This window comes from Chiloscyllium plagiosum, unplaced genomic scaffold (assembly GCF_037043375.1).
Source record: "Chiloscyllium plagiosum isolate Xiang-an unplaced genomic scaffold, Cpla_swu_hap1 HiC_scaffold_28, whole genome shotgun sequence".
Classification (NCBI taxonomy): Eukaryota; Metazoa; Chordata; class Chondrichthyes; order Orectolobiformes; family Hemiscylliidae; genus Chiloscyllium; species Chiloscyllium plagiosum.
In genome coordinates, this window is record NW_028270166.1 from 56516613 (window position 1) to 56804970 (window position 288358).

A 288358-nucleotide genomic window follows, 5' to 3' on the forward strand; every position below is an offset into this window, starting at 1 on the left:
CAATTGCCCCTAAAGATAGGTACAATGCCCATTAAAACTTATTCAATTATCATTACACCAGTTCGAGAATGGATCCTGGGAATGGACATTCTGGCCGGTTTAACACTTCACCTCCAACAAGGGAAGTTTGAATTTGGAATCACGAAAATGGCTTTGCGCTGTAGGACGGTGTTAGTGGGAAAGGTTAAAATGGACCCCTTCCCCATCCCGATCGCCGATCGCGTAATAAGTCTTAGACAGTATAGGATTCCCGGCGGACATAAAGAAATATCCGCCACAATTAAGGATTATTTGGAAGCGGGAGTGCTTAGGACATGCACCACGGCGTGGAATAACCCCTTATGGCCCGTACATAAAGCCGATGGGTCATGGCGGATGACGGCAGATTATCGGCAACTAAACCGTCACACTCCGGCCTTGACGGCAGCGGTCCCGGATGCCGTCACTATTATAGGACGAATCCAACATCATCCAGGGGTGTGGTACGGAGTAATTGATTTGGCTAATGCCTTCTTCACAATTCCTATTCCCGAAGATAGGCAGGAACAGTTCGCATTCACTTGGGAGGGTAGACAATTCACGTTCACGCGATTGCCCCAAGGATATCTGCATAGCCCTACTATCTGCCACCGGATAGTTGCAGAACACTTGGCTGCCTTTAAAGTGCCTGACGAAGTGATGATCTCGCACTATATTGACGATATGATGATACAGGGGACAAGTCAGAAGCAGGTTCAGGAATTGCTGGACCAACTGGTTCAACATATGCGAGGATATGGGTGGGAGATCAACCCAGCCAAAATCCAGGGTCCCTCACAAACGGTAAAATTCTTAGGAATCGTGTGGAACAAGGGGGAAAGGGAAATCACTGCGAAAGCTAAAAATAAGATTCAGGTCTTTGCCGTCCCTCACACCCAGAAGGACGTGCAGCAATTTATTGGGTTATTCGGATTCTGGAGACAGCATATTCCCCATTTAGGACAAATTTAAAAACCTTTGTATCGAGTTACGAGGAAAAAGGCAGCGTTCGGATGGACGGAGGTCCATCAAACTGCATTTGAAATGGCCAAGCAAGCGATACAGCAAGCTGTATCCTTGGGAAAGATACAGTCAGGACCTGTAGAACTGCAAGTCTCAGCACAGGGGGATTATGCCAATTGGAGCTTATGGCAAAAACAGGGAAGAACCCGTAAGCCATTGGGATTTTGGTCCCGAAAATTACCCCCGGCAGGGGAACGGTATACCCCCTTTGAGAAACAGTTATTAGCATGCTACTGGGGCTTGGTGGAAACCGAAGCCCTGACCATTGGACATGAAGTGATCATGAGAACAGCTATCCCTATTCTTCCGTGGGTACTTAGTGACCCCACTACCCACCGAATAGGAACTGCCCAAGAGAGCAGCATCATTAAATGGAAATGGTATGTGTCGGAGAGAGTGCGGACTGGACAGAAAGGAGTGTCAGTCCTACATGAGCAAGTGGCGGAGGCCCCTGAGGAAGGGGAAAAACGGTTTGAGGTGATTGAATACAAGGAATCACCCGTTAAGATGGGAAAACGGTATGATGAACTGACCCCGGATGAACAAGCCACGGCTTGGTTCGTAGATGGGTCAGCCCAATGGAAAGCGGGACAGCGTAGATGGAAAGCTGCCGCCTTTAACCCAAAACAAGGCACTACCCTAGAAGAATTAGGGGAGGGAAAAAGTAGTCAGTGGGCAGAATTAAAAGCAGTGCATATGGTAGTCATGTCGGCTGGACTGGACTTACGAGCGTTAACTACACAGACTTTGGTCCAACAAAAACCTACGGTGATTAAGACCGGATTAGGATTGATTTGTCCCCCTGGGACCTATGGGCATATCCTCCCGCGATCGGGATTGTCACTAAAGGGGATTGATGTAATGGCAGGAGTAATTGACGCGGACTACCAAGGGGAATTGGGAGTAGTCCTGGTCAACATTACATCTGGACCTTATGTGATACAGAAGGGAGACAGAATAGCACAATTAGTTATTAAACCATGTAACCTCACAACGGTGGAAGAGACGGGAGCTCCCGTTAAGGTTACTGAGCGTGGGACGGGGGGATTTGGGTCCACTGACACTAAGGGTGCCAAGGTATGGGTACGCCAGACAACTGGTCCCCCCAAACCGGCAGAGATCATAGCCCAAGGAAAAGACAGTCTGGTCACCATTATGTATCCTGGGGAATCAGTCTGGAGGAGTGTGCCAGCTCAGTCGTTGGTACCCTTATCGAAACAAAATGTAGGTTGGAAAATTAGTAGTGAGGAACGACAGCAAGATGATTTTAAGTGCGCGGCAAATCAATGGTGTGCAATTTTAGATCTCACGAGTGATTGTCAAATGTATACTTGTGTACGATGTTATAAGGGGAGAAATGTAACTTTGATAACCCCTAACTGTACATTGATGTTGAATGCAACGGTGAATATGTGTCATTGGAATATAACCGCTCGTGAATGTGAAAGCTCAAACGGGACACGATGGAACATCACGACTGGAGATGAGGACATCTGGATCAGCAATGGAACAGTTATTCAAAACCGGACTCGAATGTTATGGCTGATCTTGGTGCGCCCTAACGTCTCTGACGCGCACCGCACACAGTTGGCTCCCATTATGTCAACTTGTCAGCAGATGGCCCAGGCAGTACTGCACACTGATGTTCACTGGCAGGTGCGGCTGCCGGCTATCCCAGAATGCCAACATAAGAGGAGGCGGCGTGCATGGTATAACACAATACTGGGAGGTGCAGGAACTGTCATGGGTATCTCAAATGCTATTGACTCTGAGGTAACCCGTACTAAATTATCTAACACGGGACAGGCCACCTCACAAGGACTACATACTATTGGAAGGTGGATGCCATCCGTAATGATGACTCAAGGAGAGACAGCTGAAATAATGATACGATCTCTGCAATGGGAACTGGATGTCTGGGGTGCCACTCAGGAACTGTTTGAGAACATTACGGCTCAGTTAAATTGGACTGCCTGTCATATTCAAATGTTGCATGCTCAAATACAGAAAGAACGCTTTTTGCGTGTGGTAACATCCCCCAATGTACAAGCGTGGAGGGGAATATGGAATGTATCTGAGAAATTGTGGATGATAACCCATCCATGGTGTAACGCAACTATGTGTAACGGATACTTTGTTACTATGAATGTAACCCACACTGTTACGGTCTGTCGATATTATGTATTACCAGTGATTACATCTTCTGGATATTATTTTCTGAAGACAAGGGGACAGTGGTTTAGCCCAGATACCAATATTACCTATGATCTGTCCGCTTGTGAACAGACTGATCAGGGGAAAACTTGCCTACTGATGGACAGGTATCGGGACCCTTGCTTGACTAAGGGAACGGCCCTGTGCGAATGGACTGTTGAAACTCCAAGGGACATGATGTGGCAGATTGGGCCACACACGCTCTGTGTGGCTACCGATAATCCACATCCTATCGGGATGCCTCTCAAATGTCTATCAGTGGCACTGGCAGAATCAGACCTATCTGTTGAAAGCATCAAACCAATGTCACCAAGGTTACGGTGTCTACCTTTATACATGGACAGGAGGTAGTACATGCTGCCCGTGTAGTGGACGTGGAGTCAGCTCATCATTGGTGGGACATATTGAGTGGTACGTCCTCCACTGCGGGGACATTCCTGTTCCCACCCTTGTCGATCCTGGTAGCGGTCCTGGTGATTTTAACATGCTGTAATGTCCTGACTTGCTTGTATATTTGGCGTGTACGTAGGCGCTTGTTAGAAAGAATACATATGGGCATAATGTAACACATGTATTGGGCCAAGCAGTGGAATGTGGTGTGTCCCAATACATGTGTGCTCATAATGTAACACATGTATTGGGCCAAGCAGTGGAATGTGGTGAAAGGGTTAAAATTGTGTCCCAATACATGTGTGAATCTAACCGGAATGGAGGTGTTGCTTAGTCCCGTGTGAATCTTATTACACACCTCCCCGTGTGAATCTTCTTATCTGTATGTAACCAGAATGGAATGTGTTTTTTAGCCTTGCTCTGCTGTTCACATGAATGTTTATATCTGGAAAAGAGTATATCAGCTGGAAAAGTCTCCAGTTCGGTGAGTCTGCTCCGGGGTTGCGTTTAACCGCCGAGCGTGGGTTGTTGGCAACCGCTCTACGAGAACTGACGGCTCCCAGTTCCGGTAACACGTAGAGTGAGTATAAACCAGACCCGTTGTAAGTACGAGACCTGGTTGTGGCGACGCTGCGGGGAATAAAACACTTATATTCTAGCAGACTCGCCTCTTGGCTGTTTGTTCTGTGTCAGACTACTTTCCTGCGAGCCTGGTCCTTGACCTTGAGAATTTTTTTAAAACACTCCTCAATAAGACATGGGGTGTGAAAGGCTCATGCAGCTTGATGGGCAAGATGTCTCCATTCTGACCAATGGGCAGCAAGCTCCTCCCAGTAATGAAACAGAGTATCCCTGAAAGATAGCAACTTAGTGGGTGGCACGGTGGCACAGTGGTTAGCACTGCTGCCTCACAGCGCCAGAGACCCGGGTTCAATTCCCGACTCAGGCGACTGACTGTGTGGAGTTTGCACATTCTCCCCGTGTCTGCGTGGGTTTCCTCCGGGTGCTCCGGTTTCCTCCCACAGTCCAAAGATGTGCGGGTCAGGTGAATTGGCCATGCTAAATTGCCCGTAGTGTTAGGTTAAAGGGGTAAATGTAGGGGTATGGGTGGGTTGCGCTTCGGCGGGTCGGTGTGGACTTGTTGGGCCGAAGGGCCTGTTTCCACACTGTAAGTAATCTAATCTAATCTAATCTAAACTGCGCATGCTTCCCACTGCCCAGTGCTCACAGTACATGTTTCAAATAATGAGGGGGGAAATCTCCGAGAAAAGGCATAACAGGAAAGTTCCAAAAGGATTATAAACAGTTTACAGAGAGATATTCACAGGAAACGTGGGCAACAAGTTGGCAAATAGAGTATAATTTGGGATAAACTGTAGAAAGCTGCACCACAAAGGGACTGGGGGAAAATGAACAGGAAACACTGAAAGCTAGCACATAGTTACAACATGGAATCAGGAAGGGGAATGGAATGCTGTCCCTTATTTCAAAGAGTTTGCAATATAAGAGTTTGGAATATATACCTTAGAGCAACTAAACAAATGGCGAGTGAGACCACATCTGGAGTAACGTGAACAGATTTGGTCGCTTTAGTTAACGAAATAGAGCAGTTTATTGGAGGCATTTCAGAGAAGATCCATTGGGATGATCCCTGTTTTGAAGGGATTATCCTGTAAGCAAAGGCTGAATAAGTTGGGAATCTACTCACTGGACTTTGGAAGAATGAGAGGTGATCTCTTTGAAACATACAGGATTCTCTCGAGGTTTGACAGGGTAAATATGGAGAGGATGTGTCCCATTACGGGTGAGTCTTGAACCAGATTCTGGGTCAGTCGCGGAATCAAGGGTTCTGTTTCAGAATTGTCAAGTTAAAGGCAACACCAACACAGGTTAGGGTTTCAGTAGCAATGGAGCTGGGGTGAGAAGGAGACAAGCAACGTTTTAGAGATTGGAATTCCTGGTGTTTGTGATTGTGTAGATGCCTGATCAGAAGGTCACCTTGGGGTCAGATATGAAAGCAATATTGTGAAGAATGTAGTTCTGCCTCAGACACTTCCCAGTGAGAGGGAGGGACACAGCAGTAAGGGAAATGAATTTGGAATAGCAACTGAAGGCAATGGGTTTAACAATTACAGTGTTTCATTGGAGTGAATTGCAGCTAATCGATGCGTGGTAAGCAGTTTGATAACTGAGTAATAGTGGAGTAATGGAGACGGATGATGAGAAGGGAGAGCTGGACATGGTCAGTGTACATGTGAAACCTAACACAGTGCTTTTGGGCGATGTTACCTCCTGGCTGTATGTAGGTGAGAAACAGGACGGACCAAGGATAGATCCTGGAAGGAGACCAAATACAAGGAATTCAGAAAGGAAAGGGAGAGTGGAGATGGAGCAGGATTTTCCAGTGATGGTGAGGTCAAATATTAGGTTTTACCAGAATGGGAGAGAAGGACATAACCAGAAAAGACAGACAGACAGATCATGGAACAATATCTGTGAATTGGCAAGGTGGGGTGGGGGGTGGGGGGGCAGTGACAAACAGGAGGATGAGACAGAGATTTGGAATGTCCATGATTTAGCTACACTAGGTAAATGGTCAAGATGACCTCTAATAAGGCTTGACAAGAGACTCTAAGAAATGCAAGTTTAGGACGATAATGAGGATTATCCTTGTGAGGCAGTTTAGCTCGGTGGGCTAGTGGAGAGGGAGGAAAGAAGCAGAGGCAGCTGATTGGATTGTCTCAATGTTATTGACAGAGAAACTCCATGTGCTCCTCACTCTTGTTGTTGGAAGGGAGGATGGAGGAGACAGGATAATGGACATTTTTTTAATTTCCGAAACAATAAACAAAACCTGTGATAGTGATTCTAAAATTAAGTGAACAAACCTGTCGTATTTATCATTTATCAAGAATATTAAAATATACAACTGAAGTTCAGGTTTGAATCCCAAATCGGTAGAGGGTGGCTCTGAAGTCAAGAAAAAAATAACTGGAATGAAGAATCTACTGTTTGCCATGGAACCATTGGGGATGTTTTTCTGCCATTGACAATGTCCTTGAGGGAAAGAAACCCAACAGTGGCCCATCAAATCACTCATTGTATTAATCACTGCACAGTCTCAACAAAGGAATGAAACTGGATGGACCACATTATATCTACCAATGCACTAGCAAAACCAACCACACAATCAGCCCTCTTGACCCTGCAACTTCCGCCTCACTGTGGGCCAACAACAGCAGCAGAACTGTACTCCAGCCCAATCTGAAATCTCATGGCCTGATATCCCCCACTTAACCATTAACATCAAGCCAGGGGAATCAACCCTGGTTCAATGGTGAATGTAGGAGGGCATGCCAGGAGCAGTACCAGGCATACCTAAAAATGAGGTGCCAACCTGGTGCAGCTACCAAACCTGCATGGCCAAACAGCACAAGCAACACCAAATAGAACTAAGTGATCCCATAACCAATGGATTAGATCTGAGTTCTGCAGTTCTGCCACACCTCGTCAAGAATAGTGATGGACAATTAAACAACTCACTGGAGGAAGCATCACGGATATCCCCACCCTTACCGATGGAGGGGTCTCACACATTCATGCAACAGATAAGAGGATAGCATTAGCAGTAATTTTCAGCCAGCAGTGCCAAGTGGATGAGCCTTCTCCATTGGTCCCTGACATCACAGATATGAATCGACTTGGTTGAAAACTCATTTCAAATCAGATCAAGAAATGGATAAGCAGTGTAAAGGTATGGGCCCTGCCAATATTCTGGCAATAATACTGTTGGCTGTGCTCCAGAACCTGCTGCCCACCAAGGCAAGTACTGCTCCAGCACTGGCACCTACTGACTTTGTGGAACATTGCTCAGGGATGTTCCAACACAAAAACACAGGGCAGATCCAACTCAGCCAATTCCTCTCCATCAGTCCACACTCGCTCAGCAGTGACGTGATGGAAGGTGTCATCAACAGTGCTGTCAAGCACCTGCTCAGCAATAACCTGCTCAGCGATGCCCAGTTTGGGTTCTGCCAGGGCCACTCAGTTCCTGAGCTTGTTACAGACTTGATTCACAAACTGACAAACAGCTGAATGAGGTGAGGATGACAGGCCAGACCCCCTCCAAGACCACTATTTTGACTTCAGTGATATCACCTGACCTCACCACAGTCTCAGCTCATTTGCTGAAAGTCTCATTCATTCCTTTTGTTAACTCTAGATTTCATTATCTAAACCCACTCCTGGCCAGCATCCCACATTCACCCTCCCGATAATCTCAAGAATATTGAAAACTCTACTGCCGAAGTGCTCACTTGTACCAAAACTTGCTGGACACGTGCGCAGCCACCTTGCTCGAAATGTCTTCATAGAATTCCAAACGATTTGTCAAGCATGACCTGCCTTTCATGAATCCATGCTCTGTCTGCCCAATGGGACAATTTCTATCGAGATTCCCTGCTTTTTCTTCCTTGATAAGAGACCCAAGCATCTTTCCAACTACAGAGAATAAACTAACTGGTGTAGAATTCCCTCTCTTTTGTCCACCGCCTTTTCTTACAGTCCTTCCTTTTCACTGGAATATGCCTTTGCTGAGCACTTCCTAAAATGTCTTTGAAAATCTTTCACTGCTCATCAACTGTCCCACCATAAAATCTTTGTTTCCAGTCTACTTTGTCCAGGTTCTCCCTCATTCTATTTTAGTTCCCCGTGTTCAAGCACAGGACCAAGGTATTAGATTTTATCTTCACACTCTCCATATGTATTCTAACTTCAACCATACAGTGATCACTTCTTTCAAGAGGATCCCTAACTCTGAGGTCAGTAATTATTCCTGTCTCATTGCACAGGGGCCAGATCTTGGATAGCTTGCTCCTTCTCGGTTACATTTCATACTGTTCAAAAAAACTATCATGGATACACTTAATGAACTCCTCAAGGCTTCCCTGACTGAGCTGGTTCGACCAATCTACATGTAGATTACAATCACCCATGGTAACAGACATGCCATTTTTACAGGCATTAGTTATTTCTTTGTTTATTGCCCATCCCAATGTGATGTTATTATTTGGCCTATACACTGCGCCTATCAGTGACTTTCTTGTTAGAATTTTGAAAGTATCATTCCTGTTTCTCCTAATGTACAGCAATAACAACAACTACTTGCTTTGTATGGAATCTTTCACAATGGCAAATCTCCTAACATGCTTCATGGATGATCAAAACATTGATTAAGGAGAATGATTTTAAAATACATCTTAAAAGAGGATAGAGAAGGTTAGGGAGGGTTTTCCACAGACTTCTGCCCTTGACAGCTCCAATTGTGGAGTGATGCAGGTGAGGTGGGTTGAAAAGGGAACGTGCAAAGGGGAAATGGAGGTGCGTAAGGCAGTGCAATAAGATCTTAAGGTTCCAGAGGAGGTTCCAGACTGAGTCTGTCTGTCATAGACAGGATGGCTGCCTCATGGAATTTGAAGCACTGCAATGGGCCCATGCATATCACGTTAGTCAAGGATAGTATAACGGTGGCTGAGAGAACATTTGATGAGGACTTGTCTACTGTAGTAGTGTGGGCTGAGGTTAGAAACAGGAGAGGGGAGATCACACTGCTTGGATTTTTTATAGGCAACCACAGAGTTCCAGGGAGGGGGAAGAGAGGATTAGCAAAATTACTCTGGGTAGGAGTAAAAGTAACATGGTGGTCATTATGGGGGACTTTAACTTCCCCAACATTGACTGGAAATGCTATAACTCTAGTACGTCGGATGGATCAGTTTTTGTCCAATGTGTACAGGAGGGTTTCCTGACATAGTATGTTGAAGGGCCGACAAGAGGGGAGGCCACATTGGATCTGGTGCTTGGTCATGAACCGGACTTGGTGTTTGATTTAGTTGTAGGTGAGCACTTTGGAGAGACTGATCATTATTCAGTTATGTTTAGTTTAGCGATGAAAAGGGATAGGTACATGCCACAGGTGAAGACTTATCGATGGGACAGTGGCAATTATAATGCAATTCAGCAAGAATTCGGATGCATAGGTTGGGGTAGCAAAATGCAGTGGATGCAGACAATGGAAATATGGAGCTGGTTGAAGGAACAGATATTGCGTGTCCTTGATAGGTATGTCCCTGTCAGGCAGGGGAGAAGTGATAAGGTAAGGGAACTGTACTTCACCACAGAAATTGCATCTCTTGTTAAGAAGAAGTAGGAGGCTTATGTGTTGATGAGACAAATGGTACAGATGAGGCGATGGAGACTTTCAGATCAGCTAGGAAGGATTTAAAGAGAGTTAAGAAGAGCAAAGAGAGGACACGAGTGGTCTTTAGCAAATAGAGTAAAGGAGAACTCTAAAGCTTTCTATAGGTATGTGAGGAATAAAGGATAGGGTAGGAATAGGGCCAATCTAAGACAGACGTGGGAAGTTGAGTGTGGACACTGTTGAAATCGGACATTTCTCATTGATTTTCACTCAGGAAAATTAGAATATTGTAGATAATAATGAGGTAGAAGATGTTAGACTAGAAAGGACCGAAGTTAGTTACGAACAGGTGTTATCAATTCTAGAAGGATTGAAAGTAGACAAGTCCCCTGGGCTAGATGGGATTTATCCGTAGATTGTCTGGGAAGCTATGGAGAAGATAGCAAAGACTTCAGCTTTGATATTGAATTGTCATTGCCTACAAGTTCAGTACCAGAGGACTGGAAGATTGCAAATGTTATCCCCTTGATCAAGAAGGGCAGTAGAGATGACCCAGGTAATTATCTACCAGTGAGCCTTAATTCTGTTGTAGGAAAGGTTTTGGAAAGGATTATAAGAGACACTATTTGTAATCATCTGGCAAACAACAATATGATTTCAGATCATCAATATGGTTTCATCCAGGGCAGGTCGTGTCTCACAAACCTCATTGAGTTTTTTGAGATGATGACCAAGCATATAGATGAGGGTAGGGCAGTTGACGTGGTATACATGGACTTCAGTAAAGCATTGGTAAGGTTCCACATGGTAGGCTGTTAGAGAAAATGCAGTGACATGGAATTGAGTGTGATTTAGCAGTTTGGATTAGAAACTGGCTTTCTGAAAGAAGGCAGTGAGTGGTGGATGATGGAAAATAATCAGCCTCCAGTGCGGTTATTAGTGGTGTGCCACAAGGATCTGTTTTGGGATCACTGCTGTTTGTCATTTGTATAAAAGTCTTAGATGCAGGCATAGGTGGATGGATTAGTAAATTTGCAGACGGTCTTTGCAGAAAGTCGGTGGAGTAGTGGACAGTGTGGAAGAATGTTACAGGTTGCAGGGGGACTTGGATAAACTGCAGAATTGGGCTGAATGGTGGCAAATGGAGGTCAATGCAGCTAAATGTAAGGTTGTGAAGAATAACAGGAAGGCAGAGTACTGGGTCAATGGAAAGATTCTTGGTAGTGTAGATGTGCAGAAGGATGTTGGAGGCCATATACGTAGATGCCTGAAAGTTGCCACCCAGGTGTACAGTACTGTTAAGGCGGCATACAATGTGTTAGGTTTCATTCGTAGATGGATTGAGTTCTGGAGCCGCAATATCATGCTGCAACTATACAAAACACTGGTGTGGCCATATTTGGAATATTGTGTGCAGTTCTGGTACCCATATTTCTGGAAGGATGTGGAAGCATGGGAAAAGGCGCAGAGGATATTTACCAGGATGTTGTGTGGTCTGGAGGGAAGGTCTTAGGAGGAAAGGTTGAAAGACTTGAACGTGTTCTCATTGGCAAGAAGAAGGCTAAGAGAGGATTTGATAGAGACATACAAGATGATCAGAGGCTTAGATAGGGTAGACAGTGGAAGTCTTTTTCCTAGGATGATGACATTAGTGTGTATGAGCGGGCATATCTACAAATTGAGGGGTGATAGATTTAAGACAGATGTCAGAGGCAGGTTCTTTCCTCAGAGTGGTTAGGGCATGGAATCCACTACCTACTAATGTAGTTAACTCAGCCACATTAGTGAGATTTAAACAATCCTTTAGATAAGCACATGGGTGATTTCAGGATAGTGTAGGGGGATGAGCCGAGAATAGTTCACAGGTTGGCGCAACATCAAGGATCGAAGGGCCTGTTCTGCGCTGTATTGTTCTCTGACTATTGTGCTACAAGAGATTTTTACTGTCTTAAACAGAGTGATGGATCTTGTATTGTGGGCTTACGAAGTGTCACTGATCTCTACCAAACATGTACGAGGTAGAGAATGCTGCCTGACCTGCTGCGCTTTTCCAGCAACACATTTTTCAGCTCTGATCTCCAGCATCTGCAGTCCTCACTTTCTCCATGTACGAGGTAGTCAGGGCAATAATAAGAGGCTGCAACAGGAGGGGGACAGGTAGTTCTCATAAGTCAATGTGAGATTTTAAAAAATACTGCAGTTGAAATGTAAATCTGATAACGTACATATTTCCAATCGATTTACACTCCTCGAGTAAGAAACTTCTTTTCAAACTCCCAGAACGATTGGTAATTTACATACCTGGCTGGTATGTTTGATTTGGACCGGACAATTTGCGTGTTAGACATCTCTATGATTATAACTCAACAAAGCAATTGTTAATGACTAATATTTTACCCATCAGTCTGTGCAGATATGAATATTCTCTATAAACTCACTGATAACCTCAGACGCATGCGCAGTTTGGTTTCTATGCAGAGCATGCGCAGTGTCACATTGGTCAGGAAAGAGAGAGCGAGAGGGAGAGACATGGAGCTGCTTTCTCCAACAGCGGCTTCAGGGAGCGGCGCTCAGAGCCGGTGTGTGGGAGCCTCGCTGGGAGAAAGGAGCGGAGAGAATTCACAAGTCCCGGATAAAGGTTAAAAAAACTCGGAAAAAACCCTCCAGGCCCGGGTAAAGAGGTGGCGGTCTCTGATCAGGGAAACGGCCGCCATTTGTTTGAGGGAAGAGGGAGCGCAGGCCTGAGGGCCGCCATCTTGAGAAGGTCAAGGTGCAGGAGGGCGGGCTATCGGGGTCTGTAGAACAATCAGAGGAAAGGGAAGACCCATTGTTATTGATTAATTCCACGAACACAACTTCGCTGGGCGATCCCGCAGGAATATCCTCTCTCAGTCCTGCTGTGATGTTTCACCCAATCAGAACCAGCAGCTCTCCTCCTCTCTCAGCTCCCTTTCTGTCCTTCCTGCAGCATCTGTCCCCTGGAACATTGAGCTGCCTGTCCTGTCCCTCCCTCAGCTGTTGTTTCTGTAATACCTGTGATATCCCAGTCCCATCTTAGATTACTTCACTAAAGACAGGAATGCACCCGATGGATTTTTCTTAACATCAGCAATTGTTTAATATTCACTTACAGGTTTTTCATTACATCTTTTTTGAAGCATTTAATTCACATTCAATCATTTGCAATGGTGGGATTTGAACGTGTGTCCAGAGAACATTTGCTGAGTTTCTGGATAAATTGTCACACAATGACGCCCCCAGGCCATCACTTCGCCTGCTCACAGGTTCCACATCCCAGTGCAACATGAATCAAAACCCTTTCTTCCTGCACAATTGTTTAATCCTGCACTGTGGTGATATCACTCAGTACCTCTCCATGTGGTATCCCTCACTGTGTGGGTCTAATTCCTGTCTCTGTCAGCGTTTCTCACTCTTGCAGCTACTCCAGATTCTGAGCCAACAGAACTCTCCACTCTAGAGAGATGAGGCAGCACAGGCCAGGATTGGAGACTGGGATTTTCCAGATCTCTGTGGGGCTCAGTGCCATTCTACATGTATAATCTTCACAGCATCAGTCTCATTTCCCATTCTGCCTATTTCTGTGTTTTCTACAGGTACTCAGGGAGTTCCTGACTCAATAGACTTGCCAACTGCTGGTTGGGAAGATGGTTGGTCAGCCAGAGAGACAAAGGTCAGAAGCCTTCAATAAATCCTGCTGCCAGGTAAGATCATTCACAGTGCACAGAGCAGAGAGCAATGAGAGGGCTCCAAACATCAGCTAACAAGACATGACATAGACATAGTGCTGGAGGGGGAGCATAGTTCAGACACACCCCAAGCTCAGGCACCACCTTTACTTTAAGGTTTGTTTTGTACTGAGACAGCATTGGGAATTTCCAGTTTCAATCCAGGCGTGTGCTGATTTGGTGAGCAACAGGACAACAGAGGGGAAAGCAGGTCTCCCATGAGAGGGTGGTAATGCTTCCTGGGATCTTTCTGTTTTCTATTCCCTCTCCAATATTGTATCTGTGGCTTGTCTTGTGGACCGGTGTCTTCAATCATTCTAACTTCTATAACAGTTGCTATATCTGTCATCTCCTCCCCTCTCACCAATCACTTCACATATTTGAAAACCTCCAGTCCAGGCGACCATCCATATCGCTGTAACTTGCTTCAGTCTCTACAACATGCCTTTTCTCGATAGTCTCCTTCTCCAACAACTGGAGACATAGGGTCTGTTTCTGTGCTGCATGATCTTCGGCCGAGGTTTCCTAAATGGAATGAGTCGGAATTGCCTGTGTTTGGCTCATATCCCTTCAAATCTTCTCCTCTCCATGTACCTGCCTGAGTGTCTTTTCCATGTTGTAATTGTACTTGTATTTATCATTTCCTTTGGCAGTCCATTCCATCTATGCACCATCCCCTGTGGAAAATGTTGCCCCTCAGCTCCCTCTTTAAATCCTTGCGCTCTCACCTCACGTTTATACCCTTGAGCTTTGGCTATTCACCTTATGTCGGCCCTTCAAACCTTTCCTATTCCTATTCTAATCCAAATGTCTTTTAAACATTGTAATTGTCCCCGTGTTCACCCCTTCCTTGGGAAGTTCATTCCACACACAATACACCGTCTGTGTAACAATGTGTCCCTCATGCCCGAAACGTCGATTCTCCTGCTCCTTGGATGCTGCCTGACCTGCTGCACTTTTCCAGCAACACATTTTCAGCTCTGATCTCCAGCATCTGCAGTCCTTATTTTCTCCTTCAATGAAAAAATACCAACCTATCCAGCCTTTCTTTATAACTGAAGCCTTCCATACCCAGCCACATCCCAGTAAATCTCATCTGAACCCTCTCCAGCTTAATAATATCCTTCCGATAACTGGGCGACCAGAACTGGACACAATATTCCAGAAGAGGACTCATCAATGGCCTGTATAATCTCAATGCGACTTCCCAACTCCTATATCCAAAAGACTGAGTAATGAAAGCAAGTGTGGCAAGCCCCTTTTTTTTTTTAACCATCCTGTTGCAAACTTCAAAGAATTATGTACCTAAGCCCTGACGTCCCTCTGTTCGACAACACTACCGAAGGTCCTACCTTGTATAAGCTCTGCCCGTGTTTGTTGTACCAACTGCATTACCTCGCATTTATTCAGATTGAACTCCATCTACAGTTTTTCAGCTGTTCACGCATTTCATCAGGATCCCCTTGTAATCTCAGAAAACCTTCTTCACTGTCCACAATGCCACACCCTCCAGTACCACACAAAGCTCTCTATTGTAGAAATATATCTGCGAGGGGCCCTACAATTTCTTCACCAGCTTCCCACAATGTCCTGAGATACATATCATCAGGTCCTGGGGATTTATCTACCTTTGTGTTTTAAAACCTCCAGCACCTCCTTTCTATAATGTGGACTCATTTCAAGACATTGAGTCATAGAGATGTACAGCACGGAAACAGGCCCTTCGGACTAACTCCTGCATGACGTATCTAGTCACATCTGCTAGAATTTTGCCAATATCCCTCTGAACCCCCCCTCCCCCTATTCATATACCCATCCACATGCCTTTTAAATGTGTTTCTATCAGCCTTCACTATTTGCTCTGGCAGCCTATTCCATACACTCTGCGGGAGCCAGTTGTCCTTTAGGTCCCTTTTAAAAGTTTCTCTCGCACTTTAAATCTATGCCCTGTCGGTTTGGAATCCCCCACCCTTGGGAAAAGATCTTGTCTATTGGCCCTATCGATGACCATCATGATTTTAGACTCCTTCAGCAGGTAACTCCTCAGCTTCCCATGTTCAAGTGAAAACAGCCTCAGCTTTTCCCTGTAGCAGAAACCCTCCAAGCCTGGCAACATTCTTGGTCATTTCTTCTGAACTCTTTCATGTTCCACAACATCCTTCCGATGGCATTGAGACCAGATTGCACAGTGTTCCAATAATAGTCAGGACAAACACTGTTTAGTTCCCTGAGTGCCCCAGGCCTTATCCACAGTAAGTTACAAAGTGAAATATTTGTTTTGGATCTTGAAGTTTCACACATCGTTGGCTTCATTGATCATTAAGGATACCGGTGTTTTGTCCCTTGCTCTTCTTTTTCCCTTAACACACTTGTAGAATCTCTTTGGATTCTCCTTAACTTTCATTGCCAAAGCGATCTCGTGTCCCCTTTTTGCATTCTTGATTTCCTTCCTAAGTGTTTTTCTACAGCCCCGATGCTCCTGAAGGGATTCACTTGAGTCAGCCAGTTATATCTGACATGTGCCCCCTTTTCTTTCTTGACCAGAGCCTCGAGACTTAACCAGTGTTTCCTAATTCAGTCAGCATTAAGCTGCACACTAACAGGAACATGCTGGCACTGAACGCTTCTTTTATCTCGGTTTTAAAATATTCCTACTTGCCAGACTTCCCTTTACCTGCAAATAGCCTCCCTATATCTACTTTAAAAATTCCTGTATAATACTATCTTGCTCCCTTGAATAACTTGAACTTGTGGACCAAGCCTGTCCTTTTCTCTCGCTATTTTCAATCTAATACAATTGTGGTGTCTTTCCAAAGTGTTCCCCCACTAACACCTCAGTTCCGTTCCTGACCTTGTTTCCCAAGGGGAGGTCAGGTTTAGCCCCATTCTCCAGTTGGGCCATTTACATAATGACTGGGAGTTTTCGGAACACACTTAACAAATTCCTTCCATCCAAGTGCTTAACACAGTAGCAATCTCAGTCAAGGTTTGGAAAGGTTAAGATCCCCTACCGTTACAACCCTATTATTCTCACAAGTATCTGAGATCTCCTGACATATTTGCTGCTTCATCTCCCATTGCCTATCGCTGTAGTACGACTGTAGAAAACTGACGACCAGTTTTTATTTCTCAGTTCCACTAATATCGCGTAACTGGGCGATCCTGCATGAATACTCCCTCTAGGTACTACTGGGATGTTTCCCCAAATCAAAACCACCAGCTCTCCTCCTGTTTTGCCTCCTGTTCTATCCTTCCTGTTGCATCTGTCCCCTGGAACATTGAGCTGCTGGTGCTGTTGCTCCCTCAGCTGTGTCTCTGTAATACCTACAACATCCAGTCCCATGTTCCCATCCATGCTCTGGGTTCATCTGCCTTATCTGTCTGGCCCTTTGCATTGAAATAAATGCAATTTAATCCACCAGTTTTCCCTCATTGTCTGCTATGTTCTTGCCTGCCTTGTCTATTTATATTGCTCTCTTGAACATTTGTAGCAGCCTCAACTTTCTTTCTGGCCTTATGATTGTTTGGGGTCCCACACCCCTGCCAGATGAGTTTAAATCGTCTCAAGCAGATCCAGCAACTCTCACCACCAGGATATGGGTCCCCCTCCTGTTCCCAATTCAGGTGCCTTTCCCACCCTGTCTACCTGTGCTGACACCTTCAGACATCCAGGGACTTGTCCACCAAGGTCCCTGTGTTCCTCAGTACTCCAGGAGGACCTACTATTCATGATGTATATTGTTCATTTATTAAACTTCCCACAGTGCATTATCTCACAGTGATCAGAAGTAAACTCCATCTGCCATTACTCTGCTCAGTTTATCATCTGATCGATATCAGACTACAGCCTGAGACCATCCCCCTCACTGTGGGCAACGCCCTCACCTTTCATGTCATCTGTAAACCTACTAATGATTCCTTCTGCTTTCATATCCAAGTTATTAATGTACATAATAACCAGCAATGGTTCCAGCACAGATCCCTGTGGTACATCCGCTGGACAAAGGCTTTCAATCACACAAGCAACCCTCCACCAATTGTGAATCCAATTTACAAACTTGCCTTGGATCCCATGGGCTCTTCCCTTTTGGACCAGACTTCCATATGGGACCTTGTCAAAGAAGGGCCTGTGCCCGAAACGTCGAATCTCCTGTTCCCTGGATGCTGCCTGACCTGCTGTGCTGTTCCAGCAATAAAGTTTCGACCTTGTCAAAGACCTTAATGAACTCCATGTAAACCACATCATCTGCTCTGCCCTCATGAATATCAGAGGACAGTCCTCTATGAAATCCATACAGACAATCCATAATGTATTCCTGTCCTTTCGAATGTTGATTCATTGTGTTCCTCAGAATTGTTTCCAATAATTTCCCTCCCAATGCTGTCAGACGATCTGCTCTGTAATTTCCTGGCCTATCCCTGCTGTCCTTCTTGAACAAAGGAACCATATCAGGGATCCTCCAGTCATTTGGCACTTCACCTGTGGCCAGCAAAGTATCAACTATATCCACCAGGGCCCCAGCAATCTGCTTCCTCACCTCCCATAGCAGCCTGGGACATATTTTATCGTTACTGGGAATTTCTCCACCTTTTTGCCTGTGAAAACATTTAATGCCTCCTCCTCATTAATCTTAATGTGTTTCAGAACCTCACCATCCCCGGCTACAATGTATTTCTCCTGTGTGAATACAGATGGGATGTACTCATTGAAGACCTCGCCACCTTCCTTTGGCTCCATGCACAGATTGTCCCATTGGTTTCCAACAGGCCCCACTGCTGAGTTAGGAATCCTCTTACTCTAACTATACTTACTAAATGCTTTGTGACTTTTCCTTAACATTATCTGCTAAGGATATTTTGTGACTATTGTTTGCCTGTTCATTTTTAAGCAACCCTTCCCCCCCCCCCCCCCGGCACTCTCTTTACTTTAGAAGCTCCTCGGCTGTTTCTTTATTGCACTGTATTTTCTTTATTAAACTCACAATATCGCTTGATCAGTATTCGCTAGATGTGCTGTCTGAGGCATTCACTCCTCGCAAAACACATTGGCTCTGAATTCTCACTGCATCACATTAAACATCTCCCGTGTTCCAAATAGAGACTCCAACAAGTGTAGTTCCTTGCAGTCGAGGCTTGCCAGTCTAATGATAATGATAACATCGAGTGACAGTGATAGTATAATGATAAATAGCCTCCCAAAGTTTAGATACTTAGCTTCTGCATTATCCTTATCTCTTTCCATAATGTCTGTGAAGCTAACAGTTATGGTCTCTGCTCAAAAAAGCCCCATAAATCCTTGTCACTATCATCCTATCCAGAACCCTACAGCCCCACCCTGCTTTAACATTCTTCAGTCCTTACCAACCTCCCCATCTGTGCACCTTCCTCCAGCCTCTACAGCACATGATATCACTGTAACCTTCTCCAGTCCCCACAGCACTCGTGCATTCACCTATTTACAATGGTGGGTTTTGAACATGGGCTGAGTTCCTGGATAAATAATGCAGCGATAATACCACCAGGCCATCACTTTGCCTTCTTACAGGTTTCCCATCCCTATACTCAGCTGATATCACTCAGTATCTCTCCACATGGTATCCCTCACTGTGTGGGTCTAATTGCTGCCTCTGTCAGTGTCTCTCGCTCTTGCAGCTACACCAGATCCTGAGGTAACAGAATTGTCCACTCCAGAGAGAAGAGGCCGCATAGGCCAGGGATGGAGACTGGGATTTTCCAGGTCAATATGACAATTATTACCATTCTCCATCTGTTTCCATCACCCAAATTTCAGAGTCTGTCTATTTCTCTCTCTCCTGTAGGTATTTAGGAAGTTCCTGACTCAGTAGACTTCCCAACTGCTGGGTGTCTCACCCATCACCTCATTGAAGATGGTTGGTCAGCCAGAGAGGCAAAAGGAAGGGAGATCAGGAGCCTTCAATAAATCCTGCAGTGAGGTGAGATCACTCACAGTGCAGAGAGCAATGAGAGGGCTCCAAAGATTGGCTAAGAAGACATGACAGAGATACAGTGCTGGAGGGGGAGTACAGTACAGACACACCTTAGGCTTAATCACCACCCCACTGTAAGTTTTGTTGTACTGACTCAGTGTCGGGAATGTTACAGTTATCAATCCAGACCTGTGCAGTCTTTGTGAGCACCCGGGCAACAGAGGGGAAAGCAGGCCTCCCAAGAGAGGGTGGGAATGCTGCCTGGGATTTCTCTGTTGTGTATTTCCCCCCAACACTATATCTATGGCATTTCTTGTGGACCAGTGTCTTCAATAAGTTTTAACTCCTATAACAGCTCTTAGCTTTGTCGTCTCCTCCCCTGTCTACAGTCCCTTCCCATAATTGAAACGTACTGCATTCCAGACTACCATCCCTATCTCTGTAACTTGCTTCAGTCTCAACAACATGCCTTGTCTAGATTGTCTCCTCCTCCAATAACTGGAGACATAGAGTCAGGCAGCATGGAATCAGACCCTTCAGCCCAACCTGTCTATGCTAACCAGGTTTCCGAAACTGAACGAGTCAGGTTTGACTACGTTTGGCCCATGTCTCTTCAAACCGTCTACTCTCTATGTACCTGCCCAAGTGTCTTTTCCATGTTGTAACTGTACTTGTTTCTACCATTCCGTCTGGCAGTCTGTTCTGTCTCTGCACCTTCCTCTGTGGATCATGTTGTCCCTCCACTCCCTCTTTAAATCTTTGCTCTGCCACCTCCTGCTTATACCCTCCAGTTTTGGGCTCACATACCCTTGGCTATTCACATTCCTTGTGGTCTGCATGGTTTTACAAACCTTTTATAAGGTCACCTGTTGCCTCCTATGTCCAAGACAAATATTGAGGGCAATATTACAAATAGCTCCAATTCATTTACTCGGTCCTTTGTCCAATGTATGGAACAAAGCGCTGGCCAATGACAGCAAGTGTGCCAAAAAAGAGTGCTTTCCCCTCCCTGTCCACCTGTGATGTCACTTCCCAGGAAAAATGTAACTGCAGCCCTTGGTCTCTCTCTGTCCGACAACACTGCCCAGGGCCCTACCCTGGTTTGCCGAAACAAAATCCAACAACTGAATTCAACTCCATCTTTCATTCCTTAGCCCATTGGCCCTGTTGATCACAATCCCCTTTGATAACTGTATTTACTGCACAGGAGACCACAAATTTTGGTATCCACAAACATAACAACAGTGACTCCTATATTTTCACCCAAATTGTCTATGTAGTTGATGCACAACAGTGGCCCCAGCACCAATCTTTACAGCACACTGCTGGTCAGAGGCCTCCAGTCTGAACAACAACCCTCTGCCTCCTCCTATCAAACCCATTGTGTATCCAGTTGGCTAGCTCTTGCTGATCCCATGTGATCTAACCTTACTAACCAGTGTACCCTGCTCAACCCTGTCAAAGGCCTTGCTGAAGTCAGAAACAATGTCTATTGCTCTGCCTTCATCTATCTATTTTGGTCACATATTCAACAAAATCAGTCAAGTTTGTGAGACATGTTTTCCCACGCACAAAGCCACTCTAACTGTCTGTAATCGATCCTTGTCTTTCCAAATGCATGTAAATCCTACATCTCAGAATGATCTCCAACACCTTATCAATCCTTGATTTCTGTCTGCTCAGTCTGCAGTTCCTTGGCTTCCCCTTGCAGTCTTTCTTAAATAAGGCCACAGCATTATTTTCATCATCATGTAGTCATATAGCACGGAATTTAGCTGTTCGGTTGATGCCGACCATAATCTTAAACTAACCTTGTCCCTCCTGCCTGTTCCTGGATCACATCCCTTCAAACCTTTCCTATTCCTGTACTAATATTTTAAGCATTGTAATTGTACACAATTCCTTGGAAATTTCATTCCACACACAAAACACACTCTGTAACAGTTTGCTCCTCATGTTTTCTGATTTTAAATCTCTCCCTTCTAACCTTAAGAAATGTAGCCCCTAGTCCTAAAATGACCTGCTATTTGGACAAGACAGGTCACATTAACTCAATCTATACCCCTTCTTATTTTGTAGACTTCTATACGGTCACCTCTCAGCCTCCAGGCTCAAGTGAAAAATGTCCCAGACTATTCAACCTTCCTTTATAATAAAACTGTGGCCTGTGGATGGTCAATACTGGGTGTTAATACACTGTGGCCTGTGCATGTTCAGTACTGTTTGTACTGAATGGTCAAGGCAATGTGTTTATTAATCCTGTGGCCGTATGTTCATCAATACTGTGTGGGAATAATCCTGTGGGCTGAGAATGTTGAATATTGTGTGTGAATACTCCTGTGGCCTCTGCACTGTCAACACAGTGTGTAAATAATCCTGTGGCCTGAGGCTGGTCAATAATGTGCGTGAATAATTTTGCTACCCGAGGTTTGTCAATACTGTGTGTGAATAATCCTGTGGACTGTGAATGGTCAATACTGTGTGTGAGTAATCCTGTAGACGTAGAATTGTCAATACTGTGTGTGAATAATCCTGTGGCCTGAGAATGGTCAATACAGTATGAGAATAATCCTGGTGCCTGTGGATGGTCAATACTGTGTAGGAAAAATCCTGTGGCTGAAGGATTGCCAATACTGTGTGTGAATGATCCATGGCCTGAGCATGGTGATACTTTGTGTAAATTTTCCTCTTCCATGAGGATGGTCAATACCGTGTGGGAATAATCCTGTGACCTGTAAATGATCAAGACACTGTGTTCATTAATCCTGTGGCCGTGTGCTAGTCAATACTGTGTGTGAATAATCCTGTGCCCTGTGAATGGTCAATACTGTGTGTGAACATTGCAGTGGCCTGAGAATCGTTAATACTGCGTGGAAATAATCATGTGATGTGTAAATGATTAGGACAGTGCGTTCATTCATACTGTGGCCGTACGTTGGTTAATACTGTGTGCGAATAATCATGTGGACTGAGAATGGTCAATACTGTGTGGGAATAACCGTTGGGCCGAAGGATAGTCAATACTGTGTGTGTAAAATATTCTGCTGCCCGAAGATATTCAATACAGTGAGGGAATAATCCTGTGGCCTGAGAATGCTCCATACATTGTGTGAAAAATTACGTTGCCTGAGGACAGCCATACTGTGTGTGAATAATCCTGTGGCTTTAGAATAGTCAATAATGTATGTGAATAATCCTGTGGCCTGTGACTCGTCAGTACTGTGTGTGAGTAATCCTTTGGCCTGAGGATGGTCAATACTGTGTGGGAATAATCCTTTGGACAGTGAATGATCAATACCATGTATGCATAATGCTCTGGCCTGTGAATCGCCAATACTGTGTGTGAACAATCCTGTAATTTGAGAATTGTCACTACTGTGAGTGAATATTCCTGTAGCCTGATGATGGTCAATACAGTGTGAAAATAATCATGTGCCCTGAGGTGAGTCAATAGCGTGTGTGATTACTCCTGTGGCCTGAGAATGGGCAGTACTGTGTGTGAACAATCCTGTGGCCTGAGGATGGTCAATACTGTGTGAGAATAATTCTGTGGTCTGAGGAGAGTCAATACTGAGTGTGAACAATCCTGTGGCTTGAGGATGGTCAATACTGAGTGCGAATATTTCTGTGACCTGTAAATGGTCAAGACAGTGTGTTCATTAATCCTGTGGCCGTATGCTGGTCAATACTATGTGTGAATAATCCTGTGGCCTGAGGATGTTCAATACAGTGTGTGAATAGAAAATGATGTCTGCAGATGCTGGAGATCAGAGATGGAAATGTGTTGCTGGAGAAGCGCAGCAGGTTAGGCAGCATCTAGGGAACAGGAGAATCGAAGTTTCGGGCATTAGCCCTTCTTCAGGAATATTTCTGTGACCTGTAAATGGTCAAGACAGTGTGTGAATAATCCTGTGGCCTGAGAATGGTCAATACTGTGTGGGAATAATCCTGTGGCCTGAGGATGTTCGATACCTTGTGTGAATAATACTGTGGCCTGAGTGTGGTCATATTCTGTGTGGGGAAAATTGTGTTGACTGAGGACGGTCAATACTGTGTGTGATTACTCCTGTGGCCTGAGAATGGGCAATACTGTGTGTGAATACTCCTGTGGTCTCAGGATGTTCAATACTGTGTGTGAACAATCCTGTGGCTTGAAGATAGTTAATATTGTGTGGAAGTAATTCTGTGACCATGTAAATGGTTAAGACAGTGTGTTCATTAATCCTGTGGCCGTGTTCCAAATAATACTGTGTGTGAATAATGCTGTGGGCTGGGAACATTGAATATTGTGTGTGAATACTAGTGTGTCCAGAGGATGGTCAGTACTGTGTGTGAACAATCCTGTGGCATGAGATGGTCAATACTGTGTGAGAATAATTCTGTGGTCTGAGGACGGTCAATACTGAGTGTGAACAATCCTGTGGCTTGAGGATGGTCAATACTGTGGGTGCGAATATTTCTGTGACCTGTAAATGGTCAAGACAGTGTGTTCATTAATCCTGTGGCCGTATGCTGGTCAATACTATGTGTGAATAATCCTGTGGCCTGAGGATGTTCAATACAGTGTGTAAATAATCCTGTGGCCTGAGAATGGTCAATACTGTGTGGGAATAATCCTGTGGCCTGAGAATGGTCATTCATGGGTGGGAGTAATCCTGTGGCCTGAGAATGATCAATGCTGTGTGGGAATAATCCTGTGGCCTGAGGATGTTCAATACCTTGTGTGAATAATACTGTGGCCTGAGTGTGGTAATATTCTGTGTGGGGAAAATCCTGTTGACTGAGAACGGTCAATACTGTGTGTGAATAATCCTGTGGCCTGTGAATGGTCAAGACTCTGTGGGAATCGTCCTGTGGCCTGAGGTTGGTCAATACGGTGTGTGAAAACTTATGTTGCCTGAGGATGGTCAATACTGTGTGTGAATAGTCCTCTGGCCTGAAAAATGTCAATACTGTGTGTGAAAAATGCTATGGACTGTGAATGGTCAATACTGTATGTGAGTAATCCTGTGGACGGAGAATGGTCAATACCATGTGTGAATTAACCTGTGGCCTGAGAATTGTGAATTCAGTGTGTGAATAATCCTGCGGCCTGAGAATGGTCAATACAGTTTGTGAATACTCCTGTGGTCTCAGGATGTTCAATACTGTGTGTGAACAATCCTGTGGCTTGAACATAGTTAATATTGTGTGGAAGTAATTCTGTGACCATGTAAATGGTTTAGACAGTGTGTTCATTAATCCTGTGGCCGAGTTCCAATCAATACTGTGTGTGAATAATGCTGTGGGCTGGGAATATTGAATATTGTATGTGAATAGTCGTGTGTCCTGAGAATGTTCAATACTGTGTGCGAATAATCCTGTGGCCTGAGGATTGTCAATATTGTGTGTGAAAAATCCATGGCCTGAGGATGGTCAATACTGTGTGTGTGAATAATCCCGTGGTTTGAGGATGGTCAATACTGTGTGGGATAATCCTGTGACCTGTAAATGGTCAAGACAGTGTGTTCATTAATCCTGTGGCCTGAGAATGGTCAAAACTATGTGCGATTAATCCTGTTGACTAGGGTTATTCAATGCTCTGTGTGAATAATCCTGTGGTCTGTTAACAGTCTATGCTGTGTGTGAATAATGCTGTGGACTGTGAATGGTGAATACTGTGTGCGAATAATCCTGCGGCACGAGGCTGGTCAATATTATTTGTGAACAATCCTGTGGCCTGAGGATGGCCAGCACTCTGCGGGAATTATCCCATGGCCTAAGGATGGTCACTTCTGTATGGGAATAATCCTTTGGTCTGAGGAAGGTCAAAACTGTGTGTGAATAATCCTGTGCGCAGTGAATGCTGAATACTGTGTGTGTGAATAACCCTTGGATGGTCATTACTGTGTGTGAACAATCCTGTGACCTGAGGGTAGTGAGTACTATCTGTAAATAATCCTGCAGCCTGAGGGTGATCAATACACTGTGTGAACAATCCTGTGGCCTGAGAATGGTCAAAACTGTGTATGAATGAAACTGAGACCTGTAAATGGTCAAGACAGTGTGTTCATTAATCCTGTGGCCTAATGGTGGTCAATACTGTGTTTGAGTATTCCTGTGACCTGAAAATGTTTAATTATTTTTTAGTATTCCTGTGTACTGAGGATGGTCAATAACGTGTGTAAATAATCCTTGGAACTATGAATGCTCAATACTGTGTGTGAATAATCTTGTGGCCTGAGAATGGTCAATGCTGTGTGTGAATAATCCTGTGGCCTGATGATGGTTAATCCCTTGTGAAAATAATCCTGTGGCCTGAGGATCGTCAATACTGTGTGTGAAAAAGCCTGTGGCTTGAGATAAGTCAATACTGTATATGAATAATCCTGTGTCCTGATAATGGTCAATACAGTGTGTGAATAATCCTGGGACCTGAGGATGGTCAATACTGTGTATGAATAATCCATGGCCTGAGGATGGTCAATCCTGTGTGGGAATAATTCTGTGACCTGTAAATGATCAAGACAAAGTGTTCATTAATCCTGTGCCGTGTGCTAGTCAATACTGTGTGTGAATAATCCTGTGCCCTGTGAATGATCAATACTGTATGTGAATATTGCTGTGGCCTGAGAATCGTCAATACTGCGTGGAAATAATCCTGTGATGTGTAAATGATCAAGACAGTGTGTTCATTAATGATGTGGCTGAATGGTGGTCAATACTGTGTGTGAATAATCCTGTGGACTGAGAAAGGTCAACACTGTGTGGGAATAACCGTTGGGCCGAAGGATAGTCAATACTGTGTGTGTTAAATATCCTGCTGCCCGAGGATGTTCAATAAAGTGAGTGAATAATCCTGTGGCCTGAGAATGGTCCATACTCTGTGGGAATAATCCTGTAGCCTGAGGACGGTCAATACAGTGTGTGAATAATCCTGTGTCCTGATAATGGTCATTCATTTATGGGAATAATCCTGTGGCCTAAGTGATCAATGCTGTGTGGGAATAATCCTGTGGCCTGAGGATGTTCAATACCTTGTGTGAATAATCCTGTGGCCTGAGTGTGGTCATATTCTGTGTGGGGAAAACCCTGTTGACTGAGGACGGTCAATACTGTGTGAGAATAATCCTGTGGCCTGTGAATGGTCAAGACTCTGTGGGATTCTTCCTGTGGACTGAGGATGGTCAATACTGTGTGTGAATAGACCTCTGGCCTGAGAATGGTCAATACTATGTGTGAAAAATGCTTTGGACTGTGAATGGTCAATACTGTGTGAGAGTAATCCTGTGGACGGAGAATAGTCAATACCGTGTGTGAATTAACCTGTGGCCTGAGAATTGTTAATACAGTGTGTGAATAATCCTGTGCACTGTGAATGCTCAATAAAGTGTGTGAATAATCGTGTGGCCCGTGAATCGTAAATACTGTGTGTGAATAACCCTTGGCCTAAGGATGGTCAATACTGTGTGTGAATAATTCTTTGGACTGTGAGTGGTCAATACACTGTGTGAATAATGCTGTGGCCGATGAATCATCAATATTGTGTGTGAATAATCCATGGCCTGAGGATGGTCAATACTATGTGTAAATAATCCTGTTCCTTGAGGATGGTCAATACTGTGTGGGAATCATCCTGTGACCTGTAAATGGTCAAGACAGTGTGTTCATTAATTCTGTGGCCGTAGGCTGGTCAATACTGAGTGTGAATAATCCTGTGGCCTGAGGATTGTCAATACTATGTGGGAACAATCCTGTGACCTGCAAATGTTGAAGACAGAGTGTTCATTAATCCTGTGGCTGTGTGCTAGTCAATGCTGTGTGTGAATAAACCTGTGCCCTGTGAATGGTCAATACTGTGTGAGAATAATCCTGGTGCCTGTGGATGGTCAGTACTGTGTAGGAAAAATCCTGTGGCTTAAGGATTGTCAATACTGTGTGTGAATGATCCATGGCCTGAGCATGGTGATCCTTTGTGTAAATTTTCCTCTTCCATGAGGATGGTCAGTACTGTGTGGGAATATTCCTGTGACCTGTAAATGATCAAGACAGTGTGTTCATTAATCCTGTGGCCTTAGGCTGGTCAATACTGTGTGTGAATAATCATGTAGCCTGAGGATTGTGAATTCTATGTTGGAACAATACTGTGACCTGCAAAAGTTGAAGACTGAGTGTTCATTAATCCTGTGGCCGTGTCCTAGTCAGTAATGTGTGTGAATAATCCTGTGCCCTGTGAATGGTCAATACTGTGTGTGAACATTGCTGTGGCCTGAGACGCGTCAATCCTGCGTGGAAATAATCCTGTGACGTGTATATGATGAAGACAGTGTGTTCATTAATGCTGTGGCCGTATGGTGGTCAATACTGTGTGTGAATAATCCTGTGGACTGAGCATGGTCAATACTGTGTGGGAATAACCGTTGGGCCGAAGGATAGTCAATACTGTGTGTGTTAAATGTCCTGCTGCCCGAGGATGTTCAATTCAGTGAGTGAATAATCCTGTGGCCTGAGGATGGTCAATACAGTGTGTGAGTAATCCTTTGGCCTGTGGATTGTCAGGACTGTGTGGGAATATTCCTGTGACCTGTTAATTGGTAAAGAGAATGTGTTCATTAAACCTGTGGCCTCCGGTTGGTCAATACAGTGTGTGAATGATCTTATGTCCTTAAGATGGTCAATACTGTGTATGAATAACCCTTGACCTGAGGATGATCAATACTGTGTGTGAATAATAATATGGCCTGAGGGCAGTCAATACTATGTGTGAATAATGCTATGGGCTGTGAATCGTCAGTACTGTGTGTGTATAATCCTGTGGGCTGAGAAGGTTGAATATTGTGTGTGAATACTCCTGTGGCCTCTGTCCTGTCAACACAGTGTGTAAATAATCCTGTGGCCTGAGGCTGGTCAATAATGTGTGTGAATAATTTTGTTACCCGAGGATTGTCAATACTGTGTGTGAATAATCCTGTGGACTGTGAATGGTCAATACTGTGTGTGAGTAATCCTGTAGACGTAGAATTGTCAATACTGTGTGTGAATAATCCTGTGGCCTGAGAATGGTCAATACAGTGTGAGAATAATCCTGGTGCCTGTGGATGGTCAGTACGGTGCAGGAAAAATCCTGTGGCTTAAGGATTGTCAATACTGTGTGTGAATGATCCATGGCCTGAGCATGGTGATACTTTGTGTAAATTTTCCTCTTCCATGAGGATGGTCAATACTGTGTGGGAACAATCCTGTGACCTGTAAATGATCAAGACAGTGTGTTCATTAATCCTGTGGCCGTAGGCTGGTCAATACTGTGTGTGAATAATCGTGTAGCCTGAGGATTGTGAATTCTATGTTGGAACAATCCTGTGACCTGCAAAAGTTGAAGACTGAGTGTTCATTAATACTGTGGCCGTATGGTGGTCAATACCATGTGTGAATAATCATGTGGACTGAGAATGGTCAATACTGTGTGGGAATAACCGTTGGGCCGAAGGATAGTCAATACTGTGTGTGTTAAATATTCTGCTGCCCAAGGATATTCAATACAGTGAGGGAATAATCCTGTGGCCTGAGAATGCTCCATACATTTTTTAAAAAAATACGTTGCCTGAGGACAGCCATACTGTGTGTGAATAATCCTGTGGCTTTAGAATAGTCAATAACGTATGGGAATAATCCTGTGGCCTGTGACTCGTCAATACTGTGTAGGAATAATCCTTTGGACAGTGAATGATCAATACCATGTATGCACAATGCTCTGGCCTGTGAATTGCCAATACTGTGTGTGAACAATCCTGTAATTTGAGAATTGTCACTACTGTGAGTGAATATTCCTGTAGCCGGATGATGGTCAATACAGTGTGAAAATAATCATGTGCCCTGAGGATAGTCAATAGCGTGTGTGATTACTCCTGTGGCCTGAGAATGGGCAATACTGAGTGTGAACAATCTTGTGGCTTGAGGATGGTCAATACTGGGTGCGAATATTTCTGTAACCTGTAAATGGTCAAGACAGTGTGTTCATTAGTCCTGTGGCCATATGCTGGTCAATACTATGTGTGAATAATCCTGTGGCCTGAGGATGGTCAATACAGTGTGTGAATACTCCTGTGGTCTCAGGATGTTCAATACTGTGTGTGAACAATCCTGTGGCTTGAAGATAGTTAATATTGTGTGGAAGTAATTCTGTGACCATGTAAATGGTGAAGACAGTGTGTTCATTAATCCTGTGGCCGTTTTCCAATCAATACTGTGTGTGAATAATGCTGTGGGCTGGGAATATTGAATATTGTGTGTGAATACTAGTGTGTCCAGAGGATGGTCAGTACTGTGTCTGAATAATCCAGTGGCCTGAGGAAGTTCAATGCAGTGTGCGAATAATCCCGAGGTCTGAGGATTGTGAATACAGTGTGTGAGTAATCCTGTCGCCTGAGAATGTTCAATACTGTGTGCAAATTATCCTGTGGCCTGAGGATTGTCAATATTGTGTGTGAAAAATCCATGGCCTGAGGATGGTCAATACTGTGTGTGTGAACAATCCCATGGCTTGAGGATGGTCAATACTGTGTGGGAGTAATCCTGTGACCTGTAAATGGTCAAGACAGTGTGTTCATTAATCCTGTGGCCGGAGTCTGGTCAATACTATGTGTGAATAAAGATGTGGTCTGAGAATTGTCAATACTATGTGGGAATAATCCTGTGACTTGCAAATGTTGAAGACAGAGTGTTCATTAATCCTGTGGCCTAATGGTGGTCAATAATGTGTGTAAATAATCCTGGGAACTATGAATGCTCAATACTGTGTGGGAATAATCTTGCGGCCTGTGAATGGTCAATGCTGTGTGTGAATAATCCTGTGGCCTGATGATGGTCAATACCTTGTGAAAATAATCCTGTGGCCTGAGGATCGTCAATACTGTGTGTGAAAAATCCTGTGGCTTGAGGTAAGTCAATACTGTATATGAATAATCCTGTGTCCTGATAATGGTCAATACAGTGTGTGAATAATCCTGGGACCTGAGGATGGTCAATACTGTATATGAATAATCCATGGCCTGAGGATGGTCAATCCTGTGTGGGAACAATCCTGTGACCTGTAAATGATCAATACTGTGTGTGAATATTGCTGTGGCCTGAGAATCGTCAATACTGCGTGGAAATAATCCTGTGACGTGTAAATGATCAAGACAGTGTGTTCATTAATGATGTGGCCGAATGGTGGTCAATACTGTGTGTGAATAATCCTGTGGACTGAGAATGGTCAATACTGTTTGGGAATAACCGTTGGGCCGAAGGATAGTCAATACTGTGTGTGTTAAATATCCTGCTGCCCGAGGATGTTCAATAAAGTGAGTGAATAATCCTGTGGCCTGAGAATGGTCCATACTCTGTGGGAATAATCCTGTAGCCTGAGGACGGTCAATACAGTGTGTGAATAATCCTGTGGCCTGAGAATGGTCATTCATGTATGGGAATAATCCTGTGGCCTGAGGATGTTCAATACCTTGCGTGAATAATCCTGTGGCCTGAGTGTGGTCATATTCTGTGTGGGAAAAATCCTGTTGACTGAGGACGGTCAATACTGTGTGTGAATAATCCTGTGCCTTTGAATGGTCAAGACTCTGTGGGAATCATCCTGTGGTCTGAGGTTGGTCAATACGGTGTGTTAAAACTTGTGTTGCCTGAGGATGGTCAATACTGTGTGTGAATAGTCCTCTGGCCTGAGAATGGTCAATACTATGTGTGAAAAATGCTTTGGATTGTGAATGGTCAATACTGTGTGTGAGTAATCCTGTGGACGGAGAATGATCAATACTGTGTGTGAATTAACCTGTGGCCTGAGAATTGTGAATACTGTGTGTGAATAATCCTGTGCACTGTGAATGCTCAATAAAGTGTGTGAATAATCCTATGGCCCGTGAATCGTAAATACTGTGTGTGAATCACCCTTGGCCAATACTGTGTGTGAATAATTCTTTGGACTGTGAGTGGTCAATACACTGTGTGAATAATGCTGTGGCCTATGAATCATCAATATTGTGTGTGAATAATCCATGGCCTGAGGATGGTCAATACTATGTGTAAATAATCCTGTTCCTTGAGGATGGTCAATACTGTGTGGGAATAATCCTGTGACCTGTAAATGGTAATGACAGTGTGTTCATTAATTCTGTGGCCGTAGGCTGGGCAATACTGAGTGTGAATAATCCTGTGGCCTGAGGATTGTCAACACTATGTGGGAACAATCCTGTGACCTGCAAATGTTGAAGACAGAGTGTTCATTATTCCTGTGGCCGTGTGCTAGTCAATGCTGTGCGTGAATAATCCTGTGCTCTTTGAATGGTCAATGCTGTATGTGAATATTGCTGTGGTCTGAGGCGCGTCAATCCTGCGTGGAAATAATCCTGTGACGTGTAAATGATCAAGACTGTGTTCATTAATGCTGTGGCCGTATGGTGGTCAATACTGTGTGTGAATAATCCTGAGGACTGAGCATGGTCAATACTGTGTGGGAATAACCGTTGGGCCGAAGGATAGTCAATACTGTGTGTGTTAAATGTCTTGCTGCCCGAGGATGTTCAGTTCAGTGAGTGAATAATCCTGTGGCCTGAGGATGGTCAATGCAGTGTGTGAAAACTTATGTTGCCTGAGGACGCTCCATACTGTGTGCTGAAAATCCTGTGGAATGTGACTGGTCAATACTGTGTATCAATAATCTGTGGCCTGTGCATGTTCAATACTATTTGTCAATAAAACTGTGGCCTGTGCATGTTCAGTACTGTTTGTACTGAATAGTCAAGGCAATGTGTTTATTAATCCTGTGGCCGTATGTTCGTCAATACTGTGTGTGAATAATCCTGTGGGCTGAGAATGTTGAATATTGTGTGTGAGTACTCCAGTGGCCTCTGTACTGTTAACACAGTGTGTAATTAATCCTGTGGCCTGAGGCTGGTCAATAATGTGTGTGAATAATTCTGCTACCCGAGGATTGTCAATACTGTGTGAAAATAATCCTGCGGCCTGAGGATGGTCAATATTGTGTGTGAAAATAATCCTGTGGCCTGAAGTTTGTCAATACTGTGTGTGAAAAATGCTGGGGACTGTGAATGGTCAATACTGTGTGTGAGTAATCCTGTGGCCTGAGGATGGTCAATACTGTGTGTGAATAATCCTGTGCACTGTGATTGCTCAATACAGTGTGTAAATAATCCTATGGACTGAGGGCAGTCAATACTGTGTGTGAATAATCCTATGGCCCGTGAATCGTAAATACTGTGTGTGAATAACCCTTGGCCTAAGGATGGTCAATACTGTGTGCGAATAGCCCTTTGCCCAAGGATGGGCAATACTGTGTGTGAATGATGATGTGGCCTGTGGATGGTCAATGCTGTGTGATAATAATCATATGGGCTGTGGATGGTCAATACTATGTGTTAAAAATCTGTGGCCTGTGCATGGTCAATATTGTTTGCAAATAATACTGTGTCCTGAGGATGGTCAATACTGTGCGTGAATAACCCTTGGCCTGAGGATGGTCAATACAGTGTGTGAACAATCGTGTTGCCTGAGGTTGTTCAATAGCATTTATTAATAATCCTGTGGCCTGAGGATGGTCAATATAGTGTGAGAATAATCCTGTTGCCTAAGGATGATCAATACTGTGTAGGAAAAATCCCGTGGCTTGAGGATTGTCAATACGTTGTGTGGATAATTCATGGCCTGAGGATGGTCAATACTGTGTGTAAATAATCCTGTGACTTCAGGAAGGTCAATACTATGTGGGAATAATCCTGTGACCTGTAAATGTTGAAGACAGAGTATTCATTAATCCTGTGGCCATGTGCTAGTTAATGCTGTGTGTGAATAAACCTGTGCCCTGTGAATGGTCAATACTGTGTGTGAATATTGCTGTGGCCCGAGAATCGTCAATATTGTGTGGGAATAATCCTGTGACGTGTAAATGAACAAGACAGTGTGTGCATTAATCCTGTGGCCGTATGCTGGTCAATACTGTATCTGAATAATCCTGTTGGCTGAGAATATTGAACATTGTGTGTGAATAATCCTGTGCCCTGTGGATTGTCAGTCCTGTGTGGGAATATTCCTGTGACCTGTTAATTGGTAAAGAGAATGTGTTCATTAAACCTGTGGCCTCCGGTTGGTCAATACAGTGTGTGAATGATCTTATGTCCTTAAGATGGTCAATACTGTGTATGAATAACCCTTGACCTGAGGATCATCAATACTGTGTGTGAATAATGCTATGGGCTGTGAATCGTCAGTACTGGGTGTGTATAATCCTGTGGGCTGAGAATGTTGAATATTGTGTGTGAATACTCCTGTGGCCTCTGTACTGTCAACACAGTGTGTAAATAATCCTGTGGCCTGAGGCTGGTCAATAATGTGTGTGAATAATTTTGCTACCCGAGGATTGTCAATACTGTGTGTGAATAATCCTGTGGACTGTGAATGGTCAATACTGTGTGTGAGTAATTCTGCAGACGTAGAATTGTCAATACTGTGTGTGAATAATCCTGTGGCCTGAGAATGGTCAATACTGTGTAGGAAAAATCCTGTGGCTGTGTGTCAATACTGTGTGTGAATGATCCATGGCCTGAGCATGGTGATACTTTGTGTAAATTTTCCTCTTCCATGAGGATGGTCAGTACTGTGTGGGAATATTCCTGTGACCTGTAAATGATCAAGACAGTGTGTTCATTAATCTTGTGGCCGTAGGCTGGTCAATACTGTGTGTGAATAATCATGTAGCCTGAGGATTGTGAATTCTAAGTTGGAACAATCCTGTGACCTGCAAAAGTTGAAGACTGAGTGTTCATTAATCCTGTGGCCGTGTGCTAGTCAGTAATGTGTGTGAATAATCCTGTGCCCTGTGAATGGTCAATACTGTGTGTGAACATTGCTTTGGCCTGAGAATCGTTAACACTGCGTGGAAATAATCATGTGATGTGTAAATGATTAAGACAGTGCGTTCATTAATACTGTGGCCGTATGGTGGTCAATACTGTGTGTGAATAATCATGTGGACTGAGAATGTTCAATACTGTGTGGGAATAACCATTGGGCCGAAGGATAGTCAATACTGTGTGTGTTAAATATCCTGCTGCCCGAGGATGTTCAATACAGTGAGTGAATAATCCTGTGGCCTGAGAATGGTCATACAATGTGTGAAAAATTACGTTGCCTGAGGACAGCCATACTGTGTGTGAATAATCCTGTGGCCTTCAAATAGTTAATAATGTATGGGAATAATTCTGTGGCCTGTGAATCGTCAATACTGTGTGTGAATAATCCTTTGGACAGTGAATGATCAATACCATGTATGCATAATGCTCTGGCCTGTGAATCGCCAATGTGTGTGAACAATCCTGTAATTTGGGAATTGTCACTACTGTGAGTGAATATTCCTGAAGCCTGATGATGGTCAATACAGTGTGAAAATAATCATGTGCCCTGAGGATAGTCAATAGCATGTGTGACTAATCCTGTGTCCTGAGAATGGGCAATACTGCGTGTGAACAATCCTGTGGCCTGAGGATGGACAAAACTGAGTATGAACAATCCTGTGGCTTGAGGATGGTCAATACTGGGTGTGATTATTTCTGTGACCTGTAAATGGTCAAGACAGTGTGTTCATTAATCCTGTGGCCGTATGCTCGTCAATACTATGTGTGAATAATCCTGTGGCCTGAGGATGTTCAATACTGTGTGTGAATAATCCTGTTACCTGAGAATGGTCAATACTGTGTGGGAATAATCCTGTGGCCTGAGAATGGTCACTACAGTGTGTGAATACACCTGTGGTCTCAGGATGTTCAATACTGTGTGTGAACAATCCTGTGGCTTGAAGATAGTCAATTTTGTGTGGAAGTAATTCTGTGACCATGTAAATGGTTAAGACACTGTGTTCATTAATCCTGTGGCAGTGTTCCAATCAATACTGTGTGTGAATAATGCTGTGGGCTGGGAATATTGAATATTGTATGTGAATACTCGTGTGTCCTGAGGATGGTCAGTACTGTGTGTGAATAATCCAGTGGCCTGAGGATGGTCAATGCTGTGTGCGAATAATCCTGTGGCCTGAGGATTGTGAATACAGTGTGTGAGTAATCCTGCGGTCTGTATACTGTCAATACTATGTGTAAATAATGCAGTGGCCAGAGGATGTTCAATACAGTGTGTGAATAATCCTGTGGCCTGAGGATTGTCAATATTGTGTGTGAAAAATCCATGGCCTGAGGATGGTCAATACTGTGTGTGTGTGTGAATAATCCCGTGGTTTGAGGATGGTCAAAACTGTGTGGGAATAATCCTGTGCCCTGTGAATGGTCAATACTGTGCGGGAATAATCCTGTGACGTGTAAATGCCCAAGACAGTGTGTTCATTAATACTGTGGCCGTATGGTGGTCAATAATGTGTGCGAATAATCCTGTGAACTGAGAATGTTCAATACGGTGTGTGAATAATCTAGAGGCTTGAGGATTGTCAATACTTTGTGTGAATAATCCTGTTGCCTGAGGACGGTCCATACTGTGTGTGAATAATCCTGTGGCTTTAGAATGGTTAATAATGTATGGGAATAATCCTGTTGGCCTGAAAATGGTCAATGCTGTGAGTTAATAATCATGTGGCCTGAGAGTAGTCAATAAAGTGTGGGAATAATCCAGTGGCCTAAGAATAGTCAATACTGTGTGTGAATAAGGCTGTGGCCTGTGGATGGTCAATATTGTGTGTGAATAAACCTGTGGCCTGTGACGGTCAATGCTGTGTGTGAATTATCCTTGGACAGTGAATGGTCAATACCACGTGTGAATAACCCTTGGCCTGAGGATGGTCAATACTGTGTGTGAATAACCCTTGGCCTGAGGATGTTCAATACTGTGTAGGAATAATCCTGTGTCTTGAGGATTGTCAATACTGTGTGTGACTAATCCATGGCCTGAGGATGGTCAATACTGTGTGTGAATTAACCTGTGGCCTGAGAATTGTGAATACAGTGTGGGAATAATCCTGTGCACTTTGAATGCTCTATACTGTGTGTGAATAATCCTGTGTACTGAGGGCAGTCAGTATTGTGTCGGAATAATCCAATGGCCCGTGAATCGTAAATACTGTATGTGAATAACCCTTAGCCTAAGGATGGTCAATTCTGTGTGGGAATAATCCTTTGGACTGTGAATGGTCAATACACTGTGTGCATAATCCCGCAGCCTGAGGATGGTCAATAATGTGTTTGAATAATCCTGTGGCCTGTGAATTGTCAATACTGTGTGTCAATAGCCTCTTGCCTAAGGATAGGCGATACTGTGTGAATAATAATGTGGCCTGTGCATGGTCAATGCTGTGTGATGATAATCCTGTGGGCTGTGGATGGTCAATACTATGTGTTAATAATCTGTGACCTGTGCAATGTCAATATTGTTTGCAAATAATACTGTGGCCTGTGAATGGTCAAGACTGTGTGTGAACAATCTTGTAATTTGAGAATGGTCAATACTGTGTGTGAATAATCCTGTTGCCTGAGGATGATCAGTACTGTGTAGGAATAATCCTGTGCCTTGAGGGTTATCAATACTGTGTATGAATAATCCATGGCCTGAGGATGGTCAAACCTGTGTGGGAATAATCCTGTGACCTGTAAATGGTCAAGACAGTGTGTTCATTAATTCTGTGGCTGTAGGCTGGTCAATATTGAGTGTGAATAATCATGCGGCCTGAGGATTGTCAATACTGTATGGGAACAATCCTGTGACCTGTAAATGATCAAGACAAAGTGTTCATTAATCCTGTGCCGTGTGCTAGTCAATACTGTGTGTGAATAATCCTGTGCCCTGTGAATGATCAATACTGTGTGTGAATATTGCTGTGGACTGAGAATGGTGAATACTGTGTGGGAATAACCGTTGGGCCAAAGGATAGTCAATACTGTGTGTGTTAAATATCCTGCTGCCCGAGGATGTTCAATACAGTGAGTGAATAGTCCGGTGGCCTGAGTATGGTCCATACTCTGTGGGAATAATCCTGTAGCCTGAGGATGGTCAATACAGTGTGTGAATAATCCTGTGGCCTGAGAATGGTCATTCATGTATGGGAATAATCCTGTGGCCTGAGAATGGTCAATGCTGTGTGGGAATAATCCTGTGGCCTGAGAATGGTCAATGCTGTTTGGGAATAATCATGTGGCCTGAGGATGTTCAATACCTTGTGTGAATAATCCTGTGGCCTGAGTGTGGTCATATTCTGTGTGGGGAAAATCCTGTTAACTGAGGACAGTCAATACTGTGTGTGAATAATCCTATGGCCCGTGAATCGTAAATACTGTGTGTGAATAGCCCTTTGCCTAAGGATGGGCAATACTGTGTGTGAATAATGATGTGGCCTGTGGATGGTCAATGCTGTGTGATAATAATCATCTGGGCTGTGGATGGTCAATACTATGTGTTAAAAATCTGTGGCCTGTGCATGGTCAATATTGTTTGCAAATAATACTGCGTCCCGAGGATGGTCAATACTGTGCGTGAATAACCCTTGGCCTGAGGATGGTCAATACAGTGTGTGAATAATCGTGTTGCCTGAGGTTGTTCAATAGCATTTATTAATAATCCTGTGGCCTGAGAATGGTCAATATAGTGTGAGAATAATCCTGTTGCCTAAGGATGATCAATACTGTGTAGGAAAAATCCCTTGGCTTGAGGATTGTCAATACGTTGTGTGGATAATTCATGGCCTGAGGATGGTCATGTGTTGCTGGAAAAGCGCAGCAGGTCAGGCAGCATCTAGGGAACAGGAGAATCAACGTTTCGGGCATTAGCCCTTCTTCAGGATTCCTGAAGAAGGGCTAATGCCCGAAACGTCGATTCTCCTGTTCCCTTGATGCTGCCTGATCTGCTGCGCTTTTCCAGCAACACATTTCCATCTCTGATCTCCAGCATCTGCAGACCTCACTTTCTCCTGAGGATGGTCAATACTGTGTGTAAATAATCCTGTGACTTCAGGAGGGTCAATACTATGTGGGAATAATCCTGTGACCTGTAAATGTTGAAGACAGAGTATTCATTAACCCTGTGGCCATGTGCTAGTCAATGCTGTGTGTGAATAAACCTGTGCCCTGTGAATCATCAATACTGTGTTTGACTAATCCTTGGACTGCATATGTATAATACTATGTGTGAACAATCCTGTGGACTGTGAATGGTCAATAGTGTGTCAGAGTAATCCTGAACTTGAGGATGTTCAATACTATGTGTGAATAATCTTGTGCCGTGTGGATTGTCAGTACTGTGTGGAAATATTCCTGCGACCTGTTAATTGGTAAAGAGAATGTGAGCTGTGGCCTCCGGTTGGTCAATACAGTGTGTGAATGATCTTATGGTCTTCGGATGGTCAATACTGTGTATGAATAACCCTTGACCTGAGGATGGTCAATACTGTGTGAGAATAATCCTGTGGATGGAGGATGGTGAATAATAATGGGGCCTGAGGGCAGTTAATTCGGTGTGTGAATAATGCTATGGGCTGTGAATTGTCAGTACTGTGTGTGTATAACCCTTTGCCAAAGGATGGTCAATACTGTGAGTGAATAATAATGTGGGCTGTGGATGGTTAATGCTGTGTGATCGTAATCATGTGGCCTGAGGCTGGTCAATAATGTGTGTGAATAATTTTGCTACCCAAGGATTGTCAATACTGTGTATGAATAATCCTGTGGACTGTGAATGGTCAGTACTGTGTGTGAGTAATCCTGTAGACCTAGAATTGTCAATACTGTGTGTGAATAATTCTGTGGCCTGAGAATGGTCAACACAGTGTGAGAATAATCCTGGTGCCTGTGGATGGTCAATACTGTGTGTTAATAATCTGTGAGCTGTGCAATGTCAATATTTGCAAATAATACTGTGGCCTGTGAATGGTCAAGACTGTGTGTGAACAATCTTGTGATTTGAGAATGGTCAATACTGCGTGTGAACAATCCTGCGGCCTGTGAATCATCAATACTGTGTGTGAATAATCCTGTGGCCTGAGGGCAGTCAATACTGTGTGTAAATAATACTATGGCCTGTGAATCGTAAATACTGTGTGTGAATAACCATTGGCCTAAGGATGGTCAATACTGTTGTGAATAATCCTTTGGACTGTAAATGGTCAATGCACTGTGTGAATAATCCTGCGGCCTGTGGATGGTCAATGCAGTGTGATAATAATCCTGTAGCCTGTGAATGTTCAATGGTGTGTGTGCATATTGCTGTCGACTGTGAATGGTCAATACTCTGTGTGAATAATCCTATGGTTTTAGGATGGTAAATACTGTGTATGAACAATCCTGTGGCCGGAGGATGGTCAAAACTGTGCGTGAACAATCCCGTGGCTTGAGGATAGTCAATACTGTGTGAGAATAATCATGTACCCTGTGAATGGTCAAGACAGTGTGTTCGTTAATCCTGTGTCTGTATGTTGAATATTGTGTGCGAGTACTCGTGTGGCCTGAGGATGGTCATTACAGTGTGTGAATAACCCTGTGGCCTGAGGATGTTCAATACTGTGTAGGAATAATCCTGTGGCTTGAGGATTGTCAATATACTGTGTGCATAATCCCGCAGCCTGAGGATGGTCAATAATGTGTTTGAATAATCCTGTGGCTTGTGAATTGTCAATACTGTGTGTCAATAGCCCCTTGCCGAAGGATAGGCGATACTGCGTGAATAATAATGTGGCCTTTGGATGGTCAGTGCTGTGTGATAATAATCCTGTGGGCTGTGGATGGTCAATACTATGTGTTAATAATCTGTGACCTGTGCAATGTCAATATTGTTTGCAAATAATACTGTGGCCTGTGAATGGTCAAGACTGTGTGTGAACAATCTTGTGATTTGAGAATGGTCAATACTGTGTGTGAATAAACCTGTGCCCTGTGAACGGTCAATACAGTGTGTGAATAAACCTGTGGCCTGAAGTTAGTCAATACTGTGTGTGAATAATCCTCTGGCCTGTGAATCATCAATACTGTGTTTGATTAATCCTTGGACTGAGTATGAACAATACTATGTGTGAACAATCCTGTGGACTGTGAATGGTCAATGGTGTGTCAGAGTAATCCTGAACTTGAGCATGTTCAATACTGTGTGTGAATAATCCTGTGCCCTGTGGATTGTCAGTACTGTGTGGGAATATTCCTGAGACCTGTTAATTGGTAAAGAGAATGTGTTCATTAAACCTGTGGCCTCCGGTTGGTCAATACAGTGTGTGAATGATCTTATGTCCTGAAGATGGTCAATACTGTGTATGAATAACCCTTGACCTGAGGATGATCAGTACTGTGTGTGAAAAATGCTATGGGCTGTGAATCGTCAGTACTGTGTGTGTATAATCCTGTGGACTGAGAATGTTGAATATTGTGTGTGAATACTCCTGTGGCCTCTGTACTGTCAACACAGTGTGTAAATAATCCTGTGGCCTGAGGTTGTTCAATACTGTGTGTTAATAATGCTGAGACCTATGAATGGGCAATACTGTGTGTGAATAATCCTGTGGACTGTGAATGGTCAATACTGTGTGTGAGTAATCCTGCAGACGTAGAATTGTCAATACTGTGTGTGAATAATCCTGTGGCCTGAGAATGGTCAATACTGTGTAGGAAAAATCCTGTGGCTTGAGGATTGTCAATACTGTGTGTGAATGATCCATGGCCTGAGCATGGTGATACTTTGTGTAAATTTTCCTCTTCCATGAGGATGGTCAGTACTGTGTGGGAATAATCCTGTGACCTGTAAATGATCAAGACAGTGTGTTCATTAATCCTGTGGCCGTAGGCTGGTCAATACTGTGTGTGAATAATCATGTAGCCTGAGGATTGTGAATTCTATGTTGGAACAATCCTGTGACCTGCAAAAGTTGAAGACTGAGTGTTCATTAATCCTGTGGCCGTGTGCTAGTCAGTAATGTGTGTGAATAATCCTGTGCCCTGTGAATGGTCAATACTGGGTGTGAACACTGCTGTGGCCTGAGAATCGTTAATACTGTGTGGAAATAATCATGTGATGTGTAAATGATTAAGACAGTGCATTCATTAATACTGTGGCCGTATGGTGGTCAATACTGTGTGTGAATAATCATGTGGACTGAGAATGGTCAATACTGTGTGGGAATAACCGTTGGGCCGAAGGATAGTCAACACTGTGTGTGTGAAATATCCTGCTGCCCGAGGATGTTCAATACAGTGTGTGAATACTCCTGTGGCCTGAGAATGGTCAATACAGTGTGTGAATACTCCTGTGTATTGAACTCCACGCAGTTGTCCGAGGCTGGAATCAAACCTGGGTCCCTGGTGCTGTGAGGCAGCAGTGCTAACCACTGTATCACCATGCTGCTAAATGCCACCATGCTGCTATATAGCTATTGTGCCACTATATTCGCTGTAAGCTGTATAATTCTTTATCGCAGAAGGCTGCTGAAACTGGCTCTTTAAATATATACAGATGTTCAATACTGTGTGTGAACAATCCTGTGGCTTGAAGATAGTCAATATTGTGTGGAAGTAATTCTGTGACCATGTAAATGGTTAAGACAGTGTGTTCATTAATCCTGTGGCAGTGTTCCGATCAATACTGTGTGTGAATAATGCTGTGGCTGGGAATATTGAATATTGTATGTGAATAGTCGTGTGTCCTGAGGGTGGTCAGTACTGTGTGTGAATAATCCAGCGGCCTGAGGATGTTCAATGCAGTGTGCGAATAATCCTGAGGTCTGAGGATTGTGAATACAGTGTGTGAGTAATCCTGTGGCCTGAGAATGTTCAATACTGTGTGCGAATTATCCTGTGGCCTGAGGATTGTGAATACAGTGTCTGAGGAATCCTGTGGCCTGTGAATTGTGAATACTGTGTGTGAGTAATCCTGCGGTCTGTATACTGTCAATACTATGTGTAAATAATGCAGTGGCCAGAGGATGTTCAATACAGAGTGTGAATAATCCTGTGGCCTGAGGATTGTCAATATTGTGTGTGAAAAATCCATGGCCTGAGGATGGTCAATAGTGTGTGTGTGTGTGTGTGTGAATAATCCCGTGGTTTGAGGATGGTCAAAACTGTGTGGGAATGATCATGTGACCTGTAAATGGTCAAGACAGTGTGTTCATTAATCCTGTGGCCGTAGGCTGGTCAATACAATGTGTGAATAATGATGTGGTCTGAGAATTGTCAATACTGTGTGGGAATAATCCTGTGACTTTCAAATGTTGAAGACACAGTGTTCATTAATCCTGTGGCCATGTGCTAGTCAATACTGTGTGTGAATAATCCTGTGCCCTGTGAATGGTCAATACTGTATGGGAATAATCCTGTGACGTGTAAATGGCCAAGACAGTGTGTTCATTAATACTGTGGCCGTATGGTGGTCAATAATGTGTGCGAATATTCCTGTGAACTGAGAATGTTCAATACAGTGTGTGAATAATTTAGAGGCTTGAGGATTGTCAATACTTTGTGTGAATAATCCTGTTGCCTGAGGACGGTCCATACTGTGTGTGAATAATCCTGTGGCTTTAGAATGGTTAATAATGTATGGGAATAATCCTGTTGGCCTGAAAATGGTCAATGCTGTGAGTTAATAATCATGTGGCCTGAGAGTAGTCAATAAAGTGTGGGAATAATCCAGTGGCCTAAGAATAGTCAATACTGTGTGTGAATAAGGCTGTGGCCTGTGGATGGTCAATATTGTGTGTGAATAAACCTGTGGCCTGTGACGGTCAATGTTGTGTGTGAATTATCCTTGGACAGTGAATGGTCAACACCACGTGTGAATAACCCTTGGCCTGAGGATGGTCAATACTGTGTGTGAGCAATCCCTGTGGCCTGAGAATGGTCAAAACTATGTGCCATTAATCCTGTTGACTAGGGTATTCAATGCGCTGTGTGAATAATCCTGTGGTCTGTTAACAGTCTATGCTGAATAATGCTGTGGACTGTGAATGGCGGATACTGTGTGCGAATAATCCTGCGGCACGAGGCTGGTCAATAGTATTTGTGAACAATCCTGTGGCCTGAGGATGGCCAACAATCTGTGGGAATTATCCCGTGGACTGAGGACGGTCAGTTCTGTTTGGGAATAATCCTTTGGTCTGAGGAAGGTCAAAACTGTGTGAGAATAATCCTGTGCACGATTGTGAGAAACAAAAGCTCTCTCACTTTAATAATTTCAGTCCGAGACTTATTTCTGATCAGCCATTTATTTGTACACCTATAGATGGGTGCTTTGTCTAATTACCAGGTAAGGTAATGACAAAATGCACACTATATCCAAAAAACCCTCGCAATTTATACCATATGTTTTCCTTATTCCATTGTCTGTTCCCTGCTTCGCTTACGTCACTCATTTCCTTAAGACTTATCCCACAACTTCTGTTTATCCTGTCTTGTCCGTGACAAACTCTTATCTCTGACTCCCATAAGGGTGTTTGACGTCAGTCTATTGTAGATTATTGATTAGGCATATCTTTTCTTCTATCATTTCCATCCAGAGGCCACTTTGACCTCTTTAGTTAGGGTTTGTTCCTGTGTCTCTGTACAAGCGAGGAGAATAGATGTTTTCCTGTTTGCCCATATATCCACCATTGTTCTGTATTCATGTCTCATGCTAACATATCCTTTCTTTTTGCTGAATATGTATTTTCTCATTCCTGTTCTGTATCAGAATTTATACTTGCAGAAATAACATTAAATCATTTATATCCCACAATTTCCCCTTTTTCTTTTCATTACTATCTGTTATCTTCTGCATTTTTGTCTCCTTTTTTTTTACCATTGTTCCCAAAATTCGCAAGCATCATTTCAGAGATTTCATCCATCTTAGTCTCACTCATTTCCTTATTATTTAGTTGATAAAGTTCCTCTGTCTGATTCCCCTCAGGGGCATTCGTTTCACCAAGGCTGTTTCAATCAGCCTCTGGGTGAGTCCTCGTATACAGGGTATGACACAACAGCCAATGGCCACCAATACCCCGACGACTACTATCAGGGAAGTAAGGATAGAAACCACCACCCCTTTTCTCTGCTAAAATCATATCAAGGGCTATTCTGTTTTTCCATGCCATCCAACTTGTCGCATCAAGCTGTTCTGATATTCCTTTAACCGCCTCTCTTGTATAATTTATAAATCGCTGTTGATTATAAAAAATGTAATTTATCCAGTCTACATTTTTATTAATTGTTACCCACCAAAAGAGAGCTGACTCAAAGCCTGCTGCAATCTGGTTACGAGCTTTGAATTCAGGTACTCCCCTGGGGACTCCTACCGAATCAAGACAAATCCTGTCATCAAAAGAAGTATCTAACAGTAATCTCTTACCCCTTCCCTTTTTCCCTACTATCTTTTCCTTCTCAAATGCCAAGGTAAATGGAATTGCCAATTGTACAATTGCGCATATCCCTTTCCAATCCGGAGGTAGGGTGGGTCTCAATATTTTTCCTCCACAGTACCACCACAGATCCGCTCGGGGAACCTTTAATGCTGAGTAGTTCCCTCCCTTCTCCGTTTCGGTAACATTCTTAATCTCTGTACATAATTTCAGCTCCCCCAAATGTCTCGACCGACACGTACCTCGCCTGTGCACACATGACGTGTGATTTCCAACTGCGGCGGAAAATGTGGGGGGATCTTTTGCATCTTTCTCCTCCAAGGGAGGGAACATCAGAGATAGGGAGATACAATTCCTATCATTCCATGCAGTCTCATCCTGGTACAGGGCTATCATACATTTCATGCCCTTCCTGTCTCGCTTCCACCTGGGCCACTGGCCTACCGGAGGCACATGCATAGTAATTGCTTTTGTTCAGACTTTTTACAGTATACTTTACCCATTCAACCCAGGCATTTGCATCCCCGTACCCAGTTTCTATCTTGATGGTCTGTTTCAAATCCTTTACCTCTATAATTTTGACTACTGTAGAATCATTGGGAGGGGTGAAAGGTTGTATCTCATTACCCAGTAATTCTACCCATTTTTCCCTGTCCTATGCTAATTCGAAAACAACAGCCCAAAAACTCCTTCCTATTAGCTTTCATTTCAATCCCAAATGTTTCATTTAATTGTACCTCATAAGTGCCACCTCCCAAAACTGCTTTGTGCCATGTGGTTTTTCTTATCGTTAAATATATGGGGTTACACTTTTTATCGGGACAATCGGTGCTGGTCGAAAGGGGGCCCGGTGTATTGTGACAAGACCATTATACCAGGTACCATCCCCGAGGCCATCCCCATAGGACTTAAGATGTATCTCTGAGTTGCGGTATTGTCTCTGATTAGCTACATTCCCACAATTTACTAAGCTACATCTATCAGTGTCTATTACTTGTGGATTATCAGACTCGGGAACCATTAATAATACATATGAAAATGATATGTCACAAAATCCTAATACCAAGAGGGCACGGTGGCACAGTGGTTAGCACTGCTGCTTCACAGCGCCAGAGACCCGGGTTCAGTTCCCGCCTCAGGCGACTGACTGTGTGGAGTTTGCACGTTCTCCCCGTGTCTGCGTGGGTTTCCTCCGGGTGCTCCGGTTTCCTCCCACAGTCCAAAGATGTGCAGGGTCAGGTGAATTGGCCATACTAAAAAATTGCCCGTAGTGTTAGGTAAGGGGTAAATGTAGGGGTATGGGGTGGGTTTCGCTTCGGCGGGTCGGTGTGGACTTGTTGGGCCGAAGGGCCTGTTTCCACACTGTAATCTAATCTAATCTAAACTCTAAGCATTCCCAGTATTCTGATCATTATGCTAAAACACAAAAAGGCTTAATATACAATCTTACAGAAATAATCCCGCGCTCGCGTCGCCACTGTATAGTCAATTACTCAAAGTCTCTTTAGTCTGAGTTTCAGCGGGTCTTGCGTTGATTCGGCTGTCCAGACTTCTTCCTCAACTGGAGGGTCCACTGGCCCTTTGATCCGAGTATAATGAGTCCAGCCTTTCTCCGCTGTCCTTATTGCCGTTTCGGTAGTCAAAAGAGCCTGATACGGCCCTTCCCAGTCTGGCTGCAGCTTAGTCTCTGTCCATGATTTTAAGACTCAATCTCCTGGCCGGATGGGATGAACAGCAAATTCAAGGGGCGGAGTCTGTGCCAATAGACCCTGTTTTCTGAGGAAAGATAAAGAGGAGGACAAGCCCAGTATATACTTCTTTAAAAACAAATCTTTAGTTTCAGGAATTGGCAATTCTCCCTGCGTTCCCAAATAAGGTAATTCAAATAAAATTTCATAGGGGGATAGTCCCAAATCTTTCCTCCGCCAAGGGACAAGCCCAAAAGGCATCCTTTAAATCTATCACACTAAACCATCTGTAATCATGAGGGATCTTACTTAATAACGTGTAGGGGTTTGGCACCACTGGGTGTCTGACCTGTACTATTCGATTTAATGTTCTCAAATCCTGCACCAATCGATAAGTTCCATCAGATTTCCGCACTGGTAGAATTGGGGTATTATAAGGAGACATACATGGCTCCAACAAACCATCTCTAATCAGTCCCTCAATTACTGGCTGCAGTCCCCGTTTACCTTCTATGGAAATAGGATATTGTCGTTCACAGACAACGTCCCCTTTCCGTTTTAAATTTATTAAAAGGGGAGGGATCTGTAGTTTTCCACGATTCCCTTCTCTCGCCCATACTATAGGGTCTATCTCTCTCTCTGCATCCTCTGTCAATATTGCCAGTTGTACAACTAATTCTTTTTCCTGAATTTCAATCTCCAGTCCTAAAAGGATAATTAGGTCTCTCCCCAGTAAGTTACTTCCTATATCAGGGATATACAGCAGTTCCCCTGTAACCCTACCTTTAGGACCTTCTATCATCATAGGTTCAAATACTGGAACAGTAAATCCTTCCCCTTTCACCCCCGAAACAGTAATTGACCGTGTTAACATTTCTACTTTCTTTGGTTTAAAATTCAGCGATGACCGTGCTGCCCCGTATCTACTAGGGAGATTATCTCCTCCCTACACGGTCCCACCTTCAAGTTTATCAAGGGTTCCTGGTGGGCCCCTGAGGGCAGGAACCCCTGACACCCCTATTCTTCATCATAATTCATAAGCGGAATTGCCTTTTCTTCCCTTTATAGATCAGGATACTCCCGCTTAAAATGCCCTATCTTTCCACAATAATAGCATCCTGCCTGTAGCGACTTCCATCTCTGCCCCTGTCGCTCAAACCCTCTATCAAATGTTCCCCCTTGTCCTCTCCCTCTTTACAAACACTTTCTGTGCCTCTCTCAACAATTCATCTAATGGTTTTTCACTCCATCCTTCTATCTTCTGTATCTTTCTCTGTATGTCTGGCCATGCTCTTGTCACAAAATGTACTTTCAAAAGACCCTGTGCCACTGGGTCCTCAGGGTTCATTCCAGAGTAGTTCCGCATTGAGTCCCTCAATCTTTGCAAGAAAGCTGAGGGAGTCTCATCTTTCTCCTGTCTAATTTCAAAGGCTTTAATCAAATTCTGTGACTTCGGACTGCCTCTCTTATTCCTTTTAGAATCAGGTCTTTCAATTCCCTCATTTCTTCTCTATGCTCCGGGTTTTGGTTTTCCCACTGGGGGTCTCTGAGGGGAAACTTCACCTCTCCCTGTCCAGCATCCCCATCTTCAATCGGGTGTTCCCTGTCCCATATTTTAATGGCAGTTCCTCGTACAAGTGCCCTTTCCTCCCCAGTAAATAATACATTCAAAATAGACATTAATTCAGCCCAGGTATACAGACTGGGCCCCAAAAATTGATCAATTTGTTCAGACAACCCCACCGGATCCTCAACCAGGACCTCCATTTCCTTTTTAAATGTTCTGACCTCCCCACTGGTGAGGGGGGCACTTACAAACCCAATCTCTTTGTCCCCTATGGGTACCTCCCAAAGGGGATAAGTCGTTACGTTTTTCCCCTTTTTCTTTTTTTTTTAAAGAAATATTGCAATATTTCTAGCTCCCCATAACTTCAAACGCCAATTCATCAATTCATGCTTGACTAACCTTCAAAGCCTGTTCCTAACTTATAAATATATTTATATATATTTACGTTCATTTCTTCAGTATTTAATAGTTAAAATGCAAAATGCATACAGTTCCCAATTTTGCAATTCACTGTAATTACCCAGTTTTAGTCCTTTAATTTAGATCCAGAATTAGTTTCCTTAAATAGTCCTGACCAATCATTGCTCAATTACAATACTATAGGTCGTAAAATAATCAGAGCTTGCCTTAAAAGAATTTGTCTACTCAAGTTTTTTTTTAAAAAAAACTTCTAATGCATGAACAATGGCTGAATCCAAGGTCACAGATATTAACCATAGAATTTTGCTTTTACTACAATCCAATGTTGAACTGAAACTTCAACTGTCCTCCATAAATCGCTGTTATGTAAAGATAAAAGAGATTAGTTAGAAACTGATAGTAAGGCAGTCATGATCTGTAAAAAGAACAGGAGTTATCATTCCTTTTTTTTTCTTCATAATCACAATAGAATCCTTAACCTTAAAAGAAATCATGTTAAGTTTCCATAACAAAATCAGATTCAAAACAGTCCTGGAACACAAGCTCCAGGGAATAAAACACAACCATTCAATCACCAACAAACAAATGTTCACTCAAACCAAATCACAAAGGGTTAAACTTCCTACCAGCTGTACAGCTCTTTACATTCTCTCTCTGTCTCTCGCACATTGATGTATAAATTCAGATATTCACAAACCCAGTCTTCGTCCGATCTGTACTTTGGCCAGAAGACAGCGGGACGAAGAATGGAGTCCTTAGTCCATACAAAGCAACAATATTTAATCATCTTTCTCCCTTGTACAAGTATTATTTTGCCAATTTCCACAACATCCTGCCCAAAGGACTTTCCGGAGGAATGTTGTAAGGGACCCCGCCTCCATTTCCATTGCCGTGTCCTTACTTTGTTTCCCCGGAGGCTTTTTTCTTACCCAAAGCGCAAGCCATATTGAGTTCCTTCGTTAGTCCCTTATTAACTACTAAAACTCAATCCCGGCCACCAAGGCAATACTTAAAAGTCAATTTTCTTACCTTGGTCTGTGCACAGAGTTGCCTGGCCCCTTTTGTCACCGTATTTTCTATCGAGCTCCTATCACTGTCTGATTCAGATGTCTCTCTTATAGGATTCACATCAGTCACCCAAGGGAGCAGACCAAACCGGGACACGAGACCGCTCCTCAATGGGGAACGGGACGCGTCTTCCCAGTGTCCAAGGCCAGCCACTCCCCCCGGTGATGGAAGAAAATCCCGGACACGAGCCCCCAATTGTGAGAAACAAAAGCTCACTCACTTTAATAATTTCAGTCCGCGACTTATTTCTGATCAGCCATTTATTTGTACACCTATAGATGGGTGCTTTGTCTAATTACCTAGTAAGGTAATGACAAAATGCACACTATATCCAAAAAACCCTCGCAATTTATACCATATGTTTTCCTTATTCCATTGTCTGTTCCCTGCTTCGCTTACGTCACTCATTTCCTTAAGACTTATCCCACAACTTCTGTTTATCCTGTCTTGTCCGTGACAAACTCTTATCTCTGACTCCCATAAGGGTGTTTGACGTCAGTCTATTGTAGATTATTGATTAGGCATATCTTTTCTTCTATCAGCATCTATTTCCATCCAGAGGCCACTTTGACCTCTTTAATTAGGGTTTGTTCCTGTGTCTCTGTACAAGCGAGGAGAATAGATGTTTTCCTGTTTGCCCATATATCCACCATTGTTCTGTATTCATGTCTCATGCTAACATATCCTTTCTTTTTGCTGAATATGTATTTTCACATTCCTGTTCTGTATCAGAATTTATACTTGCAGAAATAACATTAATTCATTTATATCCCACAACGATGAATGCTGAATACTGTGTGTGAATAACCCTTGGACGGTCATTACTGTGTGTGAACAATCCTGTGACCTGAGGGTAGTGAGTACTGTCTGTGAATAATCCTGCAGCCTGAGGGTGATCAATACACTGTGTGAACAATCCTGTGGCCTGAGAATGGTCAAAACTGTGTATGAATGAAACTGAGACCTGTAAATGGTCAAGACAGTGTGTTCATTAATCCTGTGGCCTAATGGTGGTCAATACTGTGAGTATTCCTGTGACCTGAGAATGTTTAATTTTTTTTTGAGTATCCCTGTGTACTGAGGATGGTCAATAATGTGTGTAAATAATCCTGGGAACTATGAATGCTCAATACTGTGTGGGAATAATCTTGTGGCCTGAGAATGGTCAATGCTGTGTGTGAATAATCCTGTGGCCTGATGATGGTCAATACGTTATGTGAATAATTATGTTGCGTGAGGATGGTCAGTACAGTGTGTGAGTAATCCTGTGGCCTGATGATGGTCAATACTTTATAAAAATAATCCTGTGCCTTGAGGATCGTCAATACTGTGTGTGAAAAATCCTGTGGTTTGAGTTAAGTCAATATTGTATACGAATAATCCTGTGTCCTGATAATGGTCAATACCCTGTGTGAATAATCCTGGTACCTGAGGATGGTCAATAATGTGTGTCACTAATCCTGTGGCCTGTGAATCGTCAATACTGTGTGTGAATAATCCTCCGGCCTGTGAAGTGTCAATATGGTGTGTGAATAATCCTGTGGCATGAGGATGGTCATAACAGTGTGTTCATTACTCCTGGGTCTGTAGGCTGGTCAATACTGTGTGAATTACCCTTGGCCTGAGGATGGTCAATACTTTGTGTAAATAATCCTGTGACCTGTAAACTGACAAGGCAGTAGGTTCAAAAATCCTGTGGAAGTAGGTTGGTCAATACAGTGTGTGAATAATCCTGTGGACTGTGGATTGTCAATACTGTGTTTAAATAATCGTGGGAACTCTGACTGCTCAATATTGTTTATGAATACTCCTGTGGCCTGAGGTTTATGAATACTCCTGTGGCCTGAGGTTGGTCAATACTTTGAGTGAATAATCTTGTGGCTGGAGGCTGGTCAATAATGTGTGAAAATAATCCTGTGGCCTGCGGAATGTCAATACTGTGTGTGAATAATCCTGTGGTAGTAGGGTGTTCTATACTATATGTGAATAATTCTTTGCGTGGGGATGGTCAATATTGCGTGTGAATAATCCTGGTCCCTGAGGATGTTCAGTAATGTGTGCTACTAATCCGGTGGTTTGAGGATGTTCAATACAGTGTGTGAATAATCCTTTTGACAGTGAATGGTTAGTTCCATGTGTGATTAATCCTGTTGCCTGAGGTTGTTCAATACTGTGTGTGTGAATAATGCTGTGGCCTGAGTATGGTCAATACTGCGTGTGAATAATCCTGTGGCCTGAGGATGGTCAATACTGCATGTGAATAATCCTGTTGCCTGAGTTGATGAATACTCTGTGAACTACTCCTGTTGCCTGTGGATGGTCAATACTGTGTGAGAATAATCCTTTGGACAGTGATTGGTCAATACCATGTGTGATTAATCCTGTAGCCCGATGATTGTCAATTCCATGTGAAAATAATCTTGTGGCTTGAGGATGGTTCAATACCGTGTGTGAATAATTGTGTTGCATCAGGATGGTCAGTACTGTGTGAGAATAATCCTGTTGCCTGAGGATGGTCAATAATGTGTGTCACTAAACCTGTAGAATACTGAGTGCGAATAATGCTGCGGTCTGAGGATGGAGAATACTTGTGTGAATAATTCTGTGGACTGTGGATTATCAATACCGTGTTTAAATAATCCTGGGAACTATGAATGCTCAATACTGTTTACGAATACTCCTGTGGCCTGAGGTTGGTCAATACTGTGAGTGAATAATCTTGTGGCTGGAGGCTGGTCAATAATGTGTGAAAATGATCCCGTGGCCTGCGGACTGTCAACACTGTGTGTGAATAATCCTGTGGCATTAGGGTGGTCTATACTGTGTGTGAATAATTCTTTGCGTGAGGATGGTCAATATTGCGTGTGAATAATCCTGTTGCCTGAGGATGTTCAATAATGTGTGCCACTAATCCGGTGACTTGAGATGGTCAATACAGAGTGTGAATCATCCTGTGCCTTTAAAGTGACAAGGCAGTGGATTCAAAAATCCTGTGGCCGTAGACTGGTCAATACAGTGTGTGAATAATTCTGAGGCCTGAGGATGTACAATACCATGTGTGAATAATCCTCTGGCCTGTGAATCATCAATACTGTGTGTGAATAACTCTTGGCCTGAGGATGGTCAATACTGTGTGTGAAAAATCCTGTGGACTGAGGATGGTCATTTCTGTTTGTTAATAATACTATGACCTGAGGATGGTCAATACTGTGTGTGAATAATCCTGTGCACTGTGACTGCTCAATACTCTGTAAATAAACCTGTGGCCTGAGAGTAGTCAATAAAGTGTGGGAATAATCCAGTGGCCTAAGGATAGTCAATACTGTGTGTGAATGGTCAATACTGTGTGTTAATAATCTGTGGCCTGTGGATGGTCAATACTGTTGTGAATAATCTTGTGGCCGGAGGCTGGTTAATACAGTGTGTGAATAATCTTGTGATCTGATGATGGTCAATACTGAATAATCCTGTGCCCTGAGGATAATCAGTATTGTGTGTGAATAAACCTGTGGCCTGTGACAGTCAATGCTGTGTGTGAATAACCCTTGGCCTGAGGGTGGTCAAAACTGTGTGCGAATAATCCTGTGGCCTGTGGATGGACGAAACAAAGTGTTGAATAATCCTGTGCACTGTGAATGCTCAATACTGTATGTGAATAGTCCTGTGGCCTGAACTTGGTCAATACTGTGTGTGAATAATCCTGTGGCCTGTAAATCGTCAACACTGTGTGTGAATAAACCTTTGCCTCAGGATGGTCAATACTGAGTGTGAATAATTCTGTGTACTGTGACCGCTCAATACTCTGCGTGAATAAACATGTGGCCTGAGTGTAGTCAATACTGTGTGGGAATAATCCCGTGGCCTGAGGATAGTCAATTCTGTGCGGGAATAAGGCTGTGGCCATTGAATGGTCACCACTGTGTGTTAATAATCTGTGGCCTGTGCATAGTCAATACTGTTTGTTAATAAAACTGCATCCTGTGAATGGTTAATACTGTGTGTGAATAATCCTGTGTCCTGAGGGTAGTCAATACTGTGTGTGGGTAATCCTGTGACCTGTAAATGTTCAAGACAGTGTGTTCAAAAATCCTGTGGCCGTAGGCTGGTCAATACAGTGTGTGAGAAATCCTGTGACCCGAGGATGGTCAATATTGTGTGTGGATAATCCTGTTGCTTGAGGATGTTCAATAATGTGTGTGACTAATCCGGTGGCCTGATGATGGTCAATGCTGTGTGCTAATAAGACTGTGCCCTGAAAATAGTCAATACTGTGTGGGAATAATCCTGTGCCTTGAGGATATTCAATACTGTGTGTGGATACTCCTGTGGCCTGAGGATGGTCAATGCAGTGTGTGAATAATCCTGTTGCCTGAGGTTGTTCAATACTGTGTGTTAATAATCCTGAGACCTATGAATGGGCAATACTGTGTGTGAGTAATAATGTGGCCTGTGGATGGTCAATGCTGTGTGTTAATAATCTGTGGTCTCTGCATGGTCATTTCTGTTTGTTAATTATACTGTGGCCTGTGCATGGTCAATACAGAGTATGAATAATCCTGTGCGCTGTGCATGCTCAAAACTGTGTGAATAATCCTGTGACCTGAGGGTTGTCAATCCTATCTGTGAATAATCCTATGTCCTGAGGACGGTCAGTACAGTGTGTGAATTATCCTCTGGCCTGTAATTCGTAAATGCTCCTGTGGGCTGAGGATGGCCAGTACTGTGTGTGAATAATCCTATGGCCTGAGGATGGTCAATAGTGTGTATGAAAAATCCTGTGGCCACTGATGTGGTGGTTTTGGATGAGCAGCTGGTTGATCCCCTCCCTCCAATTTCCCTCCCTGTCTCTGTAAACCCCTCCAACAGCAGCAATCCGTACTGGCTTTGTAACACCGTTCAGGTCCTGGCCACTCTCTGTAACACTCTCACCACCCCCAGCACCTTCATCTCTCTCTGTTCCTGTCACGTCATTAAACCCTGACAATGATTCACATTCTACCTGCCCTCCTCCTGCGAGCAGACCCTTTGCGATTCCTTTAAAACTTACTCTTAAAGCACGCTCTCACATCTGGGTTTTAAGCACGTTTTGCTGATCTTGTTTGCCTCATAATCTAATATGATCCATTTTGTCCTGAGTGAGGGACAGGAGTGAGTTTCTTGTTGAGGTTTTGTCTGTTTCGATGGAATGTACTTTTTTTGAGTGACTCACATTGTTCCTTCTAATGTTTCCACTGTTCATTTACAGATACATGTTCCAGTCTGTTTAGCCTGTTTACCTTGGTCACTTCTCCTGTCAAATTTACGCAATTGGCTATTTTTGTTTTTCATTGTAATTTGTCCTTTCTGTGATTCACTCTAAAACTTTATATTTCTTTAAACTGCACTTTATCACAATTTCCCAGAGGATCTCTCCAGGTGACATTACTCATTCACGAAGTTTCATCACACAACCATCGATCTGACATTGTGCAACTGGCTAGGGACATAACTATGTGTTATTCAAAGAAACACTGAAAAAAAATTATCTGTACTCCCCTTCCACTATCACTGTTGTCAGTGTGATTGTCCCAGATTATGCGAATATTGAAGTTTCCCAAAATTATCACAATATCTTTGTTAAAAAATTCCAATTAATTCCTGTTTAATGCAGTGATGTGCAATGAAATGCTGTTCGGTGGCTAAAAATGTTCTACTTATTCTGTCCTTGGCAAGTAGTAGCCAGAATTTACATTCCGACTCTACTTCATGATCTGCGGCCAAATGCTTTCTCTGTAATGCCATTGTTATCCATTATAGTTCTCGTTGCGCATTTTGCTTGAGTTTCCGCAAGGTTGTGAGCTATTTAATACTATGTTCACCTTTTGTTCGCCCTGTAACCATGTCTCCCTGGTGTCTAAATTTCTTTTATCTCTGTGTCACAAATCCAACTACCTTATTGCAGAGACCTTGTCCATGCGAAAAAAAGACATAATTTACTCTTTCCCACAATGTCCTGTCACATACCTATTCGCTGATGAACAGGCTAAGTTAAACTCTGTCCCTTTCGGTTCCTTTCTGCTTGTCTTCAGAAAAATTCCCATGCTGTTCCGATGCTTCACATTTTCTCTTTGGATTTGGAAAGCTCCTTTCACCTGAACCCTGTCCCTGCATCCTCTCTGTCAGTTTAAAGCCCTGTCCATAAACCTACCGACAGGTATGGGATGTGGGTGTCTCTGGCTGACCAGCCTTTCTTGCCCAGCCCTAGCTGCCCTTGAGCTGAGTAACTTGCTTGGCCATTTCAGAGGGTCATTGAGAGGCAAACACTTTGTTGTGGTTATGTAGTGCAGACCACGTCAGATGTGTAGATGTCCATCTCTGAAGTACAAGTGTTTGGGTTTTTTGTACATCAGCAATGGTCTCATACTTACATGTGGATTGTTAATTACTATTTTTAAATTATTGATTTCAAATTCTACCATTTCTGATGATGGGATTCAAACCTTTCTCCCCTGTACATTAGCTGAGGTTTTGGATTCATGCTCGAGCAGTTATACCACTCGGCCATCACTTCACCTGCTCGATGGTTGCCCATCCCTGAACACTGACACCAGTGCATCATGAAGCTAAACCCGTTCTTCCAACACAATTGTTTGATCTTGATCACTTGCTGCACTCTGGTGATATCACTCAGTCTCTTTCCATGTGGTGTATCCCTCACTATGTGGGTCTAATTGCTGCCTTTGTCAGTGTCTCTCGCTCAGGATCTCCAGATACTGAGCCAACAGAATTCTCCACTTCAGAGTGACGCAGCAGCACAGGCCAGGGATGGAAACTGAGATTTTCCAGATCTCTGTGTGATACAGTGCCATTTTCCATGTGTAACCCTCACAGCATTAGTCTAATTTCCCATTCTGTCTATCTGTCTGTCTCCTACACGTACTCAGGAAGGTCCTGACTCAATAGACTTCCCAACTGCTGGGTGTCTCGTCAATCATCACATTGAAGATGGTTGGTCAGCCAGAGAGACAAAGAGCAGGGGGATCTGGAGCCTTCAATAAATCCTGGAGTGAGGTAAGATTACTCACAGTGCATAGGGCAGAGAGCAATGAGGGGGCTCCAAACATCAGCTAACAGGACATGACATGGATACAGTGCTGGAGGGGGAGCACAATACAGACATACCCCAGGCTCAATCACTGCCCATAATGTAAGGTCTGTTGTACTAAGACTAGCTACACTGCAACACTGAATCTATGTCATATCTTGGTGACCAATGTCTTCAATAATTTTTTAAATCCTATAACAGTTGCTCTCTTTGTAACCTCCTCCCTTCCTTACAGTCACTTCACTACTTTGAAACGTACTGCATTCCAGCCTACCATCCTTATCGCTGTAGCTTGCTTCAGTGTCTACAACATGCCTTATCTCAGTAGTCTCCTGAGAACCTTCACTCCAACTCATCAATGCTGACCATGATTCTTATACTAAACGTGTCGCATATGCCTGTGTTTGGCCCTTATCTCTTCAAACCTTCTCCTCTCCATGTATCTCCCCAAATGTCTTTTCCATGTTGTAATTGTACACGTTTCTCCCATTTTCTCTGGCGGCCCGTTCCGTCTATGCACCATCCTCTGTGGCTAATGTTGCTGCTCAGCTCCCTCTTTAAATCCTTGCTCTCTCACCCCCTGTTTATACCCTCTAGCTTTGGACTCACCTACCCTTGGCTTTTCACCTTACTGAGGCCCCGCATGGTTTTATAAACCTTTAGAAGGTCAATCCGTAGCCTCCTCTGCCTAAGGCAAATATTTAGGACAATGTTACAAATGTCTCCAATTCATATCAACGCTCTGGACAATGAAGGAAAGTGCGTCAAATACTGCTTTCACCACCCTGTCCAACTGCAATGTCACTTCCAAGGAACAATGTAACTGCACCCCTTGGTCTCTCTCTGTTCGACAACACTGTCCAGGGCCAAACCATTAACTGTGTTAGTCCTCCCTGGTTTGTCTCAACAAAACCCAACACCATACGTCAACTGCATCTTTCATTCCTTGGTCCACTGGCCCCGTTGTTCAAGAGCCTCTTTGATAACCATATTCATGCTATTAATTTGATCATCTGCAAACTTCCTAACAATGACTCCTATATTCTCAATCAAATCGTTTATGTAGATGACACATATCAGTGGATCCAGCCCCGATCCTTATAGCACACCGCTGGTCACAGGCCTCCAGTCTGAGCAACAATCCCCTTCCACCACCCTCTGTCTCCAACTGTCAAGCCAATTTTGTATCCAGTTGGCTAGCTCTCCCTGATCCCATGTGGTCTAACCTTCTGAACCAGTATATCATGCTAAACCCTGTCAAAGGTCTTGCTGACTTTAGTGTAGACAATGTATGGTCACCACTTCAACAAAAGCAATCAAGTTAGTGAGACCTGACTTTGTACTGACTAGCTTTCATCAATCCTTGCCTTTGCAAATGCATGTAACTCCTGCCTGGCAAAATCACTTCCACAACCTACCCATCACTGACAGCTGGCTAATTGGTCTTTAGTTCCCTAGCATTCCATCAACGCGTTTCTCAAAAAATGGACCAAAACTATATTCTTGTCATAGTTGTACAGCATGGAAACAGACCCTACAGTTGGTAGAAAACATAATCTCAAACTAAACCCATCCCAGCTGCCTGTTGCTGGCCCATATCCCTCCAAATGTGTCCTATTCACGTACTTATCAAAATGTCTGAAAAACGTTGTTATTGTACCCACATCCACCCCTTCCTCAAGAAGTTCATTCCACACTCAATCCGCCCTCTGTGTAACAATTTGACCCTCATGTCATTCTTTTGAAGATCTCTCTCCCCTAACCATAAAAATGTGGCCCCTTCTCTTGAGACTCCCCCATCCTGGGGAAAATGCAGCGACCGTTCACTCTATCTATATCTCTCATTATCTTATAAACTTCTATAAGGTCACCTCTCAATCTCCAGGCTCCTGTGAAAAACGAGTCGGCATATCCTGCCATTTTTCACATCGCAAACCTTCCATACCCAGCAACATCTTGGTATATCTCTTCTGAACCCCTTGCAGCAGAATAATATCCTCCCTATAACTGGGTGACCAGAACTGGACAAGAGTGTTGCAGAAGAGGCCTCACCAATATCGGTATAATCTCAACATGACGTCCCAAATCCTACACTCAATGGACTGAGCAATAGTCAATCATGCCAAGCACTGCCTTATCCATCCTGTGTTGCAAACTTCAAGAATTATGTACCCAGAGGTTGCTCTGCTCTGAAACACTAACCGAGGCCCTAACATTAATTATATAAGCTCTACCCTTGTTTGTTTTACCAAATTTATTAGGTTGCATTTATTCAAATTGAATTCCTTCTACAGTTTTTCAGCCCATTCACTCATCAAGATCCCTTTGTAATCTTAGAAAACCTCCTTCACTGTCAACTATTCCACCCTCCAAACTTCCAGCCCATCTCACGTGGCTGTCAATGGTACAAATACCTTTGCTCGGGGCTCCACAATTTCTTCCTTAGCATCGCCTGTCTTACAGTTAATCAGGTCCTGGGACTTTCCATACCTTTGTGTTATAAAGCTTCCATCACCACCTCTTCTATAACATGCACTCTTTTCAAGTCATAGAGATGTACAGCATGGAAACAGACCCTTCGGTCCCACTCGTCCATGCTGACCAGAAGATCTAAACAAATCCATCTCATTTACCAGCATTTGGCCCATGTACCACTAAACCATTACAATTCATAGTCCCATCCAGATATCTTTTAAATGTTGTCATAGTATCAGTATCTGTTACATTCTCTCTCAGTTCATTTTATACATGCATCACCTTATGCATGAAAAAACTGTTCCTTCGGTCCCTTTTAAATCTTTCCCCTCTAAACTTAAACTTATGCCCTCTAGGTTTGGACTACCCAATCCCTGGGAAAAGACCTTGAATGTTTACCCTATCCATACCCCTCAGGTTTATATAAACGTCTGTCAGGTCACCCCTCAATCTCCGATGCTCCAGGGAAAATAACCCCAGCTTTTTCAGCAACAATCCTGGCAACATCTTGTCAATCTTTTCTGAGCACTTTGCAGTTCCCCTCATCTAAGTCATTAATAAAAATTACAAACAGGAGAGGCCCAAGGACAGATCTCTGTGGAACACTACTCACCACAGACTTCCAGGCAGAATATTTTCCGTCTACTACCACTCGCTGTCTTCTGTTGGCCAGCCAATTCTGTATCCAGACAGCTAAGTTCCCCTGTATCCCATTTCTCCTGACCTTCTGAATGAGCCTACCATGGGGAACCTTATCAAATGCCTTGCTGAAGTCCACATACACCACATCCACAGCTCGACCCTCATCAACTTTTCTTGTCACATCCTCAAAAAACTCGATAAGGTTTGTGAGGCATGACCTACCCCTTACAAAGCCGTGTTGACTGCATTTAATCAAGCCATGCTCTTCCAGATGGTCATAAATCCTATCCCTCAGAATCCTTTCTAACACCTTGCAGACGACAGATGTGAGACTTACTGGTCTGTAATTGTTGTGGATTTCCCTATTTCCTTTCTTAAGAGAGGAATTACATTTGCCTCTCTCCAGTCCTCAGGTACGACTCCAGTGGAGAGCGAGGATGCAAAGATCTTCGCAAGTGGCGAAGCAATTGCATTTCTCGTTTCCCAAAGCAGTCGAGGACAAATCTGGTTCAGGCCAGGCGACTTGTCAATCTTAATGTTTGACAAAATTTTCAGCACATCAGCTTCCTCTATCTCTATCCATTCCAGCATGCACACCTGCTCTTCAAAGGTTTCATTCATTGCAAAGTTTGTTTCTTTCGTAAAGACAGAAGCAAAAAACTCATTTAGGGCTTCCCCAACCTCCTCAGACTCCACACACAAATTCCCTATGCTATCCCTGATCGGCCCTACTCTTTCTTTGACCATTCTCTTATTCCTCACATAAGTGTAAAATCCCTTTGTGTTCTCTCTAATCCGTTCTGCCAAGCCTTTCTCGTGCCCCCTCCTGGCTCTCGTCAGACCATTTTTGAGCTCCTCAGTTTCTCATATTTGTTCCTCAGTCTCCCACTGATTATTAGGCGTCAGCAGTACGGTCGTGTCAAAGTGATGACCCATTCTTATTTCTCAGTTCCACTAACATAGCTTCACTGGGTAATCCCACAGGAATATCCTCTCTAAGTACTGCTGTGATGATTCATGCAATCAAAACCCACCACCACACATCCTCTCTTGCCCCAGCACTCTCTGGGTAATTAGCATGGGGTCAAAGAATGCTGGTCTTGGCAGTGACACCCACATCCCATGAAAGAATAAATAAAAATACATATGTCCCTCCTTACCTCTGACGCACCTCACAGCTGCAGCAATCCTTACTGGCTTTGTAACACCATTCAGGTCCTGACCACTCTCTGTAACACTCTCACCACCTCCAGCACCTTCACCTCTCCCTGTTCCTATCGTGTCATTAAACCCTGACAATGATTCCCCTTCCCATTGCCCTCCCCCTGCTAGCAGACTCTTTACAATCCCTTCAAAACTTACTCCTAAAACACTCTCTCATTTCAGGATTTTAAGTACTTTGTGGTGATCTTTCAGCCTGATAATCTAATATGATCCATTTTGTCCTGAGTGAGGGACCGGTGGGGATTTCTTGCTGAGGTTTGGTCTGTTTCAGTGAAATGACCTTTTGAATGTTTTCCACTGTTCATTTACAGACACATGTTTCGGTCTGTTCAGCCTGTTTACCTTGGTCAGTTCTCCTCTCAAACTCATGTAATTGTCTATTTTTGTTTCTAGTTGTAGTTTGTCCTTTCTGTGATTCACTTTAAAACTTTATATTTCTTTAAACTGCACTTTATCACAATTTCCCAGAGGATCTCTCCAAGTGACATTACTCATTCACGAAGTGTCATCACACAACTGTCGCTCTGCGATAGTTATGTCCCTAGTCAGTTGCACAATGTGTTAATCAAAGAAACACTGGAAAAGAAATTCTCCGAACTCCCCTTCCAATATCACTCTTGTCAGTGTGATTGTCCCAGATTATGCGAATATTGACATTTCACTAAATTTTCACAGTGCCTTTATTAAAAATTCCATTGAATTCCTGCTTATTGCAGTGATGGGCAATGAAATACTGTTCAGTGGTCTAAAACTGTTCTGCTGCTTGTGTCCCTGGTAAGTAATAGCCAGAATTTACATTCCGACTTACTCTACTTCATGATCTGAGACCAAATACTTTCTCTGTTATCCATTATTGTTAGCGTGGCCCATTTTGCCTGAGTTTCTGCAAGGTTGTGAACCATTGAATATTTATGTTCCACCTTTTGTTCACCCTGTAACCCCATCTCCCTGGTGATAAATCTCTTTTATCTCTGTCACAAATCCATCTACCTTGATGCAGAGACTTTGTGGAAAAGAGTAAATTATGTTTTATTTTAATAGACAATTTCCTGTCACAAATCGATTTGCTGATGTACAGTTTTAGTTAAACTTTGTCCCATCTGTTCCTTTCTGTTGTGTTCAGCTACATTCCCATGCTGCTCTGATGCGTCACCTTTTCTCTTTGGATTTGGAGAGCTCCTTTCACCTGAACCCTGTCCCTGCGTCCTCTCTGTCAGTTTAAAGCCCTGTCCATAAACCTACTGACGTGATTGGCCAGCACACTGGTCCCAGCACGGTTTCAGTGGAACAATCTGAATGGATTTTTTTAAAAATCAGGTATGGGATGTGGATGTCTCTGGCTGACTAGCCTTTATTGCCCATCCCTTGCTGCCCTTGAGCTAAGCAGCTGGCTCGCCCATTTCAGAGGGCAATTGAGAGGCAAGCACTTTGCTGTGGGTATGTCCTGCAGACCACGTGAGAGTGAACTGTTGTCTTTCTCTGAAGGTTAAGTGTTTGGATTTTTATCAATACTTATTTATGGATGGTTAATTCCAATTTTTAAAAAGTATATTCATTTAAAATGCCACCATTTCAAATGGTGGTATTCAAACCTGCCTCCCCTGAACATTAGCTGAAGTTTGGGATACATGCTCTAGCAATAATACCACTAGGCCATCACTTCGCCTGCTCACTGGTTGCTCATTCCTGACCAATTATACCAGTGCATCATGAAGCAAAACCCGTTCTTCCGACACAATTGTGCGATGCTGCCATCTTCCTGCACTCTAGTGCTATCACTCAGTCTCTCTCCATGTGGTATCCTTCACTGAGGGTCTAATTACTCTGTCAGCGCCTCTCACTTTTGCATCTACTGTGTGTGAATACTCATGTGACCTCTGTATTGTTCACACAGTGTGTAATTAATCCTGTGGCCTGAGGCTGGTCAATAATGTGTGTGAATAATTTTGCTACCCGAGGATTGTCAATACTGTGTATGAATAATCCTGTGGACTGTGAATGGTCAGTACTGTGTGTGAGTAATCCTGTAGACGTAGAATTGTCAATACTGTGTGTGAATAATCCTGTGGCCTGAGAATGGTCAATACAGTGTGAGAATAATCCTGGTGCCTCTGGATGGTCAATACTATGTGTTAATAATCTGTGAGCTGTGCAATGTCAATATTGTTTGCAAATAATACTGTGGCCTGTGAATGGTCAAGACTGTGTGTGAACAATCTTGTGATTTGAGAATGGTCAATACTGTGTGTGAACAATCCTGCGGCCTGTGAATCATCAATACTGTGTGTGAATAATTTTGCTACCGAGGATTGTCAATACTGTGTGAAAATAATCCTGTGGACTGAGAATGGTCAATACTGTGTGTGAATAATCCTGTGGCCTGAAGTTGGTCAATACTGTGTGTGAAAAATGCTGTGGACTGTGAATGGTCAATACTGTGTGTGAGTAATCCTGTAGACGTAGAATTGTCAATACTGTGTGTGAATAATCCTGTGGCCTGAGAATGGTCAATACAGTGTGAGAATAATCCGGGTGCCTGTGGATGGTCAATACTGTGTCACAAAAATCCTGTGGCTTGAGGATTGTCAATACTGTGTGTGAATGATCCATGGCCGGAGCATGGTGATACTTTGTATAAATTTTCCTCTTCCACGAGGATGGTCAAAACTGTGTGGGAATAATCCTGTGACCTGTAAATGATCAAGACAGTGTGTTCATTAATCCTGTGGCCGTAGGCTGGTCAATACTGTGTGTGAATAATCATGTAGCCTGAGGATTGTGAATTCTATGTTGGAACAATCCCGTGACCTGCAAAAGTTAAAGACTGAATGTTCATTAATACTGTGGCCGTATGGTGGTCAATACCGTGTGTGAATAATCATGTGGACTGAGAATGGTCAATACTGTGTGGGAATAACCGTTGGGCGAAGGAGAGACAATTCTGTGTGTGTTAAATATTCTGCTGCCCAAGGATATTCAATACAGTGAGGGAATAATCCTGTGGCCTGAGAATGCTCCACACATTGTGTGAAAAATTACGTTGCCTGTGACTCGTCAATACTGTGTGTGAATAATCCTGTGGCTTTAGAATAGTCAATAATGTATGGGAATAATCCTTTGGACAGTGAATGATCAATACCATGTATGCATAATGCTCTGGCCTGTGAATCGCCAATACTGTGTGTGAACAATCCTGTAATTTGAGAATTGTCACTACGGTGAGTGAATGTTCCTGTAGCCTGATGATGGTCAATACAGTGTGAAAATAATCATGTGCCCTGAGGATAGTCAATAGCGTGTGTGATTACTCCTGTGGCCTGAGAATGGGCAATCCTGTGGCCTGAGGATGGTCAATACTGTGTGAGAATAATTCTGTGGTCTGAGGACGGTCAATACTGAGTGTGAACAATCCTGTGGCTTGTGGATGGTCAATACTGGGTGCGAATATTTCTGTGACCTGTAAATGGTCAGGACAGTGTGTTCATTAATCCTGTGCCCGTATGCTGGTCAATACTATGTGTGAATAATCCTGTGGCCTGAGGATGTTCAATACTGTGTGGGAATAATCCTGTGGCCTGAGAATGGTCAATACAGTGTGTGAATACTCCTGTGGTCTCAGGATGTTCAATACTGTGTGTGAACAATCCTGTGGCTTGAAGACAGTTAATATTGTGTGGAAGTAATTCTGTGACCATGTAAATGGTTAAGACAGTGTGTTCATTAATCTTGTGGCCGTGTTCCAATCAATACTGTGTGTGAATAATGCTGTGGACTGGGAATATTGAATATTGTGTGTGAATACTAGTGTGTCCTGAGGATGGTCAGTACTGTGTGTGAATAATCCAGTGCCCTGAGGATGTTCAATGCAGTGTGCGAATAATCCTGAGGTCTGAGGATTGTGAATACAGTGTGTGAGTAATCCTGCGGTCTGTATACTGTCAATACTATGTGTAAATAATCCAGTGGCCTGAGGATGTTAAATACAGAGTGTGAATAATCCTGTGGCCTGAGGATTGTCAATATTGTGTGTGAAAAATCCATGGCCTGAGGATGGTCAATACTGTGTGTGTGAACAATCCCGTGGCTTGTGGATGGTCAATACTGTGTAGGAATAATCCTGTGACCTGTAAATGGTCGAGACAATGTGTTCATTAATCCTGTGGCCGGAGGCTGGTCAATATTATGTGTGAATAAAGATGTGGTCTCAGAATTGTCAATACTATGTGGGAATAATCCTGTGACTTGCAAATGTTGAAGACAGAGTGTTCATTAATCCTGTGACCATGTGCTAGTCAATGCTGTGTGTAAATAATCCTGTGCCCTGTGAATGGTCAATACTGTGTGGGAATAATCTGTGGCTTGTGCATGGTCAATACTGTTGTGAATAATCTTGTGGCCGGAGGCTGGTGAATACAGTGTGTGAATAATCTTGTGGTCTGATGATGGTCAATACTGAATAATTCTGTGCCATGAGGATGTTCAATATTGTGTGTGAATAAACCTGTGGCCTGTGACGGTCAATGCTGTGTGTGAATTATCCTTGGACAGTGATTGGTCAATACCACGTGTGAATAATCCTCTGACCCGTGAATGGTCAATACTGTGTGTGAATAACCCTTGGCCTGAGGATGGTCAGTACTGTGTGTGAGCAATCCTGTGGCCTGAGAATGGTCAAAACTATGTGCGATTAATCCTGTTGACTGGGGTTATTCAATGCTCTGTGCGAATAATCCTGTGGTCTGTTAACAGTCTATGCTGTGTGTGAATAATGCTGTGGACTGTGAATGGTGGATACTGTGTGCGAACAATCCTGCGGCACGAGGCTGGTCAATATTATTTGTGAACAATCCTGTGGCCTGAGGATGGCCAGCACTCTGTGGGAATTATCCCATGGCCTAAGGATGGTCACCTCTGTATGGGAATAATCCTTTGGTCTGACGAAGGTCAAAACTGTGTGTGAATAATCCTGTGCGCAGTGAATGCTGAATACTGTGTGTGAATAACCCTTGGATGGTCATTACTGTGTGTGAACAATCCTGTGACCTGAGGGTAGTGAGTACTGTCTGTGAATAATCCTGCAGCCTGCGGGTGATCAATACACTGTGTGAACAATCCTGTGACCTGAGGGTAGTGAGTACTGTCTGTGAATAATCCTGCAGCCTGTGGGTGATCAATACACTGTGTGAACAATCCTGTGGCCTGAGAATGGTCAAAACTGTGTATGAATGAAACTGAGACCAGTAAATGGTCAAGACAGTATGTTCATTAATCCTGTGGCCTAATGGTTGTCAATACGGTGTTTGAGTATCCCGGTGACCTGAGAATGTTTAATTTTTTTTTGAGTATCCCTGTGTACTGAGGATGATCAATAATGTGTGTAAATAATCCTGGGAACTGTGAATGCTCAATACTGTGTGGGAATAGTCTTGTGGCCTGAGAATGGTCAATGCTGTGTGTGAATTATCCTGTGACCTGATGATGGTCAATACCTTGTGAAAATAATCCTGTGGCCTCAGGATCGTCAATACTGTGTTTGAAAAATCCTGTGGCTTGAGGTAAGTCAATACTGTATATGAAGAATCCTGTGTCCTGATAATGGTCAATACAGTGTGTGAATAATCCTGGTACCTGAGGATGGTCAATAATGTGTGTCACTAATCCTGTGGCCTGTGAATCGTCAATACTGTGTGTGAATAATCCTCCGGCCTTTGAAGTGTGAATATGGTGTGTGAATAATCCTGTGGCATGAGGATGGTCAGAACAGTGTGTTCATTACTCCTGGGTCTGTCGGTTGGTCAATACTGTGTGAATTTCCCTTGGCCTGAGGATGGTCAATACTGTGTGTAATTAATCCTGTTGCCTGAGATTATTCAGTACTATGTGTGAATAATCCTGTGCACTGTGAATATTCAACACAGTGTGAATAATCCTGTGGCGTGAGGGCAGTCAATACTGTGTGTAAATAATACTATGGCCTGTGAATCGTAAATACTGTGTGTGAATAACCATTGGCCTAAGGATAGTCAATACTGGGTGTGAATAATCCTGTGGCCTGAGAATGATCAATGCTGTGTGGGAATAATCCTGTGGCCTGAGGATGTTCAATACCTTGTGTGAATAATCCTGTGGCCTGAGTGTGGTCATATTCTGTGTGGGAAAAAGCCTGTTGACTGAGGACGGTCAATACTGTGTGTGAATCATCCTGTGGCCTGTGAATGGTCAAGACTCTGTGGGAATCATCCTGTGGTCTGAGGTTGGTCAATACGGTGTGTGAATAGTCCTCTGGCCTGAGAATGGTCAATACTATGTGTGAAAAATGCTTTGGACTGTGAATGGTCAATACTGTGTGTGAGTAATCCTGTGGACGGAGAATGGTCAATACCGTGTGTGAATTAACCTGTGGCCTGAGAATTGTGAATACAGTGTGTGAATAATCCTGTGCACTCTGAATGCTCAATAATGTGTGTGAATAATCCTATGGCCCGTGAATCGTAAATACTATGTGTGAATAACCCTTGGCCGAAGGATGGTCAATACTGTGTGTGAATAATTCTTTGGACTGTGAGTGGTCAATACACTGTGTGAATAATGCTGTGGCCGATGAATCATCAATATTGTGTGTGCATAATCCTGTGGCCTGAGGATGGTCAATACTGTGTAGGAATAATCCTGTGGCTTGAGGATTGTCAATACTGTGTGTGAATAATCCATGGTCTGAGGATGGTCAATACTATGTGTAAATAATCCTGTGACCTGTAAATGGTCAAGACAGTGTGTGAATGATCTTATGGTCTTAGGATACTGTGTATGAATAACCCTTGACCTGAGGATGATCAATACTGTGTGAGAGTGATCCTGTGGACGGAGGATGGTGAATAATAATGGGGCCTGAGGGCAGTTAATACTGTGTGTGAATAATGCTATGGGCTGTGAAATGTCAGTACTGTGTGTGTATAACCCTTTGCCTCAGGATGGTCAATACTGTGAGTGAATAATAATGTGGCCTGTGGATGGTCAATGTTGTGTGATAACAAACTGTGACCTGTGGATGGTCAATACTGGGTGTTAATAAACTGTGGCCTGTGCATGTTCAGTACTGTTTGAACTGAATGGTCAAGGCAATGTGTTCATTAATTCTGTGGCCGTAGGCTGGTCAATACTGAGTGTGAATAATCCTGTGGCCTGAGGATTGTCAATACTATGTGGGAATAATCCTGTGGCCTGAGAATGATCAATGCTGTGCGTGAATAATCCTGTGCTCTTTGAATGGTCAATACTGTATGTGATTATTGCTGTGGCCTGAGACGCGTCAATTCTGCATGGAAATAATCCTGTGACGTGTAAATGATCAAGACAGTGTGTTCATTAATGCTGTGGCCGTATGGTGGTCAATACTGTGTGTGAATAATCCTGTGGACTGAGAAAGGTCAATACTGTGTGGGAATAACCGTTGGGCTGAAGGATAGTCAATACTGTGTGTGTTCAATGTCCTGCTGCCCGAGGATGTTCAATTCAGTGAGTGAATAATCCTGTGGCCTGAGGATGGTCAATACAGTGTGTGAATGATCTTATGGTCTTAGGATACTGTGTATGAATAACCCTTGAACTGAGGATGATCAATACTGTGTGAGAGTGATCCTGTGGACGGAGGATGGTGAATAATAATGGGGCCTGAGGGCAGTTAATACTGTGTGTGAATAATGCTATGGGCTGTGAAATGTCAGTACTGTGTGTGTATAACCCTTTGCCTCAGGATGGTCAATACTGTGAGTGAATAATAATGTGGCCTGTGGATGGTCAATGTTGTGTGATAACAAACTGTGACCTGTGGATGGTCAATACTGGGTGTTAATAAACTGTGGCCTGTGCATGTTCAGTACTGTTTGAACTGAATGGTCAAGGCAATGTGTTTATTAATCCTGTGGCCGTATGTTCATCAATACTGTGTGGGAATAATCCTGTGGGCTGGGAATGTTGAATATTGTGTGTGAATACTCCTGTGGCCTCTGTACTGTCAACGCAGTGTGTAAATAATCCTGTGGCCTGAGGCTGGTCAATAATGTGTGTGAATAATTTTGCTACCCGAGGATTATCAATACTGTGTATGAATAATCCTGTGGACTGTGAACGGTCAGTACTGTGTGTGAGTAATCCTGTAGACGTAGAATTGTCAATACTGTGTGTGAATAATCCTGTGGCCTGAGAATGGTCAATACAGTGTGTGAATACTCCTGTGGCCTGAGAATGGTCAATACAGTGTGTGAACACTCCTCGCAGTTGCCCGAGGCTGGAATCAAACCTGGGTCCCTGGTGCTGTGAGGCAGCAGTGCTAACCACTGTATCACCATGCTGCTAAATGCCACCATGCTGCTATATAGCTATTGTGCCACTATATATGCTGTAAGCTGTATAATTCTTTATCGCAGAAGGCTGCTGAAACTGGCTCTTTAAATATATACAGATGTTCAATACTGTGTGTGAACAATCCTGTGGCTTGAAGATCGTCAATATTGTGTGGAAGTAATTCTGTGACCATGTAAATGGTTAAGACAGTGTGTTCATTAATCCTGTGGCCGTGTTCTAATCAATACTGTGTGTGAATAATGCTGTGGGCTGGGAATATTGAATATTGTATGTGAATAGTCGTGTGTCCTGAGGATGGTCAGTACTGTGTGTGAATAATCCAGCGGCCTGAGGGTGTTCAATGCAGTGTGCGAATAATCCTGAGGTCTGAGGATTGTGAATACAGTGTGTGAGTAATCCTGTGGCCTGAGAATGTTCAATACTGTGTGCGAATTATCCTGTGGCCTGAGGATTGTGAATACTGTGTGAGAGTAATCCTGCGATCTGTATACTGTCAATACTATGTGTAAATGATGCAGTGGCCAGAGGATGTTCAATACAGAGTGTGAATAATCCTGTGGCCTGAGGATTGTCAATATTGTGTGTGAAAAATCCATGGCCTGAGGATGGTCAATAGTGTGTGTGTGTGTGTGTGTGTGTGAATAATCCCGTGGTTTGAGGATGGTCAAAACTGTGTGGGAATGATCCTGTGACGTGTAAATGGTCAAGACAGTATGTTCATTCATCCTGTGGCCGTAGGCTGGTCAATACAATGTGTGAATAATGATGTGGTCTGAGAATTGTCAATACTACGTGGGAATAATCCTGTGACTTTCAAATGTTGAAGACAGAGTGTTCATTAATCCTGTGGCCATGTGCTAGTCAATACTGTGTGTGAATAATCCTGTGCCCTGTGAATGGTCAATATTGTATGGGAATAATCCTGTGACGTGTAAATGACCAAGACAGTGTGTTCATTAATACTGTGGCCGAATGGTGGTCAATAATGTGTGTGAATAATCCTGTGAACTGAGAATGTTCAATACAGTGTGTGAATAACTAGAGGCTTTAGGATTGTCAATACTTTGTGTGAATAATCCTGTTGCCTGAGGACGGTCCATACTGTGTGTGAATAATCCTGTGGCTTTAGAATGGTTAATAATGTATGGGAATAATCCTGTTGGCCTGAAAATGGTCAATGCTGTGAGTTAATAATCATGTGGCCTGAGAGTAGTCAATAAAGTGTGGGAATAATCCAGTGGCCTAAGAATAGTCAATACTGTGTGTGAATAAGGCTGTGGCCTGTGGATGGTCAATATTGTGTGTGAATAAACCTGTGGCCTGTGACGGTCAATGTTGTGTGTGAATTATCCTTGGACAGTGAATGGTCAACACCACGTGTGAATAACCCTTGGCCTGAGGATGGTCAATACTGTGTGTGAGCAATCCCTGTGGCCTGAGAATGGTCAAAACTATGTGCCATTAATCCTGTTGACTAGGGTATTCAATGCGCTGTGTGAATAATCCTGTGGTCTGTTAACAGTCTATGCTGAATAATGCTGTGGACTGTGAATGGCGGATACTGTGTGCGAATAATCCTGCGGCACGAGGCTGGTCAATATTATTTGTGAACAATCCTGTGGCCTGAGGATGGCCAACAATCTGTGGGAATTATCCCGTGGACTGAGGACGGTCAGTTCTGTTTGGGAATAAACATTAATACTGTGGCCGAATGGTGGTCAATAATGTGTGTGAATAATCCTGTGAACTGAGAATGTTCAATACAGTGTGTGAATAACTAGAGGCTTTAGGATTGTCAATACTTTGTGTGAATAATCCTGTTGCCTGAGGACGGTCCATACTGTGTGTGAATAATCCTGTGGCTTTAGAATGGTTAATAATGTATGGGAATAATCCTGTTGGCCTGAAAATGGTCAATGCTGTGAGTTAATAATCATGTGGCCTGAGAGTAGTCAATAAAGTGTGGGAATAATCCAGTGGCCTAAGAATAGTCAATACTGTGTGTGAATAAGGCTGTGGCCTGTGGATGGTCAATATTGTGTGTGAATAAACCTGTGGCCTGTGACGGTCAATGCTGTGTGTGAATTATCCTTGGACAGTGAATGGTCAATACTGTGTGTGAATAACCCTTGGCCTGAGAATGGACAATACTGTGTGTGAGCAATCCTGTGGCCAGAGGATGGTCAAAACTATGTGGGAATTATCCCATGGCCTAAGGATGGTCACCTCTGTATGGGAATAATCCTTTGGTCTGAGGAAGGTCAAAACTGTGTGAGAATAATCCTGTGCACGATGAATGCTGAATACTGTGTGTGAATAACCGTTGGATGGTCATTACTGTGTGTGAACAATCCTGTGACCTGAGGGTAGTGAGTACTGTCTGTGAATAATCCTGCAGCCTGAGGGTGATCAATACACTGTGTGAACAATCCTGTGGCCTGAGAATGGTCAAAACTGTGTATGAATGAAACTGAGACCTGTAAATGGTCAAGACAGTGTGTTCATTAATCCTGTGGCCTAATGGTGGTCAATACTGTGTTTGAGTATTCCTGTGACCTGAGAATGTTTAATTTTTTTTTGAGTATCCCTGTGTACTGAGGATGGTCAATAATGTGTGTAAATAATCCTGGGAACTATGAATGCTCAATACTGTGTGGGAATAATCTTGTGGCCTGAGAATGGTCAATGCTGTGTGTGAATAATCCTGTGGACTGTGGATTGTCAATACTGTGTTTAAATAATCCTGGGAACTCTGCTCAATATTGTTTATGAATACTCCTGTGGCCTGAGGTTTATGAATACTCCTGTGGCCTGAGGTTGGTCAATACTTTGAGTGAATAATCTTGTGGCTGGAGGCTGGTCAATAATGTGTGAAAATAATCCTGTGGCCTGCGGAATGTCAATACTGTGTGTGAATAATCCTGTGGCAGTAGGGTGTTCTATACTATATGTGAATAATTCTTTGCGTGGGGATGGTCAATATTGCGTGTGAATAATCCTGGTCCCTGAGGATGTTCAGTAATGTGTGCCACTAATCCGGTGGTTTGAGGATGTTCAATACAGTGTGTGAATAATCCTTTGGTCAGTTACATGTGTGATTAATCCTGTTGCCTGAGGTTGTTCAATACTGTGTGTGTGAATAATGCTGTGGCCTGAGTATGGTGAATACTGCGTGTGAATAATCCTGTGGCCTGAGGATGGTCAATACTGCATGTGAATAATCCTGTTGCCTGAGTTGATGAATACTCTGTGAACTACTCCTGTTGCCTGTGGATGGTCAATACTGTGAGAGAATAATCCTTTGGACAGTGATTGGTCAATACCATGTGTGATTAATCCTGCAGCCCGATGATTGTCAATACCATGTGAAAATAATCTTGTGGCTTGAGGATGGTCAATACCGTGTGTGAATAATTGTGTTGCGTCAGGATGGTCAGTACTGTGTGAGAATAATCCTGTTGCCTGAGGATGGTCAATAATGTGTGTCACTAAACCTGTAGAATACTGAGTGCGAATAATGCTGCGGTCTGAGGATGGAGAATACTTGTGTGAATAATTCTGTGGACTGTGGATTGTCAATACCGTGCTTAAATAATCCTGGGAACTATGAATGCTCAATACTGTTTATGAATACTCCTGTGGCCTGAGGTTGGTCAATACTGTGAGTGAATAATCTTGTGGCTGGAGGCTGGTCAATAATGTGTGAAAATAATCCCGTGGCCTGCGGACTGTCAACACTGTGTGTGAATAATCCTGTGGCATTCGGGTGGTCTATACTGTGTGTGAATAATTCTTTGCGTGAGGATGGTCAATATTGCGTGTGAATAATCCTGTTGCCTGAGGATGTTCAATAATGTGTGCCACTAATCCGGTGATTTGAGATGGTCAATACTGTGAGAGAATAATCCTTTGGACAGTGAATGGTCAGTTCCACGTGTGAATAATCCTGTGGCTTGAGGATGATCAACTCTATGTGTGATTAATCCTGTTGCCTGAGGTTGTTCAATCCTGTGTGAGAATAATCTTGTTACCTGTGAATGGTCAATACTGTGAGTGAATAATCCTGTGGTTTATGGATGGTCAATACTGTGTGAGAGTAATCCTGTGGACTGAGGATGGTCAACATGATGTGTAATTATTCCTTTGTACTGTGAATGGTGAATACAGTGTGAGAATAATTCTGAGACCTGAGGATGTAGAATACTGTGTGCGAATAATCCTGCAGCCTGAGGATGGAGGATACTTGTGTGAATAATCCTGTGGACTGTGGATTGTCAATACTGTGTGTAAAAAATCCTGGGAACTATGAATGCTCGATACTGTTCATGAACACACCTGTGGCCGAAGGTTTGCCAATAATGTGTGTGAATAATCTTGTGGGCTGATGGTGGTCAATAACATGTGAAAGTAATCCTCTGGCTTGAGAATGGTCAATACCGTGTGTGAATAACCCTTGGCCTGTGGATTGTCAATAATGTGTGTGAATAATACTGTGGCCTGAGGATGGTCAATAATGTGTGTGAATAATCCTGTGGCCTGAGGATGGTCAATCCAGTGTGTGAATAATCCTGTGCCTTGAAAGTGAAAAGGCAGTGGATTGAAAAATCCTGTGGCCGTAGACTGGTCAATACAGTGTGTGAATAATTCTGAGGCCTGAGGATGTACAATACTGTGTGCGAATAATCCTGTGGCCTGTGAACGTCAATACTGTGTGTGAATTATCCTTGGACAGTGAATGGTCAATACCATGTGTAAATAATCCTCCGGCCTGTGAATCATCAATACTGTGTGTGAATAACTCTTGGCCTGAGGATGGTCAATACTGTGTGTGAAAAATCCTGTGGACTGAGGATGGTCATTTCTGTTTGTTAATAATACTATGGCCTAAGGATGTTCAATTCTGTGTGTGAATAATCCTGTGCACTGTGACTGCTCAATACTCTGTGTAAATAAACCTGTGGCCTGAGAGTAGTCAATAAAGTGTGGGAATAATCCAGTGGCCTAAGGATAGTCAATACTGTGTGTGAATAAGGCTGTGGTCTGTGAATGGTCAATACTGTGTGTTAATAATCTGTGGCCTGTGGATGGTCAATACTGTTGTGAATAATCTTGTGATCTGATGATGGTCAATACTGAATAATCCTGTGCCCTGAGGATATTCAATATTGTGTGTGAATAAACCTGTGGCCTGTGACAGTCAATGCTGTGTGTGAATTATCCTTAGACAATGAATGGTCAATACCATGTGTGAATAATCCTCTGGCCTGTGAATCGTCAATACCGTGTGTGAATAACCCTTGGCCTGAGGGTGGTCAAAACTGTGTGCGAATAATCTTGTGGCCTGTGGATGGACTATACAAAGCGTTGAATAATCCTGTGCACTGTGAATGCTCAATACCGTGTGTGAATAGTCCTGTGGCCTGAACATGGTCAATATTGTGTGTGAAATATCCTGTGGCCTAAGGATAGTGAGTACTGTTTGTGAATAATCCTGTGACCTGTAAGTGGTCAAAACAGTGTGTTCATTAATCCTGTGGCCGGAGTGATCAATACTATGTGTGATTAATCCTGTGTCCTAAGAATGTTGAATATTGTTTGTGAACATTCCTGTGGCCGGAGTTTGGACAATACTGTGTGTGACTAATCCTCTGGCATGTGAATCATTAGTACTGTGTGTGAATAACCCTTGCCCTGAGGATGATCAAAACTGTGTGTGGGTAATCCTGTAGTTTATGGATGATCAATACGATGTGTGATTAATCCTGTTGCCTGAGGTTGTTCAATCCTGCGTGAGAATAATCCTGTTGTCTGTGAATGGTCAATGCTTGTGTGAATAATCCTGTGGGCTGTGAATGGTCAATACTGTGAGTGAATAATCCTGTGGTCTTTGGATGGTCAGTACTGTATGTGAGTAATCCTGTGGACTGAGGATGGTCAACGTGATGTGTAATTAATCCTTTGGACTGTCAGTGGTCAATACTGTGTGTGAATAATTCTGTGGTCTGAGGATAGTCAATACTGTGTGTAAATAATCCTGGGAACTATGAATGCTTGATACTGTTTATGAATACACCTGTGGCCTAAGGTTTGTCAACAATGTGTGTGAAGAATCTTGGGGGCTGATGGTGCTCAATAACATGTGAAAGTAATCCTCTGGCTTGAGGATGGTCAATACAGTGTGTGAATAATCCTGTGCCTTTAAAGTGACAAGGCAGTGGATTCAAAAATCCTGTGGCCGTAGACTGGTCAATACAGAGTGTGAATAATTCTGAGGCCTGAGAATGTACAATACTGTGTGCGAAAAATCCTGTGGCCTGTGAACGTCAATCCTGCGTGGAAATAATCCTGTGACGTGTAAATGATCAAGTCAGTGTGTTCATTATTGCTGTGGCCGTATGGTGGTCAATACTGGGTGCGAACAGTCCTTTGGCCTGAGGATGGTCAATACTGTGTGGGAATAATCTTTGGACAGTGAATGATCAATACCATGTACGCATAATGCTCTGGCCTGTGAATCGCCAATACTGTGTGTGAACGATCCTGTAATTTGAGAATCGTCACTACTGTGAGTGAATATTCCTGTAGTCTGATGATGGTCAATACAGTGTGAAAATAATCATGTGCCCTGAAGATAGTCAATAGCGTGTGTGATTCCTCCTGTGGCCTGAGAATGGGCAATACTGTGTGTGAATAATCCTGCGGCCTGAGAATGGTCAATACAGTGTGTGAATACTCCTGTGGTCTCAGGATGTTCAATACTGTGTGTGAACAATCCTGTGGCTTGAAGATAGTCAATATTATGTGGAAGTAATTCTGTGACCATGTAAATGGTTAAGACAGTGTGTTCATTAATCCTGTGGCCGTTTTCCAATCAATACTGTGTGTGAATAATGCTGTGGGCTGGGAATATTGCATATTGTGTGTGAATACTAGTGTGTCCTGAGGATGGTCAGTACTGTGTGTGAATAATCCAGTGGCCTGAGGAAGTTCAATGCAGTGTGCGAATAATCCTGAGGTCTGAGGATTGTGAATACAGTGTGAGAGTAATCCTGTGGCCTGAGAATGTTCAATACTGTGTGCAAATTATCCTGTGGCCTGAGGATTGTCAATATTGTGTGTGAAAAATCCATGGCCTGAGGATGGTCAATACTGTGTGTGTGAACAATCCCATTGCTTGAGGATGGTCAATACTGTGTGGGAGTAATCCTGTGACCTGTAAATGGTCAAGACAGTGTGTTCATTAATCCTGTGGCCGGAGCCTGGTCAATACTATGTGTGAATAAAGATGTGGTCTGAGAATTGTCAATACTATGTGGGAATAATCCTGTGACTTGCAAATGTTGAAGACAGAGTGTTCATTAATCCTGTGGCCTAATGGTGGTCAATACTGTGTGTGAATATTCCTGTGACCTGAGAATGTTTAATTTTTTTTGAGTATCCCTGTGTACTGAGGATGGTCAATCATGTGTGTAAATAATCCTGGGAACTATGAATGCTCAATACTGTGTGAGAATAATCTTGTGGCCTGAGAATGGTCAATGCTGTGTGTGAAAAATCCTGTGGCTTGAGGTAAGTCAATACTGTATATGAATAATCCTGTGTCCTGATAATGGTCAATACAGTGTGTGAATAATCCTGGGACCTGAGGATGGTCAATACTTTTTTTTTTAGATTAGATTACTTTACAGTGTGGAAACAGGCCCTTCGGCCCAACAAGTCCACACCGACCCGCCGAAGCGTAACCCACCCATACCCCGACATTTACCCCTTACCTAACACTACGGGCAATTTAGCATGGCCAATTCACCTGACCTGCACATCTTTGGACTGTGGGAGGAAACCGGAGCACCCGGAGGAAACCCACGCAGACACGGGGAGAACGTGCAAACTCCACACAGTCAGTCGCCTGAGGTGGGAATTGAACCCGGGTCTCTGGCGCTGCGAGGCAGCAGTGCTAACCACTGTGCCACCGTGCCACCCACAAAGCCACAGTATGGATTATTCATACTGTGTGTGAATAATCCATGGCTTGAGGATGGTCAATCCTATGTGGGAACAATCCTGTGACCTGTAAATGATCAAGACAAAGTGTTCATTAATCCTGTGCCGTGTGCTAGTCAATACTGTGTGTGAATAATCCTGTGCCCTGTGAATGATCAATACTGTGTGCGAATGTTGCTGTGGTTGAGAATCGTCAATACTGCGTGGAAATAATCCTGTGACGTGTAAATGATCAAGACAGTGTGTTCATTAATGATGTGGCCGAATGGTGGTCAATACTGTGTGTGAATAATCCTGTGGACTGAGAATGGTCAATACTGTGTGGGAATAACCGTTGGGCCGAAGGATAGTCAATACTGTGTGTGTTAAATATCCTGCTGCCCGAGGGTGTTCAATAAAGTGAGTGAATAATCCTGTGGCCTGAGAATGGTCCATACTCTGTGGGAATAATCCTGTAGCCTGAGGACGGTCAATACAGTGTGTGAATAATCCTGTGGCCTGAGGATGTTCAATACCTTGTGTGAATAATCCTGTGGCCTGAGTGTGGTGATATTCTGTGTGGGAAAAATCCTGTTGACTGAGGACGGTCAATACTGTGTGTGAATAATCCTGTGCCTTTGAATGGTCAAGACTCTGTGGGAATCATCCTGTGGTCTGAGGTTGGTCAATACGGTGTGTGAAAACTTGTGTTGCCTGAGGATGGTCAATACTGTGTGTGAATAGTCCTCTGGCCTGAGAATGGTCAATACTATGTGTGAAAAATGCTTTGGACTGTGAATGGTCAATACTGTGTGTGAGTAATCCTGTGGACGGAGAATGGTCAATACCGTGTGTGAATTAACCTGTGGCCTGATAATTGTGAATACAGTGTGTGAATAATCCTGTGCACTCTGAATGCTCAATAAAGTGTGTGAATAATCCTGTGGCCCGTGAATCGTAAATACTGTGTGTGAATAACCCTTGGCCAATACTGTGTGTGAATCATTCTTTGGACTGTGAGTGGTCAATACACTGTGTGAATAATGCTGTGGCCTATGAATCATCAATATTGTGTGTGAATAATCCATGGCCTGAGGATGGTCAATACTATGTGTAAATAATCCTGTTCCTTGAGGATGGTCAATACTGTGTGTGAATAATCCTGTGACCTGTAAATGGTCAAGACAGTGTGTTCATTAAATCTGTGGCCGTTAGGCTGGTCAATACTGAGTGTGAATAATCCTGTGGCCTGAGGATTGTCAATACTGTGTGGGAACAATCCTGTGACCTGCAAATGTTGAAGACAGAGTGTTCATTATTCCTGTGGCCATGTGCTAGTCAATGCTGTGCGTGAATAATCCTGTGCTCTTTGAATGGCCAATGCTGTATGTGAATATTGCTGTGGTCTGAGACGCGTCAATCCTGCGTGGAAATAATCCTGTGACTTGTAAATAATCAAGACAGTGTGTTCATTAATGCTGTGGCCGTATGGTGGTCAATACTCTGTGTTAATAATCCTGTGGACTCAGCATGGTCAATACTGTGTGGGAATAGCCGTTGGGCCGAAGGATAGTCAATACTGTGTGTGTTAAATGTCTTGCTGCCCGAGGATGTTCAATTCAGTGAGTGAATAATCCTGTGGCCTGAGGATTGTCAATACAGTGTGTGAAAACTTATGTTGCCTGAGGACGCTCCATACTGTGTGCTGAAAATCCTGTGGAATGTGACTGGTCAATACTGTGTTTCAATAATCTGTGGCCTGTGCATGTTCAATACTATTTGTCAATAAAACAGTGGCCTGTGCATGTTCAGTACTGTTTGTACTGAATGGTCAAGGCAATGTGTTTATTAATCCTGTGGCCGTATGTTCGTCAATACTGTGTGGGAATAATCCTGTGGGCTGGGAATGTTGAATATTGTGTGTGAGTACTCCAGTGGCCTCTGTACTGTCAACACAGTGTGTAAATAATCCTGTGGCCTGAGGCTGGTCAATAATGTGTGTGAATAATTTTGCTACCCGAGGATTGTCAATACTGTGTATGAATAATCCTGTGGACTGAGAATGGTCAGTACTGTGTGTGAGTAATCCTGTAGACGTAGAATTGTCAATACTGTGTGTGAATAATCCTGTGGCCTGAGAATGGTCAATACAGTGTGAGAATAATCCTGGTGAGAACAATCTTGTGATTTGAGAATGGTCAATACTGTTTGTGAACAATCCTGCGGCCTGTGAATCATCAATACTGTATGTGAATAATCCTGTGGCCTGAGGGCAGTCAATACTGTGTGTAAATAATACTATGGCCTGTAAATCGTAAATACTGTGTGTGAATAACCATTGGCCTGAGGATGGTCAATACTGTGTGTGAATAATTCTGTGGCCTGAGAATGGTCAATACAGTGTGAGAATAATCCTGGTGCCTGTGGATGGTCAATAATGTGTGTTAATAAACTGTGAGCTGTGCAATGTCAATATTGTTTGCAAATAATACTGTGGCCTGTGAATGGTCAATACTGTGTGTGAACAATCCTGCGGCCTGTGAATCATCAATACTGTGTGTGAATAATCCTGTGGCCTGAGGGCAGTCAATACTGTGTGTAAATAATACTATGGCCTGTGAATCGTAAATACTGTGTGTGAATAACCATTGGCCTAAGGATGGTCAATAGTGTTGTGAATAATCCTTTGGACTGTAAATGGTCAATGCACAGTGTGAATAATCCTGCGGCCTGTGGATGGTCAATGCAGTGTGATAATAATCCTGTAGCCTGTGAATGGTCAATGGTGTGTGTGCATATTGCTGTCGACTGTGAATGGTCAATACTCTGTGTGAATAATCTTATGGTTTTAGGATGGTAAATACTGTGTATGAACAATCCTGTATTATTGTGGTCAAAACTGTGTGAATAATCCCGTAGCTTGAGGATAGTCAATACTGTGTGGGAATAATCATGTACCCTGTGAATGGTCAAGACAGTGTGTTCGTTAATCCTGTGTCCGTATGCTGGTCAATACTGTGTGTGAATAATCCTGTGGCTTGAGGATGTTCAATACGGTGTGGGAATAATCCTCTGACCTGTTAATTGGTAAAGAGAATGTGTTCATTAATCCTGTGGCCTCGGGTTGGTCAATGCAGTGTGTGAATGATCTTATGGCTTTAGGATGATCAATACTGTGTGCGAATAATCCTCTGGCCTGTGAATGGTCAATACTGTGTGTGAATAACCCTTGACCCGAGGATAATCAATACTGTGTGTGAGTAATCCTGTGGACGGAGGATGGTCAATACTGTGTGGGAATAATCCTGTGACCTGAGGATGGATAAAACTGTGTGGTAATAATCCTGTGACCTGTAAATGATCAAGACAGTGTGTGTATTAATCCTGTGGCCGTAGGCTGGTCTATACTTTGTGAATAATCCTGCTGGCTGAGACTATTGAATATTGTGTGTGAATACTCGTGTGTCCTGAGGTTGGTCAATACTGTGTGTGAATAATACTCTGGCATGTGAATGGTCATTACTGTGTGTGACTATACCTTGGCCTGAGTATGAACAATACTATGTGTGAATGATTCTGTGGCCTGAGCATGGTCAATAGAGTGTCAGAATAATCCTGTGTCTTGAGGATGTTTAATACAGTGTGTGCATAATCTTCTGGGCTGAGAAAGGTCAATAATGTGTGTGAATAATCCTGTGGCCGTATGCTGGTCAATACTGTGTGTGAGTAATCCCGTGGACTGAGAATGGTCAGTAGAGTGTGTGAATAATTCTGTGCACTGTGAATGCTCAATACGTCGTGTGAATAATCCCGAGGCTTGAATATGGTCACTACTGTGTGGGACAAATCCTGTGGCCTGAGGTTGGTCAATACAGTTTGTGTATAATCCTGTGGGCTAGGATGATCAATACGGTGTGTGGTCAATCCTGTGGACTGAGAATGATCAACACTGTGACTGAGTAATCCTGTGGAATGAGGGTGGTCAGTATTGTATGAGAATAATCCTTTGGAATGTGAATCATCAATACTGTGTGTGAATAACCTTTGCCTGAGGATGGTCAATGCTGGGTGTGAGTAATCCTGTGGCCAGAGAATGGTCAATACTGTCTGGGAATAATCCTGTGACCTGCAAATGGTCAATACAGTTTGTTCATTAATCCTGTGTCTGTATGCTAGTCAATACTGTGTGGGAATAATCCTGTCGGCTGAGAATGTTGAATATTGTGTGCGAGTACTCGTGTGGCCTGAGGATGGTCACTACTGTGTGTGAATAACCCTGTGGCCTGAGGATGTTCAATACTGTGTAGGAATAATCCTGTGGTTTGAGGATTGTCAATTCTGTGTGTGAATGATCCATGGCCTGAGCATGGTGATACTTTGTGCAAATTTTCCTCTTCCATGAGGATGGTCAGTACTGTGTGGGAATAATCCTGTGACCTGTAAATGATCAAGACAGTGTGTTCATTAATCCTGTGGCCGTGTGCTAGTCAGTAATGTGTGTGAATAATCATGTGCCCTGTGAATGGTCAATACTGGGTGTGAACACTGCTGTGGCCTGAGAATCGTTAATACTGCGTGGAAATAATCATGTGATGTGTAAATGATTAAGACAGTGCATTCATTAATACTGTGGCCGTATGGTGGTCAATACTGTGTGTGAATAATCATGTGGACTGAGAATGGTCAATACTGTGTGGGAATAACCGTTGGGCCGAAGGATAGTCAATACTGTGTGTGTTAAATATCCTGCTGCCCGAGGGTGTTCAATAAAGTGAGTGAATAATCCTGTGGCCTGAGAATGGTCCATACTCTGTGGGAATAATCCTGTAGCCTGAGGACGGTCAATACAGTGTGTGAATAATCCTGTGGCCTGAGGATGTTCAATACCTTGTGTGAATAATCCTGTGGCCTGAGTGTGGTGATATTCTGTGTGGGAAAAATCCTGTTGACTGAGGACGGTCAATACTGTGTGTGAATAATCCTGTGCCTTTGAATGGTCAAGACTCTGTGGGAATCATCCTGTGGTCTGAGGTTGGTCAATACGGTGTGTGAAAACTTGTGTTGCCTGAGGATGGTCAATACTGTGTGTGAATAGTCCTCTGGCCTGAGAATGGTCAACACTATGTGTGAAAAATGCTTTGGACTGTGAATGGTCAATACTGTGTGTGAGTAATCCTGTGGACGGAGAATGGTCAATACCGTGTGTGAATTAACCTGTGGCCTGAGAATGGTCAATACAGTGTGTGAATACTCCTGTGTATTGAACTCCACGCAGTTGCCCGAGGCTGGAATCAAACCTGGGTCCCTGGTGCTGTGAGGCAGCAGTGCTAACCACTGTATCACCATGCTGCTCAATGCCACCATGCTGCTATATAGCTATTGTGCCACTATATACGCTGTAAGCTGTATAATTCTTTATCGCAGAAGGCTGCTGAAACTGGCTCTTTAAATATATACAGATGTTCAATACTGTGTGTGAACAATCCTGTGGCTTGAAGATAGTCAATATTGTGTGGAAGTAATTCTGTGACCATGTAAATGGTTAAGACAGTGTGTTCATTAATCCTGTGGCCGTGTTCTAATCAATACTGTGTGTGAATAATGCTGTGGGCTGGGAATATTGAATATTGTATGTGAATAGTCGTGTGTCCTGAGGATGGTCAGTACTGTGTGTGAATAATCCAGCGGCCTGAGGATGTTCAATGCAGTGTGCGAATAATCCTGAGGTCTGAGGATTGTGAATACAGTGTCTGAGTAATCCTGTGGCCTGTGAATTGTGAATACTGTGTGTGAGTAATCCTGCGGTCTGTATACTGTCAATACTATGTGTAAATAATGCAGTGGCCAGAGGATGTTCAATACAGAGTGTGAATAATCCTGTGGCCTGAGGATTGTCAATATTGTGTGTGAAAAATCCATGGCCTGAGGATGGTCAATAGTTTGTGTGTGTGTGTGTGAATAATCCCGTGGTTTGAGGATGGTCAAAACTGTGTGGGAATGATCATGTGACCTGTAAATGGTCAAGACAGTGTGTTCATTAATCCTGTGGCCGTAGGCTGGTCAATACAATGTGTGAATAATGATGTGGTCTGAGAATTGTCAATACTGTGTGGGAATAATCCTGTGACTTTCAAATGTTGAAGACAGAGTGTTCATTAATCCTGTGCCCATGTGCTAGTCAATACTGTGTGTGAATAATCCTGTGCCCTGTGAATGGTCAATACTGTATGGGAATAATCCTGTGACGTGTAAATGGCCAAGACAGTGTGTTCATTAATACTGTGGCCGTATGGTGGTCAATAATGTGTGCGAATATTCCTGTGAACTGAGAATGTTCAATACAGTGTGTGAATAATCTAGAGGCTTGAGGATTGTCAATACTTTGTGTGGATAATCCTGTTGCCTGAGGACGGTCCATACTGTGTGTGAATAATCCTGTGGCTTTAGAATGGTTAATAATGTATAGGAATAATCCTGTTGGCCTGAAAATGGTCAATGCCGTGAGTTAATAATCATGTGGCCTGAGAGTAGTCAATAAAGTGTGGGAATAATCCAGTGGCCTAAGAATAGTCAATACTGTGTGTGAATAAGGCTGTGGCCTGTGGATGGTCAATATTGTGTGTGAATAAACCTGTGGCCTGTGACGGTCAATGCTGTGTGTGAATTATCCTTGGACAGTGTTTTAAAAAATTCTCAAGGTCAGGTTCGTAGGAGAGTAGTCTGACATAGAACAAACGACCAAGAGGCGAGTCTGCTAGAATATGGGCATTTTATTCCCCGCAGCGTCGCCACAACCAACGGGTCTGGCTTATACTCACTCTACATGTTACCGGAACTGGGAGCCGTCAGTTCTCGTAGAGCGGTTGCCAACAACCCACGCTCGGCGGTTAAACGTAACCCCGGAGCAGACTCACCGAACTGGAGACTTTTCCAGCTGATATACTCTTTTCCAGATATAAACATTCATGTGAACAGCAGAGCAAGGCTAAAAAACACATTCCATTCTGGTTACATACAGATAAGAAGATTCACACGGGGAGGTGTGTAATAAGATTCACACGGGACTAAGCAACACCTCCATTCCGGTTAGATTCACACATGTATTGGGACATAATTTTTAACCGTTTCACCACATTCCACTGCTTGGCCCAATACATGTGTTACATTATGCTTAATTCAGTTCAATTCGTTTCAGTTAATTTCAGTTCAGTCAATTCAGTGTAGTTCAATTCAGCTCAGTTCAGGTCTGTTCAGTTCAATTCAATTGTGTTCAATTCAGTTCCGTCCATTTCAATTCAATTTAGCTCAGTTCCATTTTGTTCCGTTCAATTTGATTCACTTCAGTTCCACTCAGTTCAGTTCAGTTCAATCCCATTCAATTCTGTTAACTCCGCTTCAGCTTTTTGGACATGCCCACATCCTCCGCTGTACCCCAGGCAAGGGGTTCTTCGGCAGGACTGGGATCCTCTCTCAAACAAACTGCCACGTACATGCCCACATCCATGCCATCCCGGGACGGTCGGGACCTCCACAGTTTGTTCTTCTGGTTTCTTAGTCTTTTTCCAAAACATTGTTCTGTATCAAAATCTCTCCTCAATTGCGATTGATCCTGCTCGACTACGCCAAATGTTTTAAAAAATTCTCAAGGTCAGGTTCGTAGGAGAGTAGTCTGACACAGAACAAACGACCAAGAGGCGAGTCTGCTAGAATATGGGCATTTTATTCCCCGCAGCGTCGCCACAACCAACGGGTCTGGCTTATACTCACTCTACATGTTACCGGAACTGGGAGCCGTCAGTTCTCGTAGAGCGGTTGCCAACAACCCACGCTCGGCGGTTAAACGTAACCCCGGAGCAGACTCACCGAACTGGAGACTTTTCCAGCTGATATACTCTTTTCCAGATGTAAACATTCATGTGAACAGCAGAGCAAGGGTAAAAAACACATTCCATTCTGGTTACATACAGATAAGAAGATTCACATGGGGAGGTGTGTAATAAGATTCACACGGGACTAAGCAACACCTCCATTCCGGTTAGATTCACACATGTATTGGGACATAATTTTTAACCGTTTCACCACAGACAGTGAATGGTCAACACCACGTGTGAATAACCCTTGGCCTGAGGATGGTCAATACTGTGTGTGAGCAATCCCTGTGGCCTGAGAATGGTCAAAACTATGTGCCATTAATCCTGTTGACTAGGGTATTCAATGCTCTGTGTGAATAATCCTGTGGTCTGTTAACAGTCTATGCAGTGTGTGAATAATGCTGTGGACTGTGAATGGCGGATACTGTGTGCGAATAATCCTGCGGCACGAGGCTGGTCAATATTATTTGTGAACAATCCTGTGGCCTGAGGATGGCCAACAATCTGTGGGAATTATCCCGTGGACTGAGGACGGTCAGTTCTGTTTGGGAATAATCCTTTGGTCTGAGGAAGGTCAAAACTGTGTGAGAATAATCCTGTGCACGATTGTGAGAAACAAAAGCTCACTCACTTTAATAATTTCAGTCCGAGACTTATTTCTGATCAGCCATTTATTTGTACACCTATAGATGGGTGCTTTGTCTAATTACCAGGTAAGGTAATGACAAAATGCACACTATATCCAAAAAACCCTCGCAATTTATACCATATGTTTTCCTTATTCCATTGTCTGTTCCCTGCTTCGCTTACGTCACTCATTTCCTTAAGACTTATCCCACAACTTCTGTTTATCCTGTCTTGTCCGTGACAAACTCTTATCTCTGACTCCCATAAGGGTGTTTGACGTCAGTCTATTGTAGATGATTGATTAGGCATATCTTTTCTTCTATCAGCATCTATTTCCATCCAGAGGCCACTTTGACCTCTTTAGTTAGGGTTTGTTCCTGTGTCTCTGTACAAGCGAGGAGATTAGATGTTTTCCTGTTTGCCCATATATCCACCATTGTTCTGTATTCATGTCTCATGCTAACATATCCTTTCTTTTTGCTGAATATGTATTTTCTCATTCCTGTTCTGTATCAGAATTTATACTTGCAGAAATAACATTAAATCATTTATATCCCACATTTTCCCCTTTTTCTTTTCATTACTATCTGTTATCTTCTGCATTTTTGTCTCCTTTTTTATTAACATTGTTCCCAAAATTCGCAAGCATCATTTCAGAGATTTCATCCATCTTAGTCTCACTCATTTCCTTATTATTTGGTTGATAAAGTTCCTCTGTCTGATTCCCCTCAGGGGCATTCGTTTCACCAAGGCTGTTTCAATCAGCCTCTGGGTGAGTCCTCGTATACAGGGTATGACACAACAGCCAATGGCCACCAATACCCCGACTACTACTATCAGGGAAGTAAGGATAGAAACCACCACCCCTTTTCTCTGCTAAAATCATATCAAGGGCTATTCTGTTTTTCCATGCCATCCTACTTGTCGCATCAAGCTGTTCTGATATTCCTTTAACCGCCTCTCTTGTATAATTTATAAATCGCTGTTGATTATAAAAAATGTAATTTATCCAGTCTACATTTTTATTAATTTTATTAACCAAAAGAGAGCTGACTCAAAGCCTGCTGCAATCTGGTTACGAGCTTTGAATTCAGGTACTCCCCTGGGGACTCCTACCGAATCAAGACAAATCCTGTCATCAAAAGAAGTATCTAACAGTAATCTCTTACCCCTTCCCTTTTTCCCTACTATCTTTTCCTTCTCAAATGCCAAGGTAAATGGAATTGCCAATTGTACAATTGCGCATATCCCTTTCCAATCCGGAGGTAGGGTGGGTCTCAATATTTTTCCTCCACAGTACCACCACACATCCGCTCGGGGAACCTTTAATGCTGAGTAGTTCCCTCCCTTCTCCGTTTCGGTAACATTCTTAATCTCTGTACATAATTTCAGCTCCCCCAAATGTCTCGACCGACACGTACCTCGCCTGTGCACACATGACGTGTGATTTCCAACTGCGGTGGAAAATGTGGGGGGATCTTTTGCATCTTTCTCCTCCAAGGGAGGGAACATCAGAGATAGGGAGGTACAATTCCTATCATTCCATGCAGTCTCATCCTGGTACAGGGCTATCATACATTTCATGCCCTTCCTGTCTCGCTTCCACCTGGGCCACTGGCCTACCGGAGGCACATGCATAGTAATTGCTTTTGTTCAGACTTTTTACAGTATACTTTACCCATTCAACCCAGGCATTTGCATCCCCGTACCCAGTTTCTATCTTGATGGTCTGTTTCAAATCCTTTACCTCTATAATTTTTACTACTGTAGGATCATTGGGAGGGGTGAAAGGTTGTATCTCATTACCCAGTAATTCTACCCATTTTTCCCTGTCCTATGCTAATTCGAAAACACAGCCGAAAAACTCCTTCCCATTAGCTTTCATTTCAATCCCAAATGTTTCATTTAATTGTACCTCATAAGTGCCACCTCCCAAAACTGCTTTGTGCCATGTGGTTTTTCTTATCGTTAAATATATGGGGTTACACTTTTTATCGGGACAATCGGTGCTGGTCGAAAGGGGGCCCGGTGTATTGTGACAAGACCATTATACCAGGTACCATCCCCGAGGCCATCCCCATAGGACTTAAGATGTATCTCTGAGTTGCGGTATTGTCTCTGATTAGCTACATTCCCACAATTTACTAAGCTACATATATCAGTGTCTATTACTTGTGGATTATCAGACTCGGGAACCATTAATAATACATATGAAAATGATATGTCACAAAATCCTAATACCAAGAGGGCTAGCATCATAACTCTAAGCATTCCCAGTATTCTGATCATTATGCTAAAACACAAAAAGGCTTAATATACAATCTTACAGAAATAATCCCGCGCTCGCGTCGCCACTGTATAGTCAATTACTCAAAGTCTCTTTAGTCTGAGTTTCAGCGGGTCTTGCGTTGATTCGGCTGTCCAGACTTCTTCCTCAACTGGAGGGTCCACTGGCCCTTTGATCCGAGTATAATGAGTCCAGCCTTTCTCCGCTGTCCTTATTGCCGTTTCGGTAGTCAAAAGAGCCTGATACGGCCCTTCCCAGTCTGGCTGCAGCTTAGTCTCTGTCCATGATTTTAAGACTCAATCTCCTGGCCGGATGGGATGAACAGCAAATTCAAGGGGCGGAGTCTGTGCCAATAGACCCTGTTTTCTGAGGAAAGATAAAGAGGAGGACAAGCCCAGTATATACTTCTTTAAAAACAAATCTTTAGTTTCAGGAATTGGCAATTCTCCCTGCGTTCCCAAATAAGGTAATTCAAATAAAATTTCATAGGGGGATAGTCCCAAATCTTTCCTCCGCCAAGGGACAAGCCCAAAAGGCATCCTTTAAATCTATCACACTAAACCATCTGTAATCATGAGGGATCTTACTTAATAACGTGTAGGGGTTTGGCACCACTGGGTGCCTGACCTGTACTATTCGATTTAATGTTCTCAAATCCTGCACCAATCGATAAGTTCCATCAGATTTCCGCACTGGTAGAATTGGGGTATTATAAGGAGACATACATGGCTCCAACAAACCATCTCTAATCAGTCCCTCAATTACTGGCTGCAGTCCCCGTTTACCTTCTATGGAAATAGGATATTGTCGTTCACAGACAACGTCCCCTTTCCGTTTTAAATTTATTAAAAGGGGAGGGATCTGTAGTTTTCCACGATTCCCTTCTCTCGCCCATACTATAGGGTCTATCTCTCTCTCTGCATCCTCTGTCAATATTGCCAGTTGTACAACTAATTCTTTTTCCTGAATTTCAATCTCCAGTCCTAAAAGGATAATTAGGTCTCTCCCCAGTAAGTTACTTCCTATATCAGGGATATACAGCAGTTCCCCTGTAACCCTACCTTTAGGACCTTCTATCATCATAGGTTCAAATACTGGAACAGTAAATCCTTCCCCTTTCACCCCCGAAACAGTAATTGACCGTGTTAACATTTCTACTTTCTTTGGTTTAAAATTCAGCGATGACCGTGCTGCCCCGTATCTACTAGGGAGATTATCTCCTCCCTACACGGTCCCACCTTCAAGTTTATCAAGGGTTCCTGGAGGGCCCCTGAGGGCAGGAACCCCTGACACCCCTATTCTTCATCATAATTCATAAGCGGAATTGCCTTTTCTTCCCTTTGTAGATCAGGATACTCCCGCTTAAAATGCCCTATCTTTCCACAATAATAGCATCCTGCCTGTAGCGACTTCCATCTCTGCCCCTGTCGCTCAAACCCTCTATCAAATGTTCCCCCTTGTCCTCTCCCTCTTTACAAACACTTTCTGTGTAAAGGTGTACAAATGGGTGCTTTGTCTAATTACCTAGTAAGGTAATGACAAAATGCACACTATATCCAAAAAACCCTCGCAATTTATACCATATGTTTTCCTTATTCCATTGTCTGTTCCCTGCTTCGCTTACGTCACTCATTTCCTTAAGACTTATCCCACAACTTCTGTTTATCCTGTCTTGTCCGTGACAAACTCTTATCTCTGACTCCCATAAGGGTGTTTGACGTCAGTCTATTGTAGATTATTGATTAGGCATATCTTTTCTTCTATCAGCATCTATTTCCATCCAGAGGCCACTTTGACCTCTTTAATTAGGGTTTGTTCCTGTGACTCTGTACAAGCGAGGAGAACAGATGTTTTCCTGTTTGCCCATATATCCACCATTGTTCTGTATTCATGTCTCAAGCTAACATATCCTTTCTTTTTGCTGAATATGTATTTTCACATTCCTGTTCTGTATCAGAATTTATACTTGCAGAAATAACATTAATTCATTTATATCCCACAACGATGAATGCTGAATACTGTGTGTGAATAACCATTGGACGGTCATTACTGTGTGTGAACAATCCTGTGACCTGAGGGTAGTGAGTACTGTCTGTGAATAATCCTGCAGCCTGAGGGTGATCAATACACTGTGTGAACAATCCTGTGGCCTGAGAATGGTCAAAACTGTGTATGAATGAAACTGAGACCTGTAAATGGTCAAGACAGTGTGTTCATTAATCCTGTGGCCTAATGGTGGTCAATACTGAGAGTATTCCTGTGACCTGAGAACGTTTAATTTTTTTTTGAGTATCCCTGTGTACTGAGGATGGTCAATAATGTGTGTAAATAATCCTGGGAACTATGAATGCTCAATACTGTGTGGCCTGAGAATGGTCAATGCTGTGTGTGAATAATCCTGTGGCCTGATGATGGTCAATACGTTATGTGAATAATTATGTTGCGTGAGGATGGTCAGTACAGTGTGTGAGTAATCCTGTGGCCTGATGATGGTCAATACTTTATGAAAATAATCCTGTGCCTTGAGGATCGTCAATACTGTGTGTGAAAAATCCTGTGGTTTGAGTTAAGTCAATACTGTATACGAATAATCCTGTGTCCTGATAATGGTCAATACCCTGTGTGAATAATCCTGGTACCTGAGGATGGTCAATGATGTGTGTCACTCATCCTGTGGCCTGTGAATCATCAATACTGTGTGTGAATAATCCTCCGGCCTGTGAAGTGTCAATATGGTGTGTGAATAATCCTGTGGCATGAGGATGGTCATAACAGTGTGTTCATTACTCCTGGGTCTGTAGGCTGGTCAATACTGTGTGAATTACCCTTGGCCTGAGGATGGTCAATACTTTGTGTGAATAATCCTGTGACCTGTAAACTGACAAGGCAGTAGGTTCAAAAATCCTGTGGAAGTAGGTTGGTCAATACAGTGTGTGAATAATCCTGTGGACTGTGGATTGTCAATACCGTGTTTAAATAATCCTGGGAACTATGAATGCTCAATACTGTTTATGAATACTCCTGTGGCCTGAGGTTGGTCAATACTGTGAGTGAATAATCTTGTGGCTGGAGGCTGGTCAATAATGTGTGAAAATAATCCTGTGGCCTGTGGACTGTCAACACTGTGTGTGAATAATCCTGTGGCATTAGGGTGGTCTATACTGTGTGTAAATAATTCTTTGCGTGAGGATGGTCAATATTGCGTGTGAATAATCCTGTTGCCTGAGGATGTTCAATAATGTGTGCCACTAATCCGGTGACTTGAGATGGTCAATACTGTGTGAGAATAATCCTTTGGACAGTGAATGGTCAGTTCCACGTGTGAATAATCCTGTGGCTTGAGGATGATCAACTCTGTGTGATTAATCCTGTTGCCTGAGGTTGTTCAATCCTGTGTGAGAATAATCTTGTTACCTGTGAATGGTCAATACTGTGAGTGAATAATCCTGTGGTCTACGGATGGTCAATACTGTGTGAGAGTAATCCTGTGAACTGAGGATGGTCAACATGATGTGTAATTATTCCTTTGTACTGTGAATGGTCAATACAGTGTGTGAATAATTCTGAGACCTGAGGATGTAGAATACTGTGTGCGAATAATCCTGCAGCCTGAGGATGGAGGATACTTGTGTGAATAATCCTGTGGACTGTGGATTGTCAATACTGTGTGTAAAAAATCCTGGGAACTATGAATGCTCGAAACTGTTTTTGAATACACCTGTGGCCAAAGGTTTGTCAATAATGTGTGTGAATAATCTTGTGGGCTGATGGTGGTCAATAACATGTGAAAGTAATCCTCTGGCTTGAGAATGGTCAATACTGTGTGTGAATAACCCTTGGCCTGTGGATGGTCAATAATGTGTGTGAATAATACTGTGGCCTGAGGATGGTCAATAATGTGTGTGAATAATCCTGTGGCCTGAGGATGGTCAATCCAGTGTGTGAATAATCCTGTGCCTTGAAAGTGAAAAGGCAGTGGATTCAAAAATCCTGTGGCCGTAGACTGGTCAATTCAGTGTGTGAATAATTCTGAGGCCTGAGGATGTACAATACTGTGTGCGAATAATCCTGTGGCCTGTGAACGTCAATACTGTGTGTGAATTATCCTTGGACAGTGAATGGTCAATACCATGTGTGAATAATCCTCCGGCCTGTGAATCATCAATACTGTGTGTGAATAACTCTTGGCCTGAGGATGGTCAATACTGTGTGTGAAAAATCCTGTGGATTGAGGATGGTCATTTCTGTTTGTTCATAATACTATGGCCTGAGAATGGTCAATACTGTGTGTGAATAATCCTGTGCACTGTGACTGCTCAATACTCTGTGTAAATAAACCTGTGGCCTGAGAGTAGTCAATAAAGTGTGGGAATAATCCAGTGGCCTAAGGATAGTCAATACTGTGTGTGAATAAGGCTGTGGTCTGTGAATTGTCAATACTGTGTGTTAATAATCTGTGGCCTGTGGATGGTCAATACTGTTGTGAATAATCTTGTGGCCGGAGGCTGGTTAATACAGTGTGTGAATAATCTTGTGATCTGATGATGGTCAATACTGAATAATCCTGTGCCCTGAGGATATTCAATATTGTGTGTGAATAAACCTGTGGCCTGTGACAGTCAATGCTGTGTGAGAATTATCCTTAGACAGTGAATGGTCAATACCATGTGTGAATAATCCTCTGGCCTGTGAATCGTCAATACTGTGTGTGAATAACCCTTGGCCTGAGGGTTGTCAAAACTGTGTGCGAATAATCTTGTGGCCTGTGGATGGACTATACAAAGTGTTGAATAATCCTGTGCACTGTGAATGCTCAATACTGTGTGTGAATAGTCCTGTGGCCTGAACATGGTCAATATTGTGTGTGAATAATCCTGTGGCCTGAGGATCAATACAGTGTGTGAAATATCCTGTGGCCTAAGGATAGTGAGTACTGTTTGTGAATAATCCTGTGACCTGTAAGTGGTCAAAACAGTGTGTTCATTAATCCTGTGGCCGGAGTGATCAATACTATGTGTGATTATTCCTGTGTCCTAAGAATGTTGAATATTGTTTGTGAACATTCCTGTGGCCGGAGTTTGGACAATACTGTGTGTGACTAATCCTCTGGCATGTGAATCATTCGGACTGTGTGTGAATAACCCTTGGCCTGAGGATGATCAAAACTGTGTGTGGGTAATCCTGTAGCCTATGGATGATCAATACGATGTGTGATTAATCCTGTTGCCTGAGGTTGTTCAATCCTGCGTGAGAATAATCCTGTTATCTGTGAATGGTCAATGCTTGTGTGAATAATCCTGTGGGCTGTGAATGGTCAATACTGTGAGTGAATAATCCTGTGGTCTTTGGATGGTCAGTACTGTATATGAGTAATCCTGTGCACTGTGAATGCTCAAGAAAGTGTGTGAATAATCCTATGGCCCGTGAATCGTAAATAATGTGTGTGAATAACCCTTGGCCTAAGGATGGTCAATAATGTGTGTGAATAATTCTTTGGACTGTGAGTGGTCAATACCATGTGTGTATAATCCTCTGGCCTGTGAATCATCAATACTGTGTGTGAATAACTCTTGGCCTGTGAATGGTCAATACTGTGTGGGAATAATCCTGTGGCCTGAGAATGGTCATTCATGTATGGGAATAATCCTGTGGCCTGAGAATGATCAATGCTGTGTGGGAGTAATCCTGTGGCCTGAGGATGTTCAATACCTTGTGTGAATAATCCTGTGGCCTGAGTGTGGTCATATTCTATGTGGGGAAAATCCTGTTGACTGAGGACGGTCAATACTGTGTGTGAATAATCCTGTGGCCTGTGAACGTCAATACTGTGTGTGAATTATCCTTGGACAGTGAATGGTCAATTTCTGGAGCAGTGGTGCTGGAAGAGCACAGAAATTCAGGCAGCATCTGAGGACAGGCAAAATCGACGTTTCGGGCAAAAGCACTTCATCAGGAATAAGATGGTCAATACCATGTGTGAATAATCCTCTGGCCTGTGAATCATCAATACTGTGTGTGAATAACTCTTGGCCTGTGAATGGTCAATACTGTGTGGGAATAATCTTGTGGCCTGAGAATGGTCATTCATGTATGGGAATAATCCTGTGGCCTGAGAATGATCAATGCTGTGTGGGAATAATCCTGTGGCCTGAGGATGTTCAATACCTTGTGTGAATAATCCTGTGGCCTGAGTGTGGTCATATTCTGTGTGGGGAAAATCCTGTTGACTGAGGACGGTCAATATTGTGTGTGAATAATCCTGTGGTCAGTGAATGGTCAAGACTCTGTGGGAATCATCCTGTGGCCAGAGGTTGGTCAATACGGTGTGTGAATAGTCCTCTGGCCTGAGAAATGTCAATACGATGTGTGACAATGCTGTGGACTGGGAATGGTCAATACTGTGTGTGAGTAGTCCTGTGGACGGAGAATGGGCAATACCATGTGTGAATTAACCTGTGGCCTGAGAATTGTGAATTCAGTGTGTGAATAATCCTGTGCACTGTGAATGCTCAAGAAAGTGTGTGAATAATCCTATGGCCCGTGAATCGTAAATAATGTGTGTGAATAACCTTGGCCTAAGGATGGTCAATACTGTGTGTGAATAATTCTTTGGACTGTGAGTGGTCAATACACTGTGTGAATAATGCTGTGGCCTATGAATCATCAATATTGTGTGTGAATAATCCTGTGGCCTGAGGATGGTCAATACTGTGTAGGAATAATCCTGTGGTTTGAGGATTGTCAATACTGTGTGTGAATAATCATGGCCTGAGGATGGTCTATACTATGTGCAAATAATCCTGTTTCTTGAGGATGGTCAATACTGTGTGGGAATAATCCTGAGACCTGTAAATGGTCAAGACAGTGTGTTCATTAATTCTGTGGCCGTAGGCTGGTCAATACTGAGTGTGAATAATCCTGTGGCCTGAGGATTGTCAATACTATGTGGGAACAATTCTGTGACCTGCAAATGTTGAAGACAGAGTATTCATTAATCCTGTGGCCATGTGCTAGTCAATGCTGTGTGTGAATAAACCTGTGCCCTGTGAATGGTCAATACTGTGTGTGAATATTGCTGTGGCCTGAGAATCGTCAATCCTGCGTGGAAATAATCCTGTGACGTGTAAATGATCAAGGCAGTGTGTTCATTAATGCTGTGGCCGTATGGTGGTCAATACTGTGTGTGAATAATCCTGTGGCTTGAGGATGGTCAATACTGGGTGCGAATATTTCTGTGACCTGTAAATGATCAAGGCAGTGTGTTCATTAATGCTGTGGCCGTATGGTGGTCAATACTGTGTGTGAGCAATCCTGTGGCTTGAGGATGGTCAATACTGGGTGCGAATATTTCTGTGACCTGTAAATGATCAAGGCAGTGTGTTCATTAATGCTGTGGCCCTATGCTGGTCAATACTATGTGTGAATAATCCTTTGGCCTGAGGATGGTCAATACTGTGTGGGAATAATCCTTTGGACAGTGAATGATCACTACCATGTATGCATAATGCTCTGGCCTGTGAATCGCCAATACTGTGTGTGAACGATCGTGTAATTTGAGAATTGTCACTACTGTGAGTGAATATTCCTGTAGTCTGATGATGGTCAATACAGTGTGAAAATAATCATGTGCCCTGAGGATAGTCAATAGCGTGTGTGATTACTCCTGTGGCCCGAGAATGGGCAATACAGTGTGTGAATACTCCTGTGGTCTCAGGATGTTCAATACTGTGTGTGAACAATCCTGTGGCTTGAAGATAGTTAATATTGTGTGGAAGTAATTCTGTGACCATGTAAATGGTTAAGACAGTGTGTTCATTAATCCTGTGGCCGTTTTCCAATCAATACTGTGTGTGAATAATGCTGTGGGCTGGGAATATTGAATATTGTGTGTGAATACTAGTGTGTCCTGAGGATGGTCAGTACTGTGTGTGAATAATCCAGTGGCCTGAGGAAGTTCAATGCAGTGTGCGAATAATCCTGAGGTCTGAGGATTGTGAATACAGTGTGTGAGTAATCCTGTGGCCTGAGAATGTTCAATACTGTGTGCAAATTATCCTGTGGCCTGAGGATTGTCAATATTGTGTGTGAAAAATCCATGGCCTGAGGATGGTCAATACTGTGTGTGTGAACAATCCCGTGGCTTGAGGATGGTCAATACTGTGTGGGAGTAATCCTGTGACCTGTAAATGGTCAAGACAGTGTGTTCATTAATGATGTGGCCGAATGGTGGTCAATACTGTGTGTGAATAATCCTGTGGACTGAGAATGGTCAATACTGTGTGGGAATAACCGTTGGGCCGAAGGATAGTCAATACTGTGTGTGTTAAATATCCTGCTGCCCGAGGGTGTTCAATAAAGTGAGTGAATAATCCTGTGGCCTGAGAATGGTCCATACTCTGTGGGAATAATCCTGTGACGTGTAAATGACCAAGACAGTGTGTTCATTAATACTGTGGCCGAATGGTGGTCAATAATGTGTGCGAATAATCCTGTGAACTGGGAATGTTCAATACAGTGTGTGAATAATCTAGAGGCTTGAGGATTGTCAATACTTTGTGTGAATAATCCTGTTGCCTGAGGACGGTCCACAGTGTGTGTGAATAATCCTGTGGCTTTAGAATGGTTAATAATGTATGGGAATAATCCTGTTGGCCTGAAAATGGTCAATGCTGTGAGTTAATAATCATGTGGCCTGAGAGTAGTCAATAAAGTGTGGGAATAATCCAGTGGCCTAAGAATAGTCAATACTGTGTGTGAATAAGGCTGTGGCCTGTGGATGGTCAATATTGTGTGTGAATAAACCTGTGGCCTGTGACGGTCAATGCCGTGTGTGACTTATCCTTGGACAGTGAATGATCAATACTGTGTGTGAATAACCCTTGGCCTGAGGATGGTCAATACTGTGTGTGAGCAATCCTGTGGCCTGAGAATGGTCAAAACTATGTGCCATTAATCCTGTTGACTAGGGTTATTCAATGCTCTGTGTGAATAATCCTGTGGTCTGTTAACAGTCTATGCTGTGTGTGAATAATGCTGTGGACTGTGAATGGTGAATACTGTGTGCGAATAATCCTGCGGTACGAGGCTGGTCAATATTATTTGTGAACAATCCTGTGGCCTGAGGATGGCCAACAATCTGTGGGAATTATCCCGTGGACTGAGGACGGTCAGTTCTGTATGGGAATAATCCTTTGGTTTGAGGAAGGTCAAAACTATGAGAGAATAATCCTGTGCACGATGAATGCTGAATACTGTGTGTGAATAACCCTTGGATGGTCATTACTGTGTGTGAACAATCCTGTGACCTGAGGGTAGTGAGTTCTGTCTGTGAATAATCCTGCAGCCTGAGGGTGATCAATACACTGTGTGAACAATCCTGTGGCCTGAGAATGGTCAAAACTGTGTATGAATGAAACTGAGACCTGTAAATGGTCAAGACAGTGTGTTCATTAATCCTGTGGCCTAATGGTGGTCAATACTGTGTTTGAGTATTCCTGTGACCTGTGAATAATCCTGTGGCATGAGGATGGTCATAACAGTGTGTTGATTACTCCTGGGTCTGTAGGCTGGTCTATACTGTGTGAATTACCCTTGGCCTGAGGATGGTCAATACTTTGCGTGAATAATCCTGTGACCTGGAAACTGACAAGGCAGTAGGTTCAAAAATCCTGTGGAAGTAGGCTGGTCAATACAGTGTGTGAATAATCCTGTGGACTGTGGATTGTCAATACTGTGTTTAAATAATCCTGGGAACTATGACTGCTCAATATTGTTTATGAATACTCCTGTGTCCTGAGGTTTATGAATACTCCTGTGGCCTGCGGAATGTCAATACTGTGTGTAAATAATCCTGTGGCAGTCGGGTGGTCTATACTATATGTGAATAATTCTTTGCGTGGGGATGGTCAATATTGCGTGTGAATAATCCTGGTCCCTGAGGATGTTCAGTAATGTGTGCCACTAATCCGGTGGTTTGAGGATGTTCAATACAGTATGTGAATAATCCTTTGGACAGTGAATGGTCAGTTCCATGTGTGATTAATCCAGTGGCCTGAGGATGGTCAATACAGTGTGTAAATAATCCTTTGGACAGTGAATGGTCAGTTACATGTGTGATTAACCCTGTTGCCTGAGGTTGTTCAATACTGTGTGTGTGAATAATGCTGTGGCCTGAGTATGGTCAATACTGCGTGAATAATCCTATGGCCTGAGGATGGTCAATACTGCATGTGAATAATCCTGTTGCCTGAGTTGATGAATACTCTGTGAACTACTCCTATTGCCTGTGGATGGTCAATACTGTGTGAGAATAATCCTTTGGACAGTGATTGGTCAATACCATGTGTGATTAATCCTGTAGCCCGATGATTGTCAATACCATGTGAAAATAATCTTGTGGCTTGAGGATGGTCAATACCGTGTGTGAATAATTGTGTTGCGTCAGGATGGTCAGTACTGTGTGAGAATAATCCTGTTGCCTGAGGATGGTCAATAATGTGTGTCACTAAACCTGTAGAATACTGAGTGCGAATAATGCTGCGGTCTGAGGATGGAGAATACTTGTGTGAATAATTCTGTGGACTGTGGATTGTCAATACCGTGTTTAAATAATCCTGGGAACTATGAATGCTCAATACTGTTTATGAATACTCCTGTGGCCTGAGGTTGGTCAATACTGTGAGTGAATAATCTTGTGGCTGGAGGCTGGTCAATAATGTGTGAAAATAATCCTGTGGCCTGTGGACTGTCAACACTGTGTGTGAATAATCCTGTGGCATTAGGGTGGTCTATACTGTGTGTAAATAATTCTTTGCGTGAGGATGGTCAATATTGCGTGTGAATAATCCTGTTGCCTGAGGATGTTCAATAATGTGTGCCACTAATCCGGTGACTTGAGATGGTCAATACTGTGTGAGAATAATCCTTTGGACAGTGAATGGTCAGTTCCACGTGTGAATAATCCTGTGGCTTGAGGATGATCAACTCTGTGTGATTAATCCTGTTGCCTGAGGTTGTTCAATCCTGTGTGAGAATAATCTTGTTACCTGTGAATGGTCAATACTGTGAGTGAATAATCCTGTGGTCTACGGATGGTCAATACTGTGTGAGAGTAATCCTGTGAACTGAGGATGGTCAACATGATGTGTAATTATTCCTTTGTACTGTGAATGGTCAATACAGTGTGTGAATAATTCTGAGACCTGAGGATGTAGAATACTGTGTGCGAATAATCCTGCAGCCTGAGGATGGAGGATACTTGTGTGAATAATCCTGTGGACTGTGGATTGTCAATACTGTGTGTAAAAAATCCTGGGAACTATGAATGCTCGAAACTGTTTTTGAATACACCTGTGGCCAAAGGTTTGTCAATAATGTGTGTGAATAATCTTGTGGGCTGATGGTGGTCAATAACATGTGAAAGTAATCCTCTGGCTTGAGAATGGTCAATACTGTGTGTGAATAACCCTTGGCCTGTGGATGGTCAATAATGTGTGTGAATAATACTGTGGCCTGAGGATGGTCAATAATGTGTGTGAATAATCCTGTGGCCTGAGGATGGTCAATCCAGTGTGTGAATAATCCTGTGCCTTGAAAGTGAAAAGGCAGTGGATTCAAAAATCCTGTGGCCGTAGACTGGTCAATTCAGTGTGTGAATAATTCTGAGGCCTGAGGATGTACAATACTGTGTGCGAATAATCCTGTGGCCTGTGAACGTCAATACTGTGTGTGAATTATCCTTGGACAGTGAATGGTCAATACCATGTGTGAATAATCCTCCGGCCTGTGAATCATCAATACTGTGTGTGAATAACTCTTGGCCTGAGGATGGTCAATACTGTGTGTGAAAAATCCTGTGGATTGAGGATGGTCATTTCTGTTTGTTCATAATACTATGGCCTGAGAATGGTCAATACTGTGTGTGAATAATCCTGTGCACTGTGACTGCTCAATACTCTGTGTAAATAAACCTGTGGCCTGAGAGTAGTCAATAAAGTGTGGGAATAATCCAGTGGCCTAAGGATAGTCAATACTGTGTGTGAATAAGGCTGTGGTCTGTGAATTGTCAATACTGTGTGTTAATAATCTGTGGCCTGTGGATGGTCAATACTGTTGTGAATAATCTTGTGGCCGGAGGCTGGTTAATACAGTGTGTGAATAATCTTGTGATCTGATGATGGTCAATACTGAATAATCCTGTGCCCTGAGGATATTCAATATTGTGTGTGAATAAACCTGTGGCCTGTGACAGTCAATGCTGTGTGAGAATTATCCTTAGACAGTGAATGGTCAATACCATGTGTGAATAATCCTCTGGCCTGTGAATCGTCAATACTGTGTGTGAATAACCCTTGGCCTGAGGGTTGTCAAAACTGTGTGCGAATAATCTTGTGGCCTGTGGATGGACTATACAAAGTGTTGAATAATCCTGTGCACTGTGAATGCTCAATACTGTGTGTGAATAGTCCTGTGGCCTGAACATGGTCAATATTGTGTGTGAATAATCCTGTGGCCTGAGGATCAATACAGTGTGTGAAATATCCTGTGGCCTAAGGATAGTGAGTACTGTTTGTGAATAATCCTGTGACCTGTAAGTGGTCAAAACAGTGTGTTCATTAATCCTGTGGCCGGAGTGATCAATACTATGTGTGATTATTCCTGTGTCCTAAGAATGTTGAATATTGTTTGTGAACATTCCTGTGGCCGGAGTTTGGACAATACTGTGTGTGACTAATCCTCTGGCATGTGAATCATTCGGACTGTGTGTGAATAACCCTTGGCCTGAGGATGATCAAAACTGTGTGTGGGTAATCCTGTAGCCTATGGATGATCAATACGATGTGTGATTAATCCTGTTGCCTGAGGTTGTTCAATCCTGCGTGAGAATAATCCTGTTATCTGTGAATGGTCAATGCTTGTGTGAATAATCCTGTGGGCTGTGAATGGTCAATACTGTGAGTGAATAATCCTGTGGTCTTTGGATGGTCAGTACTGTATATGAGTAATCCTGTGCACTGTGAATGCTCAAGAAAGTGTGTGAATAATCCTATGGCCCGTGAATCGTAAATAATGTGTGTGAATAACCCTTGGCCTAAGGATGGTCAATAATGTGTGTGAATAATTCTTTGGACTGTGAGTGGTCAATACCATGTGTGTATAATCCTCTGGCCTGTGAATCATCAATACTGTGTGTGAATAACTCTTGGCCTGTGAATGGTCAATACTGTGTGGGAATAATCCTGTGGCCTGAGAATGGTCATTCATGTATGGGAATAATCCTGTGGCCTGAGAATGATCAATGCTGTGTGGGAGTAATCCTGTGGCCTGAGGATGTTCAATACCTTGTGTGAATAATCCTGTGGCCTGAGTGTGGTCATATTCTATGTGGGGAAAATCCTGTTGACTGAGGACGGTCAATACTGTGTGTGAATAATCCTGTGGCCTGTGAACGTCAATACTGTGTGTGAATTATCCTTGGACAGTGAATGGTCAATTTCTGGAGCAGTGGTGCTGGAAGAGCACAGAAATTCAGGCAGCATCTGAGGACAGGCAAAATCGACGTTTCGGGCAAAAGCACTTCATCAGGAATAAGATGGTCAATACCATGTGTGAATAATCCTCTGGCCTGTGAATCATCAATACTGTGTGTGAATAACTCTTGGCCTGTGAATGGTCAATACTGTGTGGGAATAATCTTGTGGCCTGAGAATGGTCATTCATGTATGGGAATAATCCTGTGGCCTGAGAATGATCAATGCTGTGTGGGAATAATCCTGTGGCCTGAGGATGTTCAATACCTTGTGTGAATAATCCTGTGGCCTGAGTGTGGTCATATTCTGTGTGGGGAAAATCCTGTTGACTGAGGACGGTCAATATTGTGTGTGAATAATCCTGTGGTCAGTGAATGGTCAAGACTCTGTGGGAATCATCCTGTGGCCAGAGGTTGGTCAATACGGTGTGTGAATAGTCCTCTGGCCTGAGAAATGTCAATACGATGTGTGACAATGCTGTGGACTGGGAATGGTCAATACTGTGTGTGAGTAATCCTGTGGACGGAGAATGGGCAATACCATGTGTGAATTAACCTGTGGCCTGAGAATTGTGAATTCAGTGTGTGAATAATCCTGTGCACTGTGAATGCTCAAGAAAGTGTGTGAATAATCCTATGGCCCGTGAATCGTAAATAATGTGTGTGAATAACCTTGGCCTAAGGATGGTCAATACTGTGTGTGAATAATTCTTTGGACTGTGAGTGGTCAATACACTGTGTGAATAATGCTGTGGCCTATGAATCATCAATATTGTGTGTGAATAATCCTGTGGCCTGAGGATGGTCAATACTGTGTGGGAATAATCCTTTGGACAGTGAATGATCACTACCATGTATGCATAATGCTCTGGCCTGTGAATCGCCAATACTGTGTGTGAACGATCGTGTAATTTGAGAATTGTCACTACTGTGAGTGAATATTCCTGTAGTCTGATGATGGTCAATACAGTGTGAAAATAATCATGTGCCCTGAGGATAGTCAATAGCGTGTGTGATTACTCCTGTGGCCCGAGAATGGGCAATACAGTGTGTGAATACTCCTGTGGTCTCAGGATGTTCAATACTGTGTGTGAACAATCCTGTGGCTTGAAGATAGTTAATATTGTGTGGAAGTAATTCTGTGACCATGTAAATGGTTAAGACAGTGTGTTCATTAATCCTGTGGCCGTTTTCCAATCAATACTGTGTGTGAATAATGCTGTGGGCTGGGAATATTGAATATTGTGTGTGAATACTAGTGTGTCCTGAGGATGGTCAGTACTGTGTGTGAATAATCCAGTGGCCTGAGGAAGTTCAATGCAGTGTGCGAATAATCCTGAGGTCTGAGGATTGTGAATACAGTGTGTGAGTAATCCTGTGGCCTGAGAATGTTCAATACTGTGTGCAAATTATCCTGTGGCCTGAGGATTGTCAATATTGTGTGTGAAAAATCCATGGCCTGAGGATGGTCAATACTGTGTGTGTGAACAATCCCGTGGCTTGAGGATGGTCAATACTGTGTGGGAGTAATCCTGTGACCTGTAAATGGTCAAGACAGTGTGTTCATTAATGATGTGGCCGAATGGTGGTCAATACTGTGTGTGAATAATCCTGTGGACTGAGAATGGTCAATACTGTGTGGGAATAACCGTTGGGCCGAAGGATAGTCAATACTGTGTGTGTTAAATATCCTGCTGCCCGAGGGTGTTCAATAAAGTGAGTGAATAATCCTGTGGCCTGAGAATGGTCCATACTCTGTGGGAATAATCCTGTAGCCTGAGGACGGTCAATACAGTGTGTGAATAATCCTGTAGCCTGAGGACGGTCAATACAGTGTGTGAATAATCCTGTGGCCTGAGGATGTTCAATACCTTGTGTGAATAATCCTGTGGCCTGAGTGTGGTCATATTCTGTGTGGGAAAAATCCTGTTGACTGAGGACGGTCAATAATCCTGTGGCCTGGGCGGCACGGTGGCACAGTGGTTAGCATTGCTGCCTCGCAGCGCCACAGACCCGGGTTCAACCCCGACTCAGGCGACTGACTGTGTGGAGTGTGCACGTTCTCCCCGTGTCTGCGTGGGTTTCCGCCGGGGGCTCCGGTTTCCTCCCACAGTCCAAAGATGTGCAAGTCAGGTGAATTGGCCATGCTAAATTGCCCGTAGTGTTAGGTAAAGGGGTAAATGTAGGGGTATGGGTGGGTTAAGCTTCGGCGGGTCGGTGTGGACTTGTTGGGCCGAAGGGCCTGTTTCCACACTGTAAGTAATCTACTCTAATCTAATCTAATACTGTGTGTGAATAATCCTGTGGCCTGTGAATGGTCAAGACTCTGTGGGAATCATCCTGTGGTCTGAGGTTGGTCAATACGGTGTGTGAAAACTTATGTTTCCTGAGGATGGTCAATACTGTGTGGGAATAATCCTGTGACCTGTAAATGATCAAGACAGTGTGTTCAGTAATACAGTGGCCTATGGTGGTCAATGCTGTGTGTGAATAATCCTGTGTACTGAGCATGGTCAATACTGTGTGGGAATAACCATTGGGCCGAAGGATAGTCAATACTGTGTGTGTTAAATGTCCTGCTGCCCGAGGATGTTCAATTCAGTGAGTGAATAATCCTGTGGCCTGAGGATGGTCAATACAGTGTGTGAAAACTTATGTTGCCTGAGGACGCTCCATACTGTGTGCTGAAAATCCTGTGGAATGTGATTGGTCAATACTGTGTATCAATAATCTGTGGCCTGTGCATGTTCAGTACTATTTGTCAATAAAACTGTGGCCTATGCATGTTCAGTACTGTTTGTACTGAATGGTCAAGGCAATGTGTTTATTAATCCTGTGGCCGTATGTTCGTCAATACTGTGTGTGAATAATCCTGTGGGCTGAGAATGTTGAATATTGTGTGTGAATACTCCAGTGGCCTCTGTACTGTCAACACAGTGTGTAATTAATCCTGTGGCCTGAGGCTGGTCAATAATGTGTGTGAATAATTTTGCTACCCGAGGATTGTCAATACTGTGTGGAAATAATCCTGTGGCCTGAGGATGGTCAATATTGTGTGTGAAAATAATCCTGTGGCCTGAAGTTGGTCAATACTGTGTGTGAAAAATGCTGTGGACTGTGAATGGTCAATACTGTGTGTGAATAATCCTGTGCACTGTGAATGCTCAATACAGTGTGTAAATAATCCAATGGACTGAGGGCAGTCAATACTGTGTGTGAATAATCCTATGGCCCGTGAATCGTAAATACTGTGTGTGAATAACCCTTGGCCTAAGGATGGTCAATACTGTGTGCGAATAGCCCTTTGCCCAAGGATGGGCAATACTGTGTGTGAATAATGATGTGGCCTGTGGATGGTCAATGCTGTGTGATAATAATCATGTGGGCTGTGGATGGTCAATACTATGTGTTAAAAATCTGTGGCCTGTGCATGGTCAATATTGTTTGCAAATAATACTGTGGCCTGAGAATGGTCAATATAGTGTGAGAATAATCCTGTTGCCTAAGGATGATCAATACTGTGTAGGAAAAATCCTGTGGCTTGAGGATTGTCAATACGTTGTGTGGATAATTCATGTAAATGTGACCTGTAAATGTTGAAGACAGAGTATTCATTAATCCTGTGGCCATGTGCTAGTCAATGCTGTGTGTGAATAAACCTGTCCCCTGTGAATGGTCAATACTGTGTGTGAATATTGCTGTGGCCCGAGAATCGTCAATATTGTGTGGGAATAATCCTGTGACGTGTAAGTGAACAAGACAGTGTGTGCATTAATCCTGTGGCCGTATGCTGGTCAATACTGTATCTGAATAGTCCTGTTGGCTGAGAATATTGAACATTGTGTGTGAATACTCCTGTGGCTTGTGTTTAGTCAATACAGTGTGTGAATAAACCTCTGGCCTGTGAATCATCAATACTGTGTTTGACTAATCCTTGGACTGCGTATGAACAATACTATGTGTGAACAATCCTGTGGACTGTGAATGGTCAATAGTGTGTCAGAGTAATCCTGAACTTGAGGATGTTCAATACTGTGTGTGAATAATCCTGTGGACTGTGGATTGTCAGTACTGTGTGGGAATATGCCTGTGACCTGTTAATTGGTGAAGAGAATGTGAGCCGTGTCCTCCGTTTGGTCACTACAGTGTGTGAATGATCTTATGGTCTTTGGATGGTCAATACTGTGTATGAATAACCCTTGACCTGAGGATGATCAATACTGTGAGAGTAATCCTGTGGACGGAGGATGGTGAATAATAATGGGGCCTGAGGGCAGTTAATACTGTGTGTGAATAATGCTATGGGCTGTGAATTGTCAGTACTATGAGTGAATAATAATGTGGGCTGTGGATGGTCAATGCTGTGTGATAACAAAACTGTGGCCTGTGGATGGTCAATACTGGGTGTTAATAAACTGTGGCCTGTGCATGTTCAGTACTGTTTGTACTGAATGGTCAAGGCAATGTGTTTATTAATCCTGTGGCCATATGTTCGTCAATACTGTGTGTGAATACTCCTGTGGCCTCTGTACTGTCAACACAGTGTGTAAATAATTCTGTTGCCTGAGGTTGTTCAATACTGTGTGTTAGTAATCCTGAGACCTATGAATGGGCAATACTGTGTGTGAATAATCCTGTTGCCTGAGGTTGTTCAATACTGTGTGTTGATAAACTTGTGGCCTGTGAATCGTCAATACTGTGTGTGAGTAATAATGTGGCCTGTGGATGGTCAATGCTGTGTGTTAATAATCTGTGGTCTCTGCATGGTCATTTCTGTTTGTTAATTATACTGTGGCCTGTGCATGGTCAATACAGAGTATGAATAATCCTGTGCGCTGTGCATGCTCAAAACTGTGTGAATAATCCTGTGACCTGAGGGTTGTCAATCCTATCTGTGAATAATCCTGTGTCCTGAGGACGGTCAGTACAGTGTGTGAATTATCCTCTGGCCTGTAATTCGTAAATGCTCCTGTGGGCTAAGGATGGTCAGTACTGTGTGTGAATAATCCTATGACCTGAGGATGGTCAATAGTGTGTTAGAAAAATCCTGTGGCCACTGATGTGGTGGTTTTGGATGAGCAGCTGGTTGATCCTCTCCCTCCAATTTCCCTCCCTATCTCTGTAAACCCCTCCAGCTGCAGCAATCCGTACTGGCTTTGTAACACCGTTCAGGTCCTGGCCACTCTCTGTAACACTCTCACCACCCCCAGCACCTTCATCTCTCTCTGTTCCTGTCACGTCATTAAACCCTGACAATGATTCACGTTCTACCTGCCCTCCTCCTGCGAGCAGACCCTTTGCGATTCCTTTAAAACTTACTCTTAAAGCACGCTCTCACTTCTGGATTTTAAGCACGTTTTGCTGATCTTGTTTGCCTCATAATCTGATATGATCCATTTTGTCCTGAGTGAGGGACAGGAGTGAGTTTCTTGTTGAGGTTTTGTCTGTTTCGATGGAATGTACTTTTTTTGAGTGACTCACACTGTTCCTTCTAATGTTTCCACTGTTCATTTACAGATACATGTTCCAGTCTGTTTAGCCTGTTTACCTTGGTCACTTCTCCTGTCAAATTTACGCAATTGGCTATTTTTGTTTTTCATTGTAATTTGCCCTTTCTGTGATTCACTCTAAAACTTTATATTTCTTTAAACTGCACTTTATCACAATTTCCCAGAGGATCTCTCCAGGTGACATTACTCATTCACGAAGTTTCATCACACAACCATCGATCTGACATTGTGCAACTGGTTAGGGACATAACTATGTGTTATTCAAAGAAACACTGAAAAAAAATTATCTGTACTCCCCTTCCACTATCACTGTTGTCAGTGTGATTGTCCCAGATTATGCGAATATTGAAGTTTCCCAAAATTATCACAATATCTTTGTTAAAAAATTCCAATTAATTCCTGTTTAATGCAGTGATGTGCAATGAAATGCTGTTCGGTGGCTAAAAATGTTCTACTTATTCTGTCCTTGGCAAGTAGTAGCCAGAATTTACATTCCGACTCTACTTCATGATCTGCGGCCAAATGCTTTCTCTGTAATGCCATTGTTATCCATTATAGTTCTCGTTGCGCATTTTGCCTGAGTTTCCGCAAGGTTGTGAGCTATTTAATACTTATGTTCACCTTTTGTTCACCCTGTAACCATGAATACAGTGTGTGAAAACTTATGTTGCCTGAGGACGCTCCATACTGTGTGCTGAAAATCCTGTGGCATGTGACTGGTCAATAGTGTGTATCAATAATCTGTGGCCTGTGCATGTTCAATACTATTTGTCAATAAAACAGTGGCCTGTGCATGTTCAGTACTGTTTGTACTGAATGGTCAAGGCAATGTGTTTATTAATCCTGTGGCCGTATGTTCGTCAATACTGTGTGTGAATAATCCTGTGGGCTGAGAATGTTGAATATTGTGTGTGAATACTCCAGTGGCCTCTGTACTGTCAACAAAGTGTGTAATTAATCCCGTGGCCTGAGGCTGGTCAATAATGTGTGTGAATAATTTTGCTACCCGAGGATTGTCAATACTGTGTGAAAATAATCCTGTGGACTGAGAATGGTCAATACTGTGTGATAATAATCCTGTGGCCTGAAGTTGATCAATATGAAGTTGAAAAATGCTGTGGACTGTGAATGGTCAATACTGTGTGTGAGTAATCCTGTGGCCTGAGGATGGTCAATACTGTGTGTGAATAATCCTGTGCACTGTGAATGCTCAATACAGTGTGTAAATAATCCTGTGGACTGAGGGCAGTCAATACTGTGTGTGAATAACCCTTGGCCTAAGGATGGTCAATACTGTGTGTGAATAGCCCTTTGCCTCAGGATGGGCAATACTGTGTGTGAATAATGATGTGGCCTGTGGATGGTCAATGCTGTGTGATAATAATCATGTGGGCTGTGGATGGTCAATACTATGTGTTAAAAATCTGTGGCCTGTGCATGGTCAATATTGTTTGCAAATAATACTGTGTCCTGAGGATGGTCAATACTGTACGTGAATTATCCTTGGCCTGAGGATGGTCAATACAGTGTGTGAACAATCGTGTTGCCTGAGGTTGTTCAATAGCATTTATTAATAATCCTGTGGCCTGAGAATGGTCAATATAGTGTGAGAATAATCCTGTTGCCTCAGGAAGATCAATACTGTGTCGGAAAAATCCTGTGGCTTGAGGATTGTCAATACGTTGTGTGGATAATTCATGGCTTGAGGATGGTCAATACTGTGTGTAAATAATCCTGTGACTTCAGGAGGGTCAACACTATGTGGGAATAATCCTGTGACCTGTAAATGTTGAAGACAGAGTATTCATTAATCCTGTGGCCATGTGCTAGTCAATGCTGTGTGTGAATAAACCTGTGCCCTGTGAATGGTCAATACTGTGTGTGAATATTGCTGTGGCCTGAGTATCGTCAATATTGTGTGGGAATAATCCTGTGACGTGTAAATGAACAAGACCGTGTGTGCATTAATCCTGTGGCCGTATGCTGGTCAATACTGTATCTGAATAATCCTGTTGGCTGACAATATTGAACATTATGTGTGAATACTCCTGTGGCTTGTGTTTTGTCAATACAGTGTGTGAATTAACCTCTGGCCGGTGAATCATCAATACTGTTTTGACTAATCCTTGGACTGCGTATGAAAAATACTATGTGTGAACAATCCTGTGGACTGTGAATGGTCAATAGTGTGTCGGAGTAATCCTGAACTTGAGGATGTTCAATACTGTGTGTGAATAATCCTGTGCCCTGTGGATTATCAATACTGTGTGGGAATATTCCTGTGACCTGTTAATTGGTAAAGAGAATGTGAGCTGTGGCCTCCGGTTGGTCAATACAGTGTGTGAATGATCTTATGGTCTTTGGAAGGTCAATACTGTGTATGAATAATCCTGTGGACTGTGAATGGTCAGTAGTGTGTCAGAGTAATCCTGAACTTGAGGATGTTCAATACTGTGTGTGAATAATCCTGTGCCCTGTGGATTGTCAGTACTGTGTGGGAATATTCCTGTGACCTGTTAATTGGTAAAGAGAATGTGTTCATTAAACCTGTGGCCTCGGGTTGGTCAATGCAGTGTGTGAATGATCTTATGACCTTAGGATGATCAATACTGTGTGCGAATAATCCTCTGGCCTGTGAATGGTCAATACTGTGTGTGAATAACCCTTGACCCGAGGATGATCAATACTGTGTGTGAGTAATCCTGTGGACGGAGGATGGTCAATACTGTGTGGGAATAATCCTGTGGCCTGAGGATGGATAAAACTGTGTGGTAATAATCCTGTGACCTGTAAATGATCAAGGCAGTGTGTGTATTAATCCTGTGGTCGTAGGCTGGTCTATACTTTGTGAATAATCCTGCTGGCTGAGACTATTGAATATTGTGTGTGAATACTCCTGTGTCCTGAGGTTGGTCAATGCTGTGTGTGAATAATACTCTGGCATGTGAATGGTCATTACTGTGTGTGACTATACCTTGGCCTGAGTATGATCAATACTATGTGTGAATGATTCTGTGACCTGAGCATGGTCAATAGAGTGTCAGAATAATCCTGTGTCTTGAGGATGTTTAATACAGTGTGTGCATAATCCTCTGGGCTGAGAAAGGTCAATAATGTGTGTGAATAATCCTGTGGCCATATGCTGGTCAATACTGTGTGTGAGTAATCCCGTGGACTGAGGATGGTCAGGAGAGTGTGTTAATAATTCTGTGCACTGTGAATGCTCAATACGTTGTGTGAATAATCCCGAGGCTTGAACATGGTCACTACTGTGTGGGACAAATCCTGTGGCCTGAGGTTGGTCAATACAGTTTGTGTATAATCCTGTGGGCTAGGATGATCAATACGGTGTGTGGTTAATCCTGTGGACTGAGAATGAGCAACACTGTGACTGAGTAATCCTGTGGAATGAGGGTGGTCAGTATTGTGTGAGAATAATCCTTTGGAATGTGAATCATCAATACTGTGTGTGAATAATCTTTGCCTGAGGATGGTCAATGCTGGGTGTGAATAATCCTGTGGCCAGAGAATGGTCAATACTGTCTGGGAATAATCCTGTGACCTGCAAATGGTCAATACAGTTTGTTCATTAATCCTGTGTCTGTATGCTAGTCAACACTGTGTGGGAATAATCCTGTCGGCTGAGAATGTTGAATATTGTGTGCGACTACTCGGGTGGCCTGAGGATGGTCACTACTGTGTGTGAATAACCCTGTGGTCTGAGGATGTTCAGTACTGTGTAGGAATAATCCTGTTATCTGTGAATGGTCAATGCTTGTGTGAATAATCCTGTGGTCTTTGGATGGTCAGTACTGTATGTGAGTAATCCTGTGGACTGAGGATGGTCAACATGATGTGCAATTAATCCTTTGGACTGTCAATGGTCAATACTGTGTGTGAATAATTCTGTGGCCTGAGGATAGTCAATACTGTGTGTAAATAATCCTGGGAACTATGAATGCTTGATACTGTTTATGAATACACCTGTGGCCTAAGGTTTGTCAATAATGTGTGTGAATAATCTTGTGGGCTGATGGTGCTCAATAACATGTGAAAGTAATCCTCTGGCTTGAGAATGGTCAATACCGTATGTGAATAACCCTTGGCCTGTGGATGGTCAATAATGTGTGTGAATAATACTGTGGCCTGAGAATGGTCAATACTGTGTGGGAATAATCCTGTGGTCTGAGGATGTTCAATACCTTGTGTGAATAATCCTGTGGCCTGAGTGTGGTCATATTCTGTGTGGGGAAAATCCTGTTGACTGAGGACGGTCAATACTGTGTGGGAATAATCCTGTGGCCTGAGAATGGTCATTCATGTATGGGAATAATCCTGTGGCCTGAGAATGATCAATGCTGTGTGGGAATAATCCTGTGGTCTGAGGATGTTCAATACCTTGTGTGAATAATCCTGTGGCCTGAGTGTGGTCATATTCTGTGTGGGGAAAATCCTGTTGACTGAGGACGGTCAATACTGTGTGGGAGTAATCCTGTGACCTGTAAATGGTCAAGACAGTGTGTTCATTAATCCTGTGGCCGGAGCCTGGTCAATACTATGTGTGAATAAAGATGTGGTCTGAGAATTGTCAATACTATGTGGGAATAATCCTGTGACTTGCAAATGTTGAAGACAGCGTGTTCATTAATCCTGTGGCCTAATGGTGGTCAATACTGTGTTTGAGTATTCCTGTGATCTGAGAATGTTTAATTTTTTTTGCGTATCCCTGTGTACTGAGGATGGTCAATAATGTGTGTAAATAATCCTGGGAACTATGAATGCTCAATACTGTGTGGGAATAATCTTGTGGCCTGAGAATGGTCAATGCTGTGTGTGAATAATCCTGTGGCCTGATGATGGTCAATACCTTGTGAAAATAATCCTGTGGCCTGAGGATCGTCAATACAGTGTGTGAAAAATCCTGTGACCTGCAAATGGTCAATACAGTTTGTTCATTAATCCTGTGTCTGTATGCTAGTCAATACTGTGTGGGAATAATCCTGACGGCTGAGAATGTTGAATATTGTGTGCGAGTACTCGTGTGGCCTGAGGATGGTCAATACTGGGTGTGAATAACCCTGTGGCCTGAGGATGTTCAACACTGTGTAGGAATAATCCTGTGGTTTGAGGATTGTCAATACTGTGTGTGAATAATCCATGGCCTGAGGATGGTCAATACTGTGTGTGAATTAATCTGTGGCCTGAGAATTGTGAATACAGTGTGGGAATAATCCTGTGCACTTTGGATGCTCTATACTGTGTGTGAATAATCCTGTGTACTGAGGGCAGTCAGTACTGTGTCGGAATAATCCAATGGCCCGTGAATCGTAAATACTGTATGTGAATAACCCTTAGCCTAAGGATGGTCAATTCTGTGTGTGAATAATCCTTTGGACTGTGAATGGTCAATACACTGTGTGCATAATCCCGCAGGCTGAGGATGGTCAATAATGTGTTTGAATAATCCTGTGGCCTGTGAATTGTCAATACTGTGTGTCAATAGCCCCTTGCCTAAGGATAGGCGATACTGCGTGAATAATAATGTGGCCTGTGGATGGTCAATGCTGTGTGATAATAATCCTGTGGGCTGTGGATGGTCAATACTATGTGTTAATAATCTGTGACCTGTGCAATGTCAATATTGTTTGCAAATAATACTGTGGCCTGTGAATGGTCAAGACTGTGTGTGAACAATCTTGTGATTTGAGAATGGTCAATACTGTGTGTGAATAAACCTGTGACCTGTGAATGGTCAATACAGTGTGTGAATAAACCTGTGGCCTGAAGTTGGTCAATACTGTGTGTGAATAATCCTCTGGCCTGTGAATCATCAATACTGTGTTTGACTAATCTTTGGACTGAGTCTGAATAATACTATGTGTGAACAATCCTGTGGACTGTGAATGGTCAGCAGTGTGTCAGAGTAATCCTGAACTGTGTGTGAATAATCCTGTGCCCTGTGGATTGTCAGTCCTGTGTGGGAATATTCCTGTGACCTGTTAAATGGTAAAGAGAATGTGTTCATTAAACCTGTGGCCTCCGGTTGGTCAGTACAGTGTGTGAATGATCTTATGTCCTTAAGATGGTCAATACTGTGTATGAATAACCCTTGACCTGAGGATGATCAATACTGTGTGTGAATAATGCTATGGGCTGTGAATCGTCAGTACTGTGTGTGTATAATCCTGTGGGCTGAGAATGTTGAATATTGTGTGTGAATACTCCAGTGGCCTCTGTACTGTCAACACAGTGTGTAAATAATCCTGTGGCCTGAGGCTGGTCAATAATGTGTGTGAATAATTTTGCTACCCGAGGATTGTCAATACCGTGTGTGAATAATCCTGTGGACTGTGAATGGTCAATACTGTGTGTGAGTAATCCTGCAGACGTAGAATTGTCAATACTGTGTGTGAATAATCCTGTGGCCTGAGAATGGTCAATACTGTGTAGGAAAAATCCTGTGGCTTGAGGATTGTCAATACTGTGTGTGAATGATCCATGGCCTGAGCATGGTGATACTTTGTGTAAATTTTCCTCTTCCATGAGGATGGTCAGTACTGTGTGGGAATATTCCTGTGACCTGTAAATGATCAAGACAGTGTGTTCATTAATCCTGTGGCCGTAGGCTGGTCAATACTGTGTGTGAATAATCATGTAGCCTGAGGATTGTGAATTCTGTGTTGGAATAATCCTGTGACCTGCAAAAGTTGAAGAAAGAGTGTTCATTAATCCTGTGGCCGTGTGCAAGTCAGTAATGTGTGTGAATAATCCTGGGCCCTGTGAATGGTCAATACTGTGTGTGAACATTGCTGTGGCCTGAGAAGCGTTAACACTGCGTGGAAATAATCATGTGATGTGTAAATGATTAAGACAGTGCGTTCATTAATACTGTGGCCGTATGGTGGTCAATACTGTCTGTGAATAATCATGTGGACTGAGAATGTTCAATAAGGTGTGGGAATAACCGTTGGGCCGAAGGATAGTCAATACTGTGTGTGTTAAATATCCTGCTGCCCGAGGATGTTCAATACAGTGAGTGAATAATCCTGTGGACAGAGAATAGTCAATAATGTATGGGAATAACCGTTGGGCCGAAGGATAGTCAAGACTGTGTGTGTTAAATATCCTGCTGCCCGAGGGTGTTCAATAAAGTGAGTGAATAATCCTGTGGCCTGAGAATGGTCCATACTCTGTGGGAATAATCCTGTAGCCTGAGGACGGTCAATACAGTGTGTGAATAATCCTGTGGCCTGAGAATGGTCATTCATGTATGGGAATAATCCTGTTGACTGAGGACGGTCAATACTGTGTGTGAATAATCCTGTGGCCTGTGAATGGTCAAGACTCTGTGGGAATCATCCTGTGGTCTGAGGTTGGTCAATACGGTGTGTGAAAACTTATGTTGCCTGAGGATGGTCAATACTGTGTGTGAATAGTCCTCTGGCCTGTGAATGGTCAATACTATGTGTGAAAAATGCTTTGGACTGTGAATGGTCAATACTGTGTGTGAGTAATCCTGTGGACGGAGAATGGTCAATACCGTGTGTGAATTAACCTGTGGCTGAGAATTGTGAATACAGTGTGTGAATAATCCTGTGCACTGTGAATGCTCAATAAAGTGTGTGAATAATCCTGTGGCCCGTGAATCGTAAATACTGTGTGTGAATAACCCTTGGCCAATACTGTGTGTGAATAATTCTTTGAACTGTGAGTGGTCAATACACTGTGTGAATAATGCTGTGGCCTATGAATCATCAATATTGTGTGTGAATAATCCATGGCCTGAGGATGGTCAATACTATGTGTAAATAATCCTGTTCCTTGAGGATGGTCAATACTGTGTGGGAATAATCCTGTGACCTGTAAATGGTCAAGACAGTGTGTTCATTAATTCTGTGGCCGTAGGCTGGTCAAAACTGAGTGTGAATAATCCTGTGGCCTGAGGATTGTCAATACTATGTGGGAACAATCCTGTGACCTGCAAATGTTGAAGACAGAATGTTCATTATTCCTGTGGCCGTGTGCTTGTCAATGATGTGCGTGAATAATCCTGTGCTCTTTGAATGGTCAATGCTGTATGTGAATATTGCTGTGGCCTGAGACGCGTCAATCCTGCGTGGAAATAATCCTGTGACATTTAAATGATCAAGACAGTGTGTTCATTAATGCTGTGGCCGTATGGTGGTCAATACTGTGTGTGAATAATCCTGTGGACTGAGCATGGTCAATACTGTGTGGGAATAACCGTTGGGCCGAAGGATAGTCAATACTGTGTGTGTTAAATGTCCTGCTGCCCGAGGATGTTCAATTCAGTGAGTGAATAATCCTGTGGCCTGAGGATGGTCAATACAGTGTGTGAAAACGCACCATACTGTGTGCTGAAAATCCTGTGGAATGTAACTGGTTATTACTGTGTATCAATAATCTGTGGCCTGTGCATGTTCAATACTATTTGTCAATAAAACTGGCCTGTGCATGTTCAGTACTGTTTGTACTGAATGGTCAGGGCAATGTGTTTATTAATCCTGTGGCCGTATGTTCGTCAATACTGTGTGTGAATAATCCTGTGGGCTGAGAATGTTGAATATTGTGTGTGAATACTCCAGTGGCCTCTGTACTGTCAACACAGTGTGTAATTAATCCTGTGGCCTGAGGCTGGTCAATAATGTGTGTGAAAATAATCCTGTGGCCTGAAGTTGGTCAATACTGTGTGTGAAAATAATCCTGTGGCCTGAAGTTGGTCAATACTGTGTGTGAAAAAGGCTGTGGACTGTGAATGGTCAATACTGTGTGTGAGTAATTCTGTGGCCTGAGGATGGTCAATACTGTGTGTGAATAATTTTGCTACCCGAGGATTGTCAATACTGTGTATGAATAAACCTGTGGACTGTGAATGGTCAGTATTGTGTGTGAGTAATCCTGTAGACGAAGAATTGTCAATACTGTGTGTGAATAATCCTGTGGCCTGAGGCTGGTCAATAATGTGTGTGAATAATTTTGCTACCCGAGGATTGTCAATACTGTGTGTGAATAATCCTGTGGACTGTGAATGGTCAATACTGTGTGTGAGTAATCCTGGTGCCTGAAGTTGGTCAATACTGTGTGTTAATAATCTGTGAGCTGTGCAATGTCAATATTGTTTGCAAATAATACTGTGGCCTGTGAATGGTCAAGACTGTGTGTGAACAATCCTGCGGCCTGTGAATCATCAATACTGTGTGTGTTTTACCCTTGGCTGAGAATGGTCAATACTGTGTGAAAATAATCCTGTTGCCTGAGGATGATCAGTACTGTGTAGGAATAATCCTGTGGCTTGAGGGTTATCAATGCTGTGTATGAATAATCCATGGCCTGAGGATGGTCAATCCTGTGTGGGAATAATCCTGTGACCTATAAATGGTCAAGACAGTGTGTTCATTAATTCTGTTGCTGTAGGTTGGTCAATATTGAGTGTGAATAATCATGTGGCCTGAGGATTGTCAATACTATGTGGGAACAATCCTGTGACCTGTAAATGGTCAAGACAAAGTGTTCATTAATCCTGTGCCGTGTGCTAGTCAATACTGTGTGTGAATAATCCTGTGCCCTGTGAATGATCAATACTGTGTGTGAATATTGCTGTGGACTGAGAATGGTGAATACTGTGTGGGAATAACCGTTGGGCCAAAGGATGGTCAATACTGTGTGTGTTAAATATCCTGCTGCCCGAGGATGTTCAATAGAGTGAGTGAATAGTCCGGTGGCCTGAGAGTGGTCCATTCTCTGTGGGAATAATCCTGTAGCCTGAGGATGGTCAATACAGTGTGTGAATAATCCTGTGGCCTGAGAATGGTCATTCATGTATGGGAATAATCCTGTGGCCTGAGAATGGTCAATGCTGTGTGGGAATAATCCTGTGGTCTGAGAATGGTCAATGCTGTGTGGGAATAATCCTGTGGCCTGAGTGTGGTCATATTCTGTGTGGGGATAATCCTGTTGACTGAGAATGGTCAATACTATGTGTGAAAAATGCTGTGGACTGTGAATGGTCAATACTGTATGAGAGTAATCGTGTGGCCTGAGGATGGTCAATACTGTGTGTGAAAATAATCCTGTGGCCTGAGAATGGTCAATACTGTGTGTGAATTAACTTGTGACCTGAGAATTGTGAATACAGTGTGTGAATGAATAATCCTGTGCACCGTGAATGCTCAACACAGTGTGTAAATAATCCTGTGGACTGAGGGCAGTCAATACTGTGTGTGAATAATCCTATGGCCCGTGAATCGTAACTACTGTGTGTGAATAGCCCTTTGCCGAAGGATGGGCAATACTGTGTGTGAATAATGATGTGGCCGGTGGATGGTCAATGCTGTGTGATAATAATGATGTGGCCTGTGCATGGTCAATATTGTTTGCAAATAATACTGTGTCCTGAGGATGGTCAATACTGTGCGTGAATAACCCTTGGCCTGAGGATGGTCAATACAGTGTGTGAACAATCGTGTTGCCTGAGGTTGTTCAATACCATTTATTAATAATCCTGTGGCCTGAGAATGGTCAATATAGTGTGAGAGTAATCCTGTTGCCTAAGGATGATCAATATTGTGTAGGAAAAATCCCGTGGCTTGAGGATGGTCAATACTGTGTGTAAATAATTCTGTGACTTCAGGAGGGTCAATACTATATGGGAATAATCCTGTGACCTGGAAATGATGAAGACAGAGTAGTCATTAATTCTGTGGCCATGTGCTAGCGAATGCTGTGTGTGAATAAACCTGTGCCCTGAGAATGGTCAATACTGTGTGTGAATATTGCTGTGGCCTGAGAATCGTCAATATTGTGTGGGAATAATCCTGTGACGTGTAAATGAACAAGACAGTGTGTGCATTCATCCTGTGGCCGAATGCTGGTCAATACTGTATCTGAATAATCCTGTTGGCTGAGAATATTGAACATTGTGTGTGAACACTCCAGTAGCTTGTGTTTCGTCAACAGAGTGTGTGAATAAACCTGTGGCCTGAAGTTAGTCAATACTGTGTGTGAATAATCCTCTGGCCTGTGAATCATCAATACTGTGTTTGACTCATCCTTGGACTGAGTATGAACAATACTATGTGTGAACAATCCTGTGGACTGTGAATGGTCAGTAGAGTGTCAGAGTAATCCTGAACTTGAGGATGTTCAATACTGTGTGTGAATAATCCTGTGCCCTGTGGATTGTCAGTCCTGTGTGGGAATATTCCTGTGACCTGTTAATTGGTAAAGAGAATGTGTTCATTAAACCTGTGGCCTCCGGTTGGTCAATACAGTGTGTGAATGATCTTATGTCCTTAAGATGGTCAATACTGTGTATGAATAACCCTTGACCTGAGGATGATCAATACTGTGTGGGAATAATGCTATGGGCTGTGAATCGTCAGTACTGGGTGTGTATAATCCTGTGGGCTGAGAATGTTGAATATTGTGTGTGAATACTCCTGTGGCCTCTGTACTGTCAACACAGTGTGTAAATAATCCTGTGGCCTGAGGCTGGTCAATAATGTGTGTGAATAATTTTGCTACCCGAGGATTGTCAATACCGTGTGTGAATAATCCTGTGGACTGTGAATGGTTAATACTGTGTGTGAGTAATCCTGCAGACGTAGAATTGTCAATACTGTGTGTGAATAATCCTGTGGCCTGAGAATGGTCAATACTGTGTAGGAAAAATCCTGTGGCTTGAGGATTGTCAATACTGTGTGTGAATGATCCATGGCCTGAGCATGGTGATACTTTGTGTAAATTTTCCTCTTCCATGAGGATGGTCAGTACTGTGTGGGAATATTCCTGTGACCTGTAAATGATCAAGACAGTGTGTTCATTAATCCTGTGGCCGTGTGCTAGTCAGTAATGTGTGTGAATAATCCTGTGCCCTGTGAATGGTCAATACTGTGTGTGAACATTGCTGTGGCCTGAGAATCGTTAACACTGCGTGGAAATAATCATGTGATGTGTAAATGATTAAGACAGTGCGTTCATTAATACTGTGGCCGTATGGTGGTCAATACTGTGTGTGAATAATCATGTGGACTGAGAATGTTCAATACTGTGTGGGAATAACCGTTGGGCCGAAGGATAGTCAATACTGTGTGTGTTAAATATCCTGCTGCCCGAGGATGTTCAATACAGTGAGTGAATAATCCTGTGGCCTGAGAATAGTCAATGTATGGGAATAATTCTGTGGCCTGTGAATCGTCAATACTGTGCTTGAATAATCCTTTGGACAGTGAATGATCAATACCATGTATGCATAATGCTCTGGCCTGTGAATCGCCAATACTGTGTGTGAACAATCCTGTAATTTGAGAATTGTCACTACTGTGAGTGAATATTCCTGAAGCCTGATGATGGTCAATACAGTGTGAAAATAATCATGTGCCCTGAGGATAGTCAATAGCATGTGTGACTACTCCTGTGTCCTGAGAATGGGCAATACTGCGTGTGAACAATCCTGTGGCCTGAGGATGGACAATACTGAGTATGAACAATCCTGTGGCTTGAGGATGGTCAATACTGGGTGCGAATATTTCTGTGACCTGTAAATGGTCAAGACAGTGTGTTAATTAATCCTGTGGCTGTATGCTGGTCAATACTATGTGTGAATAATCCTGCGGCCTGAGAATGGTCAATACTGTGTGGGAATAATCCTGTGGCCTGAGAATGGTCAAGACAGTGTGTTCATTAATCCTGTGGCCGTATGCTGGTCAATACTATGTGTGAATAATCCTGTGGTCTCAGGATGTTCAATACTGTGTGTGAACAATCCTGTGGCTTGAAGATAGTCAATATTGTGTGGAAGTAATTCTGTGACCATGTAAATGGTTAAGCCAGTGTTTTCATTAATCCTGTGGCAGTGTTCCGATCAATACTGTGTGTGAATAATACTGTGGGCTGGGAATATTGAATATTGTATGTGAATACTCGTGTGTCCTGAGGATGGTCAGTACTGTGTGTGAATAATCCAGTGGCCTGAGAATGTTCAATACTGTGTGCGAATTATCCTGTGGCCTGAGGATTGTGAATACAGTGTCTGAGTAATCCTGTAGCCTGTGAATTGTGAATACTGTGTGTGAGTAATCCTGCGGTCTGTATACTGTCAATACTATGTGTAAATAATGCAGTGGCCAGAGGATGTTCAATACAGAGTGTGAATAATCCTGTGGCCTGAGGATTGTCAATATTGTGTGTGAAAAATCCATGGCCTGAGGATGGTCAATAGTGTGTGTGTGTGTGAATAATCCCGTGGTTTGAGGATGGTCAAAACTGTGTGGGAATAATCCTGTGAATGGTCAATACTGTGTGGGAATAATCCTGTGACGTGTAAATGACCAAGACAGTGTGTTCATTAATACTGTGGCCGTATGGTGGTCAATAATGTGTGTGAATAACCCTGTGAACTGAGAATGTTCAATACAGTGTGTGAATAATCTAGAGGTTTGAGGATTGTCAATACTTTGTGTGAATAATCCTGTTGCCTGAGGACGGTCCATACTGTGTGTGAATAATCCTGTGGCTTTAGAATGGTGAATAATGTATGGGAATAATCCTGTTGGCCTGAAAATGGTCAATGCTGTGAGTTAATAATCATGTGGCCTGAGAGTAGTCAATAAAGTGTGGGAATAATCCAGTGGCCTAAGAATAGTCAATACTGTGTGTGAATAAGGCTGTGGCCTGTGGATGGTCAATATTGTGTGTGAATAAACCTGTGGCCTGTGACGGTCAATGCTGTGTGTGAATTATCCTTGGACAGTGAATGGTCAGTACCACGTGTGAATAATCCTCTGGCCCGTGAATGGTCAATACTGTGTGTGAATAACCCTTGGCCTGAGGATGGTCAATACTGTGTGTGAGCAATCCTGTGGCCTGAGAATGGTCAAAACTATGTGCCATTAATCCTGTTGACTAGGGTTATTCAATGCTCTGTGTGAATAATCCTGTGGTCTGTTAACAGTCTCTGCTGTGTGTGAATAATGCTGTGGACTGTGAATGGTGAATACTGTGTGCAAATAATCCTGCGGCACGAGGCTGGTCAATATTATTTGTGAACAATCCTGTGGCCTGAGGATGGCCAACAATCTGTGGGAATTATCCCGTGGACTGAGGACGGTCAGTTCTGTATGGGAATAATCCTTTGGTCTGAGGAAGGTCAAAACTGTGTGAGAATAATCCTGTGCACGATGAATGCTGAATACTGTGTGTGAATAACCCTTGGATGGTCATTAGTGAGTACTGTCTGTGAATAATCCTGCAGCCTGAGGGTGATCAATACACTGTGTGAACAATCCTGTGGCCTGAGAATGGTCAAAACTGTGTATGAATGAAACTGAGACCTGTAAATGGTCAAGACAGTGTGTTCATTAATCCTGTGGCCTAATGGTGGTCAATACTGTGTTTGAGTGTTCCTGTGACCTGAGAATGTTTAATTTTTTTTTGCGTATCCCTGTGTACTGAGGATGGTCAATAACGTGTGTAAATAATCCTGGGAACTATGAATGCTCAATACTGTGTGGGAATAATCTTGTGGCCTGAGAATGGTCAACGCTGTGTGTGAATAATCCTGTGGCCTGATGATGGTCAATACTTTATGTGAATAATTATGTTGCGTGAGGATGGTCAGTACAGTGTGTGATTAATCCTGTGGCCTGATGATGGTCAATACCTTATGAAAATAATCCTGTGCCTTGAGGATCGTCAATACTGTGTGTGAAAAATCCAGTGGTTTGAGTTAAGTCAATACTGTATACGAATAATCCTGTGTCCTGATCATGGTCAATACCCTGTGTGAATAATCCTGGTACCTGAGGATGGTCATTAATGTGTGTCATTAATCCTGTGGCCTGTGAATCGTCAATACTGTGTGTGAATAATCCTCCGGCCTGTGAAGTGTCAATATGGTGTGTGAATAACCCTGTGGCATGAGGATGGTCATAACAGTGTGTTCATTCCTCCTGGGTCTGTAGGCTGGTCAATACTGTGTGAATTACCCTTGGCCTGAGGATGGTCAATACTTTGTGTGAATAATCCTGTGACCTGTAAACTGACAAGGCAGTAGGTTCAAAAATCCTGTGGAAGTAGGCTGGTCAATACAGTGTGTGAATAATCGTGTGGACTGTGGATTGTCAATACTGTGTTTAAATAATCCTGGGAACTATGACTGCTCAATATTGTTTATGAATACTCCTGTGGCCTGAGGTTTATCAATACTCCTGTGGCCTGAGGTTGGTCAATACTTTGAGTGAATAATCTTGTGGCTGGAGGCTGGTCAATAATATGTGAAAATAATCCTGTGGCCTGCGGAATGTCAATACTGTGTGTGAATAATCCTGTGGCAGTAGGGTGGTCTATACTTTCTGTGAATAATTCTTTGCGTGGGGATGGTCAATATTACATGTGAATAATCCTGGTCCCTGAGGATGTTCAGTAATGTGTGCCACTAATCCGGTGGTTTGAGGATGTTCAATACAGTGTGTGAATAATCCTTTGGACAGTGAATGGTCAGTTCCATGTGTGATTAATCCAGTGGCCTGAGGATGGTCAATACAGTGTGTAAATAATCCTTTGGACAGTGAATGGTCAGTTACATGTGTGATTAACACTGTTGCCTGAGGTTGTTCAATACTGTGTGTGTGAATAATGCTGTGGCCTGAGTATGGTCAATATTGCGTGTGAATAATCCTGTGGCCTGAGGATGGTCAATACTGCGTGTGAATAATCCTGTTGCCTGAGTTGATGAATACTCTGTGAACTAATCCTGTTGCCTGTGGATGGTCAATACTGTGTGAGAATAATCCTTTGGACAGTGATTGGTCAATACCATGTGTGATTAATCCTGTAGCCCGATGATTGTCAATACCATGTGAAAATAATCCTGTGGCCTGAGGATGGTCAATCCAGTGTGTGAATAATCCTGTGCCTTGAAAGTTAAAAGGCAGTGGATTCAAAAATCCTGTGGCCGTAGACTGGTCAATACAGTGTGTGAATAATTCTGAGGCCTGAGGATGTACAATACTGTGTGCGAATAATCCTGTGGCCTGTGAACGTCAATACTGTGTGTGAATTATCCTTGGACAGTGAGTGGTCAATACCATGTGTGAATAATCCTCTGGCCTGTGAATCATCAATACTGTGTGTGAATAACTCTTGGCCTGAGGATGGTCAATACTGTGTGTGAAAAATCCTGTGGACTGAGGATGGTCATTTCTGTTTGTTAATAATACTATGGCCTGAGGATGGTCAATATTGTGTGTGAATAATCCTGTGCACTGTGACTGCTCAATACTCTGTGTAAATAAACTTGTGGCCTGAGAGTAGTCAATAAAGTGTGGGAATAATCCAGTGGCCTAAGGATAGTCAATACTGTGTGTGAATAAGGCTGTGGTCTGTGAATGGTCAACACTGTGTGTTAATAATTTTTTTTTAGATTAGATTACATTACAGTGTGGAAACAGGCCCTTCGACCCAACAAGTCTACACCGACCCGCCGAAGCGCAACCCACCCATACCCCTACATTTAGCCCTTACCTAACACTATGGGCAATTTAGTATGGCCAATTCACCTGACCTGCACATCTTTGGATTATGGGAGGAAACCGGAGCACCCGGAGGAAACCCACGCAGACACGGGGAGAACATGCAAACTCCACACAGTCAGTCGCCTGAGGCAGGAATTGAACCCGGGTCTCTGGTGCTGTAAGGCAGCAGTGCTAACCACTGCGCCACCGTGCCGCCCACCGTGTGTGAATAATCCTCTGGCCTGTGAATCGTCAATACTGTGTGTGAATAACCCTTGGCCTGAGGGTGGTCAAAACTGTGTGCGAATAATCCTGTGGCCTGTGGATGGAGTATACAAAGTGTTGAATAATCCTGTGCACTGTGAATGCTCAATACTGTGTGTGACTGTGTGTCAATCCTGTGGCTTGAACATGGTCAACACTGTGAGTGAATAATCCTGTCGCCTGACGATCAATACAGTGTGTGAAATATCCTGTGGCCTAAGGATAGTGAGTACTGTTTGTGAATAATCCTGTGACCTGTAAGTGGTCAAAACAGTGTGTTCATTCATCCTGTTCGGAGTGATCAATACTATGTGTGATTAATCCTGTGTCCTAAGAATGTTGAATATTGTTTGTGAACATTCCTGTGGCCGGAGGTTGGACAATACTGTGTGTGACTAATCCTCTGGCATGTGAATCATTAGTACTGTGTGTGAATAACCTTGGCCTGAGGATGATCAAAACTGTGTGTGGGTAATCCTGTAGCCTATGGATGATCAATACGATGTGTGATTAATCCTGTTGCCTGAGGTTGTTCAATCCTGCGTGAGAATAATCATGTTATCTGTGAATGGTCAATGCTTGTGTGAATAATCCTGTGGGCTGTGAATGGTCAATACTGTGAGTGAATAATCCTGTGGTCTTTGGATGGTCAGTACTGTATGTGAGTAATCCTGTGGACTGAGGATGGTCAACATGATGTGCAATTAATCCTTTGGACTGTCAGTGGTCAATACTGTGTGTGAATAATTTGTGGCCTGAGGATAGTCAATTCTGTGCGGGAATAAGGCTGTGGCCATTGAATGGTCACCACTGTGTGTTAATAATCTGTGGCCTGTGCATAGTCAATACTGTTTGTTAATAAAACTGCATCCTGTGAATGGTCAATACTGTGTGTGAATAATCCTGTGTCCTGAGGGTAGTCAATACTGTGTGTGGATAATCCTGTTGCTTGAGGATGTTCAATAAAGTGTGTGACTAATCCGGTGGCCTGATGATGGTCAATGCTGTGTGGTAATAAGACTGTGCCCTGAAAATAGTCAATACTATGTGGGAATAATCCTGTGCCTTGAGGATATTCAATACTGTGTGTGGATACTCCTGTGGCCTGAGGATGGTCAATGCAATGTGTGAATAATCCTGTTGCCTGAGGTTGTCAATACTGTGTGTTAATAATCCTGAGACCTATGAATGGGCAATACTGTGTGTTGATAAACTTGTGGCCTGTGAATTTTCAATACTGTGTGCGAGTAATAATGTGGCCTGTGGATGGTCAATGCTGTGTGTTAATAATCTGTGGTCTCTGCATGGTCATTTCTGTTTATTAATTATACTGTGGCCTGTGCATGGTCAATACAGAGTATGAATAATCCTGTGCGCTGTGCATGCTCAAAACTGTGTGAATAATCCTGTGACCTGAGGGTTGTCAATCCTATCTGTGAATAATCCTGTGTCTTGAGGACGGTCAGTACAGTGTGTGAATTATCCTCTGGCCTGTAATTCGTAAATGCTCCTGTGGGCTGAGGATGGCCAGTACTGTGTGTGAGTAATCCTCTGGCCTGAGGATGGTCAATAGTGTGTATGAAAAATCCTGTGGCCACTGATGTGGTGGTTTTGGATGAGCAGCTGGTTGATCCCCTCCCTCCAATTTCCCTCCCTGTCTCTGTAAACCCCTCCAGCTGCAGCAATCCGAACTGGCTTTGTAACACCGTTCAGGTCCTGGCCACTCTCTGTAACACTCTCACCACCTCCAGCACCTTCATCTCTCTCTGTTCCTGTCACGTCATTAAACCCTGACAATGATTCACGTTCTACCTGCCCTCCTCCTGCGAGCAGACCCTTTGCGATTCCTTTAAATCTTACTCTTAAAGCACGCTCTCACTTCTGGATTTTAAGCACGTTTTGCTGATCTTGTTTGCCTCATAATCTGATATGATTCATTTTGTCCTGAGTGAGGGACAGGAGTGAGTTTCTTGTTGAGGTTTTGTCTGTTTCGATGGAATGTACTTTTTTTGAGTGACTCACACTGTTCCTTCTAATGTTTCCACTGTTCATTTACAGATACATGTTCCAGTCTGTTTAGCCTGTTTACCTTGGTCACTTCTCCTGTCAAATTTACGCAATTGGCTATTTTTGTTTTTCATTGTAATTTGTCCTTTCTGTGATTCACTCTAAAACTTTATATTTCTTTAAACTGCACTTTATCACAATTTCCCAGAGGATCTCTCCAGGTGACATTACTCATTCACGAAGTTTCATCACACAACCATCGATCTGACATTGTGCAACTGGCTAGGGACATAACTATGTGTTATTCAAAGAAACACTGAAAAAAAATTATCTGTACTCCCCTTCCACTATCACTGTTGTCAGTGTGATTGTCCCAGATTATGCGAATATTGAAGTTTCCCAAAATTATCACAATATCTTTGTTAAAAAATTCCAATTAATTTCTGTTTAATGCAATGATGTGCAATGAAATGCTGTTCGGTGGCTAAAAATGTTCTACTTATTCTGTCCTTGGCAAGTAGTAGCCAGAATTTACATTCCGACTCTACTTCATGATCTGCGGCCAAATGCTTTCTCTGTAATGCCTCTGTTATCCATTACAGTTCTCGTTGTGCATTTTGCCTGAGTTTCCGCAAGGTTGTGAGCTATTTAATACTTATGTTCACCTTTTGTTCGCCCTGTAACCATGAATACAGTGTGTGAAAACTTATGTTGCCTGAGGACGCTCCATGCTGTGTGCTGAAAATCCTTTGGAATGTGACTGGTCAACACTGTGTATCAATAATCTGTGGCCTGTGCATGTTCAATACTATTTGTCAATAAAACAGTGGCCTGTGCATGTTCAGTACTGTTTGTACTGAATGGTCAAGGCAATGTGTTTATTAATCCTGTGGCCGTATGTTCGTCAATACTGTGTGTGAATAATCCTGTGGGCTGAGAATGTTGAATATTGTGTGTGAATACTCCAGTGGCCTCTGTACTGTCAACACAGTGTGTAATTAATCCTGTGGCCTGAGGCTGGTCAATAATGTGTGTGAATAATTTTGCTACCCGAGGATTGTCAATATTGTGTGAAAATAATCCTGTGGACTGAGAATGGTCAATACTGTGTGATAATAATCCTGTGGCCTGAAGTTGGTCAATACTGTGTGTGAAAAATGCTGTGGACTGTGAATGGTCAATACTGTGCGTGAGTAATCCAGTGGCCTCAGGATGGTCAATACTGTGTGTGAATAATCCTGTGCACTGTGAATGCTCAATACAGTGTGTAAATAATCCTGTGGACTGAGGGCAGTCAATACTGTGTGTTAATAATCCTGTGCACTGTGAATGCTCAATACAGTGTGTAAATAATCCTGTGGATTGGGGGCAGTCAATACTGTGTGTGAATAACCCTTGGCCTAAGGATGGGCAATACTGTGTGTGAATGATGATGTGGCCTGTGGATGGTCAATGCTGTGTGATAATAATCATGTGGGCTGTGGATGGTCAATACTATGTGTTAAAAATCTGTGGCCTGTGCATGGTCAATATTGTTTGCAAATAATACTGTGTCCTGAGGATGGTCAATACTGTGCGTGAATAACCTTTGGCCTGAGGATGGTCAATACAGTGTGTGAACAATCATGTTGCCTAAGGATGCTCAATACTGTGTAGGAAAAATCCTGTGGCTTGAGGATTGTCAATACGTTGTGTGGATAATTCATGGCCTGAGGATGGTCAATACTGTGTGTAAATAATCCTGTGACTTCAGGAGGGTCAATACTATGTGGGAATAATCCTGTGACCTGTAAATGTTGACGACAGGGTATTCATTAATCCTGTGACCACGTGCTAGTCAATGCTGTGTGTGAATAAACCTGTGCCCTGTGAATGGTCAATACTGTGTGTGAATATTGTTGTGGCCTGAGAATCGTCAATATTGTGTGGGAATAATCCTGTGACGCGTAAATGAACAAGACCGTGTGTGCATTAATCCTGTGGCCGTATGCTGGTCAATACTGTATCTGAATAATCCTGTTGGCTGAGAATATTGAACATTATGTGTGAATACTCCTGTGGCTTGTGTTTCGTCAATACAGTGTGTGAATAAACCTCTGGCCGGTGAATCATCAATACTGTTTTGACTAATCCTTGGACTGCGTATGAACAATACTATGTGTGAACAATCCTGTGGACTGTGAATGGTCAATAGTGTGTGTGAATATTGCTGTGGCCTGAGAATCGTCAATATTGTTTGGGAATAATCCTGTGCCCTGTGGATTGTCAGTACTGTGTGGGAATATTCCTGTGACCTGTTAATTGGTAAAGAGATTGTGAGCTGTGGCCTCCGGTTGGTCAATACAGTGTGTGAATGATCTTATGGTCTTTGGATGGTCAATACTGTGTATGAATAACTCTTGACCTGAGGATGATCAATACTGTGTGAGAGTCATCCTGTGGACGGAGGATGGTGAATAATAATGGGCCCTGAGGGCAGTTAATACTTGTGTGAATAATGCTATGGGCTGTGAATTGTCAGTACTGTGGGTGTATAACCCTTTGCCTAAGGATGGTCAATACTGTGAGTGAATAATAATGTGGGCTGTGGATGGTTAATGCTGTGTGATAGTAATCCTGTGGCCTGTGGATGGTCAATGCTGTGTGGTAACAAAACTGTGGCCTGTGGATGGTCAATACTGGGTGTTAATAAACTGTGGCCTGTGCATGTTCAGTACTGTTTGTACTGAATGGTCAAGGCAATGTGTTTATTAATCCTGTGGCCGTATGTTCGTCAATACTGTGTGGGAATAATCCTGTGGGCTGGGAATGTTGAATATTGTGTATGAGTAATCCTGGTGCCTGAAGTTGGTCAATACTGTGTGTTAATAATCTGTGAGCTGTGCAATGTCAATATTGTTTGCAAATAATACTGTGGCCTGAGAATGGTCAATGCTGTGTGTGAATAATCCTGTGGCATGATGATGGTCAATACCTTGTGAAAATAATCCTGTGGCCTGAGGATCGTCAATACTGTGTGTGAAAAATCCTGTGGCTTGAGGTAAGTCAATACTGTATATGAATAATCCTGTGTCCTGATAATGGTCAATACAGTGTGTGAATAATCCTGGTACCTGAGGATGGTCAATAACGTGTGTCACTAATCCTGTGGCCTGTGAATCGTCAATACTGTGTATGAATAACCCTTGACCTGAGGATGATCAATACTGTGCGTGAATAATAATGTGGCCTGAGGGCAGTCAATACTGTGTGTGAATAATGCTATGGGCTGTGAATCGTCAGTACTGTGTCTGTATAATCCTGTGGGCTGAGAAGGTTGAATTTTGTGTGTGAATACTCCTGTGGCCTCTGTACTGTCAACACAGTGTGTAAATAATCCTTTGGCCTGAGGCTGGTCAATAATGTGTGTCAATAATTTTGCTACCCGAGGATTGTCAATACTGTGTATGAATAATCCTGTGGACTGTGAATGGTCAGTACTGTGTGTGAGTAATCCTGTAGACGTAGAATTGTCAATACTGTGTGTGAATAATCCTGTGGCCTGAGGCTGGTCAATAATGTGTGTGAATAATTTTGCTACCCGAGGATTGTCAATACTGTGTGTGAGTAATCCTCGTGCCTGTGGATGGTCAATACTGTGTGTTAATAATCTGTGAGCTGTGCAATGTCAATATTGTTTGCAAATAATACTGTGGCCTGTGAATGGTCAAGACTGTGTGTGAACAATCTTGTGATTTGAGAATGGTCAATACTGTGTGTGAACAATCCTGCGGCCTGTGAATCATCAATACTGTGTGTGAATAACCCTTGGCTGAGAATGGTCAATACTGTGTTAAAATAATCCTGTTGCCTGAGTACTGTGTAGAAATAATCCTGTGGCTTGAGCGTTATCAATACTGTGTATGAATAATCCATGGCCTGAGGATGGTCAATCCTGTGTGGGAATAATCCTGTGACCTATAAATGGTCAAGACAGTGTGTTCATTAATTCTGTTGCTGTAGGCTGGTCAATATTGAGTGTGAATAATCATGCGGCCTGAAGATTGTCAATACTATGTGGGAACAATCCTGTGACCTGTAAATGGTCAAGACAAAGTGTTCATTAATCCTGTGCCGTGTGCTAGTCAATACTGTGTGTGAATAATCCTGTGCCCTGTGAATGATCAATACTGTGTGTGAATATTGCTGTGGACTGAGAATGGTGAATACTGTGTGGGAATAACCGTTGGGCCAAAGGATGGTCAATACTGTGTGTGTTAAATATCCTGCTGCCCGAGGATGTTCAATAGAGTGAGTGAATAGTCCGGTGGCCTGAGAGTGGTCCATTCTCTGTGTGAATAATCCTGTGGCCTGAGAATGGTCATTCATGTATGGGAATAATCCTGTGGCCTGAGAATGGTCAATGCTGTGTGGGAATAATCCTGTGGTCTGAGAATGGTCAATGCTGTGAATGATCTTATGTCCTTCAGATGGTCAATACTGTGTATGAATAACCCTTGACCTGAGGATGATCAATACTGTGCGTGAATAATAATGTGGCCTGAGCATGTTCAGTACTATGTGTGAATAATGCTATGGGCTGTGAATCGTCAGTACTGTGTGTGAATAATCCTGTGGGTTGAGAAGGTTGAATATTGTGTGTGAATACTCCTGTGGCCTCTGTACTGTCAACACAATGTGTAAATAATCCTGTGGCCTGAGGCTGGTCAATAATGTGTGTGAATAATTTTGTTACCCGAGGATTGTCAATACTGTGTGTGAATAATCCTGTGGACTGTGAATGGTCAATACTGTGTGTGAGTAATCCTGTAGACGTAGAATTGTCAATACTGTGTGTGAATAATCCTGTGGCCTGAGAATGGTCAATACAGTGTGAGAATAATCCTGGTGCCTGTGGATGGTCAGTACTGTGTAGGAAAAATCCTGTGGCTTAAGGATTGTCAATACTGTGTGTGAATGATCCATGGCCTGAGCATGGTGATACTTTGTGTAAATTTTCCTCTTCCATGAGGATGGTCAAAACTGTGTGGGAATAATCCTGTGACCTGTAAATGATCAAGACAGTGTGTTCATTAACACTGTGGCCGTATGGTGGTCAATACCGTGTGTGAATAATCATGTGGACTGAGAATGGGCAATACTGTGTGTGAACAATCCTGTGGCCTGAGCATGGTCAATACTGTGTGAGAATAATTCTGTGGTCTGAGGACGGTCAATAGTGAGTGTGAATAATCCTGTGGCTTGAGGATGGTCAATACTGGGTGCGAATATTTCTGTGACCTGTAAATGGTCAAGGCAGTGTGTTCATTAATCCTGTGGCCGTATGCTGGTCAATACTATGTGTGAATAATCCTGTGGCCTGAGGATGTTCAATACTGTGTGGGAATAATTCTGTGGCCTGAGAATGGTCAATACTGTGTGTAAATACTCCTGTGGTCTCAGGATGTTCAATACAGTGTGTGAACAATCCTGTGGCTTGAAGATAGTTAATATTACGTGGAAGTAATTCTGTGACCATGTAAATGGCTAAGATAGTGTGTTCATTAATCCTGTGGCCGTGTTCTAATCAATACTGTGTGTGAATAATGCTGTGGGCTGGGAATATTGAATATTGTGTGTGAACATTAGTGTGTCCTGAGGATGGTCAGTACTGTGCGTGAATAATCCAGTGGCCTGAGGATGTTCAATGCAGTGTGCGAATAATCCTGAGGTCTGAGGATTGTGAATACAGTGTGTGAGTAATCCTGTGGCCTGAGAATGTTCAATACTGTGTGCGAATTATCCTGTGGCCTGAGGATTGTGAATACAGTGTCTGAGTAATCCTGTAGCCTGTGATTTGTGAATATTGTGTGTGAGTAATCCTACGGTCTGTATACTGTCAAACTATGTGTAAATAATCCAGTGGCCTGGGGATGTTAAATACAGTGTGTGAATAATCCTGTGGCCTGAGGATTGTCAATATTGTGTATGAAAAATCCATGGCCTGAGAATGGTCAATACTGTGTGTGTGAACAATCCCGTGGCTTGAGGATGGTGAATACTGTGTGGGAATAATCCTGTGACCTGTAAATGGTCTAGACAATGTGTTCATTAATCCTGTGGCCGGAGGCTGGTCAATACTATGTGTGAATAAAGATGTGGTCTGAGAATTGTCAATACTATGTGGGAATAATCCTGTGACTTGCAAATGTTGAAGACAGAGTGTTCATTAATCCTGTGGCCATGTGCTAGTCAATGCTGTGTGTGAATAATCCTGTGCCCTGTGAATGGTCAATACTGTGTGGGAATAATCTGTGGCTTGTGCATGGTCAATACAGTGTGTGAATAATCTTGTGGTCTGATGATGGTCAATACTGAATAATCCTGTGCCCTGAGGATGTTCAATATTGTGTGTGAATAAACCTGTGGCCTGTGACGGTCAATGCTGTGTGTGAAGTATCCTTGGACAGTGCATGGTCAATACCACGTGTGAATAATCCTCTGACCCGTGAATGGTGGATACTGTGTGCGAATAATCCTGCGGCACGAGGCTGGTCAATATTATTTGTGAACAATCCTGTGGCCTGAGGATGGCCAGCAGTCTGTGGGAATTATCCCATGGCCTAAGGATGGTCACCTCTGTATGGGAATAATCCTTTGGTCTGAGGAAGTTCAAAACTGTGTGTGATAATCCTGTGCGCAGCGAATGCTGAATTCTGTGTGTGAATAACCCTTGGATGGTCATTACTGTGTGTGAACAATCCTGTGACCTGAGGGTAGTGAGTACTGTCTGTGAATAATCCTGCAGCCTGAGGGTGATCAATACACTGTGTGAACAATCCTGTGGCCTGAGAATGGTCAAAACTGTGTATGAATGAAACTGAGACCAGTAAATGGTCAAGACAGTGTGTTCATTAATCCTGTGGCCTAATGGTTGTCAATACGGTGTTTGAGTATCCCGGTGACCTGAGAATGTTTAATTTTTTTTTGAGTATCCCTGTGTACTGAGGATGGTCAATAATGTGTGTAAATAATCCTGGGAACTGTGAATGCTCAATACTGTGTGGGAATAATCTTGTGGCCTGAGAATGGTCAATGCTGTGTGTGAATAATCCTGTGGCCTGATGATGGTCAATACCTTGTGAAAATAATCCTGAGGCCTCAGGATCGTCAATACTGTGTTTGAAAAATCCTGTGGCTTGAGGTAAGTCAATACTGTATATGAAGAATCCTGTGTCCTGATAATGGTCAATACAGTGTGTGAATAATCCTGGTACCTGAGGATGGTCAATAATGTGTGTCACTAATCCTGTCGCCTGTGAATCGTCAATACTGTGTGTGAATAATCCGCCGGCCTTTGAAGTGTCAATATGGTGTGTGAATAATCCTGTGGCATGAGGATGGTCAGAACAGTGTGTTCATTACTCCTGGCTCTGTAGGTTGGTCAATACTGTGTGAATAACCCTTGGCCTGAGGATGGTCAATACTTTGTGTGAATAATCCTGTGACCTGTAAACTGACAAAGCAGTAGGTTCAAAAATCCTGTGGAAGTAGGCTGGTCAATACAGTGTGTGAATAATGCTGTGGCCTATGAATCATCAGTATTGTGTGTGAATAATCCTGTGGCCTGAGGATGGTCAATACTGTGTGTAAATAACCATTGGCCTGAGGATAGTCAATACTGTGTGTAATTAATCCTGTTGCCTGAGATTATTCAGTACTATGTGTGAATAATCCTGTGCACTGTGAATATTCAACACAGTGTGAATAATCCTGTGGCCTGAGGGCAGTCAATACTGTGTGTAAATAATACTATGGCCTGTGAATCGTAAATACTGTGTGTGAATAACCATTGGCCTAAGGATGGTCAATACTGGGTGTGAATAATCCTCTGGCCTGAGAATGGTTATTCATGTATGGGAATAATCCTGTGGCCTGAGAATGATCAATGCTGTGTGGGAATAATCCTGTGGCCTGAGGATGTTCAATAGCTTGTGTGAATAATCCTGTGGCCTGAGTGTGGTCATATTCTGTGTGGGAAAAAGCCTGTTGACTGAGGACGGTCAATACTGTGTATGAATAATCCTGTGGCCTGTGAATGGTCAAGACTCTGTGGGAATCATCCTGTGGTCTGAGGTTGGTCAATATGGTGTGTGAATAGTCCTCTGGCCTGAGAATGGTCAATACTATGTGTGAAAAATGCTTTGGACTGTGAATGGTCAATACTGTGTATGAGTAATCCTGTGGACGGAGAATGGTCAATACCGTGTGTGAATTAACCTGTGGCCTGAGAATTGTGAATACAGTGTGTGAATAATCCTGTGCACTCTGAATGCTCAATAATGTGTGTGAATAATCCTATGGCCCGTGAATCGTAAATACTATGTGTGAATAACCCTTGGCCGAAGGATGGTCAATACTGTGTGTGAATAATTCTTTGGACTGTGAGTGGTCAATACACTGTGTGAATAATGCTGTGGCCTGTGAATCATCAATATTGTGTGTGAATAATCCTGCGGCCTGAGGATGGTCAATGCTGTGTAGGAATAATCCTGTGGTTTGAGGATTGTCAATACTGTGTGTGAATAATCCATGGCCTGAGGATGGTCAATACTATGTGTAAATAATCCTGTGACCTGTAAATGGTCAAGACAGTGTGTTCATTAATTCTGTGGCCGTAGGCCAGTCAATACTGGATGTGAATAGTGCTGTGGCCTGAGACGCGTCAATTCTGCATGGAAATAATCCTGTGATGTGTAAATGATCAAGACAGTGTGTTCATTAATGCTGTGGCCGTATGGTGGTCAGTACTGTGTGTGAATAATCCTGTGGACTGAGCATGGTCAATACTGTGTGGGAATAACCGTTCGGCCGAAGGATAGTCAATACTGTGTGTGTTCAATGTCCTGCTGCCCGAGGATGTTCAATTCAGTGAGTGAATAATCCTGTGGCCTGAGGATGGTCAATAATGTGTGTGAATAATTTTGCTATCCGAGGATTGTCAGTACTGTGTGAAAATAATCCTGTCGACTGAGAATGGTCAATACTGTGTGTGAAAAATGCTGTGGACTGTGAATGGTCAATACTATGTGTGAGTAATCCTGTGGCCTGAGGATGGTCAATATTGTGTGTGAAAATAATCCTGTGGCCTGAAGTTGGTCAATACTGTGTGTGAAAAATGCTGTGGACTGTGAATGGTCAATACTGTGTGTGAGTAATCCTGTGGCCTGAGGATGGTCAATATTGTGTGTGAACAATGATCTGGCCTGTGGATGGTCAATGCTGTGTGATAATAATCATGTGGGCTGTGGATGGTCAATACTATGTGTTAAAAATCTGTGGCCTGTGCATGGTCAATATTGTTTGCAAATAATACTGTGTCCTGAGGATGGTCAATACTGTGCGTGAATAACCCTTGGCCTGAGGATGGTCAATACAGTGTGTGAACAATCGTGTTGCCGGAGGTTGTTCAATAGCATTTATTAATAATCCTGTGGCCTGAGAATGGTCAATATAGTGTGAGAATAATCCTGTTGCCTAAGGATGATCAATACTGTGTAGGAAAAATCCCGTGGCTTGAGGATGGTCAATACTGTGTGTAAATAATCCTGTGACTTCAGGAGGGTCAATACTATGTGGGAATAATCCTGTGACCTGTAAATGTTGAAGACAGCGTATTCATTAATCCTGTGGCCATGTGCTAGTCAATGCTGTGTGTGAATAAACCTGTGCCCTGTGAATGGTCAATACTGTGTGTGAATATTGCTGTGGCCCGAGAATCGTCAATATTGTGTGGGAATAATCCTGTGACGTTTAAATGAACAAGACAGTGTGTGCTTAAACCTGTGGCCGTATGTTGGTCAATACTGTATCTGAATAATCCTGTTGGCTGAGAATATTGAACATTGTGTGTGAATACTCCTGTGGCTTGTGTTTAGTCAATACAGTGTGTGAATAATCCTCTGGCCTGTGAATCATCAATACTGTGTTTGACTAATCCTTGGACTGAGTATGAACAATACTATGTGTGAACAATTCTGTGGACTGTGAATGGTCAGTAGTGTGTCAGAGTAATCCTGAACTTGAGGATGTTCAATACTGTGTGTGAATAATCCTGTGCCCTATGGATTGTCAGTACTGTGTGGGAATATTCCTGTGACCTGTTAATTGGTAAAGAGAATGTGTTCATTAAACCTGCGACCTCCGGTTGGTCAATACAGTGTGTGAATGATCTTATGTCCTGAAGATGGTCAATACTGTGTATGAATAATCCTGTGCCCTGTGAATGGTCAATACTGTGTGTGAACATTGCTGTTGCCTGAGAATCGTTAATACTGCGTGGAAATAATCATGTGATGTGTAAATGATTAAGAGAGTGCATTCATTAATACTGTGGCCGTACGGTGGTCAATACTGTGTGTGAATAATCATGTGGACTGAGAATGGTCAATACTGTGTGGGAATAATCCTGTGACTTTCAAATGTTGAAGACAGAGTGTTCATTAATCCGGTGGCCATGTGCTAGTCAATACTGTGTGTGAATAATCCTGTGCCCTGTGAATGGTCAATACTGTGTGGGAATAATCCTGTGACGTGTAAATGACCAAGACAGTGTGTTCATTAATATTGTGGCCGTATGGTGGTCAATAATGTGTGTGAATAATCTTGTGAACTGAGAATGTTCAATACAGTGTGTGAATAGTCTAGAGGCTTGAGGATTGTCAATACTTTGTGTGAATAATCCTGTTGCCTGAGGACGGTCCATACTGTGTGTGAATAATCCTGTGGCTTTAGAATGGTTAATAATGTATGGGAATAATCCTGTTGGCCTGAAAATGGTCAATGCTGTGAGTTAATAATCATGTGGCCTGAGAGTAGTCAATAAAGTGTGGGAATAATCCAGTGGGCTAAGAATAGTCAATACTGTGTGTGAATAAGGCTGTGGCCTGTGACGGTCAATGATGTGTGTGACTTATCCTTGGACAGTGAATGGTCAATACTGTGTGTGAATAACCCTTGGCCTGAGGATGGTCAATACTGTGTGTGAGCAATCCTGTGGCCTGAGAATGGTCAAAACTATGTGCGTATAATCCTGTTGACTAGGGTTATTCAATGCTCTGTGTGAATAATCCTGTGGTCTGTTAACAGTCTATGCTGTGTGTGAATAATGCTGTGGACTGTGAATGGTGAATACTGTGTGTGAGTAATCCTGTGGCCTGAGGATGGTCAATACAGTGTGTAAATAATCCTATGGACTGAGGGCAGTCAATACTTTGTGTGAATAATCCTATGGCCCGTGAATCATAAATACTGTGTGTGAATAACCCTTGGCCTAAGGATGGTCAATACTGTGTGCGAATAGCCCTTTGCCCAAGGATGGGCAATAATGTGTGTGAATAATGATGTGGCCTGTGGATGGTCAATGCTGTGAGATAATAATCATGTGGGCTGTGGATGGTCAAAACTATGTGTTAAAAATCTGTGGCCTGTGCATGGTCAATATTGTTTGCAAAAATACTGTGTCCTGAGGATGGTCAATACTGTGCGTGAATAACCCTTGGCCTGAGGATGGTCAATACACTGTGTGAACAATCGTGTTGCCGGAGGTTGTTCAATAGCATTTATTAATAATCCTGTGGCCTGAGAATGGTCAATATAGTGTGAGAATAATCCTGTTGCCTAAGGATGATCAATACTGTGTAGGAAAAATCCCGTGGCTTGAGGATTGTCAATACGTTGTGTGGATAATTCATGGCCTGAGGATGGTCAATACTGTGTGTAAATAATCCTGTGACTTCAGGTGGGTCAATACTATGTGGGAATAATCCTGTGACCTGTAAATGTTGAAGACAGAGTATTCATTAATTCTGTGGCCATGTGCTAGCGAATGCTGTGTGTGAATAAACCTGTGCCCTGAGAATGGTCAATACTGTGTGTGAATATTGCTATGGCCTGAGAATCGTCAATCCTGCGTGGAAGTAATCCTGTGACGTGTAAATGATCAAGACAGTGTGTTCATTAATGCTGTGGCCGTATGGTGGTCAATACTGTGTGTGAACAATCCTGTGGCTTGAGGATGGTCAATACTGGGTGCGAATATTTCTGTGACCTGTAAATGGTCAAGACAGTGTGTTCATTAATGCTGTGGCCCTATGCTGGTCAATACTATGTGTGAATAATCCTTTGGCCTGAGGATGGTCAATACTGTGTGGGAATAATCCTTTGGACAGTGAATGATCAATACCATGTATGCATCATGCTCTGGCCTGTGAATCGCCAATACTGTGTGTGAACGATCGTGTAATTTGAGAATTGTCACTACTGTGAGTGAATATTCCTGTAGTCTGATGATGGTCAATACAGTGTGAAAATAATCATGTGCCCTGAGGATAGTCAACAGCGTGTGTGATTACTCCTGTGGCCTGAGAATGGGCAATACTGTGTGTGAATAATCCTGCGGCCTGAGAATGGTCAATACAGTGTGTGAATACTCCTGTGGTCTCAGGATGTTCAATACTGTGTGTGAACAATCCTGTGGCTTGAAGATAGTTAATATTGTGTGGAAGTAATTCTGTGACCATGTAAATGGTTAAGACAGTGTGTTCATTAATCCTGTGGCCGTTTTCCAATCAATACTGTGTGTGAATAATGCTGTGGGCTGTGAATATTGAATATTGTGTGTGAATACTAGTGTGTCCTGAGGATGGTCAGTACTGTGTGTGAATAATCCAGTGGCCTGAGGAAGTTCAATGCAGTGTGCGAATAATCCTGAGGTCTGAGGATTGTGAATACAGTGTGAGAGTAATCCTGTGGCCTGAGAATGTTCAATACTGTGTGCGAATTATCCTGTGGCCTGAGGATTGTCAATATTGTGTGTGAAAAATCCATGGCCTGAGGATGGTCAATACTGTGTGTGTGAACAATCCCGTGGCTTGAGGATGGTCAATACTGTGTGGGAGTAATCCTGTGACCTGTAAATGGTCAAGACAGTGTGTTCATTAATCCTGTGGCGGGAGGCTGGTCAATACTATGTGTGAATAAAGATGTGGTCTGAGAATTGTCAATACTATGTGGGAATAATCCTGTGACTTGCAAATGTTGAAGACAGAGTGTTCATTAATCCAGTGGCCTAATGGTGGTCAATACTGTGTTTGAGTATTCCTGTGACCTGAGAATGTTTAATTTTTTTTGAGTATCCCTGTGTACTGAGGATGGTCAATAATGTGTGTAAATAATCCTGGGAACTATGAATGCTCAATACTGTGTGGAAATAATCTTGTGGCCTGAGAATGGTCAATGCTGTGTGTGAATAATCCTGTGGCCTGATGATGGTCAATACCTTGTGAAAATAATCCTGTGGCCTGAGGATCGTCAATACTGTGTGTGAAAAATCCTGTGGCTTGAGGTAAGTCAATACTGTATATGAATAATCCTGTGTCCTGATAATGGTCAATACAGTGTGTGAATAATCCTGGGACCTGAGGATGGTCAATATTGTGTGTGAAAAATCCATGGCCTGAGGATGGTCAATCCTGTGTGGGAACAATCCTGTGACCTGTAAATGATCAAGACAAAGTGTTCATTAATCCTGTGCCGTGTGCTAGTCAATACTGTGTGTGAATAATCTTGTGCCCTGTGAATGATCAATACTGTGTGCGAATATTGCTGTGGCCTGAGAATCGTCAATACGGCGTGGAAATAATCCTGTGACGTGTAAATGATCAAGACAGTGTGTTCATTAATGATGTGGCCGAATGGTGGTCAATACTGTGTGTGAATAATCCTGTGGACTGAGAATGGTCAATACTGTGTGGGAATAACCGTTGGGCCGAAGGATAGTCAAGACTGTGTGTGTTAAATATCCTGCTGCCCGAGGGTGTTCAATAAAGTGAGTGAATAATCCTGTAGCCTGAGGACGGTCAATACAGTGTGTGAATAATCCTGTGGCCTGAGAATGGTCATTCATGTATGGGAATAATCCTGTGGCCTGAGGATGTTCAATACCTTGTGTGAATAATCCTGTGGCCTGAGTGTGGTCATATTCTGTGTGGGAAAAATCCTGTTGACTGAGGATGGTCAATACTGTGTATGAATAATCCTGTGGCCTGTGAATGGTCAAGACTCTGTGGGAATCATCCTGTGGTCTGAGGTTGGTCAATACGGTGTGTGAAAACTTATGTTGCCTGAGGATGGTCAATACTGTGTGTGAATTTTCCTCTGGCCTGTGAATGGTCAATACTATGTGTGAAAAATGCTTTGGACTGTGAATGGTCAATACTGTGTGTGAGTAATCCTGTGGACGGAGAATGGTCAATACCGTGTGTGAATTAACCTGTGGCCTGAGAATTGTGAATACAGTGTGTGAATAATCCTGTGCACTGTGAATGCTCAATAAAGTGTGTGAATAATCCTGTGGCCCGTGAATCGTAAATACTGTGTGTGAATAATTCTTTGGACTGTGAGTGATGTGAATTCACTGTGTGAATTCTTTGGACTGAGAGTGATGTGAATTCACTGTGTGAATAATGCTGTGGCCTATGAATCATCAATATTGTGTGTGAATAATCCATGGCCTGAGGATGGTCAATACTATGTGTAAATAATCCTGTTCCTTGAGGATGGTCAATACTGTGTGGGAATAATCCTGTGACCTGTAAATGGTCAAGACAGTGTGTTCATTAATTCTGTGGCCGTAGGCTGGTCAATACTGAGTGTGAATAATCCTGTGGCCTGAGGATTGTCAATACTATGTGGGAACAATCCTGTGACCTGCAAATGTTGAAGACAGAATGTTCATTATTCCTGTGGCCGTGTGCTAGTCAATGATGTGCGTGAATAATCCTGTGCTCTTTGAATGGTCAATGCTGTATGTGAATATTGCTGTGGCCTGAGACGCGTCAATCCTGCGTGGAAATAATCCTGTGACGTGTAAATGATCAAGACAGTGTGTTCATTAATGCTGTGGCTGTATGGTGGTCAATACTGTGTGTGAATAATCCTGTGGACTGAGCATGGTCAATACTGTGTGGGAATAACCGTTGGGCCGAAGGATAGTCAATACTGTGTGTGTTAAATGTCCTGCTGCCCGAGGATGTTCAATTCAGTGAGTGAATAATCCTGTGGCCTGAGGATGGTCAATACAGTGTGTGAAAACGCTCCATACTGTGTGCTGAAAATCCTGTGGAATGTGACTGGTTAATACTGTGTATCAATAATCTGTGGCCTGTGCATGTTCAATACTATTTGTCAATAACACTGTGGCCTGTGCATGTTCAGTACTGTTTGTACTGAATGGTCAAGGCAATGTGTTTATTAATCCTGTGGCCGTATGTTCGTCAATACTGTGTGTGAATAATCCTGTGGGCTGAGAATGTTGAATATTGTGTGTGAATACTCCAGTGGCCTCTGTACTGTCAACACAGTGTGTAATTAATCCTGTGGCCTGAGGCTGATCAATAATGTGTGTGAATAATTTTGCTACCCGAGGATTGTCAATACTGTGTGAAAATAATCCTGTGGCCTGAGGATGGTCAATATTGTGTGTGAAAATAATCCTGTGGCCTGAAGTTGGTCAATACTGTGTGTGAAAAAGGCTGTGGACTGTGAATGGTCAATACTGTGTGTGAGTAATCCTGGTGCCTGAAGTTGGTCAATACTGTGTGTTAATAATCTGTGAGCTGTGCAATGTCAATATTGTTTGCAAATAATACTGTGGCCTGTGAATGGTCAAGACTGTGTGTGAACAATCTTGTGATTTGAGAATGGTCAATACTGTGTGTGAACAATCCTGCGGCCTGTGAATCATCAATACTGTGTGTGTATAACCCTTGGCTGAGAATGGTCAATACTGTGTGAAAATAATCCTGTTGCCTGAGGATGATCAGTACTGTGTAGGAATAATCCTGTGGTTTGAGGGTTATCAATGCTGTGTATGAATAATCCATGGCCTGAGGATGGTCAATCCTGTGTGGGAATAATCCTGTGACCTATAAATGGTCAAGACAGTGTGTTCATTAATTCTGTTGCTGTAGGCTGGTCAATATTGAGTGTGAATAATCATGCGGCCTGAGGATTGTCAATACTATGTGGGAACAATCCTGTGACCTGTAAATGGTTAAGACAAAGTGTTCATTAATCCTGTGCCGTGTGCTAGTCAATACTGTGTGTGAATAATCCTGTGCCCTGTGAATGATCAATACTGTGTGTGAATATTGCTGTGGACTGAGAATGGTGAATACTGTGTGGGAATAACCGTTGGGCCAAAGGATGGTCAATACTGTGTGTGTTAAATATCCTGCTGCCCGAGGATGTTCATTAGAGTGAGTGAATAGTCCGGTGGCCTGAGAGTGGTCCATTCTCTGTGGGAATAATCCTGTAGCCTGAGAATGGTCAATACAGTGTGTGAATAATCCTGTGGCCTGAGAATGGTCATTCATGTATGGGAATAATCCTGTGGCCTGAGAATGGTCAATGCTGTGTGGGAATAATCCTGTGGTCTGAGAATGGTCAATGCTGTGTGGGAATAATCATGTGGCCTGAGGATGTTCAATACTTGGTGTGAATAATCCTGTGGCCTGAGTGTGGTCATATTCTGTGTGGGGATAATCCTGTTGACTGAGGACGGTCAATACTGTGTGTGAATAATCCTGTGGCCTGTGAATGGTCAAGACTATGTGGGAATCATCCTGTGGCTTGAGGTTGGTCAATACGGTGTGTGAAAACTTAATCAAGATCCTCCGCTCCACGCTTGCAGCAATGCGCCGGTACCTAATCTCTCTACAGTCTGCCCTGCCTCAGCTGAGGGCCACACTCTCTCAGAATTGCAAAGGACCCACTCTGTACTACATCCTCAGGAGAATTCATACTCTCAACAAACAGTATTTCAATTCCATCTCAAACATCAAAAACTGTAAGTACAACAAACTTTTATCTACCCACCTCCATAACCAGCGCTCCTCAAACATTGCAGAAGATTCCCCTGGCCTCGGAAACACCATGAGCCATGCGGCTGATGCAGCTACCACCCCCACGCTGATTGATGATGTCACTTCTGCCCCCATCATGGCCACTCCCACAGCCACTTCCGGCCCTCACATCATCGCCGATGCCACATGCTCAGTGACTTCCGCCACCCCAACTGCCGTGTCTGCCACCACTTCCGCCCCCACCAGCGCCACTCACCTGCATTCTGCTGACACGCCCCCCACAGACCCCACTGTCACTATCCCCACCCCCCAGAACCCCGAGGGGAACACTACCCCTACTCATGACTCTACCCCAATTCCCCCCACCATCACACCCACTCCAGGTACTGGCTCCGACCCCACTCCCAGCTCTACACCTACACCAGCTCCCGGCTCCCAGCCCTGCCGAGTTTTCACCATCCCCCCCAGACCTCCCCCTCACTGAGGACGAACGATCAGTCCTTAGCAAAGGACTCACCTTTGTCCCCCTCCGTCCACACATCAATGAATTTAATACACGCCGTGACATCGAACAATTCTTCCGTTGCCTCCGCCTCCGAGCTTACTTTCACAATCAGGACTCCCGCCCACCTTCCGAGGACCCCTTCGCCCACCTCCAACACACTACATCCACCTGGACACCCCGCGCTGGCCCATTACCTGCCCTCGACCTCTTCATTTCCAACTGCCGCCGGGACATTAACCGCCACAACCTGTCGACCCCCCTCCCCCACTCCAACCTCTCACCCTCACAACGCGCAGCCCTCCAATCCCTCTGCTCCAATCCTGACCTCACCATCAAGCCAGCGGACAAAGGGGGCGCAGTGGTAGTCTGGCGCACTGACCTCTACATCGCTGAAGCCAAACGCCAACTCGAGGACACCTCTTCCTACCGCCCCCTTGACCATGACCCCACCCCCCATCACCAAACCATCATCTCCCAGACCATACACAACCTCATCACCTCAGGAGATCTCCCACCCACAGCTTCCAACCTCATAGTCCGGGAACCCCGCACTGCCCGGTTCTACCTCCTTCCCAAGATCCACAAGCCTGACCACCCTGGCCGACCCATTGTCTCAGCATGCTCCTGCCCCACTGAACTCATCTCTACCTACCTCGACACTGTCCTATCCCCCCTAGTCCAGGAACTCCCCACATACGTTCGAGACACCACCCACGCCCTCCATCTCCTCCAAGACTTCCGTTTCCCCGGCCCCCAACGCCTCATCTTCACCATGGATATCCAATCCCTCTACACCTCCATCCGCCATGACCAGGGCCTCCAAGCCCTCCGTTTTTTCCTCTCCAGACGTTCCCAACAGTACCCCTCCAACGACACTCTCATTCGTTTGGCCGAACTGGTCCTCACCCTTAACAATTTCTCCTTTGAATCCTCCCACTTCCTCCAGACCAAAGGGGTAGCCATGGGCACACGTATGGGCCCCAGCTATGCCTGTCTCTTTGTTGGCTACGTAGAGCAGTTGATCTTCCGTAATTACACCGGCACCACTCCCCACCTCTTCCTCCGCTACATTGATGACTGCATTGGCGCCACCTCGTGCTCCCGCGAGGAGGTTGAGCAATTCATCAACTTCACCAACACATTCCACCCTGACCTTAAATTTACCTGGACCATCTCTGACACCTCCCTCCCCTTCCTGGACCTCTCCATCTCCATCAGTGACGACCGACTTGACACTGACATTTTCTACAAACCCACCGATTCCCACAGCTACCTGGATTACACCTCTTCCCACCCTACCTCTTGCAAAAATGCCATCCCGTATTCCCAATTCCTCCGCCTCCGCCGTATCTGCTCCCAGGAGGAGCGGTTCCACCATAGAACACACCAGATGGCCTCCTTCTTTAGAGACCGCAATTTCCCTTCCCACGTGGTTAAAGATGCCCTCCAACGCATCTCATCCACATCCCGCACCTCTGCCCTCAGACCCAACCCCTCCAACCGCAACAAGGACAGAACGCCCCTGGTGCTCACCTTCCACCCTACCAACCTTCGCATAAACCAAATCATCCGCCGACATTTCCGCCACCTCCAAACAGACCCCACCACCAGGGATATATTTCCCTCCCCACCCCTCTCCGCCTTCCGCAAAGACCGTTCCCTCCGTGACTACCTGGTCAGGTCCACGCCCCCCTACGACCCACCCTCCCATCCTGGCACTTTCCCCTGCCACCGCAGGAACTGTAAAACCTGTGCCCACACCTCCTCCCTCACCTCCATCCAAGGCCCTAAAGGAGCCTTCCACATCCATCAAAGTTTTACCTGCACATCCACTAATATCATCTATTGTATCCGTTGCTCCCGATGCGGTCTCCTCTACATTGGGGAGACTGGACGCCTCCTAGCAGAGCGCTTTAGGGAACATCTCAGAGACACCCGCATCAATCAACCAAATCGCCCAGTGGCTCAACATTTCAACTCCCCCTCCCACTCTGCCGAGGATATGGAGGTGCTGGGCCTCCTCCACCGCCGCTCCCTCACCACCAGACGCCTGGAGGAAGAACGCCTCATCTTCCGCCTCGGAACACTTCAACCCCAGGGCATGAATGTGGATTTCAACAGTTTCCTCATTTCCCCTTCCCCCATCTCATCCTAGTTTCTAACCTCCAGTAACTCGACCTGTCCGGACTTGTCCGACCTGCCCAGCTCCTTTTCCACCTATCCACTCCACCCTCTCCTCCCTGACCTATCACCTTCATCTCCTTCCCCACCTACCTATTGTACTCTATGCTACTCTCTCCCCACCCCCACCCTCCTCTAGCTTATCTCTCCACGCTTCAGGCTCTCTGCCTTTATTCCTGATGAAGGGCTTTTGCCCAAAACGTCGATTTTGCCTGTCCTCGGATGCTGCCTGAATTGCTGTGCTCTTCCAGCACCACTGATCCAGAATGAGGTTGGTCAATACTGTGTGTGAGTAGTCCTTTGGCCTGAGAATGGTCAATACTATGTGTGAAAAATGGTGTGGACTGTGAATGGTCAATACTGTATGAGAGTAATCGTGTGGCCTGAGGATGGTCAATACTGTGTGTAAATAATCCTGTGACTTCAGGAGGGTCAATACTATGTGGGAATAATCCTGTGACCTGTAAATGTTGAAGACAGAGTATTCATTAATCCTGTGGCCATGTGCTCGTCAATGCTGTGTGTGAATAAACCTGTGCCCTGTGAATGGTCAATACTGTGTGTGAAAATAATCCTGTGGCCTGAGAATGGTCAATACTGTGTGTGAATTAACTTGTGACCTGAGAATTGTGAATACAGTGTGTGAATGAATAATCCTGTGCACCGTGAATGCTCAATACAGTGTGTAAATAATCCTGTGGACTGAGGGCAGTCAATACTGTGTGTGAATAATCCTATGGCCCGTGAATCGTAACTACTGTGTGTGAATAGCCCTTTGCCGAAGGATGGGCAATACTGTGTGTGAATAATGATGTGGCCGGTGGATGGTCAATGCTGTGTGATAATAATGATGTGGCCTGTGCATGGTCAATATTGTTTGCAAATAATACTGTGTCCTGAGGATGGTCAATACTGTGCGTGAATAACCCTTGGCCTGAGGATGGTCAATACAGTGTGTGAACAATTGTGTTGCCTGAGGTTGTTCAATACCATTTATTAATAATCCTGTGGCCTGAGAATGATCAATATAGTGTGAGAATAATCCTGTTGCCGAAGGATGATCAATATTGTGTAGGAAAAATCCCGTGGCTTGAGGATTGTCAATACGTTGTGCGGATAATTCATGGCCTTAGGATGGTCAATACTGTGTGTAAATAATTCTGTGACTTCAGGAGGGTCAATACAATGTGGGAATAATCCTGTGACCTGGAAATGATGAAGACAGAGTATTCATTAATTCTGTGGCCATGTGCTAGTCAATTCTGTGTGTGAATAAACCTGTGCCCTGAGAATGGTCAATACTGTGTGTGAATATTGCTGTGGCCTGAGAATCGTCAATATTGTGTGGGAATAATCCTGTGACGTGTAAATGAACAAGACAGTGTGTGCATTCATCCTGTGGCCGAATGCTGGTCAATACTAAATCTGAATAATCCTGTTGGCTGAGAATATTGAACATTGTGTGTGAACACTCCAGTAGCTTGTGTTTCGTCAACAGAGTGTGTGAATAAACCTGTGGCCTGAAGTTAGTCAATACTGTGTGTGAATAATCCTCTGGCCTGTGAATCATCAATACTGTGTTTGACTAATCCTTGGACTGCGTATGTACAATACTATGTGTGAACAATCCTGTGGACTGTTAATGGTCAGTAGAGTGTCAGAGTAATCCTGAACTTGAGGATGTTCAATACTGTGTGTGAATAATCCTGTGCCCTGTGGATTGTCAGTACTGTGTGGGAATATTCCTGTGACCTGTTAATTGGTAAAGAGAATGTGTTCATTAAACCTGTGGCCTCCGGTTGGTCAATACAGTGTGTGAATGATCTTATGTCCTGAAGATGGTCAATACTGTGTATGAATAACCCTTGACCTGAGGATGATCAATACTGTGTGTGAATAATAATGTGGCCTGAGGGCAGTCAATACTGTGTGTGAATAATGCTATGGGCTGTGAATCGTCAGTACTGTGTGTGTATAATCCTGTGGGCTGAGAATGTTGAATATTGTGTGTGAACACTCCTGTGGCCTCTGTACTGTCAACACAGTGTGTAAATAATCCTGTGGCCTGAGGCTGGTCAATAATGTGTGTGAATAATTTTGCTACCCGAGGATTGTCAATACTGTGTGTGAATAATCCTGTGGACTGTGAATGGTCAATCATGTGTGTGCGTAATCCTGTAGACGTAGAATTGTCAATACTGTGTGTGAATAATCCTGTGGCCTGAGAATGGTCAATACAGTGTGAGAATAATCTTGGTGCCTGTGGATGGTCAATACTGTGTAGGAAAAATACTGTGGCTTGAGGATTGTCAATACTGTGTGTGAATGATCCATGGCCTGAGCATGGTGATACTTTGTGTAAATTTTCCTCTTCCATGAGGATGGTCAATACTTTGTGGGAATAATCCTGTGACCTGAAAATGATCAAGACAGTGTGTTCATTAATCCTGTGGCCATAGGCTGGTCAATACAGTGTGTGAATAATCCTGTGCCCTGTGAATGGTCAATACTGTGTGTGAATATTGCTGTGGCCTGAGAATCGTCAATATTGTGTGGGAATAATCCTGTGACGTGTAAATGAACAAGACCGTGTGTGCATTAATCCTGTGGCCGTATGCTGGTCAATACTGTATCTGAATAATCCTGTTGGCTGAGAATATTGAACATTGTGTGAATACTCCTGTGGCTTGTGTTTAGTCAATACAGTGTGTGAGTAAACCTCTGGCCTGTGAATCATCAATACTGTGTTTGACTAATCCTTGGACTGCGTATGTACAATACTATCTGTGGACTGTGAATGGTCAATAGTGTGTCAGAGTAATCCTGAACTTGAGGATGTTCAATACTGTGTGTGAATAATCTTGTGCCGTGTGGATTGTCAGTACTGTGTGGAAATATTCCTGCGACCTGTTAATTGGTAAAGAGAATGTGAGCTGTGGCCTCCGGTTGGTCAATACAGTGTGTGAATGATCTTATGGTCTTCGGATGGTCAATACTGTGTATGAATAACCCTTGACCTGAGGATGATCAATACTGTGTGAGAGTAATCCTGTGGACGGAGGATGGTGAATAATAATGGGGCCTGAGGGCAGTTAATACGGTGTGTGAATAATGCTATGGGCTGTGAATTGTCAGTACTGTGTGTGTATAACCCTTTGCCAAAGGATGGTCAATACTGTGAGTGAATAATAATGTGGGCTGTGGATGGTTAATGCTGTGTGATAGTAATCCTGTGGCCTGAGGCTGGTCAATAATGTGTGTGAATAATTTTGCTCCCCGAGGATTGTCAATACTGTGTACGAATAATCCTGTGGACTGTGAATGGTCAGTACTGTGTGTGAGTAATCCTGTAGACGTAGAATTGTCAATACTGTGTGTGAATAATTCTGTGGCCTGAGAATGGTCAATACAGTGTGAGAATAATCCTGGTGCCTGTGGATGGTCAATACTGTGTGTTCAGAATCTGTGAGCTGTGCAATGTCAATATTGTTTGCAAATAATACTGTGGCCTGTGAATGGTCAAGACTGTGTGTGAACAATCTTGTGATTTGAGAATGGTCAATACTGTGTGTGAACAATCCTGCGGCCGGTGAATCATCAATACTGTGTGTGTATAATCCTGTGGCCTGAGGGCAGTCAATACTGTGTGTAAATAATACTATGGCCTGTGAATCGTAAATACTGTGTGTGAATAACCATTGGCCTAAGGATGGTCAATACTGTTGTGAATAATCCTTTGGACTGTAAATGGTCAATGCACAGTGTGAATAATCCTGCGGCCTATGGATGGTCAATGCAGTGTGATAATAATCCTGTAGCCTGTGAATGGTCAAAGGTGTGTGTGCATATTGCTGTCGACTGTGAATGGTCAATACTCTGTGTGAATAATCCCATGGTTTTAGGATGGTAAATACTGTGTATGAACAATCCTGTGGCCGGAGGATGGTCAAAACTGTGTGTGAACAATCCCGTGGCTTGAGGATAGTCAATACTGTGTGAGAATAATCATGTACCCTGTGAATGGTCAAGACAGTGTGTTCGTTAATCCTGTGTCTGTATGCTCGTCAATAACAGTGTGGGAATAATCCTGTCGGCTGAGAATGTTGAATATTGTGTGCGAGTACTCATGTGGCCTGAGGATGGTCATTACTGTGTGTGAATATCCCTGTGGCCTGAGGATTTTCAATACTGTGTAGGAATAATCCTGTGGCTTGAGGATTGTCAATACTGTGTGTGAATGATCCTGTGGACTGTGAATGGTCAATACAATGTGTGCATAATCCCGCAGCCTGAGGATGGTCAATAATGTGTTTGAATAATCCTGTGGCCTGTGAATTGTCAATACTGTGTGTCAATGGCCCCTTGCCTAAGGATAGGCGATACTGCGTGAATAATAATGTGGCCTGTGGATGGTCAATGCTGTGTGATAATAATCCTGTGGGCTGTGGATGGTCAATACTATGTGTTAATAATCTGTGACCGGTGCAATGTCAATATTGTTTGCAAATAATACTGTGGCCTGTGAATGGTCAAGACTGTGTGTGAACAATCTTGTGATTTGAGAATGGTCAATACTGTGTGTGAATAAACCTGTGCCCTGTGAATGGTCAATACAGTGTGTGAATAAACCTGTGGCCTGAAGTTAGTCAAAACTGTGCGTGAATAATCCTCTGGCCTGTGAATCATCAATACTGTGTTTGATTAATTCTTGGACTGAGTATGAACATTATTATGTGTGAACAATCTTGTGGACTGTGAATGGTCAATAGTGTGTCAGAGCAATCCTGAACTTGAGGATGTTCAATACTGTGTGTGAATAATCCTGTGCCCTGTGGATTGTCAGTACTATGTGGGAATATTCCTGTGACCTGTTAATTGGTAAAGAGAATGTGTTCATTAAACCTGTGGCCTCCGGTTGGTCAATACAGTGTGTGAATGATCTTATGTCCTTAAGATGGTCAATACTGTGTATGAATAACCCTTGACCTGAGGATCATCAATACTGTGTGTGAATAATGCTATGGGCTGTGAATCGTAAGTAATGTGTGTGTATAATCCTGTGGACTGAGAATGTTGAATATTGTGTGTGAATACTCCTGTGGCCTCTGTACTGTCAACACAGTGTGTAAATAATCCTGTGGCCTGTGGCTGGTCAATAATGTGTGTGAATAAGTTTGCTTCCCGAGGATTGTCAATACTGTGTGTGAATAATCCTGTGGGCTGTGAATGGTCAATACTGTGTGTGAGTACTCCTGCAGACGTAGAATTGTCAATACTGTGTGTGAATAATCCTGTGGCCTGAGAATGGTCAATACTGTGTAGGAAAAATCCTGTGGCTTGAGGATTGTCAATACTGTGTGTGAATGATCCATGGCCTGAGCATGGTGATACTTTGTGTAAATTTTCCTCTTCCATGAGGATGGTCAGTACTGTGTGGGAATAATCCTGTGACCTGTAAATGATCAAGACAGTGTGTTCATTAATCCTGTGGCCGGAGGCTGGTCAATACTGTGTGTGAATAATCATGTAGCCTGAGGATTGTGAATTCTATGTTGGAACAATCCTGTGACCTACAAAAGTTGAAGACTGAGTGTTCATTAATCCTGTGGCCGTGTGCTAGTCAGTAATGTGTGTGAATAATCCTGTGCCCTGTGAATGGTCAATACTCTGTGTGAACATTGCTGTGGCCTGAGAATTGTTAATACTGCGTGGAAATAATCATGTGATGTGTAAATGATTAAGACAGTGCATTCATGAATACTGTGGCCGCATGGTGGTCAATACTGTGTGTGAATAATCATGTGGACTGAGAATGGTCAATACTGTGTGGGAATAACCGTTGGGCCGAAGGATAGTCAATACTGTGTATGTTAAATATCCTGCTGCCCGAGGATGTTCAATACAGTGAGTGAATAATCCTGTGGCCTGAGAATGGTCATACATTGTGTGAAAAATTACATTGCCTGAGGACAGCCATACTGTGTGTGAATAATCCTGTGGCCTTCGAATAGTCAATAATGTATGGGAATAATTCTGTGGCCTGTGAATCGTCAATACTGTGTGTGAATAATCCTTTGGACAGTGAATGATCAATACCATGTATGCATAATGCTCTGGCCTGTGAATCGCCAATACTGTGTGTGAACAATCCTGTAATTTGAGAATTGTCACTACTGTGAGTGAATATTCCTGAAGCCTGATGATGGTCAATACAGTGTGAAAATAATCATGTGCCCTGAGGATAGTCAATAGCATGTGTGACTAATCCTGTGTCCTGAGAATGGGCAATACTGCGTGTGAACAATCCGGTGGCCTGAGGATGGACAATACTGAGTATGAACAATCCTGTGGCTTGAGGATGGTCAATACTGGGTGCGAATATTTCTGTGACCTGTAAATGGTCAAGACAGTGTGTTCATTAATCCTGTGGCCGTATGCTGGTCAATAGTATGTGTGAATAATCCTGTGGCCTGAGGATGTTCAATACTATGTGTGAATAATCCTGCGGCCTGAGAATGGTCAATACTGTGTGGGAATAATCCTGTGGCCTGAGAATGGTCAATACAGTGTGTGAATACTCCTGTGGCCTGAGAATGGTCAATACTGTGTGCGAATTATCCTGTGGCCTGAGGATTGTGAATACAGTGTCTGAGTAATCCTGTGGCCTGTGAATTGTGAATACTGTGTGTGAGTAATCCTGCGGTCTGTATACTGTCAATACTATGTGTAAATAATGCAGTGGCCAGAGGATGTTCAATACAGAGTGTGAATAATCCTGTGGCCTGAGGATTGTCAATATTGTGTGTGAAAAATCCATGGCCTGAGGATGGTCAATAGTGTGTGTGTGTGTGAATAATCCCGTGGTTTGAGGATGGTCAAAACTGTGTGGGAATGATCCTGTGACCTGTAAATGGTCAAGACAGTGTGTTCATTAATCCTGTGGCCGTAGGCTGGTCAATACAATGTGTGAATAATGATGTGGTCTGAGAATTGTCAATACTCCGTGGGAATAATCCTGTGACTTTCAAATGTTGAAGACAGAGTGTTCATTAATCCTGTGGCCATGTGCTAGTCAATACTGTGTGTGAATAATCCTGTGCCCTGTGAATGGTCAATACTGTGTGGGAATAATCCTGTGACGTGTGAATGACCAAGACAGTGTGTTCATTGATACTGTGGCCGAATGGTGGTCAATAATGTGTGCGAATAATCCTGTGAACTGGGAATGTTCAATACAGTGTGTGAATAATCTAGAGGCTTGAGGATTGTCAATACTTTGTGTGAATAATCCTGTTGCCTGAGGACGGTCCACAGTGTGTGTGAATAATCCTGTGGCTTTAGAATGGTTAATAATGTATGGGAATAATCCTGTTGGCCTGAAAATGGTCAATGCTGTGAGTTAATAATCATGTGGCCTGAGAGTAGTCAATAAAGTGTGGGAATAATCCAGTGGCCTAAGAATAGTCAATACTGTGTGTGAATAAGGCTGTGGCCTGTGGATGGTCAATATTGTGTGTGAATAAACCTGTGGCCTGTGACAGTCAATGCTGTGTGTGAATTATCCTTGGACAGTGAATGGGCAATACCACGTGTGAATAACCCTTGGCCTGAGGATGGTCAATACTGTGTGTGAGCAATCCTGTGGCCTGAGAATGGTCAAAACTATGTGCGATTAATCCTGTTGACTAGGGTTATTCAATGCTCTGTGTGAATAATCCTGTGGTCTGTTAACAGTCTATGCTGTGTGTGAATAATGCTGTGGACTGTGAATGGCGGATACTGTGTGCGAATAATCCTGCGGCACGAGGCTGGTCAATATTATTTGTGAACAATCCTGTGGCCTGAGGATGGCCAACAATCTGTGGGAATTATCCCGTGGACTGAGGACGGTCAGTTCTGTATGGGAATAATCCTTTAGTCTGAGCAAGGTCAAAACTGTGTGAGAATCATCCTGGGCACGATGAATGCTGAATACTGTGTGTGAATAACCCTTGGATGGTCATTACTGTGTGTGAACAATCCTGTGACCTGAGGGTAGTGAGTACTGTCTGTGAATAATCCTGCAGCCTGAGGGTGATCAATACACTGTGTGAACAATCCTATGGCCTGAGAATGGTCAAAACTGTGTATGAATGAAACTGAGACCTGTAAATGGTCAAGATCGTGTGTTCATTAATCCTGTGGCCTAATGGTGGTCAATACTGTGTTTGAGTATTCCTGTGACCTGAGAATGTTTAATTTTTTTTTTTGAGTATCCCTGTGTACTGAGGATGGTCAATAATGTGTGTAAATAATCCTGGGAACTATGAATGCTCAATACTGTGTGGGAATAATCTTCTGGCCTGAGAATGGTCAATGCTGTGTGTGAATAATCCTGTGGACTGTGGATTGTCAATACTGTGTTTAAATAATCCTGGGAACTCTGCTCAATATTGTTTATGACTACTCCTATGGCCTGAGGTTTATGAATACTCCTGTGGCCTGAGGTTGGTCAATACTTTGAGTGAATAATCTTGTGGCTGGAGGCTGGTCAATAATGTGTGAAAATAATCCTGTGGCCTGCGGAATGTCAATACTGTGTGTGAATAATCCTGTGGCAGTAGGGTGTTCTATACTATATGTGAATAATTCTTTGCGTGGGGATGGTCAATATTGCGTGTGAATAATCCTGGTCCCTGAGGATGTTCAGTAATGTGTGCCACTAATCCGGTGGTTTGAGGATGTTCAATACAGTGTGTGAATAATCCTTTGGACAGTGAATGGTCAGTTACATGTGTGATTAATCCTGTTGCCTGAGGTTGTTCAATACTGTGTGTGTGAATAATGCTGTGGCCTGAGTATGGTCAATACTGCGTGTGAATAATCCTGTGGCCTGAGGATGGTCAATACTGCATGTGAATAATCCTGTTGCCTGAGTTGATGAATATTCTGTGAACTACTCCTGTTGCCTGTGGATGGTCAATACTGTGTGAGAATAATCCTTTGGACAGTGATTGGTCAATACCATGTGTGATTAATCCTGTAGCCCGATGATTGTCAATACCATGTGAAAATAATCTTGTGGCTTGAGGATGGTCAATACCGTGTGTGAATAATTGTGTTGCGTCAGGATGGTCAGTACTGTGTGAGAATAATCCTGTTGCCTGAGGATGGTCAACAATGTGTGTCACTAAACCTGTAGAATACTGAGTGCGAATAATGCTGCGGTCTGAGGATGGAGAATACTTGTGTGAATAATTCTGTGGACTGTGGATTGTCAATACCGTGTTTAAATAATCCTGGGAACTATGAATGCTCAATACTGTTTATGAATACTCCTGTGGCCTGAAGTTGGTCAATACTGTGAGTGAATAATCTTGTGGCTGGAGGCTGGTCAATAATGTGTGAAAATAATCCTGTGGCCTGTGGACTGTCAACACTGTGTGTGAATAATCCTGTGGCATTAGGGTGGTCTATACTGTGTGTGAATAATTCTTTGCGTGAGGATGGTCAATATTGCGTGTGAATAATCCTGTTGCCTGAGGATGTTCAATAATGTGTGCCACTAATCCGGTGACTTGAGATGGTCAATACAGAGTGTGAATAATCCTGTGCCTTTAAAGTGACAAGGCAGTGGATTCAAAAATCCTGTGGCCGTCGACTGGTCAATACAGTGTGTTAATAATTCTGAGGCCTGAGGATGTACAGTGCCATGTGTGAATAATCCTCTGGCCTGTGAATCATCAATACTGTGTGTGAATAATCCTGTGCACTGTGACTGCTCAATACTCTGTGTAAATAAACCTGTGGCCTGAGAGTAGTCAATAAAATGTGGGAATAATCCAGTGGCCTAAGGATAATCAATACTGTGTGTGAATAAGGCTGTGGTCTGTGAATGGTCAATACTATGTGTTAATAATCTGTGGCCTGTGGATGGTCAATACTGTTGTGAATAATCTTGTGGCCGGAGGCTGGTTAATACAGTGTGTGAATAATCTTGTGGTCTGATGATGGTCAATACTGAATAATCCTGTGCCCTGAGCATGTTCAATATTGTGTGTGATTAAACCTGTGGCCTGTGACAGTCAATGCTGTGTGTGAATTATCCTTAGACAGTGAATGGTCAATACCATGTGTGAATAATCCTCTGGCCTGTGAATCGTCAATACTGTGTGCGAATAACCCTTGGCCTGAGGGTGGTCAAAACTGTGTGCGAATAATCCTGTGGCCTGTGGATGGACTATACAAAGTGTTGAATAATCCTGTGGCCTGTAAATCGTCAACACTGTGTGTGAATAAACCTTTGCCTAAGGATGGTAAATACTGAGTGTGAATAATTCTGTGTACTGTGACCGCTCAATACTCTGCGTGAATAAACGTGTGGCCTGAGTGTAGTCAATACTGTGTGGGAATAATCCCGTGGCCTGAGTATAGTCAATTCTGTGCGGGAATAAGGCTGTGGCCATTGAATGGTCACCACTGTGTGTTAATAATCTGTGGCCTGTGCATAGTCAATACTGTTTGTTAATAAAACTGCATCCTGTGAATGGTCAATACTGTGTGTGAATAATCCTGTGTCCTGAGGGTAGTCAATACTGTGTGTGGGTAATCCTGTGACCTGTAAATGTTCAAGACAGTGTGTTCAAAAATCCTGTGGCCGCAGGCTGGTCAATACAGTGTGTGAGAAATCCTGTGACCCGAGGATGGTCAATATTGTGTGTGGATAATCCTGTTGCTTGAGGATGTTCAATAATGTGTGTGACTAATCCGATGGCCTGATGATGGTCAATGCTGTGTGGTAATAAGACTGTGCCCTGAAAATAGTCAATACTGTGTGGGAATAATCCTGTGCCTTGAGGATATTCAATACTGTGTGTGGATACTCCTGTGGCCTGAGGATGGTCAATGCAGTGTGTGAATAATCCTGTTGCCTGAGGTTGTTCAATACTGTGTGTTAATAATCCTGAGACCTATGAATGGGCAATACTGTGTGTGAATAATCCTGTTGCCTGAGGTTGTTCAATACTGTGTGTTGATAAACTTGTGGCCTGTGAATCGTCAATACTGTGTGTGAGTAATAATGTGGCCTGTGGATGGTCAATGCTGTGTGTTAATAATCTGTGGTCTCTGCATAGTCAATACAGAGTATGAATAAACCTGTGCGCTGTGCATGCTCAAAACTGTGTGAATAATCCTGTGACCTGAGGATTGTCAATACTATCTGTGAATAATCCTGTGTCCTGAGGACGGTCAGTACAGTGTGTGAATTATCCTCTGGCCTGTAATTCGTAAATGCTCCTGTGGGCTGAGGATGGCCTGTACTGTGTGTGAATAATCCTATGGCCTGAGGATGGTCAATAGTGTGTATGAAAAATCCTGTGGCCACTGATGTGGTGGTTTTGGATGAGCAGCTGGTTGATCCTCTCCCTCCAATTTCCCTATTTCTGTAAACCCCTCCAGCTGCAGCAATCCGTACTGGCTTTGTAACACCGTTCAGGTCCTGGCCACTCTCTGAAACGCTCTCACCACCTCCAGCACCTTCATCTCTCTCTGTTCCTGTCACGTCATTAAACCCTGACAATGATTCACGTTCTACCTGCCCTCCTCCTGCGAGCAGACCCTTTGCGATTCCTTTAAAACTTACTCTTAAAGCACGCTCTCACTTCTGGATTTTAAGCACGTTTTGCTGATCTTGATTGCCTCATAATCTAATATGATCCATTTTGTCCTGAGTGAGAGACAGGAGTGAGTTTCTTGTTGAGGTTTTGTCTGTTTCGATGGAATGTACTTTTTTTGAGTGACTCACATTGTTCCTTCTAATGTTTCCACTGTTCATTTACAGATACATGTTCCAGTCTGTTTAGCCTGTTTACCTTGGTCACTTCTCCTGTCAAATTTACGCAATTGGCTATTTTTGTTTTTCATTGTAATTTGTCCTTTCTGTGATTCACTCTAAAACTTTATATTTCTTTAAACTGCACTTTATCACAATTTCCCAGAGGATCTCTCCAGGTGACATTACTCAGTCACTAAGTTTCATCACACAACCATCGATCTGACATTGTGCAACTGGCTAGGGACATAACTATGTGTTATTCAAAGAAACACTGAAAAAAATTTATCTGTACTCCCCTTCCACTATCACTGTTGTCAGTGTGATTGTCCCAGATTATGCGAATATTGAAGTTTCCCAAAATTATCACAATATCTTTGTTAAAAAATTCCAATTAATTCCTGTTTAATGCAGTGATGTGCAATGAAATGCTGTTCGGTGGCTAAAAATGTTCTACTTATTCTGTCCTTGGCAAGTAGTAGCCAGAATTTACATTCCGACTCTACTTCATGATCTGCGGCCAAATGCTTTCTCTGTAATGCCTTTGTTATGCATTATAGTTCTTGTTGCGCATTTTGCCTGAGTTTCCGCAAGGTTGTGAGCTATTTAATACTTATGTTCACCTTTTGTTCGCCCTGTAACCATGTCTCCCTGGTGTCTAAATTTCTTTTATCTCTGTGTCACAAATCCAACTACCTTATTGCAGAGACCTTGTCCATGCGAAAAAAAGACATAATTTACTCTTTCCCACAATGTCCTGTCACATACCTATTCGCTGATGAACAGGCTAAGTTAAACTCTGTCCCTTTCGGTTCCTTTCTGCTTGTCTTCAGAAAAATTCCCATGCTGTTCCGATGCTTCACATTTTCTCTTTGGATTTGGAAAGCTCCTTTCACCTGAACCCTGTCCCTGCATCCTCTCTGTCAGTTTAAAGCCCTGTCCATAAACCTACCGACAGGTATGGGTTGTGGGTGTCTCTGGCTGACCAGCCTTTCTTGCCCAGCCCTAGCTGCCCTTGAGCTGAGTAACTTGCTTGGCCATTTCAGAGGGTCATTGAGAGGCAAACACTTTGTTGTGGTTATGTAGTGCAGACCACGTCAGATGTGTAGATGTCCATCTCTGAAGTACAAGTGTTTGGGTTTTTTGTACATCAGCAATGGTCTCATACTTACATGTGGATTGTTAATTACTATTTTTAAAATTATTGATTTAAAATTCTACCATTTCTGATGGTGGGATTCAAACCTTTCTCCCCTGTACATTAGCTGAGGTTTTGGATTCATGCTCGAGCAGTTATACCACTCGGCCATCACTTCACCTGCTCGATGGTTGCCCATCCCTGAACACAGACACCAGTGCATCATGAAGCTAAACCCGTTCTTCCAACACAATTGTTTGATCTTGATCACTTGCTGCACTCTGGTGATATCACTCAGTCTCTTTCCATATGGTGTATCCCTCACTGTGTGGGTCTAATTGCTGCCTTTGTCAGTGTCTCTCGCTCAGGATCTCCAGATACTGAGCCAACAGAATTCTCCACTTCAGAGTGACGCAGCAGCACAGGCCAGGGATGGAAACTGAGATTTTCCAGATCTCTGTGTGATACAGTGCCATTTTCCATGTGTAACCCTCACAGCATTAGTCTAATTTTCCCATTCTGTCTATCTATCTGTCTCCTACACGTACTCAGGAAGGTCCTGACTCAATAGACTTCCCAACTGCTGGGTGTCTCGTCAATCATCACATTGAAGATGGTTGGTCAGCCAGAGAGACAAAGAGCAGGGGGATCTGGAGCCTTCAATAAATCCTGGAGTGAGGTAAGATTACTCACAGTGCACAGGGCAGAGAGCAGCTGGCTCGCCCATTTCAGAGGGCAATTGAGAGGCAAACACTTTGCTGTGGGTATGTCCTGCAGACCACGTGAGAGTGAACTGTTGTCTTTCTCTGAAGGTCAAGTGTTTGGATTTTTATCAATACTTATTTATGGATGGTTAATTCCAATTTTTAACAAGTATATTCATTTAAAATGCCACCATTTCAAATGGTGGTATTCAAACCTGCCTCCCCTGAACATTAGCTGAAGTTTGGGATACATGCTCTAGCAATAATACCACTAGGCCATCACTTCGCCTGCTCACTGGTTGCTCATTCCTGACCAGTTATACCAGTGCATCATGAAGCAAAACCCGTTCTTCCGACACAATTGTGCGATGCTGCCATCTTCCTGCACTCTAGTGCTATCACTCAGTCTCTCGCCATGTGGTATCCTTCACTGAGGGTCTAATTACTCTGTCAGCGCCTCTCACCTTTGCATCTACTGCAGATCCTGAGCCAACAGAATTCTCCACTGTGGCACAGGCCATAGATGGAGACTGGGATTTTCCAGATCTCTGTGGAACTCAGTGCCATTTTCCACATGTAACCCTGACTGCATCAGTCTAATTTCCCATTCTGTCTATCTCTCTATCTCCTGTAGGTACTCAGGAAGTTCCTGACTCAATAGACTTCCCAACTGCTGGGTGTATCGTCCATCGCCACATTGAAGATGGTCGGTCAGCCAGAGAGACAAAGTGCAGTGAGATCTGGAGCCTTCAATAAATCCTGCGGTGAGGTAAGATCACTCACAGTGCACAGAGCAGAGAGCAATGAGAGGGCTCCAAACATCAGCTAACAAGACATGACATGGATATAGTGCCAGAGGGGGAGCACGGTACAGACATACAGTCGGAGTAGTGACTGAGCCTGGGTAAGTTTTGTTGTACTAAGTCGGCACCGGGGTGTCACAGGTTTAATCCAGGCCTGTGCTGTCTTAGCGAACATCAGTACAACAGAGGAGAAAGCAGGCTTCCCATGAGCGGGTTGTAATGCTGACTGGGAACTTTCTGTACTGTGCTGTCCCTCCAACACCGTACCTATGTCACGTCTTGTGGACCAAATATCTGACATCTCCCACATATCTGTTGCTCAAATTCCTGCTGACTGCTGAGGACCTGTTGTACAGTCATATCAAACTGACGACACATTCTCATTTCTCAATTGCACTATTACAGTTTCACTGAGTGACCGCCAGGAATATCCTCTCTCAATTCTGCAGTGATGTTTTCACTGATCAAAACACACAATTCCTCCTCAAATGCCTCTCTTTCTCTTCTTCCTGTAGCATCTGTACCCCAGACCATTAAGTTGCTTGGCCTATCCTTCCCTCAGCTGTACCGATGTAATTCCTGTGATATCCCAGTCCCATGTTCCTATCCATGCCATGCATTCATCTGCCTTTCCTGTCAGCCATTTTATATCAAAGTAAATGCAGCTTTATACATCAGTTTTCCCTCATCGCCTGCTGTGCTCTTGCCTGCCTTGTCAATTGAAATGACTGTCTTGAAATTCTGATCCAGCCTCAACCTTCAGACTGTAGCCTGAGACCGTCCCCCTCACTATGGACAACACCCTCACCTTTCATGTCATCTGGAAACCTACTAATGATACCTTCTGCTTTCACATCCAACTCATTAATGTACATAATAAACTACAACGGTTGCTGCACAGATCCCTGTGATACACCCGCTGGGCAAAGGTTTTCAATCACAAAAACAATCCTCCACCAATTTTGGATCCAATTTGCCAACTTGCTTTGGATCCCATGGGCTCTTCCCATTTGGATGAGCCCTCCATGTGGGACCTTGTCAAAGACCTTAATGAACTCCATGGAACCCACATCATCTGCACTGCCCTTATCAATATTTTTAATTGTAATTTCAAAGAAAAATTAGCTGAATTCATCAGACAGGATCTTCTCCTACCAAATCCGTACTGAGTATCCCTAATCGATCCCTACCTTTCCAATTATTGATTCAAATTGACCCTCACAATTGTTTCCAATAATTTCCCTCACACTGATGTTGGGCTATACACTCTAAATACCTGGCCTATCCCTGCTACCCTTCTTGAATTTCACCTGTGGCCAGCAAAGTATTAAATTTCTCCGCCAGGGCCCCAGCAATCTGCTCCCTTACCTTCCACAGCAGCCTAAGACACATTTCATTGGGCACTGGGGATTTCTACAATTTTTATGCCTGTGAAAACATTTCAGACCTCCTCCTTATTGATCTTAACATGTTCTGGGACCACACCATTCCACTTAAATCCCCGGCTACAATGCCTTGCTCCTGTGTGAATACAGATGGGAAGTATTCATTGAAGACCTCACCGACTTTCTCTGGCTCCATGTACCGATTGTCCTCCTATAGCAGCCTGGGGTACATTTCATTGGGCTCTGGGGATTTCTCCACCTATTTATGCCTGTGAAAACATTTAATACCCCCTCGTTATTGATCTTACCATGTTCTAGAACCTCACCATCACGACTGAAATCCCCGGCGACAATGCCTTGCTCCTGTATGAATACAGATGGGAAGTATTCATTGAAGACCTCACCTACATCCTCTGGCTCCATGCACAGATTATCCCTTTGGTTTCTAACAGGCCTCGCTCTTTCGCTGGGAAGCCTCTTATGCTAACGATGGTGGTTTTTCCTCAGTTGTATCTGCCAAATGTACTTCATGACCATTGTTTGTCCCTCATTTTCTACAATTCCTTTGCCATCTCTATACTTGTGAATGGCTTCTCCTGATTTTATTGAAGTGGATTTTCTTTATCAAACTCACGATATCACTTGATCAGTATTCGCTGGAGTTGCTGCCTTTACTATTCACTCTTCAAGGAACACACTGGCCCCGAGTTTTCACAGCATCACTTTTAAATACTCCCACTTCCCTAATATCGACCCCAACTGCAGGTAGTTCCTCCCTGTCTCTGTTTGCCAGATCCTGTCTAATGATCGCAATACTGAAAAGAGACTCAGTTGTGAGGGGGACAGACAGGAGACTGTGTGGCTGCAGAAGAGACCCCTGATGGTATGCTGTCTCCAGGGTGCCAGGGTCAAGGATGTCTCTGAGCGGTTACTGAACGTTCTGAAGGGGAGGGTGAACATCCAGAGGTCTTTGTGCACACCGACCCACATGACAGAGGTAGACAAAGGGATAGGCCCTTGTGAAATAAGTACAGGGAGTTAGGTAAGAAGTTAAAAAACAGGCTATTGAGGTTAATGATCTCCAGATTACTCCCAGTGCCACGTGCCAGTGAGGATAGAATTAGAAAGATCGGCCAGATGGATGTGTGGCTGAGGCGATGGTATAGAGGGTAGGGTTTTCAGTTCTTAGGTCATTGGGATCTCTTCTGGGGTAGAGGTGACGTGCACCAGGGGGATGGTTTGCACTGGAAGCAGAGAGGCACCAGTATCACTGGGAGGAGATTTGCTAGTGTTACCCGGCAGGATTTAAACTAGTTTGGCAGTGAGTTGAGACTCTGAATAAGAGAGGGGCCATCAACTAGTCACGGGAAAATACATGAGCCATGGAAAGCAAGTTTCCTATCCAGGATATCTGGGCACAGTGCAGGGAGAGAAAAGACTTCTGGTTTAAAAGGCATTAATTTCAACGCACGAGGTCTGACTGGTCAGGCAGACAAGTTCAGACCATGGATTCACTCTGGGGACTGGGATATTACAGCCATAACAGAAACATGGCTGAGAGAAGGGCAGGACTGGCAGTGTTCCAGGATACAGAAGCTACAAGCGTGACAGAAGAACAAGTAATTGAGTAGGGGAAGTTGTCCCTTTGATTAGGGAGGACAGAAAAACAGTGCTGAGAGACAATATTGTTAAGTGATCATCAAATGAGGCCATATTTTTAAAAGTTAGAAACAAAAAGGGGGTGGTCAGTCTGCTGGGATGGTGTTCTAGTCCCCCAAATAGCCAGCGGGTACGAGAGGAGAAAATGTGTAGTCAGATTGCAGGTACCTATAAAAATAATAGAGTAGTATTGGATGGAGATTTTAACTTCCCATGGATTGACTGGGTGACCCAGAGTGTAAAAGGACCATACGGGGTGGAATTTGTCAAATATGTCTAAGAATGTTTCCTAAATCAAGATGTACAGGGCTCTATGCTACTCAGATGGATGCAACACTGGACCTCCCCTCAGAAACCGAGGTCGGGCAAATGACTGAATTGTCAGTCAGAGAACACTTTGGGTCCAGTGACCACAACTGTCTTATTTTTAACATAGTTATGGAAAAAGATCAGACAGGTCCACAGATTAAGGTCTTAAACTGGAACAGGGCCACCATTGGGGCCATTCGGCAGAACCGAGCAGGGGATGATTGGGTGAAGGTAAAAATCACACAACACCAGGTTAACATCCAGCTGTTTACACAGGAACCTTGATTGTCTGAACGAGATGGGCGGGCAATAGTACATTCAGATAATTGGTTATTCGATTAATCGATTCCATGCCTTTCCTCTGGGACCATGAGTTTTTGGTAATGTCTACTCCCCGTTGAGGTGACTCGACAGCAGCAAAACTATATTCTTGTCATAGTTGTACAGCATGGAAACAGACCCTACAGTTGGTAGAAAACGTAATCTCAAACTAAACCCATCCCAGCTGCCTGTTGCTGGCCCATATCCCTCCAAATGTGTCCTATTCACGTACTTATCAAAATGTCTGAAAAACGTTGTTATTGTACCCACATCCACCCCTTCCTCAAGACGTTCATTCCACACTCAATCCGCCCTCTGTGTAACAATTTGACCCTCATGTCATTCTTTTGAAGATCTCTCTCCCCTTACCATAAAAATGTGGCCCCTTCTCTTGAGACTCCCCCATCCTGGGGAAAATGCAGCGACCGTTCACTCTATCTATATCTCTCATTATCTTATAAACTTCTATAAGGTCACCTCTCAATCTCCAGGCTCCTGTGAAAAACGAGTCAGCATATCCTGCCGTTTTTCACATCGCAAACCTTCCATACCCAGCAACATCTTGGTATATCTCTTCTGAACCCCTTGCAGCAGAATAATATCCTCCCTATAACTGGGTGACCAGAACTGGACAAGAGTGTTGCAGAAGAGGCCTCACCAATATCGGTATAATCTCAACATGACGTCCAAATCCTACACTCAATGGACTGAGCAATAGTCAATCATGCCAAGCACTGCCTTATCCATCCTGTGTTGCAAACTTCAAGAATTATGTTCCCAGAGGTTGCTCTGCTCTGAAACACTAACCGAGGCCCTAACATTAATTATATAAGCTCTACCCTTATTTGTTTTACCAAATTTATTAGGTTGCATTTATTCAAATTGAATTCCTTCTACAGTTTTTCAGCCCATTCACTCATCAAGATCCCTTTGTAATCTTAGAAAACCTCCTTCACTGTCAACTATTCCACCCTCCAAACTTCCAGCCCATCTCACGTGGCTGTCAATGGTACAAATACCTTTGCTCGGGGCTCCACAATTTCTTCCTTAGCATCGCCTGTCTTACAGTTAATCAGGCCCTGGGACTTTCCATACCTTTGTGTTATAAAGCTTCCATCACCACCTCTTCTATAACATGCACTCTTTTCAAGTCATAGAGATGTACAGCATGGAAACAGACCCTTCGGTCCCACTCGTCCATGCTGACCAGAAGATCTAAACAAATCCATCTCATTTACCAGCATTTGGCCCATGTACCACTAATCCATTACAATTCATAGTCCCATCCAGATATCTTTTAAATGTTGTCATAGTATCAGTATCTGTTACATTCTCTCTCAGTTCATTTTATACATGCATCACCTTATGCATGAAAAAACTGTTCCTTCGGTCCCTTTTAAATCTTTCCCCTCTAAACTTAAACTTATGCCCTCTAGGTTTGGACTACCCAATCCCTGGGAAAAGACCTTGAATGTTTACCCTATTCATACCCGTCAGGTTTATATAAACTTCTGTCAGGTCACCCCTCAATCTCCGATGCTCCAGAGAAAATAACCCCAGCTTCTTCAGCAACAATCCTGGCAACATCTTGTCAATCTTTTCTGAGCACTTTGCAGTTCCCCTCATCTAAGTCATTAATAAGGAGGAGAAAGTGAGGTCTGCAGATGCTGGAGATCAAAGTTGAAACTTTATTGCTGGAACAGCACAGCAGGTCAGGCAGCATCCAGGGAACAAGAGATTCGACGTTTCGGGCACAGGCCCTTCTTCAGGAATGAGCAGAGAGTGTTCAGCAGGAGAAGATAAAAGGTAGGGAGGAGGGACTTGGAGGAGGGGCGTTGGAAATGTGATAGGTGGAAAGAGGTCAAGGTGAGGGTGATAGGCGGAGAGGTCAAGAAGAAGACTGCAGGTCAGGAAGGCGGTGCCGGGCTGGAGGGATTCGGCTGAGACAAGGTGGGGGGAGGGGGGATGAAGAAACTGGTGAAGTCCAAGTTCATCCCCTGTGGTTGGAGGGTTCCCAGTCGGAAGGTAAGACGCTCCTCCTCCGACCGTCGCGTTGTTGTGGTTTGGCGGTGGATGAGTCCAATGACCTGCATATCCTCAGTGGAGTGGGAGGGGGAGTTGAAATGCTGTGCTACAGGGTGGTTGGGTTGGTTCGTCCGGGTGGCCCAGAGGTGCTCTCTGAATCGCTCCGCAAGTAGGCGCCTAACCCCGCCCCCCCCGCCGGTCTCCATCACCATGTCCAACCCCGCCCCCACGCCGACCTCTGTCCCCGCCCCCAGGCCTAACCCTGCCCCCACATCCAGCTTCAGTCCCACATCAGGTCCTAGCTCCCCGCCCTGCCGTGTGTTCACCATCCCTCCAGACTTGCCCCTCTCTGAGGATGAAAGATCAGTCCTCAGCAGAGGTCTCACCTTCGTTCCCACACGTTCTCGGATCAATGAATTCAAGACACGGAGTGTCCTGCAATCCCTGACAATGAGCTGCCAGTCCTGCCCCTCCCTCAGCTGTGTTTCTGTTTCCAATAATTTCCCTCCCCCTGCTGTTAGACTATCTACTCTGTAATTACCTGGCCTATCCCTGCTGCCCTTCTTGAACAAAGGAACCACATTAGCTATCCTCAGTCATTCAGCACTTCACCTGTGGCCAGCAAAGTATTAAATATATCCACCAGGGCCCCAGCAATCTCTGGGTAATTAGCATGGGGTCAAAGAATGCTGGTCTTGGCAGTGACACCCACATCCCATGAAAGAATAAATAAAAATACATATGTCCCTCCTTACTTCTGACACACCTCACAGCTGCAGCAATCCTTACTGGCTTTGTAACACCATTCAGGTCCTGACCACTCTCTGTAACACTCTCACCACCTCCAGCACCTTCACCTCTCCCTGTTCCTATCGTGTCATTAAACCCTGACAATGATTTCCCTTCCCATTGCCCTCCCCCTGCTAGCAGACTCTTTACAATCCCTTCAAAACTTACTCCTAAAACACTCTCTCATTTCAGGATTTTAAGTACTTTGTGGTGATCTTTCAGCCTGATAATCTAATATGATCCATTTTGTCCTGAGTGAGGGACCGGTGGGGATTTCTTGCTGAGGTTTGGTCTGTTTCAGTGAAATGATCTTTTGAATGTTTTCCACTGTTCATTTACAGACACATGTTTCAGTCTGTTCAGCCTGTTTACCTTGGTCAGTTCTCCTCTCAAACTCATGTAATTGTCTATTTTTGTTTCTAGTTGTAGTTTGTCCTTTCTGTGATTCACTTTAAAACTTTATATTTCTTTAAACTGCACTTTATCACAATTTCCCAGAGGCTCTCTCCAAGTGACATTACTCATTCACGAAGTGTCATCACACAACTGTCGCTCTGCGATAGTTATGTCCCTAGTCAGTTGCACAATGTGTTAATCAAAGAAACACTGGAAAAGAAATTCTCCGAACTCCCCTTCCAATATCACTCTTGTCAGTGTGATTGTCCCAGATTATGCGAATATTGACATTTCACTAAATTTTCACAGTGCCTTTATTAAAAATTCCATTGAATTCCTGCTTATTGCAGTGATGGGCAATGAAATACTGTTCCGTGGTCTAAAACTGTTCTGCTGCTTGTGTCCCTGGTAAGAAATAGCCAGAATTTACATTCCGACTTACTCTACTTCATGATCTGAGACCAAATGCTTTCTCTGTAAGGCCTTTGTTATCCATGATTGTTTTATCTCTTTTATCTCTGTCACAATTCCATCTACCTTGATGCAGAGACTTTGTGGAAAAGAGTAAATTATGTTTTATTTTAATAGACAATTTCCTGTCACAAATCGATTTGCTGATGTACAGTTTTAGTTAAACTTTGTCCCATCTGTTCCTTTCTGTTGTGTTCAGCTACATTCCCATGCTGCTCTGATGCTTCACCTTTTCTATTTGGATTTGGAAAGCTCCTTTCACCTGAACCCTGTCCCTGCATCCTCTCTGTCAGTTTAAATCCCTGTCCATAGACCTACCGACATGATTGGCCAGGACACTGCTCCCTGCAGTGTTGTTTTTATTTCACTCATGGGATGTTGCTGTCTCTGGCTGGCCAGCATTTCATGCCCACCCCCGAGCTGCCCTTGAGCTGAGTGGCTTCCCAGATCATTCCAGTGGGCAGTTGAGCGTCAACCTCCTTGCTCTGGGTCTGGATTCATGTGTAGGCCAGACCGTCAGCACATAACAGATTTCCTTACTTAAAGGGTATTAAGCAGTCAGATGGATATCCCTGCTACCGGCATTAAATTCTGGATGAAGAGTCAAGTGAGAGTAACACTAGGCCATTGCCTAGCCCACTGATAGCTCCCTCATCCCTCATCCAACTTTCTCTGGCAGCTCATTCCATACACATACCACATTCAGCTTGAAACTTTGCCCCTAATATCCCTTTTCAATCTTTTCCCTCACGCCTGTGCTTTCTAGTTTTGGACTCACCTAAACAGGAATAAGACCCTGGCTGTTTACCTGTCCATGCCCCTCACGATTTTATCAACCTCTATGGTCACCTCTCAGCATCCGATTCTCCAGTGAAAACAGCCTCAGTCTATTCAGCCTGAACCCTGGCAACATCTTTGCATCTTTTCTGAATCCTTTCAAGTTTCACAATATCATTCCAATAGCGGGGAGACCAGGACTGAAAGCAGAATTCCAGAAGTGGCTGAATGAATGTCCTGTACAGCCGCAAAATGACGTCACAATTCCTGTACTCAATGCACAGACCAATAAAGGCAAGTACACCAAACACTTTTTTCACTACCCTGCCTATCTATGATTTCACTTTCAAGGAACTATGAAACTGCACTCCAAGGTGTCTTTGTTCAGCAACACTCCCCAGGACCTTCCCATTAAGTGGAGAAGTCCCACCCTGATTTGCTTTTCCAAAATGCAGAACCTCACATATATCTAAATTAAACTTCATTTGCCACTCCTCAGCCCATTTGATCGGAGTCTCATTGTACTCTCAGGTAACTTTGCTGTCCATTGCACCTCCAATTTTGGTGTCTATTGTAAACCTACAAACCATAGCTCCTATATTCACATAGAAATCATTTATATAAATGGCAAAAAGCAGTGGACCCAGCACCCAGCCTGACCGCATATTGCTCATCACAGGCTTCCAGTCCAAAAAGCAGCCTCCACTATGACACTGACTGCTCAGCAAGGTTAGAGCTCGTGGCATACAGGGAGAACTAATCATTTGGATACAGAACTGGCTCAAAGGCAGAAGACAGAGGGTAGTGATGGAGGGTTGCTTTTCAGACTGGAGGCCTGTGACGAGTGGAGTGTTACAAGGATCACTGCTGGATCCACTACCTTTCGTCATTTATATCAATGACTTGGATGTGAACATAGGAGGTATAGTTAGTGAGATGACACCAAAACTGGAGGTGTAGTGGACAGTGAAAAAGATTACCTCAGAGTACAATGGGATCTTGATCAGATGGGTGAATGGGCTGAGTGGCATTTTGGGAAAGCAAATCTTAGCAGGACTTATACACTTAATGCTAAGGTCCTGAGGAGTGTTACTGAACAAAGACCTTGGAGTGCAGGTAGATAGGATAGTGAAGGCGGCATTTGGTATGCTTTCCTTTATCGGACAAAGTATTGAGTACAGGAGTTATGAGATCATCTTGCGGTTGTACAGGACATTGGTTAGGCCACTTTTGGAACGTTGCGTACAAATCTGGTCTCCCTCCTATTAGAAGGATGTTGTGAAACTTGAAAGGGTTCAGAAAAGATTTACAAGAACATTGCCAGGGTTGGAGGATTTGAGCTAGGCTGGGGGTTGAATAAAGATTGAATATACTGGGGCTGTTTTCCCTGCAGCGTCGGAGGCTGAGAGGTGATCTTATCTATGGATATAAAAACATGAGGTGCATGGATAGGATAAATAGACAAAGTCTTTTCCCTGGCGTGGGGGATCCCAGCACTAGAGGGCATAGGTTTATGGTATGAGGGGAAAGACTTTAAAGACACTTGAGAGGCAACGTTTTCACACAGAGGGTGGTACGTGTATAGAATGAGCTGCCAGAGGAAGTGGTGGAGGCCATTACGATTGCAACATTTAAAAGGCATCTTCATGTGTATATGACTAGGAAGGATATGGGCCGGGTGCTGACAGGTGGGACTAGATTGCATTGGGATATCTGATCAGCATGTACTGGTTGGACCGACGGGTCTCTGTTTGTATGCTGTCCATCTATGACTCTTTGACCTTCCAGCCAATTCCGTATCCAAACAGCTAGTTCCGCCAGAATTCTATGGTGTTGAACCTGCTAACCAGTGTGTTATGTGAAACTTTGTGTCTTTCTCAAGTCCAAGTTAATGATTTCAATGCACAAAGCCATGCTGACTCTCCCTAATCATTTCTTGCCTTTCCAATGACATGTAAATCCTGTCCCTGAGAATCCCTTCCAACAACTTATCTGCCACTGACTTCAGGCTCACCGGTCGATAGTTCCCTGGCTTTTCCTTACCATCTTTCACAAATAATGGCACCAGTTTTCCAGCACCTCACCTGTGGCGATCGATGATACAAATATCGCAGCGAGGGGCCCAGCAAAAGCTTCCCTAATTACCCACAAAGTTCTGGGATACACCTGATCAGATTCCAGGGATTTATCCACCTTTATGCATTTTAAGACATCCAGTACCACCTCCTCTGTAATATGTACACTTGCCAAGTTATCACTATTTATTTCTCCAACTTCTCTAACTTCAATATCCCCTTTCAGTAAAAACTGACATGAAATACTTACAGAATCTCTCCCACCTTCTGCTGTTCCATAGACAATCTTGTTGATCTTTGAGGGTCGCTATTCTCTGCCTAGTTATTCTTTTGTCTTTAGTGTATTTGTAGAATCTCTTTGGATTCTTCTTAAACCTATTTCCCAAAGCTATCTCATGTCCCCTTTTTTGCCTCCTGGTTTCCCGCGAGTATACTCCTACTGCCCTTCTAGTCCTCTAGGGATTCACACAGTGGTCTGTACCTGCCATATCCTTCCTTCATTTTCTTGACCAGAGCCTCAATTTCACATGTCACGCAGCATTCTCGACGCCTCCCAGCCTTGACCTTAACAGGAACATACTGTCTGTGTACTCTCATTGTCGCAGGCCTATGGAGGCAATGGCAGATGAGGACAGAGAAACAATCATTATCAGTAAAGAGGTAGTGTTGGGAAAGCTAACAACTCATCCTTATCTCTATAATTCCTCTCTAGCCTCAGAACTATCACTATCTCTGCATCAAAAACATCTCAATTTCTGCAACATCCTCCAATCTCTAATCTCCTCCAGTCTCAACACCCTCTCTATCTTTAATCTTGTCCACCCTCACAAATCTCTGTGATGTGCCTTTCTTTAATTCCAGCCTTCAGGATAACCTATTTTTATTTCAGATTCCTGCACCCAGGGTTCCACAATGTCCCGCTTAACCTCTGTCACATTTTCCTCCAAAAAACATGAATCAATTACGTATCATCTATTCTAATATCACCTTCTCTGACCTGGTTTCTATTGTGGCTCGTCATATTCCTATATTACGCGTCTGTGGTCTACATGACAGAAAACGGTTTTGTGGTCCATTGGGTTTATGGTGTAAAGAAATCTCCCAGCTAGCTATTTTAATCCCATTTTCCAGCACAGAGCCCATAGACCTGTCAGCCTTGGCCTTGAAAGTGTGCTCCTAAATAGATTTTAAATGCCATCGAGATTTCTGTCTCTCACTCTCTTCCAGACAGTGAAGTTTAGTGCAACTGTTGCTCTTTGCTATCACCCACAGGGTTCAGAGCAGCTGGGTCTGTGTGAACCACAGATCGCCCACACATTGTGAAGGATGGCAGGGTCCCTGAGAGGGGGCACAGGAGATTTACCAGAATGGTTCAAGGAATGGGGGTTTTTCGTTGCAGAATTTGTGGGGCATTTTTAACATTAATTGTTCACGTGGCATGTGTGTTGCTAATACACATCAAGAATAACCATCCACAATTAATGGACTCTCCTTTTCAACCTCTCCCCTTGCCTGCGCTGTGGTAATATTCAGGTTAACCACGACCAGACATGTCTCTCTAATGAGAGAGCAGTCCTATGGTCAGGTAGGACAATGCTGACTTGATCTTTTACACAGTGATGCCACTGTGCCTCGAGGGTGGGGAGAGGGAATGCTGAAGGTGGTGGATGGGAAACCACTCAGGTACAGTGCTTTATCCTGGAGGATGTTCACTTTAATATTGTTGGGCGGGGGGGTGCACTGATGCAGGCAAGTGGAGAATATTCCAACACAACCCTGATGTGTACCTTACAGAGAGCAAACAGACACTGGGGAATCAGTGGTTTGGAAAAACTGAGATTGTTCTCCTTGTAGCAAAGGAAATTTGGGGAGCTGTGACAAAGCGGTTTACAAAAGTTACATGTTATAATAATAAACCTTACACCCATCAGTTCATTATGCAAGGATTACAGGACACATGTTGAAGATTTGGGAAGATCTATTGAGAGGATGGTTTGATTCAAAGGACAACTTTTATTCAGCAAATGGTATTGATCTGGAACACAATATGAATATCCAGGTCCTGATGAATGGAGTAATTCTGTCAGAGTTTGGCATTACAATGACTGAGATTATCATCTGAATATCTGCCTGTAATACAAGTTTATAAAATCCGTCATTGTCAGTTCAAGTTTGAAACTCATACAATCCCCTCCTCCTGGCCCAGGATAGCAGGCACTTCAAGGGCAAATCTATGTGGGTTTCTATGAGTTTCCACCTTGGGACTTCATGTGACTGAACATGGGACAGAATGTCCCAAGATTCAGTGAGATATGGAGAGCAGGATTTGCTTCCTTTTCTTTCCTTCCGTTCTGCCGCTGTGCCTCCTCAATAAGACATGGGGTGTGAAAGGCTCATGCAGCTTGATGGGCAAGATGTCTCCATTCTGACCAATGGGCAGCAAGCTCCTCCCAGTCATGAAACAGAGTATCCCTGAAAGATAGCAACTGCGCATGCTTCCCACTGCCCAGTGCTCACAGTACATGTTTCGAATAATGAGGGGGGAAATCTCCGAGAAAAGGCATAACAGGAAAGTTCCAAAAGGATTATAAACAGTTTACAGAGAGATATTCACAGGAAACGTGGGCAACAAGTTGGCAAATAGAGTATAATTTGGGATAAACTGTAGAAAGCTGCACCACAAAGGGACTGGGGGAAAATGAACAGGAAACACTGAAAGCGAGCACATAGTTACAACATGGAATCAGGAAGGGGAATGGAATGCTGTCCCTTATTTCAAAGAGTTTGCAATATAAGAGTTTGGAATATATACCTTAGAGCAACTAAACAAATGGCGAGTGAGACCACATCTGGAGTAACGTGAACAGATTTGGTCGCTTTAGTTAACGAAATAGAGCAGTTTATTGGAGGCATTTCAGAGAAGATCCATTGGGATGATCCCTGTTTTGAAGGGATTATCCTGTAAGCAAAGGCTGAATAAGTTGGGAATCTACTCACTGGACTTTGGAAGAATGAGAGGTGATCTCTTTGAAACATACAGGATTCTCTCGAGGTTTGACAGGGTAAATATGGAGAGGATGTGTCCCATTACGGGTGAGTCTTGAACCAGATTCTGGGTCAGTCGCGGAATCAAGGGTTCTGTTTCAGATTTGTCAAGTTAAAGGCAACACCGACACAGGTTAGGGTTTCAGTAGCAATGGAGCTGGGGTGAGAAGGAGACAAGCAACGTTTTAGAGATTGGAATTCCTGGTGTTTGTGATTGTGTAGATGCCTGATCAGAAGGTCACCTTGGGGTCAGATATGAAAGCAATATTGTGAAGAATGTAGTTCTGCCTCAGACACTTCCCAGTGAGAGGGAGGGACACAGCAGTAAGGGAAATGAATTTGGAATAGCAACTGAAGGCAATGGGTTTAACAATTACAGTGTTTCATTGGAGTGAATTGCAGCTAATCGATGCGTGGTAAGCAGTTTGATAACTGAGTAATAGTGGAGTAATGGAGACGGATGATGGGAAGGGAGAGCTGGACATGGTCAGTGTACATGTGAAACCTAACACAGTGCTTTTGGGCGATGTTACCTCCTGGCTGTATGTAGGTGAGAAACAGGACGGACCAAGGATAGATCCTGGAAGGAGACCAAATACAAGGAATTCAGAAAGGAAAGGGAGAGTGGAGATGGAGCAGGATTTTCCAGTGATGGTGAGGTCAAATATTAGGTTTTACCAGAATGGGAGAGAAGGACATAACCAGAAAAGACAGACAGACAGATCATGGAACGATATCTGTGAATTGGCAAGGTGGGGTGGGGGGTGGGGGGGCAGTGACAAGCAGGAGGATGAGACAGAGATTTGGAATGTCCATGATTTAGCTCCACCAGGGTAAATGGTCAAGATGACCTCTAATAAGGCTTGACAAGAGACTCTAAGAAATGCAAGTTTAGGACGATAATGAGGATCATCCTTGTGAGGCAGTTTAGCTCGGTGGGCTAGTGGAGAGGGAGGAAAGAAGCAGAGGCAGCTGATTGGATTGTCTCAATGTTATTGACAGAGAAACTCCATGTGCTCCTCACTCTTGTTGTTGGAAGGGAGGATGGAGGAGACAGGATAATGGACATTTTTTTAATTTCCGAAACAATAAACAAAACCTTTGATAGTGATTCTAAAATTAAGTGAACAAACCTGTCGTATTTATCATTTATCAAGAATATTAAAATATACAACTGAAGTTCAGGTTTGAATCCCAAATCGGTAGAGGGTGGCTCTGAAGTCAAGAAAAAAATAACTGGAATGAAGAATCTACTGTTTGCCATGGAACCATTGGGGATGTTTTTCTGCCATTGACAATGTCCTTGAGGGAAAGAAACCCAACAGTGGCCCATCAAATCACTCATTGTATTAATCACTGCACAGTCTCAACAAAGGAATGAAACTGGATGGACCACATTATATCTACCAATGCACTTGCAAAACCAACCACACAATCAGCCCTCTTGACCCTGCAACTTCCGCCTCACTGTGGGCCAACAACAGCAGCAGAACTGTACTCCAGCCCAATCTGAAATCTCATGGCCTGATATCCCCCACTCAACCATTAACATCAAGCCAGGGGAATCAACCCTGGTTCAATGGTGAATGTAGGAGGGCATGCCAGGAGCAGTACCAGGCATACCTAAAAATGAGGTGCCAACCTGGTGCAGCTACCAAACCTGCATGGCCAAACAGCACAAGCAACACCAAATAGAACTAAGTGATCCCATAACCAATGGATTAGATCTGAGTTCTGCAGTTCTGCCACACCTCGTCAAGAATAGTGATGGACAATTAAACAACTCACTGGAGGAAGCATCACGGATATCCCCACCCTTACCGATGGAGGGGTCTCACACATTCATGCAACAGATAAGAGGATAGCATTAGCAGTAATTTTCAGCCAGCAGTGCCAAGTGGATGAGCCTTCTCCATTGGTCCCTGACATCACAGATATGAATCGACTTGGTTGAAAACTCATTTCAAATCAGATCAAGAAATGGATAAGCAGTGTAAAGGTATGGGCCCTGCCAATATTCTGGCAATAATACTGTTGGCTGTGCTCCAGAACCTGCTGCCCACCAAGGCAAGTACTGCTCCAGCACTGGCACCTACTGACTTTGTGGAACATTGCTCAGGGATGTTCCAACACAAAAACACAGGGCAGATCCAACTCAGCCAATTCCCCTCCATCAGTCCACACTCGCTCAGCAGTGAAGTGATGGAAGGTGTCATCAACAGTGCTGTCAAGCACCTGCTCAGCAATAACCTGCTCAGCGATGCCCAGTTTGGGTTCTGCCAGGGCCACTCAGTTCCTGAGCTTGTTACAGACTTGATTCACAAACTGACAAACAGCTGAATGAGGTGAGGATGACAGGCCAGACCCCCTCCAAGACCACTATTTTGACTTCAGTGATATCACCTGACCTCACCACAGTCTCAGCTCATTTGCTGAAACTCTCATTCATTCCTTTTGTTAACTCTAGATTTCATTATCTAAACCCACTCCTGGCCAGCATCCCACATTCACCCTCCCGATAATCTCAAGAATATTGAAAACTCTACTGCCGAAGTGCTCACTTGTACCAAAACTTGCTGGTCAATCAAAAGACTCCCATTTATAAGCAACAACAATTTACTTTCGCACCTTTGAATTCATTCCTGGCTGTAATCATTCCTATCTCCCTGCACCACACACCCTTTCATATCTCAATAACTCATTTTAGTTCAGACTCTCAATGATGTGTTTATTTTTGAGTTCACCTGTGTGACTGTTTCTATGAACTCCAAGGGAACATGGTCTGGAATCCCCACTCTAACCCTCTGAGATCAACTTTCTTCCTTTAAGGCATTCTTGAAAAACTGCTTATTTGGCAATGGTTTTGGTCACTGGACACAATATTCTCCATCTGTAGCCTTATGTCAAAAGTTCTCAATAATATTTTTGTGAAATTAAAACCATGATGATTTGTACAAATATCTTCTACTCTTCAATATCGCTGAGTGAATAATCTGTAATGTCTCTTACCCAACCACGTTGTGGGAGCACCTTCACCATACAAACTGCAGCAGTACAAGGAAGTCAAACATCACCCGCTCCACAGGCAACAAGGCTTTGGCATTGATCACTGGTTTCTGTGGAAGGAGAAATACACAGTTGATGTTTCAGGGAGTGCAATATGAATTACAGGGAATGAAAATGGTGCAGAATTTGATTGTCAGAAATTGAAGGAAAATGCACTCTCTTATTGGAAAAAAGAATTCTTGACTGTCAAAGATATTGTGGGAAAAAATAACCTGATAATGGAACAGCATATGGTCAGGAGCCGGGCAGCAGTGGACAATTCATTTACATTCCTGAAGAAGGGCTTCTGCCCGAAACATTGATTCTCCTGCTCCTCGGATGCTGCCTGTCCTGCTGTGTTTTTCCAGCTCTACATTTTTCAATTCATTTACAAAATAGCTGTGAAAGTAATAGCAAAATACTATACAGAGCAAAAATACACCCATGAGAGACTGAGGAAGCTAGATAATGAACAAGTGGACATCAGAGAACGCAGAGGTGAACCAGAGCAGAGTTCACTGTTATGATCCCACAGTCAAAGATGTCTAGCACAGAAACAGACTTTTTCGGTCCAACCTATGCCAACCAGATATCCTAACCTAATCTATCTAAATTAAATCCTATCTGCCACTCCTCAGCCCATTGGCCCATCTGATCAATATCCCACTGTACTCTGAGATAACCTTCTTCATTGTCCACAATACCTCCAATTTTGGTGTCACCTGCAAACTTACTAACTATACGGCCTCTATTCACATCCAAATCATTGAAATGAATGACGAAACAAATCCAGAAAAAAAAATACATTTCTCTGGGTTTGAATGTGCTCTGTGTAAATCCTGCCCTATGACTCTTATTACCAGGGAAGGCTGTACATACACCCCTCTGAACTTTGCCCCCTACAAAGCTGGCGGCTGCGCACGTGTCCAGTGAATCATTGCCACGAATAAAGGTGGCGGCGCTCACTCGGGCCGATTACTCAACGAGAATCGATGTTTCGGGCATAAGCCCTTCTTTCCTGAAGAAGGGTTTATGCCCGAAACGTCGATTCTCCTGTTCCTTGGATGCTGCCTGACCTGCTGCGCTTTTCCAGCAACACATTTTCAGCTCTGATCTCCAGCATCTGCAGCCCTCACTTTCTCCCGATTACTCAACGAGGCATTTTCCCGTTTGCTGCAAAAACGGGACTGTAAGTTTCAAATTTGTATTTTCCGATGTGTACCAAATGATTGTAAAACCTCTCAGACCATACCAACACCATTTCCCTCCCGCTTCCTGCTGTTTATTTCTTTCCTTGCCGACAGCTCTCCGCGCACACACACTCCGAACATCCATGCCCACCGCGAGGATGATCACGTGGTATAGTCTAGTCCCGCCCTCATTCATTAATTGGTCGGAGGACCAACTGCCTCGCCAGGTCCTCCAGCTCCTCCCCTGCCTATGCATTGGTCCGCCGCTGACATCAATCACTTCTTCGGTTCAACCTGTCGATGACAACCAGATATCCTAACCTAATCTATCTAAATTAAATCCTATCTGCCAGTCCTCAGCCCATTGGCCCATCTGATCAATATCCCATTGTTTTCTAAGATAACCTTCTTCATTGTTCACAATACCAACTGTTGGCTGGAGCTTGCGCACTGCTGCTTCGTGGCTTTTGTTGCTGTTTCTCAGTTACAAGAGTGAGGGACAAAGTTAAAAATCACACAACCACCTGATGAAGGACCAGCAAAGTCGTGCTTCCAAATAAACCTGTTGGACTATAACCTGGTGTTCTGTGAATTTTAATTTTGTCCATCCTAATCCAACACCAGCACCTCCAAGTCCGAGTGAGGGAGGAATGCATAACATAAGAACAAAAGATCTTGGAAAAGGAGAAGGCCATCCTGCCCTTCGAGCCTGCTCTACCATTCAATAAGATCTTGGCTGATCATTTTGTGGATGCAGAACCATTTACCCACGTTCTCACCGTATTCCTTAATTAATTATTTCTTTTTTTAAAAAACTAACTTAGCTTTAAAAACGTTCATTGAACTAGCATCAACTACTTCCCTGGGTAATGCACTCCATCGAGATCAAGATGTTCCTTCTCAATTCACTCCTACATTTGCTGCCTCTAACCTTGTGGTGATGCCCTCTTGTCCTAGCTTCACCTGCCAGTGGAAACATCCTCTCTACTTATATTTTATTCATTCCATTTATTATTTTATATCTTTCTATTCTTCTGAATTCCAATGAATATAATCTCAATCTACCCAGTCTCTGTTAAGGCAAACCCCTCACCTCCGGAATCAACATAGTTAACCTCCTCTGCACCCCCCTCTAGTGCCAGTACATTCTTGAGCACGTAAGGAGATAAAAGCTGCATGCAGTACTCCAGGTGTGGCCTCACCAGCACCCACTATAGCTAGAACATAACTTCTGCTTTAAAACACAATCCCTTCAGCAATGAAGGACAAAATTCCATTTGCCTTCTGAACTGATTGTTATACCTGGTGACCAACCCTCCTGCAGAAGGATGTTCAGGTGCCTCTGCATAGCAAATAATGTAACTTTTTTTAAAATTCAAGTAATAATCTTTTTATTAATGTTACTCCAATCAAAGAGTATGACTTTACATTTATGAACATAATATTCCACTTGCCAAACCATTGCCCACTCTCACAATGTATCTATGTTTCTCTGCAAAGTTTGCCAGTCCTCGGCACATTGTCCTGCTACTCATCTCAGTCTCATATGCAAACTTTGACACCCTACATGTGGTCCCCAACTCCAAATTATCTGTATCAATTCTAAATAATTGCAGTCCCAACACTGATCCTAGAGGCATACTACTAGTTACTGATTGCCAGTCAGAGGCTTATTAAGGCTTATTTACCTCACTCTTTGCTTCCTGTTAGTCAACCAATCTTCTATCCATGCTAATACTCTATCCCATGCACCCTTATATAATGCAACAGCCACTTGCGTGGCACCTTGTTGAAGGCCTTTTGTAAATCCGGGTACACCGCATCCACTGGGTCCCCGTTGTCCACCTTGCTCGAAATGTCTTCATAGAATTCCAAACGATTTGTCAAGCATGACCTGCCTTTCATGAATCCATGCTCTGTCTGCCCAATGGGACAATTTCTATCGAGATTCCCTGCTTTTTCTTCCTTGATAAGAGACCCAAGTATCTTTCCAACTACAGAGAATAAACTAACTGGTGTAGAATTCCCTCTCTTTTGTCCACTGCCTTTTCTTACAGTCCTTCCTTTTCACTGGAATATGCCTTTGCTGAGCACTTCCTAAAATGTCTTTGAAAATCTTTCACTGCTCATCAACTGTCCCACCATAAAATCTTTGTTTCCAGTCTACTTTGTCCAGGTTCTCCCTCATTCTATTTTAGTTCCCCGTGTTCAAGCACAGGACCAAGGTATTAGATTTTATCTTCACACTCTCCATATGTATTCTAACTTCAACCATACAGTGATCACTTCTTTCAAGAGGATCCCTAACTCTGAGGTCAGTAATTATTCCTGTCTCATTGCACAGGGGCCAGATCTTGGATAGCTTGCTCCTTCTCGGTTACATTTCATACTGTTCAAAAAAACTATCATGAATACACTCAATGAACTCCTCAAGGCTACCCTGACTGAGCTGGTTCGACCAATCTACATGTAGATTACAATCACCCATGGTAGCAGACATGCCATTTTTACAGGCATTAGTTATTTCTTTGTTTATTGCCCATCCCAATGTGATGTTATTATTTGGCCTACACACTGCGCCTATCAGTGACTTTCTTGTTAGAATTTTGATAGCATCATTCCTGTTTCTCCTAATGTACAGCAATAACAACAACTACTTGCTTTGTATGGAATCTTTCACAATGGCAAATCTCCTAAGGTGCTTCATGGATGATCAAAACATTGATTAAGGAGAATGATTTTAAAATACATCTTAAAAGAGGATAGAGAAGGTTAGGGAGGGTTTTCCACAGACTTCTACCCTTGACAGCTCCAATTGTGGAGTGATGCAGGTGGGGTGGGTTGAAAAGGGAACGTGCAAAGGGGAAATGGAGGAGCGTAGGGCAGTGCAATAAGGTCTTAAGGATAGAAGAGGTTCCAGACTGAGTCTGTCTGTCATAGACAGGATGGCTGCCTCATGGAATTTGAAGCACCGCAATGGGCCCATGCATATCACGTTAGTCAAGGATAGTATAACGGTGGCTGAGAGAACATTTGATGAGGACTTGTCCACTGAAGTAGTGTGGGCTGAGGTTAGAAACAGGAGAGGGGAGATCACACTGCTTGGATTTTTTATAGGCCACCACAGAGTTCCAGGGAGGGGGAAGCAAGGGAGGAGATTGCAGAGCCATTGGCCTTGATTTTTATGTCCTCTTTGTCTACAGGAGTAGTGCCAGAAGACTGGAGGATAGCAAATGTGGTTCCCTTGTTCAAAAAGGGGAGTAGGGATAACCCTAGTAACTATAGGCCGGTGAGTCTCACTTCTGTTGTGGGCAAAGTCTTAGAGAGAATTGTAAGGGATAGGATTTATGCACATCTGGATAGGAATAATGTGATCAAGGATAGTCAGCATGGTTTTGTGAAGGGCAGGTCGTGCCTCACAAACCTTATTGAATTCTTTGAAAAGGTGACGAAGGAGTTTGATGAGGGGAAAGCGGTAGATGTGATATATATGGATTTTAGTAGGGCGTTTGATAAGGTTCCCCATGGTAGGCTACTGCAGAAAATACGGAGATATGGCATTGAGGGTGAGTTGGAGGTTTGGATTAGGAATTGGCTGGATGGAAGAAGACAGAGGGTAGTAGTTGATGGCAAAGTTTCTTCATGGAGTGCCGTCACTTGCGGTGTTCCGCAAGGATCTGTTTTGGGACCATTGCTGTTTGTCATTTTTATAAATGACCTGGAAGAGGGGTTAGAAGGTTGGGTGAGCAAGTTTGCGGATGATACGAAAGTCAGAGGAGTTGTTGACAGTGAGGAAGGATGTGGCAGGTTACAGCAGGATATAGAGAAGCTGCAGAGCTGGGCAGAAAGGTGGCAAATGGAATTCAATGTAGCTAAGTGTGAGGTGATTCACTTTGGGAAGAATAACAAAAAGATGGGGTACTGGGCTAATGGTCGGATACTTGGTAGTGTGGATGAGCAGAGGGATCTTGGTGTCCATGTACACAGATCTCTGAAAGTTGCCACCCAGGTAAATAGTGCGGTGAGGAAGGCATATGGCGTACTGGCTTTTATTGGTAGAGGAATTGAGTTCCGGAGTCCTGAGGTCATGATGCAGTTGTATAAGACTCTGGTGCGGCCGCATCTGGAATATTGTGTGCAGTTTTGGTCGCCATACTATAGGAAGGATGTGGAGGCACTGGAACGGGTGCAGAGGAGGTTTACCAGGATGTTGCCTGGTATGGAAGGAAGATCGTATGAGGAAAGACTGAGACACTTGGGGCTGTTTTCATTAGAGAAAAGAAGGTTTAGGGGTGACTTGATTGAGGTGTACAAGATGATTAGGGGGTTAGAGAGGGTTGACAGTGTGAACCTTTTCCCGCGTATGGAGTCGGGTATTACAAGGGGGCATAGCTTTAAATTAAGGGGGGGTGTAGATATAGGACTGAAGTTAGGGGTAGGTTCTTCACTCAGCGAGTCGTAAGTTCATGGAATGCCCTGCCAGTAGCAGTGGTGGACTCTCCCTCTTTATGGGCATTTAAGCGGGCATTGGATAGGTATATGGAGGATAGTGGGTTAGTATAGGTTAGGTGGGCTTGGATCGGCGCAACATCGAGGGCCAAAGGGCCTGTACTGCGCTGTATTCTTCTATGTTCTATGAAGAGAGGATTAGCAAAATTACTCTGGGTAGGAGTGAAATTAACATGGTGGTCATTATGGGGGACTTTAACTTCCCCAACATTGACTGGAAATGCTATAACTCTCGTACGTCGGATGGATCAGTTTTTGTCCAATGTGGACAGGAGGGTTTCCTGACATAGTATGTCGAAGGGCCGACAAGAGGGGAGGCCACATTGGATCTGGTGCTTGGTCATGAACCGGAATCGGTGTTTGATTTAGTTGTAGGTGAGCACTTTGGAGAGAGTGATCATAATTCAGTTATGTTTAGTTTAACGATGAAAAGGGATAGGTACATGCCACAGGTGAAGACTTAACGATGGGGCAGTGGCAATTATAATGCAATTCAGTAAGAATTCGGATGCATAGGTTGGGGTAGCAAAATGCAGTGGATGCAGACAATGGAAATGTGGAGCTGGTTTAAGGAACAGATATTGCGTGTCCTTGATAGGTATGTCCCTGTCAGGCAGGGGGGAAGTGATAAGGTAAGGGAACTGTACTTCACCACAGAAATTGCATCTCTTGTTAAGAAGAAGTAGGAGGCTTATGTGTTGATGAGACAAATGGTACAGATGAGGCGATGGAGACTTTCAGATCAGCTAGGAAGGATTTAAAGAGAGTTAAGAAGAGCAAAGAGAGGACACCAGTGGTCTTCAGCGAATAGAATAAAGGAGAACTCTAAAGCTTTCTATAGGTATGTGAGGAATAAAGGATAGGGTAGGAATAGGGCCAATCTAAGACAGACGTGGGAAGTTGAGTGTGGACACTGTGGAAATCGGAGAGGTGCTAAACGAACATTTCTCATTGATTTTCACTCAGGAAAATTAGAATATTGTAGATAATAATGAGGTAGAAGATGTTAGACTAGAAAGGATCGAAGTTAGTTACGAACAGGTGTTATCAATTCTAGAAGGATTGAAAGTAGACAAGTCCCCTGAGCTAGATGGGATTTATCCGTAGATTGTCTGGGAAGCTATGGAGAAAATAGCAAAGACTTCAGCTTTGATATTGAGTTGTCATTGCCTACAAGTTCAGTACCAGAGGACTGGATGATTGCAAATGTTATGCCCTTGATCAAGAAGGGCAGTAGAGATGACCCAGGTAATTATCTACCAGTGAGCCTTACTTCTGTTGTAGAAAAGGTTTTGGAAAGGATTATAAGAGACACGATCTGGCAAACAACAATATGATTTCAGATCATCAATATGGTTTCGTCAAGGGCAGGTCGTGTCTCACAAACCTCATTGAGTTTTTTGAGATGATGACCAAGCATATAGATGAGGGTAGGGCAGTTGACGTGGTATACATGGACTTCAGTAAAGTATTGGTAAGGTTCCACATGGTAGGCTGTTAGAGAAAATGCAGTGACATGGAATTGAGTGTGATTTAGCAGTTTGGATTAGAAACTGGCTTTCTGAAAGAAGGCAGTGAGTGGTGGATGATGGGAAAATAATCAGCCACCAGTGCGGTTATTAGTGGTGTGCCACAAGGATCTGTTTTGAAATCACTGCTGTTTGTCATTTTTATAAAAGTCTTAGACGCAGGCATAGGTGGATGGATTAGTAAATTTGCAGACGGTCTTTGCAGAAAGTCGGTGGAGTAGTGGACAGTGTGGAAGAATGTTACAGGTTGCAGGGGGACTTGGATAAACTGCAGAATTGGGCTGAATGGTGGCAAATGGAGGTCAATGCAGCTAAATATAAGGTTATGCACTTTGTGAAGAATAACAGGAAGGCAGAGTACTGGGTCAATGAAAAGATTCTTGGTAGTGTAGATGTGCAGAAGGATGTTGGAGGCCATATATGTAGATGCCTGAAAGTTGCCACCCAGGTGCACAGTACTGTTAAGGCGGCATACAATGTGTTAGGTTTCATTCGTCGATGGATTGAGTTCTGGAGCCGCAATATCATGCTGCAACTATACAAAACACTGGTGTGGCCATATTTGGAATATTGTGTGCAGTTCTGGTACCCATATTTCTGGAAGGATGTGGAAGCATGGGAAAAGGCGCAGAGGATATTTACCAGGATGTTGTGTGGTCTGGAGGGAAGGTCTTAGGAGGAAAGGTTGAAAGACTTGAACGTGTTCTCATTGGCAAGAAGAAGGCTAAGAGAGGATTTGATAGAGACATACAAGATGATCAGAGGCTTAGACAGGGTAGACAGTGGAAGTCTTTTTCCTAGGATGATGACATAAGTGTGTATGAGGGGGCATATCTACAAATTGAGGGGTGATAGATTTAAGACAGATGTCAGAGGCAGGTTCTTTCCTCAGAGTGGTTAGGGCATGGAATCCACTACCTACTAATGTAGTTAACTCAGCCACATTAGTGAGATTTAAACAATCCTTTAGATAAGCACATGGGTGATTTCAGGATAGTGTCGGGGGATGAGCCGAGAATAGTTCACAGGTTGGCGCAACATCAAGGATCGAAGGGCCTGTTCTGGACTGTATTGTTCTCTGACTATTGTGCTACAAGAGATTTTTACTGTCTTAAACAGAGTGATGGATCTTGTATTGTGGGCTTACGAAGTGTCACTGATCTCTACCAAACATGTACGAGGTAGAGAATGCTGCCTGACCTGCTGCGCTTTTCCAGCAACACATTTTTCAGCTCTGATCTCCAGCATCTGCAGTCCTCACTTTCTCCATGTACGAGGTAGTCAGGGCAATAATAAGAGGCTGCAACAGGAGGGGGACAGGTGGCTCTCATAAGTCAATGTGAGATTTTAAAAAATACTGCAGTTGAAATGTAAATCTGATAACGTACATATTTCCAATCGATTTACACTCCTCGAGTAAGAAACTTCTTTTCAAACTCCCAGAACGATTGGTAATTTACATACCTGGCTGGTATGTTTGATTTGGACCGGACAATTTGCGTGTTAGACATCTCTATGATTATAACTCGACAAAGCAATTGTTAATGACTAATATTTTACCCATCAGTCTGTGCAGATATGAATATTCTCTATAAACTCACTGATAACCTCAGACGCACGCGCAGTTTGGTTTCTATGCAGAGCATGCGCAGTGTCACATTGTCAGGAAAGAGAGAGCGAGAGGGAGAGACATGGAGCTGCTTTCTCCAACAGCGGCTTCAGGGAGCGGCGCTCAGAGCCGGTGTGTGGGAGCCTCGCTGGGAGAAAGGAGCGGAGAGAATTCACAAGTCCCGGATAAAGGTTAAAAAAACTCGGAAAAAACCCTCCAGGCCCGGGTAAAGAGGTGGCGGTCTCTGATCAGGGAAACGGCCGCCATTTGTTTGAGGGAAGAGGGAGCGCAGGCCTGAGGGCCGCCATCTTGAGAAGGTCAAGGTGCAGGAGGGCGGGCTATCGGGGTCTGTAGAACAATCAGAGGAAAGGGAAGACCCATTGTTATTGATTAATTCCACGAACACAGCTTCACTGGGCGATCCCGCAGGAATATCCTCTCTCAGTCCTGCTGTGATGTTTCACCCAATCAGAACCAGCAGCTCTCCTCCTCTCTCAGCTCCCTTTCTGTCCTTCCTGCAGCATCTGTCCCCTGGAACATTGAGCTGCCTGTCCTGTCCCTCCCTCAGCTGTTGTTTCTGTAATACCTGTGATATCCCAGTCCCATCTTAGATTACTTCACTAAAGACAGGAATGCACCCGATGGATTTTTCTTAACATCAGCAATTGTTTAATATTCACTTACAGGTTTTTCATTACATCTTTTTTGAAGCATTTAATTCACATTCAATCATTTGCAATGGTGGGATTTGAACGTGTGTCCAGAGAACATTTGCTGAGTTTCTGGATAAATTGTCACACAATGACGCCCCCAGGCCATCACTTCGCCTGCTCACAGGTTCCACATCCCAGTGCAACATGAATCAAAACCCTTTCTTCCTGCACAATTGTTTAATCCTGCACTGTGGTGATATCACTCAGTACCTCTCCATGTGGTAGCCCTCACTGTGTGGGTCTAATTCCTGTCTCTGTCAGCGTTTCTCACTCTTGCAGCTACTCCAGATTCTGAGCCAACAGAACTCTCCACTCTAGAGAGATGAGGCAGCACAGGCCAGGATTGGAGACTGGGATTTTCCAGATCTCTGTGGGGCTCAGTGCCATTCTACATGTATAATCTTCACAGCATCAGTCTCATTTCCCATTCTGCCTATTTCTGTGTTTTCTACAGGTACTCAGGGAGTTCCTGACTCAATAGACTTGCCAACTGCTGGTTGGGAAGATGGTTGGTCAGCCAGAGACACAAAGGTCAGAAGCCTTCAATAAATCCTGCCGCCAGGTAAAATCATTCACAGTGCACAGAGCAGAGAGCAATGAGAGGGCTCCAAACATCAGCTAACAAGACATGACATAGACATAGTGCTGGAGGGGGAGCATAGTTCAGACACACCCCAAGCTCAGGCACCACCTTTACTTTAAGGTTTGTTTTGTACTGAGACAGCATTGGGAATTTCCAGTTTCAATCCAGGCGTGTGCTGATTTGGTGAGCAACAGGACAACAGAGGGGAAAGCAGGTCTCCCACGAGAGGGTGGTAATGCTTCCTGGGATCTTTCTGTTTCCTATTCCCTCTCCAATATTGTATCTGTGGCTTGTCTTGTGGACCGGTGTCTTCAATCATTCTAACTTCTACAACAGTTGCTATATCTGTCATCTCCTCCCCTCTCACCAATCACTTCACATATTTGAAAACCTCCAGTCCAGGCGACCATCCATATCGCTGTAACTTGCTTCAGTCTCTACAACATGCCTTTTCTCGATAGTCTCCTTCTCCAACAACTGGAGACATAGGGTCTGTTTCTGTGCTGCATGATCTTCGGCCGAGGTTTCCTAAATGGAATGAGTCGGAATTGCCTGTGTTTGGCTCATATCCCTTCAAATCTTCTCCTCTCCATGTACCTGCCTGAGTGTCTTTTCCATGTTGTAATTGTACTTGTATTTATCATTTCCTTTGGCAGTCCATTCCATCTATGCACCATCCCCTGTGGAAAATGTTGCCCCTCAGCTCCCTCTTTAAATCCTTGCGCTCTCACCTCACGTTTATACCCTCGAGTTTTGGACTCACCTACCCTTGGCTATTCACTTATGTCGGCCCTTCAAACCTTTCCTATTCCTATTCTAATCCAAATGTCTTTTAAACATTGTAATTGTCCCCGTGTTCACCCCTTCCTTGGGAAGTTCATTCCACAGTTGAAACTTTATTGCTGGAACAGCACAGCAGGTCAGGCAGCATCCAGGGAACAGGAGATTTGACGTTTCGGGCACAGGCCCTTCTTCAGTGGATTTTTGAATCCACTGCCTTGTCACTTTAAAGGCACAGGATGATTCACACTCTGTGAAGGGCTCATTCCTGAAGAAGGGCCTGTGCCCAAAACGTCAAATCTCCTGTTCCCTGGATGCTGCCTGACCTGCTGTGCTGTTCCAGCAATAAAGTTTCAACTTTGATCTCCAGCATCTGCAGACCTCACTTTCTCCTCGAAAAGTTCATTCCACACACAATACACCGTCTGTGTAACAATGTGTCCCTCATGTCTTTTTTTTAAATGTCTCTCCTCTTACACTTAGAAATGTAGCTCCTAGTCTTGAAACTCCCCTTTCCATGGGAAAAGACAACTCCCATTAACTCTATCTATCCCCCTCATTATTTTATAAACTTCTATGAGGTCATCTGTCAACATTCAGGTTTCAATGAAAAAATGAGCTGAAAATGTGTTGCTGGAAAAGCACAGCAGGTCAGGCAGCATCCAAGGAACAGGAGAATCGACGCTTCGGGCATGAACCCTTCTTCAGGAATGAGCCCTTCACAGAGGGTGAATCATCCTGTGCCTTTAAAGTGACAAGGCAGTGGATTCAAAAATCCTGTGGCCGTAGACTCGTCAATACAGCGTGTGAATAATTCTGAGGCCTGAGGATGTAAAATACCATGTGTGAATAATCCTCTGGCCTGTGAATCATCAATACTGTGTGTGAATAACTCTTGGCCTGAGGATGGTCAATACTGTGTGTGAAAAATCCGGTGGCCTGATGATAGTCAATGCTGTGTGGGAAAAAGACTGTGCCCTGAAAATAGTCAATACTGTGTGGGAATAATCCTGTGCCTTGAGGATATTCAATACTGTGTGTGGATACTCCTGTGGCCTGAGGATGGTCAATGCAGTGTGTGAATAATCCTGTTGCCTGAGGTTGTTCAATACTGTGTGTTAATAATCCTGAGACCTATGAATGGGCAATACTGTGTGTGAATAATCCTGTTGCCTGAGGTTGTTCAATACTGTGTGTTGATAAACTTGTGGCCTGTGAATCGTCAATACTGTGTGTGAGTAATAATGTGGCCTGTGGATGGTCAATGCTGTGTGTTAATAATCTGTGGTCTCTGCATAGTCAATACAGAGTATGAATAAACCTGTGCGTTGTGCATGCTCAAAACTGTGTGAATAATCCTGTGACCTGAGGATTGTCAATACTATCTGTGAATAATCCTGTGTCCTGAGGACGGTCAGTACAGTGTGTGAATTATCCTCTGGCCTGTAATTCGTAAATGCTCCTGTGGGCTGAGGATGGCCTGTACTGTGTGTGAATAATCCTATGGCCTGAGGATGGTCAATAGTGTGTATGAAAAATCCTGTGGCCACTGATGTGGTGGTTTTGGATGAGCAGCTGGTTGATCCTCTCCCTCCAATTTCCCTATCTCTGTAAACCCCTCCAGCTGCAGCAATCCGTACTGGCTTTGTAACACCGTTCAGGTCCTGGCCACTCTCTGAAACGCTCTCACCACCTCCAGCACCTTCATCTCTCTCTGTTCCTGTCACGTCATTAAACCCTGACAATGATTCACGTTCTACCTGCCCTCCTCCTGCGAGCAGACCCTTTGCGATTCCTTTAAAACTTACTCTTAAAGCACGCTCTCACTTCTGGATTTTAAGCACGTTTTGCTGATCTTGTTTGCCTCATATTCTAATATGATCCATTTTGTCCTGAGTGAGGGACAGGAGTGAGTTTCTTGTTGAGGTTTTGTCTGTTTCGATGGAATGTACTTTTTTTGAGTGACTCACACTGTTCCTTCTAATGTTTCCACTGTTCATTTACAGATACATGTTCCAGTCTGTTTAGCCTGTTTACCTTGGTCACTTCTCCTGTCAAATTTACGCAATTGGCTATTTTTGTTTTTCATTGTAATTTGTCCTTTCTGTGATTCACTCTAAAACTTTATATTTCTTTAAACTGCACTTTATCACAATTTCCCAGAGGATCTCTTCAGGTGACATTACTCATTCACTAAGTTTCATCACACAACCATCGATCTGACATTGTGCAACTGGCTAGGGACATAACTATGTGTTATTCAAAGAAACACTGAAAAAAATTTATCTGTACTCCCCTTCCACTATCACTGTTGTCAGTGTGATTGTCCCAGATTATGCGAATATTGAAGTTTCCCAAAATTATCACAATATCTTTGATAATTCCAATTAATTCCTGTTTAATGCAGTGATGTGCAATGAAATGCTGTTCGGTGGCTAAAAATGTTCTACTTATTCTGTCCTTGGCAAGTAGTAGCCAGAATTTACATTCCGACTCTACTTCATGATCTGCGGCCAAATGCTTTCTCTGTAATGCCTTTGTTATCCATTATAGTTCTCGTTGCGCATTTTGCCTGAGTTTCCGCAAGGTTGTGAGCTATTTAATACTTATGTTCACCTTTTGTTCGCCCTGTAACCATGTCTCCCTGGTGTCTAAATTTCTTTTATCTCTGTGTCACAAATCCAACTACCTTATTGCAGAGACCTTGTCCATGCGAAAAAAAGACATAAATTACTCTTTCCCACAATGTCCTGTCACATACCTATTCGCTGATGAACAGGCTAAGTTAAACTCTGTCCCTTTCGGTTCCTTTCTGCTTGTCTTCAGAAAAATTCCCATGCTGTTCCGATGCTTCACATTTTCTCTTTGGATTTGGAAAGCCCCTTTCACCTGAACCCTGTCCCTGCATCCTCTCTGTCAGTTTAAAGCCCTGTCCATAAACCTACTGACAGGTATGGGATGTGGGTGTCTCTGGCTGACCAGCCTTTCTTGCCCAGCCCGAGCTGCCCTTGAGCTGAGTAACTTGCTTGGCCATTTCAGAGGGTCATTGAGAGGCAAACACTTTGTTGTGGTTATGTAGTGCAGACCACGTCAGGATGTATAGATGTCCATCTCTGAAGGACAAGTGTTTGGGTTTTTTGTACATCAGCAATGGTCTCATACTTACATGTGGATTGTTAATTACTATTTTTAAAATTATTGATTTAAAATTCTACCATTTCTGATGGTGGGATTCAAACCTTTCTCCCCTGTACATTAGCTGAGGTTTTGGATTCATGCTCGAGCAGTTATACCACTCGGCCATCACTTCACCTGCTCGATGGTTGCCCATCCCTGAACACTGACACCAGTGCATCATGAAGCTAAACCCGTTCTTCCAACACAATTGTTTGATCTTGATCACTTGCTGCACTCTGGTGATATCACTCAGTCTCTTTCCATGTGGTGTATCCCTCACTGTGTGGGTCTAATTGCTGCCTTTGTCAGTGTCTCTCGCTCAGGATCTCCAGATACTGAGCCAACAGAATTCTCCACTTCAGAGTGACGCAGCAGCACAAGCCAGGGATGGAAACTGAGATTTTCCAGATCTCTGTGTGATACAGTGCCATTTTCCATGTGTAACCCTCACAGCATTAGTCTAATTTCCCATTCTGTCTATCTGTCTGTCTCCTACACGTACTCAGGAAGGTCCTGACTCAATAGACTTCCCAACTGCTGGGTGTCTCGTCAATCATCACATTGAAGATGGTTGGTCAGCCAGAGAGACAAAGAGCAGGGGGATCTGGAGCCTTCAATAAATCCTGGAGTGAGGTAAGATTACTCACAGTGCACAGGGCAGAGAGCAATGAGGGGGCTCCAAACATCAGCTAACAGGACATGACATGGATACAGTGCTGGAGGGGGAGCACAATACAGACATACCCCAGGCTCAATCACTGCCCATAATGTAAGGTCTGTTGTACTAAGACTAACTACACTGTAACACCGAATCTATGTCATATCTTGGTGACCAATGTCTTCAATAATTTTTTAAATCCTATAACAGTTGCTCTCTTTGTAACCTCCTCCCTTCCTTACAGTCACTTCACTACTTTGAAACGTACTGCATTCCAGCCTACCATCCCTATCGCTGTAGCTTGCTTCAGTGTCTACAACATGCCTTATCTCAGTCGTCTCCTCCTCTCTATATCCAGTTAAAGTCATGTAGCACGGAAAGAGAACCTTCACTCCAACTCATCAATGCTGACCATGATTCTTATACTAAACGTGTCGCATATGCCTGTGTTTGGCCCTTATCTCTTCAAACCTTCTCCTCTCCATGGATCTCCCCAAATGTCTTTTCCATGTTGTAATTGTACACGTTTCTCCCATTTCCTCTGGCAGCCCGTTCCGTCTATGCAGCATCCTCTGTGGCTAATGTTGCTGCTCAGCTCCCTCTTTAAATCCTTGCTCTCTCACCCCCTGTTTATACCCTCTCGCTTTGGACTCACCTACCCTTGGCTTTTCACCTTACTGAGGCCCCGCATGGTTTTATAAACCTTTAGAAGGTCAATCCGTAGCCTCCTCTGCCTAAGGCAAATATTTAGGACAATGTTAAAATGTCTCCAATTCATATCAACGCTCTGGACAATGAAGGAAAGTGCGTCAAATACTGCTTTCACCACCCTGTTCAACTGCAATGTCACTTCCAAGGAACAATGTAACTGCACCCCTTGGTCTCTCTCTGTTCGACAACACTGTCCAGGGCCAAACCATTAACTGTGTTAGTCCTCCCTGGTTTGTCTCAACAAAACCCAACACCATACGTCAACTGCATCTTTCATTCCTTGGTCCACTGGCCCCGTTGTTCAAGAGCCTCTTTGATAACCATATTCACTGCACGATGCTATTAATTTGATCATCTGCAAACATCCTAACAATGACTCCTATATTCTCAATCAAATCGTTTATGTAGATGACACATATCAGTGGATCCAGCCCCGATCCTTATAGCACACCGCTGGTCACAGGCCTCCAGTCTGAGCAACAATCCACCACCCTCTGTCTCCAACTGTCAAGCCAATTTTGTATCCAGTTGGCTAGCTCTCCCTGACCCCATGTGGTCTAACCTTCTGAACCAGTATATCATGCTAAACCCTGTCAAAGGTCTTGCTGACTTTAGTGTAGACAATGTATGGTCACCACTTCAACAAAAGCAATCAAGTTAGTGAGACCTGACTTTGTACTGACTAGCTTTCATCAATCCTTGCCTTTGCAAATGCATGTAACTCCTGCCTGGCAAAATCACTTCCACAACCTACCCATCACTGACAGCTGGCTAATTGGTCTTTAGTTCCCTAGCATTCCATCAACGTGTTTCTCAAAAAATGGACCAAAACTATATTCTTGTCATAGTTGTCCAGCATGGAAACAGACCCTACAGTTGGTAGAAAACATAATCTCAAACTAAACCCATCCCAGCTGCCTGTTGCTGGCCCATATCCCTCCAAATGTGTCCTATTCACGTACTTATCAAAATGTCTGAAAAACGTTGTTATTGTACCCACATCCACCCCTTCCTCAAGAAGTTCATTCCACACTCAATCCGCCCTCTGTGTAACAATTTGACCCTCATGTCATTCTTTTGAAGATCTCTCTCCCCTAACCATAAAAATGTGGCCCCTTCTCTTGAGACTCCCCCATCCTGGGGAAAATGCAGCGACCGTTCACTCTATCTATATCTCTCATTATCTTATAAACTTCTATAAGGTCACCTCTCAATCTCCAGGCTCCTGTGAAAAACGAGTCAGCATATCCTGCCATTTTTCACATCGCAAACCTTCCACACCCAGCAACATCTTGGTATATCTCTTCTGAACCCCTTGCAGCAGAATAATATCCTCCCTATAACTGGGTGACCAGAACTGGACAAGAGTGTTGCAGAAGAGGCCTCACCAATATCGGTATAATCTCAACATGACGTCCCAAATCCTACACTCAATGGACTGAGCAATAGTCAATCATGCCAAGCACTGCCTTATCCATCCTGTGTTGCAAACTTCAAGAATTATATACCCAGAGGTTGCTCTGCTCTGAAACACTAACCGAGGCCCTAACATTAATTATATAAGCTCTACCCTTATTTGTTTTACCAAATTTATTAGGTTGCATTTATTCAAATTGAATTCCTTCTACAGTTTTTCAGCCCATTCACTCATCAAGATCCCTTTGTAATCTTAGAAAACCTCCTTCACTGTCAACTATTCCACCCTCCAAACTTCCAGCCCATCTCACGTGGCTGTCAATGGTACAAATACCTTTGCTCGGGGCTCCACAATTTCTTCCTTAGCATCGCCTGTCTTACAGTTAATCAGGCCCTGGGACTTTCCATACCTTTGTGTTATAAAGCTTCCAGCACCACCTCTTCTATAACATGCACTCTTTTCAAGTCATAGAGATGTAAAGCATGGAAACAGACCCTTCGGTCCCACTCGTCCATGCTGACCAGAAGTTCTAAACAAATCCATCTCATTTACCAGCATTTGGCCCATGTACCACTAAACCATTACAATTCATAGTCCCATTCAGATATCTTTTAAATGTTGTCATAGTATCAGTATCTGTTACATTCTCTGTCAGTTCATTTTATACATGCATCACCTTATGCATGAAAAAACTGTTCCTTCAGTCCCTTTTAAATCTTTCCCCTCTAAACTTAAACTTATGCCCTCTAGGTTTGGACTACCCAATCCCTGGGAAAAGACCTTGAATGTTTACCCTATCCATACCCCTCAGGTTTATATAAACGTCTGTCAGGTCACCCCTCAATCTCCGATGCTCCAGGGAAAATAACCCCAGCTTCTAAAGCAACAATCCTGGCAACATCTTGTCAATCTTTTCTGAGCACTTTGCAGTTCCCCTCATCTAAGTCATTAATAAAAATTACAAACAGTAGAGGCCCAAGGACAGATCTCTGTGGAACACCACTCACCACAGACTTCCAGGCAGAATATTTTCAATCTACTACCACTCGCTGTCTTCTGTTGGCCAGCCAATTCTGTATCCAGACAGCTAAGTTCCCCTGTATCCCATTTCTCCTGACCTTCTGAATGAGCCTACCATGGGGAACCTTATCAAATGCCTTGCTGAAGTCCACATACACCACATCCACAGCTCGACCCTCATCAACTTTTCTAGTCACATCCTCAAAAAACTCGATAAGGTTTGTGAGGCATGACCTACCCCTTACAAAGCCGTGTTGACTGCATTTAATCAAGCCATGCTCTTCCAGATGGTCATAAATCCTATCCCTCAGAATCCTTTCTAACACCTTGCAGACGACAGACGTGAGACTTACTGGTCTGTCATTGTTGTGGATTTCCCTATTTCCTTTCTTAAGAGAGGAATTACATTTGCCTCTCTCCAGTCCTCAGGTACGACTCCAGTGGAGAGCGAGGATGCAAAGATCTTCGCAAGTGGCGAAGCAATTGCATTTCTCGTTTCCCAAAGCAGTCGAGGACAAATCTGGTTCAGGCCAGGCGACTTGTCAATCTTAATGTTTGACAAAATTTTCAGCACATCAGCTTCCTCTATCTCTATCCATTCCAGCATGCACACCTGCTCTTCAAAGGTTTCATTCACTGCAAAGTTTGTTTCTTTCGGAAAGACAGAAGCAAAAAACTCATTTAGGGCTTCCCCAACCTCCTCAGACTCCACACACAAATTCCCTATGCTATCCCTGATCGGCCCTACTCTTTCTTTGACCATTCTCTTATTCCTCACATAAGTGTAAAATCCCTTTGTGTTCTCTCTAATCCGTTCTGCCAAGCCTTTCTCGTGGCCCCTCCTGGCTCTCGTCAGACCATTTTTGAGCTCCTCAATTTCTCATATTTGTTCCTCAGTCTCCCACTGATTATTAGGCGTCAGCAGTACGGTCGTGTCAAAGTGATGACCCATTCTTATTTCTCAGTTCCACTAACATAGCTTCACTGGGCAATCCCACAGGAATATCCTCTCCAAGTACTGCTGTGATGATTCATGCAATCAAACCCCACCACCACACATCCTCTCTTGCCTCCCCTTCGATGCGTCCTGCAATCCCTGATAATGAGCTGCCAGTCCTGCCCCTCCCTCAGCTGTGTTTCTGTGATAACTATAATCTCCTAGTCTGATGTTCCAGTCCATGCCCTGAGTTCATCTTCCTTAGCTGTCAGGTCCCTTGCATTGAAATACATGTAGTTTAATAACAAGTTTTCCCCCATTTCCTGCTATGTTCTTGCCTGCCTTGTCTTTTGAAATCACTCTCTTTAACTTGTGTACCAGCCTCAATCTTCATTCTGACCTGACGACTGTTTAAGGTCCAACACCCTGCCAGACTAGGTTATATCCTCTCAAGCAGCTCTATCAATTCTCTCCATCAGGATATGGGTCCCTCTCCTGCTCCCAGTTAAGATGCCCTTCCCACCCTGTCTCCCTGTGCTGACACCTTCAGGGATCTATGGACTTGTCCACCAAGGTCCCTGAATTCCTCAGTACTCCGCAAGGACCTACCGTTCATTATGTCTGTTCTTCGCTTATCGTACCTCCCACAGAGTATTACCTCACTTCAATCAGAACTAAACTCTGCTTAGATTATCATCCGATCGACATCGGACTGCAGACGGAGACCATCCTCCTCACTGTGAACAACACCCTTACCTTTCATGTCATCTGCAAACCTACTCTTGATACCGTCTGCTCTCACTTCGAAGTTATTATTTGACAGAAGACCCAGCAATGGTTTCTGCACAGATCCATGTGGTACATCCACTGGTGAAAGTATGCTATCCACCAATTTTGCATCCAATTTGCCAACTTGCCTTGGAACCCAGTCCTTTTGGACCAGCCTTCCATGTTGGATCTTGTTTAAGGACTAAGTCAAGTCCATGTAAACCACATCATTTGCACAGCCCTCATCAATATCCTGAAGCACCATTTCAAAAAAAACTGAACTGAATTCCTCAGACAGTATCAACCTCTGCCAAATCCGTGATGACTAAACTAAGTTGATCCTTACCTTTGCAAGTGTTGATTCATCCTCACAGTTGTTTCCAATAATTTCCCTCCCCCTGCTGTTAGACTATCTACTCTGTAATTACCTGGCCTATCCCTGCTGCCCTTCTTGAACAAAGGAACCACGTGAGCTATCCTCAGTCATTCAGCACTTCACCTGTGGCCAGCAAAGTATTAAATATATCCACCAGGGCCCCAGCAATCTCTGGGTAATTAGCATGGGGTCAAAGAATGCTGGTCTTGGCAGTGACACCCACATCCCATGAAAGAATAAATAAAAATACATATGTCCCTCCTTACCTCTGACACACCTCACAGCTGCAGCAATCCTTACTGGCTTTGTAACACCATTCAGGTCCTGACCACTCTCTGTAACACTCTCACCACCTCCAGCACCTTCACTTCTCCCTGTTCCTATCGTGCCATTAAACCCTGACAATGATTCCCCTTCCCATTGCCCTCCCCCTGCAAGCAGACTCTTTACAATCCCTTCAAAACTTACTCCTAAAACACTCTCTCATTTCAGGATTTTAAGTACTTTGTGGTGATCTTTCAGCCTGATAATCTAATATGATCCATTTTGTCCTGAGTGAGGGACCGGTGGGGATTTCTTGTTGAGGTTTGGTCTGTTTCAGTGAAATGACCTTTTGAATGTTTTCCACTGTTCATTTACAGACACATGTTTCAGTCTGTTCAGCCTGTTTACCTTGGTCAGTTCTCCTCTCAAACTCATGTAATTGTCTATTTTTGTTTCTAGTTGTAGTTTGTCCTTTCTGTGATTCACTTTAAAACTTTATATTTCTTTAAACTGCACTTTATCACAATTTCCCAGAGGCTCTCTCCAAGTGACATTACTCATTCACGAAGTGTCATCACACAACTGTCGCTCTGTGATAGTTATGTCCCTAGTCAGTTACACAATGTGTTAATCAAAGAAACACTGGAAAAGAAATTCTCCGAACTCCCCTTCCAATATCACTCTTGTCAGTGTGATTGTCCCAGATTATGCGAATATTGACATTTCACTAAATTTTCACAGTGCCTTTATTAAAAATTCCATTGAATTCCTGCTTATTGCAGTGATGGGCAATGAACTACTGTTCCGTGGTCTAAAACTGTTCTGCTGCTTGTGTCCCTGGTAAGTAATAGCCAGAATTTACATTCCGACTTACTCTACTTCATGATCTGAGACCAAATGCTTTCTCTGTAAGGCCTTTGTTATCCATTATTGTTAGCGTTGCCCATTTTGCCTGAGTTTCTGCAAGGTTGTGAACCATTGAATATTTATGTTCCACCTTTTGTTCACCCTGTAACCCCATCTCCCTGGTGATAAATCTCTTTTATCTCTGTCACAAATCCATCTACCTTGATGCAGAGACTTTGTGGAAAAGAGTAAATTATGTTTTATTTTAATAGACAATTTCCTGTCACAAAATCGATTTGCTGATGTACAGTTTTAGTTAAACTTTGTCCCATCTGTTCCTTTCTGTTGTGTTCAGCTACATTCCCATGCTGCTCTGATGCGTCACCTTTTCTCTTTGGATTTGGAGAGCTCCTTTCACCTGAACCCTGTCCCTGCGTCCTCTGTCAGTTTAAAGCCCTGTCCATAAACCTACTGACGTGATTGGCCAGCACACTGGTCCCAGCACGGTTCCAGTGGAACAATCTGAATGGATTTTTTAAAAAATCAGGTATGGGATGTGGATGTCTCTGGCTGACTAGCCTTTATTGCCCATCCCTTGCTGCCCTTGAGCTAAGCAGCTGGCTCGCCCATTTCAGAGGGCAATTGAGAGGCAAGCACTTTGCTGTGGGTATGTCCTGCAGACCACGTGAGAGTGAACTGTTGTCTTTCTCTGAAGGTCAAGTGTTTGGATTTTTATCAATACTTATTTATGGATGGTTAATTCCAATTTTTAAAAAGTATATTCATTTAAAATGCCACCATTTCAAATGGTGGTATTCAAACCTGCCTCCCCTGAACATTAGCTGAAGTTTGGGATACATGCTCTAGCAATAATACCACTAGGCCATCACTTCGCCTGCTCACTGGTTGCTCATTCCTGACCAGTTATACCAGTGCATCATGAAGCAAAACCCGTTCTTCCGACACAATTGTGCGATGCTGCCATCTTCCTGCACTCTAGTGCTATCACTCAGTCTCTCTCCATGTGGTATCCTTCACTGAAGGGTCAAATTACTCTGTCAGCGCCTCTCACTTTTCCATCTACTGCGTGTGAATACTCATGTGGCCTCTGTACTGTCAACATAGTGTGTAAATAATCCTGTGGCCTGAGGCTGGTCAATAATGTGTGTGAATAATTTTGCTACCTGAGGATTGTCAATACTGTGTATGAATAATCCTGTGGACTGTGAATGGTCAGTACTGTGTGTGACTAATCCTGTAGACGTATAATTGTCAATACTGTGTGTGAATAATCCTGTGGCCTGAGAATGGTCAATACAGTGTGTGAATAATCCTGGTGCCTCTGGATGGTCAATACTATGTGTTAATAATCTGTGAGCTGTGCAATGTCAATATTGTTTGCAAATAATACTGTGGCCTGTGAATGGTCAAGACTGTGCGTGAACAATCTTGTGATTTGAGAATGGTCAATACTGTGTGTGAACAATCCTGCGGCCTGTGAATCATCAATACTGTGTGTGAATAATTTTGCTACCCGAGGATTGTCAATACTGTGTGAAAATAATCCTGTGGACTGAGAATGGTCAATACTGTGTGTGAATAATCCTGTGGCCTGAAGTTGGTCAATACTGTGTGTGAAAAATGCTGTGGACTGTGAATGGTCAATACTGTGTGTGAGTAATCCTGTGGCCTGAGGATGGTCAATACTGTGTGTGAATAATCCTGTGCACTGTGAATGCTCAATACAGTGTGTAAATAATCCTGTGGACTGAGGGCAGTCAATACTGTGTGTGAATAATCCTATGGCCCGTGAATCATAAATACTGTGTGTGAATAATCCTGTGCCCTGTGAATGGTCAATACTGTGTGGGAATAATCCTGTGACGTGTAAATGACCAAGACAGTGTGTTCATTAATATTGTGGCCGTATGGTGGTCAATAATGTGTGCGAATAATCTTGTGAACTGAGAATGTTCAATACAGTGTGTGAATAGTCTAGAGGCTTGAGCATTGTCAATACTTTGTGTGAATAATCCTGTTGCCTGAGGACGGTCCATACTGTGTGTGAATAATCCTGTGGCTTTAGAATGGTTAATAATGTATGGGAATAAGCCTGAAAATGGTCAATGCTGTGAGTTAATAATCATGTGGCCTGAGAGTAGTCAATAAAGTGTGGGAATAATCCAGTGGCCTAAGAATAGTCAATACTGTGTGTGAATAAGGCTGTGGCCTGTGGATGGTCAATAATGTGTGTGAGCAATCCTGTGGCCTGAGAATGGTCAAAACTATGTGCGATTAATCCTGTTGACTAGGGTTATTCAATGCTCTGTGTGAATAATCCAGTGGTCTGTTAACAGTCTATGCTGTGTGTGAATAATGCTGTGGACTGTGAATGGTGAATACTGTGTGTGAGTAATCCTGTGGCCTGAGGGCAGTCAATACTTTGTGTGAATAATCCTATGGCCCGAGAATCGTAAATACTGTGTGTGAATAACCCTTTGCCTAAGGATGGACAATACTGTGTGCGAATAGCCCTTTGCCCAAGGATGGGCAATACTGTGTGTGAATAATGATGTGGCCTGTGGATGGTCAATGCTGTGAGATAATAATCATGTGGGCTGTGGTTGGTCAATACTATGTGTTAAAAATCTGTGGCCTGTGCATGGTCAATATTGTTTGCAAATAATACTGTGTCCTGAGGATGGTCAATACTGTGCGTGAATAACCCTTGGCCTGAGGATGGTCAATACAGTGTGTGAACAATCGTGTTGCCGGAGGTTGTTCAATAGCATTTATTAATAATCCTGTGGCCTGAGAATGGTCAATATAGTGTGAGAATAATCCTGTTGCCTAAGGATGATCAATACTGTGTAGGAAAAATCCCGTGGCTTGAGGATTGTCAATACGTTGTGTGGATAATTCATGGCCTGAGGATGGTCAATACTGTGTGTAAATAATCCTGTGACCTGTAAATGTTGAAGACAGAGTATTCATTAATCCTGTGGCCATGTGCTAGTCAATGCTGTGTGTGAATAAACCTGTGCCCTGTGAATGGTCAATACTGTGTGTGAACATTGCTGTGGCCTGAGAATCGTTAATACTGCGTGGAAATAATCATGTGATGTGTAAATGATTAAGACAGTGCATTCATTAATACTGTAGCCGTATGGTGGTCAATACTGTGTGAGAATAATCCTGTGGACTGAGAATGGTCAATACTGTGTGGGAATAACCGTTGGGCCGAAAGATAGTCAATACTGTGTGTGTTAAATATCCTGCTGCCCGAGGATGTTCAATAAAGTGAGTGAATAATCCTGTGGCCTGAGAATGGTCATACATTGTGTGAAAAATTACATTGCCTGAGGACAGCCATACTGTGTGTGAATAATCCTGTGGCCTTCGAATAGTCAATAATGTATGGGAATAATCCTGTGGCCTGAGGATGGTCAATACAGTGTGTGAACAATCCCGTGGCTTGAGGATGGTCAATACTGTGTGGGAATAATCCTGTGACCTGTAATTGGTCAAGACAGTGTGTTCATTAATCCTGTGGCCGGAGGCTGGTCAATACTGTGTGTGAATAAAGATGTGGTCTGAGAATTGTCAATACTGTGTGGGAATAATCCTGTGACTTGCAAATGTTGAAGACAGAGTGTTCATTAATCCTGTGGCCATGTGCTAGTCAATGCTGTGTGTGAATAATCCTGTGCCCTGTGAATGGTCAATACTGTGTGGGAATAATCTGTGGCTTGTGCATGGTCAATACTGTGTGGGAATAATCCTGTGACCTGGAAATGGTCAAGACAGTGTGTCATTTAATCCTGTGGCCGGAGGCTGGTTAATACAGTGTGTGAATAATCTTGTGGTCTGATGATGGTCAATACTGAATAATCCTGTGCCCTGAGCATGTTCAATATTGTGTGTGAAAAAACCTGTGGCCTGTGACGGTCAATGCTGTTTGTGAATTATCCTTGGACAGTGAATGGTCAATACCACGTGTGAATAATCCTCTGACCCATGAATGGTCAATACTGTGTGTGAATAACCCTTGGCCTGAGGATGGTCAGTTCTGTGTGTGAGCAATCCTGTGGCCTGAGAATGGTCAAAACTATGTGCGATTAATCCTGTTGACTAGGGTTATTCAATGCTCTGTGTGAATAATCCTGTGGCCTGTTAACAGTCTATGCTGTGTGTGAATAATGCTGTGGACTGTGAATGGTGGATACTGTGTGCGAATAATCCTGCGGCACGAGTCTGGTCAATATTATTTGTGAACAATCCTGTGGCCTGAGGATGGCCAGCACTCTGTGGGAATTATCCCATGGCCTAAGGATGGTCACCTCTGTATGGGAATAATCCTTTGGTCTGAGGAAGGTCAAAACTGTGTGAGAATAATCCTGTGCGCAGCGAATGCTGAATAGTGTGTGTGAATAACCCTTGGATGGTCATTACTGTGTGTGAACAATCCTGTGACCTGAGGGTAGTGAGTACTGTCTGTGAATAATCCTGCAGCCTGAGGGTGATCAATACACTGTGAACAATCCTGTGGCCTGAGAATGGTCAAAACTGTGTATGAATCAAACTGAGGCTTGTAAATGGTCAAGACAGTGTGTTCATTAATCCTGTGGCCGAATGGTGGTCAATACTGTGTTTGAGTATTCCTGTGACCTGAGAATGTTTAATTTTTTTTTGAGTATCCCTGTGTACTGAGGATGGTCAATAATGTGTATAAATAATCCTGGGAACTGTGAATGCTCAATACTGTGTGGGAATAATCTTGTGGCCTGAGAATGGTCAATGCTGTGTGTGAATAATCCTGTGGCCTGATGATGGTCAATACCTTGTGAAAATAATCCTGTGGCTTGAGGATCGTCGATACTGTATATGAATAATCCTGTGTCCTGATAATGGTCAATACAGTGTGTGAATAATCCTGGTACCTGAGGATGGTCAATAATGTATGTCACTAATCCTGTGGCCTGTGAATCGTCAATACTGTGTGTGAATAATCCTGTGACCTGTAAACTGACAAAGCAGTAGGTTCAAAAATCCTGTGGAAGTCGGCTGGTCAATACAGTGTGTGAATAATGCTGTGGCCTATGAATCATCAGTATTGTGTGTGAATAATCCTGTGGCCTGAGGATTGTCAATACTGTGTGTAATTAATCCTGTTGCTTGAGATTATTCAGTACAATGTGTGAATAATCCTGTGCACTGTGAATATTCAACACAGTGTGAATAATCCTGTGGCCTGAGAGCTGTCAATACTGTGTGTAAATAATACTATGGCCTGTGAATCGTAAATACTGTGTGCGAATAACCATTGGCCTAAGGATGGTCAACATTGTGTGTGAATAATCCTTTGGACTCTAAATGGTCAATGCACAGTGTGAATAATCCTGCGGCCTGTGGATGGTCAATGCAATGTGATGATAATCCTGTAGCCTGTGAATGGTCAATGGTGTGTGTGCATATTGCTGTCGACTGTGAATGGTCAATACTCTGTGAATAATCCTATGGTTTTAGGATGGTAAATACTGTGTATGAACAATCCTGTGGCCGGAGGATGGTCAAAACTGTGTGTGAACAATCCCGTGGCTTGAGGATAGTCAATACTGTGTGGGAATAATCATGTACCCTGTGAATGGTCAAGACAGTGTGTTCGTTAATCCTGTGTCCGTATGCTGGTCAATACTGTGTGTGAATAATCCTGTGGCCTGAGAATCATCAATACTGTGTGGGAATAATCCTGTGACCTATAAATGGTCAAGATAGTGTGTTCATTAATCCTGTGGCTGTATGCTGGTCAGTACTGTGTTGGAATAATCCTGCTGGCTGAGAATATTGAATATTGTGTGTGAATACACCTGTGGGCTGAGGTTGGTCAATACAGTGTGTGAATGATACTGTGGCCTGAGCATGATCAATACTGTGTGTGATAATCCTCTGCTCTGTGAATGGTCGATACTGTGTGTGACTAATCCTTGGCAAGAGCATGATCAATACCATGTGTGAACAATCCCTGTGGCTGTGAATGGTCAATACTGTGTCAGAATAATCCTGTGCCTTGAGGATGTTCAATACGGTGTGGGAATAATCCTGTGACCTTTTAATTGGTAAAGAGAATGTGTTCATTAATCCTGTGGCCTCTGGTTGGTCAATGCAGTGTGTGAATGATCTTATGGCCTTAGGATGATCAATACTGTGTGCGAATAATCCTCTGGCCTGTGAATGGTCAATACTGTGTGTGAATAACCCTTGACCCGAGGATGATCAATACTGTGTGAGAGTAATCCTGTGGACGGAGGATGGTCAATACTGTGTGGGAATAATCCTGTGGCCTGAGGATGGATAAAACTGTGTGGAAATAATCCTGTGACCTGTAAATGATCAAGACAGTGTGTGCATTAATCCTGTGGCCGTAGGCTGGTCTATACTTTGTGAATAATCCTGCTGGCTAAGACTATTGAATATTGTATGTGAATATTCCTGTGTCCTGATGTTGGTCAATACTGTGTGTGAATAATACTCTGGCATGTGAATGGTCATTACTGTGTGTGACTACACCTTGGCCTGAGTATGATCAATTCTATGTGTGAATGATTCTGTGGCCTGAGCATGGTCAATAGAGTGTCAGAATAATTCTGTGTCTTGAGGATGTTTAATACAGTGTGTGCATAATCCTCTGGGCTGAGAAAGGTCAATAATGTGTGTGAATAATCCTGTGGCCATATGCTGGTCAATACTGTGTGTGAGTAATCCCGTGGACTAAGGATGGTTAGTAGAGTGTGTTAATAATTCTGTGCACTGTGAATGCTCAATACGTCGCGTGAATAATCCCGAGGCTTGAACATGGTCACTACTGTGTGGGAATAATCCTGAGGTTGGTCAATACAGTTTGTGCATAATCCTGTGGGCTAGGATGATCAATACGGTGTGTGGTTAATCCTGTGGACTGAGAATGATCAACACTGTGACTGAGTAATCCTGTGGATTGAGGGTGGTCAGTATTGTGTGAGAATAATCCTGTGCAGTGTGAATCATCAATGCTGTGTGTGAATAACCTTTGCCTGAGGATGGTCAATGCTGGGTGTGAATAATTCTGTGGCCAGAGAATGGTCAATACTGTCTGGGAATAATGCTGTGACCTGCAAATGGTCAATACAGTTTGTTCATTAATCCTGTGTCAGTATGCTAGTCAATACTGTGTGGGAATAATCCTGTCGGCTGAGAATGTTGAATATTGTGTGCGAGTACTCGTGTGGCCTGAGGATGGTCAATACTGGGTGTAAATAATTCTGTGACCTGTGAATCATCAATACTGTGTGAGATTAACCATTTGTCTAAGGATTGTCAATACTGTGTGTGAATGATAATGTGGCCTGTGGATGGTAAATGCTGTGTGTTAATAATCCAGTGGCCTGTGAATGGTCAATACTGTTTGTTAATAATCTGTGGCCTGTGGATGGTCAATTCTGTGTGGGAGTAATCCTATGGCCTGAAGATGATCAATGATGTGTGTGAAAACTCGTGTGGTCTGAGGATGGTCAATACTGTGTGTGAAAAATGGTGTGGACTGTGAACGGTCAATACTGTGTGAGAGTAATCCTGTGGACGGACGATTGTCAATACTGAGTGTTAATAATCCTTTGAATTGTGAAGGGCACATACACTGTATGAATAATCCTGCGGCCTGAGGATGGTAAATACTGTGTCTGAATAGTCCTTTGCCGAAGGATGGGCAATACTGAGTGTGAACAATAATATGGTCTGTGGATGTTCAATGCTGTGTGATAATAAACCTGTGGGCTGTGGATGGTCAATACTATGTGTTAATAATCTCCGGCCTGTGCATGGTCAATACTGATGGCAAATAATACTGTGGCCTATAGATGGACAATACTGTGTGTGAATAATCCTGTGGTTTGAGAATGGACAATACTGTGTGTGAGCCATCCTGTGGCCTGAGAATGGTCAAACCTATGTGCGATTAATCCTGTTGACTAGGGTTATTCAATGCTCTGTGTGAATAATCCTGTGGTCTGTTAACAGTCTATGCTGTGTGTGAATAATGCTGTGGACTGTGAATGGTGAATACTGTGTGCGAATAATCCTGCGGCACGCGGCTGGTCAATATTATTTGTAAACAATCCTGTGGCCTGAGGATGGCCAACAATCTGTGGGAATTATCCCGTGGACTGAGGACGGTCAGTTCTGTATTGGAATAATCCTTTGGTCTGAGGAAGGTCAAAACTGTGTGAGAATAATCCTGTGCACGATGAATGCTGAATACTGTGTGTGAATAACCCTTGGATGGTCATTACTGTGTGTGAACAATCCTGTGACCTGAGGGTAGTGAGTACTGTCTGAATAATCCTGCAGCCTGAGGGTGATCAATACACTGTGTGAACAATCCTTTGGCCTGAGAATGGTCAAAACTGTGCATGAATGAAACTGAGACCTGTAAATGGTCAAGACAGTGTGTTCATTAATCCTGTGGCCTAATGGTGGTCAATACTGTGTTTGAGTATCCCTGTGTCCTGAGGATGGTCAATAATGTGTGGAAATAATCCTGGGAACTATGAATGCTCAATACTGTGTGGGAATAATCTTGTGGCCTGAGAATGGTCAATGCTGTGTGTGAATAATCCTGTGGCTTGATGATGGTCAATACTTTATGTGAATAATTATGTTGCATGAGGATGGTCAGTACAGTGTGTGAGTAATCCTGTGGCCTGATGATGGTCAATACCTTATGAAAATAATCCTGTGCCTTGAGGATCGTCAATACTGTGTGTGAAAAATCCTGTGGTTTGAGTTAAGTCAATACTGTATACGAATAATCCTGTGTCCTGATAATGGTCAATACCCTGTGTGAATAATCCTGGTACCTGAGGATGGTCAATAATGTGTGTCACTTATCCTGTGGCCTGCGAATCGTCAATACTGTGTGTGAATAATCCTCCGGCCTGTGAAGTGTCAAGATGGTGTGTGAATAATCCTGTGGCATGAGGATGGTCATAACAGTGTGTTCATTACTCCTGGGTCTGTAGGCTGGTCAATACTGTGTGAATTACCCTTGGCCTGAGGATGGTCAATATTTTGTGTGAATAATCCTGTGACCTGTAAACTGACAAGGCAGTAGGTTCAAAAATCCTGTGGAAGGAGGTTGGTCAATACAGTGTGTGAATAATCCTGTGGACTGTGGATTGTCAATGCTGTGTTTAAATAATCCTGGGAACTCTGACTGCTCAATATTGTTTATGAATACTCCTGTGGCCTGAGGTTTATGAATACTCCTGTGGCCTGAGGTTGGTCAATACTTTGAGTGAATAATCTTGTGGCTAGAGGCTGGTCAATAATGTGTGAAAATAATCCTGTGGCCTGCGGAATGTCAATACTGTGTGTGAATAATCCTGTGGCAGTAGGGTGTTCTATACTATATGTGAATAATTCTTTGCGTGGGGATGGTCAATATTGCGTGTGAATAATCCTGGTCCCTGAGGATGTTCAGTAATGTGTGCCACTAATCCGGTGGTTTGAGGATGTTCAATACAGTATGTGAATAATCCTTTGGACAGTGAAAGGTCAGTAACATGTGTGATTAACCCTGTTGCCTGAGGTTGTTCAATACTGTGTGTGTGAATAATGCTGTGGCCTGAGTATGGTGAATACTGCGTGTGAATAATCCTGTGGCCTGAGGATGGTCAATACTGCATGTGAACTACTCCTGTTGCCTGAGTTGATGAATATTCTGTGAACTACTCCTGTTGCCTGTGGATGGTCAATACTGTGTGAGAATAATCCTTTGGACAGTGATTGGTCAATACCATGTGTGATTAATCCTGTAGCCCGATGATTGTCAATACCATGTGAAAATAATCTTGTGGTTTGAGGATGGTCAATACCGTGTGTGAATAATTGTGTTGCGTCAGGATGGTCAGTACTGTGTGAGAATAATCCTGTTGCCTGAGGATGTTCAATAATGTGTGCCACTAATCCGGTGACTTGAGATGGTCAATACTGTGTGAGAATAATGCTTTGGACAGTGAATGGTCAGTTCCACGTGTGAATAATCCTGTGGCTTGAGGATGATCAACTCTGTGTGATTAATCCTGTTGCCTGAGGTTGTTCAATCCTGTGTGAGAATAATCTTGTTACCTGTGAATGGTCAATACTGTGAGTGAATAATCCTGTGGTCTACGGATGGTCAATACTGTGTGAGTAATCCTGTGGACTGAGGATGGTCAACATGATGTGTAATTATTCCTTTGTACTGTGAATGGTCAATACAGTGTGTGAATAATTCTGAGACCTGAGGATGTAGAATACTGTGTGCGAATAATCCTGCAGCCTGAGGATGGAGGATACTTGTGTGAATAATCCTGTGGACTGTGGATTGTCAATACTGTGTGTAAAAAATCCTGGGAACTATGAATGCTCGATACTGTTTATGAATACACCTGTGGCCGAAGGTTTGTCAATAATGTGTGTGAATAATCTTGTGGGCTGATGGTGTTCAATAACATGTGAAATTAATCCTCTGGCTTGAGAATGGTCAATACCGTGTGTGAATTACCCAGGCCTGTGGATGGTCAATAATGTGTGTGAATAATTCTGAGGCCTGAGGATGTACAATACTGTGTGCGAATAATCCTGTGGCCTGTGAATGTCAATACTGTGTGTGAATTGTCCTTGGACAGTGAATGGTCAATACCATGTGTGAATAATCCTCTGGCCTGTGAATCGTCAATACCGTGTGTGAATAACCCTTGGCCTGAGGGTTGTCAAAACTGTGTGCGAATAGTCTTGTGGCCTGTGGATGGACTATACAAAGTGTTGAATAATCCTGTGCACTGTGAATGCTCAATACTGTGTGTGAATAGTCATGTGGCCTGAGGATCAATACAGTGTGTGAAATATCCTGTGGCCTAAGGATAGTGAGTACTGTTTGTGAATAATCCTGTGACCTGTAAGTGGTCAAAACGGTGTGTTCATTAATCCTGTGGCCGGAGTGATCAATACTATGTGTGATTAATCCTGTGTCCTAAGAATGTTGAATATTGTTTGTGAACATTCCTGTGGCCGGAGGTTGGACAATACTGTGTGTGACTAATCCTCTGGCATGTGAATCATTAGTACTGTGTGTGAATAACCCTTTGCCTGAGGATGATCAAAACTGTGTGTGGGTAATCCTGTAGCCTATGGATGATCAATACGATGTGTGATTAATCCTGTTGCCTGAAGTTGTTCAATCCTGCGTGAGAATAATCCTGTTATCTGTGAATGGTCAATGCTTGTGTGAATAATCCTGTGGGCTGTGAATGGTCAATACTGTGAGTGAATAATCCTGTTGTTTTTGGATGGTCAGTACTGTATGTGAGTAATCCTGTGGACTGAGGATGGTCAACATGATGTGCAATTAATCCTTTGGACTGTCAATGGTCAATACTGTGTGTGAATACTTCTGTGGCCTGAGGATAGTCAATACTGTGTGTAAATAACCCTGGGAACTATGAATGCTTGATACTGTTTATGAATACACCTGTGGCCTAAGGTTTGTCAATAATGTGTGTGAAGAATCTTGTGGGCTGATGGTGGTCAATAACATGTGAAAGTAATCGTCTGGCTTGAGAATGGTCAATACCGTATGTGAATAACCCTTGGCCTGTGGATGGTCAATAATGTGTGTGAATAATACTGTGGCCTGAGGATGGTCAATAATGTGTGTGAATAATACTGTGGCCTGAGGATGGTCAATACAGTGTGTGAATAATCCTGTGCCTTTAAAGTGACAAGGCAGTGGATTCAAAAATCCTGTGGCCGAAGACTGGTCAATACAGTGTGTGAATAATTCTGAGACCTGAAGATGTACAATAATGTGAGCGACTAATCCTCTGGCCTGTGAACGTCAATACTGTGTGTGAATTATCCTTGGACAGTGAATGGTCAATACCATGTGTGAATAATCCTCTGGCCTGTGAATCATCAATACTGTGTGTGAATAACTCTTGGCCTGAGAAGGGTCAATACTGTGTGGGAATAATCCTGTGGCCTGAGAATGATCAATGCTGTGTGGGAATAATCCTGTGGCCTGAGGATGTTCAATACCTTGTGTGAATAATCCTGTGGCCTGAGTGTGGTCATATTCTGTGTGAGGAAAATCCTGTTGACTGAGGACGGTCAATACTGTGTGTGAATAATCCTGTGGCCTGTGAATGGTCAAGACTCTGTGGGAATCATCCTGTGGCCTGAGGTTGGTCAATACGGTGTGTGAATAGTCCTCTGGCCTGAGAAATGTCAATACTATGTGTGAAAATGCTGTGGACTGTGAATGGTCAATACTGTGTGAGAGTAATCCTGTGGACGGAGAATGGTCAATACCATGTGTGAATTAACCTGTGGCCTGAGAATTGTGAATTCAGTATGTGAATAATCCTGTGCACTGTGAATGCTCAAGAAAGTGTGTGAATAATCCTGTGGCCCGTGAATCGTAAATATGTGTGTGAATGACCCTTGGCCTAAGGATGGTCAATACTTTGTGTGAATAAACCTGTGACCTGTAAACTGACAAAGCAGTATGTTCAAAAATCCTGTGGAAGTAGACTCCTCAATACAGTGTGTGAATAATGCTGTGGCCTGAGGATGGCCAATACCGTGTGTGAATAACCCTTGGCCTGAGGATAGTCAATACTGTGTGTAATTAATCCTGTTGCTTGAGATTATTCAGTACTATGTGTGAATAATCCTGTGCACTGTGAATATTCAACACAGTGTGAATAATGTTGTGGCATATGAATCATCAATATTGTGTGTGAATAATCCTGTGGCCTGAGGATGGTCAGTACTGTGTGTGAATAATCCATGGCCTAAGGATGGTCAATACTATGTGTAAATAATCCTGTGACCTGTAAATGGTCAAGACAGTGTGTTCATTAATTCTGTGGCCGTAAACTGGTCAATACTGAGTGTGAATAATCCTGTGGCCTGAGGATGGCCAATACTGTGTGTGAATAACCCTTGGCCTGAGGATAGTCAATACTGTGTGTAATTAATCCTGTTGCCTGAGATTATTCAGTACTATGTGTGGATAATCCTGTGCACTGTGAATATTCAACACAGTGTGAATAATGCTGTGGCCTATGAATCATCAATATTGTGTGTGAATAATCCTGTGGCCTGAGGATGGTCAATACTGTGTAGGAATAATCCTGTGGCTTGAGGATTGTCAATACTGTGTGTGAATAATCCATGGCCTGAGGATGGTCAATACTATGTGTAAATAATCCTGTGACCTGTAAGTGGTCAAAACAGTGTGTTCATTAATTCTGTGGCCGTAAGCTGGTCAATACTGAGTGTGAATAATCCTGTGGCCTGAGGATTGTCAATACCATGTGGGAACAATCCTGTGACCTGCAAATGTTGAAGACAGAGTGTTCATTATTCCTGTGGCCGTGTGCTAGTCAATGCTGTGCGTGAATAATCCTGTGCTCTTTGAATGGTCAATACTGTACATGAATATTGCTGTGGCCTGAGACGCGTCAATCCTGCGTGGAAATAATCCTGTGACGTCTAAATGATCAAGACAGTGTGTTCATTAATGCTGTGGCCGTATGGTGGTCAATACTGTGTGTGTTAAATGTCCTGCTGCCCGAGGATGTTCAATTCAGTGAGTGAATAATCCTGTGGCCTGAGGATGGTCAATACAGTGTGTGAAATCTTATGTTGCCTGAGGACGCTCCATACTGTGTGCTGAAAATCCTGTGGACTGTGACTGGTCAATACTGTGTATCAATAATCTGTGGCCTGTGCATGTTCAATACTATTTGTCAATAAAACTGTGGCCTGTGCATGTTCAGTACTGTTTGTACTGAATGGTCAAGGCAATGTGTTTATTAATCCTGTGGCCGTATGTTCGTCAATACTGTGTGTGAATAATCCTGTGGACTGAGAATGTTGAATATTGTGTGTGAATACTCCAGTGGCCTCTGTACTGTCAACACAGTGTATAATTAATCCTGTGGCCTGAGGCTGGTCAATAATGTGTGTGAATAATTTTGCTATCCGAGGATTGTCAATACTGTGTGAAAATAATCCTGTGGACTGAGAATGGTCAATACTGTGTGTGAGTAATCCTGTGGCCTGAGGATGGTCAATACTGTGTGTGAATTATCCTGTGCACTGTGAATGCTCAATACAGTGTGTAAATAATCCTGTGGACTGAGGGCAGTCAATACTGTGTGTGAATAATCCTATGGCCCGTGAATCATAAATACTGTGTGTGAATAACCCTTGGCCTAAGGATGGTCAATACTGTGTGTGAATAGCCCTTTGCCTAAGGATGGGCAATACTGTGTGTGAATAATGATGTGGCCTGTGGATGGTCAATGCTGTGTGATAATAATCATGTGGGCTGTGGATGGTCAATACTATGTGTTAAAAATCTGTGGCCTGTGCATGGTCAATATTGTTTGCAAATAATACTGTGTCCTGAGGATGGTCAATACTGTGCGTGAATAACCCTTGGCCTGAGGATGGTCAATACAGTGTGTGAACAATTGTGTTGCCTGAGGTTGTTCAATAGGATATATTAATAATCCTGTGGCCTGAGAATGGTCAATATAGTGTGAGAATAATCCTGTTGCCTAAGGATGATCAATACTGTGTAGGAAAAATCCCGTGGCTTGAGGATTGTCAATACGTTGTGTGGATAATTCATGGCCTGAGGATGGTCAATACTGTGTGTAAATAATTCTGTGACCTCAGGAGGGTCAATACTATGTGGGAATAATCCTGTGACCTGTGAATGGTCAATACTGTGTGTGAATATTGCTGTGGCCTGAGAATCGTCAATATTGTGTGAGAATAATCCTGTGAGGTGTAAATGAACAAGACCGTGTGTGCATTAATCCTGTGGCTGTATGCTGGTCAATACTGTATCTGAATAATCCTGTTGGCTGAGAATATTGAACATTGTGTGAATACTCCTGTGGCTTGTGTTGAGTCAATACAGTGTGTGAGTAAACCTCTGGCCTGTGAATCATCAATACTGTGTTTGACTAATCCTTGGATGCGTATGTACAATACTATGTGTGAACAATCCTGTGGACTGTGAATGGTCAATAGTGTGTCAGAGTAATCCTGAACTTGAGGATGTTCAATACTGTGTGTGAATAATCTTGTGCCGTGTGGATTGGCAGTACTGTGTGGAAATATTCCTGTGACCTGTTAATTGGTGAAGAGAATGTGAGCTGTGGCCTCCGGTTGGTCAATACAGTGTGTGAATGATCTTATGGTCTTCGGATGGTCAATACTGTGTATGAATAACCCTTGACCTGAGGATGATCAATACTGTGTGAGAGTAATCCTGTGGACTGAGGATGGTGAATAATAATGGGGCCTGAGGGCAGTTAATACGGTGTGTGAATAATGCTATGGGCTGTGAATTGTCAGTACTGTGTGTGAATAATTCTGTGGCCTGAGAATGGTCAATACAGTGTGAGAATAATCCTGGTGCCTGTGGATGGTCAATACTGTGTGTTAATAATCTGTGAGCTGTGCAATGTCAATATTGTTTGCAAATAATACTGTGGCCTGTGAATGGTCAAGACTCTGTGTGAACAATCTTGTGATTTGAGAATGGTCAATACTGTGTGTGAACAATCCTGCGGCCTGTGAATCATCAATACTGTGTGTGAATAATCCTGTGGCCTGAGGGCAGTCAATACTGTGTGTAAATAATACTATGGCCTGTGAATCATAAATACTGTGTGTGAATAACCATTGGCCTAAGGATGGTCAATACTGTTGTGAATAATCCTTTGGACTGTAAATGGTCAATGCACAGTGTGAATAATCCTGCGGCCTGTGGATGGTCAATGCAGTGTGATAATAATCCTGTAGCCTGTGAATGGTCAATGGTGTGTGTGCATATTGCTGTCGACTGTGAATGGTCAATACTCTGTGTGAATAATCCTATGGTTTTAGGATGGTAAATACTGTGTATGAACAATCCTGTGGCCGGAGGATGGTCAAAACTGTGTGTGAACAATCCCGTGGCTTGAGGATAGTCAATACTGTGTGAGAATAATCATGTACCCTGTGAATGGTCAAGACAGTGTGTTCGTTAATCCTGTTTCTGGATGCTAGTCAATACAGTGTGGGAACAATCCTGTCGGCTGAGAATGTTGAATATTGTGTGCGAGTACTCGTGTGGCCTGAGGATGGTCATTACTCTGTGTGAATAACCCTGTGGCCTGAGGATGTTCAATACTGTGTAGGAATAATCCTGTGGCTTGAGGATTGTCAATACTGTGTGTGAATAATCCTGTGGACTGTGAATGGTCAATACACTGTGTGCATAATCCCGCAGCCTGAGGATGGTCAATAATGTGTTTGAATAATCCTGTGGCCTGTGAATTGTCAATACTGTGTGTCAATAGCCCCTTGCCTAAGGATAGGCGATACTGCGTGAATAGTAATGTGGCCTGTGGATGGTCAGTGCTGTGTGATAATAATCCTGTGGGCTGTGGATGGTCAATACTATGTGTTAATAATCTGTGACCTGTGCAATGTCAATATTGTTTGCAAATAATACTGTGGCCTGTGAATGGTCAAGACTGTGTGTGAATAAACCTGTGCCCTGTGAATGGTCAATACAGTGTGTGAATAAACTTGTGGCCTGAAGTTAGTCAATACTGTGCGTGAATAATCCTCTGGCCTGTGAATCATCAATACTGTGTTTGATTAATCCTTGGACTGAGTATGAACAATATTATGTGTGAACAATCCTGTGGACTGTGAATGTTCAATACTGTGTGTGAGTAATCCTGCAGACGTAGAATTGTCAATACTGTGTGTGAATAATCCTGTGGCCTGAGAATGGTCAATACTGTGTAGGAAAAATCCTGTGGCTTGAGGATTGTCAATACTGTGTGTGAATGATCCATGGCCTGAGCATGGTGATACTTTGTGTAAATTTTCCTCTTCCATGAGGATGGTCAGTACTGTGTGGGAATAATCCTGTGACCTGTAAATCATCAAGACAGTGTGTTCATTAATCCTGTGGCCGTGTGCTAGTCAGTAATGTGTGTGAATAATCCTGTGCCCTGTGAATGGTCAATACTGTGTGTGAACATTGCTGTGGCCTGAGAATCGTTAATACTGCATGGAAATAATCATGTGATGTGTAAATGATTAAGAGAGTGCATTCATTCATACTGTGGCCGTATGGTGGTCAATACTGTGTGTGAATAATCATGTGGACTGAGAATGGTCAATACTGTGTGGGAATAACCGTTGGGCCGAAGGATAGTCAACACTGTGTGTGTTAAATATCCTGCTGCCCGACGATGTTCAATACAGTGAGTGAATAATCCTGTGGCCTGAGAATGGTCATACAATGTGTGAAAAATTACGTTGCCTGAGGACAGCCATACTGTGTGTGAATCATCCTGTGGCCTTCGAATAGTCAATAATGTATGGGAATAATTCTGTGGCCTGTGAATCGTCAATACTGTGTATGAATAATCCTTTGGACATGTTTTAAAAAAAATTCAGGTTCGTAGGAGAGTAGTCTGACACAGAACAAACGACCAAGAGGCGAGACTGGTAGAATATGGGCATTTTATTCCCCGCAGTGTCGCACAACGGGTCTGGCTTATACTCACTCTACATGTTACAAAAACTGGGAGCCGTCAGTTCTCGTAGAGCGGTTGCCAACAACCCACGCTCGGCGGTTAAACGTAACCCCGGAGCAGACTCACCGAACTGGAGACTTTTCCAGCTGATATACTCCCTTCCAGATATAAACATTCATGTGAACAGCAGAGCAAGGCTAAAAAACACATTCCATTCTGGTTACATACAGATAAGAAGATTCACACGGGACTAAGCAACACCTCCATTCCGGTTAGATTCACACATGTATTGGGACATAATTTTTAACCGTTTCACCACATTCCACTGCTTGGAATTTTACACCACAGGACAGTGAATGATCAATACCATGTATGCATAATGCTCTGGCCTGTGAATCGCCAATACTGTGTGTGAACAATCCTGTAATTTGAGAATTGTCACTACTGTGAGTGAATATTCCTGAAGCCTGATGATGGTCAATACAGTGTGAAAATAATCATGTGCCCTGAGGATAGTCAATAGCATGTGTGACTAATCCTGTGTCCTGAGAATGGGCAATACTGTGTGAGAATAATCCTGTGGCCTGAGGATGTTCAATACTGTGTGTGAATAATCCTGCGGCCTGAGAATGGTCAACACTGTGTGGGAATAATCCTGTGGCCTGAGAATGGTCAATACAGTGTGTGAATACTCCTGTGGCCTGAGAATGGTCAATACAGTGTGTGAATACTCCTGTGTATTGAACTCCACGCAGTTGCCCGAGGCTGGAATCAAACCTGGGTCCCTGGTGCTGTGAGGCAGCAGTGCTAACCACTGTATCACCATGCTGCTAAATTCCACCATGCTGCGTTATAGCTATTGTGCCACTATATACGCTGTAAACTGTATAATTCTTTATCGCAGAAGGCTGCTGAAACTGGCTCTTTAAATATAGACAGATGTTCAATACTGTGTGTGAACAATCCTGTGGCTTGAAGATAGTCAATATTGTGTGGAAGTAATTCTGTGACCATGTAAATGGTTAAGACAGTGTGTTCATTAATCCTGTGGCCGTGTTCTAATCAATACTGTGTGTGAATAATGCTGTGGGCTGGGAATATTGAATATTGTATGCGAATACTCGTGTGTCCCGAGGATGGTCAGTACTGTGTGTGAATAATCCAGCGGCCTGAGGATGTTCAATGCAGTGTGCGAATAATCCTGAGGTCTGAGGATTGTGAATACAGTGTGTGAGTAATCCTGTGGCCTGAGAGTGTTCAATACTGTGTGCAAATTATCCTGTGGCCTGAGGATTATGAATACAGTGTCTGAGTAATCCTGTGGCCTGTGAATTGTGAATACTGTGTGTGAATAATCCTGCGGTCTGTATACTGTCAATACTATGTGTAAATAATGCAGTGGCCAGAAGATGTTCAAAACAGAGTGTGAATAATCCTGTGGCCTGAGGATTGTCAATATTGTGTGTGAAAAATCCATGGCCTGAGGATGGTCAATAGTGTGTGTGTGTGTGTGTGAATAATCCCGTGGTTTGAGGATGGTCAAAACTGTGTGGGAATGATCCTGTGACCTGTAAATGGTCAAGACAGTGTGTTCATTAATCCTGTGGCCGTAGGCTGGTCAATACAATGTGTGAATAATGATGTGCTCTGAGAATTATCAATACTATGTGGGAATAATCCTGTGCCCTGTGAATGGTCAATACTGTATGGGAATAATCCTGTGACGTGTAAATAACCAAGACAGTGTGTTCATTAATACTGTGGCCGTATGGTGGTCAATAATGTGTGCGAATAATCCTGTGAACTGAGAATGTTCAATACAGTGTGTGAATAATCTAGAGGCTTGAGGATTGTCAATACTTTGTGTGAATAATCCTGTTGCCTGAGGACGGTCCATACTGTGTGTGAATAATCCTGTGGCCTGATGATGGTCAATACTTTATGTGAATAATTATGTTGCGTGAGGATGCTCAGTACAGTGTGTGAGTAATCCTGTGGCCTGATGATGGTCAATACCTTATGAAAATAATCCTGTGCCTTGAGGATCGTCAATACTGTGTGTGAATAATCCTGTGTCCTGATAATGGTCAATACTCTGTGTGAATAATCCTGGTACCTGAGGATGGTCAATAATGTGTGTCACTAATCCTGTGGCCTGTGAATCGTCAATACTGTATGTGAATAATCCTCCGGCCTGTGAAGTGTCAATATGGTGTGTGAATAATCCTGTGGCCTGAGGATGGTCATAACAGTGTGTTCATTACTCCTGGGTCTGTAGGCTGGTCAATACTGTGTGAATTACCCTTGGCCTGAGGATGGTCAATACTTTGTGTGAATAATCCTGTGACCTGTAAACTGACAAGGCAGTAGGTTCAAAAATCCTGTGGAAGTAGGATGGTCAATACAGTGTGTGAATAATCCTGTGGACTGTGGATTGTCAATACTGTGTTTAAATAATCCTGGGAACTCTGACTGCTCAATGTTGTTTATGAATACTCCTGTGGCCTGAGGTTTATGAATACTCCTGTGGCCTGAGGTTGGTCAATACTTTGAGTGAATAATCTTGTGGCTGGAGGCTGGTCAATAATGTGTGAAAATAATCCTGTGGCCTGCGGAATGTCAATACTGTGTGTGAATAATCCTGTGGCAGTAGGGTGTTCTATACTATATGTGAAAAATTCTTTGCATGGGGATGGTCAATATTGCGTGTGTATAATTCTGGTCCCTGAGGATGTTCAGTAATGTGTGACATTAATCCGGTGGTTTGAGGATGTTCAATACAGTGTGTGAATAATCCTTTGGACAGTGAATGGTCAGTTACATGTGTGATCAATCCTGTTGCCTGAGGTTGTTCAATACTGTGTGTGTGAATAATGCTGTGGCCTGAGTATGGTCAATACTGCGTGTGAATAATCCTGTTGCCTGAGTTGATGAATACTCTGTGAACTACTCCTGTTGCCTGTGGATGGTCAATACTGTGTGAGAATCCTTTGGACAGTGATTGGTCAATACCATGTGTGATTAATCCTGTAGCCCGATGATTGTCAATACCATGTGAAAATAATCTTGTGGCTTGAGGATGGTCAATACCGTGTGTGAATAATTGTGTTGCGTCAGGATGGGTCAGTACTGTGTGAGAATAATCCTGTTGCCTGAGGATGGTCAATAATGTGTGTCATTAAAGCTGTAGAATACTGAGTGCGAATAATGCCGCGGTCTGAGGATGGAGAATACTTGTGTGAATAATCCTGTGGACTGTGGATTGTCAATACCGTGTTTAAATAATCCTGGGAACTATGAAAGCTCAATACTGTTTATGAATACTCCTGTGGCATTAGGGTGGTCTATAGTGTGTGTGAATAATTCTTTGCGTGAGGATGGTCAATATTGCGTGTGAATAATCCTGTTGCCTGAGGATGTTCAATAATATGTGCCACTAATCCGGTGACTTGAGATGGTCAATACAGAGTGTGAATAATCCTGTGCCTTTAAAGTGACAAGGCAGTGGATTCAAAAATCCTGTGGCCGTCGACTGGTCAATACGGTGTGTGAATAATTCTGAGGCCTGAGGATGTACAATACTGTGTGCGAATAATCCTGTGGCCTGTGAACGTCAATACTGTGTGTGAATTATCCTTGGACAGTGAATGGTCAAGACCATGTGTGAATAATCCTCTGGCCTGTGAATCATCAATACTGTGTGTGAATAACTCTTGGCCTGAGGATGGTCAATACTGTGTGTGAATAATCCTGTGCACTGTGAATCATCAATACTGTGTGTTGACTATTGAATATTGTGTGTGAATACTCCTGTGTCCTGAGGTTGATCAATACTGTGTGTGAATAATACTCTGGCATGTGAATGGTCATTACTGTGTGTGACTATACCTTGGCCTGAGTATGATCAATACTATGTGTGAATAATCCTGTGGCCAGAGAATGGTCAGTACTGTCTGGGAATAATCCTGTGACCTGCAAATGGTCAATACAGTTTGTTCATTAATCCTGTGTCTGTATGCTAGTCAATACTGTGTGGCAATAATCCTGTGGGCTGAGAATGTTGAATATTGTGTGCGAGTACTCGTGTGGCCTGAGGATGGTCACTACTGTGTGTGAGTAACCCTGTGGCCTGAGGATGTTCAATACTGTGTAGGAATAATCCTGTGGCTTGAGGGTTGTCAATACAGTGTGTGAATAATCTATGGCCTGAGGATGGTCAATACTGTGTGTGAATTAACCTGTGGCCTGAGAATTGTGAATACAGTGTGGGAATAATCCTGTGCACTTTGAATGCTCTATACTGTGTGTGAATAATCCTGTGTACTGAGGGCAGTCAGTACTGTGTCGGAATAATCCAATGGCCCGTGAATCGTAAATACTGTATGTGAATAACCCTTAGCTTAAGGATGGTCAATTCTGTGTGTGAATAATCCTTTGGACTGTGAATGGTCAATACACTGTGTGCATAATCCCGCAGCCTGAGGATGGTCAATAATGTGTTTGAATAATCCTGCGGCCTATGAATCATCAATACTGTGTGTGAATAACCCTTGGCTGTGAATGGTCAATACTGTGTGAAAATAATCCTGTTGCCTGAGAATGATCAATACTGTGTAGGAATAATCCTGTGGCTTGAGGGTTATCAATACTGTGTATGAATAATCCATGGCCTGAGGATGGTAAATCCTGGGTGGGAATAATCCTGTGACCTGTAAATGGTCAAGACAGTGTGTTCATTAATTCTGTGGCTGTTGGCTGGTCAATATTGAGTGTGAATAATCATGCGGCCTGAGGATTGTCAATACTATGTGGGAACAATCCTGTGACCTGTAAATGGTCAAGACAAAGTGTTCATTAATCCTGTGCCGTGTGCTAGTCAATACTGTGTGTGAATAATCCTGTGCCCTGAGAATGATCAATACTGTGTGTGAATATTGCTGTGGACTGAGAATGGTCAATACTGTGTGGGAATAACCGTTGGGCCAAAGGATTGTCAATACTGTGTGTGTTAAATATCCTGCTGCCCGAGGATGTACTATACAGTGAGTGAATTGTCCTGTGGCCTGAGAATGGTCCATACTCTGTGGGAATAATCCTGTAGCCTGAGGACGGTCAATACAGTGTGTGAATAATCCTGTGGCCTGAGAATGGTCATTCATGTATGTGAATAATCCTGTGGCCTGAGAATGGTCAATGATGTGTGGGAATAATCCTGTGTGTCTGAGGATGTTCAATACTTTGTATGAATAATCCTGTGGCCTGAGTGTGGTCATATTCTGTGTGGGGAAAATCCTGTTGACTGAGGACAGTCAATACTGTGTGTGAATGATCCTGTGGCCTATGAATGGTAAAGACTCTGGGAATCATCCTGTGGCCTGAGTTTGGTCAATACGGTGTGTGAAAGCTTATGTTGCCTGAGGTTGGTCAATACTGTGTGTGAGTAGTCCTTTGGCCTGAGAATGGTCAATACTATGTGTGAAAAATGCTGTGGACTGTGAATGGTCAATACTGTATGAGAGTAATCCTGTGGCCTGAGGATGGTGAATACTGTGCGTGAAAATAATCCTGTGGCCTGAGAATGGTCAATACTGTGTGTGAATTAACTTGTGACCTGAGAATTGTGAATACAGTGTGTGAATGAATAATCCTGTGCACCGTGAATGCTCAATACAGTGTGTAAATAATCCTGTGGACTGAGGGCAGTCAATACTGTGTGTGAATAATCCTATGGCCCGTGAATCGTAAATACTGTGTGTGAATAGCCCTTTGCCCAAGGATGGCCAATACTGTGTGTGAATAATGATGTGGCCTGTGGATGGTCAATGCTGTGTGATAATAATCATGTGGGCTGTGGATGGTCAATACTATGTGTTAAAAATCTGTGGCCTGTGCATGGTCAATATTGTTTGCAAATAATACTGTGTCCTGAGGATGGTCAATACTGTGCGTGAATAACCCTTGGCCTGAGGATGGTCAATACAGTGTGTGAACAATCGTGTTGCCTGAGGTTGTTCAATAGCATTTATTAATAATCCTGTGGCCTGAGAATGGTCAATATAGTGTGAGAATAATCCTGTTGCCTAAGGATGATCAATATTGTGCAGGGAAAATCCTGTGGCTTGAGGATTGTCAATACGTTGTGTGGATAATTCATGGCCTGAGGATGGTCAATACTGTGTGTAAATAATTCTGTGACTTCAGGAGGGTCAATACTGTGTGGGAATAATCCTGTGACCTGGAAATGTTGAAGACAGAGTATTCATTAATCCTGTGGCCATGTGCTAGTCAATGCTGTGTGTGGATAAACCTGCGCCCTGTGAATGGTCAAGACTGTGTGTGAATATTGCTGTGGCCTGAGAATCGTCAATATTGTGTGGGAATAATCCTGTGACGTGTAAATGAACAAGACAGTGTGCGCATTAATCCTGTCGCCGTATGCTGGTTAATACTGTATCTGAATAATCCTGTTGGCTGAGAATATTGAACATTGTGTGTGTGAATACTCCTCCAGTAACTTGTGTTTAGTCAATACAGTGTGTGAATAAACCTGTGGCCTGAAGTTAGTCAATACTGTGTGTGAATAATCCTCTGGCCTGTGAATCATCAATACTGTGTTTGACTAATCCTTGGACTGAGTATGAACAATACTATGTGTGAACAATCCTGTAGACTGTGAATGGTCAGTAGTGTGTCAGAGTAATCCTGAACTTGAGGATGTTCAATACTGTGTGTGAATAATCCTGTGCCCTGTGGATTGTCAGTCCTGTGTGGGAATATTCCTGTGACCTGTTAATTGGTAAAGAGAATGTGTTCATTAAACCTGTGGCCTCCGGTTGGTCAATACAGTGTGTGAATGATCTTATGTCCTTAAAATGGTCAATACTGTGTATGAATAACCCTTGAGCTGAGGATGATCAATACTGTGTGTGAATAATAATGTGGCCTGAGGGCAGTCAATACTGTGTGTGAAAAATGCTATGTGCTGTGAATCGTCAGTACTGTGTGTGTATAATCCTGAGAATGTTGAATATTGTGTGTGAATACTCCTGTGGCCTCTGTACTGTCAACACAGTGTGTAAATAATCCTGTGGCCTGAGGCTGGTCAATAATGTGTGTGAATAATTTTGCTACCCGAGGATTGTCAATACTGTGTGTGAATAATCCTGTGGACTGTGAATGGTCAATACTGTGTGAGAGTAATCCTGTAGACGTAGAATTGTCAATACTGTGTGTGAATAATCCTGTGGCCTGAGAATGGTCAATACAGTGTGGGAATAATCTTGGTGCCTGTGGATGGTCAATACTGTGTGGGAACAATCCTGTGACCTGTAAATAATCTAGACAGTGTGTTCATTAATCCTGTGGCCGTAGGCTGGTTAATACTGTCTGTGAATAATCATGTAGCCTGAGGATTGGGAATTCTATGTTGGAACAATCCTGTGACCTGCAAAAGTTGAAGACTGAGTGTTCATTAATCCTGTGGCCGTGTGCTAGTCAATACTGTGTGTGAATAATCCTGTGCCCTGTGAATGGTCAATACTGTGTGTGAACATTGCTGTGCCCTGAGAATCGTTAATACTGCGTGGAAATAATCATGTGATGTGTAAATGATTAAGACTGTGCATTCATTAATACTGTGGCCGTATGATGGTCAATACTGTGTGTGAATAATCATGTGGACTGAGAATGGTCAATACTGTGTGTGTTAAATATTTTGCTGCCCGAGGATATTCAATGCAGTGAGGGAATAATCCTGTGGCCTGAGAATGCTCCATACATTGTGTGAAAAATTACATTGCCTGAGGACAGCCATACTGTGTGTGAATAATCCTGTGGCTTTAGAATAGTCAAAAATGTATGGGAATAATCCTGTGGCCCGTGACTCGTCAATACTTTGTGTGAATAATCCTTTAGCATGAGGATGGTCAATACTGTGTGGGAATAATCCTTTGGACAGTGAATGATCAATACCATGTGTGCATAATGCTCTGGCCTGTGAATCGCCAATACTGTGTGTGAACAATCCTGTAATTTGAGAATTGTCACGACTGTGAGTGAATATTCCTGTAGCCTGATGATGGTCAATACAGTGTGAAAATAATCATGTGCCCTGAGGATAGTCAATAACGTGCTTGATTACTCCTGTGGCCTGAGGATGGTCAATACTGTGTGAGAATAATTCTGTGGTCTGAGGACGGTCAATACTGAGTGTGAACAATCCTGTGGCTTGAGGATGGTCAATACTGGTTGCGTATATTTCTGTGACCTGTAAATGGTCAAGACAGTGTGTTCATTATTCCTGTGGCCGTATGCTGGTCAATACTATGTGTGAATAATCCTGTGGCCTGAGGATGTTCAATACTGTGTGGGAATAATCCTCTGGTCTGAGAATGGTCAATACAGTGTGTGAATACTCCTGTGGTCTCAGGAAGTTCAATACTGTGTGTGAACAATCCTGTAGCTTGAAGATAGTTAATATTGTGTGGAAGTAATTCTGTGACCATGTAAATGGGTAAGACAGTGTGGCTGTGTTCCAATCAATACTGTGTGTGAATAATGCTGTGGGCTGGGAATATTGAATATTGTGTGTGAATACTAGTGTGTCCTGAGGATGGTCAGTACTGTGTGTGAATTATCCAGTGGCCTGAGGATGTTCAATGCAGTGTGCGAATAATCTTGAGGTCTGAGGATTGTGAATACAGTGTGTGAGTAATCCTGTGGCCTGAGAATGTTCAATACTGTGTGCGAATTATCCTGTGGCCTGAGCATTGTGAATACTGTGTCTGAGTAATCCTGTGGCCTGAGCATTGTGAATACTGTGTCTGAGTAATCCTGTGGCCTGTGAATTGTGAATACTGTGTGTGAGTAATCCTGCGGTCTGTATACTGTCAATACTATGTGTAAATAATCCAATGGCCTGAGGATGTTAAATACAGTGTGTGAATAATCCTGCGGCCTGAGGATTGTCAATATTGTGTGTGAATAATCCCGTGTCTTGAGGATGGTCAATACTGTGTGGGAATAATCCTGTGACCTGGAAATGGTCAAGACAGTGTGTTAATTAATCCTGTGGCCGTAGGCTGGTCAATACTATGTGTGAATAAAGATGTGGTCTGATGATGGTCAATACTGAATAATCCTGTGCCCTGAGGATGTTCAATATTGTGTGTGAATAAACCTGTGGCCTGTGACGGTCAATGCTGTGTGTGAATTATCCTTGGACAGTGATTGGTCAATACTACGTGTGAATAATCATCTGACCCGTGAATGGTCAATACTGTGTGTGAATATCCCTTTGCCTGAGGATGGTCAAAACTATGTGCGATTAATCCTGTTGACTAGGGTTATTCAATGCTCTGTGTGAATAATCCTGTGGTCTGTTAACAGTCTATGCTGTGTGTGAATAATGTTGTGGACTGTGAATGGTGGATACTGTGTGCGAATAATCCTGCGGCACGAGTCTGGTCAATATTATTTGTGAACAATCCTGTGGCCTGAGGATTGCCAGCACTCTGTGGGAATTATCCCATGGCCTAAGGATGGTCACTTCTGTATGGGAATAATCCTTTGGTCTGAGGAAGGTCAAAACTGTGTATGACTGAAACTGAGACCTGTAAATGGTCAAGACAGTGTGTTCATTAATCCTGTGGCCTCATGGTGGTCAATACTGTGTTTGAGTATTCCTGTGACTTGAGAATGTTTAATTTTTTTTGAGTATCCCTGTGTATTGAGGATGGTCAATCATGTGTGTAATTAATCCTGTTGCCTGAGATTATTCAGTACTATGTGTGCACTGTGAATATTGAACACAGTGTGAATAATCCTCTGGCCTGAGGGCAGTCAATACTGTGTGTAAATAATACTATGGCCTGTGAATCGTAAATACTGTGTGTGAATAACCATTGGCCTAAGGATGGTCAATACTGGGTGTGAATAATCCTGTGGCCTGAGAATGGTCATTCATGTATGGGAATAATCCTGTGGCCTGAGAATGATCAATGCTGTGTGGGAATAACCCTGTGGCCTGAGGATGTTCAATACCTTGTGTGAATAATCCTGTGGCTTGAGTGTGGTTATATTCTGTGTGGGAAAAAGCCTGTTGACTGAGGACGGTCAATACTGTGTGTGAATAATCCTGTGGCCTGTGAATGGTCAAGACTCTGTGGGAATCATCCTGTGGTCTGAGGTTGGTCAATACGGTGTGTGAAAACTTATGTTGCCTGAGGATGGTCAATACTGTGTGTGAATAGTCCTCTGGCCTGAGAATGGTCAATACTATGTGTGAAAAATGCTTTGGACTGTGAATGGTCAATACTGTGTGTGAGTAATCCTGTGGACGGAGAATGGTCAATACCGTGTGTGAATTAACCTGTGGCCTGAGAATTGTGAATACAGTGTGTGAATAATCCTGTGCACTCTGAATGCTCAATAAGGTGTGTGAATAATCCTATGGCCCGTGAATCGTAAATACTATGTGTGAATAACCCTTGGCCGAAGGATGGTCAATACTGTGTGTGAATAATTCTTTGGACTGTGAGTGGTCAATACACTGTGTGAATAATGCTGTGGCCTATGAATCATCAATATTGTGTGTGAATAATCCTGTGGCCTGAGGATGGTCAATACTGTGTAGGAATAATCCTGTGGTTTGAGGATTGTCAATACTGTGTGTGAATAATCCATGGCCTGAGGATGGTCAATACTATGTGTAAATAATCCTGTGACCTGTAAATGGTCAAGACAGTGTGTTCATTAATTCTGTGGCCGTAGGCTGGTCAATACTGAGTGTGAATAATCCTGTGGCCTGAGGATTGTCAATGCTGTGCGTGAATAATCCTGTGCCCTTTGAATGGTCAATACTGTATGTGAATAGTGCTGTGGCCAGAGACGCATCAATTCTGCGTGGAAATAATCCTGTGATGTGGAAATGATCAAGACAGTGTGTTCATTAATGCTGTGGCCGTATGGTGGTCAATTCTGTGTGTGAATAATCCTTTGGACTGTGAATGGTCAATACACTGTGTGTATAATCCCGCAGCCTGAGGATGGTCAATAATGTGTTTGAATAATCCTGTGGCCTGTGATTTGTCAATACTGTGTGTGAACATTGATGTGGCCTGAGAATCGTTAACACTCCGTGGAAATAATCATGTGATGTGTAAATGATTAAGAGAGTGCATTCATTCATACTGTGGCCGTATGGTGGTCAATACTGTGTGTGAATAATCATGTGGACTGAGAATGTTCAATACTGCGTGGGAATAACCGTTGGGCCGAAGGATAGTCAATACTGTGTGTGTTGAACATCCTCGGGCAGCAGGATATTTAATACAGTGAGTGAATAATTCTGTGGCCTGAGAATGGTCATACAATGTGTGAAAAATTACGTTGCCTGAGGACAGCCATACTGTGTGGGAATAATCCTGTGGCCTTCGAATAGTCAATAATGTATGGGAATAATTCTGTGGCCTGTGAATCGTCAATACTGTGTGTGAATAATCCTTTGGACAGTGAATGATCAATACCATGTATGCGTAATGCTCTGGCCTGTGAATCGCCAATACTGTGTGTGAACAATCCTGTAATATGAGAATTGTCACTACTGTGAGTGAATATTCCTGAAGCCTGATGATGGTCAATACAGTGTGAAAATAATCATGTGCCCTGAGGATAGTCAATAGCATGTGTGACTAATCCTGTGTCCTGAGAATGGGCAATACTGCGTGTGAACAATCCTGTGGCCTGAGGATGGACAAAACTTAGTATGAACAATCCTGTGGCTTGAGGATGGTCAATACTGGGTGCGAATATTTCTGTGACCTGTAAATGGTCAAGACAGTGTGTTCATTAATCCTGTGGCCGTATGCTGGTCAATACTGTGTGTGAATAATCCTGCGGCCTGAGAATGGTCAATACTGTGTGGGAATAATCCTGTGGCCTGAGAATGGTCAATACAGTGTGTGAATACTCATGTGGTCTCAGGATGTTCAGTACTGTGTGTGAACAATCCTGTGGCTTGAAGATAGTCAATATTGTGTGGAAGTAATTCTATGACCATGTAAATGGTTAAGACAGTGTGTTCATTAATCCTGTGGCCGTGTTCTAATCAATACTGTGTGTGAATAATGCTGTGGGCTGGGAATATTGAATATTGTATGTGAATAGTCGTGTGTCCTGAGGATGGTCAGTACTGTGTGTGAATAATCCAGCGGCCTGAGGATGTTCAATGCAGTGTGCGAATAATCCTGAGGTCTGAGGATTGTGAATACAGTGTGTGAGTAATCCTGTGGCCTGAGAATGTTCAATACTGTGTGCGAATTATCCTGTGGCCTGAGGATTGTGAATACAGTGTCTGAGTAATCCTGTGGCCTGTGAATTGTGAATACTGTGTGTGAGTAATCCTGCGGTCTGTATACTGTCAATACTATGTGTAAATAATGCAGTGGCAGAGGATGTTCAATACAGAGTGTGAATAATCCTGTGGTCTGAGGATTGTCAATATTGTGTGTGAAAAATCCATGGCCTGAGGATGGTCAATAGTGTGTGTGTGTGAATAATCCCGTGGTTTGAGGATGGTCAAAATTGTGTGGGAATAATCCTGTGACGTGTAAATGACCAAGACAGTGTGTTCATTAATCCTGTGGCCGTATGCTGGTCAATACTGTGTGTGAATAATCCTGTTGCCTGAGGACGGTCCATACTGTGTGTGAATAATCCTGTGGCTTTAGAATGGTTAATAATGTATGGGAATAATCCTGTTGGCCTGAAAATAGTCAATGCTGTGAGTTAATAATCATGTGGCCTGAGAGTAGTCAATAAAGTGTGGGAATAATCCAGTGGCCTAAGAATAGTCAATACTGTGTGTGAATAAGGCTGTGGCCTGTGGATGGTCAATATTGTGTGTGAATAAACCTGTGGCCTGTGACGGTCAATGCTGTGTGTGAATTATCCTTGGACAGTGAATGGTCAATACCACGTGTGAATAATCCTCTGGCCCGTGAATGGTCAATACTGTGTGTGAATGACCCTTGGCCTGAGGATGGTCAATACTGTGTGAGCGCAATCCTGTGGCCTGAGAATGTTCAATACTGTGTGCGAATTATCCTGTGGCCTGAGGATTGTGAATACAGTGTCTGAGTAATCCTGTGGCCTGTGATTTGTGAATATTGTGTGTGAGTAATCCTGCGGTCTGTATACTGTCAATACTATGTGTAAATAATCCAGTGGCCTGAGGATGTTAAATACAGTGTGTGAATAATCCTGTGGCCTGAGGATTGTCAATATTGTGTGTGAAAAATCCATGGCCTGAGGATGGTCAATACTGTGTGTGTGAACAATCCTGTGGCTTGAGGATGGTCAATACTGTGTGGGAATAATCCTTTGACCTGTAAATGGTCTAGACAATGTGTTCATTAATCCTGTGGCCGGAGGCTGGTCAATACTATGTGTGAATAAAGATGTGGTCTGAGAATTGTCAATACTATGTGGGAATAATCCTGCGACTTGCAAATGTTGAAGACAGAGTGTTCATTAATCCTGTGACCATGTGCTAGTCAATGCTGTGTGTGAATAATCCTGCGCCCAGTGAATGGTCAATACTGTGTGGGAATAATCTGTGGCTTGTTCATGGTCAATACTGTTGTGAATAATCTTGTGGCCGGAGGCTGGTTAATACAGTGTGTGAATAAACCTGTGGCCTGTGACGGTCAATGCTGTGTGTGAATTATCCTTGGACAGTGAATGGTCAATACCACGTGTGAATAATCCTCTGACCCGTGAATCGTCAATACTGTGTGTGAATATCCCTTGGCCTGAGGATGGTCAGTACTGTGTGTGAGCAACCCTGTGGCCTGAGAATGGTCAAAGCTATGTGCGATTAATCCTGTTGACTAGGGTTATTCAATGCTCTGTGTGAATAATCCTGTGGTCTGTTAACAGTCTATGCTGTGTGTGAATCATGCTGTGAATGGTGAATACTGTGTGCGAATAATCCTGCGGCACGAGGCTGGTCAATATTATTTGTGAACAATCCTGTGGCCTGAGGATGGCCAGCACTCTGTGGGAATTATCCCATGGCCTGAGGATGGTCACCTCTGTATGGGAATCATCCTTTGGTCTGAGGAAGGTCAAAACTGTGTGTGAATAATCCTGTGCGCAGCGAATGCTGAATACTGTGTGTGAATAACCCTTGGATGGTCATTACTGTGTGTGAACAATCCTGTGACCTGAGGGTAGTGAGTACTGTCTGTGAATAATCCTGCAGCCTGAGGGTGATCAATACACTGTGTGAACAATCCTGTGGCCTGAGAATGGTCAAAACTGTGCATGAATGAAACTGAGACCTGTAAATGGTCAAGACAGTGTGTTCATTAATCCTGTGGCCTAATGGTGGTCAATACTGTGTTTGAGTATACCTGTGACCTGAGAATGTTTAATTTTTTTTTTGAGTATCCTTATGTACTGAGGATGGTCAATAATGTGTGTAAATAATCCTGTGGCCTGATGATGGTCAATACTTTATGTGAATAATTATGTTGCGTGAGGATGGTCAGTACAGTGTGTGAGTAATCCTGTGGCCTGATGATGGTCAATACTTTATGTGAATAATTATGTTGCGTGAGGATGGTCAGTGCAGTGTGTGAGTAATCCTGTGGCCTGATGATGGTCAAATATCCTGTGGAAGTAGGCTGGTCAATACAGTGTGTGAATAATCCTGTGGACTGTGGATTGTCAATACTGTGTTTAAATAATCCTGGGAACTATGACTGCTCAATATTGTTTATCAATACTCCTGTGGCCTGAGGTTGGTCAATACTTTGAGTGAATAATCTTGTGGCTGGGGGCTGGTCAATAATATGTAAAAATAATCCTGTGGCCTGCGGAATGTCAATACTGTGTGTAAATAATCCTGTGGCAGTAGGGTGGTCTATACTATATGTGAATAATTCTTTGCGTGGGGATGGTCAATGTTGCGTGTGAATAATCCTGGTCCCTGAGGATGGTCAGTAATGTGTGCCACTAAACCGGTGGTTTGAGGATGTTCAATACAGTATGTGAATAATCCTTTGGACAGTGAATGGTCAGTTCCATGTGTGATTAATCCAGTGGCCTGAGGATGGTCAATACAGTGTGTAAATAATCCTTTGGACAGTGAACGGTCAGTTACATGTGTGATTAACCCTGTTGCCTGAGGTTGTTCAATACTGTGTGTGTGAATAATGCTGTGGCCTAAGTATGGTCAATATTGCGTGTGAATAATCCTTTGGCCTGAGGATGGTCAATACTGTGTGTAAAAAAAATCCTGGGAACTATGAATGCTCGATACTGTTTATGAATACACCTGTGGCCGAAGGTTTGTCAATAATGTGTGTGAATAATCTTGTGGGCTGATGGTGGTCAATAACATGTGAAAGTAATCCTCTGGCTTGAGAATGGTCAATACCGTGTGTGAATAACCCTTGGCCTGTGGATGGTCAATAATGTGTGTGAATAATACTGTGGCCTGAGGATGGTCAATAATGTGTGTGAATAATCCTGTGGCCTGAGGATGGTCAATACAGTGTGTGAATAATTCTGAGGCCTGAGGATGTATAATACTGTGTGCGAATAATCCTGAGGCCTGAGAACGTCAATACTGTGTGTGAATTATCCTTGGACAGTGAATGGTCAATACCATGTGTGAATAATCCTCTGGCCTGTGAATCATCAATACTGTGTGTGAATAACTCTTGGCCTGAGGATGGTCAATACTGTGTGTGAATCATCCTGTGGCCTGAGTGTGGTCATATTCTGTGTGTGAATAATCCTGTGGCCTGTGAATGGTCAAGACTCTGTGGGAATCATCCTGTGGCCTGAGGTTGGTCAATACGGTGTGTGAATAGTCCTCTGGCCTGAGAAATGTCAATACTATGAAAATGCTGTGGATTGTGAATGGTCAATACTGTGTGTGAGTAATCCTGTGGACGGAGAATGGTCAATACCATGTGTGAATTAACCTGTGGTCTGAGAATTGTGAATTCAGTGTGTGAATAATCCTGTGCACTGTGAATGCTCAAGAAAGTGTGTGAATAATCCTATGGCCCGTGAATCGTGAATAATGTGTGTGAATAACCCTTGACCTAAGGATGGTCAATACTGTGTGTGAATAATTCTTTGGACTGTGAGTGGTCAATACACTGTGTGAATAATGCTGTGGCCTATGAATCATCAATATTGTGTGTGAATAATCCTGTGGCCTGTGAATGGTCAAGACTCTGTGGGAATCATCCTGTGGCCTGAGGTTGGTCAATACGGTGTGTGAATCGTCCTCTGGCCTGAGAAATGTCAATACTATGTGTGAAAATGCTGTGGACTGTGAATGGTCAATACTGTGTGTGAGTAATCCTATGGACGGAGAATGGTCAATACCATGTGTGAATTAACCTGTGGCCTGAGAATTGTGAATTCAGTGTGTGAATAATCCTGTGCACTGTGAATGCTCAAGAAAGTGTGTGAATAATCCTATGGCCCGTGAATCGTAAATAATGTGTGTGAATAACCCTTGGCCTAAGGATGGTCAATACAGTGTGTAATTAATTCTGTTGCCTGAGATTATTCGGTACGATGTGTGAATAATCCTGTGCACTGTGAATATTCAACACAGTGTGAATAATCCTGTGGGTGAGGGCAGTCAATACTGTGTGTAAATAATACTATGGCCTGTGAATCGTAAATACTGTGTGTGAATAACCATTGGCCTAAAGATTGTCAATACAGTGTGTGAATAATCCTGTGTCCTGAGAATGGTCATTCATGTATGGGAATAATCCTGTGGCCTGAGAATGATCAATGCTGTGTGTGAATAATCCTGTGGCCTGAGGATGTTCAATACCTTGGGAAAATAATCCTGTGGCCTGAGGATCGTCAGTACTGTGTTTGAAAAATCCTGTGGCTTGAGGTAAGTCAATACTGTATATGAATAATCCTGTGTCCTGATAATGGTCAATACAGTGTGTGAATAATCCTGGTACCTGAGGATGGTCAATAATGTGTGTCACTAATCCTGTGGCCTGTGAATCGTCAATACTGTATGTGAATAATCCTCCGGCCTTTGAAGTGTCAATATGGTGTGTGAATAATCCTGTGGCATGAGGATGGTCATAACAGTGTGTTCATTACTCCTGGGTCTGTAGGTTGGTCAATACTGTGTGAATTTCCCTTGGCCTGAGGATGGTCAATACTTTGTGTGAATAATCCTGTGGCCTGAGGATGGTCAATACTGTGTGTGAATAACCCTTGGCCTGAGGATAGTCAATACTGTGTGTAATTAATCCTGTTGCCTGAGATTATTCAGTACTATGTGTGAATAATCCTGTGCACTGTGAATATTCAACACGGTGTGAATAATCCTGTGGCCTCAGGGCAGTCAATACTGTGTGTAAATAATACTATGGCCTGTGAATCGTAAATACTGTGTGTGAATAAGCATTGGTCTAAGGATGGTCAATACTGGGTGTGAATAATCCTGTGGCCTGAGAATGGTCATTCATGTATGGGAATAATCCTGTGGCCTGAGAATGATCAATACCTTGCGTGAATAATACTGTGGCCTGAGTGTGGTTATATTCTGTGTGGGAAAAATCCTGTTGACTGAGGACGGTCAATACTGTGTGTGAATAATCCTGTGGCCTGTGAATGGTCAAGACTCTGTGGGAATCATCCTGTGGTCTGAGGTTGGTCAATACTGTGTGTGAATAGTCCTCTGGCCTGAGAATGGTCAATACTATGTGTGAAAAATGCTGTGTACTGTGAATGGTCAATACTGTGTGTGAGTAATCCTGTGGACGGAGAATGGTCAATACCGTGTGTGAATTAACCTGTGGCCTGAGAATTGTGAATACAGTGTGTGAATAATCCTGTGCACTCTGAATGCTCAATAAAGTGTGTGAATAATCCTGTGCACTGTGAATGCTCAATAAAGTGTGTGAATAATCCTATGGCCCGTGAATCGTAAATACTGTGTGTGAATAACCCTTGGCTTTGTGGGAATAATCCTGTGGCCTGTGAACGGTCAAGACTCTGTGGGAATCATCCTGTGGTCTGAGGTTGGTCAATATTGTGTGTGAATAATTCTTTGGACTGAGAGTGGTCAATACACTGTGTGAATAATGCTGTGGCCTATGAATCATCAATATTGTGTGTGAATAATCCTGTGGCCTGAGGATGGTCAATACTGTCTAGGAATAATCCTGTGGCTTGAGGATTGTCAATACTGTGTGTGAATAATCCATGGCCTGAGGATGGTCAATACTATGTGTAAATAATCCTGTGACCTGTAAATGGTCAAGACAGTGTGTTCATTAATTCTGTGGCCGTAAGCTGGTCAATACTGAGTGTGAATAATCCTGTGGCCTGAGGATTGTCAATTCTATGTGGGAACAGTCCTGTGACCTGCAAATGTTGAAGACAGAGTGTTCATTATTCCTGTGGCCGTGTGCTAGTCAATGCTGTGCGTGAATAATCCTGTGCTCTTTGAATGGTCAATACTGTATGTGAATATTGCTGTGGCCTGAGAGGCGTCAATCCTGCGTGGAAATAATCCTGTGACGTGTAAATGATCAAGACAGTGTGTTCATTAATGCTGTGGCCGTATGGTGGTCAATACTGTGTGTGAATAATCATGTGGACTGAGAATGTTGAATATTGTGTGTGAATACTCCAGTGGCCTCTGTACTGTCAACACAGTGTATAATTAATCCTGTGGCCTGAGGCTGGTCAATAATGTGTGTGAATAATTTTGCTATCCGAGGATTGTCAATACTGTGTGAAAATAATCCTGTGGACTGAGAATGGTCAATACTGTGTGTGAATAATCCTGTGGCCTGAAGTTGGTCAATACTGTGTGTGAAAAATGCTGTGGACTGTGAATGGTCAATACTGTGTGTGAGTAATCCTGTGGCCTGAGGATGGTCAATACAGTGTGTGAATAATCCTATGGCCCGTGAATCATAAATACTGTGTGTGAATAACCCTTGGCCTAAGGATGGTCAATACTGTGTGTGAATAGCCCTTTGCCTAAGGATGGGCAATACTGTGTGTGAATAATGATATGGCCTGTGGATGGTCAATGCTGTGTGATAATAATCATGTGGGCTGTGGATGGTCAATACTATGTGTTAAAAATCTGTGGCCTGTGCATGGTCAATATTGTTTGCAAATAATACTGTGTCCTGAGGATGGTCAATACTGTGCGTGAATAACCCTTGGCCTGAGGATGGTCAATACAGTGTGTGAACAATCGTGTTGCCTGAGGTGGTTCAATAGCATTTATTAATAATCCTGTTGCCTAAGGATGATCAATACTGTGTAGGAAAAATCCCGTGGCTTGAGGATTGTCAATACGTTGTGTGGATTGTCAATATGTTGCCTGAGGATGGTGAATACTGTGTGTAAATAATCCTGTGACTTCAGGACGGTCAATACTGTGTGTGAATATTGCTGTGCCCTGTGAATGGTCAATACTGTGTGTGAATATTGCTGTGGCCTGAGAATCGTCAATATTGTGTGGGAATAATCCTGTGACGTGTAAATGAACAAGACCGTGTGTGCATTAATCCTGTGGCCGTATACTGGTCAATACTGTATCTGAATAATCCTGTTGGCTGAGAATATTGAACATTGTGTGAATACTCCTGTGGCTTGTGTTTAGTCAATACAGTGTGTGAGTAAACCTCTGGCCTGTGAATCATCAATACTGTGTTTGACGAATCCTTGGACTGCGTATGTACAATACTATGTGTGAACAATCCTGTGGACTGTGAATGGTCAATAGTGTGTCAGAGTAATCCTGAACTTGAGGATGTTCAATACTGTGTGTGAATAATCTTGTGCCGTGTGGATTGTCAGTACTGTGTGGAAATATTCCTGCGACCTGTTAATTGGTAAAGAGAATGTGAGCTGTGGCCTCCGGTTGGTCAATACAGTGTGTGAATGATCTTATGGTCTTCGGATGGTCAATACTGTGTATGAATAACCCTTGACCTGAGGATGATCAATCTGTGTGAGAGTAATCCTGTGGACGGAGGATGGTGAATAATAATGGGGCCTGAGGGCAGTTAATACGGTGTGTGAATAATGCTATGGGCTGTGAATTGTCAGTACTGTGTGTGTATAACCCTTTGCCAAAGGATGGTCAACACTGTGAGTGAATAATAATGTGGGCTGTGGATGGTTAATGCTGTGTGATAGTAATCCTGTGACCTGAGGCTGGTCAATAATGTGTGTGAATAATTTTGCTACCCGAGGATTGTCAATACTGTGTATGAATAATCCTGTGGACTGTGAATGGTCAGTACTGTGTGTGAGTAATCCTGTAGACGTAGAATTGTCAATACTGTGTGTGAATAATTCTGTGGCCTGAGAATGGTCAATAAAGTGTGAGAATAATCCTGGTGCCTGTGGATGGTCAATACTGTGTGTTAATAAACTGTGAGCTGTGCAATGTCAATATTGTTTGCAAATAATACTGTGGCCTGTGAATGGTCAAGACTGTGTGTGAACAATCTTGTGATTTGAGAATGGTCAATACTGTGTGTGAACAATCCTGCGGCCTGTGAATCATCAATACTGTGTGTGAATAATCCTGTGGCCTGTGAATCGTAAATACTGTGTGTGAATAACCATTGGCCTAAGGATGGTCAATACTGTTGTGAATAATCCTTTGGACTGTAAATGGTCAATGCACAGTGTGAATAATCCTGCGGCCTGTGGATGGTCAATGCAGTGTGATAATAATCCTGTAGCCTGTGAATGGTCAATGGTGTGTGTGCATATTGCTGTCGACTGTGAATGGTCAATACTCTGTGTGAATAATCCTATGGTTTTAGGATGGTAAATACTGTGTGTGAACAATCCCGTGGCTTGAGGATAGTCAATACTGTGTGAGAATAATCATGTACCCTGTGAATGGTCAAGACAGTGTGTTCGTTAATCCTGTGTCTGTATGCTCGTCAATAACAGTGTGGGAATAATCCTGTCGGCTGAGAATGTTGAATATTGTGTGCGAGTACTCATGTGGCCTGAGGATGGTCATTACTGTGTGTGAATAACCCTGTGGCCTGAGGATGTTCAATACTGTGTAGGAATAATCCTGTGGCTTGAGGATTGTCAATACTGTGTGTGAATAATCCTGTGGACTGTGAATGGTCAATACAATGTGTGCATAATCCCGCAGCCTGAGGATGGTCAATAATGTGTTTGAATAATCCTGTGGCCTGTGAATTGTCAATACTGTGTGTCAATGGCCCCTTGCCTAAGGATAGGCGATACTGCGTGAATAATAATGTGGCCTGTGGATGGTCAGTGCTGTGTGATAATAATCCTGTGGGCTGTGGATGGTCAATACTATGTGTTAATAATCTGTGACCTGTGCAATGTCAATATTGTTTGCAAATAATACTGTGGCCTGTGAATTGTCAAGACTGTGTGTGAACAATCTTGTGATTTGAGAATGGTCAATACTGTGTGTGAATAAACCTGTGCCCTGTGAATGGTCAATACAGTGTGTGAATAAACCTGTGGCCTGAAGTTAGTCAATACTGTTTGTGAATAATCCTCTGGCCTGTGAATCATCAATACTGTGTTTGATTAATCCTTGGACTGAGTATGAACAATATTATGTGTGAACAATCCTGTGGACTGTGAATGGTCAATAGTGTGTCAGAGCAATCCTGAACCTGAGGATGTTCAATACTGTGTGTGAATAATCCTGTGCCCTGTGGATTGTCAGTACTGTGTGGGAATATTCCTGTGACCTGTTAATTGGTAAAGAGAATGTGTTCATTAAACCTGTGGCCTCCGGTTGGTCAATACAGTGTGTGAATGATCTTATGTCCTGAAGATGGTCAATACTGTGTATGAATAACCCTTGAGCTGAAGATGATCAATACTGTGTGTGAATAATGCTATGGGCTGTGAATCGTCAGTACTGTGTGTGTATAATCCTGTGGACTGAGAATGTTGAATATTGTGTGTGAATACTCCTGTGGCCTCTGTACTGTCAACATAGTGTGTAAATAATCCTGTGGCCTGAGGCTGGTCAATAATGTGTGTGAATAAGTTTGCTACCCGAGGATTGTCAATACTGTGTGTGAATAATCCTGTGGACTGTGAATGGTCAATACTGTGTGTGAGTAATCCTGCAGACGTAGAATTGTCAATACTGTGTGTGAATAATCCTGTGGCCTGAGAATGGTCACTACTGTGTTGGAAAAATCCTGTGACTTGAGGATTGTCAATACTGTGTGTGAATGATCCATGGCCTGAGCATGGTGATACTTTGTGTAAATTTTCCTCTTCCATGAGGATGGTCAGTACTGTGTGGGAATAATCCTGTGACCTGTAAATGATCAAGACAGTGTGTTCATTAATCCTGTGGCAGTAGGCTGGTCAATACTGTGTGTGAATAATCATGTAGCCTGAGGATTGTGAATTCCATGTTGGAACAATCCTGTGACCTGCAAAAGTTGAAGACTGAGTGTTCATGAATCCTGTGGCCGTGTGCTAGTCAGTAATGTGTGTGAATAATCCTGTGCCCTGTGAATGGTCAATACTGTGTGTGAACATTGCTGTGGCCTGAGAATCGTTAATACTGCGTGGAAATAATCATGTGATGTGTAAATGATTAAGACAGTGCATTCATTAATACTGTGGCCGTATGGTGGTCAATACTGTGTGTGAATAATCATGTGGACTGAGAATGGTCAATACTGTGTGGGAATAACCGTTGGGCCGAAGGATAGTCAATACTGTGTGTGTTAAATATCCTGCTGCCCGAGGATGTTCAATACAGTGAGTGAATAATCCTGTGGCCTGAGAATGGTCATACATTGTGTGAAAAATTACGTTGCCTGAGGACAACCATACTGTGTGTGAATAATCCTGTGGCCTTCGAATAGTCAATAATGTATGGGAATAATTCTGTGGCCTGTGAATCGTCAATACTGTGTGTGAATAATCCTGTAATTTGAGAATTATCACTACTGTGAGTGAATATTCCTGAATCCTGATGATGGTCAATACAGTGTGAAAATAATCATGTACCCTGAGGATAGTCAATAGCATGTGTGACTAATCCTGTGTCCTGAGAATGGGCAATACTGTGTGTGAACAATCCTGTGGCCTGAGGATGGACAATACTGAGTATGAACAATCCTGTGGCTTGAGGATGGTCAATACTGGGTGCGAATATTTCTGTGACCTGTAAATGGTCAAGACAATGTGTTCATTAATCCTGTGGCCGTATGCTGGTCAATACGATGTGAGAATAATCCTGTGGCCTGAGAATGGTCAATACTGTGTGGGAATAATCCTGTGGCCTGAGAATGGTCAATACAGTGTGTGAATACTCCTGTGTATTGAACTTCACGCAGTTGCCCGAGGCTGGAATCACACCTGGGTCCCTGGTGCTGAGAGGCAGCAGTGCTAACCACTGTATCACCATGCTGCTAAATGCCACCATGCTGCTATATAGCTATTGTGCCACTATTTACGCTGTAAGCTGTATAATTCTTTATCGCAGAAGGCTGCTGAAACTGGCTCTTTAAATATATACAGAGGTTCAATACTGTGTGTGAACAATCCTGTGGCTTGAAGATAGTCAATATTGTGTGGAAGTAATTCTGTGACCATGTAAATGGTTTAGACAGTGTGTTCATTAATCCTGTGGCCGTGTTCTAATCAATACTGTGTGTGAATAATGCTGTGGGCTGGGAATATTGAATATTGTATGTGAATAGTCGTGTGTCCTGAGGATGGTCAGTACTGTGTGTGAATAATCCAGCGGCCTGAGGATGTTCAATGCAGTGTGCGAATAATCCTGAGGTCTGAGGATTGTGAATACAGTGTGTGAGTAATCCTGTGGCCTGAGAATGTTCAATACTGTGTGCGAATTATCCTGTGGCCTGAGGATTGTGAATACTGTGCGTGAGTAATCCTGCGGTCTGTATACTGTCAATACTATGTGTAAATAATGCAGTGGCCAGAGGATGTTCAATACAGAGTGTGAATAATCCTGTGGCCTGAGGATTGTCAATATTGTGTGTGAAAAATCCATGGCCTGAGGATGGTCAATAGTGTGTGTGTGTGTGAATAATCCCGTGGTTTGAGGTTGGTCAAAACTGTGTGGGAATGATCCTGTGACCTGTAAATGGTCAAGACAGTGTGTTCATTAATCCTGTGGCCTAATGGTGGTCAATACTGTGTTTGAGTATTCCTGTGACCTGAGAATGTTTAATTTTTTATTGAGTATCCCTGTGTACTGAGGATGGTCAATAATGTGTGTAAATATTCCTGGGAACTATGAATGCTCAATACTGTGTGGGAATAATCTTGTGGCCTGAGAATGGTCAATGCTGTGTGTGAATAATCCTGTGGCCTGATGATGGTCAATACCTTATGAAAATAATCCTGTGCCTTGAGGTTCGTCAATACTGTGTGTGAAAAATCCTGTGGTTTGAGTTAAGTCAATACTGTGTACGAATAATCCTGTGTCCTGATAATGGTCAATACCCTATGTGAATAATCCTGGTACCTGAGGATGGTCAATAATGTGTGTCACTAATCCTGTGGCCTGTGAATCGTTAATACTGTGTGTGAATAATCCTCCGGCCTGTGAAGTGTCAATATGGTGTGTGAATAATCCTGTGGCATGAGGATGGTCATAACAGTGTGTTCATTACTCCTGGGTCTGTAGGCTGGTCAATACTGTGTGAATTACCCTTGGCCTGAGGATGGTCAATACTTTGTGTGAATAATCCTGTGACCTATAAACTGACAAGCAGTAGGTTCAAAAATCCTGTGGAAGTAGGTTGGTCAATACAGTGTGTGAATAATCCTGTGGACTGTGGATTGTCAATACTGTGTTTAAATAATCCTGGGAACTATGACTGCTCAATATTGTTTATGAATACTCCTGTGGCCTGAGGTTTATGAATACTCCTGTGGCCTGAGGTTGGTCAATACTTTGAGTGAATAATCTTGTGGCTGGAGGCTGGTCAATAATGTGTGAAAATAATCCTGTGGCCTGCGGAATGTCAATACTGTGTGTGAATAATCCTGTGGCAGTAGGGTGTTCTATACTATATGTGAATAATTCTTTGCGTGGGGATGGTCAATATTGCGTGTGAATAATCCTGGTCCCTGAGGATGTTCAGTAATGTGTGCCACTAATCCGGTGGTTTGAGGATGTTCAATACAGTGTGAATAATCCTGTGCCTTTAAAGTGACAAGGCAGTGGATTCAAAAATCCTGTGGCCGTCGACTGGTCAATACAGTGTGTGAATAATTCTGAGGCCTGAGGATGTACAATACCATGTGTGAATAATCCTCTGGCCTGTGAATCATCAATACTGTGTGTGAATAACTCTTGGCGTGAGGATGGTCAATACTGTGTGTGAATAATCCTGTGCACTGTGACTGCTCAATACTCTGTGTAAATAAACCTGTGGCCTGAGAGTCGTCAATAAAGTGTGGGAATAATCTAGTGGCCTAAGGATAATCAATACTGTGTATGAATAAGGCTGTGGTCTGTGAATGGTCAATACTGTGTGTTAATAATCTGTGGCCTGTGGATGGTCAATACTGTTGTGAATAATCTTGTGGCCGGAGGCTGGTTAATACAGTGTGTGAATAATCTTGTGATCTGATGATGGTCAATACTGAATAATCCTGTGCCCTGAGGATATTCAATATTGTGTGTGAATAAACCTGTGGCCTGTGACAGTCAATGCTGTGTGTGAATTATCCTTAGACAGTGAATGGTCAATACCATGTGTGAATAATCCTCTGGCCTGTGAATCGTCAATACTGTGTGTGAATAACCCTTGGCCTGAGGGTGGTCAAAACTGTGTGCGAATAATCCTGTGGCCTGTGGATGGCAACATCTTGTCAATCTTTTCTGAGCACTTTGCAGTTCCCCTCATCTAAGTCATTAATAAAAATTACAAACCGTAGAGGCCCAAGGACAGATCTCTGTGGAACACCACTCACCACAGACTTCCAGGCAGAATATTTTCCATCTGCTACCACTCGCTGTCTTCTGTTGGCCAGCCAATTCTGTATCCAGACAGCTAAGTTCCCCTGTTTCCCATTTCTCCTGACCTTCTGAATGAGCCTACCATGGGGAACCTTATCAAATGCCTTGCTGAAGTCCATATACACCACATCCACAGCTCGACCCTCATCACCTTTTCTAGTCACATCCTCAAAAAACTCGATAAGGTTTGTGAGGCATGACCTACCCCTTACAAAGCCGTGTTGACTGCATTTAATCAAGCCATGCTCTTCCAGATGGTCATAAATCCTATCCCTCAGAATCCTTTCTCACACCTTGCAGACGACAGACGTGAGACTTACTGGTCTGTAATTGTTGTGGATTTCCCTATTTCCTTTCTTAAGAGAGGAATTACATTTGCCTCTCTCCAGTCCTCAGGTACGACTCCAGTGGAGAGCGAGGATGCAAAGATCTTCGCAAGTGGCGAAGCAATTGCATTTCTCGTTTCCCAAAGCAGTCGAGGACAAATCTGGTCCAAGCCTGGCGACTTGTCAATCTTAATGTTTGACAAGATTTTCAGCACATCAGCTTCCTCTATCTCTATCCATTCCAGCATGCACACCTGCTCTTCAAAGGTTTCATTCACTGCAAAGTTCGTTTCTTTCGTAAAGACAGAAGCAAAAAACTCATTTAGGGCTTCCCCAACCTCCTCAGACTCCACACACAAATTCCCTATGCTATCCCTGATCGGCCCTACTCTTTCTTTGACCATTCTCTTATTCCTCACATAAGTGTAAAATCCCTTTGTGTTCTCTCTAATCCGTTGTGCCAAGCCTTTCTCGTGCCCCCTCCTGGCTCTCGTCAGACCATTTTTGAGCTCCTCAGTTTCTCATATTTGTTCCTCAGTCACCCACTGATTATTAGGCGTCAGCAGTACGGTCGTGTCAAAGTGATGACCCATTCTTATTTCTCAGTTCCACTAACATAGCTTCACTGGGCAATCCCACAGGAATATCCTCTCCAAGTACTGCTGTGATGATTCATGCAATCAAAACCCACCACCACACATCCTCTCTTGCCTCCCCTTCGATGCTTCCTGCAATCCCTGACAATGAGCTGCCAGTCCTGCCCCTCCCTCAGCTGTGTTTCTGTGATAACTATAATCTCCTAGTCTGATGTTCCAGTCCATGCCCTGAGTTCATCTTCCTTAGCTGTCAGGTCCCTTGCATTGAAATACATGTAGTTTAATAACCAGTTTTTCCCCATTTCCTGCTATGTTCTTGCCTGCCTTGTCTTTTGAAATCACTCTCTTTAACTTGTGTACCAGCCTCAATCTTCTTTCTGACCTGACGACTGTTTAAGGTCCAACACCCTGCCAGACTAGGTTATATCCTCTCAAGCAGCTCTATCAATTCACTCCATCAGGATATGGGTCCCTCTCCTGCTCCCAGTTAAGATGCCCTTCCCACCCTGTCTCCCTGTGCTGACACCTTCAGGGATCTATGGACTTGTCCACCAAGGTCCCTGAATTCCTCAGTACTCCGCAAGGACCTACCGTTCATTATGTCTGTTCTTCGCTTATCGTACCTCCCACAGAGTATTACCTCACTTCAATCAGAACTAAACTCTGCTTAGATTATCATCTGATCGTCATCGGACTGCAGACGGAGACCATCCTCCTCACTGTGAACAACACCCTTACCTTTCATGTCATCTGCAAACCTACTCTTGATACCGTCTGCTTTCACTTCGAAGTTATTATTTGACAGAATACCCAGCAATGGTTTCTGCACAGATCCCTGTGGTACATCCACTGGTGAAAGTATGCTATCCACCAATTTTGTATCCAATTTGCCAACTTGCCTTGGAACCCAGTCCTTTTGGACCAGCCTTCCATGTTGGATCTTGTTTAAGGACTAAGTCAAGTCCATGTAAACCACATCATTTGCACAGCCCTCATCAATATACTGAAGCACCATTTCAAAAAAAACTGAACTGAATTCCTCAGACAGTATCAACCTCTGCCAAATCCGTGATGACTAAACCAAGTTGATCCTTACCTTTGCAAGTGTTGATTCATCCTCACAGTTGTTTCCAATAATTTCTCTCCCCCTGCTGTTAGACTATCTACTCTGTAATTACCTGGCCTATCCCTGCTGCCCTTCTTGAACAAAGGAACCACATTAGCTATCCTCAGTCATTCAGCACTTCACCTGTGGCCAGCAAAGTATTAAATATATCCACCAGGGCCCCAGCAATCTCTGGGTAATTAGCATGGGGTCAAAGAATGCTGGTCTTGGCAGTGACACCCACATCCCATGAAAGAATAAATAAAAATACATATGTCCCTCCTTACCTCTGACACACCTCACAGCTGCAGCAATCCTTTACTGGCTTTGTAACACCATTCAGGTCCTGACCACTCTCTGTAACACTCTCACCACCTCCAGCACCTTCACCTCTCCCTGTTCCTATCGTGTCATTAAACCCTGACAATGATTCCCCTTCCCATTGCCCTCCCCCTGCTAGCAGACTCTTTACAATCCCTTCAAAACTTACTCCTAAAACACTCTCTCATTTCAGGATTTTAAGTACTTTGTGGTGATCTTTCAGCCTGATAATCTAATATGATCCATTTTGTCCTGAGTGAGGGACCGGTGGGGATTTCTTGCTGAGGTTTGGTCTGTTTCAGTGAAATGACCTTTTGAATTTTTCCACTGAGATTTCCCACAGGATCTCTCCAAGTGACATTACTCATTCACGAAGTGTCATCACACAACTGTCGCTCTGCGATAGTTATGTCCCTAGTCAGTTGCACAATGTGTTAATCAAAGAAACACTGGAAAAGAAATTCTCCGAACTCCTCTTCCAATATCACTCTTGTCAGTGTGATTGTCCCAGATTATGCGAATATTGACATTTCACTAAATTTTCACAGTGCCTTTATTAAAAATTCCATTGAATTCCTGCTTATTGCAGTGATGGGCAATGAAATACTGTTCCGTGGTCTAAAACTGTTCTGCTGCTTGTGTCCCTGGTAAGTAATAGCCAGAATTTACATTCCGACTTACTCTACTTCATGATCGGAGTCCAAATGCTTTCTCTGTAAGGCCTTTGTTATCCATTATTGTTAGCGTTGCCCATTTTGCCTGAGTTTCTGCAAGGTTGTGAACCATTGAATATTTATGTTCCACCTTTTGTTCGCCCTGTAACCCCATCTCCCTGGTGATAAATCTCTTTTATCTCTGTCACAAATCCATCTACCTTGATGCAGAGACTTTGTGGAATAGAGTAAATTATGTTTTATTTTAATAGACAATTTCCTGTCACAAATCGATTTGCTGATGTACAGTTTTAGTTAAACTTTGTCCCATCTGTTCCTTTCTGTTGTGTTCAGCTACATTCCCATGCTGCTCTGATGCTTCACCTTTTCTCTTTGGATTTGGAGAGCTCCTTTCACCTGAACCCTGTCCCTGCGTCCTCTCTGTCAGTTTAAAGCCCTGTCCATAAACCTACTGACGTGATTGGCCAGCACACTGGTCCCAGCACGGTTCCAGTGGAACAATCTGAATGGATTTTTTTAAAAATCAGGTATGGGATGTGGATGTCTTTGGCTGACTAGCCTTTATTGCCCATCCCTTGCTGCCCTTGAGCTAAGCAGCTGGCTCGTCCATTTCAGAGGGCAATTGAGAGGCAAACACTTTGCTGTGGGTATGTCCTGCAGACCACGTGAGAGTGAACTGTTGTCTTTCTCTGAAGGTCAAGTGTTTGGATTTTTATCAATACTAAGTTTGGGATACATGCTCTAGCAATAATACCACTCGGCCATCACTTCGCCTGCTCACTGGTTGCTCATTCCTGACCAGTTATACCAGTGCATCATGAAGCAAAACCCGTTCTTCCGACACAATTGTGCGATGCTGCCATCTTCCTGCACTCTAGTGCTATCACTCAGTCTCTCTCCATGTGGTATCCTTCACTAAGGGTCTAATTACTCTGTCAGCGCCTCTCACTTTTGCATCTATTGCAGATCCTGAGCCAACAGAATTCTCCACTGTGGCACAGGCCATAGATGGAGACTGGGATTTTCCAGATCTCTGTGGAACTCAGTGCCATTCTCCACATGTAACCCTGACTGCATCAGTCTAATTTCCCATTCTGTCTATCTCTCTATCTCCTGTAGGTACTCAGGAAGTTCCTGACTCAATAGACTTCCCAACTGCTGGGTGTATCGTCCATCGCCACATTGAAGATGGTCGGTAAGCCAGAGAGACACAGTGCAGTGAGATCTGGAGCCTTCAATAAATCCTGCGGTGAGGTAAGATCACTCACAGTGCACAGAGCAGAGAGCAATGAGAGGGCTCCAAACATCAGCTAACAAGACATGACATGGATATAGTGCCAGAGGGGGAGCACGGTACAGACATACCCAGGCTCAGTCACTACCCCGACTGTAAGTTTTGTTGTACTAAGTCGGCACCGGGGTGTCACAGTTATCAATCCAGGCCTGTGCTGTCTTAGCGAACATCAGTACAACAGAGGGGAAAGCAGGCTTCCCATGAGTGGGTTGTAATGCTGACTGGGAACTTTCTGTACTGTGCTGTCCTTCCAACACCGTACCTATGTCACATCTTGTGGACCAAATATCTGACATCTCCCACATATCTGTTGCTCAAATTCCTGCTGACTGCTGAGGACCTGTAGTCCAGTCATCTCAAACTGACGACACATTCTCATTTCTCAATTGCACTATTACAGCTTCACTGAGTGATCGCCAGGAATATCCTCTCTCAATTCTGCAGTGATGTTTTCACTGATCAAAACATCCGCTCCTCTTCCTCCTCAAATGCCTCTCCTTCTCTTCTTCCTGTAGCATCTGCACCCCAGAACATTAAGTTGCTTGGCCTATCCTTCCCTCAGCTGTACCGATGTAATTCCTGTGATATCCCAGTCCCATGTTCCTATCCATGCCGTGCATTCATCTGCCTTTCCTGTCAGCCATTTTATATCAAAGTAAATGCAGCTTTATACATCAGTTTTCCCTCATCGCCTGCTGTGCTCTTGCCTGCCTTGTCAATTGAAATGACTGTCTTGAAATTCTGATCCAGCCTCAACCTTCAGACTGTAGCCTGAGACCGTCCCCCTCACTGTGGACAACACCCTCACCTTTCATGTCATCTGGAAACCTACTAATGATACCTTCTGCTTTCACATCCAACTCATTAATGTACATAATAAACAGCAACGGTTGCTGCACAGATCCCTGTAGTACACCCGCTGGGCAAAGGTTTTCAATCACAAAAACAATCCTCCACCAATTTTGGATCCAATTTGCCAACTTGCTTTGGATCCCATGGGCTCTTCCCATTTGGATGAGCCCTCCATGTGGGACCTTGTCAAAGACCTTAATGAACTCCATGGAACCCACATCATCTGCACTGCCCTTATCAATATTTTTAATTGTAATTTCAAAGAAAAATTAGCTGAATTCATCAGACAAGATCTTCTCCTACCAAATCCGTACTGAGTATCCCTAATCGATCCCTACCTTTCCAATTATTGATTCAAATTGACCCTCACAATTGTTTCCAATAATTTCCCTCACACTGATGTTGGGCTATACACTCTAAATACCTGGCCTATCCCTGCTACCCTTCTTGAATTTCACCTATGGCCAGCAAAGTATTAAATTTCTCTGCCAGGGCCCCAGCAATCTGCTCCCTTACCTTCCACAGCAGCCTAAGACACATTTCATTGGGCACTGGGGATTTCTACACTTTTTATGCCTGTGAAAACATTTCAGACCTCCTCCTTATTGATCTTAACATGTTCTGGGACCACACCATTCCACTTAAATCCCTGACTACAATGCCTTGCTCCTGTGTGAATACAGATGGGAAGTATTCATTGAAGACCTCACCTACTTTCTCTGGCTCCATGTACCGATTGTCCTCCTATAGCAGCCTGGGGTACATTTCATTGGGCTCCGGGGATTTCTCCACCTATTTATGCCTGTGAAAACATTTAATACCCCCTCGTTATTGATCTTACCATGTTCTAGAACCTCACCATCACGACTGAAATCCCCGGCTACAATGCCTTGCTCCTGTATGAATACAGATGGGAAGTATTCATTCAAGACCTCACCTACATCCTCTGGCTCCATGCACAGATTATCCCTTTGGTTTCTAACAGGCCTCGCTCTTTCGCTGGGAAGCCCCTTATGCTAACGATGGTGGTTTTTCCTCAGTTGTATCTGCCAAATGTACTGCATGACCATTGTTTGTCCCTCATTTTCTACAATTCCTTTGCCCTCTCTATACTTGTGAATGGCTTCTCCTGATTTTATTGAAGTGGATTTTCTTTATCAAACTCACGATATCACTTGATCAGTATTCGCTGGAGTTGCTGCCTTTACTATTCACTCTTCGAGGAACACACTGGCCCCGAGTTTTCACAGCATCACTTTTAAATACTCCCACTTTCCTAATATCGACCCAACTGCAGGTAGTTCCTCCCTGTCTCTGTTTGCCAGATCCTGTCTAATGATCGCAATACTGTAAAGAGACTCAGTTGTGAGGGGGACTGTGTGGCTGCAGAAGAGACCCCCGATGGTATGCTGTCTCCAGGGTGCCAGGGTCAAGGATGTCTCTGAGCGGTTACTGAACGTTCTGAAGGGGAGGGTGAACATCCAGAGGTCTTTGTGCACACCGGCCCACGTGACAGAGGTAGACAAAGGGATAGGCCCTTGTGAAATAAGTACAGAGAGTTAGGTAAGAAGTTAAAAAACAGGATATTGAGGTTAATGATCTCCAGATTACTCCCAGTGCCACGTGCCAGTGAGGATAGAATTAGAAAGATCGACCAGATGGATGTGTGGCTGAGGCGATGGTATAGGGGGTAGGGTTTTCAGTTCTGAGGTCATTGGGATCTCTTCTGGGGTAGAGGTGACGTGCACCAGGGGGATGGTTTGCACTGGAAGCAGAGAGGCACCAGTATCACTGGGAGGAGATTTGCTCGTGTTACCCGGCAGGATTTAAACTAGTTTGGCAGTGAGTTGAGACTCTGAATAAGAGAGGGGCCATCAACTAGTCAGGGGAAAATACATGAGCCATGGAAAGCAAGTTTCCTATCCAGGATGTCTGGGCACAGTACAGGGAGGGAAAAGATTTCTGGTTTAAAAGGCATTAATTTCAACGCACGAGGTCTGACTGGTAAGGCAGACAAGTTCAGACCATGGATTCACTCTGGGAACTGGGATATTACAGCCATAACAGAAACATGGCTGAGAGAAGGGCAGGACTGGCAGTGTTCCAGGATACAGAAGCTACAAGCGTGACAGACGAACAAGTAATTGAGTAGGGGAAGTTGTCCCTTTGATTAGGGAGGACAGAAAAACAGTGCTGAGAGACAATATTGTTAAGTGGTCATCAAATGAGGCCATATTTTTAAAAGTTAGAAACAAAAAGGGGGTGGTCAGTCTGCTGGGATGGTGTTCCAGTCCCCCAAATAGCCAGCGGGTACGAGAGGAGAAAATGTGTAGTCAGATTGCAGGTACCTATAAAAATAATAGAGTAGTATTGGATGGAGATTTTAACTTCCCATGGATTGACTGGGTGACCCAGAGTGTAAAAGGACCATACGGGGTGGAATTTGTCAAATATGTCTAAGAATGTTTCCTAAATCAAGATGTACAGGGCTCTATGCTACTCAGATGGATGCAACACTGGACCTCCCCTCAGAAACCGAGGTCGGGCAAGTGACTGAATTGTCAGTCAGAGAACACTTTGGGTCCAGTGACCACAACTGTCTTATTTTTAACATAGTTATGGAAAAAGATCAGACAGGTCCACAGATTAAGGTCTTAAACTGGAACAGGGCCACCATTGGGGCCATTCAGCAGAACCGAGCAGGGGTTGATTGGGTGAAGGTAAAAATCACACAACACCAGGTTAACATCCAGCTGTTTACACAGGAACCTTGATTATCTGAACGAGATGGGCGGGCAATAGTACATTCAGATAATTGGTTATTCGATTAATCGATTCCATGCCTTTCCTCTGGGACTCGGAGTTTTTGGTAATGTCTACTCCCCGTTGAGGTGACTCGACAGCAGCAAACCATGCGTGAGCCCTCACGCCCCGCCAACCCCCGAAAACACCCAGCAGCTCGTCCCCAAACCCTTCCAACACCAACCCACGCCAGTCCCCCGCCACAAAAACCGCACACCGCCACCCTCCACTTGCCACCCACCTCACCCCTAAACCCATCCATCATCACCCTACGCCCGCCTCCAACAGAGCACCCCGCCCACCCCAAACCCATCCAATATCACCCCCTGCCCGCCTCCAACAGTTCACCCCAACCCCAAAGCCATCCAACACCGACCCACGCCGCCCCACGCCACAAAATCCGCCCACCGCCACCCTCCACTTGCCACCCACCTCACCCCTAAACCCATCCATCATCACCCTACGCCCGCCTCCAACAGAGCACCCCGCCCACCCCAAACCCATCCAATATCACCCCCTGCCCGCGTCCAACAGAGCATCCCGCCTGCCCCCAAACCCTCCCTGTGAAACCACCTCCAATCCCCACACCCATCCCAGTCTGAGTCATCTGTTGCAGATCAGGACATTGGTGTTTCTGTTACCTCTGGCACTCCGAGCAAATCTTCCTAATTGTGTCTGTTCGTTCAGATCTCATCCTCTTCAGCCTCCTGAAACTTCTTCCTGCCATTGTAACCCTCCCTGTTTAGAACACAGCACAGTTTCTCTTGTAAACACATCTTTCTGGTGACCAAATCTTATTTATCCCTGTGTCACAAGTTATTGCTGATACTTTGACAATTCCAAAAAAAACTGTAATTGACTTTTTCCCAGAAATTGCTGTCACAGCCTAATTCACTGGTGTACAGTTTTAGTTAAACTCTGTCCCTTTCCCGTTCCCTTCTGCTTGTATTCAGTCACGTCCTTATGCTGTTCTGATGCTTCACCTTTTCTATTTGGATTTGGAAAGCTCCTTTCACCTGAACCCTGTCCCTGCATCCTCTCTGTCAGTTTAAAGCCCTGTCCATAGACCTACCGACATGATTGGCCAGGACACTGCTCCCTGCAGTGTTGTTTTTATTTCACTCATGGGATGTTGCTGTCTCTGGCTGGCCAGCATTTCATGCCCACCCCCGAGCTGCCCTTGAGCTGAGTGGCTTGCCAGATCATTCCAGTGGGCAGTTGAGCGTCAACCTCCTTGCTCTGGGTCTGGATTCATATGTAGGCCAGACTGGCAGCACATAACAGATTGCTTAATACCCTTTAAGTAAGGAAGTCAGATGGATATCCCTGCTACCGGCATTAAATTCTGGATGAAGAGCCGAGTGAGAGTAACACTAGGCCATTGCCTAGCCCACTGATAGCTCCCTCATCCCTCATCCTACTTTCTCTGGCAGCTCATTCCATACACATACCACATTCAGCTTGAAACTTTGCCCCTAATATCCCTTTTCAATCTTTTCCCTCACGCCTGTGCTTTCTAGTTTTAGACTCACCTAAACAGGAATAAGACCCTGTCTGTTTACCCTATCCATGCTCCTCACGATTTTATCAACCTCTATGGTCGCCTCTCAGCATCCGATTCTCCAGTGAAAACAGCCTCAGTCTATTCAGCCTGAACCCTGGCAACATCTTTGCATCTTTTCTGAATCCTTTCAAGTTTCACAATATCATTCCAATAGCGGGGAGACCAGGACTGAAAGCAGAATTCCAGAAGTGGCTGAATGAATGTCCTGTACAGCCGCAAAATGATGTCACAACTCCTGTACTCAATGCACAAGCCAATAAAGGCAAGTACACCAAACACTTTCTTCACTACCCTGCCTATCTATGATTTCACTTTCGAGGAACGATGAAACTGCACTCCAAGGTGTCTTTGTTCAGCAACACTGCCCAGGACCTTCCCATAAAGTATATAAGTCCCACCCTGATTTGCTTTTCCAAAATGCAGAACCTCACACATATCTAAATTAAACTTCATTTGCCACTCCACAGCCCATTTGATCAGAGTCTCATTGTACTCTCAGGTAACTTTGCTGTCCATTGCACCTCCAATTTTGGTGTCTATTGTAAACCTACTAACCATAGCTCCTATATTCACATAGAAATCATTTATATAAATGGCAAAAAGCAGTGGACCCAGCACCCAGCCTGACCGCATATTGCTCATCACAGGCTTCCAGTCCAAAAAGCAGCCTCCACTATGACACTGACTGCTCAGCAAGGTTAGAGCTCGTGGCATACAGGGAGAACTAATCATTTGGATACAGAACTGGCTCAAAGGCAGAAGACAGAGGGTGGTGATGGAGGGTTGCTTTTCAGACTGGAGGCCTGTGACTAGTGGAGTGTTACAAGGGTCACTGCTGGATCCACTACCTTTCGTCATTTATATCAATGACTTGGATGTGAACATAGGAGGTATAGTTAGTGAGATGACACCATTACTGGAGGTGTAGTGGACAGTGAAAAAGATTACCTCAGAGTACAATGGGATCTTGATCAGATCGGTGAATGGGCTGAGGAGTGGCATTTTGGGAAAGCAAATCTTACCAGGACTTATACACTTAATGCTAAGGTCCTGAGGAGTGTTACTGAACAAAGACCTTGGAGTGCAGATAGGATAGTGAAGGCGGCATTTGGTATGCTTTCCTTTATCGGGCAAAGTATTGAGTACAGGAGTTATGAGATCATCTTGCGGTTGTACAGGACATTGGTTAGGCCACTTTTGGAACGTTGTGTACAAATCTGGTCTCCCTCCTCTTGGAAGGATGTTGTGAAACTTGAAAGGGTTCAGAAAAGATTTACAAGAACATAGCCAGGGTTGGAGGATTTGAGCTAGGCTGGGGGTTGAATAGAGATTGAATATACTGGGGCTGTTTTCCCTGCAGCGCGGAGGCTGAGAGGTGATCTTATCTATGTATATAAAAACATGAGGTGCATGGATAGGATAAATAGACAAAGTCTTTTCCCTGGCGTGGGGGATCCCAGCACTAGAGGGCATAGGTTTATGGTATGAGGGGAAAGACTTTAAAGACACTTGAGAGGCAACGTTTTCACACAGAGGGTGGTACGTGTATGGAATGAGCTGCCAGAGGAAGTGGTGGAGGCCATTACGATTGCAACATTTAAAAGGCATCTTCATGTGTATATGACTAGGAAGGATATGGGCCGGGTGCTGACAGGTGGGACTAGATTGCATTGGGATATCTGATCAGCATGTACTGGTTGGACCGACGGGTCTCTGTTTGTATGCTGTCCATCTATGACTCTTTGACCTTCCAGCCAATTCCGTATCCAAATAGCTAGTTCCGCCAGAATTCCATGGTGTTGAACCTGCTAACCAGTGTGTTATGTGAAACTTTGTGTCTTTCTCAAGTCCAAGTTAATGATTTCAATGCACAAAGCCATGCTGACTCTCCCTAATCATTTCTTGCCTTTCCAATGACATGTAAATCCTGTCCCTGAGAATCCCTTCCAACAACTTATCTGCCACTGACTTCAGGCTCACCGGTCGATAGTTCCCTGGCTTTTCCTTACCATCTTTCACAAATAATGGCACCAGTCTTCCAGCACCTCACCTGTGGCGATCGATGATACAAATATCGCAGCGAGGGGCCCAGCAAAAGCTTCCCTAATTACCCACAAAGTTCTGGGATACACCTGATCAGATTCCAGGGATTTATCCACCTTTATGCATTTTAAGACATCCAGTACCACCTCCTCTGTAATATGTACACTTGCCAAGTTATCACTATTTATTTCTCCAACTTCTCTAACTTCAATATCCCCTTTCAGTAAAAACTGACATGAAATACTTACAGAATCTCTCCCACCTCCTGCTGTTCCATAGACAGTCTTGTTGATCTTTGAGGATCGCTATTCTCTGCCTAGTTATTCTTTTGTCTTTAGTGTATTTGTGGTTGGAGGCTGAGGGGTGACCTTATAGAGGTTTGCAAAATTATGAGTGGCATTGATAGAGTAAATAGACAAGTATTTTCCCCAGGGTTGGGGAGTCCAGAAATAGAGGGCATAGGTTTAGGGTGAGAGGGGAAAGAGACCTGAGGGGCAACTTTTTCACATAGTGTAGTACGTGTATAGAATGAGCAGCTGGGGAGAGTGGTGGAGGCTGGTAAAATTGCAACATTTAAGAGGCATTTGGATGGGTATATGAATAGGAAGGGTTTGGAGCGATAATCGGCTGGGTGCTGGCAAGTAGGACTCGATTGGGTTTGGATCTCTGGTCCGCAAGGACGGGTTGGACCAAAAGGTCTGTTTCCATGCTGTACATCTCTGTGACTCTATGAAAATCTTCTGACTGACTCCTGTTATTCAAAATTGAGTGGAGGTGTTGGGGATGGTTTACTGGAAGTTGTGCTGTGAGCTGCCCCAGACATTCAGGGAGACCTGAGGATTTTGTGACCCAACTCTGAATGGAGCATGGGGACTGTAGTTACAGTATCTGAGTCTGTAACATGATCAACAAATGGAGTAGAGGCTGCAGAGTGTAGAAACTCTGAATCCAGGGTGTTAGTCTGTGTGGGGAAAGGCATCTGCCAAATCTGTGTGTGACTTAACGAGGACACACACACCTGCCACCCTTGCATGCACATGTATACACACACACGCTATTTCTCTCGCACACACACATACACGCGCTCTCTCTCTCACACTTCCTCGACCCCCGTGCACACACACTCCGCATTTCTCAGATGCACACACACAGATGCATCTGTGGGGTGAATTTGAATTTGTAGCCTTGTATGTGCAAATGCATTCAATTTTGTTTTTAAAAAAAACATGTACTTTGTAGGTAGTTAGTCAATGTGGCATTTTATAAAGTTCTGCCTTGGAAATAAAACCCGTCTGATTCCAGAGTACAACACAGACAGACTTCAAACAAGCCCTTCCCTGGATTTGTTCCACGGAGGTCGCATCTTCGCAAACATAATAGATTTCTTTGTGGAAGTGAAAATTGATAGTGAGGAAAAGGCTGTAGATGTTATAGAACGGACTTCGATAAGGTATTTGTTGAGGTCAGCTGACGGAGAAGGTGAAGTTGCAAGGGGTCCAGGGTCTACTAGCTAAATGGATGGAGAACAGTCTGGGGAGCAGCAGACAGTGAGCAGCAGTGGAAGGGAGTTTCTCAAAATGAAGAACTGTTCTGGGTGGTGTTTCACAGGGTTTAGTGCTGGGACCACTATTGTTTATGATACACATAAATGAACGAAAGGAAGGTCAAGGTGGTCTGATTAATAAGTTTGCAGATGGCACTATGATTGGTGGAATAGCAGAAAGTGAAGGGGACTGTCAGAGAATGCAGCAGAAAATAGATAGATTGGAGAGTTGTGCAGAGAAATTGCAAATAGAGTTCAATCTGGACAAATGTGAGATGATGCCTATTGGAAGATCCAATTCAAGAGTGAACTATAGGGTAAATGGAAAAGCCCTGGGCAAAACTGATGTACAGAGAGATGTGGATGTTCAGATCCATTGTTCCTTGGAGGGGTCTGGTCGATAGAGTGGTCAAGAAGGCTACAACATACTTTGCTTCCTGCATTCCACCATTTTAAGAAGGGCAGAAAAGAGAAAGTGGCAAAGTACAGACCAGTTAACTTGTCATCCACAGGAGAGAATCTGTTGGAATCTATTGTGTACAAGAGATGACAGGTCATGTTACAGTTGTGTACGGCTTTGGTTTGACAACATTTCAAATAGTTCGCACAGTTCTGATCGCCACCTTACCAAAAGGATGTGGATACTTTGGAGAGGGTGCAGAGGAGTTTCACCAGGATGTTTCCTGGTATTGGAGGCAACTGGCTATGAAGAGAGGTTTGGTAAATTAGGATTATTTTCATTCGACTGACGGAAGTTCTACAAAATCATAAGAAGTATAGACAGTGTGGATAGCAAGACGCTTATTCCCAGAGTGGGGTACTCAATTTCTAGTGGTCAGGAATTCAAGATGAGAGGGAAAAGGTTATTGGAAGATATGTTCAGAAAGTTCATTACACAGTGTCTGGCAGATGCCTGAAACGCATTGCCAGCGGAGGTGTTAGACGTGGTCACAATAGCGACATTTAATATGTATCTAGACAGATGCATTAATGGGTAGGGAGCAGGGGGATACAGATCCTTCGAAAATAGGTGACAGGTTTAGACAGAGGATCTGGATCGGTGCAGGCTTGGAAGGCCGTAAGGGCTGTTCCTGTGCTGGATTTTTTTTGTTCTTGGTAAATACTGGCGCAAAGTGTCCATATTTGAAAGGAAAATGGAAACAAGGCCAAATGTGGCACAGTGAATGTGTGGACAAGATAATTTTTTTTAGAGAACAGAAAATTGCCATTATGTCTGCCTTCACGGAAGAAGATCCAGAGCCTATCCCAGAAATACCATAGAACTTTTGTAACTGAACACTAAAATCCTTCATACTAGTGACGTGGTAGTATATGACAATATACTTGGATTGAAGATTAATAAGTCTGACAGACCAGATGTACTTCATACTGCAATTTCAGAGAAAGCAGCAACACACAGATGGATTGTATTGTGGATGATTGTATTTATCTGTATTCAATTTGAAAGGATATAAATGTATTCCAATGATTTAGGAATGGAAGAAGAGGGAGAGTGGAAAACTACAGACCAGTTTACTTGTCATCCGCAGGAAGTAATCTTTTGCAATCTATCATAACGAATGTGATATTGGACACTGAGAAAGTAATAGCAAACTTCAAGAGAATTATTCTGCATTTTATGAAAGGGAAGTTATAATTTCCAACGTTTTGTTTGAAGATATATCTTGTAGCCCTAATCATAGAGAAGCAATACAGTCAGATATTCAGGAGGATTTTTAATCAGCACATACAGTATGTTAGCAGAAATATTAAAGCAAAGGGTATTGGGAGAAACATATACAAATAGGGAAGGTAAAAGTTAAGTTTGCCTTCATTTAAATACAGACGATGAAGCGTCAACTAGACTCAAAGCGTTAACTTGCTCTCTCTTTACAGATGCTGTCTGACTCACTCTAATGTCTCGCATGTGTTAGTTTCAGTACAGATTCCAGCTTCTGCAGTAATTTGTTCAGACGAGCAAGAAAAACTAGTTACACAGAGTGCTGGTGAGACTGTACCTGGAGCATTGTATACAATTTTGATGTCTTGATCTAAATAAAATATACTGATCCCATATACTGAATGGACATTCTCAGATTAATCCCTCAGATAGCAAGGTATTCTGCTGGCGAAACTTGGCCTGAGATCAAGGCGGGATTCTGTTTGTGAAGCTGGTGAACATTGATAGATTGAAATATGAGAGCTTCATGTCTGTTTTACTTGGGAGAAGGAGGATGCAGGGACAGAATTCGAGAAGATAGACTGAGAAGATCTTGAGCAGATTTGTGTAAGATCTGTACAGGGATTGATAGTTTTGGCTGGTATAAAATATTCACATCCCTAGGTCCAGCTCAGTTACATCTCAGGCTGCTGCTGGAAACAAGGAATGAAAGGTGCTCATGAAAATGTTTAAATACAATCTGGTCACAGGTAATGTACCGAGGACTGGAGAACACCTTTTACGGGAAGGGCTGTAGAGATTGACCAAGGAACTACAGACCAGTGAGTAGCAGATCAGTGATCGAGAAACTACTGCAGAAAATAGGTGGTTGTCGAAGACTGTTTGTGTGTCAGTGCTGTGTCCTTTATTATTTGTGGCATTCATAAATGATATAGATGTGAATGCAAACGGGCATGGGGTGAGTGTAATAATTAGGTTAGTGTCTGACACATAGATTACTCGGGTGGTTGGCAGTGAGGAGGAAGGTCTTACGTTACAGGAAGATACAGGTAGAATGGTCAGATGGGCAGATCAATGGCAGATGGAATGTAACACTGATAAATATGAGGTGATGCACTTTGGAAGAAGGGAGGACTCAATAAATGGCAGCAGACTCGCAAGTTCAGAGTGTGCTTCTCCACACATTCCTGAATGTGACGAGACTGGGTAATAGTAAGAAGTAATTGGGGACAGCAGGCATAGCCTTTACTAATCGAGGCATAGATGACAAGAGTTATATAACACTTTGGCTAGGTCAAAATGGAATACTATGTGCAGTTCAGGGATCGACATGACAGGAAAGATGTGATTTCACTGAGAGTGGCGCAGAGGAGATTCACCAGGATGTTCCCTGGAATGGAGCATATCAGCTATGGAGAGAGGCTGGATACGCTTGAGTTGGTTACTTTGGAGCAGAGAAGACTGAGAGGAACGCGAGTCAGAAGGGTAAGATTACGAACGGCATGGACAAGGTGGATAAACAGCAGCGGTTCCTTTAAGTCAGAGGGTCAAGAGCAAAGGAGAACGCTTTTAAAGTGAAGGGTTTGAGGTTTAGAGAGGATTTCAGGATGGCTTTTTCACCCAGAGGATGTTGGTGTCTGGAATGCACTTTTTGAGAGGGAAGTTGTTGTGGGTCATCGCACAGCCGCTAAACGGCACGTGGACAAGCACTTGAAGTGTCATAACACTCACGTCTATGGGCCTGATGTATGAAAGTGGGACTAATGTAGATTGTACTGTATTTCTGACCGTACAGAGATTGCTTCTGTGATTGTATGGCTGTGGAAGTTCAATCACTGAGCAGCTTTAGACAGGAAATGATGGGTTTATGAAGCGTACATTAACAAGAATGAAATGCAAAAGCTTCTCAACATAGAGTATACCAAGGTGAAATGTTAGAGAAGATCATTATATCTTCCTTACAGGCTGAAACCAGAGAACAGGAAAATTGCAGGACTCTGAAGCAACGACTTTTGTTCTGCCTTCACAAAAGAAAACATTTCAAAAAGTAAACTCCAAGCACTTCTCAGTCTACTGAGAAAAAGTAAATAGAATCAAATCTGTACATAAACAGTTTTGGAGAAATTATTTTGACTGAAATCTGATCAATCCCCATGACATGTTAATCTTCTCGTTGATTACTAAGGGAGGTGACCAAGGTAATAATGAATACTCTGATTATCCTCTTCCAAATGCTTGATGATTCTGGAACTGAATTCACAGATTTTAGTGTTGGGTCAGTGTTTGTCCAATGTGTGCAGGAGGGTTTCCTGACACAATATGTAGATAGGCCAACAAGAGGTGAGGCCATACTGGATTTGGTTCTGGGTAATGAACCAGGTCAGGTGTTAGAATTAGAGGTAGGTGAGCACTTTGGGGACAGTGACCACAATTCGGTGACTTTTACTCTTGTGATGGAGAGGGATAAGTGTGCATTGCAGGGCAAGAGTTATAGATGGGGCAGGGAAATTATGATGCTGTGAGGCATGACTTAGGATGTGTGGCCTGGAAAAGTAAGCTTCAAGGCAAGGGTGTAATTGATATGTGGAGCTTGTTCAAGGAGCAACTATTGAGTGTCCTTGATAAGTATGTGCCCGTCAGGCAGGGAGGAAAGGGTCGTGTGAGGGAGCCGTGGTTTAATAAGGAATTGGAATCCCTTGTTAAATGGAAGAGGGCGGCCTATGTAAAGATGAGGCGTGAAGGTTCAATTGGGGCGATTGAGAGTTATAAGGTAGCCAGGAAGGACGTGAAGAGAGAGCTAAGAGCAGCAAGGAGGGGACATGAAAGGTCCTCAGTTGGTAGGATTAGGGAAAACCCTAAGGCTTTCTATAGGTATGTCAGGAATAAAAGAATGACTAGGGTAGGAATAGGTCCAGTCAAGGATCGTAGTGGGAAGTTGCGTGTGGAGGCTGAAGAGATTGGGGAGACACTGAATGAATACTTTTCATCAGTATTAAATCAGGAACAGGACATTGTTGTCAATGTGAGTACTGAGTCACAATTAAGTAGAATGGATGGCTTTGAGGTATGTAGGGAAGAGGTGTTGGAAATTCTGGAAAGGGTGAAAATAGATAAGTCCCCTGGGCCTGATGGCATTTATCCTAGGATTCTCTGGGAAGCAAGGGAGGAGATTGCAGAGCCATTGGCCTTGATTTTTATGTCCTCGTTGTCTCCAGGAGTAGTGCCAGAAGATTGGAGGCTAGCAAATGTGGTTCCCTTGTTCAAGAAGGGGAGTAGGGATAACCCTAGCAACTATAGGCCGGTGAGTCTCACTTCTGTTGTGGGCAAAGTCTTAGAGAGAATTGTAAGGGATAGGATTTACAAACATCTGGATAGGAATAATGTGATCAAGGATAGTCAGCATGGTTTTGTGAAGGGCAGGTCATGCCTCACAAACCTTATTGAATTCTTTGAGAAGGTGACGAAGGAGGTGGACGAGGGGAAAGCAGTAGATGTGTATATGGATTTTAGTAAGGCGTTTGATAAGGTTCCCCATGGTAGACTACTGCAGAAAATACGGAGGTATGGCATTGAGGGTGAGTTGGAGGTTTGGATTAGGAGTTGGCTGGCTGGAAGAAGACAGAGGGTAGTAGTTGATGGCAAAGGTTCATCTTGGAGTGCCGTCACTAGCGGTGTTCCGCAAGGATCTGTTTTGGGACCATTGCTGTTTGTCATTTTTATAAATGACCTGGAGGAGGGTTTAGAAGGTTGGGTGAGCAAGTTTGCGGATGATACGAAAGTCGGAGGAGTTGTTGACAGTGAGGAAGGATGTGGCAGGTTACAGCGGGATATAGATAAGCTGCAGAACTGGGCAGAAAGGTGGCAAATGGAGTTCAATGTAGCTAAGTGTGAGGTGATTCACTTTGGTAAGAGTAATAAAAAGATGGGGTACTGGGCTAACGGTCGGATACTTAGTAGTGTGGATGAGCAGAGGGATCTTGGTGTCCATGTACACAAATCTTTGAAAGTTGCCACCCAGGTAAATAGTGTGGTGAAGAAGGCATATGGCGTACTGGCTTTAATTGGTAGAGGAATTGAGTTCCGGAGTACTGAGGTCATGTTGCAGTTGTATAAGACTCTGGTGCGGCCACATCTGGAGTATTGTGTGCAGTTTTGGTCGACATACTATAGGAAGGATGTGGAGACACTGGAACGGGTGCAGAGGAGGTTTACCAGGATGTTGCCTGGTATGGTAGAAAGATGGTATGAGGAAAGGCTGAGGCACTTGGGGTTGTTTTCATTGGAGAAAAGAAGGTTTAGGGGTGACTTGATAGAGGTGTATAAGATGATTAGGGGTTTCGATAGGGTCGACAGTGAGAATCTTTTTCCACATATGGAGTCAGCTATTACAAGGGGGCATAGCTTTAAATTGAGGGGGGTAGGTATAGGACAGATGTTAGGGGTAGGTTCTTTACTCAGCGAGTTGTGAGTTCATGGAATGCCCTGCCAGTAGCAGTGGTGGACTCTCCCTCATTATGGGCATTTAAGCGGTCATTGGATAGGCATATGGAGGATAGTGGGCTAGTGTAGGTTAGGTGGGCTTGGATCGGCGCAACATCGAGGGCCGAAGGGCCTGTACTGCGCTGTATTCTTCTATGTTCTATGTTCTATTTGACAGCAGCAAATGTAACCCCCGTATTTCAAAAGGAGGCAGGGAATCACAGTCTGCTGAGCGCCGAAAAAAAAATCAGGACACTACAAGAGCTCGTAGAAAGGACGCATTTTCAGGGAACTTTGAAAATTACATTAATGATGAAGTAATGAACATAGATAAAGTCATTGCCGATTTATTGAAGGCCAATCATATTGAGAAACTGATTGGGAAATAAATTACAGCGCAGCAATGCCTGCAGTGAATTTGGATTATCAGAAACATTTTTGATGAAGTCCCAAGTTTAGTGTTGTGACAATGCTACTCCTTTAACAAGTTTATTCTGTCCTTGTTTTATTTTTCATGGATGTCTTAAAAGCAGCGAATCCAAAAAGTCTGGGTTTGACTAATTGGGAATGCTTTCAAGTCTAAAATAAAAACACACATAATGAGGAGCAAGGTATCGTAGTTCTGGTCATGTACAATGAGACAAGAATAAGTATTCACATCATAGTGAAGGAGTGATCACAGTATGGTTGAATTTAGAATACAGTTGGAGATAAGATAAAATCCAATACCAAGTAGCTGTGCTTCAGCAAGGGAGACTACAATTGAATGAGGGAGGAGTTGGCTAAAGTCACCTCGAAATAAATACTTCATGATGGGAGAGTTGACAAGCAGTGGACAACTTTCAAAGGAGATTTTTAATTTCCGTGGCAAAAGTATATTCCAGTGAAAAGGAAAGACTCTAAGAAAATGGGTAATCTGTCAATTGTATTGAAGGAAATAAGGGACGCTATCAAATTGAAAGAGAAGGAATGCGGAGTGGCCAAGAACAGCAGAAACCTAAAAGATTGGGGAAAAGGTGAACAGAAAGCCACAAAATGAACTATAAAGAAAAGTATGATAGAACACGAGAGAAAAAAAAACAAGTACAGAATATAAAGATAGATAGATGATGGTATATACTATAAATGCATAAAATGTAAAAGCATGACTCGAGTAAATGTTGGTCCTTCAGAGGATGGGATAGGTCATTTAGCTATAAGATATGACAAAATGGCCGAGGCATTGAACAGGTGTTTTGTATCTGTCATCATAGTGGAGGGCACTAATAGCATGCTAGTGATTGTCAAAGAGACAAAGGTAGGTGAGGACCTTGGAAACATTCATTATTATGGAAGAGATAGTGTTGCGCAAGCTAACGGACCTGAGGGTAGGCAAGTCTCCTGGCCCTGATGGAATGCATCCCAGGGTTCCAGAAGAGGTAGCGGGAGAAATAGTAAATGCAATTGTGGCAATTTGATAGAATTTGCTGAACTCCAGGGCAGTCCCAGCAGATTGGAAAACAGCAAATGTGACGCCACTGTTTAAAAAGTGAGGTAAACAAAGTATGGGGAATTATAGACCAGTTAGCTTTTCCTGTGTAGTGAGGAAACTGCTTGAGTGTATTATCAAGGAAGAAATAGCAAAGCATTTCGATAGAAATCCTTCCATTGCGCAGACGCAGCATGGGTTCATGAAGAACAGGTCATGTTTAACAAGTCTTTTGGAAATCTATGGAGACAATACGAGCAAGGTGAGCAATGAGGCCCCAGTGGCTATGGTGTACCTAAATTTCCAAAATGTCTTCAACAAGTTGCCACACAAGAAGCTGCTGCATAAGAAAAAGGTGCAAGACGTTACAGGTAAATTGTCGGCATAGACAGAGGATTGCTTGACTAACAGGAAGCAAATTGTGAATGTAAGTGAGTGATATTCTGGCTGGCAAATAATACCTAGTGGTGTGCCTCAGGGATCGGTGTTGGGGCCACAATTATTCACAATTTATATAGATGATTTGGAGTTGAGGAAAACATGTAGTGTGTCAAGGTTTGCAGATGACATGAAGATGTGTTTCATAGCAAAGCATGCAGAGGACTGTGAGACTTTGTGGATTAACATAGCTACTTTGAGTAAGTGGGGAAAGGTCTGGCAGATGGAATACAAAGTTGATAAATGTGATATCATCCTTTTTGTTGGGAGTGCCAGCAAAAAGGATTATTACTTGAATGGTAAAACATTGCAGCAGCATGCTGTTATACAGAGGGACCTGCTTGTCCATGTGCATGAATCACAGAAGGTTGGTCTGCAGCAATTACTGAGGAAAGCAAATGGAATGTTGCCCTTCATTGCTGAAGGGATTGAAGTTAAAGGCAGGGAGGTTATGTTGTAGCTGTCCAGGATGCTGGTGAGGCCACACCTGGAGTACTGCATGCTGTTTTGGCCTCCTTACTTCAGGAAGGGTATACTGGCACTGGAGGGGGTGCAGAGGTGGTTTATTCAGATGATTCCAGAGGTGAGGGGGTTGGTTTATGAGGTGTGACTTAGCAGACTGGAACTATATTCATTGGAATTTAGAAGAATGAGGGGATGATCTCATAGAAACATATGAAATTATGCAGGGAGTATATAAGAGAGAAGTAGAGAGGATGTTTCCACTGGCAGGTGAAGTTAGGACAAGAGGGAATGGCCTCAACATTAGAGGGAGTAGATTTAGGATTGAATTGAGAAGGAACCTCTTCACCCAGAGGTTTGTAATCTCTGGAATTCCCTGCCCAGTTAAGTAGTTGATACTTCATTAAATGTATTTAAAACTAAGGTAGATACTGTTTGAGCAATACAGTAAGTAAGGGATACGGTGAGAGCGCGGGAAAGTAGATCAGAGTCCACGAGTAGATCATTCATGATCTTATTGAATGACAGAGGACCAGACCGCCTACTCCTTCTAGTTCTTCTGTTCTTATGAAAGGGGCGTGGCCAGTTATCCCAGTTCAGCTCCTCTGCTTTGGTTTGTTTGGTCTGATTTTTCACAGTCTGGCTGTTTACTTAAAGCAGGCAGCAGTTGTGAAGCTACCGGACCCAAAGAAGCATGTCCATGTTGTTCCTCCCTCTCTCTGACATCTCTCCTGTTAGAAACTGGGTTTGATTTTTTATTTTCCTTTCGGTTTTGCCATGGAGTGCTTATCGGGATTATATCAAGTATTTGGAACACGATCACTAAGTTGGGATAATCTGTTGGGTTTTCAGATCGGTTAAGTTGTTGTGTATTGTTTGCGTCTCACTCAGTAATCTTGCAAAGACATTCTGTTTTGATTAAAACTAAGTGATTTGACCAGCTGCATCACCCCTGGAATATCCGCCTTACACTTGCTTAAGTCAATGAGCAAAGGTTTGGTCTGTGCTACTTCCTTGAAATGATTTGAGAGGGTCTGTCCTGGCCCATAACAGTGTGTAACAGCTAGATCTAATATACTGGCATGGGTTGAGAATAGGAGACCTGACAGGAAAAAGTGAATTAGCATAAACCGTTCCATATATTTTGCAGAAGAAAGCAATGACTGGTGGGATAATCCAGGAATTGATGTTTGGGCCCCATCTATTTAGAAACAGATCAAACATTTGTTCATGGGTATTAAATGTAATCTTTTCAAATTTGCTGATGATACCAAACTGAGATTGTGAGTGGGTGAGGAGGATATAAAAAAGTTTCAAGGTGATTGAGACAAGTGGACAAAATGATAAAATACATGGCAGATGAAGAACAATGTGGATAGACGTAACATTGAGCAATTTGGTAGGAAATAGATGAACAGGCTCGCATTTCAAAAGTAATTCATGGAAAAAAGTTGCTGCATGAAGATACTTATGTGTATACTTTTGTTGACTTCTTCACCACCAAACTCCAAGGACAGTGCAGGGCAGTGAGTTCTGAAGCCAGAAGTCAATACTGGGATTGATATTGGCACACTGACCAGTATACACAGACCCACCAAGTGTGGAGCTCTATCATTGAAAAGAATCTCGACCCCTTTGTACACCAGTCACAGAAAGCAATACTGCTGCAACAGAAAGTAGGTAGAAAGTTAAATGATGTATTGACCTTCATTTCCGGGGGATTTGAGTCCAGGTGTGTCTGACTGCAGCTACACAGGGCCTTGGTGAGCCCCCATATCGAACATTGTGCAGTATTGTGTGCAGTATTTGCCTCCTTACCTAATAAAGCACAAACCTGATATTGAGGGAGTGCAGTGACTGATCTCTGGGATGACAGACGTGTTGGAGGAGCAGAGTTTGGGGCAACTGGGCTTGTATTCCATGGACTTTAGGAAAATGGGTGGAGATCTCAGTGAAATATATAAAACTCTGACAGGGTGAAACAGATTGTCAGCGGGGATGATAATTCCACTGGATGGGACGTTGAAAACAGGGGTCACAGTATTAGGTCCAGGCAAGCCACTCTGCATTGAGATGAGAATAAATGTCTGCATTCGCAGACTGGTGATTCTGGGGAATTCTGTCCCACATAAGACTGTGGAAACTGAGGCACTGAATATAAATAAGGATTTCTAGACACTAAACGGGTGAAGTTGCAGCAGGAGTTTGGTGTGGAGATATAGGATCAGCCATTGTTATATTGAATGGGAGAGCAAAATTGACGGACCAAAGTTCCTACTTCATATTTCTCTGATATATGAACATTTCAAAGGATATTCAGGATATATATCAGTGTTAGGGCAAAGTTAGAGTGGGGAAGGCTCGATGTGTTGAAAGGCCGACTCATTTTGCGATGTTTCTGTGCAGTCTGTGGGAAAGCTCTGTTAATGTTGTCATCAACTCTCATTAGCCTGCTTGGCACACCCTCCTCATTCCTGAAGAAGGGCTTATGCCCGAAACGTCGATTCTCCTTCGATGCTGCCTGACCTGTTGAGCTTTTCCAGCAACACATTTTTAAGCTCTGATCCCCAGCATCTGCAGTCCTCACTTTCTCCTCATAAGCTCTCGGATGTATGGAAGGAGGTCTCTGCAGTGTCGACAGGATTGTGCTTCCTACTCCCTTTTCCGATACAAAGGCTGGTGCCAGGTGTTATCTCATTTTTATCCTTTTATACCTCGGAGAAGTTTGATGTGACGGCCTCGCATGGCCGGTTCAGAGACCATCGAAGAGTTTACCACATGTCTGTGTGTCTGGAGTCACTTTTTGGTTCGAACAGGAAAGCACCGGAAATTCACTTCCTGAATGTACATTAGGGAAAGGAAATTTACAGTTGACAATGGACATGTGCTTCAAGGTCAATCTTACTGGCACAAGATTTTAGATCTCGATATTCTATTAATTATATCTAACTTCCACCAGCTGCCAGAGCATTATTCTGGTCTGGATTAGTAATCCAGTGACATTTCCACAGCAACACCGTCTCCACGTGGGGGCCGATCAGACACAGTACTGTGCACGTTATTTCTGTGCTGGTCGACAGCTCCGTCAAAAAATTCCCACCAATTTGATTATCGTGATGGGACTGAGGGGGTGGTAATTGGTCAGATTGTAATTATTCTCCTCTGAGGGGACAGGACACTTTTGTGTAATTTTCCGCGTTGCCAGGGAAATGTCAGAGTTGGAGCTGGAATGAAACAGCTTCCACAGAGACACGGCTTGTTGTGCAGCACAAGTCTTTAGTTCTATTGCAGGAATGGTGTCAGGGCCCATTCCCTTTGTCGTATCTACTGTGTTCAGCTGTTTCTTCATGTTACGTGCAGCGAATCGAATTGTTTGAATTCTAGCATCTGTGATTCTGTGGGGATCATCCAAGCAACACTTCTGGCTGAGGATGGTGTATACACTGCGTCCTTGTCTTTTACACTGATGTGCAGGAAGGTTCCATCTTTTTCGGGGAGTGGTCAAGCTCTAGCTGAGTGGTGTTGCAACAGATGTGTTAGTCTAACAACCCCAGGATTGATCTGGTGACCTGAGTTCGAATCCTTTTACAGAACATGATGGAATTCAAATCCAATAAATGTTTGGGATTAAGAGGCTAATGATGATCATGAATCGATTGCTGATTGTGGGAGAATTCGATTTGGTTCACTGATGTCCTTTAGGGAAGGAAACTGCCATCCATACCTGCTCTGGCCCACATGTAACTCCAGACACACAGCAATGTCATTGACTCTTAACAGTCCTCTGGGCAATAAATGCTTTCTTAGTAAGCGACGCCCTAATCCCAATGAATATTGTTTTCAAATAATATTTGTGGAGTCCTTTTCTCTCGTCAGTTGTTCCATGGTTCAACTCCATTTCTGATGGATGTGCCAGGACTGCAGAGCTTCGATCTGATCTGTTTGCTTTGTAATCATTTTGCCCTCTCGATCAGATATTAGTCCTGCTGTTTGGAATGTAAGTACAGTAGCCAGTGTGATAGCTTTAAATGGATTGTCATCAGTTTGGGGTACACATGGTTCTGACTCTGGTATATTCACCCACAATCGTCAATGAAACATCGATCCGATAATGGGAATAATAGACTGAAAGATTAGACTGGGAAAAACGTTACAGGTTGTAACTGAATACAATTCTCCTTCTGTCCAGCTGTGATCTACAGTACCACATGAATTTCCAGGTTTGAGCTGCAATTTCTGCAATGCAATTCAGCTGTCTGTCCCCCAGTTCACACCGAGACCCATTCACCCATCACCCCGTGACCTACCCTGTTTACTGATGTGGTAACACTTCCCTTTTAATATTCTCATTCCTCTGAGTGTCTGTCCAGGATGTCACAGCACTTACTAGTCATGTTTCTGAAGACCCCTAAATATTTTCCGTGGGACAGCACCGTGGCTCAGTGGTTAGCGATGCTGCCTCATAGCGGTGGGTACCCAGGTCCTATTCCATCCTCTGGCAACTGTTTTGCACATTTTCCCTGTGTCTGTGTGAGTTTTTTCTGCATGCTCTGGTTCCCACCCACAATCCAAAAATGTGCAGGTTATTGACCTTGCTGAACTGCCTATCGTATTCAGGAATGTGCAGATTAGGTCCATTAGTCAGGGGTAAATATAGGATAGGGCAATGGGTCTGGTTGGTTTAGTCTTCAGAGGATCGTTGTGGACTTGGTGGGCCGAAGGGCCTGTTTCCACAATGTAACGATTCCAATTCTAATATTCATCTGAATCTTTTCCGTCCAGTCATGCCACTTTCGGTTTTAACGTTGTAACTGTTTCTCTCCATGCCCTTGATTAAGAACTTTGTAGTGTCAATGATGCCAATCTTATGTAATTTCAGAACCAATGAATTTGTACATCTTGTGTTATTGTTTATTTCCCAGTTTATGGTGCTCCATGTTGGACAGGGCATTTGAGCAGCTTTGATACACGTCTTTCAAGCTGTTCAAAACCAGAAATTGCTGGAGAAACTCAGCAGGTCTGACAGCATCTGTGGAGACAAAGAAACAGAGGTAGTATTTCAAGTCCAGCTTGACCCTTGTTCAGAACTGAAAAGGATGTTTAATCCCTTGATAGAAGTGGACGAGGGATGATGGGAAACAGAGCATGTGGAGGTGCAATATCACAGAGGATGGGCTTTTGATTGTGGTGAAAGAGAAACAGATGTAAATTGGGTGTATATTAAATTGTGAATAGGAGAAATGGTTTCTCTCTACTGAGTGCAAGGTAAACAAGACATAGACAAGGTCATAGGGAAACCAGGAAGCAGAATGTATGTAAAATGGAGTACAGCCATAAAGGGTTCAGACTGTGAAGTTATGGAAATGAATGTTAGCTCCTACGGGCTGTAACATACAATCCGTAAAGTGAGGTGTTACTCGAGCTTGCGTTGTGCTTCATTGGAACATTGCAGCAGCTCAGGACCGAAAAGTCAGCATGAGAGCAAGGAAGATTATTGAAATAGGAAGCAGTGAAAAGGTCGAGGTTATTCTTCCAGACGGAGTGGGAATATTCCTCAGTGCAGTCTCTGTTTGGTCTCCCCAGTGTAAAGGAGACTGCATTATGAGGAGCAGACAGGAAGACTGGATTGAAAGAGTACAAGTGAAATATTGCTTCACCGGGGAGTTGTGATTGAGTCAGTCTCAGCTGATCATATGTTCAGCCACATGCAGAAGTTCCCCCGAATGATTGAATAGAATCAGGCATCTGAATTGAGGATTTCTGTCTCACATCTGGTCTGAGTCGTGATGTGGAAATACACCCAGAGGAAGGTCAGTGGGTATACATGGGCAGACATTCAAGCAAATATCCCATACTGCTCATAAATTATTATTTCTGTTCGAAAAGAAGGACTCGAAAGAAGATGAACCACCCGTGGTTCACAAAGTTTGTCAAGGATACTACTTAATGACAAATTAACGAGCATTAGAGTGTGCCCAGATTTAAGACATTTATTTCAGGGACCAGATGCAGATGCGAGGCAAGAATTTCAATTGTGCTTCCGAAATTACACATTGAAATCCCTGCCATTGCTGCTCCATCCTCTTTCCTGCTTGTCTCCCTTTTCTGATTCCAGGTTCTCCCTTTCCAAATACTGAGCACATTCTGTCACATTCTGGTCCCTTCCCACTACAACTGAAGTTCTTTGATCAAGTCTATCTTCCTTGCAGTAGCATCAAGCTACGTTTGTGCTGCCACTTTGCCTCTGGTCTCAGTGTGGTTCGGCCTCTCCATTCATGCTGTTTCACACCTCCCACTCACACACCTCACTCTGGAAAGTTTCCTTCTTGGAGTAAACTTTATTGAAAACCCCTCTTTCCCTTTGCACTGAATAATCCAAATTTCAAGAAGTATTGATGTCTTCATCTCACTGCTAAATGTAACTGCACGCTGACCATGTGGTATAACAATTCCCCTCCTTACATAGCTCTGGCCAGAGAAACGTTTTCACTGTAGAGATCATCACCCCCTTTAGACAAAGGTATTTATTTTCTTGACGTCTTATTGGCACTAGTAAGAGTTTCACGCTGCCTTAGTATTGTAACATGGAGAAGAACAAATCACAGTATGAAGTTTGGGCTGAGTGTTGTTTACCTGTCATTTTTAAAAATATTGTTTCAAATTTGCAATGCTGATTAGTAAATGCTTGTACTTGAAGTTAGTATCAAATGGAATGGAGGGCGTTGAAAGGTGACATTCTGGAAGTTAATAAAATCATGGGAGGCATGGATAGGGTGAATTGCCAAGGTCTTTTCCACACGATGGGGGAGACCAACCATAGAGGATACAGCTTTAAGGTGAAGAATTAACATTGACAAAACGGCAACTTTTTCACGCAGAGGAGATGTGTGTATGGAATGAGCTGCCAGATGAACTGGTAGGTGCAAGTACAGCGACAACATTTAAAAGACATTTGGACAAACATATGAATGGGAAGCGTTTAGAGGCATGTGGACCAAATGCAATCAGATCAGACTAGCTTAGTTTGGAAAACATGGTCAACATGGACAGGTTGAATGAAATGTTTGTGTGTAATATGACTGTATGAATCTAGAAAGCGAGGGAAAAAGCAAGACATAGACGGATAAAGGATGAAAAGATATGATGTAAATAAATTGGCAAGAAATATAAAAACAAGCATCACAAGTTTTTCTGTGTGTATATAAAAAGTTGAAGATGAGTGTGTGACTTTGATAGAATGAAAGTCAGGAAAGTATATTGAGGACATTCGGAGGGTATGACTGGGGAAGTGCTGCAGGGAACAGGCAGATAATTTACAACAGTATTTGACATCAATCCTCACAGGGAAGGCACTGTAAGTATTTCAAAATCATCAAGAAAATGGTAATAGGAGGGTTCTCGAACTGTCTCTAACAAAAGGTACAAGATTTTTAACAACGGATAAAACTAAGGATAGGCAGGTCAGCAGTAATTCATAATTGGTTTTAAAAGAAGTGGCTACAGAGTGACTGGTGCCACTGTGTGAAATATTCCATAGCTCTCTGGATTACAGAAGTGTTCCAGCGAAACTCGTGAAGCTCCAATATGGCTCCTGTTTTCAAGGATGGAGCGAGACAGAAAGCAGGAACCACTTAGCCTGACCATTATTGCTGGGAATCTGTGACAGTCTGTTATTAAGGAAGGAATTGCAGGGTGTTTAGAAAAGCTTCAGGCAGTGTCCGCATGGTTTGTGAAAGGGAAACTATATTTTGCCTTGTAAAATCATGCAACGTTTTTCTGGACATCCCATGAGAATGTAACAAGCGGACTTAATAAAGGGGAACTGGTAGACATGAGGCTTTCCAGAGATTTTCCACAAGGTATCACAAAGTAAAGGTTCTTCGACCAGACAGAAACTCATAATATGGTGGGTAATATGGGATGACAGATGGTTATCACAAAGAAATTGAAGAGTCAGGATTCATCGATCTTTATGATAAAGACATATCTACTGGAGTAGCACGAATATCAGTCCAATGGCTTCAGTTATTGACATGTATACTGAGAGCCTGAAGGAGAGAGCTGAGTGAAATACGCATCCGAGTTTGAGGATGACACTGACAACCAAAAGACAGGCTGTTATTTAATGAAGAGGAGTCCCAACAAAGGAGCAGTACAAAGGGATTGGAGTGGTCCTGCGCATGAAACATAAAGTCATCATGCTGATGCAGAAAGTAACTAGATTGGTACATTAAGCGGGTTTCTGGGATGAAAGGGTTGAATTATTGAGTACATCGAAAATGGTGAGGCAATAATTCATTGTGCTTGAAATGAATGAGTGTGACATTACTGAAGTGGACAAGATACAGAGGGGGCTTGACAAGGTATTTGTTGAGAATGTGGTTCCACACCTTGGCAAACTGTCTCATTCCGGGACATTGATACAGAATAAGGGATATCGATTTCAAACCGAGATGTAAAGAAATGTCATCTTTCAGAAAATAGTGAATGTCTGGTATTCCCGAACCCAGAGAGTTGTGGAAGGTGGGTCACTGAATGTATTTACAGAGGGGGTGGATTGGTTTTGGACATATAAGCGAGTTGAGAGATACAAGGGGGTAGCAGGAAAGTGGAGTTGAACCAGCCTGGATTCTACAAGTACATTTTCGAAACAAGGCCTAACCATCAGTGTGACCTCGATCTGCTCCTGTGTAGCAGGTCCGAAGGGCTGAATGGAACATCAGAGCATAGGGCTGAGGGACACGAGTCCAACAGTAAAGTATGTCATGGTTCATCTCACTGTGCTCTCAGCTGCACTTTTCCCGCCATGCACCATTATCCCTGATACACGTCTGTGGAAAATCAGATGAAGCCAGCCTTGATATAACACAAAGATTCAGCCATCACAAACTTCAGGGAAAGAGAATTCCCACTTGAATAAATGCCCACTTTGTGAATTCTCCTCACTCCGGTTCTGACTGTGGTTGGAGGGTGCCACTGTTACCTTTTCTAGTACCACTCCTGCACTGTTCGCAACAATTTTAAAAGTAACCAGGTTGGCGAAATGGCCGATGATAAAGGTCTCAGACTGGGACAGGTTCAGTGATAGGAACAAGTCAGGCAGATTTCTTTAGTCAGCCACATATAACTAATAGAAATAACGGAGCAGCATGGTGGATCTGTGGTTAGCACTGCTGCCTCATATCACAAAGGAGCTGGGTTCAATTGCAACCTTCAATTCTCCCCGTATCTGTGTGTGTTTCCTCCCGGTGATCCAGTTTCCTCCCACAGTCCAAAGATGTGCAGGTTAATTGGCCATGCTCAATTGCCCATTGTGGTCAGGGATGTGCAGGTTAGCTGGTTTAGTCATGGAAAATGCAGGATTACATGGTTAGGGGAGGGGGAGAGGTCTGGGTGGGATGCCGTTCGTGGGCCAGTGTGTACTCAATGGACAGAATGTCCTTCTTCGACACTGTAGAGGTTCTATGACAATGGCAAGTTTGGTCTAGACAAACACCCAGTGGTTATTTACCTGATCCATGCTCCTCAATATGATCATCTCTCATTCCAAGAATAATCTATTAAAGCCTCCATAATATAAGCCCTTCATTTCTGGAATACGGGAAGTGAAACATCTCTGAACTGCTTCCAATGTAATTATATCTTTTCTCTGGTAAGGAGACATAAAAAACAACCTCACACCCCAGATAAGGTTATTTATTATTTTCTCAGTGTTGTGAGAATTTGGAAATCTCTTCCCGCAGAGCATTGGAGGCAGAGATATTGAATATTTTTGAGGCACAGACAGTAGGTTCATAGATAACAATGGAGTCAAGGATTATTGGGCAGGAATATGCAGTGTGGGGGAAATGCTGGCAGTAGTACAAAATGACACTGATCCAAAACACCCAGGAACATAATGCAAAGCAAATGGTAAGGTAGATAAATAAAGCAAAAGTGATAGAATAGAGTTCCAAAGGACCATGGGGCTGCTCTGTCATGACAGAGAGACCACTCGTGGTGGTTTAACCTGAGGGTCAGCACACCTAAGGTATTGGGGTGAGGCTGAGAAATTGTCCACTTCATGGTAACCTCTATCAGTGTGGGAAATTGAACCTGGTGTCCTCCCTCTGCATCACAAACCAGCCATCCAACCAAATGAGTGGGAGACTGTATAACTGTTACAGACAAACAGCCACAGACAAAGGACAATAGAAACTTTCATAACAAGGGAAAGAGGTACAATTCAGATAACGGTCAAGGTAACGGCTGAAGATAAAAATGTTCTCGGCTAGAAATTGTATTTTATAACGAGATAAGTGTTTAGATCCTGTCTTTTGGCTGAATAAAATAAGGTGAGACAAGTGAAATAACCAGAATACTAATTGTTATTGCTTATCAATAGCAATAAAGTAAATGTAAATTTTGGTCAGTCTGTGTAAAATGAGCTTATCATTTACAACTGATGGAATATATTATTTAGAGTGTCCGTCCCCGTGGGAAATGCCCTCGAACATGCGCTTGCAGAAAACCAGGGTAAAAGTGCTTGAGTGACAATGACAGGAACCCAGGGGGTTGAATAACTGAAAATTCCTGCAACATGGAGCTGAGAAAACCATCAAATAAGCCGCAATCTTATTATATGCTAGAGCACATTAGAAGGATTGATTGGCCTCGTGATGGATTTTAATTGTATGTGATTTGAATAACATACATCTCTACTCCTTCCCTTTATATGTTACATACTGGTGCATTGACATTTTCCTGAAAAAGAAAATTACTTGGAACATTTTCTGGAACATCCCATAATCGGCATTCTCCAGAATATTCTGTCACCGTGTGAAGGTATTTGAAAGGTGAGAGAGAAAGAGAGAAAGGGGAAAGGCGCTGTGTGCAGCAGTGAGAGTGATGGAGCATGAGCCTTGTTTGGATAGGTGCTACAACAGATATACAGTGTTTATAGTGTGGGCGTAAAGTGGCGAGAGAGAGAGAGAGGAGGTGCTGCATGCAGCAGTGACAGTGTGGTGGAGCATGAGCCTTGTTCGGGGATAGATGCTGTAACAGATTTCAATGAGTGTGCAGGAGCAGAGAGAAGACGGTGACCCTTATCCTGGCAGAATGGAGAAGGTTATTGATACCTTACCTGTACTGTTGGACATTTCTTCAGACCACAGATCCTGCATTGAGCAGGGCAGTGAGCTCACACCACTATGCAGGGCAACTCCAAACTGAGAAAGCTCAACCGTTTGTCAATTGGCTTTTTAAGGATGGTACCAGTGCCAGAGATCACAGAATATCCATGGGGCATTCAAGCGATGGTGTTTACCTCCAGCCATGAAGGGTGGGAGAATTTGGCCCGTGGGGTGGTGTGGGTAGTTAATGAGGTAAGTTCGATAAGATAGCACCAGGAAACTAACTCGGCCTTGTACAGATAATCCCTCAGTCGCACTCAATGAAAATAGCATTGAGATAAATTATTGTTAGTTTCTGCCCAATGAGTTGAAGAATCTGCTGACCCTACTCCCAGTTACAAAGGTGAAGAACAAATGCTCACCCAAAACCTCCATCATCCGAACTCACACCAAGATCCCATTCACCCATCATTCCTGGGAATACTGGCTCACGTTGCAGGATGCTGTCAAAATATCTTCGTTTCAGCATTCTGAAACCTGTGATCTTCCATGAAATTGTCTCTCAATCTCCCTTTCCCTTTCCCTTTTTTCCCCAAAATTATTTTGTTTGTTGATATTTAAACTGATCCCCCCAGGATGCAGCAGGACTGGTTTTCAGACACAACCAGCCTTTAGAGCTCAGCAATTCTGACCCTGCCAAAACATAGCAAGATCATCAAGCAAGTGAATAGAAAGCATCATCTCTCTGCCTCACCTCTAACTTTACAAATGGAGATGATGCTGTTAGCCCAATAGTCAGCGATGTCAACATCCCAACCAGACCAAACATCATTATGACTTATAACGATTGTAGTGAAATGGTTAACTGGAGCTGTTTGTACATTGACTGCGATTGATGTCAGTCTCCATGGATACTAACTGTGTCATTGAAGGGTTTCCTTCTTCTACTAGTAAGGGGCTTCCTTCAGCCTGTTATTCCATTGTATCAGCAGCAGCGTCATCCTCAAGATGATTGGACTCAGCAGCTACAGGAAAAGGGAGAGGAAGAGAATCTTAGAACAACAGACTGGAATGTTCCAACAATGGATTAGAATCTGAGAGCATTAGACTGGAATGTTCCAACAATGGACAGTAGTTTGTCCTTGGGTCTATACTTGATTTCTCAGGATTGGCCATGGTTAGAGTTGCGGATATGAGCCGTCCTGATGATTATTCAGGCAGGTTACTATCCTATCCTGGCTATTATTGGTGTTCCGGGTAAGCCTATCTCTGTAAATTCTATTAGCGATGATGAAGGTTATTGCTATTTCTGTTATTTATATTTAACAAATATATAACCTGTTATCTTCAGTTTCAGTCACAAATTCCACTTCATTTCTATCAATTTCCGAATCCTCACTCATAAACATCTAAGAAGGAACAAGACTGTTCAGACCCTTGTGTTTTCCTTTTGCCCTGAACTGTTTTATGTCTCTATATTCTCTCTGTTATCAACCCTGCCTACGCCCACCACTATAATATCCCCAGTCTCCAGCTCTGCCTCAGTGCTATTGTAAAATAAGCCATCATCTTCCCCCTTGTTAACTTCAGATTTTACGGCTCCAGTTCTTTTCTGACCACTCTTCCAGTTACAAATATATTGACTACAAACTTGTACCTGTCTCTCCAGTTATTTCATAATAGTGACCTCATATCAGAATAATAATGTCACTAGCCGTGTTATGACTCTCAAGGCATTGTTTCAAATTCTACCAGAACCAATGATAGAACTTAAATTCAAATGGCAACAATCGGAAAGAAACCTCATTTTACAAACAGCAACCATAAACCATCATGATTTGTTTCATTATTTCACTAATAGCCTTTGGTAAAGAAACCAAGTGTGACAAAAAAAGGTTGGCTCCATATTGTCTTGACAAATGGTCTCGCAGTCAATGGCAATTAGTGACGGATGACAAATGCTGCCCTTGCCAGTGATGCAGATATCTCATGAAACAATAGAATTAAAGGTGAAATAAACCAAGGAACTGTGGATGGTGGAGATCTGAAATAAAATTCCCCAGCATCTGAAAACATTGGAGAATCTCAGAAAGTATGGCAACCTCTGTCAGGAGAAAAAAAGTTTGAATCTAGTGACCCTATATCACAACTGAAAGCAACTGGGAAGTAATACTATTTATATCAGGGATGGTCTGATACATGAGGGGGAGGTGAGTTGAATGGATGTAGAAATGCCCAGCGAGAAAGAGATAGAGATAGAGAGAGAGAGAGAGAGAGAGAAATGAAAAGCAAACATAAGAACTGCTGATGATGAACCAGAAGGAAAATAACATGGGAGCTTATTCTAAAATTTCCCCTTTTTCCATATTCCTGTATATCATGTGAATTTAGATGTGTCCCTGTTTACATTGAGTTATATTCCCCTCTGTCTTTCTTCTCTGAGTGTGATGATCAACTCCATTGGCAATACTGGTGCCGCCCTTATAGTTGCTGAGATACAAAGAAACGGCATGCCACATTGTTAACTGATTTTTTTGAAGAAGGGAACTGTAACTGTAGGGCTGTGCAGAGATGTAATTGTTTTTTCTGCTAAGAACAGAAACATTTTCAACACCGAATGGGTGCACCGTGTGTGGGGATTTGACTTGCTCCACTAATTACAGAGTAAAGAGACGTTCTGTGGACGCTTTTGATGGGTTTGTGTTATCAGCTGCTGCGTCTATTCAGAGAGACCCAAGGGTGTGGTGACCCCACTCTGGACAAGATATGAGCACTGCCTTTACAGAGTGTTCTGGGTTCATGGTAAACACATGGAGTCATGACTGCACAGAAGGGAATCTCTTTACACAGGGAGGGCCAGGGCATTGCATGATCCTACCAGGAATTTCCAGAAACATTGTCAAAGCTGGGCACATTCCAAGTGTAAAATGTGAAACCAGCTTCTTTCATAAATGAGGTGGTCACTGAGCTGGGTCCCCTCCTTCAAACTCACACCAGGGACAGGACTGTGCTGGCATTCACCATGAAGTGAACTGGATTGATTCTGGAACTTTCCAGGCAGAGTGGATGACATATCCATCACCATGAAGTATATTGGATTGAGTCTTGAACTTTCCAGGCAGGAGTTAGTGACATATGCGGAGTGCAGTCCTCCGATATATCACTAGCTGATAGAAGCCACCTGCCTGCTGAGAGGAATACATTGGTTCTGTCTTCACAGAAAAAGGTGCAGAAACTAACTTCCAGAAATACTAGGGAACATGGGCCCTGGTGAAAATGAGGGGCTGCACGAAATTGGAATTAATGAAGAGTATGTCTTTGAAAATCTAATCGAATTGAAGCTTGGTATGTTGCTGGATCTGATGAGCTAATCCCCAAGTATTGAGGAGGTGGCAACAGAGCTAGTGAAAGAATTACTGACTATTCGTCAAAACTGGTTAGATTCTGGAAAGGATCCTGCAGACTGGAAAACAGCTATTGTAAACCTAAACATTTAAAACAGGACGAAGAGGGCAAACAGAAAACTAAATAGCTTGATGTCAGCTGTGAGAAAAACATTGTAACCTTTTATAAGTAATGTGACAACTAGACACTTGGAAAATAATGATATGATTTGGTAGAGTCAGCCTAGATTCAGAAAAGAGAAAGGATCTTTGATAAACCTGCTGTAGTTTGTGGAGATTATCTGTTGTGACATCGAAAATTGACAACCGGTGGGAGTAGAGGATTTGATTGTTCAGAAAACGTTTGACACCCGTTGAATACGGGCGAGTGGTGAGAGTCCATGGGTAAGTAGGGGTGGAACACGCAGAATGGATCAAAAATTGAATAATAGACAAAATGAAGAGAGTAGTGTTTTTCTTTGTGTGGATGGCTTGTGGGGTATCAGAAGGATCAGTGCTTGGGCAATAGCTGTTCGCATGGCAAAACATGATTCAGGTGGGAACAACAAATATAATGATTCTCTTTTAAGTTCATTAAATGGTGAGACGTTGGGAAGTTCTGTTGTTGAAATGGACCTGGATGTCCTTGGTTATAAGTCACTAACGGAATTCAGATGGGACAGTAAGTAATTATAACTGGAAAAGATATCTGGTCTTTCATGCAAAATACTTAAAGTACCACAGTAAATATATCTTACTCAATGGTAGTGTTTTGTTGAAAGAGAATTTGGGGTATTATGTACAGACTGAATCTGCAAAGGAGTTTCACCAGACTGAACCCTGGCATGATGGTACAATGTGCAACAAGAATGAGACAGTGTGATGGTAACTATGTGGTTAACCTGTAGCACTCTGAGAGAATACGAAGGTGAAACTTGACGGTTATGGACAGACACACGTGTTGTCCCAAACAACCATTGATAAGGTGAGCAATTTCGTACTTTTCATAGGATGCTCGATTCCCAGTAGTTTACGTGCCAGTGCATAGACCTCATTTCGCTTAACAGAGAGGTACAGGCTCCGAATGAACTCTGAACATTGTAATTCACAGTTGCCATGTGACCCTCCACTCAACGTTACAATTTCCATAATCCTGTCAGCACCAACAATACCTTTCTTCTGAAACAGTTAGCCATTCCCCACCAGCTTCTGAATTCCAGAGAGAACATAGGTCTGCTCTCTCAGTGACGGAAGATGCCTTTGAGGCTGGTTAAAAAAGGCTTCATTCCCAGAAAAGCATGCTAACATAACCCTGATGCACTACAAATAATGAAGCCAGGCGGAATACCATGGAACAGTCCATCTGTGCAGTTCCTGCTCCATTTGTTTGTTATGCTGAAGCATCTCTGACACTTTCCTATTCCTGTGTTAGTGACTTGAGAAGCTGAATGTCCTCTTCCTGTTCCTTTGTAAGCGACTCCAGGTGTGAAATGGTCACTTTCTGATCCCGTGTAACTGATGTGTGGGAGTGAGCAGACTCCTTGTCTTCCTGTGTAATGGCAGGAGGGATTGAATGGGCTATCCCTCTTCTTGTCCAATCGTCTTGATGGGCCGAATGCCTTTCCCATATTCCTGTGAAGCCAGATTGAGGTTCTGAGTGACCTCCTCCGTTTACTGTGGAAATGTGCAGTGCTGTTTCATGAATGTTACCGACAGTTTAACAGCTTGAACGCTGTCTCAGTCTTGTTCCACATGGACATAGACTGCATTAGGAGGTCAAAGATGACGAAGTTTTCTGAATATTGTGCATCATACAGTAAATATCCCCATTTCTGATCGTTGTGGACTCAAAGGGATGAATGGCCTGCTTCCTCCCAGCAGGGATTCTCTGCTGACAAACTGGGGATGTCTGGGCTGAGGTAGCTACCCTGAGGATTTCCTGCAGAGATGTCCCACGGCTGAGGTGATTGATACCCACCGATGATGCCAGGCGGAATACCATGGAACAGTCCATCTGTGCAGTTCCTGCTCCATTTGTTTGTTATGCTGAAGCATCTCTGACACTTTCCTATTCCTGTGTTAGTGACTTGAGAAGCTGAATGTCCTCTTCCTGTTCCTTTGTAAGCGACTCCAGGTGTGAAATGGTCACTTTCTGATCCCGTGTAACTGATGTGTGGGAGTGAGCAGACTCCTTGTCTTCCTGTGTAATGGCAGGAGGGATTGAATGGGCTATCCCTCTTCTTGTCCAATCGTCTTGATGGGCCGAATGCCTTTCCCATATTCCTGTGAAGCCAGATTGAGGTTCTGAGTGACCTCCTCCGTTTACTGTGGAAATGTGCAGTGCTGTTTCATGAATGTTACCGACAGTTTAACAGCTTGAACGCTGTCTCAGTCTTGTTCCACATGGACATAGACTGCATTAGGAGGTCAAAGATGACGAAGTTTTCTGAATATTGTGCATCATACAGTAAATATCCCCATTTCTGATCGTTGTGGACTCAAAGGGATGAATGGCCTGCTTCCTCCCAGCAGGGATTCTCTGCTGACAAACTGGGGATGTCTGGGCTGAGGTAGCTACCCTGAGGATTTCCTGCAGAGATGTCCCACGGCTGAGGTGATTGATACCCACCGATGATAAACATGTTCCATTGTGCTGTGGATGACTCCAAACACTGGAGAGTTTGCAATGGATTCTGATGAAGTGCAATTTTGCTCAAGCTTCTTGAAGTTAAATATTGCCTTGATGTCAGGGCCAGTTGCTCTTTGCTAAGTCCTTATATTCACCTCTATTGCTCATATCAATAGGTCATCGTGTAGGAGCAGGCAGTGATTTCTTCAAACATTTGGTAGTGATTGTCAGGAATTCTCTATTCCAGAGAGTCACGGGAGCTATAGCAGTACGTGGCCTCAAACTGCACCTGTCTAGCAAGGTCAGAATAGGAGCAGGGTTAGATCATTAGACACTATTAACCTTCCATCGCTCACATTGATAGGTCATGGTGTAGGAGCAGGCAGTGACTTCTTCAAACAGAGAGTAGTGAATGTCAGGAATTCTCTATTCAAGAGAGTCAGGGGAGCTATAGCAGTAAGTGGCCTCCAACTGTTTGTAGCACGTCGGATGGTCTGAATGGAACATCAGAAAAGGAGCAGGGTTAGATCGTTATACACAATGAACCTTCTCCACCAGGCACTAAGATTATGGCTGATCAGGTTATGTTCTCAGCCCCACTTTCCTGTCTGTATCCCATTATCTGTGACTCACATCTCTGTCAAATATTTAACTAACTCAGCTTTGGATAAATGTGAACAAAGAGGGACCACATACCTTTGGAGAAGATTAGATTAGATTACTGTGTGGAAACAGGCCCTTCGGCCCAACAAGTCCACACCGCCCCGCCGAAACACAACCCACCCATTCCCCTACATTTATCCTTTACCTAACACTACGGGCAATTTAGCATGGCCAGTTCATCTGACCTGCACATCTTTGGACTGTGGGAGGAAACCCACGCAGACACGGGGAGAACGTGCAAGCTCCACACAGTCAGTCGCCTGAGGCGGGAATTGAACCTGGGTCTCTAGCGCTGTGAGGCAGTAGTGCTGACCACTGTACCACCTCATTTCCCCTCTCCCCACCTTGTCTCAGTCAAATCCATCGAACTCAGCACCGCCTTCCAAACCTGCAATCTTCTTCCTGACCTCTCCGCCCCCACCTCACTCCGGCCTATCACCCTCACCTTGACCTCCCTCTACCTATCGCATTTCCAACGCCCCTCCCCCAAGCCCCTCCTCCCTACCTTTTATCTTAGCCTGCTGGACACACTTTCCTCATTCCTGAAGAAGGGCTTATGCCCGAAACGTCGATTCTCCTGTTCCTTGGATGCTGCCTGACCTGCTGCGCTTTTCCAGCAACACATTTTCAGTTCTATTTATGACCTAACCTTACTAACTTGTCTGCCATGCGGAATCCTGTCGAATGCATTGCTGAAGTCGATATGGACAGCGTCTACCACACTGCCATCACCAATCTTCTTTGTTACCTCAACACAAAATGCAATCAACTTTGTTAGAAATGATTTCCCATGCACAAAGCCATGTTGACTATCCTTCTTCAGGTGTTACATTTGCAAATACATGTAAATCCTGACCCTCTCAATGCTCTCCAACAACATGGCCACCAATGACGTCAGGCTCAATGATCAATAGTTCAGGACATTATTCCCCTTCCTAGTCCCACAGTTCCGCTGCTCACTTCAAATGTTAATGTTACTGGGTTGGTGATATGACCAACAATATAGGTCTCAGAGTGCATGAGGTTTAGGAACATGTCAGGCAGGATTCTTTAATCTGTTAAAATTAACAAGTTTATGATCGAAACAAGATTACTCAAACTACGACAGAAAGATGAATGACAAACGGTTTGAATATTGCAAATCTGTGCGTCGATGTTTCCCTCTCTAAAAATACTGACACATGCACAGGTTTGATGACAAACTGAAAAATATAATCTCTGCAGAACGTTATCTTGAAAGAACTGTGCCCAAATATTAATTGTGCTCATGACGAAAGGAAACATGAGGGATTGTTCCAAATATCATTCAGCTTATTCTGCTCTTACAAGCTACTACAATGGGATTAATTCCTGGAACAGGTGGATTTAGCTGACTTCCCTTTACTTCAGGTAGTGGGGCGATTCCAGTGAATCCTCGACAGGAATCCTCCATGAGTGGTAAAGATGACTGAGGGGTTTTCAGCTCACACACATTGCTGGGAAGAGGAACACAGAGAGAGAGGGAGCAACAGGTTATTCCTTCTCAGGAAGGTTACATTTTCTCCCTCCCTGAGCTGAATCACACAATGACGTTATTCTACCCCAAGCTGGACAAAATGAGGTCTATTTGAACAGTGACTGAACTGTATGACTCCATCGCATTCCCTGATCCATGTAGGTACATCACTGTTGCTGTTGAACACCCAACCATTTCTTTGGGAACAAATAGCGCCACTAGATTTAAAGATGTGTTTATATGTTCCCGTATACTTTTATGATACAACTTGCAATATCTTCACAATATCTGCATTTAAATGAAAGCATCTTATTCTTAAATTAGCTCCAGGTCTTATTCTCCCATAGAAGATAAAATATCAATCAGGTATTCACCAGCTCAACATCTGATATGGTCAATAAGAACATTTCTCATTCTCAGGCCTAAGCTTCGAATCGTACAGAACACAATGCCTTCATTGCAAGAACGAGTAAAGTTTCAAAAGTTTCAAAAACAATTTGTTTTTCACTTCAGTGGAATTACAACCACACACAGTACATCAGATGCTGTCTCAACATTGGCCTGTACAGATGCAGTAAAATGTCCTTTAGATCAGACACTATACTCTTTATCAAGAAAAAAGTATCACTTAATTTGATTTCCAAATCACCTGCTGCATCCACAGACTAAGTTGTTGTGATGTATGGACTAGGACATGCAAATCCCTTTGTACCACCGAGTTCTGCATTCTGCCTCCAGTTACATAATATAATGTTGTTTCATGATTCGTACAAAACACAAACTTCCCATCACTCACATCGTACATTTTTTTTTGCTGAAGGTTTGCTCACAACCCTCCCATGTCTGTATCCCATTGCAGACACTGTGTCTCCACTTGACATCTTATTAAATGACTATCCTGGTGTGAAGGCAAATTGAGCTCCAATCCATTCGGTCCCATAATCCAAATCATTATTCTAGATTGTAAACCGTTGATAAACTCACACTGATCCCCGAGGAATTTCACTAGTGACAGCTTTCCAATCTGAAAATAAGTAATTATCTCTATTCTGTGTTTCCTGGTAGCTGACCAGGACTCCCTGTTCCTGTGCAGCAGCCGAGAAAGGTTGCATGGCCTCCTGCTATGCTGTGTAGCTGGTTGTTGATTTATTTCTGCTCTCCGTGATCCTCCTTCCGGCCATTTGTTGTCAGATAATCAGGTGGAGTTCGTACTATAAATATACCTGATCCCTGAGAGTTTACAAGAATATAGACTAACATTTGGCTGATCAGGCTATGTTCTCAGTCCCACTTTCCTGTCTGTATCCCATTATCTGTATCCCATTATCTGTGAACTCACTTCTCTGTCAAATATTTAACTAACTCGGCTTTGGATAAATGTGAACAAAGAGGCACCACATACCTCTGGAGAAGAGAATTCCCACTGAAATGGTCCTTTTAGAATTTCTCCTCATCTCCCTTACAGTGTCATCAGCACGGAGACCTGTCCACATAACTCAGACATCCTAATCTGATCTCGTCATATTTGCCAGCATTAGGCACATATTCTTCCTATTAGTATGCATCTCCAGATGCCTTTTAAATCTTGTAACTGTACCAGCCTCCATTACTTTCTCTGAGAGCTCATTCCATAAACACTACATAACCTGCGTGAAAACATTGACCCTTTGCTATCTTTCTCCTCTCACCTTAAGCCTTTGTCCTATAGCTTTGGAGTCCCCTAACATGGGAAAAAATACCTTGGCTATTCAGATTATCCATGTTCCTCATGATTTTATAAACCTCTATAATGTCATGCCTCAGCCTCCAATGCTCCAGAGTAAACAAGTCCCAGTCTGTCCAGCCTCTCCCTGTAGCCTAATCCCTCCATGCCCAGCAATATCCTTGTACATGTTTTCTGCACCCTCTCACGTTTAACAACATTCTACCTGTAGCAGAGTGAAATGAATTAACACAGTATTCTAAATCTGGCCTCACCAACATCCTGCCCAGTCGCAACGTGATCTCCCAGTTCACATACTCAATGTACTGATCAATAAAGGCAAGCATACCAAACCCCACCTTCACCACCCTGTCTCCCTGTGACTCCAATTTCAAGGATCTATGATCCTGCACCCTTTTGTTCAACAGCATTCCCCAGGACCTCATCATTAATTGTATATGTCCTACCCTATTTTACCTACCAAATGCAATACTTCACATTTATCTAAATTTAACTCCATCTGTCACTCCTTGGCCCATTGCCCCATCTGATCAAGGTCTCATTGTACTCTGAGGTAAAACGTGCTGGCCACTGTACCTCCAATTTTAATGTCATGTGTAAACATAATAAACAGGCAAATATTCACATTCAAATCATTTCCATAAATCATGAAAAGCAGTGGATTCAGCACGGCTCCTTGTGGCACATCACTGGTCATAGACCTCCTGTCTGAAAAACAGTCCTTTGCCACCCTCTATCTCCTACCTTCACTCTAATTTTTTCGTCAATTGCGAGCTTATCTTGGATATATTTATGACCTAACCTTACTAACTTGTCTGCCATGTGGAATCCTGTCGAATGCCTTGCTGAATCTATATGGACAGCGTCTGCCACACTGCCATCACCAATCTTCTTTGTCACCTCTTCACAAAATGCAATCAACTTTGTTAGAAATGATTTCCCATGCACAAGGCCATGTTGACTATCCTTTATCAGTTGTTGCATTTGCAAATACTGCCCCTCTCAATGCTCTCCAACAACATGGCCACCAATGACGTCAGGCTCACTGATCTATAGTTCAGGTCACTATTCCCTTTCCTCGTCCAACGCTTCCGCTGCTCAGTGCAAATGTTAATGTAACCAGGTTGGTGATATGATCAATAATATAGGTCTCAGACTGTGTGAGGATAAGGAAGGAGTCAGGCAGGATTATTTAATCTCCTAAAATTAATAAGTTTATGACCGAAACAAAGTTACTCAAACTAGGATGGAAAGATGAATGACAAATACTTTGACTATTGCAAATCTGTGCGCTGATGTTTCCCCCTCTAAAAATACTGACACATGCACACGTTTGATGAAAAACTAAAAAATATTATCTCTGCAGAGCATTTACTTGAAAGAACTGATCCCAAATATTAATTGAACTCATGACGAAAGGAAACATTAGTGATAGTTCCAAACATCATTCAGCTTATGAAGCTATTCTGCTCTTACAAGTTACTGGTAATGGGATCACTTCCTGGAACAGGTGGATTTAGTTGGATTGCCTTTACTTCAGGTAGTGGGGTGATTCCAATCATTCCTTGACAGGAATCCTCCATGAGTGGTAAAGACGACTGAGGTACTTTCAGAGTTTGTGAGAAGATTTGTAGCTCGGGTGCTCGTTGTTGTGGTTCTGTTCGCCGAGCTGGGAATTTGTGTTGCAGACGTTTCGCCCCCTGTCTAGGTGACATCCTCAGTGCTTGCGAGCTTCCTGTGAAGCGCTTCTGTGATCTTTCCTCCGGCATTTGTAGTGGTTTGAATCTGCCACTTCCGGTTGTCAGTTCCAGCTGCCCGCTGCAGTGGGTCCAGGTCGATGTGCTTATTGATTGAATCTGTGGATGAGTGCCATGCCTCTAGGAATTCCCTGGCTGTTCTCTGTTTGGCTTGTCCTATAATAGTAGTGTTGTCCCAGTCGAATTAATGTTGCTTGTCATCTGCGTGTGTGGCTACTAAGGATAGCTGGTCGTGTCGTTTCGTGACTAGTTGGTGTTCATGGATGCGGATCGTTAGCTGTCTTCCTGTTTGTCCTATGTAGTATTTTGTGCAGTCCTTGCATGGGATTTTGTACACTACATTGGTTTTCCTCATGCTGGGTATTGGGTCCTTCATTCTGGTGAGTTGCTGTCTGAGAGTGGCTGTTGGTTTGTGTGCTGTTAGGAGTCCTCGTGGTCGCAGTAGTCTGGCTGTCAATTCGGAAATGCTCTTGATGTATGGTTTTCAGCTCCCACACATTGCTGGGATGTGGAACACAGATAGAGAGAGAGGGAGCAACAGGCTGTTCCTTCTGAGGAAGGAAGAATTTTCTCCCTCTCTGAGTTGAATCACACAATAACGTTATCCGGACCCAAACTGGACCAAATGAAGTCTGTTTGAACAGTGTCTGAACTGTACTTCTCCAGCACATTCCCTGCTCCATGTAGTTACATCATTGTTGCTGTTGGACAACCAGCCATTTCATTTGGAACAAATAATGCCACTAGTTTCGATGATGTGTTTATATGTTCCCGTATACTTTTATAATACAACTTTTAATATCTTCACAATATCTGCATTTCAATGAATGCATCGTATTCTTAAATTAGCTCCCCAGTCTTATTCTCCAATGGAAGATAAAATATTCATTAGGTATTCATCAGCTCAAAATCTTACGTGGTGAATAAGGACATTTCTCATTCTCAGTCCTAAACTTTTAATCGCACATAACATAATGCTTTCATCGTAAGAACGAACAAAGAGAAACACCTTCGAAACATTTCAAAAGCAATTTGTTTTTCACTTCAGTGGAATTACAACCATGGACAGGACGTCAGATGTGGTCTCAGCAACGGCCTGTACAGATGCAGTAAAACATCCTTAAGATCAGCACCAATACTCTTTGAAAGGAAAAGTATCATTGCATTTAATTTTCAAATCACGTGCTGCCTGCACAGACTAACTTCATGTGATTTATGTACCAGGACACACGAATCTCTTTGTCCCACGGAGTTCTGCATTCTGCCTCCAGTTATATAATTTACGGTTGTTTTATGCTTCCTCCCAAACACAAACTTCTCACCACCCACATTGTACTGCTATTTTTTTTACTCACTGCCCTCCCCTGTCTGTATTCCATTGTTAGACGTTCTGCCTCCACATGAAATCTTGTTGAATGACTATCCTGGTGTATGAGCAAACTGAGCTGCAATCTTTCAGCCCCTTCTTCCAAATCATTAACCTAGATTGTGAACTGTTGATGACCTCACACTGATTCCTGAGGAATTCCACTAGTTGTAGCTTTCCAACCTGAAAATAAGTAATTATCTCGACTCGGTATTTCCTGGTAGCGGACCATGGCTCTCCTGTTCCTGTTTAACAGCCTAGAAAGGTTGCATGCCTTCTGCTATACTGTGTAGCTGATTGTCGATTTGTTTCTGACCTCAGCGATCCTCCACTTGGGCCATTTGTTGTCAGATGATCAGGTGGAGTTCGTACTGTCAATGATCCTGATCTCTGAGATTTTAAAAGATGAGCACAGAATATAGACTAACATTTGGGGGAATCGCTATTTTTCTGATGAAACGATAGAACCATCTGCAATGTCAGTCATGTGCTCAATTTTGACCTTCAGACACTGAGGAGGGGGCAGAGTTCCTATTAACCTGATGAACATTGGTCCCCTTAACAACACAACCAATAATGTCCATCATTAATTTCATTTTTGGCTGTTGTGTTGAAAGATTGATGCATTCACTACACATTAAAATAAGCGATTGTCTTTGAGAGGTGACTTTATAGGGGTTTATAAAATCATGAGGGGCATGCATATGGTAAATAGACAAGCTATCTTCCCTGTCGTAAGGGAGTCCAGAACTAGACAAAATAGGTTTAGGGTGAGAGGAGAAAGATATAAAAGAGACCTAATGGGCAACTTTTCCATGCAGAGAGTGGTATGGAATGATTCACCAGAGGAAATGGTGGAGGCTGGTACAACTGCAACATTTGAAAGGCATCTGTATGGGTATATGAATAGGTGGTGTTTGGATGGATATGGCAATATGGGACTAGTTTGGGTTGGGATATATGGTCAGTATGGAGTTCGACCGAAAGGTCTGTTTCCATGCTGTACATCTCTAGGACTCAATGACTCTATGGCCCAGTCTTCACTGTTCCCTGGGGAAGAGAATACCACATTCTGGATCAGTGGTGCTGGAAGAGCACAGCAATTCAGGCAGCATCCGAGGACAGGCAAAATCGACATTTCGGGCAAAAGCCCTTCATCAGGAATAAAGGCAGAGAGCCTGAAGCGTGGAGAGATAAGCGAGAGGAGGGTGGGGGTGGGGAGAGAGTGGCATAGAGTACAATAGGTCAGTGGGGAAGGAGATGAAGGTGATAGGTCAGGGAGGAGAGGGTGAAGTGGATAGGTGGAAAAGGAGCTGGGCAGGTCGGACAAGTCCGGACAGGTCAGGGGATCGAGTTTCTGGAGGTTAGAAGCTAGGATGAGGTGGGGGAAGGGGAAATGAGGAAACTGTTGAAATCCACATTGATGC

The 288358-nt window shown here is 43.3% G+C and overlaps 3 long non-coding RNA genes across 4 annotated transcripts; 2 read left to right on the forward strand and 1 right to left on the reverse strand.

The window, feature by feature from the left end:
* Window positions 1-12354: 12354 nt before the first annotated feature.
* LOC122547330 (uncharacterized) lies at window positions 12355-160028 on the forward strand. The gene is made up of 3 exons (XR_015751890.1): window positions 12355-12482; window positions 13459-13566; window positions 159894-160028. It is a non-coding gene; the product is annotated as an uncharacterized LOC122547330 (long non-coding RNA).
* Window positions 46271-50312, reverse strand: LOC148142770 (uncharacterized). Its single transcript, XR_015751887.1, has 2 exons — window positions 49179-50312; window positions 46271-46653 (listed from the first exon to the last, which is right to left on the reverse strand). It is a non-coding gene; the product is annotated as an uncharacterized LOC148142770 (long non-coding RNA).
* Window positions 160029-185259: 25231 nt separating the features above from the next.
* Window positions 185260-256264, forward strand: LOC148142771 (uncharacterized). 2 transcript variants are annotated; one of them, XR_015751889.1, is made up of 4 exons: window positions 185260-185387; window positions 186364-186471; window positions 245298-245432; window positions 256173-256264. It is a non-coding gene; the product is annotated as an uncharacterized LOC148142771 (long non-coding RNA). The 2 variants fall into 2 exon arrangements; XR_015751888.1 differs by lacking the exons at window positions 245298-245432; window positions 256173-256264 and adding an exon at window positions 187873-188605.
* The last annotated feature ends 32094 nt before the right edge of the window (window positions 256265-288358 follow it).